Genomic DNA, 278,817 nt, shown 5'->3' with positions numbered 1-278,817 from the left:
GGCAAATGTTTTTTTTTAAGAATTCACCTTTGTTTTTTGAAATTATTAGTTTGTCCTGCCGTTTCAGATCTTCGCCTTCATGGATGTTGTCATCCTTGTTAATACGTAACACTTGAATAATTTTGTTAGTTTTTTTTTTATAAATTTACGAAAGTTAGGTTTACTTTTAAAAACACGATTTGAAGTATTCTATTTTCACTAATTCAAAAATAAATTAACTATAACTATTAGTTTATGTATAACATTAGATAGATTTTTTATTTTTCCACAATTTGTTTAAATGCATGATGTAAACCAATTTTGTTGTTGCATTATTAACTGATGACTTGCATTCTACTGACTCAGTATATCAAAAAAAGGAAGGTTGTTGCTGCTTTGCGCTGAAATGCCTTTTTTTAAAATGTTCAAAACCAATTTAAATACTGTATTTTTGTTTCTGAGATTTTATGTAACAAGCGAACATCCATTATTTTCTTTAAAATATATTTGTCAGAAATGGTTGACAAACAGTATCTATTAATTCTAAAATCTACAATTTCATCTCAATATAGACTATACAGTTTCCAATCAGTATCTTCACAGTTTCTAAGGATCTAGACTCTACAGTCGTTGCGCATTGCTATCATTGTATAACAGTTGATTGTTATTTTTCCTCACCTCTCATTTAAACGCATTGTATTTTTTTGTTTTGTGAGAACGCCGGCAATGTATTGCAATTTGTTTTCTACCACAGCAAACATTTAAATTTTAAATTCTAAATTTTCTAAAATTTTAACATGATAGTATAAGACTTTTTATTTATTAAAGTTAAATGCAGAGAGAGAGAGAGGGGGGGGGGACAATGTGCTGTTTATAACACAAGGCCCCAAAGTTTAGTAATAACGTTTTTTATTCGCTGGCTTAACAACTTTGGGAACTTTTAATGAATGGTTTATTAAATTGAGTGTCCATACGTTTCAACCACTAATTGTACTCTACAGATTGGGTAATTTTGTGTATTAACATCATGAATGTACTGCAATGTGTCGGCCTGTTGTCATATCCTTTTAGATCCCTGAGTAAAATGTATTTGCTTTGATTTTTGGTTGCCGCAGCCGCGCTTTGCCGCATTTTTCTAGTAACCGCAGCTGCAAGATATATAGACCTAGCCGTAGAGCGCTTAATAATCTGAAGCCAAGCCACAACAATAGTTGATATTTTATGCAATGGCTGGAAACAATGGCGGCAGATGTAAGTCAAATAACTACAATCGCAGCCAAGAAGCAAAATAAAAAGTTAGCGGCTACCGATACCTGGATTAAATAGAAACGATATTTAATCCCTAATTTTGTGAGATTTTAAATTTTTCAAAAGAAAATATGATGCTTCTGTATTTGATTATTTGATTTAAATATTAAACGTACTTGAAAATATTTGCTATGTTTGATAAAAAAATTTCTATTTATAGTAAGTTACATTCAATTTTATAATAATAATTAAATTTGTTCTCGGATTTTTTATTTGATATATTTGATGTGAACTAGGGTGTTAACATTCATGATAAGCGAGGCCTTAAAAAGATACATTGTAATATAGCATCTTTTAAAAAAAATCTATTTTGTTAAAGCCCGGTGAATCAAAACTTTGAACTTTGTTTGCTCGTCACGAATTGGTTAAAAGTTAAAAGTATTTGTTATGTAAATGAAAAAAAAACTACCTTTAAAATCTGTACACTTTCTGACCAATAGTATGACTGGATTGTTCCTCAATTGTTTTCCTATTGGCTGATTTAGAGAGTGTCTTACTAGATCATTATCTCTATTGGCTAATTTGTAAATCCTATTATACAAAGTAGTAAGTTTTTTTGTCAGTAGCTTACAATATAAATAAATAAGCATTCATCTGATTTTTCCATATTATGAAAGCTTCACATAGGTCTTGGAAATGGTTTCATTCTAATTTTTAGAATTAGTTATTGGTATGGTTTTGGGCTATTTTTCTGCTCATTTCTTTCCTTTCGAACACAGAGCCTCTAAATGCTAGAGGCGTCTTATATTTGAATAAAATAATTTCTATTAATAGTAAGTTACATTTAATTGAAATCTAAAGTGATATCAAAACAAATTTTGTTCTGAGAACTTTTCATTTGGTGTAAAGGATGTACAGTACATACTTATTAAGCTAGGACTATAAACAATACATAATAGTATTGCAGCTATAACATTGTGCCTAATTGTCTTAGAATATCCAAATTTGAAGAGAAGGATTATATTTTGTTCAATTTAGCGTGAAAATGAATCTTTGGCCAGGTTTTTACAATTTGACAAAAAAAAATCGGTTATTCTGTTCTGTTCTGTTGGTTATTAAATTGGCTGCGTCTGAAATTCTATTAAATTTTTAGTAAGGCTTTTTTTTGTAAGTAGCTTAAGATATAAATTACTAGTTTTTATATTTGAATAAAATAATTTCTATAAATATTAAGTTACATTTAATTGAAATCTAAAGTGATATCAAAACAAATTTTGTTCTGAGAACTTTTTATTTGATATATTTGGTGTTAAGTACATAAAAATTCATTAAAGTGAGGAATAAATATCTTTGACCAAATTTTTACACCCACTGATTTTGTTCCTTATCGATTTGTGATTTTTAAAAGCGAAGCTTTTCTATAATTAGGGTCGGTCCGTCCTTACGTCCGTCCGTCCGTCCGTCACGGATAGCTTTCTTCGTTAATTTAGACATGTTAGAATTGTCCTATCGATTTCAAATTTTGCATGGTGATTCCTTTAGTAGTTAGGTACGAGTTAGAAAGCGTAGCAACTCGATAATCATTACCAGAATGTCCGTACGTCCATTTTAAACATGTTGATTTTTTTTACATTTTTAACAACAAATTTGTATGTGACCTAATTATCCGATTGGTCTGATTTTTGGTATACTGATTCCTGCACAATGATTTCGAAGGTGCTTCGACTTTTGTGTCAGAACCTAAATTGGGACATAGTGCATTTCATTACCCTAGGTTAGGTAACTTCATTTCACTTTTCAATAAAATCTAAAATGCAGCCGTTTTTGAGAAAATTAGATTTGAAAATTTCAAGTTAGATTTTCATCCCCTAGGAGTTATAGCATAATCATGACAAGAAAAGCAAAGATTATTTATTTAAAATTTTGAACAAGTTTGTTTTTATAAAGTTCTTCATAAAACCACTCCTGAAGGGAGTTAATTAATGGCTATTTTTATTAGTTGCTTTGCTAAGGTCACGGAAATTCAGCCTTAAATAAATCATATAAAGAGATGTTTTATGAAAGACTTTATAAAAGCAAAGTTGTTTAAAATTTTTAAGAAATGATCTTTGCTTTTCTTGTCATGATTATGCGATAACTCCTAGAGGATGAAAATTTAACTTGAAATTTCCAAATCTAATTTTCTCAAAAACCGCTGCATTTTAGATTTTATTGAAAAGTGAAATGAAGTTACCTAACCTAGGGTAATGAAATGCACTATGTCTTAATTTAGGTTCTGACACTATAGTCAAAGCACCTTCGAAATCATTGTGTCCTGGGACAACAAAGTACAATATTATAAGCGAAGCAACTCTATAATCAAGTTCTAAAAATGTAAGTATGTCCATAATCATTATCCTGTATCAAGCAGTTTTTCAACAAATTTACTTACAATTTTGCTTTGACTCTTATACATTCGCATTCTGATTATTCAGTTCTGACATTATACAAGTGTTAATGTCCGTTTGTCCTACCGTTTCAGAGTTTCGCTTTTATGGATGTTGTCATCCTTGTTTTTATGGCTTTTCAGTTTCGAATTGGTAGGTTAAACGTAACTATGGATGTAGAATATACGTGGCTATTATGACAGGGGAAAAATTGTCGCCATTTTAACATGGAACTCGTTTATTGGTCAGTTCCTTCATCCATTAGAAGGGGAGAGGATTGATTAAAGGTGGAGTTGAAGGGGGTAATCGTTTTCTTAGCCCGTTGCAAGTTTCACTTTAGTAGAAGACATGAAAGTCTTATACAATATCCAAGTAATAATATAGCCATTGACGGAACACTCTCTTAAATTGTGAATCGCTTTGAAGATGATTAAAGTTCCTCTACAGATTATGACGTCATACGATAGAATAACCAATGAGAGGCCAGCATAAATTTTACCATTGGTCAATTACAGTGTATACTGGACTCTCATTGGCTATTCTATCGTATGACGTCATAATCTGTGGAGGGACTTTAATCATCTTCTTCGCTTTTACAAACAAATAATCATCGAAGCAAGACTTTAGTGATGTTTGTTATGAAACTGTACAAAATTTTAGCCATATGTGGCACTGCAATAACTAGATAGCAATATTTTTACAAGCGAGGCTTTTCTGTATTTATGGTTTGTCCCAGAGCTTGGCAGCCACGACTAAGCCTCAAAATATAAACCATTAAGTTAATTAGATTTTTTTATTTCAGGTTTAGATTAAACTGTTTTTAACCTATTTTTGAATGGGGGGTCAAAAATATACTAGGACACCTATAGAATCAGACTGCAGAGCCCAAATTTGAATTAAGTCCCCAATAAACTTTTTTTGGGGGATTTAAAAATTAATTTTTAGTGTTGCTGTAATCATTTTGACCGAAGCAAAAGCTCTTTTTTTACTTCGAGTAATATTGTGGCTTACAGAACATTTTTATATAATTCACTTTATATTGATACAATAAAAAAACATTACTCTGTTCATTGGAAATAATTTTTTTTCCAAAACAATTAATTTCATTGAAAAATCTAACATTTACAATAAAACAAATAATTCTGAAATCTAACCAATAAGAAGTCTTGTTTTATATAATTCTTTACAATTCAAAAAAAGAGTGTTTTCACAAAGTGACGTATTTCCAATGTAGTTAAATATTTTTTATTTAATTAAAATGAAAAAAATGAAAACCATACACATAAAAGATACATACTTTTTAAAATTATTTTAAAAGATAAGTTTGAATAATCTTATTTTATAACACATTTGTATATGTGACAAAAATAAATTTGTTGTATTGCATAAACATTTGTTGTCATTTAACCCTTTACAGCCATTTTTTATGTTTTTAAAATAAGTGAGAGAACACAAACATGTTAATGTTAATTCGTTGATATATTATAAAGAATTAACTTTTTAGTGAATTTTTATAGTAAAATCATAAGGCCTAATTTTACTCTATACCAGAATACAATATTTATGAAGCAAAACACTCTAAAAGCTACGAATTTTACCCAAATAAAAAAAAGACCTTTTGCTTCGGTCAAAATGATCACGACAACAGTAAAAATTAATATTTAAATCCCCCCAAAAAAGTTTATTGGGGACTTAATTCAAATTTAGGCTCTGCAGTCTCATTCTACTGGTGTCATAGTATATTTTTTATATACGTTTTAAAAATAGGTTAAAAACAGTTTAAGAACTGATTTTTAAAACTAAAAAAAAGGTTGATTTCCTTTTTGCTTACAGTCGGAAGTCACGCGGCTGCCGAGCCTGGAAAGAATTTAAGGTATGTTAGAATTGGCCTATCGATTTAAAACTTGACATTCTAGTGCAAGCAACAGTTAGATAAAATATGCACAGTGTAACAGCTCTATAACCATCGCTAGAAAGTAGAAGAATGTCTGTCTGTTTGTGGCTTGTATAAAATCTCGTTTTTTGCTAGACCATTCTGATTTTCTCTTACAGTGAATCTTCTTATGGGTCATAGAAAGGTTTTAAATCATTTTCGGAAAGGTATCTCCACCCGCCCAAACGAAATCACCACTGAAAAAAAAGTACAATAATAAATTGTTGTATCTTATATCACTCTATATATTTTTGTATTATACAACCAAGAAATTAAGAGAAATATATGATTAATTAAGAGAGAGAGAGAGAGAGAGAGAGAAAATGTACCTTTCACCACTTTTAGCTTACACAACAACACTTTTAATTTTCATATTTAATTACAAACAAACAAGGATGATAACATCTCTAGACAGTAACACAAAAAAATAATTTTAATAAGGCACAATACATAAATAAAATACATAAAGGGTACCTCGGATTACCTCGTACGGGCGGGATTGCACTCCAGGACTTTTCGACTTGATGTACTGCCAAGGTCCTGGTCCAGCAATCCAGGAATACTAAGGATGAAGGTTACGCACCCTTCTATGTCCAAACATCCAGGATATTAGGTGAAGTAATATCCAACAGACTACCAACTCTATGTGATGCACCTCCTTTGTCTGAGAAGTCCAAACTGTGCATGGTAACAAGTTTCAACTGTTTTGGGCCAAGATATTCCCCCTACTCTAACTATTTATGTCGCGCATCTGACATAGCAGCAGTAGGAACCATTTTTAGCGTCTTTAGATATGACGCTGTGTCGGGACCGAGATTAGAACCTATCACCTTTCCGACGACGAGCGGATGCGCCGTGTGTTGAGCCACGGTCGTAAAGGGTAAAAATTCATCTATTAATTTACTTAACCTGCCCTAAAACTATAAGACAATATATACGTAGATATGTCTTTGGAACCCTCCCTCTGAAATATTATTTGGAGAAGGATCTATTTTTAGCCAATGTAACCTAACCTAATTTGTGTGTATAAGTGCGAACAGACCGTCGTTCGGACGTGCATTTGGACAAATAGAGTTACGCAGTAGCTATTCAGTTGTATTAATTAAATAGAACGGAGGATGTTAATAAGAGATACTTTAGGAGTTTAGTTTATAAATAAATCAGCGGCTGTGCACAATGCGAGAGAATAGCTGTAAAATAGCCTAAAACTATATTAAACTTAATCTTTCAAAACTACAATATAACAAATGATAAGTCTTACTAGCGGTTGCGCCCCTGGCAAAGGAGTTAGAAAGAGCTTGAACACATCCCAAACTGAAATATGAAAAGGAAATAGTCTAAAACCATCACGGGACCTATGTATGTGAAATAGAGAACCCAATCAGTTCAGTAGTTATTGAGATATTAAGCTTCAGACAAAAAACCTTACATCTTTATATAATAGGAAATTGATATACTTACAATATCTTACATATATTAATTATAACCTAAAAATACAATTTGAAGATTTAAAAACCAGTTCAGCAATAAATGTTTAATAAGTATAAATGTAAAATACAGACAACTACTTGCCTCAACTGGTGGAGACCCTTTTCGTGTGTTAGAAAATTGCTTTCTGATCTTTTGTAGGAACAAGACTATGTTCATATCACTATTAGCTGATTTCGAAGAATCAATCAAAAAAATCGGTAAAGGAGGTAAAATAACATATAACCCATGCCCCTCTATTCTTTTAATTTAATAGTGCACTAAAAATTATTTACATATTTACATTTTATTTTCATCACTTAACTTATACTGATTTAATATTTTATATTATGCATTATTTATATACTGTATTTTAGCGTAAAAAAAAGATAAGAAGTTTTAGAACATTTGTAGTTGCTAAAGCAAATCAAGACAAAAACAAGGATAACAAGATTCATGAAGCGAAGCTAATCAGAAGGAAGGACAAACGCACAATAATTCATGTAAAGAGTATCAGAAGTTAATCAGGAGACCATCATTTAGTAAGTCTAACAAATTTAAGGACAATTCTAACATGTCAAACGAGAAGAGCCGACCGTTACGGACAGATGTACGAACTGGCTCTAATCATAGAAAAGCTTCGCTTCAAAATAATATCATGTAAATTATATAGTTAATTTTATAAATATCTACTTCACAATTTAAAAAAAAAAATTCTTTTTTTTCTTTATTATGTGTATATTATCATTCTGTCATTGTCATTTTCACTTAAATTTTAGTACTATCTTAAAAGAGGCAAACAGTTTCTCTTAGAATGAAAAATCACTCTCTGATATTAAATATAGGCCATGTCACTATGAACAAAATAGTAATACTAATTTTTTTATTAAAAACTTTTAAAAATAAGGTTGGTATGGGCTAAAAAATTTTAAGCAAACTAATCTGGGATTTTCGATTTGGTTAAATTTAGAACTAGTATTGCTATTCAATAACTAGAGCATGTCTATACGTCACTCCGACCGTGTTCGATTTTAAAAATTACCATATTTTTTTTTATAAAACCTAACAGTTATGATTTTTTTGTTTATTTTGTCAACGTAATGCTATGATCAATGTTCTTTTTAATGAGAAATCCTATATTGTATTACAAAAATATATGCAAATCTGCTTTCACAAAGGGACTAGGCGATGATAACTATCAATATCAACATCTGAAAATTTTCCCAAACTTTCATTGAATTTATTTTTTACCTGCCTTTTTATTGAAGCGTAGTTTCTCGACAATTCGAAATTTCTGTACGTCTTTAGGAAGCCTAATCTATGTATAGATTGATATAATATTACCTGGATCTGACACCATGTTTCATGTTCTCTTACGAAGTAAATCACGCAGCGGGCTTTTCCCCATCACCAACTCTTGAATAAACGAACTGGCCAAAAACTGACAGCGGAAATTGCAAACTAAAATCTAAATTGACGAAATTTTCCTCAGGTCATAATGTATTCTAAATCAATTGTCATATGTTTATTTTTTGAATTTCCACCGAAAAAATAAAATAACATAGGATAACTATATCTTAAACTTTAGATTTTCAACAAAACAACAAGGATGACAACATCCATAAGTAGTAAATAGCCGCAAAAAAATGCAGTCCTAATTCTAAGTCTGCAATGTGATTAAATGCTTAAACATATGCAATATAATGGGAAAAATCTACCCGAAAAAAAAAACAGAAATTGCTTTATAGAAAGGAATTATTTTTTAAAGGATCTATGTTTGTCAGTGACAGACTTACATAAGGAAGAACTGCAGTTATTCTACACACGATTTAACTTTCTTCATTAAAAGAGGGTCAAATCATTGAGGCTTTACATAAAAAAAATCACAAAAGCTCTAAAAATATACATTATATTCTTTTAAAATCACGAAACCTTTTTAAAAATAAATTTCGAAAGGTAAGCTAATGTTCAATAAAAGGATATAATGGTTATATATAGGTAATAATAATAATTGTATTTGATAGTTTTCTGTGGATAATAAAATGCAAAACTATTTGAATGGTTTCAGTTTTGTTGTCCTTAAGGCATATGAACCAAGTTAATGATTTTCTTTTTATTATTCGTAGCAAATTTTCTATAATAATTTTTAAATATCAGAACCGGTTCTACTACGCAGAAATAGATCGAAATCGGCCCCATAGAACAATACAAAGCTTCTCTTAACAACAAAACATTACACTTTACATTATATCACAGAAATATTACTTTATTATCACTTAAAAAAAATAATACTGAAACTAAATAATATAAAACTAAATGAGGTATATCTATAAGTCTATAGAAAAGGGGAGAGAATGCTTGCTCATGCTAAAAACTCAAACAAACATAAAAGCAAAGAAAATGGGCGGAGATATTAAAACATTGAATAATAAGGCGGTAAAACTTTTTAGAGCGTTTTAAGATAATCTTTAGGTTTCTATGTATTAAGAAACCTAAAGACAAAGGTTGCTAAATCAATAAATTTTCATAAACCCATCTGTACCAAAAGCCGATATACAGGCTTCTTTATGTAAAAAAAACCTGCAAATGGTTGCTAAATAAGTTAACAAGGATGACAACATCCATAAGTAGCGAAGCACAAAAAATCGTCGATGGGAATATACAGGTAGATTTAAAAGGTTTTTACTAAAATCAAGAATAGATTTATTGGATAAAATAAACATGAAACCTTGTTTTATTTTGCATGATGACGATGGTCAAAGTAAATTATATTAAAGATGCTCATAACAATGGGAAAAATTATTTTGATACTGAAATACCATAAAAGTTTGAAAATTGGATCAAAATAGACAAAGATATGGGGAAATATGTAAAACATATAAAAATAGCCCAAAACCTGATAAAAGGCAGTCTGGCCGCCATGGTTGTTTACTTAAAACGACAAAAAAATTAATTTTTAAATCCTTAACTTAAAAAATTGGGAAATATACTGAAGATATGGAAAAAAGTGTAAAATATATAAAAATAGCCTAAAACCTGCCAAAAAGGCAGTCTGGCCGTCATGGTTATTTTGTTTAAAAGACGGGAAATTTAATTTTGATATCTATAACTAAAAAATTTTGAAAATCGGACTATAAACACTGAAGATATGGAGAAAAATGTTAAATATATAAAAAAACAGCCTAAAACCTGCTAAAAAGGCAGTCTGGTCGTCATGATTGTTTTCTTTAAAAGACGGGAAATTTAATTTTGATATCTATAACTAAAAAAATTTTGAAAATCGGACCATAAACACTGAAGATATGGAGAAAAATGTGAAAAATATAAAAATAGCCTAAAACCTGCTAAAAAGGCAGTCTGGCCTTCATGGTTGTTCCTTTAAACGACGGGAAATTTAATTTTGATATCTGTAACTGAAAAAATTTTGAAAATTGGACCATAAACACTGAAGATATGGAGAAAAATGTGAAAAATATAAAAATAGCCTAAAACCTGCTAAAAATCGGTCCGAACGCCAATGATGTTTTATAGTCAATTGTGCTCCTTAATGATGGGAATGTTGTCAAAAAATTTCAGCATTCTATCTTTTATAGGAGCTGAGTAAATCCCATTTCCCCCATAGCGTTACGGACGGACGGACGGACGGACTGACTGACGGACGGACGGACGGACGGACAAAGTGAATTATAGAGTAGCTTCGCTACTAAAAATGGGGATAGTTAAAGTCGGAACTTTTTGAGGCTTCTAGTTCAACTTGAAGTTGATTGAAAAGGGTTAGATAAAGAAAATTTCAATTCATAACATATTATAGTTTTCAATATTTAACATCTATAAGTCTAAATAAAGATTACGTTCAAATTCATTTCCAAAATAATGAAATACATGATGCTAAATATGGACATACTTCAATTTAAGACTTTATTAAAGAGATGCCTCGCTTAAAACTTAATATCTAGGAATATTTACTGCAAAATGTTATGAAAAAGATGGTTTAAACAAATAACTATTATTGAAATAACTAAGATATAAATATGTTATAAATGGACATACCGTCTTTCTGGCAATGAGTATAGAGTTGCTAAGCTATCTAAATTGTACCTAGCTAATTCAGCATGAGAGAAATCTATAAAGAAAAGTAAATCAGGACGGAGGGGACATAGGGCTGGTTTGTTTATACTAGCCCCCAAAGTTTTATAATAACGTTTTCTGAATCGTTGGCTTAGCAACTTTGGAGACTTTTATAGAATTTTCATTGATTGATTCATTTAGTTGAGTGTTCAAACGTTTCAACCACTAATTGTAATCGGGGTTTTACATTAATTTATCAGCCATTGTCTTATCTATTTAGATCCCTGAAAGTGAATAGATTATTCCGCAAGGGAGACCAACACTTCTACGCATCTAAATTTTTTTTTCATGATTCGTTAGTGAAAAGAATTGCATAAATAAACTTTTCAATTAACTAAAATAATTATAGAAAAGTGAATAAAAGTATATTTTGAACATTCTATTTATACAATTTGTGTTCTAGATAATATAATGTAGAGAGAGAGAGAGAGAGAGAGACGTATAGATCGATATATCAATAGGTAAATAGATAGCTAGCTAGCTAGATAGTTAGTTAGATAGATAGATATTTATGTAAACATGCAGATAATACTGCCCGTTTATGATTACAGACTCTACAGCTTCTACACATTTCTTTATGTCTTTTCCTTACACACATACACACACACAAACACACGCACCAACCACATGAAAAAGAAGGATGCCTGTCTGGCCTCTGGGGGTGTAGCCGCAAGTTTTGCATAAAGTTTATATTTTGTAATGAAAATGCTTGACCTATTGTAGTTTAAACATTTAAATTCGAGGGGGGTAAACCAGGGAGTAAGGGAGGGGACAATGGATCGAATATTCAATTTTTAGGAGTCTCAGACTTTGGGGACTGGCTTAAAGGGAATGTGCAAGAATTTAGCAGTTTCTGACTGAGTTTGGGGACTTGCGCATAGAATGCCGCTACTCGTTATGTATGTTTTGAATATTGCAGACGAGGAGAAGGGATAAGGGAAGTGGGGGGAAGGGAAATAAACACTCGTTGTGTTAGATTGGAATGTAGCACACGGGGGGGGGGGGGAGAAGGGAGAAGGGAGGTGGGGTCAAGGGGCAAGGGAAATAAACAGAATAAAAAGGGGCAGTCATATTCTTGCTAGCAGCTGGCCGGGTCCAATAATCTTTTAATATAAAGATCACACCAAAAAACCTCAATATATTTCATCAAAAACAAGTTGTGATTTCACTTTACATGAAGCTATGGAAATCTATTATTCAATTAACAATCCCTTTCTAATTTCCTACAAATTTATTGGATTAAACTGGATTTCATGCCCTTTCTTTGATAACTCTTATATTGAATTAATTGCCCATTGTCCCCTCCCTTACTCCCTGGGGGTAAACACCTCCTTGCCCCCCCCCCACACTTAGATGTCCATGTATCTCAATTATCAAATGATTTTCCTCCTTTCTTTTCTCTCTCTATCTCCAGACTTTGCTCTTATTATGTTTATCAAAAGCAAATCTTTTCTATAATTAGGGTCGGTCCGTCCGTCATTTCGTCCGTTACGGTTAGCTATTTTCGGTAATTTATACATGTTAGAGTTGTCCAATCGATATCAATCTATGCATGATGATTCCTATAAGATTAAGGTACGAATTAGGAAGCGTAGGTACTATATAATCGTTACCAGAAAGTCTGTACGTCAATTTAAAACTTGTGATTTTTTAACTTTTTGACAACAAAATTTTGTATGAAATGATTATCCTCTTCATCTGATTGATTGATGTTGTCATCCTAGTTTAAATAATAGTCTGCAGAAACGAAACTAAAAATTGATTTATACCAATGATTTTAACCCAATTTTTATTCGCTTAAAGAAGTTTAGAACCTGGTTATTTTTTAAGTTTTAGTTTAAAAACTTTTTTTTTATTGAAATATCCCTTCCTTCAAAGAATTAGTTTTCTTTGTAAAACACAAAAGATTCTGTAAAGTCAAGTTGTTATTATATATTTTTTCCTTAAATAATGAATATCATAAAGAAAACTTTGGAACATTATACATACATACTATGTATTAAAGAGAGAAAGAAACTGTACACGGTGGCGTGGAATTTGAATAGACTATTCTGCACTTGAGCGGTATTTTTAATTTTGAGTTTTTGCTTTGTTTTAATGATTGAACTTTAAAAAGTAAAAAATTTTGCAATCTACTTTAAAGCGCCTTGTAAAACACATATATGTTCTTTGTGGGGTTAAATGTTAATTATCCATTTTAATACCCTACAAAGATGATTGCTGGTCTGCTCTTGATTATCCTAAAAAGTGCTTAATCATCTATTTAAATACCCTACCAAGATGGTTGCTGGTCTGCACTTGATTATCCTAATAAGTACATAATCATCTATTTAAATACCCTACCAAGATGGTTGCTGGTCTGCTCTTGATTATCCTAATAAGTACATAATCATCAATCTAAATGCCCAACTATGATGGTTGCTGGTCTGCTCTTGATTATCCTTATAAGTGCATAATCATCTATTTAAATACCCAACTAGGATGGTTGCTGGTCTGCTTTTAATTATCCTAATAAGTACATAATCATCCATCTAAATACCCAACCATGATGGTTGCTGGTCTGCACTTGATTATCCTAATAAGTACATAATCATCCATCTAATTACCCTACCAAGATGGTTGCTGGTCTGCACATGATTATCGTAATAAGTACATAATCATCAATCTAAATGCCCAACCAAGATGGTTGCTGGTCTGCACTTAATTATCCTAATAAGTGCATAATCATCTATTTAAATACCTAACCAAGATGGTTGCTGATCTGCTATTGATTATCCTAATAAGTGCATAATCATCTATTTAAATACCCAACCATGATGGTTGCTGGTCTGCTCTTAAATGTATTACAAGGAAAGAAGATACTAGTAAAGGAACAATCATAGGTTTTAATTTGTTTTGTAAAATAACTAAATATTGGTTAAAACCAATGTGTTTCGGCATATGACCGAAAATCTAGATCTTTCTTTTAGTCTAATCTGCTGATAGACAATCACCCCAATACTGCTGTCCGACGGATAGATAACGCAGGAGTTTACAAATCTTTTATTCAAAGATGAAAACTGTGCATCTAAAAAAATATAAAATACATGAGATAAAATAATACATATAAATGCAATAATCAAATCGATTAAGCGTAATCCTTATACTAAAGTAACAGGATGTTTGTGTGTCTGTGTGTTTGTTTGTACCGAAGGATCTCGCTAACCGCTGAACCGATCGGGTTCTCCTTAACAGGGTAGCTTCTCATAGGTCCCCGGAAGGTTTATAACTATTTTCTTGGGGGGTGAGACACTCCCAACCCCCCCAAAAAATGAAAAATTCCCCCCCCCAAATTTTTTTTTTACTTTTTCACTTAAAATCTAAAATAAGAAATTGGGTTATCAAATTCGACTCTCCCCTCCTCAAGCTGTATTAGCCGCTAGTAAGATCATAAATTGGTTCAACGAATACAAAAGGTTATTCAAGCGTAATACAACAAAATTAACATATTACATAGGTACGATTGGTCTTTTTATTAAACAAAACAAAAGAAACATTTACTTTTCTACTTGCCAAATAAAATTACTTTGCAATTAAGCCCTATATTCAACATGCATGTAATAAATCGTTACCTGGTCACATTCCGTGCAAGCAGGACAGTCTTACATGTGGGTTTTATCATTCACATACAATTCTTTCAGCAACAATCAACATACATCTCATATCATATGCATTCTCTGATCAACAAAGGAAAACTCGCTCCTCGTGGCATCAATGCGCACCACACTAGCAATGCCGCACTTTTGTTGTCTCTGGGAGTAAGGAAATGTCGTCATTACCATCTACAAAGTAAGGACTAATGGGTTAGGACTTTTCACAATAGTACACAATACAAAGGACACAAGGAAAGCTTCCTTGCTGATACACTGTGTTAATAAGTAACAGGTTAAGGCATTTTATTAGTAATTTTTAGTAGCAAAGTTACTCTATAATTGTATAAGTGTACAAAAATAAAACTGAAAAACATATGAATATATTATGGTAACTAATAGCATTAAATATAATATTTAGGGCACCTTTGGCATTAAATTAATACACATACAAACTTCTCTAAATAGTTTTGAGATATTACTGGATAAAAACAGATACAATCTTATATCCGAGTATCAGTTACACTTATCTCCAGGAATAAATATTTAAAAGTATTGTTGTATAACCAATAAAACTACCTGGCCTAAGTGGTGCAGTGGTGTCTTCTAGAAAATTGCTTTTGCTCTTTTGTAGCGACTTTGCTGTGTTTATATTTCTTACGCTATTGGCTGATATTCGAAAACATATTGAAAGTTGGCACAGGGTCCTCAATTGATAGAGTGCCGCTAGATTCATTTACTTTAATGGTTTCATAATAAATGAGTCATTAATATTATGGAAAGATTTTGAAAATGTGTAGATAGATGGTTAAAGAAGCTTTATATTATTTCTTGTCAGGTTAGGTTTAGGCCAACAATATCTAAATTAGAAATGAAGCCTTTCTAGAAAACCCACTAGTTTTAAGATGTTAATTTTATGTTTATATATAATTCTAGTTAAAAAGTTGACTCTTAACATTTCTCTTAATGAGTATTACAAAGAAAGAGAATTTTAAGAGGTTGCAAAAGGAAACTTTAAAACCATATATTTAAAGATAACAAGATGTTTGTGTGTTTGAGTGTATGGAAGGATCTTGCTCGCTAACTGCTTGACTGATATGGTTCTCCTTTGCATTGAAACTTCTTAAATTTCCAGGGAAGGTTAGAATGCAAGTAGCCTCTAGGGGTGTTGCCATTAGTATATCTAAAAGTGTGTTTCTCTCCAATACCAAAAACTGCTAAATTGATATGGCTCCCCGTTACAGCGAAGCTTCTTCTGTTTTTATTTTTAATATTTTAAAAACTAAATTTAAGTTAAACCAGTATTAAGCTTTGCTGAACAAATGAACTCAACCTTTGAGTGAAAATGCACCCACCTTCTTACCCAATATATGAATGAATATGCATGATATTTTTTACCAGAGAATCTATTCTATCCTTTTTTTTATAAGGTTTGTCTGTCTGTGTCGGTTTCTAACACTCTCTTGTTCAACACACTTGTTTTTGAAAAATTTTCTGTCTTTCCTTTCTATTTCAATTCTTTAAACGTTTTTTCATATTATAACACTTTTTTGTATTTTATTTATTGGTCCTACGACAAACGCAGAAGTCCCAAACGTAGGCGTGGACACTTAACCTAACCTAACCTATTTTGGACCATATTATAGGTTTTTTAAATGCCTAACTCCTGCGGGCGGCTTATTTGTTCATTCATATCTTAACCTAACCTAATCTGTATAGAAATACTTAATAAAATTAAAATTTTAACACTCCTGCGTTTGTCCACTCCGACGTTTGGGACTCCTGCGTTTGTCCTGGAACATATTTATCCATTTTTTTAGCCTTAATATTTTGTACTTTATAAAGGCAAAACAACAGAGTTCTCTTTATTCTGAGGAAAGTAAGGAAAAGTGAATGATAAATAAGGAAAATGATCTTGTTAGAGGATCTAGAATACAAAGTATAATTGTATCAACTTTTAGTGGGGAACAAGGTACTTTTGTTTGAATTTTTCAACTTGTGTTTGGTTTTATTTGGTACAGAGTAGCCCAAATTGGTTAGGGCAACGAAGGTACATGCCCCGCAGGGTTAGTCACAATGAAAAAACTAACACTCTCTCTTTTTTAAAATTCATTTTAGCACTGAGCACTTTAAATGAAAGCACCAACTGTCCTTTAATCGAAAACCTTTTATAAAAAAAGGAAACCCCCTTTTAAAACAATTACGGCAAGAAGAGGCTACTTTTATCTTTCATAGCCATATCCTTGTCCTTGTAAAAGGGTTGATAGAAAAAACTATTGGCTAGCACAAACAAAAAAAAACATCCATTTCCAAAGACCTGGGTATATGGGATAGAACAACAAAAAAATTTGGAGCTTGTTTAATGATTTGAAGAAGAAAGGGTTGTAGATTAATTGCCAATATATTTTCTCCAGGGATTTTTAACCCTTATTAGTCGGGGCCTTTAGGTACTAGTAATCATATATTCCATAGTCCCTACCTCCCTGATTTTCTCACCCTGCGACCAACGAAATGTTTTGTAGATTGTGTATATCGTTTAGTTAAAAGAAAAATCACAAAACTACTTCATAAAAAATACATCTAAAATTAGACTGTATTTTTTTTTACTGAACTCTTTTATTGGCCTTTACCTGTTCCCATTTCTTAGATTAAAAACTTTGGGTACTTTTATTAGATCTTGATAGGATGGTATTAACTGTTAGTTTCTGTCTATACCTTAGGTGTTATTGTCTTTATCATAATGTGGAGTGTATATTATCAATCTATCTTTCTTTGTCTTATCTCCTAAGATCCAGATATGTATATTGGATATTTAAAGCTTCTAAAGTTTGTGTTTATTTTTAAGAGACTACCGGCTTCGCCCCTAGCCTCTAGGGGCTTTGCCCCAAAAGGCATTTTTAAAAAATTGAGTATTTCTGGTGCTGCCATTTATTTTGAAATTACTGCCTAAAAACAATTTTTTTGTTGGGGGGGGGGGGGCGGGATTTTTTTTTTTTTGGGGGGGGGGTGTCCCATCCCCAAAGAAAATAGCTTAAAACCACCACGGGACCAATAGGTACATACCCTGAAGAGTAGAATCCTATCGGTTCAGTGGTTACCGAGATCTTAAGGGACAGAAGGACGGACAGACAGACAGACGGATAGACAGACAGACGGACAGACAGACGGACGGACAGACATCGTTCTACTTTGTATTATAGATAAGACAATAGAAGATAAAATGATCTTCATCCTAAATGGTTATAAACATAATTACCCCGGCCTTCTGTATGAAGTCTACTAGTGAGGAACCAACCAATTAAAATTCAATAACAAGTACCCAGTGTTATTGGACCAACGAATGAGATAACATGGTTCTTAAACTGTTGGTGCCAGTTTAAATTACAATCCAATGTACCCTCCCTCCCTCCTTGATGAGTAGTAGTAGACTTGTAGTACAAAATAAAACACGGAAAATTACAGAGATTTTGATTTAGGAAGAGCAAATTTTTCCAAATTCATAGCACATTTTACATTTATCATGTAGTTCAATAGCAAATATAATATACGTGTATATTATGAGAGGGGAAATTTGTCGTCAATTTAGGTTACTACGTTAGTCCTTATCTATTGATCAGTAGGCCGGGGGGGTTTAAAAGTGGTAGTGCGAATGGGGCGCTTGTCCAATATTATGGTATGGAGATCGCTCTTCTATGAGTACTACTAAAAATCCTACTTTTACTGCAATACACATAGACATTCTCATCGTCGGCTCGTCAATTTAGAATGCTTATCCCTCTATTCCCACAAGTATAATACGAATTTGGTTGAGCCAGTGGTAGCTCAACAAAAGACCCACACGAGGTATTATATTGCTTTAAACTAAGAATAAATGGTTGGTTATGGTATTCGATCGGTATTATATAAGTATATTAAGCACTCAAGAAGGAAGATGGTTTTTATAAAGTGTATTTACATTACAAGTGAGTAAGTATGAAAATATTTACAGGATAAGTGATAATAATCATAAGTAGTGTAGGACAGAAAAGTGCCCCAAGTCCTAAGCATTGAATTGTGCTAAGTGTTAGAGTTCTAACATAAGGCCTAAGCTCAATTCATGCTAAGTACTGAGGGTCCTAAATTTAAACTACAATGCATGCCAAACAACTAAGTCATTACCTTTAAAGCCAGAAGAACTTGATGGTTAGAGAGTCAATAAATAACTGAGATATTTTAAGAAGTGCAAGCTATAACATCAACTAGTAATAAGGATCTAAGCACTTGTCTGTTTAATTAAGTGTCTGTACGTTAAACTTGTGACGTAAATCAAACTATGGTTGTAGGCATACATACTTGAACTAAATGGTTACATGATTACTTTAACAATAAACATAATGTTTTAATAAGCATATAACATTAATAAATCACATACAATTTACCATGATTAGGCTAGCATTACCCATATATGGTGTTATATTGGTAAAGATAGGCCAATAAATACTTAAAAGCATACAAAAGGTGCCTCGGGGCTAGCTAAAGTAATTGTATCTCGTGCCTGAGTTGCGCTTGATAATTGCCGGGGCACGTCAATCAAATATTTAGATTCTACTCTTATATGGTGTAAAATTTATATTAAACATAGGTGGATAGACTAGATGCGAAGCATTTCTGTAAAAGTCTTATTCGTACGTTCAAAGAATTTTGAAAATTGGGGATCGCATCTCCAAAAGGGGTGGATGGGGGGTATCGTCGTATCAACCACCTGGAAGGACTATTTTATTAGATTATGCGAAAACATGGTACAGAAAAATATGTGGGGGGAGGTCTTACTCTTCTTGTATTATTCTTTTTTGAAGGAAAAAAGGTATGGTTAGCTTTTTCGGGCTATGTCTGTGAAGAACCCTCCCGCCAAATAGTAAACAGAATCTTACTGTTAGAGGCTAGAGGCGATCAAATATTTCTAAAGAATGGCAGAGTATAAATGTAATTTACAGTTGGCTAGTTTGGAAAATTTTTAAACCACTTTTTAAAAGCGAAGCTTTTCTATAATTAGGGTCGGTCCGTCCGTACGTCCGTCACAGAGAGTTAGCTCTTTTCGTTAATTTAAACAGGTTAGAATTGTCCTATCGATTCCAAACTTTGCAAGATGATTCCTGTAGTAGTTAGGTACAATTTAGAATGCGTAGCAACTCTATAATCAATACCAGAATGACCGTACGTCCATTTGAAACATGTCGATTTTTAACTTTTTTAACTTCTTCTGATTTTTTGAAAACTGATTCCTATTACAACATGGTACAATGTTATAAGCAAAGCATCTCTATAAACAAGTCCCAAAAATGTAAGTATGTCCTGAAACAGTATCATCTATTTATGCAGTTTTGCAACAAATTTACAAACAATATTGTTTGTACTGATGCATTAATATTCTGCTAATTCAGTTCTGACAATCTACAAGTGTTAATGTTCGTTTGTCCTTCCATTTCAGAGCTTCGCTTTTATGGATGTTGTCATCCTTGTTTTTAATGCAGTGCTTTTCAACATTTAGACTGACCGTTTCAAGCGTTTCAATGAGCTTTTATTTTTCATATACATATGTATATCAAAACATGATTTTAAACATTAAAGATGTTTTCTTTTTTTATTTAATTGATAATGAAAATTATAAGGGTTGATTTTATTAGACTTGTTAAAAAATAAGTTTATATTGGAAAAATATCAGAAAATAAAACTATGCTTAAGATGGCTATGTTAAGCGTATGGTAGTTTTATTTTTGGTAGTAGGTTCTCCATAGCTAATCTTGTCTGTCCGTCCGTATGTCCTAAGGGGTAAGCTAACAACACATTTCTTTAATGTTCATTTTGTAATTATCTCATTTGCTCACTTTGGGAACTTTTATGAAATCTTTATTGATTGGTACAAACTTTTTCACTTTTAATTAAAATCTACATAAGAAGTTATTTCTTATTTTTTTTCCGCAACCCTATCATACATATCTATGGTTAAACAAGTTCTTGTTTGTTAGGGTATTAGAATACATAACGAGCCTTAGGTTAAGAAACACAAATACGTAGTAATTTTTTGTGTTGCCTTTCCGAGCGTTGTAATAAATACTAACAAGAGTAGTGGGAGGAGAGTCGACCCACCATCTTGATTATCTTTTTTTATAATAGTATTTTTTTTCCAGTATGGCTTCAAAACCAATTTATATCCGCTCGATTAGAACCGGTTCTCAGCCACTCTGAAAATTCAAGTTTGGCTATATATAATTATAAATGATCAAGCCAAGAAATTTTTATATTTCGATTTTTTTGGAAATGCATGTAAAAGATTTAAAGAGTTGCTTTGATATGTACTTGATATAGGAATATTCCTATACATTTATGTTTGGAGAACAAAACGATAGTTTATGTTTATTTTTCTCAAACAATCAAGATAGAAACAAGGATGACAGCATCCATAAGTAGCGAAGCTCAGAAATTATAAATGTATATTATGAATATTTTTACAATATACTAGTGTCATCCGCCTATATGTATATTTGATGAAATAGGGAAATGACAAAAACTTCAAAATCACGCCACCTTTAAATCACGAAAAATTAAAAATCTAGGAATCGATCTAGCACCCCTATTAATATAAAAATCGTAATAAAACTTTAGGAAAATATGTAAAATGTAAATTTAAGCAATGCCTGAAAATTTTAGCCCATTATCTTAAAAAAAGAGTTGATAAAATCAGAAAAACATGAAAAAGTAGGAATCGATCTAGCACCCCAAATAACAGACGGATGGACAAAACAATGTATAGATTAGATGGGCATATGTTATAAGAATCTTCATTAAAAATTTCAGCTGTCTATCTTTTATAGGAGCCGAGAAAATCAAGTTTCCCCAACTTTGTCTCAGACGGACTGACAGACGGACGGACATTTCGAATTATAGAGTAGCTTCGCTACTAAAAAAGTTGATGGTTGGGGGTGAGAGGGAGGGTGGTTGTTAAAACCTCTTATCAGATGATTTAGAATCATCATAAACCAGAAAAAAAGTATAATTTAGGGTCTAAGATCAGCTTATACCAACAACGAATTGTTAATTCGGAAAAAAATCACGAAACCTCTATGTGACTTTCAGCTGTCGTTAAGTTGAATTGACATCCTCTTTTATCTTCCCCCCAATTATTATTTTATATTTATTTCGCTTGTTGGCTCTAGCTACATTATTCCTGTTTAGGATAGACACAATGTTATCAGTAAAAAGTTTATAGATTTACTAGCGGCTTCGCCCCTAGCCTCTAGGGGCTTTGCCCCAAGAGGTTTGATCAAACCAATTTTTTGTATTTTAGATTTAAAAGAAAAATTTTAAAAATTATTTTTTTGGGAGGGGGATTTTTTTTTTGAGGGGGATATTTTTCCTTTTTGTGGGGGTTGGGGGTGTACCACCCCCAAGAAAATAGTTATAAACCTACCCGGGACCTATAAAAAGCTACCCTGTAAAGAAGAACCCGATCGGTTCAGCGGTTAGCGAGATCCTTCGCTACAAACAAACAGACAAACAGACAGACAGACAGACATCGTTCTACTTTGTATTATAGATAGAGAATGATTTCTTTATGAGATGTCACGCACCTAATTAACTACATAACTACAATAACATACACTTACAAAGCTAAAAAACAACTTATATTGAAACATTTATAAATGTACCTTCTAACTTTGTACTTTTTCTAAATGTAAAGGTTAGGTTTCGTAACAACTACTCTATATAGTAAACAGTACACACAAAAAGCAAAGCTGCATGCACAGATATATAAAACAATAATGTCAACACCCATTAAGCTAAAAAAAAGTAAAAAATTAACATGTTTTAAATAGACTTAGGGCATTTTGGTAATGATTGTAGAGTTGTTATTCTTTTTAAATCGTACAAAATTACTACAGGAATCACCATGCCAAGTTTAAGATCAAATGCAGATAAATCAAAGAAATTTTAGAATCTGATTTCATTTAGAAGTTGATAAAATCAAATTTCTCCCCTGAAATGAAATCTACCACGTACCATTATTGACATCCAAACGTTTAAATGTTGTTATAGAGCAAAGACGTCCAAGCTTTTTATTTTTTTCATGGGGGGGGAGGGGGGTGTAGAATTTAGTTTGACATAGGTTTGAAGAGAAAGAACAAAATAAAACATTTTTGCAGCTGTTGAAAAATATGGATTTGTAAGACTTTTTTCATAATAACAAATGTAATAATGTAAGTGTGGTATTCGGCAGCCGTGAGCCATGTTCTATGGCAACCCTGACCTTGGTTCGGAGAAGGGCCGAGGGCCCTCCCCCGAGTACTGCCGTAGTCATTTGAACTCGGGTGTCTGCCATTTAACCTAGGCGGATACCACATAAGCGCGAAATTTTTTGACAATATAATTTTCCAAAGCTAGGTTTATCTCCAGAAATTACACTAACTATTCATAGCTGACTTATTTTAAATGGGGTATTCCTATTTTTTTGTTTAGGAATGAATATTTTTTGCCCGAGGGAATAAATGATGGAGCGATAGCTCATCATATTCTTCTCATCATATATACAAGGAAAGAACTTTTTAAACAATATAATTTACCAAAGCAAAGATTTCTCTTAAGACATACAACTACTTTTAGCTAATTACGCGTTTAAAATGAAAATAACTGGCCTTAAGTAACAAAATCTGTGTATTTTTAAAACAATATTTTGGCTGGGTTGTTCCTACACTGTTTTTTTTATTGGCTGATTCAGAGAGTATATATGAGTAAATAAATAACTAATGTAATAAGGTTTTCCAAGAAAAGTAAGAATAATTGTAAATATCAACATGTACTGTACATTGTAAAACTTATAACAAAAAACTTTTTAAACTATTATTATTAGGGTGGAGATATCCTCCCCAAAAATAGGTAAAACCCTTTCCTAGACCTATAAGAAGCTACTCTGTAAAGGAGGACCATATTGGTACAGCAGTTAGTGAGATCCTTCACTAAAGACAAAAAAGCTCACTACTTTTTATAAGTAAACTATAACATGGTTAGATTATTCTAGGGATAAGGGATAAGAAACCTGGCCATAAATTAGGTCCCGGCCTATTTCAGAAGGGATATTGCAACACCGCAGTAACTGCACACAATGATTTCGAAGGTGCTTTGACTTTTGTGTCAGAACCTAAATTGGGACATAGTGCATTTCATTACTCTAGGTTAGGTAACTTCATTTCACTTTTCAATAAAATCTAAAATGCAGGGGTTTTTGAGAAAATTAGATTTGAAAATTTCAAGTTTAATTCTTATCCCCTAGGAGTTATAGCATAATCATGAAAGACTTCATAAAAGCAAAGATGTTCAAAATTTTAAATAAAAAATCTTTGCTTTTCTTGTCATGATTATACGATAACTCCTAGGGGATGAAAAGTTAACTTGAAATTTTCAAATATAATTTTCTCAAAATCCACTGCATTTTAGATTTTATTGAAAAGTGAAATGAAGTTACCTAACCTAGGGTAATTAAATGCACTATGTCCCAATTTAGGTTCTGACACAAAAGTCAAAGCACCTACGAAATCATTGTGTACAAGTGAAGATAAAATTAAAATTATAAACAACTTTCTGCTGCTGAAATAATAATAAATAAAACATAACAAATGGTTTTTGATCACAGCAGATTATTATCCTACACACCCAGATTTACACATTCAAAAAAGAAACCTATAGACAAAAAAAGAAGGATTATGTTTTGAAAAGCGCTTAGCTAAGAATTTTCAATTGTTAGTTTATAAATGAAATGTTCCTCTACTGTTTTTCTATTGGCTGATCTAGAGAATATTCATCTAGATTATATCTATTAGTAAATGAATAACAAATGTAATAAGGTTTTCCAAGAAAAGTAAGAATAATTGAAGAATAATATCAACATGTCAGGGATCTAAAGGGATAAGACAATGGTTTAATAAATTCTGTACATCCCCAAAATTATGATACACAAAATTACCCTTCTGTAGATTACAATTAGTGGTTGGACACGCAACTTAATGAACCAACGAATTGAAATTCAATAATAGTCCCCAAAGTTTTTAAGTCAACTAATAAGAACATGTTATTATAAAACTTTGGGGACTAGTGTAATAAGCCCAATGTTCCCTCCCTCCCTGCTATGTGTACTGTACAAACTACAACAAAACAAGGATGATAACATTCATAAAGTAAATAATAGTTATTTCTCTCATCGTATTATAAACAGCGTTCTGCGGATATAAAATGTACAATTATAAGCGTCTGGGGGCTAAAAAAACTGGTTTTAATCTTATGATTGTGCATTTTTATATTCGTAGAAAACTGGATATAATACTATGCTAGACATAATTTTTTCGAAGGGATGAGAACTGGTTCTTATCCACCGGTTTCGAATAAATACGAGAAAAATTAGGACTTACAAATTAATGTTCTGCTTATTTAGTTCTGACAAGTTTTGACAAAAGACATGTTTGTGTGTTCTTCCGTCTTTTTCAGAGCTTTGCTTTTATGAATGTTTCATCCTGGTTTCATATGTTTTTATGCTCTTTTTAATTGCCTTTATCCAGCAACCAGGGCAAAATTTATATAGTAGCAGGAGCGTCCAAGCTTTTTTAATTGGTGGGGGGTATAATTTTTTTAAGGGGGGAGTAATTTGCTTTTGGGGTGGGTAAAATAGCGCTCCAAGCTCGCCGCAAATTTTTTTACCCCCCTCCTCCCCCACAAAATTTTACCCCAGGGGTAAAATTTGCTTGAAGGGGGAGTGTGTAATTCCCCCCCCTGAAAGTTGTTGGCAGGGGTACATTTTTTCACCCCAAAAATTTACCACCGTAAAAAGGTACCTACCTAATTATGAAATACTCTTATATATTTAGTAGTAAAAATGCGCGGGAAGCGCGCAAAAATTGTTTTTATTAGGAATTATTTATTTTTTTTTGGGGGGGGGGTATTTACCCCTCAAAATTGTTAGCACCCCCAAGATAAGGGTAAATTTTAAATGGGGAGGGGGTAAAAAGTAGGGTTGGGCCGGATACTTTTTTGGCCGGATACCGGATATCCGGCTGATTTCAAATGCCGGATATCCGGTAACCGGCCGGATATCCGGCCAACGCCGGATATCCGGCCAACGCCGGATATCCGGCAACTATCCGGTTATCCGGCAACTATCCGGTTATCCGGCCAAATTACCGGATATCCGGCCGGATAACCAGCCAAATTACCAGTTATTAAAGTAGTAAAAAAAAATTTCTTTAGAAATCTTATATAAATTTACATAAAGTTAAACTTATTCAGAAAAAATGTTCTTCTAGCTTCAATAATAAGAAAATTGTAGCCATTTAAGATTTTAAAAAGCAGAGATTTTTGGTGTAAAGTATAAAAAATTATAGAGCCGGATATCCGGCCGGATAGTTTCAATATCCGGTATCCGGCCGGATATTGAAAATGGCCGGATATCCGGCAACACCGGATATCCGGCCCAACCCTAGTAAAAAGAAAATTCGTTTTTTTTTTTTGGGGGGGGGGTATCATTATTTTACCCCCTACCCCATGGACGTCCTTGTATAGTAAGCTTGTAAGCTTTTTGTCTGTATATATGGTTCTTCTTTACAGTTAACTTTCATTAGGTTCAGGGAAGGTTTTTACGTAACTTTGGAAAGAGTACCTACACCCTCCCAATAAAAAATGTCTCTCCGAAAAAAAAATATTTTTATCTTTTTCTTTTTAAATCTTTAAAATGGTGGGTGGGGTTCGACTTCTTCACCCTCCCCAGTTAAGTACCCCTAGATTCTTCTCGGGTCGTAGCCGCTAGTAATATATAAATGGCGATACAGTCAGACGTAAAATAAACTTGTAGAACTGCTTAACAACTCAAATACAAGTTTTGTACATTTTCAATCGCACCACGAATATCATGCCATATATACATACATATTTGGTGACGGATACCCAATAGTCAAAAAATATATATAAGTTTTAAAAATATAAATTGAAATAACAACTAATCTGCTGCTTAAAGTTGAATTAATATTTCGTTCTAAAATCTCTTTGTTTTGTACTTTTTCGTAAATAAATGTTTTATAATAGTTATTTATTGCATCGTATAATAGACAGCTTTCTGCGGATATTACAATGTAAAATTATAAGATTAAAACCATTTTTTAGCCTAGAGGGGCCGAAGGTCCAGGTTAACAAAACTGGTAATAATTTTACGATAAATTCTAATGTTTGTGAAAAATTTTATTCCGAATTCGCATGCAGTCAAGTATTTACAAAGCCTCTGTCACAACTCGTTTTAATAATAATATGGTCTTATTTTAATGTCAAGAAGTATACGGCCTTAAATATTTAAACATTAATAAGGATGACAACATCCATAAATGTGAAGCTCTGAAATTATGATTTCTAAATTGTACCAAATTACTGCAGGAATCACCATGCCAAGTTTAAAATAAATAGCAAAAATCTAATACTCCTATATGAACGATAAGTGCTATCCGTTACGGACGAACGTACAGAAAAGCTTCGCTTTTAATATTCAACAGGGATGACAACATCCATAAAAGCGAAGCTCTGAAACGGTTTAACACACAAACATTAACACTTGTAGAGTGTCATAAGTGAAAAAGCAGAATATAAATGTACAATTTTTAACAAGATAGTAAGTAAATTGTTTGCAAAACTGCTTGAATACAGGTTAATATTTACACTTACATTTTAGGACTTAATTTTAGAGATACTACACTTATAACATTGTACCTTGTTGTAATAGGAATCAATATTACAAAAATCAAATAAATAGGATAATTATATCACATAAAAAATTTTTGTTGAAAAGGTTAAAAGCAAGATGTCTTAAATGAGCGTAATTACTGGTAACGATTATAAATTTGCTACGCCTTCTAAGTCATACTTAACTGTTTGAAATTTATAGAACAATTCTAACATGTCTAAATTAACGAAAAGAGCTGCTAACCGTTCCGTATGGACTTGTAGATTGAATAGCCCTAATTATAGAAAAGCTTTGCTTAAAAAATGTGTGTTTTCTTGGACCATACACATTTTCTTAATGCCCTAAGGATAATTTTCTGATTTTAATTATAACTATACAATTTTAAGTACTTATTTTTTTACAGCGCGGCGGCTACGCCCCTTGTCTTCTCCAGGGTTGAAAGAGGTGCTTTCCCACAAAATTCCTTTCAAGCACTGAAATCTTATAATGGGTACTGGGCAGCATAGGCGTCCAAGGGGGGGGGTAATGGGGCGATTACCCCCCCCCCCCCCCATTTAAAATTAACCCTACCCTGGGGGTGCCGTAGGCACCCCCAACCATTTAGGAGGGGGTATTTTCCCCCCCCTCAAACAATTTTGGGGGGGTAAATACCCCCCCCAAAATAGAAAATCTCTAACAAAAAAAATTTTTGCGCGCATTTTTAATACTAAATTTTTGATAAAATTTAAATTACCCCCCCCAAAAATTTTCAAATTTTACCCCTGCCAACAGATTTCAGGGGGGGTAATTACCCCCCCCAAGCAAATTTTACCCCCGGGGTAAAAATTTGGGGGGGGGGGGGTAAAAAAATTTGCGGCGCCATTTTACCCCCCCAAAAACCGAATTACCCCCCCCTTAAAAAAATTTTACCCCCCCAAAATAAAAAGCTTGGACGCCCCTGCTGGGCAGCCCTGCAGAGTTTGAACTTAGCGCACGGTAAGTATAGGCCCCGCAAGGTTAGGGCTCCCCACATGGGTTAGTCATGGGGACAACATCCTTATTTTCGTTTTTTCTAAAAAATAAGGGCTTTGGGTTTCAGTGCTTAATATGCAATTTGTTGAAAAGTAATTAAACAAATTTTTTCTTCTAATCTAAAATTTATAAAGCTAACATTCTAATCCTTTTCGAGATCTTACCATACAAACTACTTAATATTTTAAGTGGTTCTTTGAGGTAGTATTACAATCCAGAGAGGGAGGGGACAATGTGCTGTTTATTACACTAGTCCCCAAATTTTTAAATAACATTTTTAGCTTAACAATTTTTGGGACTTTGATAAATTTTGATTGGTTGGTTCATTAAGTTGAGTGTTCAAACATTTAAACCACTAATCTTAATCTACAAAAGGGGCAATTTTGTGTATCATCATTTCATGTACATCAATTTATAAGCAATTGTCTAATCCCTTTAGATCCCTGGTATATTTTGCGTGGTGTATCTTTTGACTTAAGGTAAAATGGCGCAATGATATTAATAGGACCTACTTATCTATCCATATTTTTAACTAGTTTGACATTTCATGGTTCTTCTTTTCAGTGAAGATCCTTTCGGTTTTAGGCTATTTTACTACCCTCTCTCCCCGTACATGATAGTTTGTAAAACCAATTTGTATTAAATTAGCCTTTCAATCGATATATTATCACTTGGATGTTGTTCCAGATTTTAATATACTCTAATAAAGTTGCAGCTGGCTAAAGTAACGATATCCCTCCCCCATACTCCCCCTTTACCACTAAACTTCCCCTTCTACTGGATGAACGAACTGATCGATAATTGAGGTCAATGTTAGCAACCTAAATTGACGACAAATTTTCCTATGTTAATATATCCACGTATATTCTATATATCCATTAATCTTTTATAATCTAAGATACTTGATATAAAATTTATTATTATCACATCAAAAGAGCTTATTGACTTTTAGAGTTTTGTATTTTTTGGCCTTTAGTTCTAAAACAAGAATCAAAAAAACTTTCATGGATATACAGATAGCTAAATAAATAAAATAAAAATAATTTGTTATTGTATAAAATGGTTATAAAGTTCAGTAATACCCATCATACAACTAACTCTTTGGTTGAATGACCTTTGTCTTGAAGTCCTAACTGTCAGGGAGTAAGAGAGGGGACAATGGATCGAATATTCAATTTTTAGGAGTCTCAGATTTTGGGTACTGGCTTAAAGGGAATGTGCAAGAATTTAGCAGTTTCTGACTGACTTTGGGTACTAGCACACAAAATGCCGCTAACTTGTTTGTTAGTTTTGAATATTGCAGACAAGTATCAATAAACTTAATTTGTTATGATGTGGCTGGTTTTAACAATTTTTTTCTCTCCAGAAAATATCATTTTATAGATAAAAACTTTATTGTGATATTTGTTTAATAAACAATCTAAGAATCCAATTAATTTTTGGGTTATTGGGCTATGGGGTTAAATGGGTTCCAGGGAGATTTTTCTAGTTATTAATTACAGAATGGTTATGTCAGTCTGATGTGCTGGTAATATAATTTCAAATGAATGCTTTTTTCTTGGAACTTTCTTCTTATTTTATAGTTCTCTGTATTGTATTAACAAATAAGACTCAGAGTACGTTTTTATAAAACTTTGAGGACTAGTGTAATAAATAGCCTATTGTCCTCTACTTCTCTGCTAGGATTTACATTAATAAATTATACAATACATAACACACAGGGATCTAAAGGGATAAGCTAATGGCCGATAAATTGATGCACATCCCCAATGATGATACACAAAATTACCCCTTCCTTAGATTACAATTAGTGGTTGAAACGTTTGGACACTCACCTTAATGAATAAACCAATCAATATTTAATAAAAGTCCCCAAAGTTGTTGAGACAACAAATAAGAATACGTCATTATAAAACCTTGAGGACTAGTGTAATAAATAGCCTATTGTGCCCTCCTTTCCTGCTAGGATTTATTTCTAGAATATATAATTCGTAACATAATAAATTTCTGTTTTCTGTACCTTTTGCTCTATGTTAAATTCTGTGCTTTTTGACAGAGAAAACAAATGGCATTTTCCCTTACAGTTCTTTTTTGAGCACATAACAAAACCCCTTTCCTTTTTTTTTGAATGAATTGAAAATAAGGGGGTGGGCCCGGGGGTAGTAGTTTTTAGTTTATTACTTTAGGTCACGTTAAGTTAGATTAATATTAAGTAACCCCGCAGGGTTAGGGCAGCTCGCAGGGGATAAACAAAGAACAAAATACCTTCCCCCAATATTTTCAATTTATTTAAAAACTAAAGGGGGGGGGGGGGGTTAGTGCTTGACTTGGACTTTGAAGGAAAGTATTATATAAAACATTTTAAATTTTATATGATCTATTTTGACTCTCTTTTTATCAAATCTCCGTAAATTAAATATTAAAAGTCTTTTACGTTGTATTTTTTTCAAAACAAGGATGACAACATGTATAGAAGAAACGATTTGTTACTTGTCATTTTTTCATACTTCTTTACTTCGAACTGGGACCATATAAAATAAGATAGATATTGTTAGAAAAATGAGAAGTTTTTTATAAACTATGACTAATCAATCATATATTTATGCTATACAAATCACTCCTTAATTTACCTACTCTATAACTTAAAAACAAAGATGAAGAAAATACGAAGGAATAAAGCTGTTTTTTTTTGTTGTTGAAAACATACAAATTATTCCGTTTTATTTTTCAGGTTTGATGCCTTTATCGCGATTTATAAGGATATATAAGGCAGTACATTATTTTATTGTTTCCAAGATGATAGCAGGAGGGAGGGTGAGAAGACAAATAAGCCCCATAATTCTCGGAAGAAGGATTTAAATGAGCCCCCCCCCCCCCACCCCCTCTTCCCAGAATAGATCAATATATATAACCTAAACTAGAATCACGTACGGTGGAAGGTGCAAACACGTGTTGATGGTGGTTGATAATAGGATTGGGACATTTCTTTTTGACTGAAGCGTTTCTATTTAAAATCGGTCCGTCTGTCCGTAACGGAAAGCTCTTATCGTTAATTTAGGCATAATAGAGTTGTCCTCCTATCGATTTTATGCTGGTATACTAATTCCTGTAGTAGTTAGGTACGATTCAAAAAGCATAGCTACTCTATAATCGTTAACAGAATGTCCATACGTCCATTCAAAACATATTGATTTTTAGCTTTTTTGACAGCAAATTTGCATGTAATATAGTTATCCTACTCATCTGATTTTTAGATTACTGATTAAGAGGTCAACTGAGTACAAGTGTTTATGTTTGTTTATCCTGATGATTCAGAGCTTCGATTAGTGCATGTTGTCACAGGGAGTAAGGTAGGGGACAATGGATCAAATATTCAATTTTTAGGAGTCTCAGACTTTGGGTACTGGCTTAAAGGGAATGTGCGGTGCAAGAATTTAGCAGTTTCTGACTGACTTTGGGTACTAGTGAACAAAATGCCGCTAACTCGTTTGTTAGTTTTGAATATTGCAGACAAGTATCAATAAACATAATTTGCTATGATGTGGCTGGTTTTTAACAATTTTTTCTCTCCAGAAAATATCATTTCATAGATAACAAGGATAACAACATCCATAAAAGCGAAGCACTGAAACGGCAGGACAAACGAACACTAACACTTGTATAGTGTCAGAACTGAATAATCAGAATATAAATGTATAAATGTTGAAGCAAAATTGTAAGTAAAATTGTTGAAAAACTGCTTGATACAGAATAATGTTTATGGACATACTTACATTTTTAGGACTTGATTATAGAGTTGCTTTGCTTATAATATTGTACTTTGTTGTCCCAGGAATCAGTTTACCAAAAATCAGATCAATCAGATTATTAGATCACATAAAAATTTGTTGTTAAAAAAGTAAAAAATCAACATGTTTAAAATAAATGTACGGACATTCTAGTAATGATTATAGAGTTGCTACGCTTTCTAAATCGTACCTAACTACTACAGGAATCACCATGCAAAGTTTGAAATCAATAGGACAATTCTAACATGCCTAAATTATCGAAAAAAGCTATCCATTACGGACGGACGGACGGACGGACAGACCGACCATAATTATAGAAAATCTTTGGTTTTAAAAATTTTATTGTGATATTTTTTTAATAAACAATCTAAGAATCCAATTAAATTTTGGGTTTTGGGGCTATGGGTTGAATGGGTTCCAGGGAGATTTTTCTAGTTATTAATTACAGAATGGTTACGTCAGTCTGATGTGCTGGTAATATAATTTTCAAATGAATGCTTTTTTCTTGGAACTTTCTTCTTATTTTATAGTTTTCTGTATTGTATTAAATCTCCCTTTACAATTTCCTCCATATTTTCTGGGTTAATCTGGATTTCAAGGTCTTTCAGCAAATACTCTTAAATTGAATTAATTGCCCATTGTCCCCTCCCTTACTCCCTGATGTTGTCATCCTTGTTATTTTGTATCTTTTGTATATTAGAGTATATGTGTACATTCTAAAGCAAACATTATACATTATACAAAGATAGAGTGTATGTACGTCTCTTCTCTATAATTTACTTTGCCTTTATGTCCGTTCTTTCGTCTGTCCGTCTGAAAATATGATTTTTTTCTGCTGGTTGCTATTTAAGATAGTATTCTGATTTAAAAAACAAACCAACTTACCCCTTGTCAACGAGCAACAACTTGCTTAGTCATAATACAAAAGTCTGTCAGTCCGTAACGGTTAAATCTTTTCGTTAATTTAGACATGTTAAAATTCACCTATCAATTTCAAATTTTGCAAGTTGATTCCTGAAGTAGTTAGGTACGATTTCGAAACTGTAGCAACTCTATAATCGTTACCAGAATGTCCGTATGTCCATTTAGACATGCTGATATTTAACTTTTTTAACAACTTACTTGGTTCGTCGGTGTGAAGGCATAAGGAAAAAGGATAAGAGCATGAATACTCACCCCCTTTTCATGGTAAAATACTACTTCCCCATACCTAAATTTTTAAAGAAAATTTAGCAGACGAAAAGCTTAAACCACAACTGGCTTTTTGTATGTCAATCATAAATAACAATGACCTATCTTATATATATAAAAATTTAAAAAAAAAATTTATTTTTATTAATATTATTCTATAATTTATTAGGTTTAAAAAAATTGAAGGAAAATATTTAAAATACAATTTGATTTAGAATCTTAAAAATAACAATAAGCCAGTTGTGGTCTTGGTGCAGCAGAAAAGTATGTTTCACCTAGTTTAAAAATAGGAGGATCTACCTTTTATGATCGAAAATTTAATTTTTTGGAAATTAGCCTAAATGTAATATTGAAATCTAATTAACATGGTAAAGCTTTAAAATGTTTACTAATAAAAAATTAATAGTTTAGCTCTCAGCCACCAGGTTCGCTAGTTTTTTACTTCAAAGACTTCTTTCTAAGACAATACTCGTTTTTACAATATTTTTAACATTTTCAAGTGATGTTATTTACCCCTCAAGGTTTGGCCCTTTAGTGACAAAAAATCCAAAACAAGAAAAATACAGACAAAATAAAAGTAGATGAACGCTTTGATATTCTAGTTCTATATCCAAAGCTAGATGGCACTGAAAAATTGATTATTATGATTTACAGTCAAATGTTTATATTAATTTGTAAAAACGTTTTTTTATTAAGAAATAAAAGTTAAATAGACTACAATATAAATCTTATAAACTAATAATGTGTGTAATGATTAAAGTCAGTAGCAAAGTTATGAGAAATTAATAATGATAATTTTATATCCTTTCATTAGGTTTCATCAGAATGGATAATAATTCAAAATATTTTTATAAAAATCAGATGTATGCTTCAAACAGTAACTATAATTGTCTTGAAATTACATTTAATTTTAAAATATTCCCATTTTGAAAAGTGGTGGAATAACAATAAAAATTCAGCGCGGCAATTGCTCAATATAGGCCTCTAGGCCCACTGCCTATTTTAGACCTTCAAATACCTCGATTCCTCTCTTTTATTATTTTCTCTATGGTGTGAAGGTCATGCTACAAAAACCATATTTTTCGTGTTTGGGTGTACGTACATATATTAATCAAAGCACAATTGCCCCTTATCCCTTTTTCCCTTAAGTAAAATAAGGGTTACAGTGTACACATAATATAATATGAATAAGAAATAACGCCCCCCCCCCCCCTACCCAATATAGTTGTTTGATTGAGTATAGATTAATTCTGTATTGTGTTGGATATGTTGAAACCGGTTTGTGGCCATTTCCCTCTCCCCTTTATGGCCTGAAAATGGGGAACACTTTCACTTTCATGAAAAATCTTAAAAATGGTTTCAATAAGTGGGCTCGTATTAACCCCTTAGCTGACGATAACGTGAACAGTCTTAAATAATTTATTTTAAAAATGTTTTTTTTTTATTTTCATTTGGGGTTTATGGTTTTTAGTGTCGTTTTTTACGATTGTAATAAGTTTTTTTTGTATTCATGTGATATTAATGAAATTTCATACAGAGACTACCAACTACTTTAACTAGCTATGTTTAAAATTTCATCGATCTACATTGAAAGGCCAACGAGTTAACGACACTCAAAGACAATCAACATTTTTTATTTAATAGTATAAAAAAAGACTTTTTTAAATGTAGTACCTACGGACAAAGATTGCATAATTAAAGAGATTTAAACGTAAAAATCGATCATGAAGCATGAAAAAACTGCGATTGTCATTTGTCTAAAGAATCTACACAAAAAATTTCAGACTCCTATCTTTATTTTATTTTATTTTTTTGCACAAAAAGTTAACGTTAATTTTGTGAAAGGAAAAAAATAATTGATCCGAAATTTAAACGAAAAACCTACGGACAAAGATTACATAACTATAGGGGTTTAAACGTAAAAATCGGGCACAAAGCATAATAGAACTGCGATTCTTATTTGCCTAAGGAATCTACACAAAAAATTCAGACTCCTTTCTTTAATTTTAGTGGGTTTTTTTGCACAAAAGTTAATGTAAATTTTGTTACAGGAAAAAAGTAATTGATCCGAAATTTAAACCTAGTAAATGAAAGCTAGCATAAATCCTGCCATGTGGGTCTGCCCCCAACCCCTTACCCCTTACCAATAAATGAGGTCCATATTAGCAACCTAACTATACAACATGTTCTAATTGGTACCCAAACTTTTATAACCATTAGTAAAAATTGGTTTGTAAATTACATTTGGTACCCAAAGTTTTATAACCATTTGTAAACATTGGACTGTAAATTACACTCGGTACCCAAAGTTTCATAACCTTTAGTAAACATTGGACTGTAAATTACATTTGGTACCCAAAGTTTTATAAACCTATATGGCTATATCCGCTAGATTATAATTGGTTCTCTGCCATACTGAAATGCATCATATTACAGACAATTTGGCACAAATATTGTAAGTAATTTAATGGCTTTAGAATCGTTTTCACGTTGTTTTTAAAAGCGAAGCTTTTCTATAATTAGGGTCGGTCCGTCCGTACGTCCGTCCGTCTGTCCGTCTGTAACGGATAGCTTTTTTCGTTAATTTAGGCATGTTAGAATTGTCCTAGCGATTTCAAATTTTGCATGGTGATTCCTTTAATAGTTAGGTACGATTTAGAAAGCGTAGCAACTCTATAATCATCACCAAAATGTCCGTACGTCCATTTTAAATATGTTGATTTTTTAACTTTTTTAACAACAATTTTTTTGTGATCTAATCATCCGATTAATCTGATTTTTGGTATATTGATTCCTGGGACAACAAAGCATAATGTAATAAGCGAAGCAACTCTATAATCAAGTCCTAAAAATGTAAGTATGTCCATAAACATTATCCTGAATCAAGCAGTTTTTCAACAAATTAACTTACAATTTTGCTTTGACTCTTATACATATATATTATGCTTATTCAGTTCTGACACTATACAAGTGTTAATGTCCGTTTGTCTTATCGTTTCAGAGCTTCGCTTTTATGGATGTTGTCATCCTTGTTATGTTAAAAATTGTCCAATTTAACAATACTTTTCAACAAATATTATTAGTAATTTAATGGCTATAGAATAACGTCTTTTAATCCTTTTTTACATGGTCTTTACGTTAAAACCATCCAATTTAACGATACTTTTTATAAAAATATTTTTAGTAATTTAATAACTATAGTATAACGTTTTTTTTAAATAGTTTTTTACATCATGTTTACGTTAAAACCGTCCAATTTAACAATACTTTTTAACAAATATTGTTAGCAATATAATGGCTATAGAATAACCGTTATTTTAATAAATTTTTTACATTGTTTTTACGTTACAAACCATCCAATTTAACAATACTTTTTAACAAATATTGTTAGTAATTTAATGGCTATAGAATAACGTTTTTCACTTCGTTTTTAAGTTTTTAACTCTTGTATTTCTATTTTAATATCTGCGGACAGCTGTCTATAATACGATGTGATAAATAACTATTCCAGTAAGGCTTCCAAACCGATTTATATCCGCTGGATAAGAAACTGTTCTAAGCCATATTGAAAAAGTCATGTATAGCATTGTATTACAGACATTTTCCCACAATTACTAAAATAAAAATCCTAAAGAATAATGTCAGTTTTTTTAGCACAGGCCTTCGGCCATTTGGAGCCCACAAAACTGGTTTTAATTGTATAATTTTCCATTTTAATATCCGTGGACAGCTGTCTATAATACAATGCAATAAATAACTATTCCAGTATGACTTCCAAACCAATTTATTTCCGCTGGATAAGAACCGGTTCTAAGCCATACTGAAAAATCATGTTTAGCTTCATATTAAAGTCAAATTTCCACATTTTTCCACGATTACTAAAATAAAAATCATAAATAATAATGTCAGTTTTTTTTTTATCACAGGCCTTTATTACAAAACTGGTTTTAATCTTATAATTTTCCATTTTAATATCCGCAGACAGCTGTCTATAATACAATGCAATAAATAACTATTCCAGTATGGCTTCAAACTGATTTATATCCGATGGATTAGAACTGGCTCTAAGCAATACTGAAAAATCATTTTTAGCTTCGTATTACAGTCAAATTTCCACGATTATTAAAATAAAAATCATAAAATTAATGTTAATTTTTTTACCACGGGCCTTAGGCACATCAGGGCCTACAAAACTGGTTTTATTTGTATATTTTTTCATTATAAATAACTGTGGAAAGCTGTCTATAATACAATACGATAAATATATATTCCAGTATAGCTTCAAACCGATTTATATCAGATGGATTAGAACTGGCTCTAAGCAATACTGAAAAATCATGTTTAGCTTCGTTTTACAGTCAAATTTCCAATTATTAAAATAGAAATCATAAAATAATGTTTAATTTTTTAGCATGGGTCTTAGGCACCTCAGGGCAAACAAAACTGGTTTTATTTGTATATTTTTTTTATTCTAAATAACTGCGGAAAGCTGTCTATAATACCTATAAATACCTATTCCAGTATGGCTTCCAAACAGATTTATATCCGCTGGATTAGAACCGGCTCTATGCAATACTGAAAAATAATGTTTAGCTTGGTATTACAGAAAATTTCAACAATTATTAAAATAAAAATCATAAAATTAATGTTAAATTTTTTAGCATGGGCCTTAGGCACCTCAGGGCCCACAAAACTGGTTTTATTTGTATATTTTTTCATTCTAAATTACCGCGAAAAGCTGTCTATAATACAATGTGATAAATACCTATTCCAGTATGGCTTCCAAACCGATTTATATCCGCTGGATTAGAACCGGCTATATGCAATACCGAAAAATAATGTTTAGCTTGGTATAACAATCAGATTTCCACAATTATTAAAATAAAAATCATAAAATTAATGCTAATTTTTTTACCATGGGCCTTAGGCACCTCAGGGCCCACAAAACTGGTTTTATTTGTATATGTTTTCATTCTAAATAACCGTGGAAAACTGTCTATAATATGATGCGATAAATTGATTAATTTAAGCATGTTAGAATTGTCCTATAATTTTCAAACTATGGATTTCCAGCCAAAAAATTGTTGATCAACAGTGCAGTTACTCTTTAATTTATTTGCCTTGTGGCTTTTCTTGGATGTAATTATATATATAGGTTTACAATTCAAATATTATGCTTATTTTATTCTAAAATCTTTTTATCATTTTTAGTCTTTTAAAATCGCTAGGATTTGTAGTTGCACTTAAAAAAAGAGCGAATAATGAGATTTTCCTTTTATTATTGTTATTATCATAAACCGGTTAGAAGATATATTTTTCATGTCAGATATACTTTATCTACAACCAGTTGTTTTATAGAGATTTTTATAAATTACGTCGTCATATTTATAATTACATATTGTACTAATTGTAATTTTAGCCCTTCTTTTTGTTACAGTTTTCAGGGTGGCCGAATTATACTTAAAAATTCATTAATACAATAGAGGGAGGGGACTTTGAACTGTAATTTATACTGGTATCAAAACATTTATATATTTCATATGTTATTTCTATATATGCTCAAAAAATTTCATTGAGATTTGATTGGTTGGTCCAAGCCAGCAGTGTCCAAATATTAAAACAAATTATTGTAATCCACAGAAGGGAAAATTTTGTTTATCATTATTGGAAATGTATACCAGTGTATCCCCTTATCCCTTATAAATAATGTGAAAACTTTGATATAATATCTCTCAGAGTGTCTCCTAAATTTAGATTTCCATTTTTTGGGGAAGCTTCATAAAGGTCCCTATCTCTATTTATTACGCGGGTAAGTAGATGGTAAACATACATAAAAGCAAAGCAATAAACTCAAAAGAAATGACAAACGTGAAACGACCAATAACTCTTGTATAGTGTCAGAACTTAATAAGCATAAAATTAATTTGTGAGTCTAAACAAAACTGTACATAAATTTGTAGTAAAATTGCGAAAATAGATACAGTAAAAGGACATACTTTCATTAATTATTACGATATGATTATAGAGATGCCTCGCTTATTATATTGTACCTTGCTGTCCTTGTAATCATTATTCCAAACATCAGATTAATATAAAAATTTTAAAATAAACGTACGAACTTTCTTATAACGATGATAGAGTAGCTACGCTTTCTAAATCATACCCTGTTATAGAAAAATAGCATACAAAGTTTGAAATTGATAGGCTAATTTTAACATCGACACAACTTGAATTAAATGGCGAAATTTTAATTTTCAAGTCGACGACAACCCTATCTTATTCTAGTTGAGTTTTCCTAATTAACCCCCCCCCCCCCAAACTGTTTACTACATGATTAATTTCAGATTTCCGGAGAACAAGGGGGAGGAGTCTAAAATTATCTCTTTTTTTTCTGGAATATTCTTTCACCTGGAGTTGAGGCAAAAAAGGGTGTAATCAGGGACCTTAAGGGATAAGACATCGGATGATAAAATTTATTTACATTCCCAATGCTGATTAACAAAATCACCCCATCAGAAGACTAAAAGATTGGTTATCTAATTGGAACACTAGTTTGGCATAAAAAAAATTAGTTCAGGGGTTTTTCCTCTTTTTCTGGTGGATAAATCATAAGAATTTTCAACCCCGGTATAGTAGGTTAATGCCATGCAGGTTTTCTATGCATCTTGAAAAAGGGGAAAGGAGTTCTGTGCTTATTAGGTACTTTGAAGGAAAGGACCAGTCTTTTTCTATTTCTCAATTGAGATAATTTGGTGGCAACAGCCAAATCAAAACAATTATAAATTAGTTTCCTCAAAAAATATCAAATGTTATTAGTACGTTTTTTTTTAAAAGTTTGTATTTTTAACTGTTCCTTTATTTATTCTTTAAGGAAATTAAAAGCACATAAATTGTCAAACAACGAAATTAATTCGAAAAAAAATCACAAAGTTACCTCTCTATTTGCTCCAAAATACTATTTTAGATTTATTTTGGTTATACCTTAGTCCTGATAATTTCTTATAAATTCTGCACCTGTTTGTCATAGAGTTTTCTAGAAGTTTCTTTACATCCCAATAGTTTCAATATTTATTTTTTCAGAGCTATAGGTATAGGACAGAAAACAATTTATCAAATGGGCACAGGCAGATACATAAGATTTAATGCCAATGCATATGTGCAATGGATATATTGACATTTTTTGTCATTTTATATTGCTAATATGGACATAATTTATTGGCCAATTCGACCATTCATCCAGAAGGAGGGGAGATGATTGGGTAAAGATGGTGTATGGGGGAAAACATTATTTTAGCCAGCTAAGGGTGTCAATTTATTAGGGTACATGAAAATCCGTTGCATTATTAATATATTGATTATTATTGCACTTTTCCCCGCAATTATTGTAGTGTGTGTCACCTATATGAATGGTTCTAATTGGATTCAAACCATGATACATTTATATTTTCAGCAATTTTAAATAAAATTAATTATCCCTATATTCGTGCATAAATGATATATATATAATTTTATTTTGGAATTTCCAACAACACTTGAACCCCCTTCCATTTTTTTTTAACCTATGATGAAATCAAAGATATTTCCGATTTATGATCTCACCCCTTTTTACAATGCATCCCCAATCGTATTGTTTATCTTTAACTGTTGTTACTCCCCCTCCCCCCCTCATATATTCTCGACCCTACCCCAAATAATATAAAGATAAAAGAATTCTCAGAAATATCCAGTTATTACCAAAACTTGAAGCGAGACGGGTCATCCTTAGTGACCTATTTAAAAACAGCTCTATTTATTAATTAGTTTATAACCATTTTGGTTATCTTTGTGACATATAAAAGTTTCTGTGCAAACTTTTATTAATCTTTATTTGTTGACTGCTATTTCTTTTTAAAGAACTAGCTTTAATTGAATGGCTATATACTCCAGTTTTGTTGCTGCATCTAAATCTAAAAGACTGGCTAGCGCCAAAAAAGTTGGAGAGGTGAGAAAATTTTATTTATTTTTATATTTTAGTCCTAATTAAATATTAGTGCCTGCGCTCCTAGCTTCTAGGAGCTCTGTTTTCGATAGAGTAAGGATAGTAGGAAATAGTCTAAAACCAAACTTAGATAGCCTAAAATCATCCAAGTACTTTCATTAAGGATCTTATAGTCTGTTCAGTAGTTTTAGAAATCTTTTTACAATAGGAAGACTGCTGGCACGTTTTTAAAATTCTGCTAAAATATGCAAACTATAGATTTATCTTATTTAATTCTTATGGCCTATTGATTTTGACTAAAACTAAGGTTCTTTGGATATTTACGAGATCTTGTTAAACAAACATTTTTAATAAAATTGATAATAATAATAAAATTTTAATTGTACAAATTTACGTAGATGACGTCTACTTTGCAATTTAAAAATTAATTGCAATATCAATCATTATACATTTTGTCGCAAATTTGAGTTTGATTAATACTTGTTTTGATTTTCCTTAAAGCAAAACGTTTTCATTTTCGTATTAATTTTAAATTAAAAGAATTCATAAAAACAATCCTTTCTATTAAAATATAGAAATATAGGTGGTTCCCGACAATTTTCCATGTCGAGAACATTACCCCCCCCCCCCTCCCCAATTTTAAAAATATTGAAAACAAGAACGGTGGGGGGTCATTTTTGTTTCTTTAAACCTGTTTAGGTTATATTAGGTACTAGGTAGTCTTGCAGGGTTATGGTATTATCAATTTTACAATATATATGAGAGAAACTGCCATTAATTTTATGAAACTTCATTTGCCTACCTCAAGTTAATTTTCTTTTATTTCAGGACGAGAACTGTAACTTCTGTGCAGACTTTGTTTATGATCCTCCCGAAGCCGAGGAAGAGCAGGTCTCTCCACGCGCGCCATCCCGTGCCTCCACGGTCAACCTCCAGTTCCCCTACAACGGCTGCAAGCAGCAGTTGATCACCACCAATGGTGTCCTCACGGACTGCATCACAAGATCTCGCAACTTCAGCAGCCGCCAGTCCAATTATGAGGACGGCACGGCCCCCAAAAGAAAATCTTCACTGGACCCCTACTTGCCAAGCTTTGGTGTTCAGCAGCCGGCGGTAGTTCAGGCTACACCGGAGGACGGCGAAAGCGGTGGACGTCTTCGCAGGCACAGCAGCGCCAACGAGATGACCCACTTCCGAAGCCGCAGCTATGCCAACGGCTGGGTGGTCATCGACGTCAAGTCAAGAGCTATGTCGGGATAGCTAGCACGCCCGGCCTCAAGCGCGTCGCCCCAGTCCCAAATCAAGTCAGCAATGCGCCGCCATCTGGAAATGAACCAGAAAGTGGCGGGCTTTGCCGCCACGGCGGGGCCAAGGTCTAATATTGACTTATCTTCTGTGAAGAAAATGTACAGATGTATTATTCAAGATGATTATGTTATTGTTGATACAAAATAAGTTTAGAAAATATATATATCATGGGACGAATATTTCAAATAAATAATAGTTATTTCTCGCATCGTATTATAAACGGCTTTATAAAAGGCACCGGCTAAAAAAACTGGTTTTAATTTTATGATTGTACATTTTTAAAACATTTCCACCAAAAACATGTTTTTTCTTCTTTATATGACTTATCGTTATAATTGTTATTTTGAAATTTCTTGTTATATTTTGTGATCTTTGATTTGTTTGGGTTTTTTGATTGAGACACCTCATATGAAAATTACAATTTTATTACAATAAATTTTAAATGTAAGTTTGCACTTTTTTACTCAGTACATCTACTTTATAACAAAAGGGTTGTCCGTTAGGATATATAAGTTAGAAGAAATTTTAATGTTAGGGAGAGATTTGACAGACGAACATTAACCCTTGTAGAGTGTCAGAATTGAATATTCAAAATATAAATATACAAGTTTGGACAAAATTATACGTAAATTTGTTGCAAAATACAAAATTCTACAAAATTCAAAATACAGAATTCTAACATGCTAACATTTTTAGGTCTTGATTATATAGAAGCTTTAATTATAATGTTGTACCTTATTATAATAGGAATCAGTACTCCAAAAATCAGATCAATCGGATGATTATATGGCATAAACAATTGCTGTTAGTTAAAACATGTTTAAAATGGACGTGCGGACATTCTGGTAATGATTAGAGTTGCTACGCTTTCTAATTAGTACCTAACTAGTAACTACTACAGGAATCAGATCTTCGCTTTTATAAATGTTGTCATCCTTGTTTTACATTAATTAGCCCCGTCATTTTTCTTTGAGAAAGTTTCACAGAAAACGTGACTACGTATTAATTGACAATTTAGAGTAAGTTAAGAATATTTCTCGTATTCATTTGAATCCGGTGGACAGGAACTGGTTCTCTTCTATACGAAAAAACTATGTCTAGCATCGTATTATAACCAGCTTTCTACGAATATAAAAATGTACAGTCATAAGATTAAAACCATTTTTTTAGCCCGTGCCTTCGGCACCTCGGGGCTAAAAAAAACTGGTTTTAATCTTAAAACTGTACATTCTTTATCCGCGGAAAGGTGTTTATAATACGATGCGAGAAATAACTATTAAAGCTTGTCCATACCTGTCAACTCAAGGATGGAGGGGACATTGGACTGTAATTTACACTAATATCCAAAGTTTTATAATCACTTTGGCTAAAAAATTTTGGACACCTAAATCAAATTCTGATCGGTTAGTTCCAGTTTAGGTGTATAGAAATAGAATTTTTTTTACCCCCCGCCCCCCCCCCCCAAATTTTTACCCAGGGGGTAAAATTTGCTTGTGGGGGGGGGGGGGGTAATTATCCCCCCCGTGAAATCTGTTAGCAGGGGTAAAATTTGTTTACCCCCCCAAAAAATTTACCCCCGGGGTAAAATTTTTTTGGGGGGGTAATTTGATAATGTATTAATATTCAGTAGTAAAAATGCTTAGTGATTTTTTATTTTGGGGGGGGTATTTCCCCCCTAAAATTGTTTGGGGGGGGGGTAAATACCCCCTCCTAAATGGTTGGGGGTGCCTACGGAAATTTTAAATGGGAGGGGTAAACTGAAAAATATTTTGGGGGTGCCTACGGCACCCCCAAATTCGTTTGGGAGGGGGGGGGTTTATCACCCTGAAGGATTTATATGAATTCAACCCAGGTCTTATCCCTTAAGATCCCTGGGTCTAGATGGATAAAATGTACAAAACACACATTTGATTAATGACCAATACCAAACATTGGTATGTTTTACAGTTAGGAGGTTGAAAATATTTTTTTCTGAAAAGCAGAAATATAATCTAAGATGTAGTATATATGTGGCTGTAATGGCATGAGAAAAATTGTCGCCAATTTAGGTTGCAATATCCCCTCGCATTAATTGGTCGGGTCGTTTAAACAGTAGGAGGGGAGGGGATGGGGTAAAGAACGAGGATGGGGTGAAGGACGGGGATGTGGGAGATCAGTATTTTAGCCCGCTACATAGTTCACTTCATTTTAGAATATGGTGTATGATGCAAGTAATAAAAAAATGATCAAAAGTTAAAATGTACATGGTATTAGTGTCTTATTGACCCGCGACCGTGGCTCAACACGTAGCGCATCCGCTCGTCGTCGGGAAGGTAATGGGTTCGAATCTCGTCCGACACCGCGTCATAACTAAAGACGATAAAAATGGTTCCCATTGCTATTATGTCAGATGCGCGACGTAAATAGTTAGAGTGGGGGTAATGCCTTGGCTCAAAACAGGCGCAACTCGCTACCAGTTGGGACTTCTCAGACAAAGGTCGTGCATCTCAGAGAGTTGGTTGTCTGATGGGTGAATGGACGCTTTACACCGCAATCATAAATATTGTATGTATGTTTCAAGGTGCGTTGAGAGAGGTCTAGTACCCGTAGCGACACTTAGCCCCATAGAGTCTTAATTCTTATTAGTGTCTTATTGTCTTAAAATGATCAAATTGTACAAAAACCCTTTTTCCTTATGTACAAAACCAAGTTAAGCATGAAGCGAAAATTCACATCAGGAATCTTAATTGATAAGACAATGAACTATTTATTACTTTACAATACGTCCCGAATTACTATAAACAAAATTATCAAAAATAATCGATTGATTTGGTTACTGTATAAGTTTAAACCAAGCAAGCAAGATTCGATAAAACTATAAAAAAAGTAGTTAAAAACTTTGGGTACCAGTATAATTTACAATCCAATGTATTATGTAGTCAGTAATAGTTATTTCTCGCATCGTATCATAAACGGCTTTCCGCGGATATAAAAATGTACAATTATAAGATTAAAACCAGATTTTATTTAGCCCCAAGGTGCCGAAGGCAATCCACCGGATTAGAATCGGTTTCGAATAAACACGAGAATAGTTATTTCTCGCATCGTATTATAAACGGCTTTCCGCGGATATAGAATGTACAATTATAAGATTAAAACTAGTATTTTAGCCCCGAGGTGCCGAAGGCACCGGCTAAAAGAACTGGTTTTAATCTTATGATCGTACATTTTTATAATCGTAGAAAGCTGGATATAGTACGATGCTAGACATAGTTTTTTCGTATGGATGAGAACCGGTTCCTATCCACCGGATTCGAATGAATACGAGAAAAAGTATTATTTGTTAGTAACCTAAAGGGATAAGACAATGTTGGACAAATTGATGTACACCCAAATGATGATAACCATAATAAATAGCCCTTCTATTTAACTAACCAATAAAAATGTAACAAAAGAGAAACTCTGAAAATATGTTCATTAAACTTTGGCTACCAATATAGTTTGTCGATGTCTTTGATGGGTAGCTTCCATATGAATCATCAGAAGTTTTGAATCGATTGGCCAATTCTAACTTGCCCAAGTTAACGATAATAGGTCTCCGTTACTTACGGACTGACCGACTTAGAATGAAGAAAAGCGTCACTTAAAAAAAAAGAAAGCAACCACCATGACATTTTTTGGCTGTCAATTAATTAGAAGGGAAATTAAAGCTAAAACTCATACTTTTTGTACAGTTCATATTCCTTCGCAACAATAGATTTATTACCCTAGAAGGACTGTCAGACACAATAATCCATCCAACTTAAAAAGGAATTTCTAGCGGACAAAGATTTTGTTTATATTTAGTCACACAAGATTCATTAAAAAATTGAGAGCGGTGGAATTTTTAGACGATATGATTTCCTGAAAGCTAGCACAAACTTAAAAAATTCAATAATTTATAGATTACTTAATTACAGCTTGATTAAATACCTATAGAAGTATATTTGGTAATTTACAAAAAGAAATCAAAATTAATTTTAATATAGATTATAACAAGGATGACAACTTTTGTTAATGCCAAGTAAATGAGTTTTACTAACATTTCTAGAACAGCAAAACAGACTACATGAACTGTATAATAAAAGCATATTGATTAGGGAAATGTCTCAAAAAATCTCAAAATCTCAACTTGGTTGTAACAGTTATAGATTCAGGCCAGAAATAAATGCCATTAGACATACATGTAACAAGAAAAACATGTAACTACACAGACAGGTAATTAGACAGTCATGAAACTAGACAGACATGTAACAAGACAAACATGTAACTACACAAACATGTAATTAGACAGACATGTAACTGGACAAACATGTACTAGGCAGACTTGTAATTGAACAAACATATAACTAGACAGACTTGTAACTGGACAAACATGTAACTAGACAGATAAGTAACTAGACAGACATGTAATTAGACAAACATGTATGTAGTAAGACATGCAACCAAACAGACATGATACTATATACAAGACATGTGACTAGACAGACATTCAACTAGACAGACTATGTAACTAGACATACATGTAATTAGACAGACATGTAACTAGACAGACATGTAGCTAGGAAGACATGTAACTAGACATACATGCTAGTAGACAGACATGTTACTTGATAGACATGTAACTGGACATACATGTAATTAGACAGACATGTAACTATACATACATGTAACTAGACACACATGCAACTAGACGAACATGTAACTAAAAAGGCATGTAACAGGACAGACATGTAATTAGACAGACATGTAACTAGAAAGACATGTAACTAGACAGTCATGTAACTAGACAGATATGTAACTAGAAAGGCATGTAACTAGACAGATATGTAACTAGAAAGACATTAAACTAGACAAACATGTAACTAGAAAGGAATGTAATTAGAAAGACATGTAACTAGACATATATGTAATTAGACAGACATGTAACTAGACAGACATGCTAGAAGATAGACATGTAAATAGACAAACATATAACTACACAGACATGTAAATAGACAGACATGTTACTAGAAAAATATGAAACTAGACAGATATGTAACTAGACAGTCATATAAATAAACATATATGTAGCTAGACAGACATGTTGCTGGACAGACATGTAACTAGACAGACATGTAACTAGACAAACATGTAACTAGATATAAATGTAACTTCATTCACAGACATGTAACAATACATATATGTAGCTACAGACATGTTACAAGACAAACATTTAACTAGACAGACATGTAACTAGACATATATTTTACTAGACATACATGTAACTAGACAGATATTTTACTAGACAGATATTTTACTAGACAGATATTTTACTAGACAGACATGTAACTAGACGGATATTTTACTAGACAGATATTTTACTAGACAGACATGTAACTAGACAACATGTAATTAGAAAGCAGGTGGACTTTTAGAATAACTGCATACACAGGTGTTTTAACACATTTCAGACGAGATTTCAATGATAAAATTAAACGGTCTATTGAAGTAGCGCAGATTCTCTGTAACACGGTTCTATACTGTATTTTTAATATAAACCCTGTGTGAAGATTATAGGAACGGTAAGGTATTCGATGTTTACCAACGTCTTGTCATTGTCTAAGGAGTAATTTACGTATGTATCATTTGATATAGGATTTACGTGGATATATTCGCGGGGGAAAATTTTTCATCAGCTTAGCTTGCTTTTGTGGGCAATATTTATTGGTCAGTTCATTCATCCAGTAGAATGAATGTAGAATGTACGTGGATATTTGAATAAGGGAGAATTTTTTGTCAATTAAGCTTGCTAATATGGACCTCATTTATTGGTCAGTTCGTTCATCCAGTAGGGGTGGAAGGGATGAGATAAAAGGGATGGATGGGGGGTATCGTTATATTAGCCAGCTGCGAGTATCATGCGAGTATAAATAGCTTTTATGATTGTTTTTATCATTCACTGCTGATTTAAAATGATTTAATTTTAATTACATTGATTCATATGATATATATTTGATAAAAAAACAATAATAATTAATTTGTTAATAATTTGAATATGTATTATATGGGTTATATAAAAATGTATATTTAAAAAAATAGTTTGAAGCAAATAGTTTCAAGTTAAGGAGAAGAAAAACTCCAATATTTATCGTCCTTTGTCTTATCCCTTTATATCCCTGATATTATTTATACTATTTTTATAAGGTTCTAGGTACTTTTCCCTTTTATAAATTGTATGTTATGTTTTTGTTAGGGTTGGAACAAGGGGGGTAAATTTTTACTCCGTAACTTGAAAATTGCTTATGATGCATTGAATATTAATAATATTGAATTAGAATGTAAAGTTAAGTGGGTTGATGCCAGCATGTTGGTGGATTTTCTCAACAGTCGCAGGGCCATCTAAAAAATAAAAAAAATCGTCAATGAGGTCATAGGTTCGATTCCTGGTTGTAATACAAGGGCATTCAAAAGGGGGGGTGTTTCCAACCCCATGGAAAAATCAAGGGGGGGGTCCCACATACCCTTAGGTGTCCCTTAACAAGGACCGCCCCCCCCCCCTTGATACTCTCCCCTTAAACAACCAAGGGGATTGTCAGTTAGATCTTCTTAAATTTAAGTCATCCCCCCCCTTGATTTTGGTTGAAAGGGACGTTCACAATCGTAAGACTAAGGGGGCTGTAGAAATTTTCGGGTGCGCAAAATCCCCCTGCACGCAACTGCAAATCCTTGGACGTTAAGGTTTCATGTAGTCTTACATATTCCTTTATATCCATGGCTAAGGAAACCCTAACTCCTTGGCTAGCATAGAAAATTGTATAGGATTTGGCCTAATATCATTAAAATGAGGTGATATCGATGATTAGTCAGTTATGGCCATATTCATTTAATTATATGTCTCGTATTCATTCGAATCCGGTGGATAGGAACCGGTTCTCATCCATACGAAAAAACTATGTCTAGCATCGTATTATATCCAGCTTTCTACGAATATAAAAATGTACAATCATTGTACATTCTATATCCGCGGAAAGCGGTTTATAATCAAAGAAAATGAAAGATATAACTATTAATATCTATAATACAAAGTAGAACGATGTCTTTCTGTCTGTTTGTTTGTAGCAAAGGATCTCGCTAACCGCTAAACCGGTCGGGTTCTCCTTTACAGGGTAGCTTCTCATAGGTCCCGGAAAGGTTTATAACTATTTTCTTGGGGGGTGGGACACCCCCAACCCTCCCAAAAAAATAAAAAATCCCCCCCCCCCCAAAAAAAAACACATATAATGTCAGCAATTGCTACTTTTACATAATGTTATATACTATGTAGTCAAAATAGAAAATATGAAAGGAACTAAGCTATAGCCCTATTTAATTGTTTAAAGCATGCTGTTATTGTCATCCTAGTAAAAAAAAATAGAGCTGGGCAATGATTGATAGTACGTGTATATGAAATCACAAAACCTTTGCACATAAAATAATTGTATATAAAAGAAAATTATACAGTCTGAGCTGATGGATTAAAAAAATAGCGTACAATTTTCATCGCCCCCCCCCCCATGTTATCAAACAAAACTGAAAATGAGGGATGGGGGGGAGCATTTTTTCTTCTTCATGATTTACTCCTGCAAGGGGCCCCAACCATCCAAGGCTACCCTGTTTCCATTATAACCCAACCGGCCATAAAATTTAAATTAAACACGCGCCCCTTTTCAAAAAATTATTTCAAATAATAGGAGTTCTGTGTTCGATTAGGCGCTTTCAAGGAAACCGCCGTCTGTCCGTCAGTAGCAGATAGCTCTTTATATGTTTGTTTAGATACAATAGTCATTTGAAATAATACAGGATGCTTTTGACAAACAGACTTACATTTTAAGGCTCGATTATAGAAAAGCTTTGTTTATAATCACATTATGACAAGGAATAAAGAATATGGATTTTATAGAAATGATCACATGAATTATCATAATAAGTTTGTAGTCGATAGGACAATTTTACCGATAAGGGCTATCCGTTACGGACTGTTTATTACACTGGTCCCCAAAGTTTTATAATATAACGTTTTCTTATTGGTTGGCTTAATTTTATTGGTTGGTTCATAAGTTGAGAGTCCAAATGTTTCAACCACTAATTTTAATTTACAGAAGGTTAGTTTTGTGTATAATCATTGGGGCTGTACATAAATTTTTCGGCCATTGTCTTATCCCTTTTAAAAAACATACCAAATCTCCACCAGCCGGGAGTAAGTCCATTGTCAGTTCTGCTCGAATCAAGAGCACTCCTAAACAAAAATAAAATGATAAGAGGATTGCTTGTCCCGTTGGATCTCGTAAACGGATCTGCTTTGACGCCATAATTTGCTTATTTTAGGCAAAACAATACATAAGTAAAGGGATGAATATATGTCTATCTATTTATGTTGCTGTTGTTGTGGTAGCACTGAATCTACAAGTTTGAATGTATAATATACGTGAAAATTATGATTGTTGTCAGTTTAGGTTGCTATATCCCTCGTCATATATTAATCCAGTAGGAGGGGAGGGAATGGGTTAAATCGTTAATTTACCCTGCAAAAAGTTATTAGAGAACATGAAAATCTTGCGTAAGATCCATGTAATAATAAATCCATTTATTTATGCAGTACAACAAGTTTGGAAAAATTAGCAATAAGCAAAGCATCATTGATATTTACTTGGGTATTAGGAATCCTGAAACAGATGCATTGACAATAAGGATGAAAAGCTCAAGATAATTTAGGGAGGCTAGGTGAGAAAAAACTTGTTGTGAAAAAGTCAATTAAATATACATATTTACCCAAATTATTCCCGAAAATAGACATTTAATTGAACCCATTATTGTTAAATTATTGATACCACAAATAATTGATAGAAAGGTTTACTGTACAAATTATAGACTTTACCTAGATTTTTTTTACAGGTTTTTTTATAATAAGTGTTTAACCTTATAAGATCAGCTCCCCCCCCCCCCCCCGTCTCATTTTTGTGTGTAAAAGATAGTAGGCGATATTTGATTGACTTTTTAAATTTGGTAATTAGAGTAAATTTTTTAATATCTTCTTCTAGAATATCAGCAAACCTTGTTGGGTCATCTAGGTAAAGTGCCTAAAGATTCTGGGCCTTTAAAATAGCATTAAAAGTTGATAGATTGCTAAAAAAATATAAGTGTTTAAGGTAAATTTAAGTTCCATTCCAGGAATGATTCTGCAGGCCTTGATCCTCCAGAACTTAATATGAAACTTTGAACTGTAACTGCATTTTTAGCTAACCTACTTAAAAAGCAATAAAAGAATAAAAATGCTATGTTCATAACAGTCTAACTAAATTATCTCTAATTTATCCAACCCCCCCTTAATTTTGTCAGGGGGGGGGGGGGGGAGGATACATCACCTTCTACACACTTTTACCCATAATTGAAGAAATAGGATTACCTATCCTTTTTATGGAGAAGTGAGCTTTTTTGTTTGTAGATATGGTTCTCCTTTGCAATAAATAGGTCAAGGGAAGGTTTTTCACTATTTTTGTGGAGGGTATCTTCACCCTCCCAATAAAAATTTACCCCTTCCAATAACAACTTTTTAAAATTCTCTTTTTAAAACAAAAATTTAATATGGGGGGTTCGATTTACCCCTACCACCATAAGTGCCCCTAGAGACCTCTAGGGGGCGTAGCCGCTAGTAGCAGTAAGCCTAATTTTACCTGATTGCAAACAGGACGCTGATAGCCAACAGCAGAGCAGGTTCACCAGTTGCTGAAAAAGGAAAAATTAAAAAAATAATAGATATTTATCGCATTGTATTATATACAGCTTTTCACGAATATTAAAGTGAAAAATGTTATCGTTAAAACCAGAATGTTTGCCCCGATTGGCTGAAAGCCCGGGCTAAAAACTAGTAGTAATTTTATGATTAAAAAAAAAATTCATGGGAAATTGTCTGTAGTACGATGCTATACATGATTTTGTTTAGAACTGGTTCTAATCCAGTGGATATTAATCTTTTCCGAAGCCGGCCATACTGGAAAAGAATACAGTAATATAAAGTGTGTTAAAAAAAACCGATCGCTCTACTTTTTTCAATATAAACGCTACAGTTTTGGTAAAAAACTAACAAAAAATGACCCAAATCATGTCCAAGCAATGACAATGAGAAAACACTATTGAATTTTGATTTCTACTCACCTCTCCTGAGCACTACAGCTCGAGTCTAGCCCTTGGGTAGAATTTTTCCTTACATGGGGATTAAAAATAAACAAATCGTCTTAAATACTAGAAATCTTGTGATTAAACCCCATAATGTTCAAAGTTTTTAATAAAGGGGGTTTATCGGGGGTATCGTTATTTTAGCCAGATGCGTAAATCACTTTATCAGAGCACATGAAATTTTTGTGCAACATCTAAGTAATAAAATATCGATTTATCTAAGCCATCCCTATAGGAGAGGGGCAAAGTAGCTGGTTAAAGGGTTTTTATACTTGAATGAATTCAAAAATACATAAAATTAAAATTTGTATTATTAATGCATCAATTATTGGTCTATCATATGTATATACAATATTCATTAACAAGAAAGACGGCATTTATAAGAAGCGAAACTCAAAAAATTAGTAGACACACAAACAAACATTTATTACAACAAGGATGGCAATGGAGCGAAGCAAAACACATTAAACAAACAAACGAATATTGAGTGATAGTAATTTTAATATTGACGAAACGGAATATTAGTTGACTTCTCGTTTACATTGTACCTACTCGTTATAGGAATTATCTTGTAATAAATAGTGTCAAAGAAACTGAAGCTTGTTTTAAAATGGACGCACAGCCATGCTGGTAATGATTAGAGAGTTCCTTCGCTCATAAAAAATATCAATAATTATAAATTTTTAATGCTTTATTATTTTTGTACACATTCTTTTTTAAAGACAAATATATTCTTAAGCAACACGCTTTACAAGTATTCAATGACTTGACAATAAACTGCTATTTAACAAGGATGATAATATCCATAAAATCGAAGCTCTGAAATGGAAGACAAACGAACATTAACAACAAAGAAGAGTGTCAGAACTAAATGAACTGAATAGTAATGGACAAGTTTATTTGTACAAAATTGTAAGTAAATTTGTTGCAAAACTGAGTAAATACATGATACTGTTTAAAGTCGTTTTTAGGACTTGATTATAGAGATGCTTCGCTTATCCCATTGTACCTTGTTGTAATAGGAATTATTATTCATAGAATCAGATGAATAGGACAATTTTAACATACAAAAATTTGTTGTCAAAAAAAGTAAAAAATCATTTTGTTTTAAATGAACGTACGGACTTTCTGGTAGCAATTATAGAGTCGCTTCGCTTTCCAACTGTTATAGGAATCAGCATACAAAGTTTGAAATCGATAGGACAATTCTAACCTGTTTAGAGTAGCTAAAAGGGTAAACTGTAATGGACTGACGGACCGACCCTAATTATAGAAAAGCTTCGCTTAAAAAAGGGAATTTGGTAATATTATGATGAACCAACTATAATTAAAAATAATTTTAAAGATCACGAAACCTCTGTCATAAAGTAATTTTTTTATGCAAAGGGCCAATAAAACTGAAAATAATCACATAATTTTCCCTATCACTATCCGTGGAAATATGTCTATAATACGATGCGAGAAGAAATAACTATTAAACAGTTAGGGAGTTGAATCTATTTTTATAGAAGCAGAACTATAATCTATGATTATGGTTTGGACCCTCTAAAACTGTAATCTACCCTTCCACTTTCCCCTCTCTTGGTGAAGATATCTTCAACGCCGATACGATTTTTGAAATATAAGATTCCACTTTTGTCTCTCTTGTTGAAGATATCTTCACCAAGAGAGGCAAAAGTGGAATCTTAAATTTCAAAAATCGTATCGGCGTTGAAGATATCTTTACCAAGAGAAGGGAAAGTGGAATCTTACATTTCAAAAATCGTATCGGCGTTGAAGATATCTTCACCAAGAGAAGGGAAAGTGGAATCTTACATTTCAAAAATCGTATCGGCATTGAAGATATCTTCACCAAAAGAGGGGAAAGTGGAAAGGTAGATTACAGTTTTAGAGGGTCCAAACCATAATCATAGATTATATTTCTGCTTCTATAAAAATAGATTCAACTCCCTAACTGTTAAAGTTACAGATATATTTGCTTTTATAATTGTCTGTTACGTATATACGTGCAGACGTTCAAATGCACAAATAAACTTTATGAGAATAAACTCAGTAAAGAAAAAATGTTTAATTTGTTTTAAAGCTTTTTCTTCGCCCCTAGAGAAATATAGGAGAACTTGAGGGAGGGAAGGGTGTCGTACTTCCACTTAACAATTTAGTTTCATTTTGTTTTATTTTTCTCCAACAAAGTTGTCTTAAAAACCTACTCTGAACCAATGAGAACCTATACCGAATAGGAGAACCATATTGTTTTTCAGTCCTTGGATACTTGCATTATATTGTGTTAAACCTATAGTATTCATTGTTTACAAAAAATAGTTTATTAATAAAATCTTAATGCAATGTAATTATCATTTATAAATGTTGATTATCAAATGTATTTGTCGTTTTGTCCAAATAAATATTTGAATTTGAATTTGGTTCAGTGGTTGGCAAGAACCTAAAGATAGACATCCTGTTACTTTTATAGATTTTTTTTTAATGTTTTACGGAAAGTAAATGCATTTCCGATCATTTTTACATACCACAGACCAACTAAGATTTGATATAGAATGATAATGGAAATGATTTTAAAATTGCAAAAGTTTATACACAACAGTTTGCCAATGATGCCATTTTAAAGTTGCCATTTTAAAATTAGGATTTTTAAAAATGTTGAAAGTACCAACAACTAGGATGACAATATCCATAAGTAGTGAAGCACAAATATGACATATGGACAGAGTGAGTTAAGGAATAGATGTTCAGGGGTCATAAAAAATAGAAAAATAACACATATCTATAACAATATCTATTGGTTGAAAAACTGCTAGTATGGAACCAAACAATCAAAATCAATAAAAAGTACCCAAAGTCTTTTCTTGGTAATTTAACTTTGGTTACCGGTGTAATTTAGTGAGGGAAGCGGATTTTAGAAAGGATACGCTTCTAAAAACTGGTAAGAAGGGATATAGTAAACGTGGATATATTGACAATGGAAAATTGTAGGGCTGGGCCGGATATTTTTTTGGCCGGATACCGAATACCGGATATCCGGCTGATTTTAAATGCCGGATATCCGGTAACCGGCCGGATATCCGGCAAATATCCGGCCAAATTACCGGATATCCGGCCAAATTACCAGATATTAAAGTAGTAAAAAAAAATTTCTTCAGAAATCTTATATAAATTTACATAAAGTTAAACTTATTCAGAAAAAATGTTCTTCTAGCTTCAATAATAAGAAAATTATAGCCATTTTGATTTAAGATTTTAAAAAGCAGATTTTTTGGTGTAAAGTATAAAAAATTATAGAGCCGGATATCCGGCCGGATAGTTTCAATATCCGGTATCCAGCCGGATATTAAAAATGGCCGGATATCCGGCCACACCGGATATCCGGCCCAACCCTAGAAAATTGTCGTCCATTTAGGTTGGTCTTCATTTATTGGTCTGTTCGATCATCAAGTAAGGGAGGGTATATGATTAGGGTAAAGGGATTCGATGTGGGGTATCGTTAGTTATATATACTAGCCAGCTGCAAACATCACTTTTAGAGTACATAAAAATCTGGTGTAACATCCAAGTAATTATTAATTATACAGGGTGTTTCAATAGAAAGTTTTTTTTTTAAATCTTAATTATGCATAGAAAGTAAAAACATTATATAAAATGCTTTATATATTTGGAAAACCTATTCTGGGACATTTATGTTTCAAAAATTTAAAAATTATTTTTTCAACAAACTATGCCTTAAAAACCGGTTTTTCCAAAGACCTTATTTTTGAAGATTTACAGATTTAAAGATTGTGGAAAAAATGTTCACATTTTTAAAATTCAAATTGCGCGGCTTGTATTAATAATAGAAAAACGTTATGCATATCGTTGGAATTGTCATAAACTCTATTTTTTGGAAATATAAGTGCCATTTTTGTGCTATTTGTAGTTTAGGAGCTACGTGATAAAATGTTCCAACTTACTTAAAACTTTTCAACCTTTCTCACAATTTTCAACGTAGCTCCTACAGTTAGGTACGACCTAGAAAGCGCAGCAACTCTATATTCGTTACCAGAAAAACATTATGCATATCGTTGAAATTGTCATAAACTCTATTTTTTGGAAATATAAGTGCCATTTTTGTGCTATTTGTAGTTTAGGAGCTACGTGATAAAATGTTCCAACTTACTTAAAACTTTTCAACCTTTCTCACAATTTTCAACGTAGCTTCTACAATTAGGTACGACCTAGAAAGCGCAGCAACTCTATATTCGTTACCAGAAAGTCTGTATGTCCATTTTAAAATTGTCTTACCAGATTCGATATACAGGGTGTTTCAATAAAAAACCTTATTTTTGAAGATTTACAGATTTAAAGATTGTGGAAAAAATGTTCACATTTTTAAAATTCAAATTGCGCGGCTTGTATTAATAGTAGAAAAACGCTATGCATATCGTTGGAATTTTCATAAACTCTATTTTTTGGAAATATAAGTGCCATTTTTGTGCTATTTGTAGTTTAGGAGCTACGTGATAAAATGTTCCAACTTACTTAAAACTTTTCAACCTTTCTCACAATTTTCAACGTAGCTCCTAAACTACAAATAGCACAAAAATGGCACTTATATTTCCAAAAAATAGAGTTTATGACAATTCTAACGATATGCATGGCGTTTTTCTACTATTAATACAAGCCGCGCAATTTGAATTTTAAAAATGTGAACATTTTTTCCACAACCTGAAATCCCTAAATCTTCAAAAATGAGGCCCTTGGAAAAACCGGTTTTTAAGGCATGATTTATTAAAAAAATCATTTTCAAATATTTGAAACATAAATGTCCCAAAATAGGTTTTCCAAATATATAAAGCATTTTATATAATTGTTATATTTTCTATGCATAATTAAGATTTGAAAAAAACGTTTCTATTGAAACACCCTGTATATCGAATCTGGTAAGACAATTTTAAAATGGACGTACGGACTTTCTGGTAACGAATATAGAGTTGCTGCGCTTTCTAGGTCGTACCTAACTGTTTTAGGAATCAGTTTGAAATCGATAGGAAAATTCTAACCTGTTTAAATTAACGAAAAGAGCTAACTGTAACAGACTGACGTACAGACGGACCAACCCTAATTATAGAAAAGCTTCGCTTTTAAAAAGAGGAGAGGATTTTAGTGCTCAATAGGCTCTTTGAGGGAAACCGCTGCTTCATGTGAAAGCATTTTTCTTAAAATTAAAATAAATCTTTTAAATATCTAAGTAATATAGAGTAGTTACGCTTTTAAAAATGTATTTAAGAATTCATTTAGCTGATTAGGAGATCATACTATTATAGCGTTGTTTATAATACATTTTAAACTTGTAAAAAATCACGTAGCACTAGGTTCACATTTGTAATCATTTTAGTAATCATTTGGTTTTAGGCTATTCTTTTTAAAAAGTAAAGTAATTCATTTATGCTATTGCTGCATCCCTCCTTTACAATTACGCCTGTTTTAATGCCAAGACATTACCCCTACTCTGACTATTAGTATCACTTATACCAGACATATGTGTTGTAGAACTTTAAGCCATTTTAATTTTGTAATCCGAGGATTGATTTAGGCTAGTTAACTACCCTGGATGCTAGATGAGCAACCGCTAGTAAAAAGATAAAACAAAACTACGCATTAAGAATTCACAGTACATACTCTGATTAAACTTGTACTATCACAATGGATTCAATTTAAATAAGTTATGTTTTAACAATGTAAAATAATATTCAATATTTTATTGTAACCTCTATTCAGAAATTTAATGAAATTTAAATTCTATGGAAAATATTTGAGGGAAGGGGAGAAAAGGGTGGACCCTTCTTTTTAAATTTTAGTTTGAAAAACAAAAATTAAGAAACAGGTATTTAGGTTTTTTTCTAGAGGGAGTCAAGTTACTCTTCCTAAAAATAGTTATAAACCTTTCCTAGACCTATGAATAGCCCAAATAAGAAAGAGAACCCTATTGGTTCAGTGGTTAGCGATATTCTTTGCAATAGCTATAGACATCCTGTTAATTTCTAAAAGTTTTGCTTCTTTTTCAAAACATTCATTACACACACAAACACAAACACATACAAACAAAATCATCTACTGTAAACTTCACTATGAAGCCACGTCTGCTTGAAAAAAAAACAGGCCTTTGAACATTCCCCCACCCCACACCTTACCCCCCCCCCCCCTCCTTCTTTTACCTTCCTCCCACCACTAATCTATCTAGCAAAGCTACTCTAGAATTTAACCCTTGTCTAATCCATAACAAAAAAAGTTACTTATGAGAAGAGAGATAGGAGATATTAGACTGTAAATATACCACTAGTACTTATATAAGTATAAGACAACGTGGTTATAAAACTATGGGTATCGGTGTACTATGTTTTGGATATGTATGTTTTTGTTATTTTTTTATCATGCATATCTTTTGAACAAAATACGATCACGCGTAACTCGCGCAACGTGATTTTAACAAGGATGACATACTCACGTACGGTGAAGCGCAGTTAGAATTATATATTAATCCTTCTTCTATTAAAATGTGTTATTTTAAGTTTGTGTTTTTAATTTTCATTTTCCATTTTTTATGATACTTATTTAGATGTGTATGATTTCATTTCAAAGTTTGTTTAGAACCTATTTGTAATATTACTGAAATACATCACTTCAAATTTTTAAAAGCGAAGCTTTTCTATAATTAGGGTCAGTCCGTCCGTTTTCTTAAATCCCCATCCCCTGCGGGTAACCTAAGTTATTGATTAAAAATGTTCTATTAAAGTTCATAGTATTTTGAAACAATATTTATACATATTAGTTTTGTAAAATTTGGTTTTACTTTTTTTTGTACACAAAAATATATGAATGCAATTAGTATTCTATAAATGTTAGATTCCGCCAATAATTAACCATAGGCATACAGTATTGGGATTTAGGGGAGGGTGTTTCATCAACTCTAGCTGGCAAAAATCAAAAGTTGGGGGGGGGGGGGGGGAAGGGGAGGATACAACACCTATATGACATGTTTTTTTTCTTCTGCAATTTACATCAAAGCACCATAAAGCTCCTACTCCCTCTCGATTTTGGTTTAAGGGGATTCAAAAATAGTTAGGGGGGAGAGGGAAGGTGTTGAAATTTTATTTTTTTTGTAGCGCAGCTACTTAATATTTTTGTTAGACTGTCAGTACCTTGTTTTTTAAACTATATTAAATGACAAACTCTTTATATTCTTCTTACTTATAAAAGCTTGAAATACAAACAGTAAATCTTATTTATTGTACAGGGTGTTTCAAGAGAAATGTCTTTTTTAAAAACTTAATTATGCATAGAAAATAAAACAATTATGTAAAATGCTTTATATATTTGGAAAACCTATTGTGGGACATTTATGCTTCAAATATTTGAAAATGATTATTTCAACAAATTATGCCCTAAAAACCGGTTTTTCCAAAGGCCTTTTTTTCGAAGATTTATGCATTTAAAGGGTGTGCAAAAATACACACATTTTTAAAATTCAAATTGCGTGGCTTGTGTTTATAGTAGAAAAATGTTGCGCATACCGTTGGAATCATCATAAGCTCTAGCTTTTGAAAATATAAGACCCGTTTTTGTGCTATTTGTAGTTTAGGAGCTACGTTGAAAAAACGTGAAAAAAAGGTTGAAAAGTTTAAAGTAATTTGAACATTTTAGCTCTAAGCTCCTATACTATACGTAGCACAGGAATGGTTTTCATATATTTAAAAAAAACAGAGCTTATGACGATTCTAACGATATGCATAACATTTTTCTGCTATTAACACAAGCTGCGCAATTTTAATTTTAAAAAGGGGCGCATTATTTTACAACCTTTAAATCAATAAATCTTCGAAAAAAAGGCCTTTGAAAAAACCGGTTTAAGTTGAAATAATCGTCCTTTTTGAATTTTAAAAAAGGATAATAACATTCAAAGGTAGCTAAGCACAGAAAATAAAGGATGGATATTGGACAAACCGACAAAGTTACAGAGTAGATGTTCAGTATCATAACAAATAAATATATACCTAAAAAGTAGAAAATCATGAAACCTCTTTAGATTACTTATGTATTGAATACTGGAAGCATGAACCAAATGAATTATATTCTGAATGCTAGGGAACCAACACAAAGAAGTGAGCTATATTGAACAGCAGCCGAGAAATTTCTTACACACAGACGGACAGACATTTCGAATTATGGAGTAGCTTTGCTGCCAAAAATAAAAAGTACCTTTGGATCCAAGAACACCTCTTGGGTTTCTTGAATTCTTGAGCAGGGTGACCCTGAAGTCCTGGGGAATGTCCTTGGCTGCCGGGGGCTTGTATTCCTAAAAAATAGATTAGTTATTTATCGCATCGTATTAAAAACAGCTTTCCGCGGTTATAAAAATGTTTAATTACCAGCTTTATCAGTTCCGATTCTGAAGGCATGGGCTAAATATTTTTAATCTGGTTTGAATATTATGATTGTACATTTTTATATTTGTAGTAAACTGGATATAATACGAAATAATACATAATTCTTCAGTATGGCTTAGAACCGGTTGTAATCCAGCGGATATTAATCAGTTTCGAAGCCATACTGGAAAATATATTAAAAATCTTCCAAATAAAATTTGGTGGAGTAATTTAATTTTTATTGTTCTTGGGTTTATGGCTGAAGCATAAAACTAAATTCCAAAAGATCGGGCCCTTATTTTTAAGACACTCATTTTTTTAGTGGCAAATTTCGTGTTTTTTAGTCTAATAGTTTTTTTTTTATAAAACTGCTCTTTACTTTAATTTTTCGGATATAATTCATAGTTTTTGAGTTTCGCTACTTATGGATGTTGTAATCCTTGTTATATTATTAGTTGTTATCATTATCGCTTATTTTAGTATTTTATCACCGTTTAATGCTTTGTTAAAGTCATATTTTTTGCTCTGTACCTGTATGACCCAGCAAGGTTTGCTGGCGTACTGTGCCCGCCAGGATGGAGATATTCAAAAAAATCTAATCCCCCCCCCCCTCCAAATTTTGGGGTTAATAGAAAGAGTAAAGTAGATGCAAATTTTTCATAACTTAAACAATTTTAGTCGAAATTTTATTTAAAATCAGCATAAGCAAGCAGTCATAGTTGCATTGGAATAAGAGAGATTTCCTTTGTTACCCTTTAAAAAAAAAGCAAAGCTCTTCTCCTGTTAATGATTTTATACTTGTCTGTACCCTGTATTAATCCAACAAAAGTGTTGTTAAACAAATGTTTTAAACATACTATTTACATTGTTATTTAAAGCAAATATTTGTTTAAGTATATTATACATGCAACAAGGATAGTTATGACCATAAGAAACACAGTAATAACCTGGGGTAGGCAGCCGCCTGTTAGCATCAAGGAAATCAACCTTTTACAATTTTTAACCTGGCCCAAATATGACAATTCCTATTTCTAAAAAAATCAATTGGTTTAAATTTGAGGCTTAGTCGCGGCTGACGCGCGGCTGCCTAGCTATTCCTTACAAGGCCGACAACATCCATGAGAAGCGAACAAAAAGAAATCATGAATTGACAAACGAACAAAGTGAATTGTAACACAGATGTTCAGTGACCAAATAAATGGATTCATAGTTCAGAAAAATGGTCTAAAACCACGCTCAAGGAAACTTCACAAAAATTTCAGCTGTGTATCTTGAATAGTAACACATTTCCCTATTAATTCCGTTTAGAGATTAGAGAATCTTCGCTACTAATAACAGAACAGTAAGTCTTCTACTTGCAGTAATTGCAATTTGTTAATTATTTAGTTGGCATTTTAGTTAAGGCTGTTAGATCATAAAAATCTGCCAAGAAACAAGGGAAATAAAGTTTATTCCCTTAGAATGTACTAACATACTCTTGTTATAAGGTAGCTGTGTTACTATACATTATTGGAAAAAGCTGGTAAAATTTTGTTGTTGTTTCGTTACCTAATTTTCATTTGTTGCAAAAAAAAGATCATATTTTATTTTGCATTTTTGCAATAAAAAATGTATACAATAAAGTACAAAAACAAACTGTGTTACATAATCAGGGGGGGGGGGGGAGGGTGAGGTGGTACTTCACCCCACCCAAAAAAAAATTTTAGAGTGGCCCAAAATTTTAAATTTGTATTTTTACCCCACCCGAATAAAAAACTTGGACGTCCTTGCCTGTATGATAGACAGATTACCCCCCCCCCCCAAATAAAAAAGCTTAAACGTCCTTGTACACAATAATGCATTTTATGTTTTATATTTAAGGCAACAGATTAGTACAAATTTAAAATAAGTTGTTTTGAATTTTTTTTAGATGTAGCAAATATTTATTGTTAAAAGATTGTACGCTATTCTATTATATAAGAAGCAAGCTTTTTGTCTGTGACAAAGGATATCCCTAACCGCTGAACCGATATGGTTCTTCTTTACAGTGGAGCTTCTTATAGATTCAGGGAAGGTTTTGAACTATTTAGGGGGAGTGTCTCTCCCTACCCCATATTTTTTTTACTTTTTCTTTCAAAAACTCTAATTGAAAAAGGGGAAAGGTTAATTTTCCCCATACCATTTTAAGTGCCCCTAGAGGCTTCTAGAGGCGAATCCGCTAGTACTAATTAATTGACTTTTTAAATGGAATAATAACACAAATGGATGTCAGAAAACCTGGCAGGATCATTCTGGAAGACAAGACCTTCCTGGCCCCCAGAAAACTTTGAATGGCTTCTTTTGCTATATATACATTTTGCTAAAATTTTCCGCCAAAATAAATAAAGCAAAATATGACTTTGACTTATGTTTGTCAAACAGAAGATTCAAACAAAATTTCTAGCCTTACCTTTAGGGCAGCTTATACCAATAACGAAATTAATTCGAAAAAAAACCTATACGTTGTTTTCAGCTGTCGTTGGGGGGCACCACATCGTAAAATTGACGACCTCTCCATTTGCTCCAAAATATTATTTAAGATTTATTTCACTTGTTGGTTATACCTTATACCTCTGACTTTAGGGGCTAAGGTCCTACCTCCCAAAGATATTAATTTTTGTGGTGAAAATTATAAATTCAAAGATGCATATATGGTTGTATAGAAATTTTTAAAATGTAGAATTTGGGCCTTTATTTCCCTTGCTTAAGTTCCTCAGCTGCTGGCAAAGGTAACCATTTCGATTTCATGTTAAAATCTTTATACTTTGTATTAAAGATAATAGTGTTAATTAGTAATAATAAAGTGAAAAATTTAAAATTTTTCATTTATGGGAGGGTTAGGGGTGTCCCACCCCCCAAGAAAATAGTTATAAACCTTCCCGGGACCTATTAGAAGCTACCCTGTTAAGGAGAACCCGATCGGTTCAGCGGTTAGCGAGATCCTTCGGTACAAACAAACACACAAACATACAAACACACAAACACACAGACACACAAACATCCTGTTACTTTAGTATAAGGATGATTACCCAGGTATTCTTGGTAAGCAATTCTCCAGTTTGTGGATGGAACTTGATCTCTTCAGAAGTCCATAATCCTGCTCCCATCATGAAGGCGCCCTCTATCTGTCCAATATCAACCTAAATATATGTGCATACAATGTAAAATAAATATACTGGTACCCAAAGTTTTATGAAAACACCAGTCCCCACTGTTTATTGCACTAGTCCCCATAATATTATAATAATAATTTCTTATTGCTTACTAACTTTGGGAACTTCTAAAGAATTTTGATTGGTTGGTTCCTGAAATTGAGTGTTCAAACGTTTCAACCACTAATTTTATCTACAGAAGGATTAATTTTGTGTATCATTATTGGGTATGTACATCAATTTATCGGCCATTGTCTTATCCCTTTAAATTCTTGTCTTTTTATATTCAATACACATACAATTAAAATTATATTTTACATGATATTCATGTTTCCTTTAAAGAAGTTAAATGACTTTCTAAGCGCTACAGAAAAACCGACGGACCAAACAATGATGATGATCATCTCATAACTAAAGACGTTGAAAGGCTAACTACTGCTGCTTTGTAATATGCACTAAATTACTAGTTAAAGTAAGTAAATGTCTTGGCCCAGAACAGGCTTAACTCATGCACTGTAAGTGCTTTACTACTTTCAGTCAAAGATTATACAATCAAACGGTTGGGTGTCTGTATGATGATTGACCGCGTATTCAGACACTTCATTAGCAAGATTTTGTTCATAGTTACACCCAAATAAGACCTGGTGTATCAGTGTATCCCAATCCCGTCATCTATCCATTTATCTTAAAACAGCTTACCAAAGGTGATGTTGAGAGGCCAGCGTCCTCAATGAGGTCGCACCTCTTGATATGTTTCTCCCCAGTCAGGATGTCGACCTCGACCTCAGTGAGGACCACTCCCCAGATGCTGTAGTTGTTCACGGCGTCTTGCCTGTCAGGGGTAAACCTGGAAAAGGAACAATCCTTGTAATAAAATATCAGGATATCTTTCTTTCTGTCTGTCTGTTTGTGTGTACCGAAGGATCTCGCTAACCGCAGAAACTATACGGTTCTCCTTTACAGTGTAGCTTTTCATAGGTTTTGGGATGGCTTACAGCTATTTTCATATTAAACGGCTTATCTAAACTCACCCATTCTAACATTATACTGATCATACATTTTTTTGTTAGAAATTTATATAAATATTATTAAATGTAAATTTTATATAAATATGATTATATGGAAATGTACATTTTCTAAAATAAACATAATTTTGTACTCAACATGTTGAAAAGTATAAATATTTTTGTACACTCATGTGTATTTTGTATCTTTTAAAAAATAATAATTTATATGTATCAGATTGTTAAAAAATTATCATAAAAATTCAATTGTTGTACTAAAAAAGTCAAAATTCATGTTTGTTTTTTTGTTTGTTATCGCGATAGAATCCTATAATCCTTATATGTTATATAAAAGTAATAGGATGTTTTCTGTATTGTGACTTTCTGTTGCTAGTGATCTCGCTAACCACTGAACCGATATGGTTCTTCTTAATTTTCTAGGTAACGTTTTGTAGGAGGGTACCTCAATCATAAGAGAATAAACCAACCCAAGAAAGAAATACCCATCCACCGCCATTTTTTTTTCTTTTTTAAAAACTAAAATAAAAAATCTAACCCTTAGAGGTAATTTAGGGGCGTAGCCACAAGTGACTGAAAGTGATAAGATCGTAGATTGGCCAACATTCTCAAAATTAAAGTGTACATTTTAGGGAAAAATAGGAATAAAATAATGGAGGGAAGGGTTATTGGACTGTAAATAACACTGGTACTCAAAGATTTTTAACTACTCTATCTTATTCGTAGACCAAAAAAACTTTGGGTACTTTTATGTGATTTTGATTGGTTAGTTTCAAACTAGTAGTGTCCAAACTTTTCCACAAACAATTTTAATCAATAGAAAAGGTAGTATTTTAATTATTATGGGGAATTATATCAATTTATCGTCCATTGTCTTGTCTCTACACATCCCTAAGCAAAAAAGGTAACAAAATTCGATATATCATAACATGGATGTTGCACTAGATTTTTATGTACTCTAATAAATTGATATACATAGCTGGCTGAAATAACAATAATTATCATTTATCCCCTTTACCCCCTCCTCTCCTACTGGATGAACGAACTGGCCAATTAATAAGTTACATATTCGAACCCTAAATAAACGACAAATTTTTCAATGTCAATATATCCATTTATTCTATATCCATTGTTGGAAAACTTGCTTTATATTTTGTATATACAGTGAGTGATCAGCAAAATATATTTGCAGATCAAGGTCTAATAGCACAGTGGGGCCGTTCAACTTATTTTCTTTTATTAAATCCTTTTCATTTTTGTTGAGTGAAATATTAATATTCATTCCAGTATTCGCTTGATTATGATCGTTCCAAAGCCATATTGAAAAATCATGTACAGCAACGTCTTACAGATATTTTTTCATGGATATTGAATTAAAAACCATAAAATTAATACAATATTTTTTTTAGCTTGGGCCTTCGGCTCCTAGGAGCTAACAAAACGGGGTTTAGTCTTATAATTATTCACTTTGATATCCGCTAAAAGCTGTCTATAATACGATTTAAAGAAAACTATTATAAGGGTTTGATAAAGTCCAATCTTTTTACTTTTTTTTCTTTTTTTTTCTGTTATAGGCCAAGACATTTCCACAATTTCCCTTTACTACAGTGAATTTTTATTAAATAAAAATATTTCTTTCTATACTTAACAATTTAAATAAGGATTTACTTTTTATAATTGAGCATTTCTTCATAAAATTCTTATCAGATTTTTAAGGGTTTATTCTTAATAGTTATTTATCGTATCGTATTATAGACACCTCTCCACGGATATTCAAAGTAAAATTTGCAAGGATAAAACTGGTATCAATATATTGATTTTTTAAATATTCATAAACAACTGACTATAATACGACATGATACGTGTTTTTTTTAGTGTGGCCTAGAACCAGTTCTAATCCAGCGGATATTAATCAATTTCGAAGCCATATTGGAAATTATATTTTTATGTTTCAACTAAATTCTAAAAAAATCCATTTGATGTAAATTTTGCTCTTTTTGAGAATAATTGATTTTTCTTCTCGATCAATTCTCTATTGTACGTACTATGAAAATGTTCACTTTTAGAGAGAGTTGAAATACTTCAAAAAAAACTTGTTTTTTTCCTCAAAAATTTATATAAATTAGCCTAGAGGGAGTCGAGTTTATAGACTAAATTACTCTCATGCCCAAAGTTTAAAAATACAATCTCTCATTTGTTGGCTCAAAACCAATTTAATCATAAATCTAAGTAAATACAGTGTGTTTTTTTTATGAGAACTTTTTTAAAAGCAATTTTACCCCACTTATATTTTTTCAGAATTTAATGATTAATGACTTATTTTCTTCGTTTTTTAATGCAATTGATAAAACAAACAAAAAATATTACAGTTTTTGTTTAAAAAGTAGAGTAAAATGTAAAATTCAAAACTTAGGTGTCAACATCTAAAAATGGTTTTAGCGCATTTTTCTTATGTTTAAATCTTCTACCTTTTGCAAGAATGGCTGCAAAACGTTGAGATATAGAGCTAAACATTAATACAGATACTATTGGGGACATGTACTAGAATATATCAAAGTTTGAAGGCCATATCTCAATCAGGGAGGGAGTACTGGCCCCCCAAAGTCAACTACGGAAAATCCAATTATTTTCTTGCAAAGGGTAGAAGATTTGAGCATAAGAAAAATGCACTAAACCCATTTTTAGATGTTGTCACCTAAGTTTTGAATTTTAGATTTTACTGCACTTTTTAATTAAAAAATTGAAATATTTTTTTAATGTTCCATTAATTGCATTAAAAAACGAAGAAATTAAGCCATTAATCAATAAATTCTGATAACTATAAGTGGGGTAAAATTTCTTTCAAATAAAAAAAACACACTGTATAATAAAAAAGTTCGAAAGAATGATATGAAAATATAAGACTTTGGGTTATTATATAAATAACATCCAAAGGTCAACCACCCTTTGATTGCACGACTTTTGTCTGGAATTCCTGACTACAGATCTATAGTATATACAGATAACTACCTGCCTCCCTTTTCAAGGACATTTTTTTGCCTGCAAGCAAATCGTTTTCAATGTATCAGTATCAGGAATCAGTATCCAAAAATCAGATCAATCGGATTATAATATCTCATAAAGATTGTTGTTAAAAAAGTTAAAAATCAACATATTAACAATGGACGTATTGACATTCTGGTAACGATTTTAGAGTTGCTACGCTTTCTAAATCGTACCTAACAACTACAGGAATCATCATGCAAAGTTTGAAATTGATAGGACAATTCAAACATGCCTACATTAACGAAAAAAGCTATCCGCTTTCAATAACGCGCCTGATAAAGAAGGAGCAGGTATCCTTTTGAGCGTCTCTAGTGTAACGCAGTGTTGTCATCCTTGTGAAATCATTTTTAAGCCTCGTGTTATCTTATTTATATAAAAACAAGGATGACAACATCCATAAGTAGCGAAGCACAAAAAATCGTGGATGGAAATACGTAAAAGTAGATTTAAAGTGTATTTATCCCAAAAAAGTTTGAAAATTGGACCAAAAACACCAAATATATGGGGAAATATTTAAAACATATAAAAATAGCCAAAAACCTGATAAAAGGCAGTCTGACCGCCATGGTTGTTTTCTTTAAACGACGGGAAATTTAATTTTGATATCTATAACTGAAAAATTTTTGAAAATCGGACCATAAACACTGAAGATATGGAGAATAATGTGATAAATACAAAAATAGCCTAAAACCTGCAAAAAGGCAGTCTGGCCGTCATGGATGTTTTCTTTAAACGACGGGAAATTTAATTCTCATATCTATAACTGAAAAAATTTGAAAATTGGACCATAAACACTGAAGATATGGTGGAAATGTGAAAAATACAAAAATAGCCTAAAACCTGCAAAATGGCAGTGTGGCCGTCATGGTTGTTTTCTGTAAACGACAGGAAATTTAATTTTGATATCAATAACTGAAAAAATTTTGAAAATCGGACCATAAACACTGAAGATATGGAGAAAAATGTGAAACATACAAAAATAGCCTAAAACCTGCTAAAAAGGGGTCCGACCGCCCTTGATGTTTTATAGTTAATTGTGCTCTTAAATAATGGGAATGCTGTCAAAAAATTTCAGCTGTCTATCTTTAATAGGAGCCGAGAAAATCACGTTTCCCCTATTCTGTCTTACACGGACAGACGGACGGACAGACGGACGGACAGACGGACGGACAGACGGACGGACATTTCGAATTATAGAGTAGCTTCGCTACTAAAAATACACTATTTAGTTAAATCATCATTTTTATGTAAATGTACAATATTTTATTCTTTTTGGAAACTTTTATTTTATATAATAACTAGCGGCTTCGCCCCTAGCCTCTAGGGGCTTTGCCCCAAGAGGTGATAAAATTTTTTTTTTGGCGAAATACGTAAAAGGACCAAGGAAATCTTCTACAAAAAAAAAATGGGGTGGGATTTTTGGTTTTTGGGGGGGTTGGGGGTGTCCCACCCCCCAAGAAAATAGCCTAAAACCACCACAGGACCAGTAAGTATATTCCCTGAAGAGTAGAATCCGATCGGTTCAGTGGTTACCGAGATCTTAGGGGACGGACAGACGGACAGACAGACAGACAGACATCGTTCTACTTTGTATTATAGATAAGTGTTAGAAAATGTATTTTCATGCTTGACATTTAGAACTTAAAAAAAAGTATAGTCTTATATAGTAAACGGGATATTAGTTTTTAGGCAGACCTTTCATTTTAATGGAGGAGCAGAAAAGTTCAAGGGGGAGGTGTCAGGTCTGACGGAGGATCTAAAAATTCCATAAATAATATCTTAAAGATGGTTAAAGTGCCTCAACAGATTATGACGTCATACGATAGAATAGCCAATGAGAGACCAGTATACACTGTAATTGACCAATTGTAAAATTTATGCTGGCCTCTCATTGGTTATTTCATCGCATGACGTCATAATCTGATGAGGGACTTTAATCATCTACAATATCTTCAATCTCCCTTAAATTGTCTTTAAAAGCACAGAAGGAATAAGCCTAGTTAGGTTAAGGCCCCGCATGGTTAGGGTGAAGGGGTTCTGTGCCCAACTATGCACTTTGAAGAAAAGCACCTATTTCCCAAATAAAATACTTCTACAAACCAAAACAAAACAAAAAACCTTCGGGCTATGATCATAGCCGCCTGTTCTGAATTAATTAAGTAGAAAAATGGCCAGTTCTTATTAAATAAAAAAACAAGGATGAAAACATTCATGTTATTTGTATCGACACACAGGGAACTAAAATTAATTAAATTTTGGCATGCTCTGCTGACAGAAATATTGACGGACAGACTAACGGACAGGCTGACGGAAAGACAAACAGACGGCCAGACTGACGGACAGGCTGACGGAAAGACAAACGGACGGCCAGACTGACGGACAGACTGACATACGGACGGAGATACTAACGGACAGACTTACGGAAACAAGGCCAGACTGACGGACTTACTAACAGACGGCCAGACAAAATGTTGGATATACGGACGGACCGAATGACGAACGGACGGTATCTTCTAACAAATAAATGTACTGTTTCTTCTAATAATACATATTACGTGGAAATGATATAAAAGATCTAGATGAATTCTCTTTAAATCAGCCTATAGGAAAATTGTAGAGGAACAGTTCGGCTATCTCATTGTCGAACTTTTTAGCAAGGACGTCCAAGTTGGGGGGGGGGGGGGGGTCAAATGGATGATTACTACCAACAAAAATGTTCAATTTATACCCCCCCCCCCCCCTCCCAAATAAAAAGGTCCTTGATTTTTAGGATAAAGCTTTGTTTTGGCGCGTATAGTATTGTGTAAAATTTTCTTTGCTCGTATGATGTGATGCACATGACAAAACATGTCAAATAAGTCAGATATACTAACATTCGGGAAAATTTCGTTGCTGGAATGAATCCTATATAAATAAAGGGTTCGTCTGCTAAGAATCCCTATTTAAGTCTGACGAATTATGTTGCCAGATTGACCATCTAAATTTTGTATATCTTTTTCAGTGTTTAATGTTGTATCTGTACTGTGCTGCCTCGCAGGGAGGGAGGGGACAATAGGCTGTTTATTACACTAGTCCCTAAAGTTTCATCATACAATTTTTCTATTCGTTGGCTTAACAACCTTGGGGACTTGTATTAAATTTTGATTGGTTGATTCATTAAGTTGAGTGTCCAAACGTTTAAGCCACTAATTTTAATCTACAGAAGGGATAATTTTGTGAAGCATAATTGAAGATGTACATCAATTTATCGGCCATTGTCTTATCCCTTTAAATCCCCGGTTGCCTCGTAATAATGATATGGCGCGGCACTGCAGAGAGTAAGTAACATTTGTACTGTACATTCTAGAGAACTCCAGTGGCGTAGTCAGGTGGAGCAGTAGGGGGCCGTAATTCCCCCACCCCCTTCCCCAAGTGAAAAAAAATATATATTTTTGTCGAGAAACTTTTTTGATGTGTTAGGATATAAACCTCCCCCTTCCCCCTCCCCCCACCCTCCAACACCTCTTTGACAAAAAAGCCTGAAATCCTACAATGTGGCCCTATTAAAATATATCATCCTGAAAATTGGAAATCTATCGATTTACTGTTAACTTTAAAATAAAATAAAATTCCTTAGAGTTTATTAGAATACTAAAATTACTTTTTAACATGTTATAATTGTCCTAGTAGCCTCATAAACGATATGCATAATAATATGTATGTAGAAACTCTCAAGTGAGGTAAAATTGACTTTTGATTGGTTAATTATAATAAAAAATGCTACACGAAACTCTCTTTGATATTACAGTGTGCATTTGTATTTTGTTTGTTTGTCTAGAGTTCACTATAAATTTTTTTTTTAAAAATAACAAAATAATGAAAAAATCTTCTAGCATAAAATATTGAAAGGTGAGAAAAGGTGGAAATTTTGGGAGAAGATTAGTTTTCAATTGTTAATCTCTGTTATCTTGGAGAAGTTGTTTTTAGTGAGAGTATTTCTTTCAATGTTTTTTTTGTGTGGTAGCTTTTAGAGGGGGGGGGGGAGGGGGTGGGTGTCTGGTTAATAAACTTATTAAAAATCCAAATATTCTTACAGAACAGGTAGACATTTATATTCCTTTCAGCTAACTTGAGGTTGCGGCCTTTATCTTCATCAGAAACTTAGATTGCCGGTAACTGGATTATTTTTTTTCAATAATAACACCATATTTCATAGTTAAAATCTCTGAAAAAAAATTCAGTCGATTTGCGTTGGTGAGCATAAAATCATAGCGGAAACAAATGAAACTAAATACCAGCTTAGCTATGATTGGTTGTTGATTGATTTTGTTTCTTGGATACATTCCAATTTTTTTAACAAAAGCAATGAAAATCTTTCAAAATTTTCATCGTACATAAAATGTCATTTTAAAATGCCTAAAACTTTTTTGTTATTGAAGCTAAAGGCTTCAAATTTGGGGTATTGGGTCTACTGGTGGCAGTTTTTCAGCAGTTAAAGTGTGGTATTTCTTGCAGGCTTCCTTTAACATTTCGGGGTCTTGTATACCAAGGGGGCAGGGAGAGGGGGCAAAAACAAAACCAAAAACTATGACCTATGATAAAGCTTCTCCTAAAATAGAGAAAATTATAGGTTCTTTGATTAGCGGGAACTTACAGGATAAACTAAAAATCTTACTATGACTATTCTTAAATCAAGAAATACTTAATAGAGTAATAAAAACATTTGTTCTAATATTAAAAAAATAGCTATAATTTCATTTCTGTTGTATTTTTAGAGCACTTGAAAGTTTGTAATGTACAGTACAAATTTTAGAGGCCATTAGGGGAATATCAACCCCTCTTATAAAAAACATTTTATAAAATTTTGTGATTGGCCTCTAGAGTATTCTACTGCTTTCAAAAACTTCAACCTCTTTATTGTCTTCTATGTATGCCCTTTTATCATTTGTGGTGTGTGTATGTGTTGAAGTATTTTCAGAACTTTTGGTATTTTCAAAAGTCAACCATTTTGATATAAAAAGCAAATAATTTTTCAAAGCCTTAAGAAGCCTTTGGAAGGGTGAGGGGTGTAGGGGATCAACAGTCAACACCCCCTCAGAATTAAAAATGAGATATTATAGATTTCCCTTTTTACACTCTTAAGAAATATGTATAAAAATGATATATTCTTTAGCTTTTTTTCTTTTTTATTGATTACTCTTTTTTATTTAAATTTTTATTTTATCTTTCTTTCTCTTGCACTCTAATGTTAATGATAATTTACAACAGCTACGCTGCTAAAGGATTTAATCGTTCTTGTATTTACTACAAAATATGGACAACAAAAAATGAAGAAAAAGAGAGTATTGCCTAAGAATGAAGCTACTCTACGTTCAATGAATCGTTTTTAATACACTTTTCTAAAAAATGCATATATCGAATAAAAGTTTACTCTCAATGGCATCAAGTAATAAATATTTTCAGTTTATAATTTTCGCGAGTTTGATGTATTACATTCTTGTTTTATTGCTTACTTTTAACTTTTTAACTACAGTCTAAACTTGCTTTTATTATAGCAATTTTTTGCAAGGTAGAAAGGGAACAATGGCACCTTTTCCTCAGGGGTTTTAATGGATAAGACATTAAGCGATAAATTGATATACAAACCCAATGATGATAAATAAATTGACCCTTCTGCAGATTAGAATCATTGGTTTGAAAGTTTAGACACCACTATATTGAAACAAAACAATCAAAATTCAATAAAAGTACCCAAAGTTTTAATGCTATCAGATAGGATTAAGTGAACATGAAACTTTGGGTACCAACCAGAGTATAATTTCCCCCCAACGCTTACCACCTGTAATGACACATGTGTAAGATTAAAGGGAATGATTAATTTAATGTCCATTTTCCTGTCCCTGGATTCCTGATTTTTTGCGCACTTGCTGAATTTTAAATGTATAGTTATAAATCTATGATGTAACTATAAACACAGTACAAAACGTATGTAAAAATATGAAAAATAGCAAGAATGATAGCGACAACAGTACCGTAGTTATTTATGCTTTTTGAATAAAATTTTTTAAAATAAACCCTAATTTACAAGCAAACGTTTTAGGTCACCCAAGTAAAGAAATAAAAAATATTTTTAAGGTTTTATTTATTAAAACTATGATTAAATTTTATACCAATGATCGAAAGGGGGACTCTAATTGGATAGCAATTAGAAGTTTTATTACAAATATGAAATAATTTTTGTATGATTTACGAAATATGACTAACACCATTATAGCCAAAGATATACTTTTAAAGCAAAAATTCGCAAAATTTTAGGATCTAATAAGAAAATAACAGGGGTTGAATGCAGTTCACGGTAAAATGTTCCTGGGATCGATTAACTTTTGCCTTGAACTGCACTAGATCCAATAATTGTAAATTTACCCCTAAATATTTATTATCTTCGGATGTTCTCCACGATAAAAAATAATTTTTTCAGTATGACTTCGAAAACGATTACTATCTATTGGATTAGATCCAGCTCTTACAAATACTGAAAAATCATGTATAGCATTGTATTAACGACAATTTTGCAGGAAAATAAATGATGTTAGCGCGGACCTTCCGCCCTTCGGTGCTTGTATAACTGTATAACATTTTTTTTCATTTTAATATCCGTGGAAAGCTGTCTATAAAATGATGCAAGAAAGATTTCATATACTTTAATCCTATTCTAGTTTTTAACACAGGTATTTTTTTTTATAAAAACACAGCTATGAGTTTGATATGGCATCATGTCAAATTTTTTCGATTGGTAGCTCCTTAATTTTAATCAGGTTTTGTTTAAACCAAGGATGACAACATCCATAAGCATTGACATTCTTATGGAAGGTTTTTAACCCCTTTGAGGAAGGGTATCTCAACCCCCCCCCCCCTGCCCAAAAAAGGCAGGAGGAGGTGCTAAAAACAACACACACCCTTAAATCTAAGATAAAGGTAGAGATGGAGGGGGCTGAAAAAATTTGCTTCCTATTTGGCAATTTTTTGTATGATAAATATTTGGGGACATTTAGGGGGGTGTATCCACTCCCCTAACAACGAAAATACACCACCTTGCTGTCTGTATTACACCCTACTAAAGCCCACAACCCCCTACACACCCCTCGATTTTGATTAAATCGCAAGGGTGGTCAAAAGTTCACTCCCCCCCCCCCCACAGTGAGCCCAGGAATCCAATTTTGTGGAAAAAATTAATAACTTCCTTATTCTTTAACCAAATCGAACAATTTTTTTTTGATTGGAAGGTTTTTATAGTATCTTTTACAGAATAAACAAAATTCCCCCCTTCCCCCCTCCCAAGATTATTGGGGGGCCAAGATATCCCCCCCCCCCCCCCCAATTTGTATAATATTTATAATTCTTATCCTAACTTTCTCATTTTTCCATCAAATTCAATTATTTTTTTTAATTGATAGGAATTTAGAGTACTCTGTATTAAAAATACAAAATTTACCCTAAACCCCCACTGGGGCTACTGGAAAAGGGTTAAAACTCACCCCCCAAAAGTGAAAAAATAAGATATTTTTCTTCTAATTCACTTATTTAAAAAATTATTTCTACAAAATGTATTTTGATATATATATAAGAAAAATTCCTATAACCTAAAAGAACCATATCGGTTCAGTGATTAGCAAGATCCTTTAGCACACACACATATTCGGTTTCTTTTATACAAAGATTATACCAACACTAAATTTAGCTTAATAAGGTTGCGTCTGACCTTTACAAAAAATATCTATAGAGGTTAAGCAACTAAGTGAAAGTTAATAAGACCAACGGGATCCTCTTATATATTGCCTAAATAATGCTAGAAATCAATCCTAAAAGTTTTCACCTCGTTGCTAAAAAGATCAAGGTATTTGAATCAGAGCTTTAAAAAATATTCAACGTGCTCTTTTTTGCATTTTCACCAACTTTCTTTAATATGGATTTAAGAGGTTTTTTTATACAAAACTATTTAGTTTCTTGTAATCCAGCGTTAGAAAATTGCACGACGTTTCTGAAATGGTATTACATTACGCCCTAAGTTAATATTTGATTAAATGGCAAGTAAAATAAAAAAATTTTAAAAATCATTTTTTTGGGAGATAATTGTATCTAAATTTCGTGAATTCCAGGGTAACAACTTCAGAAGGCCATAAAAACTTAAATTTTTTAAATTTTTCATTAATTTAAAATGGCAAACCTCCTCTAATATGATGAATATTAACATGGACTTTTAAAATAATTGATTTTCTACAGTTCGATTTTTGGGCAAAATAATTTTTTCCACAAAGTTGGATTCCTGGGCTCACTGTGGCCCCCCCCCCCCTAAAAAAACCCTATGCACGCCAATGTTTAAAACCAAATTAAAACGAATTTAAAAGATCTAATAACTAAATTTTTAAATTTAATCTTTATAATTTCAGTTGATCCTATTCTAAAGAAGTATTAAACTTTTTTTATGAAAATTTGGCGGCAAAATTGATTTATATAAGTGAAATTAGATCAAAAATATTAGTTATTAAGAATTAAGAGGTCTAAAAAGGAGAGTATTTTAAAGTGGGAGAGAAAGGAGAGGGGGGGGGGGGTAAATTATAGATATTTTTTACATAAATATTCAAATAAGAAAATTCTTACTAGCTAAGAACTAGCCAAAAAAACTTTGAAGATCAAATTATTATTATCCAGTGTCATTTCTATTCCCCCTGAGAGAATGTAAATAAAATAATTATACATATTGTTTGCATTTGAAACAATTTAGTTATATAAGATTATATTTAGCGCAGACTCGAACCTCGCACAATATCTCTCTCTCTCTATCTCTATCTATCTCTCTCTTTCTCTCCTACTCTCTTTTGTACTATCAGAGAAAGAGATCTATATTTGTAATTATTCTCTGGAAAAAATGAAATCAATGAATTCCGCTAAAAATACGATTCTTATTACATTAAACATGATTGGGGGTGTTGACCGTACACCCCCCCCCCCTTCTCCCAAGGATCTAAGTATATATATACAAGGGGAGGGTAAAGGATATGATTACCCCAAAAATTATTTTTAAATATTTTATATTTAAGCAATTTTATTACATTTTAAACCAAAAAAATAGAGAGTTAAAAATCACCCTTCCATGTCATTTTTATGCTATGCTTTTAACACCCCCTTCCCCCACCCAAAAACAGTTAAAGCTTTTTTATTTGGGTGGGTTAATAATTCAGAATTTAAAATTTTTGGGGTGCCAAATAAATGCATCTGGGGGGTTGGGGTAATCTTTTTATCATATAGGCAAAGACGTCCAAACTTTTAAATTTTTTTATGAGGGGGAGGGGATAAAAATTCAAACTTAAACCTTTTTTTTTTTAGGGGGGGGGGGTAATCACCCCTTTGCATCCCCCCCCCATTGGACGTCCATGTTGCTACATCTAATTGAAAATTAAATAAATGTTGGCAGGGGAGTTAATTATTACAGGTGCATCCGTTATACACCTTACATGGTCCGTCGGTGTGTCGGTCATAATCTTTAAGACATTGAAATTCAGCTATTTACCTAGCTGTTATCAGAGATAGAATTAGACATCAGAGGTGGATTCTTAAAAAAAAAATTTCCCACTAATCGCTTAGTGGGGCAAAATTCTTTTCGTGAAAAATCCACCAAAATCACATTAAAAATCTACAAAAATTAAACAAAATCATAGAAGGTTTATTAACATATGATTTTGTTTAATTTTTGTAGATTTTTAATGTGATTTTGGTGGATTTTTCAAGAAAACAATTTTGCCCCACTAAGCGATTAGTGGGGCAATTTTTTAAAGAATCCACCTCTGATTTAGCTTAGTTCCTTGACCAATGCGTATTAATATGTATTTTTTTGGTTGATATGCAAAAAAAGGTGCCTGATTCTGCTAACCGATGATTTAACATCTACTCGTTATCTCAATCTTCTTGATACTTAAGTTATTGTATAAACAAGGATGACAACATCCATAAAAGCGAAGCACTGAAACGGTAGGACAAACCGACATTAATACTTGTATAGTGTCAGAACTGAATAATCAGAATATAAAAATATAAGAGTCGAAGCAAAATTGTAAGTAAATTTCATGAAAAACTGCCTGATACTGGATAATGTTTATGGACATACTTACATTTTTAGGACTTGGTTATAGAGTTGCTTTGCTTATAATATTGTACTTTGTTGTCCCAGGAATCAATATACCAAAAATCAGATCAAACGGATAATTAAATCACATAAAAATTTGTTGTTAAAAAAGTAGAAAAATCAACATGTTTAAAATGGACGTACGGACATTCTGGTAATGATTATAGAGTTGCTACGCTTTCTAAATCGTACCTAACTACTACAGGAATCACCATGCAAAGTTTGAAATCGATAGGACAATTCTAACATGCCTAAATTAACGAAAAAAGCTATCTATCTCGGACGAACGGACGGACGGACCGACCCTACTTATGGAAAAGCTTCGCTTTTAAAAATCTGCATTTGAATCATAACTGTAGAAAATCAGGGCTACATACATACATGAGAAGCTACACTGTAATTGGGAACCAAATCGGTTCAGCGGTTATCAAGATCATCCGGTAAAGACACTAGAATCACGAACATCTTGTTACTTTTATATAAGGATTTTAGTGCAAAATTTGCTAAAGTGATATGCAGATGCCTTTTTTTAATATAAAATTCGTGCGAATTTGATTGTACAATTTAGATTTCTTTTCTCTCTCTATCTATTTTTGTCACTCTTTGTTTCAATCTCTCTCTTTTTTTCTCTCTCTTTCTCGTTTCCGTCGAACTTTTTATTTCTCTCTCCCTCACCTTTTTTCTTTCTTCGTTCCTTTCCTTCTCTCTGTCTGTCTCTCTCTCCCCCCCTTATTCTACTTTTAATCTATAATTCTTGTTGTGTATAAAAAACCTCTGATTCTACTGTAAAGTACGAATTCTCTGGAATGAAAGTACGTACAATAATTCTCTCCACTCGTCTATAACAAGAAACAAGAATAAATTTTTAAAAAGAATGGTGTTTTTTTCTCAAAGTGCCCCTCGAGCACTGAACCCCACCCAGTTAAACGTTAAAGGTGGGGGGTAAAATTTAAAACCCTAATTTTACCTCCCTCAAAATTAAAAAAATAAATTGGATTCACCCCTCAAAAAAATTGTCCATCAGATATTTTTTGGGGAAACGTGAGTTTTTTTTGTGTTTTTTTTTGGCACATATTCAAGATAGAAGTCTGAAACTCCTTAAACCCCATCCATGAGCATCCAGTATTAATCTTTACACCTAAAACTAAAGTGTGGAGTTGCTTTGCAGCCAAAAAAGTTGCAAAGAAATATTGTGTGTGACTTTATTAGAAAAAGGGGGGGGGGGGGGAGGCAGTTAGAAGATGGATGGGGGTGTGGAGACGGATTTGCAATTCGTACCTTTCAGCTCGCCCCCTTTTCTTTAACAAATTAGTAGCAAAACTTACTCTATAATTAACTTTGTCTGTCCGTTTGTCAGTCGGTATGTAACGTTCTTGGGGTCATGAGAACATCCAGTATATAACTTACTTGGTTTGTCAGTTTGTAGTTTTGGGTATAGTCCTTTCCACGACATCCCTCCATAAGGGGCGATTCTTCGTATTTTTTACAGTAAGTTTTCTCCTATTTCTAGCCCCTGCGGGGGGCTCTAACCCTGCGGGGCCAAATACCTAACCCTGTGGGGCAATCACCTAACCCAATATAACCTAACCTAACCTAAAATAACCTATAAAAAGCCATTTTCAAAATACGACAAATCGCCCCTTATGGAGGGATGTCGTGGGAAGGACTATACCCGTAGTTTTTTTACATAATCTTATTTTGCTTTAGTTCTTATGGATGTTGTCATCCTTGTTCTTTAACTTTTTAACTTTTCATGTTATATTTATGTCTCGTACTTTCTTACAAGCACAAATGATAAAGCTATGTACAGAATTGGTCTATGACCGCAAACATATATCTCTTATATCTATAATAAAAATCAGAATCAAGTCTGTCCGTCCGTCTGTTCTGGGGGAGATTAAGATAATATATTGCTGTCTGCTATACTGATTTTGCTCCGCCTTTTAGAAAACTTTAGGGAAGAGGTGCCCATATTTTTTCTATATTTCTAACAATCGGATGTAATAGCTGTATTTTACTTTTGTCTCTCTTATTTAGTGGCGTGCTAAGGGTTGACCAAAATAAATACAACCACCCCCCACTCCTGAACATAACCAGCATACCATCAAAAGTCATACAAGCCCCCTATAAATTGGCAAATTGACGCACGCGCGAAGCGCGCATTAGTTTGTCACATCCCCCTTAAATTTAGGAATGTGATTTTTTTGCTTGACATCTTTTTTTGCTGTTTCTGGGATGTAAAAACCCCAACACCCCCTTCAGCATTCTTCTGATTATATTAAATCTCTTTCTTTATTTATTTTTATAAATGTTATCTGTTATACCAGGGATCTAAAAGGATAAGACAATGGCCAATAAATTGATGTACAGCTCCAATGATTTTACGCAAAATTACCCCTTCTGTAGATTAAAATTAGTGGTTAAAACGCTTGAACACTCAAACTTCTCTTATTTCATCTTGGTTATTACATAATTAGAATTTTCTCCTTCTAAATTTAACTCACTAGAATGAGATTTTTGTTGAACTTGTATTAAATAAGTCTTTATAGGTCTTCTTTATAACTCTCTTTCTCTCATAGTACATTATTATTTCATATTTTTGTTCAAGCGCTGCTACTCTTTGTCTAAACTAGCGGCTTCGCCCCAAGAAGCCTCTATGGGCACTTGAGAGGGGTGAAGTTAAATCCCAAAACCCATTTTTAAAAATTTAGATTTAAAAAAAAGTTTCTCTAATTTCTTCTCACAGGGTGTGTGTCAAAAATTTTAAATGTCTCGTATTTTTCTTACTGTTACTTGTTGTATTTCATTTAACTTATGAGGGGTTTGACTTTTTAAAAGCGAAGCTTTTCTATAATTAGGGTCGGTCCGTCAGTACGTCCGTCACGGATAGCTTTTTCCGTTAATTTAGACATGTTAGAATTGTCCTATCGATTTCAAATTTTGCATGGTGATTCCTTTAGTAGTTAGGTACGATTTAGAAAGCGTAGCAACTCTATAATTATTACCAAAATGTCCGTACGTCCATTTTAAACATGTATATTTTTTACTTTTTTAAATAGCTTTTTTCGTTAATTTAGGCATGTTAGAATTGTCCTATCGATTTCAAATTTTGCATGGTGATTCCTGTAATAGTTAGGGACGAGTTAGAAAGCGTAGCAACTCTATAATCATTACCAGAATGTCCGTACGTCCATTTTAAACATGTTGATTTTTTTACATTTTAACAACAAATTTTTATGTGACCTAATTATCCGATTGGTCTGATTTTTGGTATACTGATTCCTGGGACAACAAAGTACAATATTATAAGCGAAGCAACTCTATAATCAAGTCCTAAAAATGTAAGTATGTCCATAATCATTATCCTGTATTAAGCAGTATTTCAACAAATTTACTTACAATTTTGCTTCGACTCTTATATTTTTATATTCTGATTATTCAGTTCTGACATTATACAAGTGTTAATGTCCGTTTGTCCTACCGTTTCAGAGCTTCGCTTTTATGGATGTTGTCATCCTTGTTCAATATACAATTCCCTTGGCTATTTTATGGGGGTATGGAGAGTAGACAACTAGCGGGGTTTATTCTTTTGCAAGGGGTATGTATCCAAACCCGTTCTGGTTGATTTGAACATTTGAAACAAAAAATTCTTTCTTTTTGTCTTAACTTTAGTTTTATGCCAAAACTTTAAAATCTAATTGCAATATTTAGAGACAAAAAGTTGTAACGACTAGCAATAATAATTACAAGCAAAGCTTTTCTATAATTAGAGGCGGTCCGTCCTACGGAACGAATAGCTTTTTTTCGTTAATTTAGGCATGTTATAATTGTCCAATTCATTTCAAACTTTGCATGGTGATTCCTGTAGTAGATAAGTACGAATTAGAAAGCGTAGCAACTCTATAATCACTACCAGAATGTCCGCACGTCCATTTTAAACATTGATTTTTTTGATTTTTTTTAACAACAAATTTTATGTGAGTTAATTATCCGATTGATCTGATTTTTGGACAACAAAGTACTATATTATAAGCGAAGCAACTCTATAATCAAGTCCTAAAAATGTAAGTAAGTCCAAAAACATTATCCTGTATCAAGCAGTTTTTCAATAAATTTACTTAAAATATTGCTTCGACTCTTATACTTAATATTATGATTATTCAGTTCTGACACTATAATGCCCAAGTGTAAATGCCTGTTTGTCGTTCAGTTTTAGAGCTTTGCTTTTATGGATGCTGTTATCCTGGTTTTTAAGTATCTTTTAAACTATAAAATTTCAAAGAGTCAATGTTTTTAATTCCCTTTACTAGTTACAAAATTCCGGGGAAGAAGGGAAAATGATCTGTAAATGGTATTTCCCAACTTTTACTGTTATTAATAAGCTTTCAACTTTAGGGGTAAGATTGAAGCTTGATTGAGTTGTAAAAAGTAACAAGTACCAAACATATTCACCAATAATTCTTTTCTACAAAAGGGTAGTTTTGCTAATCATAACTTTGGGGTATTATTAATTTCTCAACCAGTGTCCAATCCCGGAAGTTCTCTGAAAGAATCTCTGAAATTCTTCAGAGAGAGAGAGAGAGAGAGAGAGAGAGATGGGACGATGGACTGTTTATTACACGAGTTCCCAAAGTTTTAAATAACGATTTCTCATTCGTTGGCTCCACAACTTTTGGGGACTTCAGTGAATTTTGATTGATTTATCTTTAAAGTTGAGTGTTCAAACGTTTGAACCACTAATCTTAATCTACAGAAGGGGTAATTTTGTGTACCATCATTTTGGATGTATATCAATTTATTCGCCAATGCCTTATCCCTTTAGATCCGTGGAAATTCTTTTTATCCTCCCCGCCTCTGGCAAAAGATTATAAGATACAAATTTTTGCTCTGTGTCGCTAAAGTCAGGGATCTAAAGGGATACGACAATGGCCGATAAATTGATGAACACCCCCAATGACGTTACACAAAATTAACCCTTCTTTAGATTATAATTAGTGGTTCAAACGCTTGGACACTCAACTAAATAAATCAACTTATCACAATTCTATAAAAATTCCCTGAGTTACTATGTTGCCCACGGATAAGAAAACGTTATTATAAAACTTTAGGGACTGGTGTATTAAACATCCCAATGTCACATCCCTCCCTGATGTAAAGTACAGCTGTGTTCAGTCTGCTGCAAAAAGTTTGCGTGATATAATTAGGCCATAATCTGCTCAGTACTGACAATATCTCTATGAACAACAAGGATGACAACAAACATCTAGCAGTCACATAAATATGTAAATTTGTCCAAAAAATATATGAATACACTATGCTTAATCTATAATACAAAGTAGAATGATGTCTGTCTTTCCCTTAAGATCTCGGTAACCACTGAACCGATTGGATTCTACTCTTCAGGGAATATATCTTTTGGTCCTGTGGTGGTTTTAAGCTATTTTCTTTTGGGGGTGGGACACCCCCAACCTCCCCAAAACAACCCTTCCATTTTTTTGCTGATGCAGATAATTAAAACATTGGTGTTGCACCACCACTTTTTTTAAATTACCGCCAGTACATTTATGATATTAGACTTGATTATAGAAATGATTCGCATTTGATATCAGATATCATTATTGAACAATTCACATAAAGATGATAAAAGAGCTATCATTAATGGACATACAAAACAACTCTATTGTAAAAAAGCTTAGCTAAAACAAGTTCCTAACATATTCAAAGAAGGAAACAATGAATATGTTTTAAACAGTTAAAAGTATTTGACTACAAAAATGTTGATTTTCCACAAATAATGTATTTTCAAAAGCGAATCTTTTCTATAATTAGGGTCGGTCCGTACGTCCGTCCGTCCGTACGCCCGAGACGGATAGATTTTTACGTTAATTTTAGCATGTTGGAATTGTCCTATCGATTTCAAACTTTGCATGGTGATTCCTGTGTTAGTTTGGTACGATTTAGAAAGCGTAGCAACTCTTTAATCATTACCAGAATGTCCATACGTCCATTTTAAACATGTTGATTTTCTTACTTTTTTAATAACAAATTTTTATGTGATCTAATTATCCGATTGATCTGATTTTGTTATACTGATTCCTAGGATAACAAATTACAATATTATAAGTGAAGCAACTCTAAAATCAAGTCCTAGAAATGTAAGTATGTCCATAAACATTATCCTGTATCAAGCAGTTTTTCAACAAATTTACTCACAATTTTGCTTCGACTCTCATACATTTATATTTTGATTATTCAGATCTGACACTATAAAAGTGTTAATGTCCGTTTGTCCTACCGTTTCAGAGCTTCGCTTTTATGGATGTTCTCATCCTTGTTTTTTATGTTTTATTGTGACAGTTTACTGGACCTTACATCAGATCATGTACATTAAACTTATAGCTGGCAAAAATAACGATCTCCCCTCATCCACCCTTTGTATCCTATTCCCTTCCCTCCTACTGGAGGAACGAACTAGGTTAATTATGACAAGGCATAAGAGGTTGACTTGATTTTTTAACTACTTTTACAAAATTTGAAAATAAACAAAAATATTTTAGTTTTTTTTCCAAGGGGGACGAACTCCTCTGATTCAAATTATTTGTAATGATTCAAACATTATTGATCTGGTGTTTAAAAAGTGCAAATTTATAAAAAGTTCAAACTACACAAAATATTCTTTGTAATAAATCATGTATAGAGGTCTTAGTCTGTATAAAAATACTTATAAAACAACATTCTCTGCAGTTTTGCTCAGCATTTTATAGGAGACTGTGAAAAGATACTTCACGTTGCATAATTCTTATTATAAAGATTATTTGCAGTGTTTTTGCAGATAAGGGAGACACCCCTCCTCTATAATTATTAATTATTTGCTTGGTTTTGCAACTGAAATACCTTTTCCCCGGCTATTCTGAAGACGATGAAAGTAGCCCAATGTGACGTCATAAAAATGAGGGATTATCCTTCCCACTTCTCTTCTCCTCATCCCTCATTTTTATGACGTCAGAATTTTTTTTGAGTGACTTTCTTCGTCTTCTGCTATTCTGCATGTTTGGGATTTTTAAATTTGATGAAAGCAGAACAAAAATATCAATTACTATATTTCCAATATGGAATTAGAAAATAAAACCGCGGAAAGCTGTTTACAATATGATACGATAAATAACGATTTTAAACTACAAATTTTATGGAAGAGTCAATAGGAGATGAAAATAAAATCTTTAGTTTTACAGTAAACCCTTAACAGGTAACTTATAGAGGTTAAGCAGTCTTACACAAAGTCATTCAGTTGTTTTTGTCCTGCTAGAAATAACCAAAACAACTTAGTCATTGTATAACATTGATTTATCAGATTTAAATTACTGCTTTTGAATTAAAACTTAATTTAAGTTATCTATGGCTTTATATTATAAACAGCTTTCCGCAGATATGAAAATGAACAATTATAAGATTAAAACCAGTTTTGTTAGCCCCAAGATGCCAAAGGCATACGCTAACAAAACTCGTTTTAATATTATGATTTTTATTTTGATATTCAAATAAAACTGGACATAATAAGATGCAATAAATGATTTTTCAGTATGTCTTAGAACCTATTTTTAACTTTATAATTATATTTTAGTTCTAATAATTGCATTAATGAGAGTCTTTGATGCATACATTATTTGCTGCATACAATATATTTAGTTTCATGTATGTTTGAAGTTTGTACCTTTTCTGTTTAGTCAGAATACAGAGTAATGAATAGAAGGATGTACTCTGATTCATAGAATACAAGTACAAACACACTCTGTCAGGATAATAAAGTTTACTCAGGTAAGATTTGAATGATCCAGTCATGGTAAAAAGTTTATTTCGGTATGGCTTTGAAACCGATTTATATCTGCTGGATTAGAACCCCCTTTTCTGCCATTATAAATAATCATGTATAGCATTGTATCACAGTTTTCCACTAATATCAAAATAAAAATCATAATATGATGCGATAAAGAACTTTTCTCGTATTCATTCGAATCCGGTGGATAAGAACCGGTTCTCATCCATACGAAAAAAATATTATTTAGATAAGAAAACTTTAACAAATAATTGCATCCTATGAACTAATTTTTCCTTGTTAGAAATCACAAAAAAAATAAAAACTTTTATAAAAAAAATGCACTAGGAGAAAGTAAAGATATTGTATTGTAAAAAGTGTCAAATTAAAATATGAAGTGCATTTCTGTTTGTCTCACTGGAGAAGATTTTCAAATTAATAAAATTTTATTTTTCATCTGTTGGTTCAGACCTCTAGAATATATCCAGGGAGGGAGGGGACAATGTACTGTAAATTGCACTGGTGCCCAATGTTTTAAAATTACCTATACTCATTTGTTTGAAACATTCTGTATTGATTGGTTCCAATTAGCAGTGTCCGTACTTTTCAATCAACAATTCTGTTCTACAGAAGGAATTATTTTGTTTTTCTCATTGGGTATACACGTCAATTTATAACCCAATGTCTCGTATTCATTCGAATCCGGTGGATAAGTACCGGTTCTCATCCATACGAAAAAAATATGTCTAGCATCGGATTATATCCAGTTTTCTACGAAAATAGAAATGTACAATCATAAGATTAAAACTAGTTTTTTTTAGCCCCGTGGTGCCGAAGGCAACGGCTAAAAAATCTTATAATTGTACATTCTATATCCGCGGAAAGCCGTTTATAATACGATACGAGAAATAACTATTCTCGTATTCATTCGAATCCGGTGGATAAGAACCGGTTCTCATCCATACGAAAAAAATATGTCTAGCATCGTATTATATCCAGCTTTCTACGAATATAAAAATGTACAATCATAAGATTAAAACCAGCTTTTAGCCGGTGCCTTCGGCACCCCGGGGCTAAAAAAACTGGTTTTAATCTCATAATTGTACATTCTATATCCGCGGAAAGCTTCTTTGTTTTGTTAAAAAGCTAAATTGATAGGTTTTTTGAATAAAAAACTATGTTCCTCTTTTTACATCATCTTCCGACTCTTTTAGCACACTGTGTTCAAGAGGTCCAGAGTTATGCACATAGAGTTAAGCACTCAACAATTCTTAGGAGGTTTCTTTTCTCTTAACATTAAAACTGAGTGTGCAGATCAAATCTTACATAAGTTTGAGTACATTTAGATCAATTCTAATATAAATCTTAATCGTAACTAATTATAAAAAAACATTTAATTTTAGAAGGTAGGTTATAAATATCATACATATTGGATGAATTTAACTCTTGAGTGTAAGGCATGTTTGAAATACCCTAATATGCAGACAATATTCAGATAACCTTTCCATTCGCCCCCTTTATTGTTTTATGCTATTTTCTTTACAAGCAATCTAACAAGGATGGCAACATCCATAGAAGCAAAGCTTTACAAATAAAACAATAAACAAAAATAAGAACATGAATATTTCTTAGAAGTTTGATAAAAATTCTAGATAGATAGATAATGATATACCCTACAAGTACACAGTGCGTATAAAGGTGCTTTGACTTTTGTGTCAGAACCTAAATTGGGACATAGTGCATTTCATTACCATATGTTAGGTAACTTCATTTCACTTTTCAAAAAAATCTAAAATGCAACCGTTTTTGAGAAAATTAGATTTGAAAATTTCAAGTTCAATTTTCATCCACAAGGAGTTACCGCATAATCATGACAATTATTATTTATTTAAAATTTTGAACAACTTTGCTTTTATAAAGTCTGTCATAAAACCTCTCTATATATGATTTATTTAAGGCTGAATTTCTGTGACTAAAGCAAAGCAACTGATAAACATGGCCATGAATCAACTCACTTAAGGAGTGGTTTTATGAAGAACTTCATAAAAGCAAACTTGTTCAAAATTTTAAATAATAATGGATGAAAATTGAACTTGAAATTTTCAAATCTAATTTTCTCAAAAACGGCTTAATTTTAGATTTTGTTGAAAAGTGAAATGAAGTTACCTAACCTAGGGTAATGAAATGCCCAATGTCCCAATTTAGATTCTGACACAAAAGTCAAAGCACCTTCAAACGCACTGTGCCTAAATTAACTGATTTACTGAGTGATTAATATGGACATACATACATATTTGAACACGATTATTTAACTTATAACATTGCGCCTAAATTCCCGTGGAATCTTTACTTCAAAAATCAAGTAAATAGGAAAATCATATGATTCAAATTGATTGACAAACGTACTAAAAAACCTTCATATATTTCAAATAGACTTACAGTCTTTTTGGTAATGATTCTAAATTGGACAATTTCAACATACCTACATTAACAAAAAGAACTATGCTTTGCAGACAAACCAAGGACAAATAAAAAATCAGAAATAGTCATTGTTTTTTAAAAATTCTATGCCTAAATTTTGCCCTATTATTACTGAAATGTAATATACCAGTAATGGCTCAGAAACAAAAATGGGAGTCTTAAAGATATAACCTAGTGTAAGCTGAGACTCGACCTTAGCACCTTAAAGATAATACTATTAAAGTTAAAGGCAAACATTTTTGCATAGTTAGACACAATAAAGTTTTGTTTAAGACATAAATGTCACTTAGTAAAATAAGAGAAATGTAATACAATCTTTGCAAACTTTGAGGGGTCAACCCAGACAAATATCTTAATGTTCATGTTCAGTTCAGCATGTGACTTGAATATTTCTTTACATGTGATTATAATTTCAGATGTTTTGACTTTTGTTGAGATTATCAAGTACATTACAGTAAACTAATTGCACACTTTATTGAAGTAAAAAGTAAGTTCTTTTAAAGTAAGAAACTAATACAGATTAGTTTATATCAGAAGGGAAGGGGCTATTGGACGGTAAACTATACAGGTAGTGGTAGTGGTACCCAAACTTTAATAAACAAAATCTCTTAAAATCTCATTGGTTTGATTAAGAACTTTGGGTACTGTTGGAGTCTAAATTTTCTGTTGGAGATTATTTTCAAGGTTTAAAAATCTACAAGTATTGATAGCTTACTCCCATATATAAAAAAGTTTTTTCAAAATAACCTAAAAAATTGTTTTTTGACTATCAACAATAATGTATAAACAGCTTGACTTCTAAATACTAATTTTATTCTACAGTATCTATACAGCATAACCTAATCCTAAATACTTTATCTATAAAAGTAAGCTTTAATTTTGAATGATAATTTAATAAAAAAGAAAATAGTTTTTTTCATATAAAAATGTTAAATATTAAAATTTATATATATTAATGTATTTTAAACATCCCCCCCCTGCTGATATTGTCTCTTGCTAAAAAAAAATCCCTTCCAGTTTACTTTTAACATCCAACTAAACTCAAGGTTGATCATATTATTTTCTTCTTTTTTAGCAACATTTTCTGCCTTTATAGTTCTACAAATTTCTTCATTTTTACCTATCTTTTAATATGTAAATTAAATTAATATGATTTATGTCATTTAGACTGATGAGGGTGCAATGTCCACCGAAATATATTTCAATAAATAGCTGGGAAGTATGAAAGACTTTTTCACTCAGTGAATTTATCATATTTCTAGGATGCCAAAGAATTTGTTTAAGAATCAATTTTTGATAAAGTTATTTTGGCCTTATCTGATTGAAATTATCTGATCTTCTGACAAATTGTTGAAACAAAAGGCCTACACAAGGTTTGTATAATGTATAGCTCCATCATCTTTCACAACTGAAATCCCTCCCCCCCCCCTGCCCAGTCTATCAAATTTGTTTTCATGTAACATTTTAAAATTTGTCAGGGTTTGAGGGGATTTAAACAGGGAAAAATTTAGGTTGGGTGTAAAACATTTTTGTTGCTTTTTACCCCTCTCCTACTTTGAAACTACCCAAATTAAACTGACTTACATGTATCTAGCACAGAGATCTACATTGGCCATGTTAGCAGCCTGGACAATCTCCAGCCAGGTGGCTGCGGCTCCAGCTTTCTTCTTCACCTCACTCAAGCGGCCGTTCAGGATCTTGCAAGCTTCTATTGCGGCCTAAAATATAAACATTTCAAATTTCTTGTCTACTTTTAATTAAAGCTACTTTGTATGTAGATTATGTACACCTATCCATCTTTCTAATCAATTTCATACACTTCAAAAAAACACCTGGAATAACTATGTATATAACAAGGATGACAACATCCATAAAAGCGAAGCTCTGAAATGGAAGGACAAACTAACATTAACACTTGAAGATTGTCAGAACTGAATTAGCAGAATATTAATGCATCAGTACAAACAATATTGTTAGTAAATTTGTTGCAAAACTGCATAAATAGATTATACTGTTTAAGGACATACTTACATTTTTTGGACTTGTTTATTGAGATGCTTTGCTTATAACATTGTACCTTGTTGTAATAAGAATCAGTTTTCAAAAAATCAGAAGAATCGCATAATTTTAACATACAAAAATTTGTTGTCAAAAAAATTTAAAATCGACATGTTTCAAATGGACGTACGGACATTCTGGTATTGATTATAGAGTTGCTACGCTTTCTAAATTGTACCTAACTAATACAGGAATCATCATGCAAAGTTTGGAATCGATAGGACAATTCTAACCTGTTTAAATTAACGAAAAGAGCTAACTCTCTGTGACGGACGGAGGGACGGACGGACGGACCGACCCTAATTATAGAAAAGCTTCGCTTTTAAAAAGACAAACAATCAGTTGTAACCAATAACCAAACTATTTCGAAAAAAAATCGTCAAGTTCATCTATCTATTTGTTTGTAAGTCTCTCCATCTGTCAGTCCATCCATCAAGTTTCAATGCTATGGGAAAATATGATTTTTATGACTGTTTATTGGTTGTGTAGAATGTAGATACCCCTCACCAAGTAGCTTAAGTTATTTTAAAACTTTCTTGGTCCAGTCTTTCCTTTAGTCATAATCTTTTTGTTAACGAAGCTACTCTATAATTCAAAATATCCGTCTATACTTTATAAAAAAAGATAAGCAAAATAGCGTTGAATTAAGTGCAAGGAGCTTGAAATAAGTTAATAACAACAAATTGATTTTAAAAGCCTTCAAGCACAGCAATAGAGATAACATAGAGATCTAATGTATAAATCAGCCACTAGAAGATTACTGACATGGTACATTCAGACCATTCATTTTGGTTGAAACATTTTACAGATGTGAATAAGGACATATTTTTTTTCATTTTGTTCGCATTATAATTCAGCTATATATGGTTTCGCATATCTTAGGAAAAAGCATTTCTTGGGTAAATCAATTTGTGTAAAAATATGACAAAACATATAATAAGTTAGTTATGAAAAGTTTAATTTCTTAGAATATAGTTATTTATCTAAAAATTATACCGTCGAAAAATTTCGCAGCAAGAAATGCAGCTCATATCTCGTATATAACAAAATGTAAACAGAGGTTTTTGTCTGTGAAAATTCCTTTTTAAGTTTTACGAAAAATAAGGTCAGATAGACTATCTAGATATATTATGTCTATTATTCAAGCATGCCATAAATTAATAATACGCACATATATAGCACATATGTCATATAGTACAGTTAAAATTGCTTAGTCATTCTAAAAATATCTTTGTCATGCTTGATAGTGGCATGGATATTAAACTTTAACAATTATAACAACATACATTAAAGCGAAGCTTTATAATCCGACAGAAAGACAAAAGAACTTAAATATTTTTGGTATCAGCAATTCAAGAAACTCAATATATTATTTTAGATGTATTTTAGATGCAAAATTTTATATGTTGTTGCAAAATTGATCAAATACATAATGCTGTAAAATGATTATGATATGATAATGATATGATTATGAAGATGCTTCGCTTTTATTTTTGTACCTAGTCGTCATAGGAATCGCCATTTACTTATTTTTGTATTTTTTTAGACTTTGTATGTTAAGATTATAGGACTGTCTTCAATAAAGGGAGGAGTAGGTTGCGCTTAAAATCCGTAAAGGTTGCGAGTTTTAAGTTAAAAACTGTAGTAGAACAATAAAAAATCATGTTTAAGCCTTAAAACTCACACCTGTACGGATTTATATCGCATCCTACTCCTCCCTTTGTTTTAGATATAAAATTATAACCAGAATCCCAATTAAATTTTAAGTTTTAAAATTTTTTTTGAACATTTTTCTAAATTTTTGTATATGATGATTAGGGTTTGTATTACCGCAAAATATGAAAATAGTAAACCACAAGAGTATTTATAAAACTAACAAGGATGACAACATCCATAAGTAGCCCACAAAATAATAGATGAACTGAAAGTTGGGAACGTCATTTTGATGGAGCAGATGTTCAGTGGTCATAAAAAGGGAGAAAATAATAAAGATAATTTTAAAAAATGATAGAAAATCACAAAATAGTTATATATATAAATATTAATTTTTGAAGAAGTGTTTGATTAGTCCCTGGATGGTTATAGGTTATTACTTTGTAGTTTTAAGCCTTGGGATGGGTTTAGCCTATTTTTTACCCTCTCCCTACCCCTAGGAATGTAATACCCGCTAGATGTAAAGGGGCTCAGCTTCTAGTATGCCAGTAATATAAAGTATTTTTTTTGTCTGGCGCGAAAGTTTTGGTATATTACTGGTCCAAATTGATTTTACTTTTTCAGTTAAGCTTTATTTAAATATCTTGGAGTAGTTTGGAGTAGAAAATGATTAAAGTTCCTCCACAGATTATGACGTCATACGATAGAATAGCCAATGAGAGGCCAGTATACACTGTAATTGATAAACATAATGGTAAAATTTATGCTGGCCTCTAATTGGTTATTTTATCGTATGACGTCATAATCTGTGGAGGGACTTTATTCATCTTCTTTGGAGTAGGGATCTAAAGGGATAAGACAATGGCCGATAAATTGATAAACATTCCCGATGATGATATTCAAAATTATCCCGTATGTAGATTAAAATTAGTGGTTTAAATGTTTGGACACTTAACTCAATGAATCAATCAATCAAAGTTCATTGAAAGTCCCCAAAGTTGTTAGGCCAACGAAAAAGAAAATGTTATCATAAAACTTTGGGGACTAGTGTAATAACCAGCCCAATGTCCCCTCCCTCCCTGGATTTAGAGATATTTTCCTGACCTCCATGAGCCCTAGTTTAGAATCTAGGGGTACAGCAACTAGTATTAATCATAGAAAGCGAGAGCAAGTGTACACATAAACTTTGAAAATAATGACTTGGATATTTTGGATATGTGTTTGTGTGAGTGTGTGTAAGTGTGTGTGTGTGTGTGTTGGTGTGCCATATTTTAAAAGCGTAGATACTGTTTAATTTTTTTGTCTGTATGTATAAAGAAAATAAGAGCAGTGCTCCTAGCATATAGAAAGCTCTGTGATCAGAAATGTAGAAGGACTGATTTTTTTCTGTTCCACATACCAATCCATCCCCTACATATTTCACTTTGTCTGTTAGTCTGTCAGTGATGCTACAAAATATAAATGTTAGAAAATAAAAAAAATATTTAAGAAAGGTTTCATAAATCTTGATTTTAACAAATTCTCCTTAAATCTCCTTGTCCGTATTCCCATCTATTATTTTTTGTGCTTCGCTACTTATAAATGTTGCCATCCTTGTTCCTTTATATCCGGCCCATATAGTACAAATAGTTAAATGACTTGCAATTTTAAGCAAAGATTTCTATTTAAGTGTAGCTACTCTTGATTTTTAATTTAAAAAAAAACATTTACACTTGTACCAAAAGTTTACAAATTTGAGCCATCTTATTCTTTGGCCCAAAAACTTTGAATTTTGAATGGTTGGTTCAAAACTTGTGTATAAACTTTTCCACTAATAATTCCTATTTATATCATAGGAAATGTAGATTATTTAAAGTCTATTGTCTAATCCCTGAATTTTATTCTTTTAGTAAGTAGAAGGGTAATGTTTCTAAAATTTACCTTTACCCTTTAACAATTTTCAAATGAGTTAAACTTAATACAATTATCCATAATATTAGATATACCATTAGGGATAAAAAATGGAAGATAAGAACACTTTAACAAATAATTGCATCCTATGAACTAATTTTTCCTTGTTAGAAATCACAAAAAAATAATAACTTTTATAAAAAAAAAAGCACTAGGAGAAAGTAAAGATATTGTATTGTAAAAAGTGTCAAACTAAAATATGAAGTGTATTTTTTTGACTCACTGAAGAAGATTTTCAAATTAATAAAATTGCATTTACTATTTTAGTATTATGTGGAAATCAGTAAAAAATTAAATCGGATAAAACGCTGCTTCAAAGCAGTTAGACAGCTATAGATGTTATATATACACAAAATGCATTATGATAATGCGAATGTTGATAAGAAAAAGCAGAAGTTAAGCTTTTATAGCAGCTGAGTAAATCCCATTTCCCCCCATAGCGGAAAAGAACTGACTGGCAGAAAAAGTGAATTATAGAGTAACTTCGCTACTAAACAAACTACTTACAGCACAGTTGAGCTCCGAGCCAAAGCTGCCACCGGTGACGGTAGCGTTGGGGCTGACAACATTCATGGCGTTCTTGATCTTGATTATGTTGATATCAACTCCAAGCTCACTGGCGATAACTTGTTGGACCTGGGAATAGAATAATAATTTAGTGTGAAAAATTTTCTCCCAATATATAGGGTGGTATATATTGTTAAGTTTATTATATGGCAAAAGTTTGAGTTTCTGCTATCATATGTTGTTCGTATAAGCAGTTAACTCAGAAACAAAATATGAATTTTACATATTTATTAAGAGATTAAAAATTAGTTCGAGCATGTTTACTTTCTTCAGATGCATTTTTTCATAGCAAAAGAGCAGAATAATATTAAAATAATTATACATATTATGTTTTTGAAGGGTAATCCTTATACTGAAGTAAAAGGATGTCTGTCTGTTTGTTTGTTTGTGTGTCTGTGTGTTTGTACCGAAGGATCTTGCTAACCGCTGAACCGATCGGGTTCTCCTTAACAGGGTAGTTTCTCATAGGTCCCGGGAAGCTTTATAACTATTTTGGGGGAGGGTACCACCGCCCTCCCAAGAGAAATCACAATAAATCGATTTTTTTCCTCAAATAGAGACTCCTACGTAACATTGCAAAGTATCGTAGTAATTTAATACTCCATCGCAACATTACAAGGTATCTTATTATTTTTTTTAACACCAAACATTTAAAGTGCCACTAGAGGCGTCTAGGGACGTAGCCACTAGTTATTTTTATATAGTATACAAAATAAATTAAGTCTTAGCTATAACTAATTATAACTATCTAAGTTAGTTATAAAAGTTATTTTTTAGCTAAAACTCAATTAAAATTAAATTTACTATTATTTATATTAGAATGTTCCCGAAATATCAATAATCATTTTGTATAATATGAAAGCTACTTGGTACAATTTAAATAAAAATGTTTTTCATGCTAAGGACTCTTCAATTATATGAGGAGTGTTTAGTAAAGCTATGTGGCATTCAATAAAATTTAATGATATTGTTATGCATACTATAGTAGTAGAAAGTTGTGTGCTTGGAACTATGACAAATGAGTAAAAAGATCATGATAAATAAGGATGACATTATCCATAAAAGCGAAGAATAATTAATCAGAAGGACAGTCAAACAAACTGCATATAATATTAAACATTATTAAGAAATCTGAACAACAGTTTCATTTAAAAATATAATAAATTAAATTGAATGATAATTGATTATAGAAATACTGCTTATGACATTATAGCCAATGGTCTAGGTATCTATATTCCAAAACTTAAGATGATATATCATTTAAAATAAATTTCAAAAAGGCCAATTATTTTCATGTCTAAACAGACATGAAAATAAAAAAAAAACTTTTCTCAGGTCAAGTATGTAGAAATAAACTTCCTACTTTAGTATTGACAACCTCACCCATCTCAATACCAGAATGAGTAACATAAATTGTTCCATCTCTAGTAGAACAACTACCTTACACACTTACTTAGGTCAAGTATGATGAAATGAACTTCTTACCTTAGTGTTAAGATCCTGACCTGTCTTAATAACAGAATGAATGACAGGTATAGTTCCTTCTTTATTGGAATAATTACCATACTCTATCTCATCCCAATACCAGATATGAGTTAAAGATAAAGGTTCTTTTGTAGTCAAACTCTGCTGTACTTAATGACCAAGAAATAAACTTCCTAATACCTTAGTATTGAGACCCTGGCCCATCTCAATACCAGAATGAGTGACAGAAATTGTTCCATCTCCAGCAAACACAGAGATGAGACAGTGATACTTGATACCAAATCCTGTAATGATGCAAAGTTTTATAATTACAATTGTAAATTTTTTTGTCTAGTAATTCTCATTCTTTCACACAAGATTTTACAACCATAACCTCATATAAAGTTAACAGAATCTGTGTCTGTCTGTTTGATCTCGCTAACCGCTGAACTGATATGGTTTTTCTTTACAATGTATCTTCTCATATGTCCTGGGAAGGTTTATTACTATTTGATGAGTGGTATCACAACCCTCCCAAGAAAATAATATTGAGTAAAATTCATCACCCTTCCCACTTTCCAATATCAAATGCACCTAGAGGCCTGTAAGCATGTAAACTTTAGTAACAAATATAAATCAAAAGCTTTGCATCCCTTTGACAGTGTGTCCAAATCTCATGGGCACCAGAGACATTCCTCTCTTCTTCCATTTGTTGTTCTAAAAGTTAAATTATAGCCATGGTTATTTGAATTACTTGTGACCTTTAATAATAGTTATGTATCGCATCGTAACAGCTTTCCATGGTTATCAGAATAAAATAATATAAGCTTAAAACCAGTTTTGTTGTCCCCGAAAGGAGGAAGGCAACATCTTTATATGAACAGATAGAAATAAACTTTTTAAATTAAGAGTAAGACAGACAAAGTAAGTTAAAGAACAAATGACCTGGTAAAATTAAGGATACACCACAATGAAAAGGGTCTATAAAATAATTATTACCAAATTATGTTAAGAAAGGTTCTTAACTTTTTAGATTGAAATTTATGGAGTCTGTTACAACAGAAATAGATCCTAAATGGCATGGGGAATCTTACAAAAAAAAATATCTTTTTGAATTTAAGGAACTTGTGTTTCTTGCATATTGTTTCCTATGAAAAGTTACAGACTGTTACTTTTTTAAAATTACTGAGTAACTCAGCTGCTATAACTGATCTTAACCTGGTTGAAAGTCTGGATCTCCTGAACTCTGGACGCATAGTCTCCATTCTGTTTAACCTTCTCAATCATATCAGCAATTGGATTAGGCTCCTCCAATACTTCTGGGACGGGCATGATTGGGGATCCTGGCCAGTTTCAAGTTTATTGTCATTTAATTTTGTATAAATCAAATTTTCCGCATTTTCTCCCAAATTTATTATCTAAGGTTTACTTTTTAACATCATTTTGTAAATAATTTTATAACCCAGTTCAGTCAAAAAGCCAACGCAATGTTATTTCAAGTCCATTGACTCTTACCTTAGGAAAGGAGAAGCCTTTGACTGTAAAATACTGTGGTGCCAAAAGTTTAATTGGTTGGTTTAAAAAGTTTGAATAGTTTTACTGGACCTTTATTGGTTAGATAACAGAAAAGCATAGTCCAATCTTTTTAATCAATAATTAGTAACAAAAGAAGAGGCAACATATCAATTTTTCGACCATTGTTTTATTAGAAAAAAACATCATTTCTAGATAAAGGACAGAAATTTTGACTACAAAATTTTGGTCATACGACAAATAGTAAAGTATGTGTATGTGTATTTTCTTTGTTTAACAAAATTAAAGCATACAGAAATTGCATGTTCAAATACAATTCTCATTGATTCATAGTTCTTCAGAAGAAAATATTCATTGTTTTAAAACACCTGTGAAAATTTTTTATGTTCAATTCCTGTATTCTTTTAAATGCCAATAAAAAATAATGTTTTTAAATATGGAAGCTCCTTTATAGACTTAATTAGCGGCTGCGCTCCTAGCATTTAGGGGCTCTGCATTCAAGGAAGTGAGAGGAGACAGAAAATAGCATAAAACCATTCCAATACTTTATATGAGACAATAGCCTAAAACCAACATGGGACCTATTTGAAGCTTACCTAAAATCGAAAACTTAATCAGTTAAGTGGTTTGCGAGATCTTATCACACAGACAAAAATCTTTCTACTGTATATTATAAGATTTGATTTTCTTTGCTGTCATTTAAGATAGACAGTTAGATTTATTTAGAAGATTCCTTTTATGTAAATCTTATTAATCTTTTTGTCCATCTGTCTGTCTATATATTTATTTTGGGGGATATTAAATTACAAACTATATGTAGAATGATATTTTCTTGGCTGCTCACACTTTACAATCGTCTGTTTAAAAAGCCGTTTAAAAACTGGAAAATGTAAAATTGTGATTCGCCATTGTGGATGTTATCACAATAGTCTTAACAATATTTGTTTTCAAAGTATGAATTTTTGCTTTGAATAGGCTGTAAGTTTTAAAAGAACAGCTTTTCTTTGCTTAGGTTGTTTGTCCTTTTACTTTTAAAAACTATAACTGAAAAGTATGGGGTCGACTTCACTGCCTACCCTACCTTTAATGTTTCTAGAAGCCTCTAGGGGCATATACGCTATTGTATACTAATTAACAGATTCATAGCCAAAACGTTGATACAGCTTGTTTTTATGGCTTTGTTAATTACTGAGCTTCACTTTTATGGATGTTTTTATTCTTGTATATACTTAAAACACACTTGATACTCTATTATGTTCTATAATTATATAGGTACAATGAAATTTAAATTTTGTTTTTAACATGATACTTTTCTTAAAACTTACACAGAAACTTTTATTAAAATATTTGTGGAAACTTGTAGGTTAATACGATTCTATACATGATCTTTTAGTATGGCTGAGAACTGGTTCTAATTCAGCGGATATCAATCCATTTTGAAGCCACACTGGAAATATATTTTGTCTCTAAAAATCAGATTCTCATATGACATAGCGTTCTAGCAATTTCTTTGGTTTGAAGATAATAATTAACTATATCAAAGAGAGGGGACAACGGTCTGTTTATTACCCTAGTCCCCAAAGTTTTATAATAAGTATTATTATTCGTTGGCCTAACAACTTTGGGGACTTTGTTAAAATTGATTGGTTGGTTCGTTAGGTTGAGCGTTCAATCGGTTCAATCACTAATTTTGATCTACAGCAGGGGTAATTCTATGTATCATCATTTGGGATGTACATCAACATATTTAATATATTTGTCATTGTCTTATCCCTTTAGATCCCTGTAATCTATAATACAAAGTAGCTTAATGTCTGTCTGTCCCTTGAGATCTCGGTAACCACTGAACCGATCGGATTCTACTCTTTTCATGTTTTATTTTTACGAATTTTGCGAATTCACCATTTATTCGCGAATATTTGCGATCCATTCGCATTATTTTTGGCTGGGTAGGTAATAAAAGATGTAATTATACCTCTTGGGGCAAAGCAACTAGATGCTAGGGGCGAAGCCACTTGTTATATATATGAAATAAACTTAAAAGTTCCTTCAAACATTAGATTGTTGGATCTGAGCTCGAGAGGATCTACAGCCATCTCCTGAGCAGCGTGTTGTAGCATATATTCCAGCATTGCATGACCATTCACCATACCTATTTATGGGAGCACTTGTCAAGTTTATGGTGCCTAATAAAAAAATCAGTCATACAATAAATATGACCAATGATAGGCCAGTATACATTGTAATTGACCAATGGTAAAATGTATACTAGCATATCATTGATCATTCGAATTGTATGACGTCATTTTTTATTAGACACTATAAGCTGCTTCACTTGTCAAATTTGTACTTTCAAGCATACAATGTCTTTAGTATAATTCGACAAATAGTGGGTGTACAACAATTATTTAAGGGTATCCTCAATTAAGATATAAAATACACAAAACCTGCCTTAAGCCAATCTAAAAACCTTCCTTAAATATGTTAAACTGTGGTCAGGGGTTATTAATTACCAATATGCTTTCAAATAAGATATGCTTAGTTCAGCATTTAATTGTATGCTATCAGAAAATTAGTATCAATATAGAATCCTGTAAAACAATATCTTAATTATAGCATTAGTCTCTAAAATTAAAACAGAGTTTAGTATTAGCGTCAAAAATTTGAAAATCAGATGAAGAAAAAAAAACAGATAAGTTTTGTAAAATCAAATTATTTTTTCTATACATAAACACACATTATTTTATACCTGGAGCCCTTGTAGCCGTGGTGGCTTGAGTATGGGTCTTAACTCCAAAAGGTCCAAACTTAAGGTTGGGAATGTGGTAGCAGCTCTGTCCAAAGAACTGGGCAAAGAATGCGTCCACTCCGTTGGGACTCCAGCCCCCGTCGCAGTACATGTCACTCTTTACGCCAACAATCTTCTTGCTCGCATCAAAACCAATCTAAAACATATTTTTAGTTTAGTGAAGTTTTGAATCTAGGCCCATCTTTAGCTATGCAGTCAAACAAATGCAAGAAGGGGGGGGGGGGGACATTTGGCTGTAAATTGCATTGTTACCTAAAGTTTAATAAAAACTTATTTGGCTAGTTCCGAAAAAGTAGTGTCAAAGCTTTTCAACTAATAATTTTAATCTAAGGAAGGGATAATATTATTTTTTCATCATTTGGAATGTATATCAATGTATCGTTGAATGTATTATACCTAAAGATACCTTCATTAATGAAATTACAGTATGGGTATAGGACTTCTTTCATACCTTGCAAATTTAGGACATACTGAGAAAGGTCGTATAGTCTAGGCATGGTTGTCAGTAACATAAGAACCAATTAAACTTAACAACAAAAGTCACGTGGTCATTCAAAATACCTGATAATCGAAGAGATAAGGAGTTCTCTTTCCAAACATGCACATAGTATCCTCCATATTGACCCAGAGTCTCACTGGCTGTCTTAGCTTGGTGGCAGCCACACTGACAGCTGATGCAACAGCTGTTGGCAGCTCAATCTTGCCACCATAGGCTCCTCCTAGCCTTTTTACTTGGATGTTGATGCTAAACAATCAAACATAAGTCATAGGTTAGGATTATGAAAGAAAATTTAATATTAAGAAATATCATTGTTGAAAAGAAATAAAATAATCTGACATTTTAAAGAATCGTTTTGCCCACTTTCTCTGTACAGCACAAAAAAAAACCAAACGCAAAATAAAAGAAAATACACTACCTGTTGGAAGAAACATTCAAAACCTTGGACACCACATCAGACACAGTTGCCATGTCCTGGGTAGGAAGTTCAAGCTCTAGACCGTCATCAGTAGGCTTGGCAATACAGACATGGGTCTCCATGTAGAAGTGGTACTGAGCCCCCATCTTAAATCTTCCTGACACAACAACAGCTGCATTCTGCAGAGCAGTAGTTACATCACCATACTGCATGGGGAATCCCATAGAAGCATCAAACACATAGGATGGATCTTTTATTGCTTCTTCAATATCAGTAACAACTGGGCCAAAGTTATCATAAGTAACTTTGACTAACTTGGCAGCTGCAATGGCAATATCTCTTGTTTCAGCAACTATAAGGCCAATAGCTTGTCCAGCATACTCACTTCTGCCAGCAGCAAATACAGGTTCAGGCTGAACGGATGCAGCAATGATACTGGCAAACTTCCAGCTGTTCTGACCAGGGATGTCAGATGCATCTACATATGCAATAACACCACTCATTGCCTGAAAAAAGAAAATATTTAGCTACAAGAACATAATTTGAATTATTATTACAAAAATGTTATCAAAGATATATTTACCAATGCTTCAGTTGTATCTACACCGACAATGTCACAGTTAGCAACAGTGGACAGAACAAAAGCAGCATTCAGCTCTCCCTTCACTGATGGAATGTCATTGACAAACTCAGCTTCGCCAGCAGTCTGAATCTTAGCTTCATACTTCTCAACTGGTTTGCTGATAGGCCACTGAGCCTCATCAGTTTCGAAGTCTTGTTGACCACTGGTTACTCCTCTGTCCAATTCATAGGCACCAGACCTGACATCTTCAGTGCACTTATCACCAAGCATGTAAAGCCAGAACTAAAACAATATAACTTAGAATTATCCTTACAAAGAAGTAACAGGATCTGTGTCTGTCCTGAAGGATCTTAGTGACCACTGAACTGGTTCTCTTCTACAATTCAGCTTCATATAGGTTCTGAAGTTTAAAACTCTTTTGGGGGAGGGTAGCCCTATGATCCGAAGAGAAATTGCCCCTAGAAAAAAATTCCCCAATTTATTTAAAATTTCATTTTTTAAAAACTGAATTTGAATGTGAGTGTTTATATGATATTTTATTACCTTATAAAAGAGACTCAAAGCAAGTTGTTTTCTATAAACAGGACTAGCAAGTCCTGGTTCTTCATCCAGAATCAACTCTTCAGCAAGGATTCCCAGGGCCTCAAGGAATATATCTTGAGTTAATTCTCTACCCTCCAAGAAGCTTTCAGTAGCTGATGCATGGATGAATGTTGATGATATTCCACCAAACACAATTCTTGGTCGGTTTAGCAGTTTGCTGTTTGGTTTGTCTACAAATGCAAGGAAGCCAGCATTAACATAGGCATGAGCATTGGAACTCCTGGGCATAATCTTGAAAGATCTATACACCCATTCTCCAACATCAGCTGTTTTCATGAAGCTATTTCTTGACATCCAGAGATGAGAAATCTCTCTCTTTCTATTGCCTTTTTGATCTTTCATTGCCTGAAGAGTAATCTTAATTCTGACAATCAGTTTTCTATCCATGTTCATTGTTGGCAGAGTGTTGAGAGGCACTGTTTCCATTACACCTAAGTGATCCATGATTTCAAGTTGAGCTCCAGCTGTCTCAAGAGACAGGAAAACATCAGAAGGAAAGTCATTATGATAATGCTTCATCATCAAGTTTCCTGCCAGTGATCCCTGGTTTCTTACACCATAACTGGCAATTTGCCTCATATGATGAGCAACACCTCTCCACACTTCATTATCAGTAGTCTCCATAGCATTGATAGCATCTGTTATCTTAACATTGGCGCCAAAGGTGACATCATCAGCTACAATATCAATTGTTGTTAGCTCAGCACATTTGTTTAGATTGACAAAAGCATCATATGGCCCATCATTCTGTAAATAAAGTTAAATGTTCAATGTGCAATAAATATTTAAAATCTATTATATTTTTTCATGACTAATTTTACCTTGTAAACACCAGTAGCCAAATTACCAGAGATAAACCTACATCATAAAATGCAACTTAATATAAATCCAATTTCAGTTTTAATTTAAGAATTTTATTGTAGTTTAGAATTCACATGAAATTTCAACACAATCTTACTTGTATTTGACACCAGCATCCAGACCTTGCAGAACAGAAGCTAACTCAGTAATAGTTGTTGGGGAATACCACAAGAACTCTCCAACACTCTTACCACCACCACATGAAGATTTCTCAGCACATGTTCCACTGCAAGGCATACCAGATTTCTTGCACAACTTCAGCTCCTCAATGTCTGGAATCTCAAAGTCAGAGTTGTCAGCAGCAAAACTCTTGAAGGCCTCCAGGATAGGTCTGTATCCTGTGCATCTAATAACATATACTTATGTTTAGAACTAACTAGCAACTACATAAAGCAGAGATATATCAATTTATAGGATAACTGAATCAATTACGCAATGGTACATTATCATTGGCTGGGTAAATCCCCCCATCATGTTTGGCATTAGAGAATAATTAACCTAAAAAGAAACTCCTCATATTGTTGTATGTTTCACCACTAGCACAAATTTTCAAAAGCAATGATCATTGAAGCACTATACCTGCAAATATTACCATCTAGGATGTTATCAATCTCCATCTTGGTGGCATTTGGATGTTCCTGGAGCCAACTGTACAGCTGCATAACCATACCTGGAAATTTGGAGTGTGTTTCATGTTATGTAGCTGATAATACAATAGTACTTAATATTACACTATTAAGCTCTTCATATTTCTCTTGAACTTCTTTAAAAAATGATATGATGTAGACTTGATATCTAATGAGCCTTGCATAACTATTTACTTTTAATGTTTATTGAAATGAATTATAAGAATTAATGTTGTAAAATAAAGAACTGAGAGTTATTTGATTTATTTTTGCTGTTTATTCTATGTTTCCCTTATATAAGTTATACCTGGAGAACAATAACCACACTGAGTACCACCCTCCTCTGCCAACTTGGACTAAATTAAAGTTTAAAAATATTATGATGCATTTTTTCAACATTTGTTTGAAGGCATTTTAGTCGGTATATTTGTCATCTAACAATCTATTTGGGGGAGGGGGGGGGGGGGAAGTATGGGTGGTGTGTCGACCATAAACAAACTTTCAATTTTAGTAGTATAAATAAAGAAATAATAAATAGAGGGGGGTGGGATAATATTTACAGGGACGATGTTCCTTGGAGGGATGGAGGTACCCTCCACCAAAAATGTCATACCGTAGACCTATTTGCAGCTTCGCTTTAAAGGAAAACCATGTTGGTCCAACAGTTAGCAAGATCTTAAGCTTTAGATAAACAACCATCCTCTTACTTCTATATTTTATCATATTACTTATCCCTCATCTGCACAATTGTTAAATGTCACCAATCACAAATATCTATAAACAGCCAGATAGATCTATCTATACCTTTCTACCTGTCTGTCGATCTATCTTATCTATACCTGTCTATCTGTCTGTCAAACTATCTATCTACACCTGTCTGTCGAACAATCTATCTACACCTGTCTATCTGTCTGTCGAACTATCTCTCTATACCTGTCTTATTTGTCTGTCAAACTACAATTCTATACCTGTGTACCTGTCTGTGAAACTATCTATCTACACCTGTCTATCCGTCTGTCGAACTATCTATCTACACATGTCTGTCTGTCTGTAAAACTATCTATCTATACCTTTCCATCTGTATGTCAAACCTTACCTGAATAGGATGATAACCATCATGCCTGTTGCCCAAACCTTCCACAGTTGTAACCTCCCAGCCGTCACATATCAGGACTGGGCACAAACACTGAAGATATGATAATGAAGTTTTTTGAATAAAAGGAGGAGGTGTGTGTGACACTTTTTTCAAATTAAAACTAAAAATCAAAAGAACTCAACTTAAAAAAAAGTTTCAAGTTAAAAAATAAGGGAAATTTTATAAAAAAAAGTTTTTCTCAAATAATTTAAAATTGTTTAATTTGGCGCACAACTTCCATGTCAAATTTTAGTGCTCTAACTCTTTTTTTAGTTGAGTTCCTTTGACTTTTAGTTTGGTTAAAAAGTGTCATACCCGCCTTTTCCTTTTGAATTGATACAATGTATAACAAAAGTAAGTATCAACAATTTCAAAAAGGAAAAACAATATAGGACTAATCCCAGTTTTGTTGACTCTTAGGGGCCAGATTTTTGGTCCAACAAAACAAGGATTAATTCTAAGATCTTTATTTTTTCACTAAATAAAATATCGACCCCCTCCCCCCCTCCAAACCTCATTTTTTATATTTTTCTTGGTGGGGGGGGGGGGGTGGTAATTTTGTATAGGGGCGATTTCTCTTCAGAGGATGGTGGTACCCTCCCGTTGACAAAAACCTTCCTGGGACCTATGAGAAGCTACCCTGTAAAGGAGAACCCGATTGGTTCAGTGGTTAGCGAGATCCTTCGGTACAAACAGACAGAAAAACAAACATACTTTTACTTTATTGTAAGGATTTATTGAAAATTCTTTAATATAGGTTTTTAGAACCGGCTTTAATCAAGTAGAAATAAGTAGGATTCAGAGCCAAGCTAGGAACATACTTTCTACAATAGAAAGTTGACCCTTAATAATCAGCATAGCTCTACAAAAATCAGCTAGATGTAAAACCTTTTACCAATAAGATTTATTAGTCTGATCAGAAAATAGTGTTTTAAAATGTTCTTTATAATTTGCAAGGATTCAAACTTCAATATGAAACAACTAATCCTTGCCATTTCTAGCTTCTCTAATATCAAGTGGTTCGATACCCAATGGCCTTTCAACATATATCAGCAAGCAGACACGTTTCAATTTACGCGAAATTGCAAATTTGTTAGGCAAGTTTAAAATGTACAGAAATTTTGTACAGAATAAAAGTGTTCAAAGGTTATAATCTACAGCATTTTTAGCATAATACTTCTCAAGGGATAGGAATCATATTATTGAAAAGAAATGATTACAGAGATCTAACAGTATGTACAGTGTTTTTGTTGTTCAAAAAATGAATATTTGAACAGAATTAAACAAGGATGACAAATGTAGTTTGTAGCACATAAAAATAATGGATGAACAAACGGACAGTCTGATTTAATGAGCAGATGTGCGATTTTCATAAGAAAGAGGGAGTATATGCGAAAATTAATACACAATCTAGATTCTAGATACCTTTTAAAAAGATAAGTATAAGAAGACCGACGGACCAAGTAACTTATACACTTAATGCTCATTGGTACATGAAATCTTCACAAAAGATTCAGTTGCAAGTATAGAATAGCAGCAGTGCAAAATAAAAACATTTCGCCCATAGACAAAGTGAATTTAAAAGTAGGTTCGCCGCTACAAAATTGTTCACAAAAATATGTCTGCTGCTGCACCATATTTAGCATAGCACTTTTTAAGGGACCCAGAAAATTAATGAAAACAAAAGTTGTTAAATTATTAGCCCACCGCAATATTTGCAAAAATGCTAATAAATATGTTACAAAAATCTCTTAATAGTTATTTCTCGTATCGTATTATAAACGGCTTTCTGCGGTTATAGAATGTACAATTATAAGATTAAAAAAACTGGTTTTAATCTTATGATTGTACATTTCTATATTCGTAGAAAACTGGATATAATACGATGCTAGACATAGTTTTTTCGTATGGATGAGAACCGGTTCCTATTCACCAGATTCGAATGAATACGAGAAAACTTTTTTAAAAATCCTTCAATTTGTTTCATAAAAATTGTAAAATTGTATCTTTTTGAAGATTGCGAAAGCATGAAACTCTACATATGTTAAAGGTATGTTTTCACTGTATAAAATGTTTAAATTTTTATACATATGTATATTTTGTAATTAAAATTAAAATGTGTTTAGAAAAATATTTCTGAATCAAATTTAGCTAAGTACTTGTTCATAGTTAGTAAGTTCGCTCGCAGCCTCTAGGGGCATCGGTTAAGGAGGACGTGAGTTACAGAATATTTACACACAAAATACAACCATCCATCTCAAATAGAAGCACTTTTATTGTTGTCAGAGACCAGAGATAAGACAATGGACGATAAATTGTTGGACATCTACAATGTTTATACACAAAATTACCCCTTCTGTGGATTACAATTAGTGGTTGAAACGTTTGGACACTCATCTTGATAAACCAACCAATCAAAATTCAATAAAAGTCCCTAAATTTGTTAAGCCAATGAATAAGAAAACGTTATTGTCAGACTTTGGGGACTAGTGTATTAACATCCAATTGTCCAATCTCTCTCTCTCTGCAGATAGACAGACATACCAATGTATATAGAGTAGCTGCACAACTTCCAAGTCATGAACAAGCCTGACTAAGGAGATATTAATTGGAGTTTTTATACATTTTGTACAATATAAATGCATTGCTAGAAATGGGAGTGGGGTTAATTGGGAGAAAATATAAAGTGTACAAATTTACGGGATAAAGGGGTAGGCTTTTGGACGATAACCTAATTAGCCCAAGGATCCAAAGGGATAAGACAATAGCAGATAAAATGATGTGCAGCCCCAATAATGGAATACACTTTGGTAAACCCTATGTTGATTTCAATTGGCGGTTGAAACGTTTGAACACTCAACTTAAGGACCAACCAATAAAAATTCAATAAAAGCCCCCAAAGTTGTGAAGCCAACGAATAAGAAAACATTTTTATAAACTTTGGGGACTTAATAAACAGCCTTTGTCCCCTCCCTCCATGTAATTAACCCATCTACAACTTTGAGTAAAATTATGCTTATAAATATTTGGTGTAAGAAAAGGATCATAGATTAATTCAACCGTCATTGTTTCCTTAATCCCTGTAAAATTTCTAATAATTTCTATCACAAATGGCCATGGTCTATCGATTATTAATATATGACATGTGTATTGGATAAATAGATGTATAACCCTAGATGATCAATTAGACAAAATTATCTGACAAACAAAGATTTATTCCAATAATAAAAACAAAGAAATTTTTCAACGATATAATTTTCCAAAAGCTAGCTTTATCCTAAGGAATTCAAGTATTTATTGCTGACTTTTTTTATATTAAATGATTATACAAGCGAAGGAATTTTTACAAGATATAATTTAACCAATTATATCTTTATCTAGAGATTTTGACTAATTATAACTAACTCATTATACAAATGAAAAAAAAAATACCAATTTCACCAAAATATGTACACTTTAAAACAATAATAAGGCCGGATTGTTCAACCATTGTTTTCTTGTTAGCATTTTCTGAGTATGAATCTAGATTTTTATATTTACTATCAGATGTGGTTAAGACAAGTAAAAAGAGAAAATCAATGGATGATATTTTTTTCTCGTATTCATTCAAATCCGGTGGATAGGAACCGGTTCTCATCCATACGTAAAAACTATGTCTAGCATCGTATTATATCCAGCTTTCTACGAATGTAAAAATATACAATCATAAAATTAAAACCAGTTTTTTTAGTCCGTGCCTTCGGCACCTCGGGGCTAAAAAAATAGTTTTAATCTTATAATTGTACATTCTATATCCGCGGAAAGCCGTTTATAATACGATGCGAGAAATAACTATTCTCATGTCATCGGCCATTTTCCTATGCTTCCCTCATAAAAAGTTAAAAGAGGCAAGAGGTTGATTTCCATGCCTAACCCAAGTCCAACCCTGCAGGGCTACCCAGTACTCAATATAACCCCCAACCTAACCTGACCTAATGTAATAAAAAGTAAAAACATCAATATTATACCCCTCTCCTCTATATTTTCAATTTATTTCTATTAATGGGGGGAAGGGGGTCTGTGTTTGACTAGGCACTTTAAAGGAAACCGCCCAATGAACACAATAAAATATGCTTATTTCATCAATTAGATCTTTTGATAGGGCTTTGCGGTATGTGGCTTAGTTGGGAATTAAAAGATACATTTTTATTTTTACAGCAAACTGGGTAAAGGTATTTAAAATAAGGATGACAACATTTATAAAAAGTATAGCTTAATAAATCAGACAAAAGGACAAACAATCTTTGTACAGACATCATGCTTTTTATGAAGATATTTAGAAATGCTACTCTTGTCGTCCTAGGAAAGGAAACACTATTCCAAAAAAATACTTTAATCGACCAATGTTATTATACAAAATGTGTTGTAAAAAGTTAAAATTTTATAATATTTAAAAAGAATGTGTGAGCTTAATTAATAATTAAAAGGTTGTAATGATTTGAAATCAAAGGGACGATTCAAAAACGTAAAAATGTAGATTTATCCATCCGTTAAGGATTAACGTATTAACAGACACGCTCTAATATGTATTGTAGTAAAAGCCTCGCATTTGTAAAAGAATCATAATAAGCCTACAGTTAAGGACCAACTTTCAAAAAGCAATAATATTTCCCTCCAAGAGGTTAGGAGAGCACAGAATCTCCACCCCCCCCCCCCCGCCCTTATTAATTTAGAAGTGTTGGGGGAGGGCTGGGAGGTTTCTTTGTTTAGGTTAGGTATAGTAGTATAGTCCCACTTTATTTAGGGTTAGGGCCCCTGCAGGGGTTAGGCAAAGGTTTAAAGTAAAATATCACTCCCTCTTATTAAATTAATTAAAAAATAAAAGGGGGAGGATAGGGGGGGGGGGTCAGAGCTCGAAAGGAGCTTGGAGGGCAGGCATCTAAAATGTTATTGCTATATAAGGCTATTGAAAACATTGTACATTGAAATCGTCCCATTTTATAGTTTAACCTATGTTCTAAGTAACCCATTAAAACTATTATTTATGGTCTTGGCGTTTTCCCTCAAAATGTCATGTTAAACATTTAAACCCCCAACTCTTCTTTTAGAAAATGAAAAATAGGGAGGAGTAGAGTTTTTCCATTGTTTTGATTGCTATAGGTCAGATTAGGTTGGTTTATATTGGCTACTTGAAAGGTTAATGTACACTGTAGGTATTGGCCAGCAGGGCATTTTGTGAGAATTAACAATTTTAAGATTAATATAATGTATGGCTTCGAAACCGATTTTTATCCGCTGGATTACAAATCACAAAAGTAATCGCTGTTTTGTTAGCCATGGCCTTCGGCCTCTCGAGGCTAACAAAGCTAGTTTTGATCTGTACAATTTATTATCCGAATATCCGCGGAAAGTTTCCATAATACGATTCGATAATAATGACGTGTAGTAATAGCAAGAACAAACAGCTAAATATTCTTATAAAGTGTATTAATTCAAGACAAGATTAACATACAATAATAATATTAATATTAAGACAACTGTTCACTTTTATGTTCGTGTCGTGTTGCAGAGCAATGTCTTGCTCCGAAACGGTTGACACAAGAACTAAAAGCTAATATACAAAATACATACATTGCTCTCAAGTCAGGAAGAAAGGGACTATACATCACATTTCTCCCTGGCTTTAACAGGAACATGGATTTCAAAACTGTAATATTTCAGATTGAATATAACAATATGTTTATTACATGTTAATTATCATATATATTATAAGTAGCATTGAATGCTTATTAAATAGATAATAATTGATCTGGTATGACACCTGCCATAATTTTTTTTTTTTTTTTTATTTTATTTCCAGATCTTTAAACATTTCATATACATTTTTTTTCTTTTTGTTTTGGTTCCTTAGAACTCTTTTATGTTTTTTATATGTTCCTTTTTTTTTTTTTTTATGTGTTTTTTTTTCTCTTTTTTTTTATTTTTTTAAAAAAAACATTGATTAACATATAATCATTGAAAAATGCATTGATTAACATATATTGCATTGATTAACACATAAACATTGGAAATGCATTGATTAACATAGTTATTATAAATGCATGATAAATAAAAACACTGATTAACATATAACCATCAGAATGCATTGATTTAAAAACATGTCATTAGAGATGCATTGTTATAAAAGCATTAATATTAAACCTTTCGAGACTACTACTGCCTCAACAAATACTTAAACATTAATACATAAAAATAAAATAAAATATGAATTAATACACAGTAAAACTATAATTATTCTTGATCATAATATTCATTTTCTTTTGCCAGATTTTTCTTGATAATAGTAGTATCATTCATATCCATCAATCCATCATTATCCATCAATCCATCAACATCTCACAAATGATATAACCATACCAATGCTACAACACCACAGACGATATAACTATACCAGTTGACCTTAGCTTAGTTATAAACTTAGTTATAAACTGGTTTCCACTTAGCAACTGTGATTTTCTCAAACAACACAACAGCCATTCACCTCCACCACAAGAAGCCTCCAATCTCTTCAAAAAATTGGGATCAAATCCTTTCTAGCATCGACTCTAACTACTTCCCAAAATTCACCCTTTCCTGATTCAAAATACGTTGCTGATCCTGCAGGTTAGCCAACCGAGCATCTAACTCAACCATTCTAGTAACCAAACCTGCCAAATGTTTGAGGTCTCAGATCAAAAATCAGAACTGCTGTTCACATTTATCATCCAGGAGATTATATCTATTGCATAGTCAGGCATGACTTAAGCCTAATAATGACAACCACAATAACTGCTATTAACATCTCTGTTAGATTCCAAAAATCGACATGTCATTCAAAATACAGAAACTGCCAATGATTTTCGTTATAACAATGATGCTACTGTCGACACTCCAACCAATGATAACGTTGAAAACAATGAACAGAAACAACAAACACAGAGAAAACTGCAGCCGAACAAAAGCAACCAAAACCTTCGCCATAGATTGATTCGAAATCTGATCCATTTTGTTTTTCAATACTAACTATCGACAAACACACCAGCTATTGACAAGTAAGATATCCAACCTGGCAGTCAAATCTACAACAGCCACATCAACTTTAAGCCCCGCCTTCTTTAGAACAGCTAAAATTTCACTAACCAGCATTATACTTTAACTGCCCACTGTATTAACAACTTACAAATATCCGTTTTATCAGTCATAAATATATTTAAGATACAATGCATGCTATTTTAAAATTCTGCACAACTTCACAATAGCTTCTAGCCCATGGTGTATATCTCTGTATATCATTATCTATCAACTAAATACTTCTCATTTTGACAACTGTAAATACATCTCTTTGTAGCTACCTGACTCACTGTGCATTTATTTGCATCATCCTGACACACTGTGCATTTATTTGCATCATCCTGACACACTGTGCACATCTGTTCAAAATAAATATCAACATAATTCGTTTAACTCTTTGTATCTACCTGACTCACTGTGCATTTATTTACGTTAATCTGGCACACTGTGCACATCTGTTCAAAATGTTACAATATCAACATATTTCATTTAACTCAATGTTATTTCATTATCCTTGACATACGAATCCTCAATTTTCAAATTAAGCTTCAAAACTACTCTCCGACGTCTTATTATCCACAACTGTTGCTTAAATGCTTAAATTTAACACCTCCAAGTCTTCAAAACTTTCCAACAGTTATTATAAATCTAGCAATCTATAAATCTAAATTACTTTTCTTCTCCTTGGCAGCAGTTGGACTGTTGATTGGAGTACTTATAACAGGTTGAGAAAGGGTTGCAACAACAGTATCAACAGATTGACTTGCTTCAGTAGGATTATGATTATCACTATCACCAGTACCAACAGATTGACTTGCTTCAGTAGGATTATGATCATCACTATCACCAGTACTATCATTAGTTGCATATGATTTGCCACTACTGGTTGATTTAAGACTCTTCTTGCCAAGATCAGTAATAGTCTTCCCATATATAGAGATATCATATTCAAGCTCAAAGATAGCTTCATCAATCATTGTTTGCAAGATATCATATTCAAGCTCAAAGATATCTTCATCAATCATTGTTTGCAAGTATTTAATCTGTAACATCATCAGCTCTAGTACATCATGAGGAAACATATTTTGTTGCACAATAGACAGAATATTAGTAAATCCATAAACAGCAGCTCCATACATTCCAAATATGTTGTCAATCCAGCACAGGCTTCCTTTGGAGTTTTGTGCAAGCACTCAGTTGTTAGCTTCAGGTACTTTTCATGATCACTAAATCTCCTTATAGTTGCCAGAGAATACAGGAACCTTGAACTTGATATCTACCTTCCTGGTGATACTCCAAGCTTCTTGACCGCATTATTGAGAACAGTTTTAGCATCCTGTTTAGCTTCCTGTTTAGCTTCCTGTTTAGCATTCTGAACTTCAACAGACTTCACATCTAATCTATAAACAGATTCTCCAGCAGCAATTCAACATATAATCGGTCAGAGCAAAGTGTATCATGTGCCTCCACTCTCTCTCCACCAACATTTAATTCAACATATAATCGGTCAGAACAAAGTGTATCATGTACCAGCCTCCACTCTCAAATAATATCAATGTCAACACAAAACAATGGCCAAATTCAAAACTAAATTTCAGTCACCACCAACTACTTCTCTTGCGGCCGATCTAAAACAAAATACAATCATTTTAGATGCCAAAACTTATTTAATACATATTTTATTTTCACTCAACAAAATAAAATAATTTCTTTAACATGTATTAGTATATATAACATTAATCAAATGTATATCAATATTGAACATCATTAAAATCTTAACAAACTAAAACTCACCAACAGGTAATACTGTATCTCAACCACCACAACTACTCCTCTTTTCGACCAATCTAAAACATAATACAATTATTTTAGATGCCATACTTAAATGTTATCACTTAACAAATAAAATTTCAACATGTCTTCTTAAAAATGTATTAAGAAATATAATATTAATCAAATGTTTGTCAATAATCGAGCAACATAAAAATAATTCTTAATACAATATATTAGTCTAATACAGTAAAAAATTTACCTAATTATTCAATGAAATATCTGAATAATAACTTATATCATCCACAACTATTTTTATGTATTAGAATCTTGAAAGTTGAAGCACAACTAACTATTTTTCTCTATACCTGAGAGCACTTTCTTGCGTAGCTCAACTTTTGCGCATACAACGCCCAACTCCTGCTCATCATTGCTGCTACCTCTCTGCACCACCCCACCTTGCGCATACCAACTTCGAGAGACAGTGCAAACTTTCCTTGCCAAATTATTGCCCACCCCCCTTCTCCATGAAGAGAGACAGCTCCACTCAAATGTCTAATGCATTATAACAATTTTGCTTCATGAAATTCTAAGCTTCATAAATAATTTTGCTGAATCAACATCACTAAATCGCAATATATACTATTCTATATCGAGTGTCCTTAATAAAATTTAAGCTTAAACAAAAACTTAACACATCCATTATAATTCCAAGTTTTAGTAGATTTCAATCCACCCCTCAATATTTTCCATTTTATTCTGATCCACCAAAACTTTCGCAATACGTTCATTATATTCCAAGTTTTTAAATAGATTGAAATCCGCCCACATCTATTCACGTTAATTTGATTCATCCAAAATTGAGCAACACATAATGTTTCAATTTCAAGTTTGAGTGCAATTTGATTCACCACCCTGTGTTATTTATATAATTCTTCTCCTATAATTAGGTTTGGTCCGCCCATCCATACGACCATTTTGATTCACCACCCTGTGTTATTGATATATTTGTTTTTTTCTATAATTAGATTCGGTCCGCCCATCCATACTTTACATCTATCTACTTTTTGTATTTCGAACTTTTCATGGTGATTTCTGCAGCAGGTAGGTACAATTTAAAAAACGTAGCAACACTATAATCATTTCTATGACGTCCGTACTTCCATTTGTAAACATGTTGATTTGACCACAAATTTCTATATGATCTAATTATCCGATTGTATACTAATTCCGGGAACAACAAAATTCAACATTATAATCGAAGCAGTTAAAATATCTAATTATCCAATAATTTTATATGATCTAATTATCCGATTGATTCGATGTATATTGATTCCTGGGACAATAAAGCACAATACTTTATGATTGCGATGTCAATAATTTCATATGATCTAATTATCCGATTGATTTGATGTATATTGATTCCTGGGACAACAAAGTACAATACTTTATGATTACAGTGTCAAGCATCCAATCACCCTTCAGACAACCAACACTCTGAGATGCACAACCTTTTTCAAGAAAACATTTCCCCACTCTAACTTTAACGTCACACATCTCACATAGTAGCAGTAGGAACCATTTTTAACTTTGTTAGTTATGACTCAGTGTCAGACCGAGATTCAAACCTATCACCTACCCAACAACAAGTAGATGTGCTACGTGTTAAGCGGTTTATAAGCGAAGCCACTCTATAAGCAAGTTCATAAAATGTAAGTAAAACATCAATCTGTTTCAATCAGTTCTTTTTTAACACATTTACTTACAATTTTACATCGACTCTTATGCACTTATTTTTTCAGTTTTGACACTATACAAGTGTTGATGTTCGTTTGTCCTACCATTCAATGCTTCGCTTTTGTTAATGTTGTCTTCCTTGTTTTTACAAAGATTATTCAGTTCTGACACTATGCAAGTGTTGATGTTCGTTTGTCCTACCATTCAATACTTCGCTTTTATTAATGTTGTCTTCCTTGTTTATTACAAACAAATTTGCTTACAATTTTTGCATTGAATCTTATATGTATATTCTGATTATTTAATTTTGACACTATACAAGTGTTGATGTCCGTTTGTCCTGCCATTCCATTGCTTCGTTTTTACGGATGCTGTCATCTTTGTTTTTATACATCATATCCTCATTACAATAAAATCATATATCATATAAATCATATATCAACATTTACTATACGAGTGTTAATGCTCCATTTTTATGAATATTAATATCCTTGGTTTATACATCATATTCGAAAACGTTTCAATAGAAGTCATATATAGGTCAAACTAAACTTGCAACATTTAACCACCAAGTCTAAACAACACATTTAGTATTAATCTATATTGCATCACCCATCATTGGATATAGATATACACAATAGACATCTCTTCCCTACACAATCCTATATATACTAGATCTATTGTCAAAACTTGCACAAAGTTTTATTTTCAACAAACATCCATAAATAATATATCCATTGTACACACATCAACAAGTGTTCTCTTCTCTCCATACAAATATTTCCAATAACATTCATTTCCTACTATACAAATATTTCCGATTTATTTTCAACAAACATCCATAAATAATATATCCATTGTACACACATCAACAAGTTTTCTCTTCTCTCCATACAAATATTTCCAATAATCATTCATTTCCTACTATACAAATATTTCCGATAATTCATTCATATATATATAATATGTCCATTATACATTTCAATTTTGCACACATATCATAATTAATCCACATATAATATGTCCATTGTACAATCCAATTCCACACACATATCTCTCTCTCACTCTCTCTCTCTCTTTCTCTCTCTCTCTCTCTCTCTCTCTCTCTATCTCACATCATAATCAAATACTGAATAACAATTTTTGCTTCATTAAAAATTTTTTGCTGAGTTATGCATTCCAATCTTAATGAAGTTAATTGTTTAAAATAAATCTAGTTAAATCCACAAAAATTCCGCCCATTAATCAAATAAAATATCAAATATCACATTCTACTGATCATGATGACAAGTATGTATCAATCCAAATCAACGTAAATTCAAAAACAAAACAAACAAAATTTCTGTTCTATCTATAATAGAAATTTCGTACTATGAATAATATATCACAGATCAAAGATCACATATCTATCTTCACGCAAGTACAATCGTTATTATTCATAGCACATTTTAACCATATTCAAAATATTTTGTTTCCATTCATATAAGCTTAAGAGTAGCTTTACTCTTATTTATACATAAACCGCAATATAATTGTTTTAAAATTAAATACTTAGAACCATAATAACTGACTCAACTTTTAAAACAATTTACAGCCTTTCATCAAAATTCTAATACTTTTTAAAGTATCTAATTTCAAATTTTTATCCAATTTTCATAAAATCACGATATTAACATTTATCCCACTAATTCGAATAATATCAGAGATCTACATTTATTAGCAATGGATACAACAATGGAAAATAAATTGACGTTCATTCCCAAAAATCGAGTAAGATCAGTAATATACAGGGATATAACAATAGCAGATAAATTTTCGTTCATTCTAGAAAAAGTTGCTCCACAAATAATCTATGATTTGTATGTCAACATAACATCTGCGAGTTTTATTTCCTAAATAGAAATACTTCCAGAAGCACAACTTCTATACATTTTTATAAGCCGTCAAATCTATCAGATACAATACTTATTCAATTATAGATATCTTAATTGCAAAACTACAAAAATCGATCGCCGCCACACCGCCGTCAAATCGCCGTAGGCCGTAGTACATGTATATCCTGTTGATACAATCCAAAACTGTAGAGAAAATCCTTCTTCCCTGCAAATTGTAGAAAGAAATACTCGTTTAATCAATACACGTCTGTCCTGAATAAGCTATAGAAAGAAATACATGTAATCCTTGCTTCCCTGCAAATTGTAGAAAGGAATAAACTGTAGAGAGAATACATTTTTAACAATTTTTAACAATACTCAACTGTCTCCCTGTAGAAACAAACTATAAAAGGATAGAGAGAATACATTTTTAACAATTTTTAACAATACTCAACTGTCTCCCTGTAGAAACAAACTATAAAAGGATAATTTTTTAACAACACATGTCTATCCTTCTCTCCCTGCTGATACATGTCCAGGGCGGCACCTTTTCCCCTTTCATGGTGTCCTCCACCAACATAGTACATGTCCAGGACGGCACATATCTTTCCCTGGACATTATGTTGGTGTCCTCCACCCACATGTTGTCCTGCAATGTCCAGGGCGGCACCTTTTCCCCTTTCATGGTGTCCTCCACCAACATAGTACATGTCCAGGGCGGCACATATCTTTCCCTGGACATTATGTTGGTGTCCTCCACCCACATGTTGTCCTTCACTAGACAGGATGGTGTCGTGGTGTCCTTCAATGGACAGAATGGTGACATGGTGTTCTTAACCATCACATATCTCTCTTTCACCAGGGGTTCGACCTGGTTCACCCTCTCTCCATTCTTTAAGCATAACTGGTCCAGGAATTCGACCTGGTCCAGCATCACATGTCTCTCCTCCTCCAGAGGTTCGACCTGGTCCAGCATCACATGTCTCTCCTCCTCCAGAGGTTCGACCTGGTCCAGCATCACATGTCTCTCCTCCTCCAGAGGTTCGACCTGGTTCACCATCTCCTTGACTGTTACCTGGTCCTCTCCACCTATACACTCTCCCCCCCCTAACCTGTTTGGCAACACCACCAAACTTTCTTGTTCAAGGAAACAAAATTTTTCATTAGCAATTGGAGCTTTGAAATTGTCCATAGAAAGTGTTGGCAACACCACCAAACTTTCTTGTTCAAGGAAACAAAATTTTTCATTAGCATCTTGCATTCCACCAAAAATAGTTCGAGAACCACTAGCAAACAATTTAGGCTTCTCCTCTGGTACTCCAAATCCTCCAGATCCACCAGCCGTCCTCTGCCACGGCATAGAGTTATTTAAACCATTCTGCTGGTTATTCGACCCATTCTGCTGGGTATTCTGCTGGTTATTCGACCCATTCTGCTGGGTATTCGAACCATTCTGCTGGTCATTCAAACTATTCTGCTGGGCAATCTTTTCAAGAATTCGCTGCTGGCCAGTCATAAACTCATCCACAACAGTCACATTCTCAGTCTTGATATCATTATCAACACTAGGCTCCACCACCTTATTAAGACGATCTTCTAAATCGTCCATCCGAGTAGCCAGTCCAGTAACCGCAGCAACATTAGTATCAACATTATCCGTCAACTCTTGAATTTTCGTCTCCAGTGGCGCTATACGCCCACCCAGCTCCACCGCCACATTATCAATTTTAGTCCTAAGAGTCTTAATCGCATGAACCATATACACATCCTTATACACAACCATATACACATCCTTCTCCTCCTGAGACATCTTCCTCCACTCAGCAATGTCCATCCTGGTCACTGCAAACATCCTGAACAAAAACCAAAAGCAAAGAAATAATACAATTAAAAGAAAATCTGAGCTATAGATTCATCCTACCGACTGCGCCAAAATGACGTGTAGTAATAGCAAGAACAAACAGCTAAATATTCTTATAAAGTGTATTAATTCAAGACAAGATTAACATACAATAATAATATTAATATTAAGACAACTGTTCACTTTTATGTTCGTGTCGTGTTGCAGAGCAATGTCTTGCTCCGAAACGGTTGACACAAGAACTAAAAGCTAATATACAAAATACATACATTGCTCTCAAGTCAGGAAGAAAGGGACTATACATCACAATAACACACGGTTGGACCCTCAGATGTCAAAACTTTATTTTAGTGTTTGGCCAAAATGACTTTGCAATTGTATCTGTAAGTACGTCTAATAACACCCTTTGCTATTTTTAAAATCCTAGAAAATTTTTTTTGCAAGAAAATTGCTTAAATTCGCAACCTATTTTAGAACCACTACATAACTTGAGTTTTAAAACTTTTTATATAAAATCCTTTTTACAAAAAATATCAATAATTACTTAAAATTAAACCTGAAAGAAAAAAAATCTCATTACACGTGTTAATTTGCATGTTTTAGGTCTTTTTTTGAGGAAAGTATAACTTCCACATTTTTGACAATAATTATATTTTTTTAACATTTCAAAGTAAAATATAATAAAACTTAAACGATTTTTCTTGAATTATCAGTTGAAAATTTCATCAAACATGCAATTTAAGTGATGAAAATTTAATAAAATCATTTTTTGAATGTTTAGAATTACCAATTTTCTACATTTAAACAAAATGTTTACAAAATTTAAAAACATTTTAACATATAACTTCAAAAATCAATAACATTTTATAAAAAGATGTTTCAAAAAATAAATCATTAAAAGGTATTAAAATGCATTTGAAATTACTTAAAATTAAAACGAGAACATCTTTTTACACTGTATTCTGTGTGATAGAGTTTAAATGACATGATTATTGAATGAAATATTTCCTAAACGCATTAAGCCTTTTTGTGACTATATTAAAAATAATTTATTTTGTTTTGTATTGTTTTTTTATTCAAATATTTGACAAAATTTTCCCTACGTCAATAAAATAAAGTCAGTTTTTTACTGTTTCCAGGTTTTTCTTTATAATTATAACAATTAAATATAATATAAATCTTCATTATCTTTTATTTGAATTATCATACACATTAAAATCAATGATAGTTTTAGTTTATAGTATTTTTCAAAACATACTCAAAATCGTAAACGATGGGTGATTTCGTAGAGAAATGTTACTGTTTTCAATATTTTCAAAATACTAAAATAACCCTAAAAATATACAAATTCCCCGATATATTCAAACGACCGGAAATTGAGACTTCACACCTCTGTTAACATTTTCATACGGAGAGAAGGGGTCAACTTATGCTAGATTTGGGATGTATTTGTAAAATACTACATATGTTCACATATCTTTACGGTCAAACATTGTCAGAAAATCATAAAAATTCCGGAAAATATTATCATACGAAGAAGGTTTATGGCCTTACTAGAATTTTATGACTTGGAATAATAGAGGTTTGGTGAATAGATTTTTTTTATAGCATCACGCAATCTCGTAGCCAGATTATCAAGATAGTTAATCTTAGTTCTTATTGCTAATTTCGCTTGTTTTTTTATTTCCATTTTGGCAGCATTTCATGCTTAATAAACCAACCAATCACAATTAAAGAAAAAAAGTCTCCAAAGTTGTTATTGCTAATTTATCTTTTGACTTTTCCAGTTACTTTATGTTCTGTTGTGTTTGTCAGTTCAAATAAAGAAATAGGATTTTGTAGATTTATTAATTATGTATTATTTTTTAAAAATGTTATGTAACCCCCCCCCCCCCCCCAATCATATTTCTTAAAATATCTTATACGTGAGTCACACACAAAGTAGAGAAACAGGTGCATACATATTGTTAATGAATTCTGGCGTGGGGGGGGGGGGTTTGGGGTTACAATGATGCATCAGATTCAGAAGTAGCTAATATACCAACCAAAGGTTTTTTTATAATATCTATATGTGATACTTAATTTTTCAAAATATTGCTTGACTTTGGTGTATCAATGATCAGAAATAGCTATTTATTTATCTAATATACCAAACAAAATTTTTTTTTATAATAATTAATATAATATCTATATCAGTTACTTAAGTTCTCAAATTTAAAATATAGCTTGAATTTTCTAAAGAATAATTCTTACAACATTTCTGTACGAACACCTTGGCTGACCGTAATATCATGTTACCAGTTACTTACCACCACCCCCCCCCCCCCCCATATTCCGAGGGTTAATCCCCATAAATCATACATTTAAATAAATACAGGAGACTTTATAATAATAATACTCGAGTCCCCTCCCTCCTCTTTACTACTTACTAGTAATATAAATAAAGACATCTTCTTAGCTTTAACTTTACCAATTCCGAGCCTAACCAAGGAGAGCGCAAAATCTGTCGGACGACACGAAACAAACAGACCAATGAGAGTTCGAGTTGGGTGGGTTAGCGGAGATTGTTAAATAACAAATTAGCTGTAATAAATAATAGGTTTATTTCATATTGTTCAAACAAAATTGAAAATACAAATAAACCTTAAAAATATTCCTCACCCCCCCCCCCCCCTTCATATTTATATTTGACTTACAACTTTGGATGGAAGAAAATAATACCCTTTAGGATTTAACTTTCACTTGACCTATACTGAACTCCCCCCCCCCCCCCCATCTCTTTTAGCAAAAGTTGACCGATGATCATTCATCATATATCATACATCATAATAGGGGGAGGGGAGGGATCTTTTACTTAGAAAAAAATAACATCCTATTATATAAAGAAGTTGGAGTTTTTTGTCTTAAGCTTTAGATTTCAATAACTGCTAAACAGATTGGGTTCTCTATTCTAGGTAAGCTTCACATAATTTTTGTGATGGTTTTATGCTGTTATATTTTCATATTTAAGGTTTACGATGGTTTTAAGCTATTATTTAGTTCTTTTTTTGCCCCTTCGAATAAAGAGCCTCTAGATGCTAGGGGCGTAGCTGCTAGTATACATATAATAGGATACTAGTTCAGATATTTTTTAAGCTACTGACCCAAAAAAAAACAAAAATAACAACACAGCACAAATTTTGCCGTTGAATGTGTGCGTCTGTTTTGATCTAGCTGAACTTTACAGGTTAGCTTCTAATAGGTAAAACCCTCTCAATATTTTTTAACATTCTTACATAAAGATCATAATAGAAATTCTTTACTGTCCCCAGGGAGGAGGGTGTATTAGACGATAAATTAAATTGGTACCCAAAGTTTTAAAATTACTTTATTTTATTGGTTGGCGCAAAACTTTGGGTACTTTTATTGTATTTTCATTGGTTGGTTTAAGACTATCAGTGTCCACACTTTTCAACCAATAATCTTAATCTACATATGGGGTAATTTTGTTTATCATTACTGGGGATGTACCAGGGGCATCCAAGCTTATTTTTTTTTTTGGGGGGGGGGGGAGGGTAAATATTTTTTTTAATGGGAGGTTATTTTTAACATATGGTTTTGTTTTCAATTCTAAATATACTACAAACTACGCTTGAAGTTAACCAGTATTTCTTGTAAAAAAAAGTAACAGGATGTCTTTATAACTTATTGTTTCTTTGGATCGATATGATTTTAACCCTATTTTATGGGGGGGGGGGGGGGTTGAAAATGTATGAAATCTGAGTACTTAGCTTAAAAACTTTGGGTATAAAATGTATTTATCAACTCTGTGATCGTTGCTTAAAGATTATGTGACAATTTAAAACACAATAAAGTTAAGTGTCCAGACATTTTAAACTTAAATTGTAATCTAATGAGGGGTATTTTTGTTTATCATCAAAGTTCCCTTCCTGGGCCCAGCTGAGTAAACAACTGCAACATGCAACATAAGTATTTTATAATATAGCTCTATCAATATCCAGGGAGGGAGGGGACAATGGGCTGTTCATCTCACTAATCATATATTCGTTGGCTTTACAAATTTGGGGACTTTTATTAAGTTTTGAATTTTGATTGGTTTGTTCATTAAGTTGGGTGTCCAACGTTTCAACCACTATAGTAGTAAAAAAAGGGTAAATTTGTGTATTAATATTAGCGATGTACATCAATTTATCGGCCATTGTCTTATCAATTTAGATCTCTGATCAATATCCTTGTCAACATGCAATTTTATTGGTTTATATCGACTACAAGAAGAGAAAAATTTAGGTTGCAATATCCCCTCACATTTGTTGGTCGGGATGGAAGGGAAGGGGTAAAGAAGAGGAATGGGGGAGATATAAATTTTAGCCCGCCGAATAGTTCACTTTTTAATAGAACAGGAAAATCTGATGTAATGTCTAAGTAATTATAAATCCATTTTAAAGTCGATACTATCCCAAAAAAGGACCACTGCACTGTTAAGGACATTTGATAATTAATGACACAAGTACTCAAAGTTTTATTAATAAGTTTTTTTACTCGTAGGTTAAAAAAATTGAATTGTGATTGGTAGGGTCCGAACTTGTAGTGCCCAATCTTTTAACCAATGTTTTATATTGTATAGATTTTTATTTATAATTTTTGGTGATGTACATCAATGCAAAGTCCATTTTCTAATCCCCTCAGATTCCTGGGTATGAATCATAGATTATTTGTGTGTGTGTCCATTCCATTTTAGAGGCGCTACTACAACGGAAATATTATTACTTGGATGCTGCATCATATTTTCATGTATTCTGATAAAGTGAAACTCATAGCTGGCTAAAATAACCATACCCCCCACCCCCCAATCTACCCACTCCCCTTCTACTAGATAAACTAATGAACAATAAACGAGTTCTGTGTTAGCAAGCTAAATTAACTACAAATTTTCTTTCTCAGTATATCCATGTATATATTTCATATTATTTCATTGTTTGTCCATTTTTAAAAACCCGGAAGGCAAGTAGGGATTGAATGGACTGTAAAGTGTAAATTATACTGGTACCCAACGTTTTATAATCACGTTTTCTCATTCGTTTGCTTGGACTTATAAATGTATTATTTTTGACAAAATCATACGTCATTTTTTTTTGTAAAATTGTTAAATACAGAATACTGTTTAAAGGACATACCTAACCGTAATTGACGGACATACCGACTCTAATCATAGAAAAGCTCTGCTTTATTAAAAGTAAGGTTTCAAGTTCGACCCCTTGCTCAAATCAAAACCTCAACTTCTTTTCTATTATAAGAGTCGGTCCGTACGTCTGTAACAGTTAGCTCTTTTCGTTATCAGAATGTCCGTATGTCCATTTCAAAAATGTTGATTTTCAAGTTTTTCAACATCAAATTTTTATGCATTATAATTATCTGAATGATATGATTTTTGGAATACAGATTCCTAGAACAACAATGTATAATGTTATTCAGTTCTGACACTCTACAGGTGTTAATGTTTGTTTGTCCTACTATTTCAGAGCTTCCCTTTCATGGATGTTGTCATTCTGTTTTTATAACTTTTATAAATGCTCAAATTAAAATTAAAATTTAGAAAGCGTAACAACTCTATAATCGTTACCAGAATGTCCGTACAACTATTTTAAACATTTTATTACTATTTTATTACATACAAAATGATATTTTATTTTTCTAAAAAAATAGCTGTTTTAAGGCATACAAAAATTATTGCATGAGAATACTGAAGGGGTTGGAAAGACAAAAGTATAAGTACAGATTCTATATATAACATATCTCCGCCCATTTCCCTATCCAATTTAAATTTTAGCTAACAAAAAATAGCTATTTGTTCTGAACGGACGGAACGATCCTAATCATAGAAAGCTTCGCTTTAAAAAAAAGCTTATTATATAAGTTTTACAAGCAGAGAATCAATACAAAACAAACAGATTCTATTTTAAAAAAAGATTAATTTTGCAGATTTGTAATTGATTGCTTTCTACCTATTCCCTAGAAAGGTCCAGGTCATGCTCTAACTAAGGATCTCACTAACCGCTGAACCAATGAACAATAAAGCTTCTTAATTAAAAGTGAAAGTTAAATTTTGTTTCTTTTAACTTTTAAAACTGCTCATATTTAAACATCAAGTTCTTATTGTAAAGATTTATGGGAAGGGGTGTTAATTATATCTACTGCTGTTAAAAACAAAGCTTTTCTATAATTGGGGTTGGTTTCACGTCCGTCCGTCTGTACATCTAGAACTGATAGATTAAGAAAGTGGAACAACTTTATAATATTAACTTATAATTCTGTTTATACTTTATTCTGATTATTCAGTTCTGACAATCTACAAGTGTTACTGTTTGTTTGTACTACTGATTCGCTTTTATGGATGTTGTCATCCTTGTTGATAAACCCTCTGATTTCCTTTATTTGGCTAAAGTTAAACAGAGTTGCCCCCCCCCCATATCCAATTGAATATGATTTACTACTATTTTCTGCCAAAATAAAGGTAAAAGGTAAAACATGGACAATAATAGTTATTTCTTTCATTGTATTATAAACGGCTTTCCGCGGATATAGAATGTACAATTATAAGATTAAAACCAGTTTTTTTGGCCCCGAGGTGCCAAAGAAAAAAACAAATTCTATATTCTAATCTCCCTCCCCCCCCCCCCCCATAAAAAAAGTTGCTCTTAAGAATTCATTTGTAGTTCAGGAAGGGAGCAGAGAAAATAAGAACGGCTTGTTTTTTTCCTATGCCTTGTAAAGTAAATCATATTCAATTGAATATGGGAGGGGGGGGGGTTAAAAAACCCTGTGAACACACCCCACCCCCCATAATCCTATACAATAGGAAGTTTAAATATGAGCATTTATAGAAACAACAAGGATGACAACATCCATAAAAGCGAAGCGCTGAACTGGTAGGACAAACGGACATTAACACTTATATAGTGTCAAAATTGAATAATCAGATTCTAAATGTATAAGAGTCGATGCAAAATTGATTATAGAGTTGCTACGCTTTCTAAATCTTACCTAATTACTGCAGGAATCACTATGCAAAGTTTGAAATCGATAGGACAGTTCTAACATGCCTAAATTAACGAAAAAAGCTATCTGTTACGGACGGACGTACGGAGTGACGGACGGACGTATGGACGGACCGACCCTAATTATAGAAAAGCTTCGCTTTTAAAAATTAACTTTTATGTGAGACAATGTTAGATATACCTTTGTAAGAATGTGTTTCTAAGGACCAATTTTTAAAAGCGAAGCTTTTCTATAATCAAGGCCGCTCCGTCTGTACATCTGGAACTGATAGATTTTTTAGAATTTAGGCATGTTAGTATTGTTCTATTGTACAATTTAGAAAGCATAGCAACTCCAAATATTCACTTACAATTTTGTTTTTACTTAAAAATTTATATTCTGATTATTCAGTTATAACAACAGACAAAATACAAGTGTTAATGTTTGTTTGTACTACTATTTTGCTTTTAAGGAAGTTATCATACTTGTTTTTTATCTCTCATTTTATTCTTAATCCTCTCCCTCTCCCATATGTTGACCCGTTTAAGATGACCCCTTCTTAAGTTACCTTGGAGTATTATCATAAGAACCTCATAAAAAGGAGGGAAATTTTAACTGAAGATAAATTTTTTTTTTCTGCAGTGCCGCTACTTTACAAATACGAACTGTAAAATTACAAGTCAAACAAGATTAAGTGGTTCTTTGACAATCACTATTTAATCTGGACAACATTTTGCTTCAGTAAACAATGTTTATACTTTATAATGACGTGCATATTAAGTAAATATTAAGTAAAAAAACCTTTCAGTGTTAAAAATCTTATCTATTATACAAATTTTATATCTATTTAAATTTTTTCATGTATATTTCAACAAAAAAAAACTTTAGCTAGAAAATTTTTTTTGTAATATGCGAAGGTTCCGTGATCATATGAACATGCTAATTTATTTGAGAAATCCAATATTTTTTAAAAAACTCAAATTGCCCAATAAAATTAAACGTTCTAGCTAAGTTTTTGAAAGGGATAATTAGTGATTTACAACGATATCCTGGCCGTATGAAAATGTATAGCTATTTCAATATTTATCAAATACCTATTTAACCCCTTTCTTTCACACGTTTAACCCCCAGTATGAAAATTAGGGAATTTAGCAATATTTGGCACCAATTTTAATATTTTGAAGCCGTAAATTAGTTTTTGAAACTAACGATATGACTGATTAAAATGTAAAGTATAAGCTAGAATAGCACTTTTTTCAACGAATATTTTAATGACATTATATCAAAATAATTCCTCTTAAATATCACACAACATATGATTGGGAAGTATAGCCATTTCTTGGAGGTATAATATTTACAAAAATACCATTAATTCTGTTTTTATCAAAAGTTAAAAAAATTGAACAATTCTAAAACAATGGTTGGCTGTCTAGATATTGAGTACACTAAGACTACGGCTCTGTTCTATTGAAATAACGTTGCAAAAAGAGGGGTTCTGAAAGTAATCTACCTAATTATTTTTAACCCTTACAGATCGGGGGGGGGGGGGGCTCCAAGAGCCCCCCCCTCTAGTTTTTTCAATCTCATTTTTTTTGTAGGAAAGATGGAGTGCTGTGACTTCATGACTTTTTAAGTTTAGTAATTATACGTCGGCAAGAGTTGATTTTATTAGGATATCTGGTCTGTGTCGGTTGTGGTGTCCGGTCAAAGTCGGTTGGGTAGCACCAAAATTAGAAAAAAATTCTAAAAAAATCTTAATTTCTACATTATGACTTTTGTGTAAAAGGAGAAATCTAAATTTTTTTTGATGAATACTTAGATTTCAATGACCTTCTGAGAAAAAATGTGTTATGACCGTTTGACCGCTCCCTGACCGACTTTATGACCGATTTTTGTCCAGCTTTTACTACAGACATATATCATGAATATCGTGGCTTCTATTACAGCTGGAGTCCTATAAATTTTTTTGGTTAATCCTTGAGCAACATCAAACAGATAAAAATATTAATCGGCGCCGCCAACCGCCGTTTTACTGCCGTAACCGCCGAAAATGGCGGTTTCCGTTATTTGCCGTTTTTTGGCGATGATCAGAAAAAGTAATTTTTTTGTTATGAAAAATAAAAGTTCGTCCTAAAATTTGGTCATCCTAGCTGCAAAATTGGCCGCTCTAGAGCTGTTTTAAAATTTAGCGGCTGGCCGCTAAAATGCGGCTAAGGAGCGGCCTGGCTGCTATGACTAGAAAAAGTAATTTTCTCTAAAAATACACATGAACCACCAGAAAAAAAATTTACGTCTTTATCTGTAACAGGAGCCGAGATAGAGGGGGGGCTCTTGGAGCCCCCCCCCCCCGATCTATTAAGGTGGGAATTGGGGCCCGAGCTGTAAGGGTTAAAGAACCAACAAGTACTGTCAGTATCTTTTTTCTTGTAATCTAGCAGACAATCAAATCATAACACAATTTTCATGATAAAATATTCAGGTTTCTACTTCACATTTTAAAAAATATACTGATCAATAAAATGTTCAAAATTTTACTTTGTACTAATTGAAAAAATATGTTGTAATTCTTATTTTAAAGTTACATTTTTATCCCTGACAAAATCATAGACGACTTTTAAAGGCATCTTATCTAAACTTTTTGAAGAAAAACTTAAAAACGTTAATTAAGTATTAAAACTATTTTCTTCGATTTTTCTGAAGTTATTATCGCATTCTATGGGTTTTTTATTATCATTAACTTATATCGAAAGTGCCAAACATTGTACCCTAACTTATTCATTTAATAAAAAACCAAGCGTGAACAGTAAAGATCGAAAAATTATAACATAAAACGTATTAAATCTTTTAATTAGGTAGAAAATTAACGTTACTTTCCTCTTAAAGTAACTATCGAGCACTGAAACCCACCCTCCCCCCCCCCCCCAACTTATTTATAAATAATTTTAACTGTAGAGGGAATTTTCTCCCGCTGCGAGTCCTAACCATGAGAGGACTATGCCTGTATTATAACCATGTGGGGCTCCCACTACGCAATACAACCTGAACTATAGTAATAAACGAACAACGACAAAATAACCCTTTAATAATTATCTTTAATTAAAATCGAAATAAGGGGGTGGGGTTTCTGTGCACGACTAGGAACTTAAGTTAAATCGCCCCCAATTTATGGCTTAGATAAATTACACAGATGTTCTTTTGTTCAAATACAAGTATACAACTAGGGTCAGTTCGTATGTCGTATGTTAAAGTACATCCCCAATGATGATAAACAAATAACCCTTTCTGTTAATTGAAATTAATAGTTAAAAAGCTAAAACACTGCTAATTGAAACTAAAAAATCAAAATTAAAAAAAGTACCCAACGAATAAGAGAGAGCATTCTTATTAAACTTTGGGTACCTGTGTCATTTACAGGTAGCTGGACAAAGTGTCTAAAAAATCAGCCATGTGACGTCATAAAAATGAAGGAGATGAGAGGAGAAGTGGGAAAGAAAACTGATGACAGTAGTTCCAGATCTCGGATTTTTTAAAACTTGTTTTGTTCCCCCCCCTTATTTTTGTGCATTAACTGGTGTTTATACAAATGCGCCAATTTCAAATCCCCTACCTAAATTTTTTTTATAATATTCTTTATTAAAACTCAAATTAAAAAGTAGAAAGGCGGTTGACTTATCCCCCTCCCACTTTAATAATACCTAAAGGCTTCTAGGGGGCATTGCCCCTAGTCTATCTTAAAATAAAAGCTATATCTTGCGTTATTTTTTTCAATTAGGTGTTTGAACACGAATTTCATATAGTAAAAATATTTTTCTTTTTTAATTGTTATCCTAATAAGATAAAAGTTATACTTAAAAATTGTTTTAATAGTTATCATTATATTTTGCATTTTTAAAAAAACACCAAAATTGACCAAAATATGCGTATATATTTTGTACTCACTTGCGTCATTTATATTTCAGATTTTATTTACCCGTCATCAGAAGATGACAGTAGTTCCAGATCTCGGATTTTTTAAAACTTGTTTTGTTCCCCCCCCTTATTTTTGTGCATTAACTGGTGTTTATACAAATGCGCCAATTTCAAATCCCCTACCTAAATTTTTTTTATAATATTCTTTATTAAAACTCAAATTAAAAAGTAGAAAGGCGGTTGACTTATCCCCCTCCCACTTTAATAATACCTAAAGGCTTCTAGGGGGCATTGCCCCTAGTCTATCTTAAAATAAAAGCTATATCTTGCGTTATTTTTTTCAATTAGGTGTTTGAACACGAATTTCATATAGTAAAAATATTTTTCTTTTTTAATTGTTATCCTAATAAGATAAAAGTTATACTTAAAAATTGTTTTAATAGTTATCATTATATTTTGCATTTTTAAAAAAACACCAAAATTGACCAAAATATGCGTATATATTTTGTACTCACTTGCGTCATTTATATTTCAGATTTTATTTACCCGTCATCAGAAAACTCCTAAAAAAAGAGATGGATAATCCCTCATTTTTATGACGTCCAAGCTTTTTTTTGGGGGGGGGGGTAAAATTTTTTTAAGCGCGCCGCAAATTTTTTTACCCCCCCAAAATTTTTGTTACAGATTTTTTATTTTTTTTTGGGGGGGGGTATTTACCCCCCCAAAAAAATTGTTTTTTGGGGGGTAACTACCCCCTCCTAAATGGTTGGCTAATACGGCACCCCCAGGGTAGGGGTAAATTTTGGGGGGTTAATCCCCACTTTACCCCCCCCCCCCTTGGACGTCTATGGTCACAAGGCTGATTTTTTGAGACACTTTGTCCAGCTACATTTTCAGTCCAATGGCCTCTTTATCCCCGGTAATTTTACCTATTTTTAAAAAAAGAATGTGTCCTAACTTTTGTGATTTTGCTTTAATCCATTTGTGACGAGTAACTAAAGTTTAAAAAAAACTTAAATTACTTCAAAAAAAAAGGAGGTCTACAAAAAAAACGATTGCATATCTAAACTCTACGGATCATTTACATCTACTAATTACTAAAAACACCGATTAGCTATTTTAGTTTTTAAATCACAAAAGTTAGGACACGTTCTTTACAAAGTAATCTGATCCACTTCTTAAAAAAGCATTTCAATATTCTTCATATTTATGCGACACAATGCCAACTGGATATATTCGTTCTCGTTATGCTTTAAATTTTGTACAGTACAGACGAACGTTGTGTGTAAATTTTTGTCATGTAATTTGCAATTTTTGGTGGGTAGAATCTCTACAAGCGAGCAAATCTTTACCAGTATAGCTTCCAATTAATATCCACTGGATTAGAACCGGTTCTCAGCCATACTGGAAAATCATGCATTGGATCGTATTACAAAATTTTTTCGACGAATATTAAAAAATCATAAAATTAATACCAGTTTTGTTAGACCGGGCTTCTTTATAAATAAGACTGGTTTCCATTAGCCTTTCCTTTGTGATATTATTTTTGCATGCAATGATTATATCTGTGGATAAATTCGTTCTTGTTTTTGTACAAATATTTGCCCTGCTGATTTTTTATATCAACTGAAAATTAATTGCCCATTTCTTCCCTAATTTCCGAAGTTGTACAGATAACCCAACTATAGCAAAAAAAACTATTTTCAGCTACTCCGGTCAAAGGGAAAAGCGATATAATGTATGAACGATTTATACATTATAGATGCAAATTTAAATTTTTTAATTTAAAATTTTTTCTGTAAGTTTGAAGATTTTTTAGCCAGTAGTAAATATTGAGATAGGATGAAGGTGCTAAGTTGTACACAATCGGAAACTAGAATTCAGCTGACCGTTTTTTAATAGTTACCGTCTGCAGACAGGCATTTCAAGGGATAACACAATGGAAGATAAGTTAATAACAACAATTCCCCACCTCACAGACTTATGGTAATAATTACAATTATGTAAATTAAAATTTGGAAAATTTTGTACATAATTAGTTTGTACTTTCTAATCAAGATTTTATAAATAGCCAACCAAGTTTTAGGACAAGATTAGAAACTTAACGGAATTGTTGCTAATATGAACCTCAATTATTGTTCAGTTTGTTCTTCCAGTAGGAGGGGAGGGGTTGGGGTAAAGTGGGTGTATGGAATGTATCGTTATTTTAACCAGCTGTGAGTGTAACTTTATTAGAGTACATGAAAATCTGGTGCAACATCCAAGTTATAATACATCGATTCTCATAATTAGAGGTGAATTCTAAAAAACCTTTTTGGCTCACTGCCTCACTAAAATCAGTGAAGCTCGCAGTGAGGCAAAAAATCTCCACCTAATTTTTAGCGAGCCTCACTGATTTTAGTGAGGCAGTGGGCCAAAAAGTTTTTAAAGAATTCACCTCAGTTTATTTTTCAGCCTAACAACCCTATATCCCTGGTACTTAGTAGTATTAATAATTATAGAGCTAAGCTTATCACAAGGATCTATGTCTGTCTATCTGTAACAAGTTGATGGTCTTTCATCCTTCATAAGTATAACATGTCAATCCTACAAAGACTGTTAGCTAAAAAGACTTAAACTTTCTTGTTTATTAACGACTTATTAATTTTTTTCATATTAATTAAATAGCTATGAAAAAATGCCTTTTTCTGTAAAGGATATTTAGCGACTACGCCCCTGAAGGCCTCACGGGGCACTTAAGAAAAAGGGCGTATGCGGAAATCTATCCGCCTCTTAAGAAAAGATGATTTCTTTTTTGAGATAGGAGGGGGGGGGGGGGCGTTCTCTTTGGATGAAGGAGGTACCCGCCCCTTAAGTAGTTTAAATCTTTCCTAGTCCTAAAGAAAGTTTCACTTTAAAGGAGAATCAACAGTTCAGTGGTTAGCGTACAGACAGACAGACACACACACAGATAGACATCTTGTAACTTTTAAATAAGGTTAAAATAATTGCTAAACTTTCAAAACAAAATACAGAATTTGGATCATGGAAAGAAAACGAAGTTGCCGGTTTCGTCGTTTTTTCACAGTAGCCTTTCTCCTATTTCTAGCCCCTGGGGGGGGGGGCTCTAGCCCTGCGGGGCAATCATTAACATTTACTTAACCTAACCTAACCTAAAATAACCCTTCAAAAGCTACTGTAAAAATACGATGAAACCGGCAACTTCGTTTTCTTTCCATGATCCCAGAATTTTTCTAAAAACAAAATTATCCTAGTTAAATCAGAATGTGCCCTTACATAAAAGTAAAACAAGAAAGTACGGCAGTTTCCCTTAAATTTCCTAGTGGAGCACAACCAGCTTCCCCTCTCTTATTTTAAATTAATTTGAAATTTAGATGTGGGGATGTTTTTTTTATATCCATATCAGATTAGGTTATATTGCCCATTGGTTACTGGGTAGCTCCATATGGTTAGGTAAAGGCTCCGTGGGGTTAGGACAACACCGAATGAGAAAAAGACTATATCACTTCTTATTTTAAGTCAATATTTTTTTTTTTTTTTTTTGGGGGGGGGGGGTTAAAGCACCAAAAGTACAGATGTAATACGAATCTTTACATAAATGTATAAATTTTAAGATCAAGTAATCAAAGCACAAAAAATGCAGATGTAGTAGGAATGCTTATATAAATGTATAAATTTTAAGATCAAAATAATCAAATGTACATTAACCTGATATATTTACTATTTTAACCCTTAACAGTCGGGCCCCTTGCCCAACCTTAATCGGTTAGGGGGGGGGGGCATCTAACGCCCCCCCCCCCCCCCCCCCTATTACCTCAGTTCCTATTAAAGCTAGAGGGCTAAATTTTTGTGCAAGTCCCCTGTTTAATAATGAATTTTCGACCTTAAGTAAGTTAAAGTCAATTTTCGCTTCCTTCACCCTTTTATTTAACAACCTTTGTTTTTGGGTCCTGTAATTTTCGGCAGGAAAACGGCTGCAGATCTTTATGAAATTTTAATACATTATGTAGACATGTAATATAAGCTTAAGTTTAAAATTTGAAGTCTCTAAGTAAAAAATTGAGGCAACAGGAGCCTTTTCAACACCCCCCCGACCGTTAAGGGTTAATATAAATAGGTATGCATGACTTCAAAAAAATATGTACGTTTTTCTGTCTGGCTTTGTCATAGTTTCCAATATACACATGTTAACCCATTCAGAGTAGCTAAATGTTCTTAAGCCTCATCTGCCAAACCCAAAAAAAATTTCCCCAAAAATCTTAATTTTCATACATAATATGAATCAAAAACATGCGAAGGAGGGTGTAAATCCCCTTCATAATATTGACATTAAGAAGACCTGCCTTCTTCTTCTTTGAAATTCCCTTTGCAACCCTCTGATAAAATCTTGTGCACGCCACGGGATATAAATTAATATTATGTCTTATTGTATGTTCTCATAATGGTTCTACAATGGCACTATTTTTCAAAAGTCTTCTAATATTTTTATTCTATAATAAATTACCCATTCTAATCCCTACACATCGCTGGACAATTACACGGCGAGCAAGCAAGGAATCAAACTTATTTACCTCCTGCCACTCTTGGACGCCTTTGCGAGCCAGTACCATGATGCAATGTCGTCTTAAGTCATGCAAGAGAAATAATTCACAAATAAAACAAAGAGCAAAAATACCAAAGATATTATTTTCTCATTCTTTTCTGTACAGAAATTACATTTAGATAACAAATTCCTTTAAAAATATCTTAGGTAGATAAATAAAGAAATATTTCAGATTCTTGTTTTGCCCCTAATATTTCATATTTTATTTTCTCGTATTCATTCGAATCCGGTGGATAGGAACCGGTTCCCATCCATACGAAAAAAACTATGTCTAGCATCGTATTATATCCAGTTTTCTACGAATATAGAAATGTACAATCATAAGATTAAAACTAGTTTTTGTAGCCGGTGCCTTCGGCACCACGGGGCTAAAAAAACTAGTTTTAATCTTATAATCGTACATTCTATATCCGCGGAAAGCCGTTTATAATACGATACGAGAAATAACTATTCCTGTTTCTTTCTGTCTGAAACAGTTTGTCCAATTTAAGATAGATGTCTGCAATTTGTTATGTAGATTCCCTGTACCAAAATGAGCAACATATTTTTAATCAACTTTTCTAAAAGTATGTTTTTCTTAATATTCTCTCAGTATTAAAGCTAGTAAATTTGCACAAATTTATGCATCTTTGACCGTTTTTGTTCCTAATTATTTAAGGATTTAACATATTAGTAAAATTTTGCTATAATATCATGAATTTAAAATTCATTAGAGGTTAAAATGTTCACTTTTTATCTAAATCTGGAAGAAAAAAGTAATATACAATTAAACAAGACTGACTCCATCCATAAAAGTAAAACTAAAATAATAAGACAGACAAACAAAGTGGAAGGACAAAATTGCTGTAAATCTCTTCCAAAAACATTTCCCAATACTTATAATTGATTGAGATGCTTCGCTTTACAGTGAAGCTTCTTTAAGGTGTTGAGATGGTTTTAGGCTATTTAAAATAACTCTGGGTACTCATTAAGACCATATTTCCTTACGAATATAGAGTCTTTAGATGCTAGGGGCGTAGCCGCTATTTATGCAAAACAGCACTATATATTTTCTTTTTTTAAATTTCTGTACATTTCCATAACGATGGGGGTGAAAATGTTCACGTTTTTTATCTTTAGTTGTGTATTTATTCAGTAACAACAAAGTAATATACACAATTTAAACAAGGACAATTATAACCCTAAGAAGCGCAGCAACAATAAGCTAAAACAATTGTAACTGTATTAAAGTTAAAAAGAGAGAAAGTTATTGTGTATATTAAGTAAATGTATAAGTAAAGAGTAAGCAAAATATTTTTAAAAAATAAATGTCCCTTTTATTTAGCTACGCCCCTAGTGGCTTGTATGTAAGGGCAAGGAGTGGGGGTAAATTTTGGATTTTCAATTTCCCCCCCCCCAAATAAAAAAAAATGCCTCTATGAAAAAAAGATTACCCCCCCCCAAAAAAAAAAATGAGCTTGGGTGCCTGCACCCCCAAAATTTTTATTTTCAAAATTGTACCTTCCCCCCCCCCCCCCCAAATAAAAAAGCTTGGACGCCCCTGAAGTCGACCCTCCTCTTAAAGTATAGCTTTAAAAAGAACTGGTAAAAAATATTTTAGCGATGGGGCTCCTTTTCCCATTGGCGATTTTTCTTTGGAGTTTGTATGTACCCTCCCCCAAAATAGTTACACATCTTCTCTAGACCTAGACCTAGACCTAGACCTAGAAGATAACAGTCCAAGAGTTAACGAAATTTTAAGCTAAAGATATACAGTCTTTAGTTTTCATTCACTAACGGGCAAACAGAAGGACAAGTGTAACTTGTTCCGTAGCTACGCAACTTATCATTTATCTTTATATTTATTTACTAAATGATAAGAAAACTGTAATGTGTAATGTTTATGGATTATGTCAGGGAGGGAGGGGTCACTGGACTGAAAATTATTCTTGTACCAAAGGCTTTATGGACGAGTTTCATAATTGTTGGCATAGTTAGTAAACTTCCAATTTTGGCCAGAGTTGGATCTTTAAATCATTTCAATGGTGCGCCAAATCGGGGTGAGCCAATTTTCACCAATGAGAGCACAGCATTTTACGAAATGACGCGCTGTGATTGGCTGAAATTCGGCGCACCCCGATTTGGCGCATTATTGAAATGATTTAATGATCCAGCTCTGGACTTTCCTACAAAAAATTTTAGTCCAGAGAAGGGATAATTTTGTATCATTATTAGGTATGTGCCACAAACTCAATATGAGGGAAGGGGGGAGTGGTGTTTAAACCCCCCCCCCTCCATTTAAAAAAAAAGATTATGAAATTTCTGCCCCTCTCCTGCAAAAATATTTTTCTCTAATATATTTTTGTTAGGGGGGTGGTAATTTCGACACAATTAGCTTCGTGCGCAATTTTCCATATAACTTATATTATATATGTGCTACGCTACTTGTATGGATGTTGTTATCCTTGTTATCTTATTGATGTCAATTATACTATTAGTTTTATTATTGTCAGATAAACTTGGAAATTGTCACGTAGGATTATTAGTATAATAACAGGATCATTAAGTACAAAGGTTACAAAGCAAAAAACATAAATGGACAAACGGACATAGTGAGTTTAAGAGCACATTTTCAGTGTTTTTTAAATCTAAAGAACTTTGCAATTATACAGTGTTTTTTTTATGAGAACTTTTTTGAAAGCCATTTTACCCCACTTATAGTTATCAGAATTTAATGATTAATGGCTTATTTTCTTCGTTTTTTAAGGCAATTAATAGAACAACAAAAAAATATTTCAGTTTTTATTTAAAAAGTACAGTAAAATCTAAAGTAACAGGATCTCTGAATGTCTGTCTGTACAGAAAGATCTCGCTAACCGTTGAACCAAAATGATTATCCTTTTCAACGTAGCTTTTCATAGGTTCTGGGAGGGTTTATAACAATTTTTTGGTAAAGGTAACACCTCCCTCCCAGGAGAATTAGCCCCTAGAATAAGAAATACCAAAAAATATTCTTAAGTTCCGCTAGGCGTAGCCACTTTATGACTTAACTAGCGGCTTCGCCCCTAGCCTCTAGGGGCTTTGCCCCAAGAGGTTTAATCAAACCAATTTTTCGTACTTTAGATTTAAAGGAAAAGTTAAAAAAAAATTTTTTTGGGGGGGAGGGAAATTTTTTTTGGGGGTTGGGGGTAGTCGACCCCAATATTTAAATTTTAGTTTTAAAAAGAAAAATTTTTTTTTTTTTGGGGGGGGGTTGTTGTAGTTTTTGTGTCCCACCCCCCAAGAAAATAGCTTAAAACCATCACAGGACCAGTAGGTATAATCCCTGAAAAGTAGAGCCCAATCGGTTCAGCGGTTACTGAGATCTTAAGCTTCAGACGGACAGACAGACGGACAGACGGACAGACAGACATCGTTCTACTTTGTATTATAGATAGGCTGCCTATTATACAAGGATGCCAAAACCTTTTCTTCTCATTTCACTCTTCCACCTGAGTGCCTGCCCCTAGAGGCCTCTTGGGGGCATAGCCAATAATATATTATTAGCAAAAGAAATTAGAAATTTACGAATATAAACTATCTTTAGAGTATCTCAGTATTAATAAATTATTTTAGGAAACAATTACTTTAATAACATAAAACATAGACTTATATAACCTAATAATATCTATAGAAATTACACTGTTAATAAGAAATCATATATTAAATCTTTACTTAGAATCTTTTTCAGCTTTTTTTCATTCGGTTTAAAGCACTTGAACACTTAAATTTTCAAGACTTAATGAAATGTTTATTAGATTTACTTGAATTAAAAAATGCCTATTTAATTTTTAATTCGTCTTTTCATAAGATTTTTAACATTTTGACCTTAGAATAGCATGTGTCACGCATGTGTCTCATAAAAAAACAATATATTTTTGTACATTATTATGCTTATTTTAAAACACATACTTTTCACCACGGTTTGTTTAATGGCTTAAACCTGCCAAGATGATCACTACACTGCATAAAAAAAACATTGTGTTTTCCCTCAAATATATTTCAAGCAATGCAGACACCCATATTTTAAAATTTCAAATAGAGGAGATGGTTTCTGTTTCTAACCCATAGGGTTTAACCTAACCCCGTGTGGTACATACCTGCGGGGCTGCCAAGTATCCAATATAACCTAATCTATAACAATTTAACGAAATATTCCCCCACTTACTGCTTATTTTCATTTTACCTCAAAATATGGGAGAATGGTTGGGCTCTGAGCTGGAATAGAGTCTTTGGAGGAAACTGACATAAAAACTACTTACTGAATTGAGTGATCTTGGGGCATCATTTTCTGACTTCTTTACAGTCACTATACAAGTGCCGCACCCTCCTTCATTGCAAGAAATCTAAAATAAAAAAAAACAAGGAAAAAGGAAAATTATGAAAATTACTAGATTACGAAAAATTAAGAGATTAAATCTATCCAAAAATTACTTAATTACATGATTTCCATATTTTTATTTTAATTCTTGCTTATAGAAATGCTTCGCTCAGAGCTTTTTACCTAGAAATCCATAATCCATAAAACACATACATAGTCGTACGAACTGACTGTAATCAAAGACATACTATGTTTTAGTATGGTGTATTTGCTTGAAAACTGTGATTAATCTATATAATTATTAGTTCTAATTTTCACCGCTAGATGCACCTAAAACCTAATCTAAATACTGCCTTACCTTGGTACCAGTAAGCAAAGCAACCTCTCTGATATAGGTGGCCAAACTCATACCAGGTCCAACCTCTCTAACTAAAAATGAAATAATAATATAATTACTTGTAAGACTTGATAACTGACCTTTAAAAAGTACTTATAAAAATTAAGAAGTTATTCCATGCTAAGATAAAAATTATAAATGCGCAAAACTCAGATTCTTTCACTTGATGCTTTAGTTTTAAATTAATACTATCATACCATATGAAATAAATATAAAAACAAAAATAGAATTTCGTACGTCCAATATAAAAGAACTAGCGGCTACTTCCCTAGAGGCCTCTAGGAGCACTTGATGAGGCTGGATTTGAATTCCAGGCCCATTTTAAAAAAAATTTAGATTAAAAAAAAAGGATTAAGATTAATTTTTTAGGGGGAGGGGGGAAACAGAGGGAGGGGGGAGGGGGTCGTCCCCCAAAAAACAATTTTTTATTTTAGTTTTTAAAAAAAATTATTTTATTTAGGGTGGGGTGAAGGATAATTTTCTTCAAGGTGCGATTTCTCTTGGAAGGAGGGTGGTACCCTCCCCCAAAATAGTTATAAACCGTCCCGAGACCTATGAGAAGCTACCCTGTTAAGGAGAACCAGTTCTGTTCATCAGTTAGCGAGATCATTCGGTACAAACAAACAGACAGACAAACACCAATCCTGTTACTTTATCATAAGGATTAGCGGCTACGCCCCTAGAGGCCTCTAGGGGCGTAGGAGGGGGAGTCGAATTTGATAACCCAATTTCTTATTTTAGACTTAAAAAAAAAATTAAAAAAATATTTTTGGGGGGTAGAAAAAATTTTCTTTGTTGGGGGGGGGGGGATGCCCCCCCACCTCATTTTTAATTTTAGTCAAAAAATTGAAAATTTTTTGGGGGGGAAGGTATTTTTCATTTTTTGGGGGGTTGGGGGTGTCCCACCCCCCAGGAAAATAGTTATTAATCTTCCCGGGACCTATAAGAAGCTACCCTGTTAAGGAGAACCTGATCGGTTCAGCGGTTAGCGAGATTCTTTGGTACACACAGACACACAAAAGACATCCTGTTACTGATGATGGTTAATTGAATTTGACACCCCCCCCCCCCCTGTATTAGTGTCAAAACGAAAAGAGAAACGGTTTCACCCCTCAAATAATAGATATAAACCTTTCCGGGACCTATTATAAGCTACCTTATAAATGAGAAACATATCGGTTCAGCGGTTAGCGAGAACATTCGGTACAAACAAACACCCAGTTACTTTATTATAAGGATGATATAAATACAAAAATAGAACTTGCTATGTCCAATATAAAATAACTAGCGGCTTCGCCCCTAGCCTCTAGGGGCTTTGCCCCAAGAGGTGATAAAAAAAATTAATATTTATTGTTTTTAGTGAGAGAATGTTGCTATTCTTTCATTCAAAATAAATGCTGGAATAAAAAATATTTTTTAACAAAGGACCTAGGAAATCTTCAGCAAATAAAAAAAAAAAAAAAAAAAAAAAAAAAATGGGGGGGGATTTTTTTGTTTTTGGGGGGGTTGGGGGTGTCCCACCCCCCAAGAAAATAGCTTAAAACCACCACAGGACCAATAGGTATATACCCTGAAGAGTAGAATCCGATCGGTTCAGTGGTTACCGAGATCTTAAGGGACAGACAGACAGACGGACGGACAGACGGTCAGACGGACAGACGGACAGACAGACATCGTCCTACTTTGTATTATAGATTAATTTCATAGTACATAATACTAGTTATAAAATCAGTTTCTTTTCTCTCTTTTCTCTCTTACAAGAGTCAGAAAGTTCATATATCAAGATTTAATAACAAGGATGACAACATCCATAAAAGCAAATGAAAAAATGGCATGTTCTAAGGGACGTACGGACTTTCTGGTAACGATGACAGATTTGCTGCGCTTTCTAAGTCGTACTTAACTGTTATAGGAATCATCATGCAGTATGTTAGAAATAGATAGGACAATTATAACATGTTTAAATTAACAAAAAGAGCTAACCGTTACGGACGTACGGACGGACCGACCATAATTATAGAAAAGCTTCGCTTTTTATAAAAATGTATTTTAAGTATTTTTTAGTTCCTTTTTAGAGGTTTCTCCTGATTTAACTAGATTTTATATTGGTTAGTACGACATTTTTATCATAAAATATGTATTTTTTATTTTTATTTATCATTGGTATTTTTAAAAAGCAAAGCTTCTCTATAATTATGGTCGGTCCGTACAACCGTACTAAGGTTAGAATTTTCCTGTCGATCTTAAACTTTGCATGATGATTCCTATAACAAGTAGGTACGACTTAGAAAGCGTAGCAACTCTATAATCGTTACCAGAAAGTTCGTACGTCCATTTAAATTATGCTAATTTTTTACTTTTTTGACAAAAAATGTTTGTATGTTAAAATTATCTGATTAATCTTACTTAATCAGTTCTGACACTCTACAAGTGTTAATGTTCGTTTGTTCTTCCAATTCAGAGATTCGCTTCTATGAATGTTGTCATCTTTGTTTTTATTATTTATTTTTTGGACGTAAGAAGTTTGATGGAAAAATGCAAAATCCCGTATCAAATAATATAAGAGGGGAATAATCTGGATTGAAACAAAGACGATTACATATAGAAATAGCGAAGCTGTTTAAAAATTTAAGCTAAATACAAAGGCACGCATTGAAAAAGAAAGAAAGAATCAAGAAGGATAGAGACAAACAGTTATAGAGTAGCTTCACTACTTAACAAATGATTTTAAATCTCTTATGAAGAAATTTTTAGAAGTACTAAAATAAATTAATAAAATAATATTATTTTTCTATGATTTAGTTAACTTTTAAAAGGAATCCAATTAATAAAATTAGGGGTAAAATAATGTACAGAAAAGTAATAGAATGTCTGTCTGTGTGTGTGTAGAAATGGATCTTACTAACTGATGGATCGATATAATTATCCATTAGTTGAAAGTTCCCTAAAGGCCTCTATTTTATTTTTGAAATGAATTAAAAATAAGAGGGTGGAGGTAGCTTTGTGCGTGTTTTACCTTAGGTTAGGTTATGTCGGGTACAGAGCAGCCCCACAGGGTTAGTGTATAATCAGGGGCATATGGAAATCCTTATTACCCCTTATTTGTAATTTATTTCAACAATTAATAGGGAGGGGGCGGGGTAGATATACCACACTTTTCTGGGATCTTGCCAAATCAGAAACCCCCTAAAAACCGGGTTTTTTTTAATAAAAATCACGGCCGGTTTTGGCCGGATCCGGCTCAAATTTTGCATGGAGTCATCCTTTGGTATTCCCCACAGTTGATACTTGATTTGGCAAGATCCCAGAAAAGTGTGGTATTTCTAGGGCGGGGGTGGGTGCTCGCTTTGAGGAAAAAAACACATGTAATATTCATTTTTTGCTACTTACTATTTTCCAATAAAAAAAAACTATGATTACAATTTCTCTCCAATGGTCGCATCCCTGTTTTATGAAATACTTAAGTAACTAAATTCTTCTAAAGTTTTCTTTTTTAGATATTAAGTATTCTGTAATTGTTTTCCAAATAATCTACTTAACTGATTTTGTTGAGCTAACAGATTATGTTTTTAAAATTTAAAATTTATTTATCTACATTTTAAATGTGTAGCATGTATGTCTGTCTGTCTGTATGTCTTCAGGAAATCTTCTTGTAAGGAAGTACTTATTATTGTACATTTTTATATTCGTATAAAAGTGGATATAATACGATGCTAGACATAATTTTTTCGTATGGATGAGAACTGGCTCTAATCCACCACCGCGGTTTGAATGAATATGAGAAAAAGTTTTAAAAATACCGAAGTTTTTATAGTTAAAGACATTTCCCGAAGCTTTCACTGTAAAAGAGAACAATCAGTTAAGTAGTTAGCGAGATTCTTTGCTATACACAGACATACCGACATCCTGTTACTTTTTAAAAGTTTTTTTTTACCTGGCACAATCCTAGGACTTCCATTAAGATTGAATGTAATGGTTTCCCCCTCCGCAAGAGGTTTATACCCATTCACACCTGACTTCTTCTCAACCTAGGAATAGTTATGTATAACATCGTATTATAAACAGCTTTCCGCGGATATAAAAATACAATATTGGAAGGTATTGTCAATAAATCAAACTTAGGTTTTTTTAGAATTCACCCGAATATAGAATAGCTATGCAACAAATATAATTAAAAAGGTACCAGTACTATATTTTGATACTAGCGGCTACGCCCCTAGAGGCCTCTAGTGGCAATTGTTTTTTTTGTTCAAGTCTCTACGATATTTTTTTTGCGTTGAAGTCTCCAGGAGAAATTTTTTTCGATTTTTTGCGATTTCTCTTGGGAAGGTGGTGACACCCTCCCACAAATATTTATAAACCTTCCAGTGACCTATGAGAAGCTACCCAGTTAAGGAGAACCCGATAAGTTCAGCGGTTAGCGAGATCCTTCAGTGCACACAAACAGACTGACAGAAATACTAACAGACATCCTGTTACTTTATTATAAAGATTAAGTTCTGTAGCTTAATGATACATTAACAATATTGTTTACCTTTTGTTCAACCTTCTTTTCAACAGCTTTGACAGCTGTAGCTGCTTTAGCAGTTGGAGGCTGCAAAACCATGGGATTCTTCTTAGCTGCTAGATACATCTTAGGTCTCTAAATAAAACATGTGATATTTAAAGAAAATTAAATATGTTTAATAATGCTCTTATGTATAAGAGCATATAATTTAAGTTATTGTATATAATAATAATAATAAGACTCCTATTCATAAGAGCACATGTTTTTATTCAATGTCTACAAAGATCTTGCATAAACGAGCATGTTGATTAAAGGGAATGTTTCAAGAACTATTACACATATGAAATATGATTCTAGTAAATGTTCTTAAAGTTTACAGAATGGGCTCTTTAAACACACAACGGCCAAAGTAAATTACAGAGTAGCGATGCTACTAAAAAATTAAATGAAAACAGGATAAGATCCTACCTCCCGTCACTGCAAGATGAAGACTGGACAAACAGCCACTGTAATCACTTCAATGGCCCAACATGTCAAAAATCCAGGTGTTTCCCCCATAATTAGAAGAAATTATTCTAAAATTAGCAAATTTAGGAACAATAACTGCATCAAAGTTTAGCATGATGCTATTATTTATTTAGAATCTTGAGGTGGGGCTTGGAGCTTAAAATATTTTCAGGACTAGTTGGCTTCTAAGAAATGGAGAAATCATGAGTCTAATTATATTTGATACTAGAAAGAAAAAGACATGTAACAGTTTAATTTCAATTATCCTTACATAATAGTAATATGAGGTCTGTTTGTGTGCTGTAAAGGATCATGCTAACCGCCGAATCGATATGGTTCTCCATTAATTAGTTATTTTATTAAAATGTTTATTTGCAGTTTTGATATGAATTCTAATAGCATGTAATTATAAAAACAAAGATATTATAAATTAGTGAACAGTTTAACCTCATGGGATTCAAGGATTTTATAATCAAAGTTAACATTTTAGGGGTACCCACAATTAATTCATACGGGCGAGGCTGATGTCCATTAAACTCGGGGGTCAGGTACAATAATCAAGGAGAACTAAGGGGAGCCAAATCTCTCCTTTTTCTGTCAAAATACCCGGGGTATTAGGTTAAGTAACACCCAACAGTCAACCAACTCTTTGATTGCACGACCTTTGTCTGGAAGTTCCAACTGTGCATGGTAATGAGTTGCGCCTGTTTTGGGTCATTCTCCCTACTCTAACTATTAATGTTGCGCACCTGACATAGCAGCAGTAGGATTCACTATTAACGTCTTTTGTTATGACGCATTGTTAAGCTGAGATTCGAACCTATCACCTGCCGACGACGAGCTAAGTGTTATTTTATAAAAGTCCATGGTTCTTAAGGTATAAGATAATGGTTGATAATAGTTATTTCTCGTATCGTATTATAAACGGCTTTCCGCGGATATAGAATGTACAATTATAAGATTAAAACTAGTTTTTTTAGCCCCGTAGTGCCGAAGTCACCGGCTAAAAAAACTAGTTTTAATCTTATGATTGTACATTTCTATATTCCTAGAAAACTGGATATAATACGATGCTAGACATAGTTTTTTCGTATTCATGAGAACCGGTTCCTATCCATCGGATTCAAATGAATACGAGAAATTGATTTACATTCCTAATGGTGTTGAACAAAATTACCACCCAAAGAGATTGCTACTATTAGTTAAAAGGCTTGGACAGTATCACTTTGAACCAATTAATCAGGCTTTAAGAAAGTACCAAATGTCTCTTAATTTGTAGCTGGCATATTATCTACAGATTGTTAACATTTGAACAATATTGTCTGAAAGTGATTGCTAAAATCATTAAAGATAACTTGAAAAACTCCAACTTTGCTGAAGGGAAGGGGGGGGTGGGTAATCATTCCTATCCCCCTCCCTGGATGTTCAGTTCATGCTTCCAATTTAAGTAGTTATGGTTAAAATATTATCGCCATTACGTTATTCCATTTCCAATAACATTATGGATAACTGATTTATAAAATAGCAAATAATTTAAAACTTTATTTCCTAACTTTTTATAACATATCCTTAGATGAAATTCTTATCTTTTCTCTAAAGAAATGAGATTAAAAACTGCTTTTTTCTTAATTATAACAAGGATGTAATTATTATGAGCATGAGTTATTAAAATCAACGAATCTTCTTAGTGATTTAATTTGTCCGCTTGTCAGTAATATTTATATATTAAAACGTAATTTTTGTGAATTTCTTTTAGTTTTCGTATTCTTTTCTTATTTTCTTATTCTTCCTCTCTATTTATGGCCACTAAATATCTGCATTTACTTTGTCTCTTTGGCAATCCATATTTTTTTGTGCTTTGTTATTCATTGATTGTTTTAAAGAAGTTGTATCAACTTTTTTTTTTATAGCTAGCCGGTTCTTTTAGTAAGTAGTAGATGTAAAATTTTTCATAGAATTCAAATATGCAATCGGTTTTTTTGTAGACCTCTTATTTTTTAAGTAATTTAAGTTTTTTAAAAAAATAATTAAGTCGGTTTTAAGGTACTAAAACGCAACAAAATAAAAGAAGAAAATGGTCAGTAAGAACAAAAATAGTAAGATCTTTAATTTGACACCTTACTTTTAAAATTCTGTTGAGTAATTATTGAAAAAATCTATTTTTTTAACCTCGGTATAATAAAAACTTTAGACCTAAATATTTTCTCAAACAGACATAAAAAACATGGGTTCATATATACCATTAGAATCAGAAAAATATTACGAATCCATTGTAAGCAAAATTGAAAAAAATTAAAAAATTAAAAAATTACAGAAATGGCCAATTATTTTTTTTGTTCAGACAACACTATTGTTTTCCCTTTTTTACCCCCTCTTTACCCCCTTCCCATTTTTATACTCAATTGAAGAATTAAGACGTTGCCTGTACAACATAATATGATATTTTCATATAATTCCTTTTATTGTAGTTTATATACTATATTGTAAACTTTTTTTTTCAATTTTGCTTACAATGGATTCGTAATATTTTTCTGATTCTAATGGTATATATGAACCCATATTTTTTTATTTGTGAAATAATAAAATTAAGTTCAAAGTTTTTATTCTCGTGGGTTTAAAAAAATCGATTTTTTTCAATAATTACCTGACAGAATTGAAAAAGTAAGGTGTCAAATTAAAGATCTTACTATTTTTGTTCATAATGACCATTTTCTTTCTTTTTTTTGTTGCATTTTAGTACCTTAAAATCGACTTAATTTTTTTTTTTTTAAACTTAAATTACTTAAAAAATAAGAGGTCTACAAAAAAACCGATTGCATATCTGAATTCTATGAAAAATTTTACATCTACTACTTACTAAAAGAACCGGCTAGCTATAAAAAAAATAGTTCATACACCTTCTTTTGAGACAAAGAGTAATCAATAAAGATAACCAAAGACATTTTTAAATAACAATAATTCTTTATCGCATCGTGATATAGACATCTTTCCTCAGATAGTAAAACGAAAAATTAAAGATTAATCTCAATTTTGTAGCCAAAGTCCGGACCAATAAAATTAGTGGTATTAATTTTATAATTCTTATTAATATAATTCAATTATCTAATTATTGCTCAGAACCTGTTATCATCCAACGGATAATAATCGGTTTCGAATCCATACTGGAAAAGTTTTTATTATGAATGACTTTCAATATACTAAAGATTAACGTTATAAAATGATAATTAAATTGGTAAAAATTATCTTTAATTGGAATGGTATCTTTAAAAAAATAAGTTGAATTTTCATTATTAATAAAAATAAACATATATTTAAACTAATAGTTATATTAAACGAAATACAAAAAAAATTTCACGTACAATAAGTGTCTTCCTGCGGTGGGGGTCAATATTAAACTGATTGGTTGGCGGTCAAAGTGTGTTGTTAGGTTTCTAAAGACAAAAAAATTGTAGTTTTATAACAGTACTGATAAAGTATTGATACAGTATTGATAAAGACAGATATGTTATTGTTATTAGTTTTAAAATTATTCATAGGAATAGGAATAGGCCTGTGTATAGAAAAGAAGAGATTTAAAATAGCCTAATTAGGGATCTAAAGGGATAAGACAATGGTCCATAAATTGATGCACATGCCCAATGAATATACACAAAATTCCCTCTTCTGTAGATTGCAATTTTTGGTTGAAACGTTTGGACACTTAATGAATCAACCAACTAAAGTTCATTAAAAGTCCCTAAAGTTGTTTAGCCAACGAATAAGAAAACGTTATCAAAAACTTTGGGAACCAGGGTAATAAACAGCCCATTGTCTCCCTACTTACTTAAAGCTAATGCAAAATAATTATATACTTGCTTTCAAAAGAGAGGGTATTCTACATTTATTAGGGATCGCTCTTGTCCTTAATTTAGGCATGTTAGAATTGACCCCTTGATTTCAACCTTAGGAACATATGTAATACTAGCGGCTTCGCCCCTACCCTCTAGGGGCTTTGCCCCAAGAGGTTTAATCAAACCAATTTTTCGTACTTTAGATTTAAAAGAAAAATTTTAAAAAAATTGGGGGGGGGGGAGTATTTTTCATTTTTTGGGGGGTTGGGGGTGTCCCACCCCACCAAGAAAATAGTTATAAACCTTCCCGGGACCTATGAGAAGCTACCCTTTGAAGGAGAACCCGATCGGTTTAGCGATTAGCGAGAACCTTCGCTACAAACAGACAGACAAACATTGTATTATATATGTACGGAATTTTAATAAAAATATTCAAACTAAATGCATTGCTAATCTGCATTTGTTATATTTTTGTATGTTCGGCCGTCATATTCTTTGAGCTTTGCTTTTGTGGATGTTATTATCCCTGTTTTTATTGGTCAACCTACAATTACGCAGTGAGAAATGAGTATGACGCAAAAACGTACGTAAAGACCATAATTATAGAGTAATGTCCTATACTAATAACGTGAGACAATGAATGTGGTACAATGATGCATTTATATAAAAAAGACAAGGATAAAAAAGCACATAAATATAGCAAAATTTAAGATAATTAAGAATACCAGGCACAGTGAGAAGAAGTTTATTGGTAAACAAAATTTTTACAAGAAAATTAAGACATATATCTTTTAAAACAGCCAGGAAAGTTCGCTTCTATAATAGTACAACAATATTTCGTGCATTGAATTACAATTTCTTTAAGAGTGATGGAGAGACCGCCGGTTAAGGTCAGGTATATACTGAATGCTTATTATGGGAATCTTTAAATAAAAAATTAGCGGTCTTTATATATCTTAATTAACAGCATAGTAAAATATGAGTTTCCCATAATATTACAGACTGATAGACTAGGCTAATTATATAGTAGCATCGCTATACTAAAAATAAACAGGGAGTAAGGGAGGGGACAATGGATCGAATATTCAATTTTTAGGAGTCTCAGACTTTGGGTACTGGCTTAAAGGTAATGTGCAAGAATTTAGCAGTTTCTGACTGACTTTGGGTACTAGCGCACAGAATGCCGCTAACTCGTTTGTTAGTTTTGAATATTGCAGACAAGTATCAATAAACTTAATTTGTTATGATGTGGCTGGTTTAAAAATTTTTTTCTCTCCAGAAAATATCATTTCATAGATAAAAACTTAATTGTGATATTTGTTTAATAAACAATTTAAGAATCCAATTAAATATTGGGTTATGGGGCTATGGGTTGAATGGGTTCCAGGGAGATTTTTCTAGTTTAAATTACATAATGGTTACGTCAGTCTGATGTGCTGGTAATATAATTTTCAAATTTATGCTTTTTTCTTGGAACTTTCTTCTTATTTTATTGTTTTCTGTATTGTATTAACTCTCCCTTTAAAATTTCCTACATATTTTCTGGATTAATCTGGATTTCAAGGATTTTAGCAAATACTCTTAAATTGAATTAATTGCCCATTGTCACCTCCCTTACTCCCTGAATAATAAAAGCTTATGCATTATGAAAAAAGAATGGTTATTTATCACAAGGTATTACAGACAGCTTTCAGCGGATATAAAAATAAAGAATTATAAGATTAAAACTAGGGATTGAAGGTTCGCGATATTTTTATGATTTATATTTTAATATTCGTGGAAAATTGTCTGTAATACAATGCTTTACATAATTTATCATTATGATCCATTATAATCCAGAGGATATTAATCTGTTTTGAAGCAATACTGGACATAGACTAGATAGATTTTTTTGAGTCTGAAAAATGTTGTGGTGGTTCAATCATAAATTTTGCGTTGGAATGACAGGAGTTGGCAACTGGTTGATCAAATAAAACCTAATCTGGCAGCTGAACAAAAAATATGGAAAATCAAAGCGTTGCAGCAGCTTTAAACCTTCTACCTATCGTCGGGAAGGTTCAATATTGGCCCAAAAATTGTTATGCTAAAGATGTTAAAAAGTTGTAATCACAGCTGCTATTTGAGATACACATCATTGATATTAAAAAATGGAGAGCCTTTAGTACAAAATTTACATTCCCCCTATATACTACGTCTTGGTATAAAGCTAGTCAAACGTTGCATTGTTTATCATGTGCCACAAGTAGACTAAAAAAATTCCAGGTTTTTGAAAATGACGAATCCCAAGCTGCACCACCTTTGTACCACTTTTGATTCCTGTGACGTCATAAAAATGAGGGAGATGAGAAGTGAAGTGGGAAAGAAAACCCCTAAAAATAAGATGGAGAATCCCTCATTTTTATGACGACACAGGAATCAAAAGTGGTACAAAAGTGGTGCAGATTGGGATTCGTAAAAAATACTTATTTATGGCTGTGCAAACCGCTTAAATGGGTAAATTTTAAAAACCTGGATTTTTTTTAGCTTACCTGTTATTTAGGAACACAGTAAAAGTGTCGGACTGATTATGACATAAGAAAAAAAATTAGCCAATGAGAGGCCATTATTGACCAATGGTAAAATTTATAGTGGGGTCTCTCATTGGCTAATTTTTTTTGTTACGTCATAATCAGTCCGACACTTTTACTGTGTTCGTTATTTAGGTTTTTTTTCTTGCCTTCAATGAATCTTGATTTTATTAGAATAAAGAAAGCCTTGTTATGAAAGATTTTATTTTATTTCACTCGAATTGTTATCAAAATAAATACAGATTAAATATTCAAAAAATTCATAAATTATATGAAAATATACAATAACATTCTTATAAAATAAAATAGAATTTTCCCAGACATGAAAAGTTAAACATCCCGCTCTAAATAAAGTAAGTAACGTATTGCATCGTATTATAGTCAGTTTTCCGTGGATAGTAAAATCTAACAATATTAGATTAAGTCCATTCAAAGCCTGGGCCAACAAAACAGGGGATTTAATTTATACTTTGTTTTTTATGTATCTTTCAAGGAAAATTCTCTATAATACGATACATTATATTTCAGTATTGCTCAAAACCGGTTATAATCCTGCCAAGTAGTAGCCCCACAGGTCTTATTCATCATAAACATAATTATAAGGGGTAGGGTTATGGATTTGCTCCATTTTCAAATAAAGGATTATTGTAAAACATCTTTCTATTCAAGAACACAATAATCTTTTCTCGTATTCATTCGAATCCGGTGGATAGGAACCGGTTCTCCTCTAGCATCGTATTATATCCAGCTTTTTACAAATATAAAAATGTACAATCATAAGATTAAAACCAGTTGTTTTAGCCCGTGCCTTCGGCACCTTGGGGCTAAAAAAACTAGTTTTAGGCTTGTAATTGTACATTCTATATCCGCGGAAAGCTGTTTATAATACGATGAAAGAAATAACTATTATCATTTTTATTTCAATAGAATGTTATTTAACATTTAATTTTAGAATATGTTATTCATACTTTTAAATAAATATGTATGTACATTGTACAATGTACAGGGTGCAACACATAAATCCGGACTTTTTCTATTTTGTAAAAAAATAAACATAAATGCGTCAATTTTAAAGATTTTATTGAATTTTAAAAACTGATTAGGTAAATGACTAATAGATTATTCAAAATCGCCGCCAGCCTTAATTATCGCCCCTACCCGCCTCCTGAACCGCCTGCAGGCCCTGGTCACCATGTACCTGTACAAGCTGGCGAAGTTCTCCTTGATAGTGGCAATGAGGGATCTTTGTGGTATGAGCACGTCTATTGGATCGTACTTCAAAGTAGCCCTGGGCCCAATAGTCCAATGGATTAAAATCTGGGCTGCTGGGAGGCCACATCTCCTTAGGGACGTGAGTAACCGCAGGATCCAAATTCCCATCTTTTAAGTTACCCTTCGACACGGTGGCTCTTATTTGGGCCAAAGTTGAGCTAGAACGGCGTTTAATACCTTTTTGGAAATGGCAGCAAGATTTAGCTAGAATTGTTGGAGCAACCCATAGTCTAAAACGAGATTCCAGGTTCCATATGGGCCCCTGAAGACGATAACCGTGAAATTTTCAAGATTTTTTACGTTTTTGACATCTCACAATCTGCTACGTGTTATTTTGTTGGATAACTACGGCCAAGCCACCTGGGATAGAGAGCTCTAGTAAATTCTTACCTAACTTATGTATCTAACAGTACCTTCAGCAAGTTTCATTAGCAACTGGCGCATTTCGAATCTGCCTTTTTGAAAATATGCGCGGCCAGCTCGGAGTACACGTTCTAATTTGTCCAGAGATTTTTATGGGTAGAAAGGTCATTACCTAAGCTTTTTATAGTGGGGTCAAACGTCCTGATAGGTCAAGTAGTCTTGGCGCTATGGCCGGATTTATGTGCCGCACCATGTTTATATTAACAAGGATAACAACATCCATTAAGTAGAAAACTACAAATAAATAAACACTAACATCGGATAGTCGTACTTTGAGTGAAACCGCCAGTAATGTTCTAAGAGGCTTTTTATAGTGCCTATACAAAAAGACGTCATACTGGCCTATCATTGGTCATTTGTATTGTATGACGTCATTTTTTATTGGTACTATAAAGCTTCATAATTTAGAATGTAAAGTTGAGCGGATTAATTCCAGCATGTTGGTGGATTTTCTCTACGGTAGCTGGCGCATCTAAAATTACAAATATTTTTAGTGAAGAAGATTCTCTTAATTTAATCGATGTGTCTGTCTTTCTGTCTATTGGAAACGGTATGCGGAAATGAAAAATTCCTGGTTGCAATTCAATCTTCAATATACAAATAAATTGACATACAGTATATAATTTATTTAGTACGCCTTTAATGCTCTAAGAAACGACTATTATGTTATTTAAGTTTTAAAGCAGATTTTTGTTTATATTTTCTTACTCTTGCGTATCTACTCTATGAATGGCTTTGTTTGTCGGGATAATGCATAGTGTAGGAAATATGTGCTTTTCTGAACCTATGAAACAAGGAAGTACAGACATTTGAATTCTAGAGTAGCTGCGCTACCAAAATACCTAATCTAGAATCCACATTTTAAAACTTACCTAACCTCCACCATCCAGGGCTAACCCCGTTGTCTTGTCTGCTAGAGTTCAACGCATCCCTAAACAAGAAAAAAATTAGGGGGGGGGGGGCGGTCAGTAGAAGAAAATTGAAAGCGAAGCTTTTCCTACAATTTGAGCCTTAACGTACGTCCGTAAAGAAAAGTTCGTTAATTAAGGCACGATATAATTGTCCTATCGATTTCAAACTTAGCATGATGATTCCTGTAATATTGCAACTCGATAATCATTTATACATTTTGATTTTTTTATTATTTAAAAACAATATTCATTTGATATTAACATTCTATTCACTTGATTTTTGGAATATGGATTCCTAGGAATATTAGGTATGATGTGGTGCATCTCTATAATCAAGATGAATTGGTAATATTTATTCAGACCTCTGAATAATGATAAATACGCAGTTACTCTTTCTTGTTTAACTTTTTAAATTTGTTAATTTTTGCTTTGTGGATGTTTTCATCCTTGTTTTACTGCGAACAGATTAAAACAAGTTCTATTTAAAACATAAAACATAATTTATTACTTATAATGTATTAGATGCGAAGCTACTCTTTGATTACAAAGCAAGAATACATACAAAAAAATTCTTTAAAATGTCTCTCGGATCTTTTAGTTCTAAAATCTTTAAAAATTACTTTTACTTGTAGAAATCCTTAAAATTGATCGTACTATTAAAAAAAAACTTTTTTATTGGTTAATATTCAATTTCAAATATTCAAGTTTTTCAATTAAGATATAACTTATATAAACCACCAATTAAACATTGAAAGCCCATTCAGAATTTTAATGATTTTAAGGTAATTTTTTTGTTGCACTTAGAGGCTAATTGGCTAGTGCATTTTTAAAATCGAAGCTTTTTTATGATTAGGGTCGGTCCGTCCGTACTTACGCAACGGTTCACTCTTTTCGCTAATTTAGACATGCTAGAATTGTCCTATCGATTCCAAACTTTGCATGGTGATTACTATTACAGTTAGGTACGACTTAGAAAGCGCAGCAACTCTATAATCGTTACCAGAAAGTCCGTACAACCATTTAAAACTAGCTGATTTTTTTTGACAAGAAATTGTCGTATGTTAAAATTGTCCTACTCTTCTGATTTTTAGAATATTGATTCTTATTACAACAAGGTACAATGTCATGAGCTAAGCATCTCTATAATCCTAAAAGTCCTAAAAATGTCAGTATGTCCTCTTTCTGTATCATGCATTTATCCAGTTTTGCAACAAATTTACTTTCAATTTTGTATAGACTTATGCATTAATATTATGCTTATTTACTTCTGACACTCTAAAAGTTCTTCCATTTTAGAGCTTCGCCTTTATGGGTCATGTCATCCTTGTTATAAAAAAACGTGCACTTTAAAATATTTATTCATAAAGGCTTTTTAAAGAGCATTATTGAAGTACAACTATACAGTTTAAAAATGTATCCAAAAATATTGAATTGCATTTTTACAGGTTCAACAATTGTACACAAAAATATATACATAAATTAATCAATTCTGCATTATGAGGGTTAAACTGTATAGGGGTGTACATTTTTGTTTAGCGCCATACCAGTAGAGGAGTGAAAATGACCCCCCATGTGTCAAAATAACCCACCCCCCCTTAGGGTTAGGCCCCACAACCATTTCAAAAGTTAGGGTAGGTAAAGATAAAATATATTCAATTTTATAGAAAAAATGAGACTAATTTGCAATAATTTGTATTACCTTATAGCAAAGAGGACGCTGATGGCCAATAGAAAAGCTGGTTCACCAGTAGCTAAAATTTATTGATATTCATTTATTAGGTACTAGTTGCTCCACCCTTAGACTCTACTTAAAAGCAAAAAAAGCCAGCAAAATAGCCTAAAACCACCCTAAAACATTTTTAAAGCTTCCCTGAAAACTACAAACAATTCGGCATAACAGTTTACGAGATCTTTAGCTTCAGACAAAAAACAAAAGGCCAGTAGAAGATAAATTAAAGTAAAATGATAACTATAATAAACAAATTACTTTTCTGTAGATCAAAATTATTGATTAAAAAGTTTTTGGGCCTATGACTAATACTATGTTGATTATGTAGAAGGACATCTAGCGGGGTGTATACACCCCTCTCACAAAATTATGAAGAGTAATTCTCTTGGGGATGTACACCAATTTAAAATTCATTGTCTTATATCATAAGATCATTGCATAGAATTGAAAACCTAACAATTAAAAATTTTTCTCGTATTCATTCGAATCCGGTGGATAGGAACCGGTTCTCATCCATACGAAAAAACTATGTCTAACATCGTATTATATCCAGCTTTCTACGAATATCAAAATGTACAATCAAAAGTTTAAAACCGGTTTTTTTAGCCGGTGCCTTTGGCACCTCGGGGCTAAAAAAACTAGTTTTAATCTTTTAATTGTACATTCTATATCCGCGGAAAGCCGTTTATAATACGATACGAGAAATAACTATTCTTCGATAACAAAATATCCTAAATGGTTCATTGGTCACAATTAAAATAATTAACATTAAAGGCATTAAATTAGAGATGTTTATAGTGCCTATAATAATTTGACGTCATACAATACAAATGACCAATGATAGGCTAATAAACAGAATAAATCACCAATGGCAGGCCAGTATACATTGTAATTTACAAATGTTAGGCCAGTATACATTGTATTTGACCAATGTTAGGCCAGTATACATTGTAACCCAGCTTATACTTTTATCGCATTATTTTAAGAAACATGTCGCATTAATACGTCCTTAATGACGTAACTTTTTTATTACTATACAAATGACGTTTCATATTTTTTAAATTTTTTTAAAGGACGTGTTGTGTACCAAAAACACGTCGTTATCTTTAAAAAAACGTCACCAAAAAAATATAAATAATAACAATATTTTGAATTTAATTAATGACATTTTATCTAAAATAACAGCGCATTAAAACGTCAATTTTTCCTTTAAAACGTCCAGAAAAACAAGATGGCCGCCAAACTTTCAAAATTGTATTATAATTTTTTATTATTTGTAGTAAATAAAATGATTAAATTTAATTCAATTTAAATCATTTAAGGCTGTATTAAGACGTCAAAATTTTATAAAACGTCAAAAAAAACAATATGGCTTCCAAATTTGGTAATGTATTATTTACTTACAAACAAAATAGTAGAAATAATTCAGGGTTAAAATTAATCTAACTATTTTAAATCATACACATAATATGTTTCTATTATTTCATTGCTTACTGAAAAGTTTCATGACCTATATATATGGTTCTATTCTTTGTAGAAGGTCTCACCAAAAAAATTAGTTTTCATAATATACATGCATAAAGGAAATAAAATATAAATTCATAGTGGTGTCTGTAGTACTAATATCCTTCATTTCATTACAAAATAATAATTGTCAAACTAAAAATAAGGTCAAAACATTGAGAAAACAAAGCTAAACAATGAGTGATTTCAACTGCCATCTAGTGTCAAAATCAGTAACTATTTGATCCATTTCCTTTTTAAATTTATATAAGATCATTTTAATGCGTCCTTATTTATCAATACGTCATTTAAATTATTTAATTAAGAAAGATGACTTATTACAAATAAAGGACGTTTTGATTCAACATTATTTATTTTATTTACTGTCACATTAATATGTATTCTATAAAATATATTAATATGTGGAAAAAATAGAATATGACGTATTGAAACAACCTTAAATTTTATATTTAATCAGGCATTAATTTGTAATTTCTTTTTTTAAGAAAAATAATGGCAAATAAAAAACAATTAAGGCCATAATAATAAGTCATTTTCTTTAAATACGTCACAAAAAAGACGTATTGAAAATTAACGACATGTCAATGCAACATTTCTAAAGAAACAAAACCACTTTAGTAGATGCTGGGAATTGACCAATGTTAGGCCATTATTATGTTATTTTTTTATAAGCACTATAAAAAGCCTCCAATAAATTTTGATTGTAAATTTAAGTGAATTTTTCAAATACCTTTAGAGCCTAAAACCATTTTATTGTTTCTTGAATTCTTGAGCATGGTTACATTGAACTTCTCTGGAATATCCTTAGCCAGGGGAGGATTGTACTCCTAAAAAAAGGAATTATTTAAGGATATAGCTTGTAAAAACTTTGTCGTTGGTAACATTTTTAACGCAGTCTCTTTAAAAAAAAATCCTATTCATCAATCCATTAAGCATTTAATCTGTCCAGATTACCCAGGTACTCTTAGTAAGCAAAGCACCAGTGTCAGGATGAAACTTTATTTCTTCAGAAGTCCACATTCCAACTCCCATCATATCTATCTACCTATATATCTATCTATCTATCTATATTACCCAGGTACTCTTAGTAAGCAAAGCACCAGTGTCAGGATGGAACTTTTTTTCTTCAGATGTTCACATTCCAACTCTCATCATATCTATCTATCTATCTATCTATATATCTATCTATATTACCCAGGTACTCTTAGTAAGCAAAGCTCCAGTGTCAGGATGAAACTTTATCTCCTCAGATGTCCACATTCCAACTCCCATCATAAAGGCTCCTTCAATCTGTCCAATATCAACCTAAGAAATACAATGATGATACACAAAATTACCTCTATCTGTAGATTAAAATTAGTGGTTGAAACGTTTAGACACACAACTAAATGAATGAACCAATCAAAATTAAAAAAAAAGTCTCCAAGATTTTAAAACCAACGAATAGGAAAACGTTATTACAAGACTTTGGGGACTAGTGTGACAAACAGCCAAATGTCTCCTCCCTCCCTGTAAATTAATAGTTTAACCAAATCTTTAATAAATCAAAGAATAAAAGTTGACATACAAATGGATATAGAATACGTGGATATTATGACAGTGGAAAAATATGTCTTCAGTTTAGGTTGCTACAATGGTCTTCGTTTATTGGCCAGTTCGTTCCTTCAGTAGGAGGGAATGTGTTAAGGGGTGGATTAGGGGGTATTTAGTTTTTCTTTATTAGAGAACATAAAAATTTGGAGTAACATCCAATTATTAATATATCCATTAATAGCTGATTATTTACAGCAGTTTTTATAATTGAAAAATAAGTATAAAAGCAGGGAGGCTGTTGTTAATTTAACTAGGACTCAAAAGTTTTATAACAATATGATGTTATACCTTGGTTCAAAAACGTTGGGTACCTTTTTAAAAATTTTTATTGGTTTGTTAAAATTAATAGGGTCTTAAAAACTCTAATAATAAGTTAGGATAATAAATATATAATTATAATATCTTCTTGATGTTTGCATTTTCAAACTGTTCTATAGTAGTTTTATTTTCTTTGCCTAACCCCTGTTGGGGACTTTAACATTGCGGGGTCTATACCTGCATTAACCTAACCCTGTGGGACTAAACAATATGAGGCTCACCAATGGGGAGGTGGAGAGGCCGACATCCTCAATGATATCACAGCTTCTGATATGTTTCTCCCCGGTGAGTATATCCACCTCAACCTCTGTGAGAGCCACAGCCCAGATATTATAGTTGTCACAGGTGTCATGGTTGTCAGGTGCAAACCTTAAATCATCTTAATTGATTAAAATAGAATTGCTTCCCAGGGATTTTAAGGGATAAGACAATGGCCGATAAATGATGTACATCCCCAATAAAGATACACAATATCACCCCTTCTGTAGATTATAATTAGTAATTGACACTTAAGTTAATTATTCAACAAATCAAATTTCATCAAAGTCCCCAAAGTTTTTGAACCAACAATTAAGAAAATGATATTCCAAAACTTTGTGGACTAGTGTTATAAACAGCCCAATGTCCCCTCCCTTCCTGGTTTCATATAGCATGAATGGATTGAATATTGTGTTACTATATCAAATTAGTAAGTTTTCACTGTACACAACTAAAATAATTATAATCAAATTACAAAAAACTTTCTACAGTTTCTACAGCAAGGTTGACAACTTCCAAAAGAAATCCATAATAATCTCGCTAACCGCTAAAACCAATATTATTCTCGTTTATAGGAAAGCTCCTTATAGTCCCAGGAAAGGTTAATAATTATTTTGGTTTTCATCACAAATGCTATTGGATCCTAAATGTCTAGTAATAAACAATAGATTAAGACTCCTACGAAATCCTTCTAAATTTGATTTTAAAATTGGTTCTTACTGCTGCTATGTCAGGTGCAAGCCATTAATAGTTAGAGTAAAGGGAATGTATTGGCCCAAAACAGGCGATACTCATTACCAAAGGTCATAGAATCAAAGGGTTGGTCGGATGTTGGGTGTTACTTAACCAAATACTACGGGTATTTGGACAGAAAAGGAGTTATCCGGACCTGACGTTAGGGTGTCATGGACAGGAGTCTCGTCAGTATTACGTAATTGTAGGGTAGGGTAACACATTTCTGAAGGTTAACTTACATTATAAATATAAAATATACGTGGATTTATTTACATGGAAAAAAATTTCACCAATTTAGCTTGCTAATATGAATCTCATTTATTGGTCAGTTCGATCATCCAGTGGGAAGATTCGAAGGGATTGAGTAAAAGGGTAGGATGGATGTTATTGTTTTTTTAGCCAGCTGCTAGCATCACTTGATTAGAGTAAATGAAAATCTGGAGCAACATCCAAGTAATGATGAATCGATTACTTACATGTATCTAGCACAAAGGTCAACATTGGCCATGTTAGCAGCTTGGATGATCTCCAGCCAAGTGGCTGAGGCCTCCAGCTTACTCTTCACTTCAACGAGTCTCTCATTCAATATCTCACATGCCTTGATAGCAGCCTAAATAATACATAATAATTGTGATTATAAAAAGCTTTAAATAAATAGCAAATAATAGTTATTTCTATCATCGTATTATAAACGGCTTTCCGCGGATATAGAATGTACAATTATAAGATTAAAACTAGTTTTTTTAGCCCCGTGGTGCCGAAGGCACGGGCTAAAAAAAACTAGTTTTAATTTTATGATTGTACATTTCTATATTCGTAGAAAGCTGGATATAATACGATGATAGACATAGTTTTTTCGTATGGATGAGAACCGGTTCCTATCCACCGGATTCGAATGAATACGAGAAAAAGTTAATTATCTGCCTTAGAATTGACAGAAAAGACATATATAGTAAATTATTCTAAAAAATCAGACATTTATCTTAAATAACAGCCAAGAAAATCATATTTCATACATACAGACCGACATACAGCCAGACAGCGATTTAAACAGTTTGAAATCATCTAAAAATAAATCAGCCATCTATCTCAAAGAACAGCCAAGAAATTCATATTTTCATCTATTTTTTTAAAAAATAAGGTGGTAGGGGTTTTTGTGCTCGATAGGCACTTTGAGTGGAATTGTACTCTGTGTAATTGCTATAGAAATAGTAAAAGATAGATAATTTGATTACCAATGTTGATTTTCTTTAGAAATTTAATAATATTACTATTAGAATATGTTGATTAAGTTACAAATATCATGACTTAATTACAAATATATACAAAGACAATTATGTCCATAGGTAGCGAAGCAAAACAAACCAACAAATTAAAGTAAATATGGTTAGTTAATAGAAACTAAAATGGATCTTATTGATTGGTCAGTTCGTTCTTCCAGTCGTAGGGTAGGGTTAGGGTATGTGGTAATAAGGGTGGATAGAGGGTATCCTTATTTTATCAAGCTGTTGGTATCAATATCCAAGTAATGATGTATCGATTAAAACCAGTTTTTTTTAGCCCGTGCCTTCGGCAACTCGGAGCTAAAAACTGGTTTTAATCTTATAATTGTACATTTTTATATTCGTAGAAAGCCGTTTATAATAGATTCTAGACATAGTTTTTTCGTATGAATGAGAACCAGATCCTATCCACCGGATTCGAATGAATACGAGAATAGTTATTTCTTTCATCGTATTATAAACGGCTTTCCGCGGATATAGAATGTACAATTATAAGATTAAAACTAGTTTTTTAGCCCCGCGGTGCCGAAGGCACCGGCTAAAAAAACTAGTTTTAATCTTATGATTGTACATTTTTATATTCGTAGAAAGCTGGATATAATACAATGCTAGACATAGTTTTTTCGTATGGATGAGAACCGGTTCCTATCCACCGGATTCGAATGAATACGAGAAAATAGTTTCTTGACATTATTTACAACTACTATATACATATATGGCTTTATAGAAGGGTATAGATTCATATATAATTAAAATTTTATGTAAATTATCATATCACGTTGATTTAATACTGTAACTGCGACAAACAGACGTACATATACATTTTTTGTTGTAGCTTTGCTGTGTAACTTTGACCTCGACATTTCTTTTGATAAAACAAACGACTGCAGTTTCCCAAAGTTTGGTAAACAACCTACAAAAAAAAACCTCTCCTATCCTACATCCTTATACTAAAGTAACATGATGTCTGTTTGTGTGTTTGTGTGTCTGTGTGTTTGGGCCGAAGGATCTCGATAACCGCTGAACCGATCGGGTTCTCCTTAACAGAATAGCTTCTCATAGGTCCCGGGAAGGTTTATAACTATTTTGGGGGAAGGTACCACCACCCTCCCAAGAGAAATCGCCCCTAGAAAAAAATGAAAAATCTCCCCTCCAACGAAAAGAAAAAAAATTACAATTTTTTTTAACTTAAATTAAAATTTTTTTTCTTTACTTTTTCTTTTAAAATCTAAAATAATAAATTGTGTTATCAAATTCGACTTTCCCCTCCTCAAGTGTCCCTAGGCGTTTTTTAAACTTTGAAATAAGGTGGAAGGCTTTTTTTATTCATCAATCAAACTTTGGTATTATACAGCAACTATTATAGTTTTAATTTAATTTACTAGAAATTACCAAGTTTGAACCTAATCCTTAAACAGCAGCAGTAGAAACTTAACTTAAACCTATAACAACCTTAAAAAAACGTTTTAACTTTTAACAAAATTACCGCACAGCAGTGTTCCGAGGTGAAGCTGCCTCCGGAGACCATGGCGTTTGGGCTGATGTTGTTCATGGCACTCTTGATCTTGATCAGGCTCATATCAACACCAAGTTTCTTTGCTATCACTTGCTGGACCTTAACAAATAAGTAAAGTAGATTTTGTGTCTGTAGCTTAAGATTTCAATAACTACAGAAATAATCTATATAAAAGTTTATTTTGGTCCCGAACAACTTTAAGACTATTATTTAGGAAAATACCCATCCAGCCCCATCCCTTCTTGTGCTTAAGACTATTTATTCAAGATGAAAATAACAATTTAAACTTTTTGTATCAAAGATTATGTTTGGTGTTTTCTTGCTATACTGCCCATCATATAAATCAAATTATTGGTAATAAAGTTTGGATACTGCTGTTTGAAAACAACCAACCAAAATTATCAAAAATACCGAAAGGTTTGAGCTAACAAATAAGATAACAAAGTTATAAAGTAAATTGCTTTACCTTGGTATTTATACCCTGTCCCATCTCCAGACCAGCATGGGTAACAGAAATAGTTCCATCTCCAGCAAATACAGATATCAGACAGTGATACTGGATGTGGATGTTCTTGATGAAATGTCCACAGCCCATGGGCACCAGAGACAGGCCACGCTTTTTCCATTTGTTATTCTATTAAATAACTTTAGGATAATGGAAAGAAAACAAAGTAGTGGGTTTCGTCATATTTTCACAATGGTTTTAGATAGGCTTATAATCTTGGTTACCCCTGAACCGACAAGGTTGTGTTTCTTAGGGTATATACATACATACTGTTACTGTGGTGGTTTTAAGCTATTTTTTATTACAAAAATAAAAATGGGAGAACATATAGCACATCTGTGTTGTAATATGTAATTCATTCTAAATTCCACGTTGTATGAAGCCCCTTAAATCTAGGGCTAAAGCCATAAGTATAGAATTAACGAAATGAAGATGATTAGTACCGAAAACAATGTGTCAGAAAACATTCAAATAATCAGTTTACCTTGTTGTAGAGTTCAACCTCCTGCTTTCTCTGATCATATTGAGCATCAAGTTTAACCTTATCAATCATGTCAGCAATGGGACAAGGTGTATCAAGCACATCAGGAACAGGTATGATAGGAGATCCTTTGGTGGTAATAATGTTTAACATCTTACTTTATTTACTGGCTAGTGTCTAAAACCCCTAGAGGCCTCCAGGGGCACGTAAAATGTTTTCTTTTCAATATATGTATACCCAAAAATATTTTTTTTCGCTGCTAGATGGGATTTGTTATGTTTTTTTTGTTTTAGCTATTTACCAAAAATATCCGCTGAGCAGTTGTTTTTTATTATTTTTGGTAATTTCTCTTGGGTTGTGGTACCCTTCCACGAAATAGCTATATACCTTTCCAGGACCTATGAGAAGCTACCCTGTAAAGGAGAACTAAATCAGTTCAGCGGAACAAACAGACAAATAGAAATCCTGTTACTTTATTATAAGAATTTATTATAATTGGTTTGAAAACACTTTTAAAACTAAACTAAACATAAATATGCCTTCATGCATCAAATTCTTCATTCTCAACTCCAAAGGTGCCACTTTCATCACTTCAGCAGCATGTTGCATCATGTACTCAAGCATAGCATGACCATTCACCATTCCTTTGATAGTTATTGAATATAGCAATTAAAAATAGTAATGTAATGAAAATAGTTTTTAATTGATACTGATACGGTTGGTGGTTGAAATTTGTAGTACCTGGTGCTCTAATTGTTGTATGCGTAGTTGTATGTGTAGTTACACCAAATGGATTTAATTGTAAATTTGGAAGGTGATAGCAGCTTTGACCAAAAAGAATTGCTATCGGAGTATCAACACCATTCAGGCTCCATCCACCGTCACAGTACATATCTCCTTTAAATCCTGTTATCTTCTGATTAGCATCAAAACCACACTAAACAATCTTTAGTTATAATGAGTTTATGAAAAAAATGGATCATTCTTGTACAGTTTTACCTGATACTCTATGATATAAGGAGTTCTTTTCCCCAACAAGCACATGTGATCCTCTAGGGATAGCCACAGTCTAACTGGTCTCTTTGTTTTCTTGGCAGCTACAGTTGCAGCAGTGGCTAATGCTAATGGCAGCTCTTGACCAGCCCCAAATCCACCACCAAGTCTTTTGACTTCAATGTTGATACTAAATAAGATTATTGATTTTTTGTAAATGTATTTTGATTAACAATTTTAGGTAGTGATACATTTTTAAGGAAAATATAACCTGTTTGTAGGAATATCCAAAGCCTTTGATATGACATTAGCAGCCAAAGCCATGTTTTGAGTAAGCAGTTCAACATCAAAACCTTCATCAGTTGGCTTTGCAATACAAACTTGCGTCTCCATTGTAAAATGATACTGAGATCCCATTTTGATCCTTCCAGATATTACTTGAACAGAGTTAGCCAGAGCAGATGTAACATCCCCATACTCAAGTGGAGATCCAACTGTATGAATATTATTGGCATTTTCCATAGCAACTTCAATGTCAGTTACAACAGGACCAAAATTGCCATAAGAAACCTTGATTTTTTTGGCAGCTTCAATGGCAACATCTCTTGTTTCAGCAACTATAAGACCTACAGCTTGTCCTGCATACTCACTTCTACCAGTGCTAAAGATTTCTTCTGGGTATTTTCTACTTTTCCACGAGTTCACTCCAGGTATGTCATCAGCATTCACATAGGAAATTACTCCAGGAAAAGCCTAAAATGCATATTTTCATCTTAATTGTAAGACAAAAAGGTATATGAATTTGGTTTAATATTTTTCAAAATGTGAGTATAATATGTATTCCTTACCAATGCTTCTGTTGTATCCACACTTACAATGTCACAATTAGCAACACTTGTAAGAACAAATGCAGCATTAAGCTCACCATTGACAGAGGGTATATCATTGACATACTCAGCCTCTCCTGCTGTCTGAATAACACCTTCATACTTTTCAACAGGTTTGCTTATTGGCCACTGACTTTCATCTGTATCAAAGTGTTGCACTCCACTAGTTAATCCTTTTTCTATTTCAAATGCTCCTGATCTTATGTCTTCTGAACATTTGTCACCGAGTAAGTAGATGAAGAACTAAAATTAAAGATAAATATGAATAAACAATAAACATAAATAGAAATCATAAGAATATTGATTACAATAATATAACCTTGTAAAAAAGCCCCATAGCAAGCTGTTTTCTATAGACAGGACTAGCAAGCACTGGATCATCATCAAGAACAAGTTCTTCTGCCAGCAAACCAAGAGCTTCAAGAAAAACATCATGAGTAATTTCTCTTCCTTCAAGAAAACTCTCTGTTACTGAGGCATGCACAAATGAGCTAGAAATGCCACCAAAAACAATTTTGGGTTTATTAAGTATTTTACTATTTGTCTTGTCAACAAGTGCCATAAAACCAGCATTGACATAGGCATGTGCATTGCCACTTCTTGGCATCACCTTAAATGATTTATATACCCATTCTCCAGACTCTGAAACAGATGAAGATAAGTTGTTTGACCAGAGGTAAGTTAATCCCCTCTTCTTGGCAGAAATAGTCTCTTTCTGATTATCAAGTCTTATCTTAATTTTCAAGATAAGTTTTTTGTTCATGTTCATTGTTAGCAGGGCATTCAGTGGAACAGTTTCAACAGAACCTAAGTGGTCAATAATCTCTAGCTGTGCACCTACTGTCTCAAGGCAGACAAAGACATCAGATGGGAAGTCTTTATGATAATGTTTCATCATCAGATTTCCTGCTAAAGATCCTTGGTTTCTCACCCCATAGCTTCCAATCTGTTTCATATGGTGAGCAATACCATTCCAAACTTCATGATCATTTGCTTGAAGAGCAGTGATAGCATCGGTAATCTTTACACTAGCTCCAAGTGATACACTACTGTCTGCTACAACGACTGTAGTAAGTTCAGTCATATTGTTCAAATCAATGAAAACATTACATTGGTCATCATCCTGATCAAATAAGCAAAATAAGAGTTTTGAAATATTCTTAATGTAAAAGACTCAAATATTGATAATTACCTTGTAAACTCCATTAGCTAAGTTTCCAGAAACAAACCTGAAATTTAAAGCTCAAAATAGATTATATAAAAATTTACCCACCGCATACCTAATGTAATTAGAATTTAAATCAATATAACCTGTATCTTTGATCTGTAGTAAGACCTTGCAAGATTGTCAACAAATCCTGAAGAGAAGCTGGCGAGTGCCACTCAAATAGATCAGCACCAGTACCATGGCAAACAGCTGATTTTACAGTGCAAGTACCAGTACATGGTTTCCCTGATTTTTTGCACAATTTTAATTCCTCTATGTCAGGAATACTATCATCTGGGTTGTCAGCAGCAAATTTCTTGAATGCTTCAAGAATAGGCCGGTAACCTGTGCATCTAAAGAAAACACAACAAATAGTAAAAAGATCCTTGAGCAACACAAAATTTGAGCAGAATTGAGTAAAAATTAAATCCTAGTCTATAAAACTGCTTACAACACTCTAATTTTTTTTGGGTGGTCAACTTTTTATCCCCACATTTTGTACATCCTTGAATATTGTTCTTTGTTTCTCTCCTAATTATCATTATGACAGATATCCAAGTGGTTGTATATCAGAAAAAGTGATAGTTCAAGTATTCTTTGTATCATTTCAAAAGTCTAAATTGCAAATATGAGACCTGCAAATGTTGCCATCAAGAATGTTATCAATCTCTAGCTGGGAAGAGTTGGGGTGTTCCTGAAGCCAGCTGTACAATTGCATAACCATCCCTAACAAAGTACAGAACATGTTATTATAATCAGGTCATTAATATGGTCCAGGATTAAAAACAATTGTATTATATCAATAGTAAGAATAGGGAAAATGTCTTGGCCTATAATCAGGTGCAACTTAATACTAGGACTTTCAGACAAAGGCCATGCTATCAAAGGGCTGGTATTATGTCGGGTAACCTATTATCCACCGGGCAAATGGATGCATTATTAGACATGGTGTATGTTTCAAGGTAAGTGAGGTTTAGAAATACAAAGCCACCTTGAAGCCATCATCCCTGTAATGTCTGTCCTAACCTCATTATGTGCCAAGACATTTCCATACTATTTTTCCATGTCAGTAAATAAAAAAAAATCATTAGAAAAATACCAGCTTATACCAATGACAAAATTAATTCGGATAAAAATCATGAAATCTATACGTGTTTTTCAGCTGTCGTTGGGGGGCAACACATCGTAAAATTGACGACCTCTCCATTTACCCCTTAAATATTATTTTAGATTTATTTTGCTTGTTGGTCATACCTTATTCCTGGAAAAATACAGTTCAGAACAAAAATCAAAATAGGGTAGATATAATGGTTAGAAGATTAGATGTTAGAATTTTGTTAGGATTTCTGATTTCTTATTTCTTAGTAAAGTATGACTTATTAACAGTCTGACATGTCTTTCAGTGAGTTTTTGATGTGTAAAAATACAATGATGAAAATTCTGACTATTTAACATATGAGTGCTAAAATCCTTATACATGTTCAAAAATGTAATTGTAGGTAGAAATTAACAATATGATAAAATTTAGATTATTAATATATTACCTAATCATGGGTTTTTCTTAAATTCTATTTTAATATAAAATGTAGTGGGTAGATTTTTATTGCTTAAAGTTCAATAATGAAAATTTTAATATAGCACTCAATAATTTTATTAGAACAAATATTTCAAATACTTGTATCTTTTGATTTAATAAAGTGCATACTCTTTATGGGCAGATATATCATTAATTTTTTATTACTACCTCTCATGTTACTTTATTTTATTAAAACCCGCGGCATTAGCGTAAATTATCATGTTCGAGTGGGTATGTCTTTGCCCATAAAAAGATGCAACTCATTACCATGCACAGTTAGGACAATTATAGAGTTGGTTGTCTGTTGGATAGTACTTAATCTAATATCCGTTGGTGTTAGAGTATCACATCCCATTACAATTGGATGATGCTCTAGCTTCTCTAGATGATTACTTTAAATCGAAGGAAAATCTCACTCTAACAATGTAATTAAGTAGGTACTCTATTTTATTGCTTCTTAGTGTTGCTGTACTACCTAATGCCATTGTTGCAATTAGATAACCAGGGAGGGAGGGAACATTGGACTGTAAATTATTCTGGTACATAAAGCTTTATAACCGAGTTATCTTATTTGTTGTCTGAACAACTTTATGTAGATACTTCATTTGGTAGTTCCATACTAGCGGTGTTTACATTCATCAGAAAGGGTAATTTTGCTTATCATCATAGGGTATTTATAATGTTTATTAATTCATCGTTCATTGTGATATCCCTTGAGATTCCTAGATATAAGCCTAGTTCACAAAAGACATAGGTCGACCACCGGAAATTTTAGGTTGACCTCTAAAAGATTTAGGTGACCTTTAAAAGTAATAGGTTGACCTTTAAAAGTTTTAGGTTGACCATTCTATTTGTTAGTTGTATCTGTTTAGGTTGACCTGCAGAAAAAATAGGTCGACCTCTAAAACTCTTTTGTGAACTGGGCTATACGAAAAAAGAGTTTACCTGGAGAGCAGTATCCACACTGTGTTCCATTTTCTTCCGCAAGCTTCGTCTAGAAGCAAACATAGGATTAAAATTTATTTTTGTGGTTCGCCGCGGTTTTGGTTATATACAGTGTTTTTTTTTTATGAGAACTTTTTTGAAAGCAATTTTACCCATTTATAGTTATCAGAATTTAATGATTAATGGCTTATTTTCTTCGTTTTTTAATGCAATTAATAGAACATCAAAACAATATTTCAGTTTTTATTTTAAAAGTACAGTAAAATCTAAAATTCAAAACTAAGGTGTCAACATCTAAAAATGGTTTTAGCGCATTTTTCTTAAGCTCAAATCTTCTTCCTTTTGCAAGAAAAAAATTGGATTTTCTGTAGTCGACTTTGGGGGGCCAATACTCCCTCCCTGGTTGAGATATGACCTTCAAACTTTGATATGTTATAGTACATGTCCCTAATAGTATCTGTTTACATTTTTAGCTCTATATCTCAACTTTGAAGTGTTTAGCAGCCATTCTTGCAAAAGGTTGAATATTTGAGCATAAGAAAAATGCGCTAAAACCATTTTTAGATGTTGACACCTAAGTTTTGAATTTTAGATTTTACTGTACTTTATAAATAAAAACTGAAATATTTTTTTGTTGTTATATTAATTGCATTAAAAAACAAAGAAAATAAGCAATTAAAAATTAAATTCTGATAACTATAAGTGGGGTAAAATTGCTTTTTAAAAAGTTCTCATAAAAAAAACACACTGTACCAAACATAATATTATCGCTAGAACTGTTTTTTTTTTCTTCTGAACATGCTAAAGATATATGATATGCAGAAAAAGAGAAGTTTTTAAAAGAATTCTTGACAAAAAAAAATCTAATTTGGTTCTATAGAACACTAAACTTTATTTATCCTATTTTCATTCATTTGCCCCACAAATTTACTTTCTTGTTTGATATGAAAGATAGATGCCTAATCATTTATGTGAAGATTCTTCTGACTAATGTCACTTTGTATGTCTGTCTTACTGGTACTTGTGTTGTTATTTTAAAAATTGTTTTTTTTGTATGAGCTTTGCTACTTCTGACTTTATATTATCCTTGTTTACAAAGAATCTGTCTACTAAAACTTTAAAATTATCAAAAATATATGAAGGGGGGAGGGGGTATTTTGTTTGTGTTTATTACTTTAGTTTAATGGGTAAAGGGAGGCCATGCAGGGTTTTGGCACGGCAGGTACAAAAGGCCCTGCATAGTTAAAGCCATCTCTGTAGGGGATGGTAATATAAAAAATACTACCCCACCCCGCTTGTTTTGTATTTATTTTAAAATACTGGGGGCTTTCAGTGCTCAGCACGTATTTTGTGGGAAATCAATTAAAATTGTAAATCTTCAAAATAACATGGATTATTTTAACAATTAAAATCAAATAAAAATCCTAATACAGAATTCTTTGGAAATTTATAAAAATAGTTTTAAAAGAATCAAATATCCTTTCTCTCTCTTCAAGAGTGAAGCTTTTACATAATTAGAATCCGTCTATACGTCATATCGATTTCAGAGTTTTCATGATGATATTTGTAATAATAAGGTACAATTAATAAGCTTTGCACTAATATAATAAAAAAAACATGCAAGTACATTTTAAACCATGAAAATTTATAATTTTAATAACTGACTTAATGAACGTTTTAAATCTAATGAAAAAAAATAAAATAAAATCAGATTTAAGAGTAAATTAAAAAGAGTGTAATTTTTTAATGTTATTGTTGATAAATATCTATCTACAGTTCAATATTTTGAATGTATATGACATTTGTAACTCACCAAAATATTTTTATTTAATTTTTATTATATTATTAACTAAACATATGTTTTCATTAAAGTGTTCTTTATTGTAAGTATTCAATTTGAATTGTGATACAATATATTATCATATCTATCTATCTATCTATCTATCTATCTATCTATCTATCTATCTATCTATCTATATATATATCTATATATCTATATATCTATCTATCTATCTATCTATCTATCTATCTATCTATCTATCTATCTATCTATCTATCTATCTATCTATCTATCTATCTATCTATCTATCTATCTATCTATCTATCTATCTATCTATCTATCTATCTATCTATCTATCTATCTATCTATCTATCTATCTATCTATCTATCTATCTATCTATCTATCTATCTATCTATCTATCTATCTATCTATCTATCTATCTATCTATCTATCTATCTATCTATCTATCTATCTATCTATCTATCTATCTATCTATCTATCTATCTATCTATCTATCTATCTATCTATCTATCTATCTATCTATCTATCTATCTATCTATCTATCTATCTATCTATCTATCTATCTATCTATCTATCTATCTATCTATCTATCTATCTATCTATCTATCTATCTATCTATCTATCTATCTATCTATCTATCTATCTATCTATCTATCTATCTATCTATCTATCTATCTATCTATCTATCTATCTATCTATCTATCTATCTATCTATCTATCTATCTATCTATCTATCTATCTATCTATCTAACTATATATATATATATCTATCTATCTATCTGTATACCTGGATGGGATGGTATCCATCCTGCCTGGATCCAAGTCCTTCCACCGTAGTAATCTCCCACCCATGACAGATCAGAACTGGGCACAAACACTGAAGATAAAACAAGGATGACAACATCCATAATATCAGGTCAGACAAACAAACATTAAACATTAATGAATATAGACTACATATCAACGCATTTAATATTCTACAATAAATTTTAGTATAAATCTATCTCTAAACTACTCAACAAAAAACAAGGATGAAAAATTTACTTTAAAGCGAAACACTGAAACGGTAGGACAAACGAACATTAACACTTGTTAATCAAATTATAATTATATATAAAAGTCGTTACAAAATTGGAAGTAATTTGTTATAAAACTGCTTAAATACATGATAATGTTAAATGGCTTACTGACATTTTTAGGACTTGATTTTAGAGATACTTCGCTTATAACATTTTACTTTGTTGTCCTAGGAATCAATATTCCAAAAAATAGATTAACCGATTAAGTTCTCCATTTTAGATATCCTTCACTTTTCATTTCAACTTTATTTTTCATATAAGGTTTTTGGACGGTTTTAGGCTATAGATCTGCTCTTTTCTACCCTTTTAAATACAGAGTCCCTAGAGGCTATTCGCTAATCTTGAATAATAAAGTGTATTGTATATATAATAAAACATAATTCGTAAGAATTGTATATGTACTATAATTGTCCAATTATACATGATATTTTTAAGTTATACAAATAAATGTACACTTTTGTGATTCCTAGAAATGTACAAAAACATGATTATGTGTGCTATTCATGATCCAGTGGGGAATGCAGGTGGACCACTGTTTACTTAAGTGTATACTATATCAGGGCTTGACGGCTGCGACTAAGCCTCAAATTTAAATCCGTTTGGATGCTTTGTATTTTTGTAGGGATTACTATTTGGGTCAGGTTTAGACAGCTGTTGATTAAATTTGCAAAAGTTTGATTATTTTTGATAAAAGCAAATTATTTTTGATATGTGCAAATGATATTCTCTTAATAAGATTTTCCTATGCCTAACTTCTGCGGAAGGGGGGCTATACCTGCGATGTCCCAGCCCTGCTGGGTTACCAGTGCCCAAAATAACCAAACATAACCTAACCTAAAGTAATAAAAAAACTAAAGCACCTTTATCTTAGACTATTTTAAAATTAATAGAGGGGTTCTTCAAGAGAAATTGCCTTTACTTTTAAAATTTTTAATCTCTTTTCAACATTGACTCTGCCTAATTTACTCATATGCTCTACTACTTATATACTCTTACATAATTGGGAGATACAAAGCGAGTTTACACAAAGAAGACAACTTATGTAAACTTTATTTGGGTCAGCTGAATTCTAGTTTCTGATTGTGTACATAGAACCCTAATCCTATCTTAGTATTTACTTCAAGCTAAAAAAGCTTCAAACTTTTTCAAAACAAATTAAAAATTTTAAAAATTAAAATTTTGAATGTATATTGTATAAATCGTTTATATATTATATCGCTTTTCCCTTTGACCGGAATAGCTGAAAATAGCTTTTGCAATATTTGAGTTATCTGCTGTACAACTTCGGAAATTTGGGAAGAAATAGGCAATCAATTTTCAGTTGATCTTTATTAGACTTGTTTCAGATCAGAGACTAATACTTTAAAATTAACAGGATGTCTAACTTTTTAAAGCTCAATTGATTAGTTGGGGGTCAACTTTTCCCCTTTCTAAATTAATTGCCCCTAGAGGCTGCTTTGGGGCGTAGGCGCAAGTAATCCTAATTAACATTATCTTTCTATCTGTATGTGTGTAGCAAAGAATTTTGCTAACCGGTGAACCGATATGGTTTTCTTTTACAGTGAAGCTCTTCATAGGTCCAGGGAAGGGTGTGGCTCTTTTTAGGGGGGGCACCAATATCCTCCTAAGAAAAATCGTCCCTAGAAAAAAAATAACACAAACTCCCTTTCAAAAACATGTTTCTAGGGTTGAATCCTATAGTATTATGTAAAGTAAAAGGACGACGTTTTAATGTTAATGTATGTTTATACCAGACATTGTACCTCAAGTGCTCTAAATTCGAAATTAGGCCAATATCTCAAAAATGAATATAACATATTAATTATCTTATATGATTTTGTTTATTTATTTTTATTTTCAAAAAAATAATCATCTATGCAATAATGTGAATATAGCAAAACTAATTGATTTTTATATTTTCTGTATTTTTAAGAAAAGGTAATTAAGTTTGTAATATTGGGTAAGAAAAGGTAATTAGTGATGTAATATTCGTCAATTTAGCATCCTTAATGATGTAAGTAAAAGGAGTTAATTTTCTAATTTTTTGGAGAAGGGGATTTCTATTTATTTCCGAAAAAAATCACTCAACCTTGCATTTATTGACTTTTGAAAATATTAGTACTTGAAGTTTTTAACAAATAATTATATTTGGTTTGTCATTATTGGGTTCATAACAATTTATCTACTTTGGGGCTACTTTGTCCCATCCCTTAAGATCCCTGTTATTAGAAGACAGTCAACCTGCTAGCAAAAGTTGTAAAAATTAGAAGTAACTTCAAAACCTAATGTTACGTACATACCAAAGTCAGTTGTATGGAGACAGTAGCTACCAAATTAAAATCCATAATTTTCTAGGCCTCAGTTTCGCTTCGCTTCTCTTTTAAGAACACCTCTTTATTCTTAGATAAATAAGTTTGGTCAAATCAAGATTTTTTACAGATTTTTTTTTCCCTGAAGAGTAGAATCCAATCAGTGGTTACCGAGATCTTAAGGGACAGACAGACGGACAGACATCAAGCTACTTTGTATTAGAGAATAGAGATATACACATTTTTAATAGCGAAGCTTTTCTATAATAATGGTCAATCCGTCCGTCCGTCCGAGATAGATAGCTTTTATTCGTTAATTTAGGCATGTTAGAATTGTCCTATCAATTATGTTATAATAGTGCTTAAAGTAATAGAGATCTTTTGTAAATAATGCATGTATTTTCTTGTCGTTTTACACCCCAAATTATAGAGTAGACTCAAACTTGAATACTTTGGTCCTTTACAAATTTTTGCAAATAATCAACAAGAGATATATTTGTTTTAAAGTGTTAAAACATACACTTAATCATCCTTTTAAGTTTTCTATATGTCTCTTATGTTTCAGCCAACACCATATAAACAGCCCCAACAAGAACGAACCATACCATGAGACCAATGATTTACATGAAATTATCAAAATCAAACAAAGAATATTAATCATAACCATTACTTATTATACATATTCTACTAAAATATAATAAAGAAAAGAAATTCAGGTGTTATTTTGTTTACAATATATTAGAATATCAATGACGTCAGAAAAAATTAACAATTAACCAACGAGAAGCCAGTATTCACTTTTAGCGGCAATGGTAAAATATATAGCGATCTCTCATTGGTTAATTGTTAATTTTTTCTGACGTCATAGTCAGACACTTTTACGAGGTTCAGAAATAAGGTACGCATTATTATTAAATAATACCTATTCTCACGGAAATCGAATTACAGAGTTCTAAAAATCCAAGAAAAATTTTACGGAACATCCAAAAATATAAAAGCCTCGCTTTTAAAAACTTTTTGGCCATTTGTTTCCTATTTCTTTTCTTATATTTGATGTGAAGAAATGTACATATTTGCCGCCAGTATTTCTATTGGTGGAGGTAGAATTTGCTCATCTGTGATTGGTTGAAAGCGGCGGCATTATTCATATCATCCTTATACTATACTAATTTTGAAGGGAATAATTGTGAACTTTTAGGTTTAATATCTGGTATTTGTTTTATAATATCTTCGAGAAGTTATAGTAGACTTTTTTGGTTGATTTTTCAATCCATCTATCTATCTATATTATATATTATAGAATTAACTTGAATTAGTAGCGCAGAATTTTATAAATAAAGATAAATTTAGCAGGTAATGTCAATAATTATTTTTTGTCCCTAAATAACTAAATATCAAACAAGTGTTTTTTTAAATAATTCATTTGAAATAATGAACAAAAATGATCATTTTCAAAAGCGAAGCTTTTTTAGAATAATGGTCTGGGCGTCTGTCCATCCGAACATAACTTTAGTTTGCAAGGTGAAAACAATAAGTGGGTGGAGATTTTTCGGTTTCTTTTAAAATGTATGAAATGGAATTTATTGGGTAATAGTTGGTGCAGGAAGCAAACTTTAAAATTACACAATACACATACAATATTATTTACTCCACCTTTTTTTTTTGTTTATGATTTGAAATATACATTGTTATATTGGTAGTTTTAATTTGGTCGTGACCAGATATGCCAGGTCCAATTAGAAGAAAACATGAAAAGCCAAAAGGTAGTTCCGCCGTAATGGGCAATTACCTTGCTCCTACCACCCGAGCCCGAAGTCAAAATCAGGATGCTCCAAAAGTTGTCATGGGAAACTACTATGGAGCTGGCAAACAAGAACCTCCAGAACATATAAACAACGCTTTAAAAATTAAAAATGTGATCGTCGGCGACGTTCATAGCCAAGCTAACCTGCTAATGAACCAAGAACTAGCAGGAGGAGAACTAGCAGGTACAGGAGGCAACAGACTTGATGTTAATCTTTTAGTTGTTGGCAACTTGCATATAGGTGGAGACGCTGGTGTTCAACCCCCTCCCCCCCCTGTAGAACTTCCTATCCCAGCTGCAGATCAGGCGGAACCAGAAGGTGGAGACGCTGTTGTTGAACAACCAGAAGTTGACCCACCTGTTGTTGCAGAGGATGAAGTAGTGCCGCGGCCGCCGCTGCAAGTTGTTGGTGAACAGGCTGGACAAGCGGAACTAGAAGTTGGAGCCGTTGCTGTTGAACAACCAGAAGTTGACCCACCTGTTGTTGCAGAGGATGAAGTAGTGCCGCGGCCGCCGCCGCAAGTTGTTGGTGAACAGGTTGGCCGTAGTGCTGTAAATATAAACATAAACGTTGGAGGGTTAAACCACAATAATATTAATGTTTCATGTACTTTAATGTAAAATGTAAATTGTTTGTAATATAATTGTAGAACTTTATAAACTAATTTATTTATTGTGTCATGATGAGTATTTTAAGTCATTAAGTCAATATAAATAAATATGGTAACAAAATATCACAATTGTTTTTATGAATCAATACACGGACGTAAACACCATAATTGTAAAAACCTTCGCTATCAAAATGTTGTTCTAAAAACAATAAGGCCATACAGTTTGTTCTGTAATTTAATTTTAATCAATTTTACGACCATTTGAATTATATAACATGTGTAAATACTTAATATAAATTTGAAAACCTTAGCTACTCTCAAACTAGGGACTGTTCGTATGCATAGAAAATAAAAACAGTCATTATTTATTAAGATTTAATATCATGTCCTTGTAAATTTAAATGCATTTTTTCTCTTCTATGCCTAAGAAATGTAAAATATTTATTTGGTAGTTTATATTAGAAACAAGGATGAAAACATCCATGAAAGTGAAGCTTTGTAACGGTAGAACAAATGAACATTAACACTTGTAGAGTGTCAGAACTGAATAATCGAAACATAAATATATAAAAGTCGAAACAAAATGTCATTTCTAGGACTAAATTTTAAATATGATTAGCTTATGTCATTGTGTACTTTGTTGTACTAGAGGCTAGGGGCGAAGCAGTAAGTTTTTTTTAAGCTTAAGATCTCAATAACTATTGAACCGATTGAATTTTCTATTTGAGGTAAGCTTCACATAGGTCCCGTGATGGTTTTAGGCTATTTCATTATCTTGGGATGATTTCTAGCCGAAAATCGACATAAACATCTTATCTTTTTCAAATTCAAATTCAAATATTTATTGGTTGGGACAAAACAACATATACATTATTCATAAGTGGTAATTACATTGCATTAAGAATTTATTAATAAACTGTCCTAATATATAAAGTAGTAAGCGTTTTTAGTCTGTAGCGAAGGATCTCGCTGACCGCTAAACCTATCGGGTTCTCCTTAACAGGGTAGCTTCTCATAGGTCCCGGGATGGTTTATAATTATTTTTGCGGAGGGTACCACCACCCTCCGAAGAGGAATCACCCCTAGAAAAAAATTACCCACCCCCAAATTTTTAAAAATTTAGTCTTGGGATTTAAACCTCCTCAAGTGCCCCTAGAGGCCTCTAGGGGCGTAGCCGCTAGTTTTTTATATAAACAATAAATACTATAGGTTTAACACAATATAATACAAGTATCCAAGGACTGAAAAACGCCTGTGGGCGTTGTTGACAGCCTTTTAATTTTAGACTCCGATTTAAATGTTTTTTTTTTAAGCGGTCTTTTATATAAGTAATATATACAGCAATATGCAAGGAAGGGTGTTTAGGAAAAGTAGGGGGGGGGGGGGATAGGAAAGTGGAGAAAAAATGGGGTCTCTGTGCGATTATAAAAAATGTATATATTTTAAGCAATCAAAAGGTAAGCTACAGGTTGACTTGAACTTATTTGTTTATAAGGGTTAGGGGGGGGGGGGGTATAGCTTAAAATCCTAGCAATTTCTTTGGAAGGAAGAGTTGTGGTACTTTACCCCAAGTGTTCAAATAATAGTGTCATAGATAGATAGAGTGTTTATTCCTTCCACACCACTGCTGCTCTGTACGTTACTGAGCTGAGCAAAGGGGGAGGGGGGAGGCTTTTTCTTAAACATGGACTTGTATTCTAACTTTTCCACCGGATGAAACTTTTTAAATTGAACTAATATTATGAAAATAGCTTAAAACCTATCCTTAAGTTATATATGTGCTAGCCGCTCAACTAATATGGTTCTCAGCTTCAAATTAAACCACCTCTAATATCTTAGAGGCTTAGATAACAATATTATTTGAGATGCAAAGAATTTAGTGTGAGGGAGGGGGAAAAATGTAAATAATCCCATTCCCTCTTTCCCTCGCCAAACAAGAATCATCATATATCATGTAACATAATACAACATTTCTTTTTTTGTTTGCGGTCAAATAACATGACCTTGTTTTTTGAGCCCCTTCCCCCATCTCATGATCACACATATCCAGCGATAATTTTAAGAAGCGCAGCTTCTATTTAATTTGTTTGTCTGTACGTCACAACGTATCTTCATCAAAATAAACTTTGTATGTAACCTAAAGTTAAAACAAATGTATTAAACATTTTTTAAACATCAATAAAAGTTTTAGACATGCTTCAAGCTGAAACTGGTTTAAATTTGTAAAATGTTTTCCTTGTTTCACTAATATGTCATGATTATTAGGAAATGAAATCTCGGTGGCGAGGCGACGTCACGTCATATGATATTCTATTCTTTCTTTGGGGGGGGGGGGGAGGGGCGATGTCTATTTTTAGAAAGCATTGTTGACAATGACATGACAATGGAGGACACGAGAAAAAGGGGACAATGAGCTATAATTACACAAGTCCCCAAAGTTTTTTAATGACGTTTTCTTATTCGTTGGCCCAGCAACTTTGGGGACTTTTGATTGGTTGATTATCTAAGTTGAGTGTTTAATCGTTTCTACTACTAATTTTAATCTACAGAAGTGGTATTTTTGTGTAAAAAATAAGACAAGAAATAAATCCATAAAAGTTTCTAGCTACATAGTTATTTGATATCATAAGAAATAAATCTTTAAGAAATTAACTTTTCATAAACTAATTTAAGAACCAGAAATATTTCTTCGCTTATTACATTACATGATTATACTTTGTGTTGTACAAGTTGTTAAGCCAACGAATAAGTAAACGTTATCATAAAACTTACATCCTAATTATAGAAAAGCTTTGCTTTTAAAAATATTAGTAAAATCCATTCATTAAATGTGTGTCTTTCTTATTTGAGTTTTCTTTAAAATTCATAAATAAATTAAACATGTTATTTATTTTATATATATTACTAGCGGCTACGCCCCTAAAAGCCCCTAGGGGTACTTAATTAGGAGGGGGGAAAGTCGACTCTATCTCATTTTAAATTTGGTGACTGACGGTAGGTATATTCAAAATTCACCTGTGTCATATATAACGTATTTTCCGGTCAAATTTAACAACCCTCCCCTCCCCCCACCCTATACATTTAATCTTTCTTACGGGCCACGGGACGGCAGGCAGAGAGGAATTGATGAAGGGGGAGGGGAGGGCATTCACGTATTTATAATGCTACAACAAGTTTGAAGGGGGAGGGAGGATAGGGTGATATTGTGACATTGTATTGTAAGGCAGTTTATTTTAAGCATTTGTATGTTGTTGACCTTTGCATTATGATTTTTCAGTGAAAACAATCAGAATGAATGATTCAGAAATCAGATATATGGTTCACAAGGACAGGTTATATCTATCAATTTTGTTTCTATTTGTAGACCAGTCTGTCTGTACTACGATGTCGAAGCTATAAAAAAAATGGACTGTTAATAATTGCTACTCTCACACTCTTTTTGTTGCCAGATTTCCCATAAAAATTTTAGAAAAAAACTTCTTCATTTATTAACATTGCATCTGAATTTTTGTTTCTCTTTTACAATATAAAGATAATATTACTTACTTTCAAACCTACAAATGTTTTTTTGCGAAATATTTTACTGTATTCTTATTATGAATATCCAAAAATATGTCAGTGTATGACATATTTTATTTGATCTAATTATCAGATTGATCTGATTTTCGGTATATTGATTCCTGGGACAACAAAGTATAATGTAATAAGCGAGGCAACTCTATAATCAAGTCCTAAAAATGAAAGAATGTCCATAAACATTATCCTGTATAAAGTAGTTTTTCAACTAAAATTTTGCATTGACTCTTACACATTCATATTCTGATTATTCAGTTCTGACACTATGTAAGTGTTAATGTCCGTTTGTCCTACCGTTTCAGTGCTTCGCTTTTATGGATGTTGTCATCCTTGTTTAAGATTTGAAAAATAAGGTTTTAGTTTTTACTTAAATTTTATATTTTAGTGAACCAGATGAAATTTACCTAAATACTGATGTCATTGCCAACCCATCAAGGTAAATTTAACCCATTAATACTGACACGAAGGCGGGAAAATAGCATAAAACCATACCACAAGATATGTATCAAGCTTACCGGATAAGTAAAACCAATTCAGGACGCCAATTTCTGTAATCTTTAGCTGTAAAAAAGGGTTTGGGGGGAAGTCCACTCCTTCTTTCAATTATATTTCTTAAATATTCATTTTGTTATAGTTCTGCAGATCTACAAGCTGTGACAAATCTAAAAGCTAATTTTATGAATTGGTAGGATAGAATGAATCTATAGCAAAATACAAAAATAGCTACCTGTCCCTATGTTTCTAGACTATACTACTACAAAACAAAATCTGATATTTCCTAATCCCCCCCCTCAAAAAAAAAATATTTGATGAAATTCTCTATTGACATATTATTTCTAATGGATAGAACAATGAATAAATTTTCCAAGAACAACTGTTTTTCAAACAAACCCTGGGAGAGAGAGGTCAATAAACGATATATAAACCTTCCCTCAAATATTTAAAACTAGTTTCTGCCGATTGTAGCTTAAAATAGTTTAGATAGGCCAATAAGATATAAAAAAAAATTTAATGTCAATTGTGAATTATCCTATTCCTTTATCTGAGAAAAATCACCTTTTAATTTGATTATGCTTAATTTTAATTTAAATGACGATTGATTAAAATTAAATTACCATTAATTTTGATGAATGATAGTCACACCACCTGTAGATTACCTAACTTACTACATAAAATGGGAGCCAATATGAGAATAGTACATCATAAATTAGAATGCAATAGAAGCAGGGATCTTAAGGGATAAGACAATGGACGATAAATTTATGTACATTGTACATTCCCTTTTGTAAATTAGCATTGTTGGTCAAAAAGTTTTGACACTACTAGTTTGGACAACGAATAAGATAACGTGTTTATAAAACTTTGGGTACCAGAGTTATTTACAGTCCAATGATCCCTCCCTCTGAGCATATGCCACAACTTTAAGTTTATGAATTTGCCGCAAAAAAGAACCAATTGCGTGTCTCTCTATAAAAATACTAGTGTATTATTGGATGTTTTTTAAACACAGGAGACATGTGATTGGCTCATTTGAGTGACAATTAACCAATGACGTGATTCTTACATAAATTGCTAGCGTATTATTGGATGCCATTTAACAAAGAACTCATGGGATTGGTTCATTTTAGCGGCAACTTATGAATTAGGAAATATAAAGGAATTTTTTTTGTAATTCGATGCTATACATTATATTTTAATCCACGGGATAATAAACGGTTTCCAAACCAGAGTTGAAAAATATGCTCTTTATTTGTTTGAAATTATTAGGAAATAAAAATTTATAAAACTGTCATTAATCCTGGTTTTCCTGAGCAATACGTTATTTATTTTATTTTATTCAAAATAACTTTTTAAATAAAACTAATCTACAATATTTTATTTATAATTTATGTCGACTTCATTAAGTAAATAAATATGAAAGCAATCAAAGCTGACTTAATATCGACAAAATAGATGTTTATATAATGACATCATAACATCTGTCTTATGTTAAAAATGAAATAGTAAGTTTGGTTTTCAAATAACGTTTTCTGTAAGTTTAGAAACATCAATATTAAAAAATTCTAAATGATTTAAAATAGATTTTCACTTACAGTACTTCATTTTTGGCTTTAATTTCTTGAATTTATTATAAAACCACCAGAATGCCTTCGAAACCGATTAATATCCGGTGGATTAGAACCGGTTCTTGTCCATACTGCAAAATCACGTATTACATACACTTTTCCACGAATATCGAAATATAAACCATAAAATTAATACCAGTTTTGTTAGCTAGGGCCTTCGGTCCTACAAAACTGGTTTTAATTTTAAAATTTTTTATTTTGATAACTGTCTAGAGTAACATGTGATCAATAATTATTCTTCCACAAATATTAAACAGCAATTAGAATTAGGGGAAGATTAACTCATCGTCCACTATCCTATCAATAATTCGTATAAAAACCAGAAAAATCTTGTAAGATGCGACTCTAGCAGGCGTACTAACTTAATAATACGTGAAGCAATAGTTATTATAAACAGGGATAAAGAAGGGGCTAAATTAAGTAAAAACGAGATTAGAGTAAAATGCTAGAGGGAGAAAGGGTTAAATGACTGTATTTCCCTATCGCAATGACCTTGTGCCGACTCTCAGAAAATAATTTGCTAGCAAATGAAAAAGGTCATTGTAAAAGGGGGGGAAGTAGTTATCTGCATATACATCTATACTATAGATCTTTTAAAACAAGGATGACAACATCCTCAAAAGCCAGTCTAAAAAATCAGATGGCAAAACAAACGAACATTAACAAATATAGAGAAAAACAAGGATGACAGCATCCATAAAAGCAAAGCTCAGCAAATCAGAAGGTGAGAAAAATGAACATTAACAAATATAGAGTAAAACAAGAATGATAGCATACATAAAAGCGAAGCTTAACAAATCAGAAGGCAGGACAAACAAACATTTAAAATATAGAGTAAACATGGTTGATAGTATCAATAAAAGAGAAGCTTAACAAATCAGAAGGCAGGACGAACCAACATTTGAAATATAGAATACAACAAGGATGATTTCATACATAAAAGCGAAGCTCAAGAAATCAGAAAGTGAAACAAATGAACATTATCAAACATAGAGTAAAACAAAACATCCATGAAAACAAAGCTTAAAAGTCAGAAGGCAAGACAAACTAACATTAAAAATATATAAATAAACAAGGATGACATATAAATAAAAAAGGATGACAACCTCCAGAAGGCAAGACAAACCAATATTTAAAATATAATGTAAAACAAGGATGACAGCATCCATAAAAGCAAAGCTCAGCAAATCAGAAGGTGAGAAAAATGAACATTAACAAATATAGAGTAAAACTAGAAGGACAGCATCCATAAAAGCGAAGCTCAAGAAATCAGAAAGTGAAACAAATGAACATTTACAATCATAGAGTAAAACAAGGATGACAGCATCCATTAAAGCGTAGCACAACCATTCAGAATGCAAGACAAACAAACACTAACAAATATAAAGTAAAACAAGGATGATAGTATCCATAAAAGTGTAGATCTACAAATCAGAAAGTGAAACAAATGAACATTATCAAATATAGAGTAAAACAAGGATGACAACATCCATGAAAACGAAGCTCAACGAATATGAAGGTCAGACAAACGAACCTTAACAAATATAGAGTAAAACAAGAATGATAGCATCCATAAAAGCAAAGCTTAACAAATTAGAAGGCAGGACAAACAAACATTTAAAATAAAGAGTAAAACAAGGATGATCATTTAATACCTTGGGATTTAAATATCCATTTATGCTAAATTTTGTTTGCTTAAATAACTCATTTATCTTGAATGACCCTGTATATACTTTTAGAATGAGAAAAATATTACAAATACATTCTAAGCAAAATTGAAATAAAAAGTTTACAAAATAGTAAATAAACTACATTAAAAGAAATTATATAAAAATATCATATTATATTAAACAGGCAACCATCTTAAATCGTGTTTTGGGAGTAAAATGGGAAGGGGGTAAAGAGGGGTTAAAATAAGTGTTGCCTGTAAAATAAAATATGTTAGGCCATTTTTTTATTTAATTTTTTTAGTTTTTTTAAATTTTGCTTACAGTGAATTCGTAATATTTTTTTTGATTCTACAGGTATATATGAGACCATATTTTTTATGCCTGTGTTAAGATATATTTATGTCCAAAATTTTGATTAAACCGAGGTATAAAAAAAATAATTACCTGGCAGAATTCAAAGTAAGGTGTCAAATTAAAGATCTTACTATTTTTGTTCATAATGGCAATTTTCTTCTTTTTTTTTTGTTGCGTTTAGTACGTTAAAACCCACTAAATTTTTTCTTCTTCACAGTTCCACATTGTACCTCATCAAAGCAACTACCATGCCTTTTTTAGTATTTTATTTAATTCTATATTGTAGTCTTAGAACAAATAACTATGTAGGATCTAAGTAATTCCCCCCCCCCCTTTATTTGTATTTTTAGGGAAAACTTTTATGGTCCTCCATGAGATAGACCTAAAAAACTTTTTAGTCCCCCTACTTTTAAAGGAGTATTTTAGTACAGGGAGTAAGGGAGGGGACAATGGATCGAATATTCAATTTTTAGTAGTCCCTGACTTTGGGTACTGGCTTAAAGGGAATGTGCAAGAATTTAGCAGTTTCTGACTGAGTTTGGGTACTAGCGCATAGAATGCCGCTACTCGTTGTTTTAGTTTTGAATCTAGCAGACAGAGAGTTGAGAATACACGCCCCCCCCCCCCCCACCATACTTTATTTCACTCCCATCTCCCTTTTTTAAAGTAAATGATAGGAAAAGGGAGAAGTGAGGTGGGGGCATGGGGCAAGGGAAATAAACTAGATAAAAAGTGGGGTATTGGTTCAATTTTTTGCCCAGCCAGCCAGCAGTTGGCTGGGTCCAATAATCTTGTAAGATAAAAATCGCACTATAAAACATCATTATATTTCATCAAAAACAAGATATGATTTCGCTTTGCATTATTTTTTTTCTTAGTTAATAATTTTCTAAATTTAATGAACCAACCCTTTACAATTTCCTCCAAATTGTATGGATTAGTGTGGATTTCATGGCTAGTCTTTGAAAACTCTTAAATTAATTGCCCAATGTCCCCTCCCTTACAGAATAGTAGATATACGTGAATATTAGAATAGTATTAGAATAGTAGAATATACGTGGATATTATGACAGAGGAAAAATTGTCGTCAATTTAGGTTGCTAACATGTAACTCAATTTTTGGTCGGTTCGTTCATCCAGTAGGGTGGGAGTGGATGTGATAAACAGGTGGTTGGGGTTTATCGTTATTTTAGCCCGCTGCAAGTTTCCCTTTATTAGAGAACATAAAATTCTGGTGTTACATCCAAGTAATAATGTTTCCATTCTTGTATTATATTATTAATGCGCATTTTATTATTTTCAAGTTTTAAAAAAAATTTGTTTTCTATAACTCCAAGTCAAAATTAAAGCAAGGACGTTTTATCCATGAATAGTACAGCAACAAAGAGCTGATGATAATATTTTGTGTAAAAAGTAGAACAAAGTAAAATACAGTAATAACATATATATTACATATTAAATTTTAATGATTCAAAATCAATGTTTTCAGAAACTCTGCTGAAAGCGTGTTTGTATGAAGAAAATTAATATTAAAACAAAACACATAAATTTAAAACCAGTTTTGCCATGATTTTTCATTTTAATATCCGCGGAAAGATGTGTATAATACAATGCGATAAATAACTAGTATAGAATGTAAGCTCATATTCACAGGAATCTTCACCAAATAAAGTCTGTAACCGTAAAACAATGCGGACAAGGTGAATTAAAGAGTAGATTCGCTACTTTAAAAAAACACATCATTCATCATTTAATAATAATCGGATAATGTTGTGTTCAGTCTGTACAAAAGATAAATTTGTCAGGGAGGTAAGGGACATTTGGCTGTTTATTACACTAGTCCCCAAAATTTCATAATTACATGTTGGCTTAAGAACTTTGGTGACTTTTAAAAAAGTTTGTTTGGTTGGTTCATTACGTTGAGTGTCAAAACGTTTCGACCACTAATTGTAATCTACAGAAGGGGTAATTTTGTGTATCATCATTGGAGATGTACATCAACATACCGGCCATTGTCTTATCCCTGTAGATCCCTGCAATAGACATCATGTGATGTGCTAAAAATGGATTTCCTATTTCTTCCCTAATTTCCAAAGTTGTACAGCAGATAACCCAGTTATTACATGCTATTTTCAGCTACTCCGGTCAAAGGGAAAAGCGATATAATGTATAAACGATTTATACATTATACATTCAAAATTTCAATTTTTTCAATTTGATTTTTTTTTTGAAGTTTGAAGCTTTTTTAGCTAGTAGCAAATATTGAGATAGGACGCGGAAGCAAGGTACACTTTCGGAAACTAAAATTCAGTACATCCATCATGTTACTTTTATTTGAGGTCTTTACCTTAGTTCCTGTGAGGAGCGCAACTTCTCTAATGTAAGTGGCCAAACTCATGGTAGGTCCCACATTCTCAACTAAACAAAATTTTAACATTTAGAATATTTATTTCATTAAATAAAACAATATACAAAGTAAAGTGGTTATGACTATTGATTGTTAGTTATGTAATACTATCTTTAACTATTAAAAATTATCAATTTAAAATGTACTAACATTACCTAAACACTAACATATTAACAACTAAACAAAAGTTAATAATAAATATATAACACTGCTTAAAAAAGATGAATAAACTTTTTTTGGAAGGTATTGTTAATAAATTACTAAATAAAATCATTCTACAGACCCTTTGATTGAACTACCTTTTTATGGAAAATCTTGAAAGACAATTCCAATTTATTAATCATTACTTGGATCGTACTCTAGATTTTCGTTGTGATCTCCCCCACCCCCATCGGCCAGCCCAATTAATGCGCGGGTATATTGCAACCTTAATTGACGACAATTTTTCTCCTGTCATAATATCTAAGTCTATTCCACATCCATTGAACCCCGCTTCTCTTATTATTGATATTATGTATTTTGAATGTCTCTTGTATGATGCGGTGTGGTTCAAACTCGGAAAAGGGTGTTGAAAGAATAATGTTGATTGTTGATATAATAGCAGCCCAATATTTAAGCTGGCTTATTTGATTTTTGATGCTGCCTGAAATATTAAAGATTAAATCCAAAAATCAGGATAAACATACAATTGATTACCCAATTTTTCCCTAATTTCCGAAGTTGTATGACAGATAACCCAACTATAGTAAAAGCTATTTTCAGCTACTCCGGTCAAAGGGAAAAAAGATAGCTTAATTTGTGAAAACAAAAAGATTTATACATTATACATTCAAAATTTAAGTTTTTCAAATTTTGATTTTTTTCTTTTGAAGCTTTTTTAGCTAGTAGTAATTATTGAGATAGAATGAAGGTGATAAGTACAAAATCAGAAACTAAGATTCAGCTGGTCAAAATCAAATATAAATTGCATTCTCCGGAAGGGAGTAATCTATTACATTTTATTTGAAGCTCAAGATCTCAATAACCAATGAACCGATTGGGTTCTCTATTTTTGGTAAGGCTCACTCAGGTCCTCTAATAGTTTTAGACTTATTTTCAGTTTAAAGTCAGGATGGTTTAAGGCTTTATTTTTAGCCCTGTCAAATACAAAGCTCCTAGATACTAGTGGCATAGACGCTAGTAACTAATAAAATATCTATAGTTTACTCCCTCAATAAAAATACTTATAGACCTACAACATTAGATTTTTTTAGATTGTAGTATTTTGGGGGAAGATTAATTTAGCGTTCAATTTCCTATTCCTGTATCCCTGTGAATTTTTTGCCTGGGATAAGACAATGGCCTATAAATTGATGTACATCCCCAATGATGATACACAAAATTATCCCTTATGTAGATTACAATTAGTGGTTGAAACGTTTGGGCACTGAAGTTAATGGACCAGATAATCAAAATTCAACATTAGTCCCCAAAGTTGTAATCCAACGGTTATAAAACGTTATTATAAAACTTTAGAGACTAGTGTAATAATTAGCCCAATGTCCCCTTACTCCTTGATTTTTTACTATAGTGAACATAAAAACTTGATGTTTGCCATTAGTGCAAAATATTATAATAATTTTGTTGCAAAGCTTTTCTTTATTTTTTCTATTTCATTCAACTATTTTTTTCAAATACAGTCTTATCATAATTATTTTTTTCTTGTTTAAACCCTGACGGAAACAGAAGGTGGCCTAACCCTGCAGGACAACCCCGTAACCACTATAACCTAACACAACATGCCTAAAAGTAAAAAAGAAACACATAGGCCAGTTTTGAAAGAAAGATATCAATTTTAGATATTAAAAAACAATTCATATTAAAATTATTTCTCATTTGCTTAACCCCTGTGGGAGTTATGATCCCGGGGTCTATGCCTGCGCCCAAACCCTTCAGGTCTACCAAGTACCGAATTTTTTTTTCCATGGATGCGTTGATCCTTGTTTTTTGGTCTTATCTTGAATCTTTTGTTGTGTCCATTAAGATTTAAATCGATCTTGTTTATCCAGCTAGGCCAGGGATCTAAAGGGATAAGACAATGGATGATGAATACATAAACATTCTCAATTATGATTAACAAAATTACCCCATCTGCAGATTAAAATTATTGGTTAAAAAGTATGGACACTACTAATTTGAAAACAAAACAACCAATCAAAGTTAAAATAAAAGTACCCAACATTTTTGAGCCAACGAATAAGATAACGTGGTTTTAAAACTTTGGGTACCAGTGTGATTTACAGTCTAATATCCCCTTTCTCCCTGTAGCAAGCAAAACAATTTTTGAGTACATTTTTTCATACTTGAAAAGATTGTAGAATTGTTCAGTACAGAAGACGGTTGTATTCTTTAATCTTGATAACATATGTCTCCATTAAAACATCAAGTTATGAAATAAACTAAAAACAAGAATGACAACCTTCTTAAAAACCAAAGCTCTTAGATAGGATAAACGAACATTAACACTTGTAGAGTGTCCTTTTACATCCCTTCAGATCTTATAGGAAATGTAAAAACTATATACTAAAATTGTCTAAAATACTTATAAAGGATATACTTACATGCTAGGCCTCTATATTATAGAGTTGCTTTGCTTATAATAATGTACTTAATTTCATTATGCATTAATATGTTCTAAAAATCAAGGTAATATGATAATTATACCATACAAAAAGTGTTTTCAAAAAATCTAAAAAATGATAATGTTAGAAATATGAACATACGGAATTTCTGGCAACGCAATGGATTTATCATTACTTGGATGTTACACCAGATTTTCATTTCTCCAATAAAGCTGAACACGCAGCAGGCTAAAATAACGATACACCCCTTCCTCTCCTCATCTACTGGATCACGAACTGACTACTTAATGAGTTCCATGTTAGCAACCTAAATTGACGACAATTTTTGCCCTGGTATAATATCCACGTATTTCCTGTATCCAATGCTGATAATTACTTAACTGTTACATGTATCATTATGCCAAGTTTGAAATCCATTGTACTATAATACCATTATTACTAGCGGCTGCGCCATCAGAATCCTCTTGGGACATTTGAGGGGATGGGGGAGGTTTACGATTCACTTTAATTTTAGTTTTTATAAAGGAAAGAAACTTTTGGGCATTATTTATTTTTTGGACGGGGGGGGGGGGGGTAATTTTCCTATGGAGCAATTTTTCATAGGAGGTTGGATCCATTATAGCAAAGCAAAACAGACAGACGGACATTAACTATTATAGAGTAGCCATGAGTTCATTAACATTGTACTAATGTCGTCAAAATATTTAAATAAACTGACGTTAAATTGAATTGTTTAGGTTTTTAGTCAAATTTAAAATTAAATTTAAAATAAAACGCTTATAAGAACATCATGCTTAATTGTCTTAATTTATGACAATATCTTAATAATGTTGTTAGTTTGGAAAGAAAATGGACAATAGATTTAAATATATATAAAACTTTAGATATAAGTGTAATTTACAGTCCAATGTCCTCTCCCTCCCTGGTTATTCATGCACAATGTATAGACATGGTTGTGTTTGTATTGTTTTCAGACAAAATTGAATTTTAATTGTTTATAATTACTAATGGATTTATAATATGTAGATATATTGACAGGGAAAATTTGTCGTCAATTTAGGTTTTTAATATGGACCTCATTTATTGGTCAGTTCGTTCATCCAGTAGGAAGGGAGAGTATGGGGTAACGGGGATATCTTTATTTTAGCCAGCTGTGATCATCACTTTTTTAGAGTACATGAAAATCTGGTGCAATATCCAAGTAATATTATATCAGATTAATTACTGTATCTAAATGTCAAAAATAAATGCTTTTATGATTTGACATTATTCATGGGTATGTATTTCCTGGACAACAAAAAGTGGAAATAGTCCCTTTCGTGGCAATGCCCCTTAAGGGGCGGTTCGTTGTATTTTTAAAATGGCTTTTTATAGGTTATTTTAGGTTAGGTTAGGTTGTATTGGGTTAGGTGATTGCCCCACAGGGCTAGTTAATTTACCCTGCAGGGTTAAAGCCTCCCGCAGGGGCTAGAAATAGGCGAAGTATCGTCCCTTAAGGTGCGTTGCCACGAAAGGGTCTATACCCGAAAATCGTATTTATACGTCTAGCTAGATATTCAATTTTCAAATTTCTTTTAAGTAGCCTTTTTTCCCTTTTAATTAATTAGGCTACTGGCCTGGCTACGGGCAAATCTATTGTAAAAAGCAAATTTATAGAGAATGATTACGTATTACTAAGATACATTTTCAGACTCAATTAGTATAAATGGTAAATCTTTAGTTTATTTACATTTTATCATGCTTAATGTACAAAGTAGTTTCAGAAGCTTAGGATCTCAATAACTACTGAATTGATTGAGTTTACATAAAAGATTTTCATAGGTCTCTGTATAGTTGTAGGATATTTTATTTTTACAGTATAGTAAACAATTAAAGATATTTCATTTAATGAATTTGATGTAGTAATCGTATCCTTATCAACATATAATTTCATTCATCTTAATTTTAAAGGCTTCAAAAGTTCAATTATCTTCGCTATATGTATTTAGACATTGTACGTCCATTTTAAACATGTTGATTTTTCTACTTTTTTAACAACAAATTTTTATGGGATCTAATTATCCGTTTGATCTGATTTTTGGTATATTGATTCCTGGGACAACCAAGAACAATATTATAGGCGAAGCAACTCTATAATCAAGTCCTATAAATGTAAGTATGTCCATAAACATTATCCTGTATCAAGCAGTTTTTCAACAAATATACTTACAATTTTTAATTGACTCTTTACATACATTTACATTCTGATTATTCAGTTCTGACATTATACAAGTGTTAATGTCCGTTTGTCCTACCATTTCAGAGCTTCGCTTTTATGGATGTTGTCATCCTTGTTTTATGCCAATTTGATTTAGTGCCGTTAGCATACAAAAATCATGAACCGAAAAAAAATCACTTTTCAACAGGAATAGATATATACATAGAATATATGTAGATATGATGACAGGGGAAAAATTGTCGTCAATTAAGGTTGCGAAAAAAAACATCATTTATTGGTCAATTCGTTTATCTGTGAGAAGGGGTGGGGATCGGGTAATTGGGGTGGATCGTTCTTTTAGGCAGCTAAAATTCAAATTTTATTGCAATACATAATAAAGTAAGATCGCAGAAATAAAAAAAATACATTCCCTTAATCAATGGCTGAGACAGACTGGGGTGGATCGTTATTTTAGCCAGCTACAAGTTTCACTTTATTAAAGTACATGATTATCTGGTGTAAGATCCAAATAGTACTAAATTCATTAATACAAAGATAGGACAATGATATATTAATTAATCCTTCTCTAAATTAAGAATTCCAACTAAGTATGATTTTTTTATACCTGAAACGGTCCTTGGAACTCCGTTCAAAGTGAAGGATATTGATTTGAGTCCATCAGCTGTTCTCTTGGCATCCGTTTGTCCTTGTTCACGTGGAACCTTAAAGATAAAGTAAAAATTATGGTTTAATTATTTATTAGGTTTTTTAAAATTTTTATGCATACAACAAATATAATATTAACAATAATAATATTAAACAAAGTAAAAAATAACACAGCCAAGACGCTGCATAAGAGCATAAAGCAATTTTCTAGCAGAAGAAAAATTTTCCCACCAATGGAACTAGGTAGTTGTCTGGGTTGTTCATCTATACCTATACATATTACATTTATTCCTTAGAGAATACTTTTCTAATTTGAATTTTGGTACATTCAATAAAATTGCAAAAGTAAGCACAAAATTTTGGGGAAGTTATTATTTCGGGGGGGCGATTTCTTCTGGAGGGTGGGGGTACCTTTTAGAAATTGGTTTGAAGCCTTCCCTTGAACAGCTAAAAACCCCTTCCCCCTTTCAAATTACTTAAAACTTTCCCTGGACCATTGAAAAACTTCCTTGAAAAATTGTCTTACCGAAGCTAAAAATTCGCCGTTATACAAAATTATATTGAAAATCAAAATGTATGACAAAATTAATCAAAATAGGAGATAAAAATTATATAAATAACAAGATTTCTAGATAGTAAGTAAATTTTTAAAGCAGGGATTTAAGGGATGGGAAACGGAAGATTAATTAAGGCACATCACTAAAGATAATAAACAAAATTACCCCTTGTGTAGATTAAAATTATTGGTTGTTTAGTTTGGACACTGCTTGTTCGAATCTATCAATCAAGATTACGATAAAAATTACCCAAGGTTTTTAGTCTAATGTTTTTTTTTAACTTTGGGTACCAGTATAATTAACAGTCCAATGCTCATCCCACCCTCCCTGAGTTGAGAGACACACAGACAAAGTGGTTTGATAAGTGGAAACTATAATATAGTACACAAAAATTATCAAAGCATAAAACAATTATAAACTTTTTTTAGTAGTGAAATTACTCTACTACAATTTATTCTTTTTGTTAAGACAGCTTTCAGCAGATAATAAAAAGAAAAAAAAGGTTAAAAATGCCTTGGCCAACAAAACTAACATTTATTTTGTGATTTTTATTTTATTATTTGTGGAAAATTGTCTATAATACAATACGATATATGATTTTTCAATGATACTGCTAATTAAACAATTTATATTTTTTATTTTGAAACAATACTGGAATAGTTATATCTCGCATCGTATTATTAACAGCTTTCCGCGGATATAGAATGTACAATTTTAAGAATTTTAAGATATTCGTAGAAAGCTGGATTTAATACTATGCTAGATATAGTTCTTTTTCGTATGGATAAGAACCGGTTCGTATCCACCGGATTCGAATGAATACGAGAATAGTTATTTCTCGCAACGTAATATAAACAGCTTTCCGCAGATATAAACTGTACAAGTACAAGATTAAAACCAGTTTTTTAGCCCCAAGATGCCGAAATTTAATAACCACGTTATCTTATTTGTTGACTAAAAAACTGCGGGTACTTATATCATTAACCTGTAAAAAATCCTTCTCGTTCTTTAGAACCATTGTTGAATGATCTTTTTTTCTTTTTAAGCAGTTTAAACTTATGTATATACATATATGTATATCTAAAATAAAACAAAATGATAACGTTTTACTTCTACCAATGGATGTAGAATTTACGTGGATATTATGACAGAAAAAATTGTTGTTAGTTTAGGTTGCTAACATGAACATCATTTATTGGTCAAATCAATTATCCAGAAGGAGAGGAGAAGATGGAGTAAAGGGGATGGATGGAGAGAGGTTGTTATCTTAGCCAGCTACAAGATCACTTTGTTAGAGTATATGATAATCTTATGTAAGATCCAAGTGATATAACGATTAACAGTTGACACTATTTTTTTGGTAGAGAGGGATTTTTTACCTGGGCAATGTATATTTAGGGGGGTGGGTTTAACCACCAACCCACACCCCAAACCTGCTCTGTATTGAAGCCAAACTTAGGTGAAAATTGTGGAACGATTAATCTAGCCGTTTTAAATATCTTAGATGACAGACAAACATCAATACTACCACATATTATATAATGGATGACAATATAACTATTTTATATATAAAACATTAATATACTAACTATAATTTTGAAGTAAATCACTGAAACACACGTGAATAAAAACAAAAAAGGTTTTTCTAAATTTCATTATCTCAGTTCCAAAGATTTATAAAATAGAGTTATTTTTGTATTTATGGTAGTTATCTATATTCGATGTCCTCCGAATATACACGAATTAAGAGAAGTAAATTTTCGAGTTTTTCTGCTGTAAGCGTGTTTGCAGCTTGTGCCTGTAGCATGCATTATCGAAAACGATTAATGTCCGCTCGATTAGAACGAGTTCTCGGCCATATCGAAAAATTATGTATAGCTTTAAAATCATTTTTGTTAACCAGGGCCTTCGGCTCCTCGGGAATAACAAAACTGGTTTAAATCTTGCTTCATTTATAGAGAAGCAGAGCTGATTAAATTATAAAAGTATAATTAAATACTTTTTGAGGCTTTTAATTATAAAAAAGGTTCTAATATTAGAGCTCTATTTGTAAATAAATTTAAGTTTAGGTTTTTTTGCAGTATATATACAAATAGATATCAGTATAAAAAGTAAAAAATAATGATATTATTTTCAAATAAACCTTACAAAAATTGTTACTTCACACAAAGGGTTTTAAAGAAAGTTTAAACTCTTGTTCAAGAAAAAAATTCTTTTTATTTAATGACGAGGCGGTAAATTTATACAAAGAAGGTGTATCAACTTTTTTTTTTATAGCTAGCCGGTTCTTTTAGTAAGTAGTAGATGTAAAATTTTTCATAGAATTCAGATATGCAATCGGTTTTTTGTAGACCTCTTATTTTTTAAGTAATTTAAGTTTTTTTAAAAAATAATTAAGTCGGTTTTAAGGTACTAAAACGCAACAAAATAAAAGAAGAAAATGGCCAGTAAGAACAAAAATAGTAAGATCTTTAATTTGACACCTTACTTTTAAAATTCTGTTGAGTAATTATTGAAAAAATCTATTTTTTTAACCTCGGTTTAATAAAAACTTTAGACCTAAATATTTTCTCAAACAGACATAAAAAACATGGGTTCATATATACCTTTAGAATCAGAAAAATATTACGAATCCATTGTAAGCAAAATTGAAAAAAAGTAAAAAAATAAAAAAATAGCCAATTGTATTTTTTGTTCTGGCAACACTATCGTCTTCCCTTTTTTACCCCCTCTTTACCCCCTCTATACCCCCTTCCCATTTTTATACTCAATTGAAGAGTTAAGACGTTGCCTGTACAATATAATATGATATTTTCATATAATTCCTTTTATTGTAGTTTATATACTATATTGTAAACTTTTTTTTCAATTTTGCTTACAATGGATTCGTAATATTTTTCTGATTCTAAAGGTATATATGAACCCATATTTTTTTACTTGTGAAATGATAAAATTGAGTTCAAAGTTTTTATTCTCGTGGGTTTAAAAAAATCGATTTTTTCAATAATTACCTGACAGAATTGAAAAAGTAAGGTGTCAAATTAAAGATCTTACTATTTTTGTTCATAATGGCCATTTTCTTTCTTTTTTTTGTTGCATTTTAGTACCTTAAAATCGACTTAATTTTTTTTTTTTAAACTTAAATTACTTAAAAAATAAGAGGTCTACAAAAAAACCGATTGCATATCTGAATTCTATGAAAAATTTTACATCTACTACTTACTAAAAGGACCGGCTAGCTATAAAAAAAAAAGTTGATACAACTTCTTTGAAAACGATCCCCAAATAGAATCATAGATCCTACTAAATAAAGCCAAATCTTTGAAAGAAAAAAAACATAGACGTCATCAATAAAGCATTTCACTCCAGGTATCAAATCGCCATTCAATTACCTAACCAGTTTATTGTGAGATAAGAAGGAAAAGCATCAATGTTTAAACCCAAGGACTTAGAGATTGGACAATGGAAATGACCACAACGCGTTCGGACCACAACGCGTTAAATTGGTACTTACTGCTGCCATATCGGGCGCGTCACATCAATAGTAAGGGTAAGGGGAATGTATTGGCCCATGAACAGGCGCAGTTAGGACCTCCAGAAAAAGGTTGTGCAATCAAAGGATTTGTTGTCTATCAGGCGAATGGCCGCTTAACACTGCAATTTCAAGTCACGGAGTATGTTTCAAGGTGCGTGGAGAGGTATAGAAGCGACACCATCCCCCTAGAGGTCATAATTATCATCAAATAAATATATATTATTCTATACCTATGTCTCTTGATGTATAGATTTATTGGACCTTCATTATCCTCGGTTTCCCTGAAATTTAGTGTTTACAAGAATATTAAACAAACAAAAAACAGTATAGAAGTATTGATTACTAGCGGCTACGCCCCTAGAGGCCTCTAGTGGCCCTTGAAAAAGAAGGATCTTTAATTGTTGTTTCAAAAAGAAAAGTTTTTTTTTAAATGGCAGCTTTTTTTCTAGAAGCGATTTCTCTTGGAAGGGTGGTGTTACCCTTCCCAAAAATAGTTTTAAAAGGACCCATGATTTGCTCCCATGTAAAGGAGAACCATATCGGATCATTGGTTAGCGAGATTCTTCCGTACACACTTTTACTTTGTTATAAGGATACATTATTGGAAAACAATGACGACAACATTCATAAAACTAAAGCTCAGCAAATCAGTCTGTTAAAAAGAATACATTAACAACGCTTTTAAAATTTACAAATCGGTAGAAAATTTCTAATAACTCTATTCCAAGATACTAAAATACAGGAGGCTAAATGTTGACTTATTTACATGGAGTATAATTCTCCAGTTTATCAATGATAATCGTTATTTTAGCCAGCTGCGAGCATCACTTTATCAGAGTACATTAAAATGTGGTGCGACATCCAAGTATTAAAATATCAATTATGAAACTTCAAATTAAAGCATACACTTTTAGTTGATGTGCTGAAAATGGATTGCCTATTTCTTCCCTAATTTCCAAAGTTGTACTGCAGATAACCCAATTATTGCAAACGCTATTTTCAGCTACTCCGGTCAAAGGAAAAAGCGTTCTAATGTATAAACGATTTATACATTATACATTAAAAATCTTAATTATTCAAATTTAGATTTTTTTAAGTTTAAAGCTTTTTTAGCTAGTAGTAAATATTGAGATAGGACGCAGAAGCTAGGTACACTTTCGGAAACTAAAATTCAGTACATCCTTTAGTTAGATATTTTAGCGAAACAACTTTATAATTTGAAATGTTCGTCCGTTCTACTATTTTTAGGCTGCTATTCAAGAAATGTAGCTGATTTTTTTTTTGGTGAACATTCCCTTTACAAATGAGCATACAGTTTATGATATACTGTGGTATCCGCCTAGGGTAAATGGCAGACACCAGAGTTCGAATAAAGACTACGGCAGTGTGAACAGACGTGGACACCTTACTATAGAGAAGCTATGCTTCTCTAGCATTCACTAGACAAGAATCAACATCTATTTCAGTTGTCACTTTATTGAAGGTGTAAAGGATACTGAAGCTATATACAACAAACAATAACTACATGGATAGGAATAAATGATCATAACATAAAAGCATTATAATACATATACAATAGTCAGTTTGGGCAATCATGATTCCCCATCCCTGGAAAGGGTGGGGGGGATTAAGAATACAGTTAACCATAATATAAATACATATGGATTAGGAATAAAGATAGTTAAAGATAAATCATACAGTAAAACATAGATAATTGCAATGGTTAGGTAGATGGCTATCCCTGTCTGGGGCAGGCAGGATAGCCCATGGAGCAGCACAATAGGTAGATAAGCATAGAGGGGTTGAGTGGTAGGTCTGGGTACTAAAGAGGGAAGGTTTGATGATTACTTGTGACAACAACAGTCTGTGTGGGGGTGATTCTATCAGGTGAGGGCAGGTTTAGATCCTTTATCCTCAGGGTTGAGGTGGTGCTGATAACTTGGTGGTGGAAGGGGAAGGTTCCGGTGCTTAAGATGGGAGAGGGAGGGGTAACACCCCCTCCCTCCATTTGCAGGACAACTGAGAGATGAAACCAGTACCGTTATCTGACATATTTTCAGGTGGCCTTATAATTGTAGAATAACAGGATTTAGCTAGGTGCGTAGCATCACTATAATGTCCTGGTTTCTGCATGGTCCAGAGCTGCCGCATACCACAACTCTCCCCTCGGAAGGCTGGAGGGGTTGTCTGCACCGCCAGACTTCCGACAGTGGTTGCGGCCTTCAGTTTGTTGTCCTTGTGGAATGGGTCCGCCAGGATACCAGTTGCTGGACGGTGGTGGACTCCAGCCCTCCCCAGGTCTAACGGAATCGGCTATATCTGCTGGAGTAGCTGGTCCTGTTGGATATTCTGGCCGTTGGATGTGTACCTCTGAGGCCACCCTGTCAACCTCCAGGGGTGGCACAGCACATGAGGGGGCTTGGACCAACAGCCGCCTGGTATACACCTCTTCAGGTTTCTCCACTGGGCTGGTGGTCTCCATCGTGTTGGTCACCTTGCTGCTGGCAGGCTGGCTACTGGATGCAGGCGCAGTTTCTTTGCCCTCGGGGCTGGTCAGGTTCATTCGGCTTCCAGGGTCTCTGTCAACGCGGGCAGGTGGTGGTTGCCATACTGTAGGAGCGTTGCCTCCTTCAGGCTCATTCTGGACATTGGCAGGGTGGTGCATGGCAGTCCGACCTGCGGGGTAGGGAAAGGTAACAGTCCCTCCTTTATGCCGGCGGCTGTCTTGGATCTGCAAGGGTGGCTCCGCTCTAGTTGGCTGGGAGACAGGCCCATCCACGAACACTGCTGCTGGTGGACTGGAGGCACCAGGCTCCGGATTTCCTCCCCTAGCCTGAAGGGGTCCAGGCACATTGTCTCCATCTTGGGTAGACATAATTGTTGGAGATCCTCTACTTCTATGGTTAGGCTCGGCACTTGGCGCACCTAGTTGTGTTACTCCCCAGGCAGCGGTCAAAGCTTCTTCAGTTTGGCTGGTAATGGCTGATACCCTGGCTCCTGGGGCAGATGCAGGGGGCGCAGGCAAGTTTGGCCCAGCCCAAACTTCCTGGTACACCAGTGTAATACAATTACCCTGGCTTGGTTGAGGGAGGTAGACAGCTGGATGCAGTTGAGGGTGTGGGACGGCTGGACTCTCCCTGCTGGCTGGGGGCTCTGGCTGGCTGGGGGTGACGGGTGTCACCCCTTCCTCTGGGGCTGCGGGCTCCTTCCGGGGTCCAGGTATCTCGGTGGCGGCGACGGTTGTCGCCCCAGGCACCAGTGTGGGGGCGCTGGATAGCACCCCCCAGTCTTCACAGGGGTCCAGGTCTCTCGGTGGCGGCGACGGTTGTCGCCCCAGGCACCAGCGTGGGGCGCTGGATAGCACCCCCCAGTCTTCACAGGTGGCGGCGACGGTTGTCGCCCCAGACATCATCTTGGTGGTGCAGGGAAGCACCTCTCGTTCCTTCCAGGTGGCGACGCCGGTTGGCGTCCCATACATCGACTCAGACTCGCTGGCTAGCGCCTCTTGCCTCTCCCACTCGGCGGCCGCCAGGGCCTCCTCGTCCACCGTCCCGGTGGCGCTGGGTAGCGCCCCTCGGCTCTTGCTGGGGGTGACAGGGGTTACGGACACCGGTCCCCTGTGGTTGCGGCTGCGGTCCAGGCCAACCCGGTTGGGTTCAGCCGCTCCTCCCAGCACGTTGATCCTGGCCACCATGGTCCCAATCTGAGACACAGACTCCTGGGTAGCCGCGGCCCCAGCGGCGGCAGCTAGTTGGGGTGACGGCTGGGCATCTCCCTCCAGGTGGACCTGGGTGGCAGACTGGTTGCATGCAGGTTGTTGGGCGGCCTGGTGTTTCTTCATTGCCCGGTCCCAACCGGTTCTACACTTGGCGGCTGTGTGGCCGTTGAAGCGGCAGCGCCCCTTCGTCCAGCTGAGTCCCATCAGGCCGGCTTCCCCAGGGTGTATCAACCTGCCAGGCCTCTCCTCCTCCAGTTGGGGCACCAGCTGACAAACAGGGTCTCCCCTACTAGGGGTCAGGCGGTGCCGGGCTGCTTGTGGTGGCTCCTTGGTTACATTCAGCCTCCTCCCCATACACACAGGTTCCTTCCATCCAACAGCGGCTCTCCTCCCCTGGGTGGCGAGGCCAGCCTCGGCCTTAGCTTCTGCAGGTGCTTCTCCACATGAGGGATCCTGCCTCTGGGTATGCCAGGTGGTTGGTAGCAAAGGCCGTTGATGGTGCCAGTCGGAAAGGGGGCTATGATCTCTGGGGGGTACCTGTGGCCAGTGTGTGGACAGGTACCCACAGGTGGACCAGCAAGGCCCAGAAGATGCCATACTGATGGTAGCCTGAACTGTATTCCGGACTGTCAGCAGACTGTTGGTAGCCACCTGAGTTGGGCCAGAGTTGCCAGCTGGTATTGCGTCCCTGCCAGGCTCCGTCAGTTGCTGGTGGGGAGCCCCTGCGGTGGTTCTGGTTTTGGCAAGGGGTGGCCTTCTTATTGACTTCCCTGGTTGGAGCTCTGCATCCTGGTGGGCCTCCATCTTCAGCAGCATGGGGGAACTTGGCTGGGACATGTGCAGTGGTTCAACAGAGTAGCGGCATCTGGTCTTGGAGTGTGGGGGAACAGCCTCACTGCTGCTGGTCAACCCTGCTCCCTCCGTGCTGGGTAAAGTCTTCCACTGCAGCAGGTCACCAGTCCCCATCCTTAGGCCGGTCCCCAGTCGTTCCATGCCTGGGGGCTCCCAGGGAGGCTTGGGTGGCGGCTCCCCCACCCCCAGGTACGCGTCGGGCATCTGGGTGAAGAGCCTATTCCCCTGGGACAGCTCCCCATCCTCCAGCTTGGTGAGGCCAGCGCCAGGGAGGACCTTTCCACCCCAGAAACAGGTGGTACTGGCCCTAGGGCTGGGCCCCGTTGGAGTCTCAGTTCTGGTGGTAGTGTCCATCTTGGGGCTGGCCACTAAGTCTCTGAAGCTTGTCACCTTCTCATTAGGCTCAGTTGCATCGTTCAACACCCCCAGGAGGACACCTACAGGTTCAGCAATCCCCAGTCCAGTATTGCTATTTCTCGTGCGTGGAGCACCAACTGAACAGGAGCTGTGCAGCGGACATTCAGTCACCCTTCCAGACAAGGGCATCTCAGGGACCAGGGGTCTGTGACCTGGCATGTGTTTGATGTTCACTGTACTCAACACAGTAGGCCAAAGTAATAACAGAAGTAGTATCTTGTAGATATAGAAGCAGAGTAGAGTAGCCGCGCCGCAAGGAGGTTCGAGCCGGCTCACCCCTAGTATAAATACTATAGCTGTGTAATTAGGGTGGTAGTCCACGTAGCCGTAGGCTCGGTCCTCCTGGCTCAAGAGTTTCTGTGGCTGGCGCGCCCCCATGATAAGTAGCAGGGTGTTGGTCTGTTGGTGCCAGCGTCTTGTTTAACTGTTGAGCCTGAGTTGTTCTCCTTTCCAGTATAGCTCTTGATTTCTGTGGTAACCAGCGGATCTTAGCTATATTCGCCCTTTAAAGGTAACAGGGAATATGTTAGGCATCCACAGCTGTCTCTAGGAGCGTATCCACTAGTAGATATATGGATAGGTAGGCTATCTATATATATACATGGCTACACGCCCATATATATATATATATACGTGTATAGGAATATCCCCAGAGCTAGCTAGCTTTTCCTCCTTGCTCCAAAAAAATCACGCTTCCTCTGTATATAGTTCACAACTATGAGGGTCGATGGTCCAGGTACACACCACCACTGCCCAGTGTGGGGCAGCAAGTCAGGCTATGTCCACAGGGTGGGCGTATTTTCGTTCAGTTACCATATCAGTTTCCAGTGTTGTTTGGTGAGGTTAGTATTCACTTGATTGTACCCATGATACAAAAAAACAACATTATTTATCACTTGGGTATTTATATATACATATATTTGTTTCACTAACCACTCAGCTTTGAAGTAGGGTTGGCAGAGCTAGGAGATGTTGAGGGTCTGAGCGGGTTCAAGGAACTGGTTTAGTTTTCATTATCACACTGTAGACAGGGAGGGAGGAGCTTGCAAGTTTTTTTCTCCTAAAAAAATATCTCTGATGTATGCTATAGAATGGCCCCTCTCCTGTGTGGGTGTGTGTGTGAAATCTCCTGTCCTTGCAACGCGCGTCCGCACCGTCAAATCCGCGCACACGGGGAAAACGCGCTCTCACCCCTCAACTCGCTCTCTCATTGGTCAGCTTCGTCCGTTGGATTTATGATATTTTCCGCACTCTGTTGCGCTACCCGTGAATGGCGCTCTGTGTGTCCGATCGCTAGCCCCACACTACAGACGGACTTAGTCTAGTGTGGGTAGGAAGGGGGAAGCGCGTAAGGGGACGGGGGTAACTCCGTCCGTTCCCCCTGTGAGGGAGGGGGGTAACTGTGGGCTGGTGTAATATTGCCTTTTCTTCTTAATCCTAGGTTTATCTATTATATCACCCTGATTGTATTTGCCTTCAATGGAGAGGGGCTTCTCCCCTTCCCTTGGAATAAGGGGTGTATTGTTATTGTGCTGTGGGCTTGAGATGTTTTGATTGTATATCAGGATCTTTATTATATTACATCTAGATTCTATTTTTGTCCTTATCACAATTGCATAACAGATTTGTTTACCAACTCTGTTCCATTTTTAGCTGTTATCACAATACACAATAATCCAAGCCTGGTCTATTCTTAGATTTATCACAACACAACAATTTGTTTGCCAAGCTTTGCTCATAAATCTATTGTTTGGCCATCACATCAGGGTGGTAATCCCTGCAATGTAACATAATATCTGTTTTTCTAGATGGGTGGCTGCGTTGTAGCTTCTCAGGATACTTGGAGTTGACGTAGTTTTTCTCTGTTCTGGTGAACTACACTCGTATGTTGGCTCGCAGCTTGCAGCTATGTGGCGTGTTTCAGCCTATCGGCGGCAGGGAATGTCCCGTCCTGCTAGCGCCGCTTGCAGCTATGTGGCTTGTTTCAGCCTATCGGCGGCAGGGAATGTCCCGTCCTGCTAGCGCCGCTTATCCAAATCCAGCTGATGGCGGCAGGGAATGTCCCGTCCTGCTAGCGCCACTGGTTCGGATCCTGCTATCTCTTGCAGTAAAATTGGCCTATTTCCAGCCGTTTACACTTATTTGGCTTGTTTCAGCCGGTCCGCAGGCCTGTTTCAGCCCTTTTGGCGCTCAATTCTCCGTTAGATATCAGCGCTGCTCGCGGTTATTCGTCAAATTTCGCTGTCTCGCTTCCACAACTGCCGGATGCAGAGTTAAACTTTGCTGTCCAGGGTGGGTAATTCAGGTTGCTTGCGTCAGTTTTGCCAGATTCACTGCTGGGAGTACCTTAGCCTCAGATACGCGTCTGCTCTACACTTGTGGTTCGCCGTAATCTCACACAGCTGTCACCAAAGTTGTGGTATCCGCCTAGGGTAAATGGCAGACACCAGAGTTCGAATAAAGACTACGGCAGTGTGAACAGACGTGGACACCTTACTATAGAGAAGCTATGCTTCTCTAGCATTCACTAGACAAGAATCAACATCTATTTCAGTTGTCACTTTATTGAAGGTGTAAAGGATACTGAAGCTATATACAACAAACAATAACTACATGGATAGGAATAAATGATCATAACATAAAAGCATTATAATACATATACAATAGTCAGTTTGGGCAATCATGATTCCCCATCCCTGGAAAGGGTGGGGGGGATTAAGAATACAGTTAACCATAATATAAATACATATGGATTAGGAATAAAGATAGTTAAAGATAAATCATACAGTAAAACATAGATAATTGCAATGGTTAGGTAGATGGCTATCCCTGTCTGGGGCAGGCAGGATAGCCCATGGAGCAGCACAATAGGTAGATAAGCATAGAGGGGTTGAGTGGTAGGTCTGGGTACTAAAGAGGGAAGGTTTGATGATTACTTGTGACAACAACAGTCTGTGTGGGGGTGATTCTATCAGGTGAGGGCAGGTTTAGATCCTTTATCCTCAGGGTTGAGGTGGTGCTGATAACTTGGTGGTGGAAGGGGAAGGTTCCGGTGCTTAAGATGGGAGAGGGAGGGGTAACACCCCCTCCCTCCATTTGCAGGACAACTGAGAGATGAAACCAGTACCGTTATCTGACATATTTTCAGGTGGCCTTATAATTGTAGAATAACAGGATTTAGCTAGGTGCGTAGCATCACTATAATGTCCTGGTTTCTGCATGGTCCAGAGCTGCCGCATACCACAATACTTAGTTAGTCATGCTATCTGTAATGCTCTGAGATGGGTTTTTAAAAGATGCCGCGTTTTTTCTCGACTTTTTTTATGCTATGAATAACAAGCGCGACATTCACGAAATCTAAACAGAGTATACAACTTAAGAATTCAAAATTTTAAAATTATTATTTTAGCCATTTGTAAAATGTCTAATATAGCTCTAAATAGATATATTAATTAATATGCAGCAAAAATGGATTTAAGATAATTTGTTTTTCTTTTAGAAAGGCTGTACCAACAAAAGCGAAATAATTAAATAAATAGTTGTATACTCTGTTTAGATTTCGCGAATGCCGCGCTTGTTATTCATAGCGTAAAAAATGCCGAGAAAAGACGCGGCATCTTTTAAAAAACCATCTCTGGCGGTTATTTGAGATATGAAAATGTATTTTTCATTACTTAATCATTGAAATTAAATAAATGGTTCTCTATTGATATTCTGTATTTAGATAACCAAGAATAGTACATCTTTATTATTTTAACAATTAATAGTACATTTATTGTTTAATAAAAACGTTGATGTTTATTATTTAATCCTAAAAACAAATTGATATATTATTTCTTGGATGATGCACAAGATTTTCAATTACTGTAATAAAATGATCTAGTCGCAGCTGGCTAAAAATTCACCTTCTTTACCACATCCCCTCCCCTCCTACTGGATGAAGAAACTGATAAATAAATGATGACCTTTGCAGTAACATAAATTGACGAAAATTTTTCTCCTGTCAATATATATATCCACGCATTCTATATCAAATAAAAAACGTGAGTTAAATCATTAGATAATCAAATCTCTTAAATTTTGCCTATAAAGATAACCACAAATAATACTTCATTATTATCTTAAACAATTCATAGTACATTTGTTGTTTGAAAGCGTATAATCTATTATGTATATCATTTAATCCTAAAAATCTCTTAAATTTTGTACTAAGAATTGATAACAAGAATAGATTTATTTTTGCATCATAATGGATGTAGAATAAACGTGGATATAAAGACAGTGAAAAAATTTAGGTTGCTAGGTTTGGACATCATTCATTGGTCAGTTCGAGTAACTATTGGTGGGGAACCTCGTAAAAGTGTCTAACTATGACGTCAGAAAAAATTAACAATTAACCAATGAGAGACCGCTATATATTTTACCATTGGTTAATTACAGTGAATACTGGCTTCTCATTGGTTATTTGTTAATTTTTTCTGACGTCATAGTTCGACACTTTTACGAGGTTCATTGGTGGGGAAGGGTTAGGATATAGGGAGGGGGATGGGGGGGGTCGTTATTTTAGACAGCTCTAAGTTTTACTTTATTAGAATACATGATAATCTGGTGTAAGATCCAAGTGATAATAGATTCATTACCATATAATCAAAAATAGAATTTAATCCTTTTTGAACTTACACACATTTATTCAACCTACAGGTATTTTCCATAATCGTTATTTAACGCATGTTACGTTTTCTGCGGTTTATAAAATCTAAAACGAGTTTTATGGACCCCTGACGTAATTAATTTATTACTTTATTACTTGGATTTTGCACTATCTTTTCATGTACTCTAATTAAGTCATACTAGAAGATTGCTAAAATAAAGATATCGCCCATCTACCACCCTTACCCCTTGCCCTCCTCTTCTACCGGATAACGAACTGACCAATAAATGTGGTCCAAATTAGCAACCTAAATTGATGACAAATTTTCCCTTGTCAATAAATCCACGTATTCTTATGTATATATTTTGTACTCAAGAAGTGTTAAGTAAGATGAGAATGAGATAAAGATGCTGTACAAAAAATATACATACAGGGAGGGAGGGGGGGACATTGGGCTGTTTATTACACTAGTTCCCAAAGTATTATAATAATTTTTTCTTATTCATTGGCTTAACAACTTTGGGAACTTTTATTGCATTTTGATTGTTTTTTTTTGATGTTTTAAACTGACTGTAGCTTAACAGTTTAACTCTCCAACGACGAGCTGATAAGCCATGGGTTCGAATCTCGGCGCAAACCTAGTCATAATTTAAAAAGATTCCATACTGCCTGGATGTCTGATGCAAGACTTAATTGTAAGAGTAGGTGGAATTGCCTAGACCAATACCGTGCGCAGTTAGAAAGGTTGTTCAATCAAGGGGTTAATTGTATGCAAAAATCTGGATTTTAGTGCCTTCGGACACACAATAAACCTTGCTTTGACATTCAGGTAAAAAGCAAAATCATTTTACAAAACCTATAAAAGTTGATTAACTTATATATCCCAATATACGTAAAATCAAAATACATGTTATCGATCTATCGTTAAAAATAATTTTAGTATGTAAATATGCATTTTTCAAAAAATAACGTTAATTATATGTAGATCCAACTTGAATACATTTTATAGTACTGTAAATACACTTTCTAAAAATACTAATAAAAGTTTTAAGGATCAAAGCTAGTTAAAACATGATCTTTTTCTGCTTATATACTGGAAATATTAAAGTTTGAATGTCATACAACTTATAGCATAATAATCGAAATAAGCAATGCTTCGCAGTATTTTTTTTATTTTTTTACCTCCGTCGCTGAAAAAGCAGCTGCCAAACGATTTAGGCAGATATGTCTTGTTTGACATATAATTATACACATCATCAACATTTGGTAAAGAGATAGGTACCAGACGTAGAACATGCTTTTTATCTGGGGGTGGGGGGTTAAAATGGGTGGTTCCAAAGGTTTGATGGGGGGTAATCTAATGTACGTACCTTTTAAAATTTTGAGGGGGGGGGGGAGAAATGTTGGGGTTTGAAAGTTTGAAGGGGGTTAACACCCAATTACCCCTCACTCTTGGACATCTATGTTAAGCGATACGCCATAATAAGATTTTTTGGTTTATTCCGTCCTTTTTTAGTAGCGAAGCTACTCTATAATTCACTTTAGCCGTCCGTCAGTCCGTAACGCTATGGGGAAAGTGGGATTTACTCAGCTCCTATAAAAGATAGAATGCTGAAATTTTTTGACAACATTCCCATTATTAAGGAGCACAATTGACTATAAAACATCATTGTCGGTCGGACCGATTTTTAGCAGGTTTTAGGCTATTTTTATATTTTTCACATTTTTCTCCATATCTTCAGTGTTTATGGTCCGATTTTCAAAACTTTTTCAGTTACAGATATCAAAATTAAATTTCCCGTCGTTTAAAGATACAACCATGAAGGCCAAACTGCCTTTTTTTTGCAGGTTTTAGGCTATTTTTTATATTTTTCACATTTTTCTCCATATCTTCAGTGTTTATGGTCCGATTTCCAAATTTTTTTCAGTTATAGATATCAAAATTAAATTTCCCGTCTTTTAAAGAAAACAACTATGACGGCCTGACTGCCTTTTAAGCAGGTTTTAGGCTGTTTTTTATATTTTTAACATTTTTCTCCATATCTTCAGTGTTTATAGTCCGATTTACAAATTTTTTTTAGTTATACATTATAGATATCAAAATTAAATTTCCCGTCTTTTAAAGAAAATAACCATGACGGCCAGACTGCTTTTTTGGTAGGTTTTAGGCTATTTTTATATATTTAACACTTTTCTTCATATCTTCAGTGTATATGGTCCGATTTTCCAAATTTTTTAAGTTAAGGATTTAAAAATTAAATTTTTTTTCGTTTTAAGAAAACAACCATGCCTTTTATCAGGTTTTTGGCTATTTTTATATGTTTTACATATTTCCCCATATCTTTGTTTATTTTGATCCAGTATCAGTATCAAAATAATTTTTCCCATTGTTATGAGCATCTTTAATATAATTTACTTTGACCATCGTCATCATACAAAATAAAACAAGGTTTCATGTTTATTTTATCCAATAAATCTATTCTTGATTTTAGTAAAAACCTTTTAAATCTACTTGTACGTATTCCCATCTACGATTTTTTGTGCTTCGCTACTTATGGATGTTGTCATCCTTGTTTTGGCTATTAGAGGCTAACCCCAAGTTTTATATCCATTTATTCGTTGGCTATAATCTTTGGGAATTAATTTATAATCTATTGTCTTATCCCTGAAGTTCTCTGTGTAACTATAGGGAGACTGTACTAAATTATATATTTGCTGATCTGTTGTAAATATACATCAACCCAGGAATATAAAGGAATAAGACAATAACTGATAGATTTATGTACATATCTAATGATGAAACACAAAATTACCCTTTGTTTAGATAACAATTAGTGGTTGAAACGATGAACACTCTACTTAATGAACCATCCAATGAAAATTCAATAAATTTTCCCAATTTTTCATTAAGGAAACGAATAAGAAATCATTAAGTTATTATAAAACTTTGGGGACTAGTGTAAAAAAACAGCCTAATGTCCTCCCATCCTGACATCAACCAGATAAGACTTGATCAAATCCAATATTGAGAGCATGAAGCTGTATTTTCTGGATTATAATAAACATACATTCATAATATTATGTAATAAAAATATACATGTATACATAAAAGCGAAGCTCTGAAATGGAAGGGCAAACGAACATTAACACTTGTAAAGTGTCAGAAATAAAAAAAAACTGAATATCAATGCATATGTTTATACAAAATTGTAAGTAAATTTACAATTACACATCATGCTTAATCGTTCATTGAATCGTCATTCTAAAAATCAAATAATATTGTCAAAATAGCTCAATAAACATAAAAGTTCTGGTGTTTTTAATCATGATTATAGGGTTGTTATGCTTCAGGAAACTACTTTCTAAGGTTTGAAACCTAAAGGTCGATTCAAACATGATTAAATTTACGATTAGAGCTGTATGGCACCAGCAAACTATGCAACATATAGAAAAGCTGTGCTTTTCCGAATAATTGGAATAAATCAACTACGTACGTACTATTTCATATAATATACATGTACAATGTATAAATCTATGTGTTATATTTTAAATTTTCTTGAAAATATATATTTTATTTTAAAATTGGAAGAGTGTTTTTCGATCTATTTTCAATAAAAATACATTACATGAAGATATATTTCGATTTTAGTTTTGTTTCCAAATAATATTTACTATATTTAGAGATATTAGATAACATTATTTATTTAATAATTTACAACAATTTATAAGTTAAAATTGTCACAAAATAATATGTATCAAGGATGACAACATCCATAAAAGCGAAGCACTGAAACAGTAGGACAAACGGACATTAACGCTTGTATAGTGTCTAAACTGAATAATCAGAATATAAATGTATAAGAGTCGAAGCAAAATTGTAAGTAAATTTGTTGAAAAATTGCTTGATGCAGGATAATGTTTATGGACATGCTTACATTTTTAGGACTTGATTATAGAGTTGCTTCGCTTATAATATTGTTCTTTGTTGTCCCAGAAATCAATATACCAAAAATCAGATCAAACGGATAATTAGATCACATAAAAATTTGTTGTTAAAAAAGTAGAAAAATCAACATGTTTAAATGGACGTACGGACATTCTGGTAATGATTAAAGAGTTGCTACGCTTTCTAAATCGTACCTTTCTACTACAGGAATCATCATGCAAAGATTGAAATTGATAGAACAATTCTAACATGCCTAAATTAACGAATAAAAGCTATCTATCTCGGACGGACGGACGGACCGACCGACCCTAATTATAGAAAAGCTTCGCTTTTAAAAATTTTAATCTAAACGTTTTGACTTTATTAAGGAGTTTAACTAAATCTTCAGGGAAATAGGAAAGAAAGGCCGAGAGGTAGGGGACATTGGGCTGTTTCTTTATTACACTAGTCCCCAAAGTCTTTTAATAAAGTTTTCTTATGTAGCTGGACAAAGTGTTTATTACACTAGTCCCCAAAGTCTTTTAATAAAGTTTTCTTATGTAGCTGGACAAAGTGTTTCAAAAATCAGCCATGTGACGTAATAAAAATTTGGGAAATGAGAGGAGAAGTGATAAAGAAAAGCCCTTAAAAAGATAATCCCTATTTTTTATGACGTCACAAGGTTGCTTTTTTTAAACACTTTGTCCAGCTATTTTCTTATTCGTTGGCTTGGGTATAACCTTAATTGGGAAATTTTTATAAATTTTAATTGGTTGGTTAATTTAGTTACAGTGTTCAAACGTTTCAACCACTATAATTCTATAGTAGCAGGAATTTTGTACATTCAAAATTTGAGATATACATCAATTTATCAGCCATTGTCTTAATCGTATCTCTTTAGCTCCGTTGAGGAAATTACAATTTATTATTATAATTATATACATATATCCATATTTTCTCTACAGTTTCAAAGAAAAATCTACCGAAGACAGAATACTTAAAAATTCAAAGTATATTTATCTTTTATCTTGCTATGTCTGGCGTGGGCGAATCCAATGGACCAATTCATTGTCCTAGCTAGTTTACTAAAATAATTCGTACTCTAAAGTTAAATAAGTTGCAATTTTTTAGCATGATTTTGCCACTTTAAGTGACACAATTTGTAATTTTTTGGAACTGAATGTTTTCTATAGCTATATTTTGCAGAACGTTCGTTTGTCCTTCAAACAAAAATAATCCAACAGGCCTCCCACTAACTGACATAGATCAAGGAGGGAGTGGAAATTGGACTGTAAATTAAACTGGTACTCAAAGTTTTATAAACGATTTCTCTTATTTGTTGGCTTAAAATGTTGTTTTAAACTTGCGGTGTACAAACATTTCAACCAATAATATAAATATACAGAAGGGTTTATTCTGTGTATCATCATTGTGTGCGTTTTCAAATTATCTTTGATTGTCTTATCCCTATAGATCTCTGGACATGTAGACATTATATTTAGCAATATTATTTATATTTTATTACTGCATTACTATTCCTTTTCTGAGGTTTCCTGTGATTAGTAGAGCACAGAACCCAGGTAGTTGTCTGTATACATATATACTATAGATCTGAGCTGGATCTTTAAATCATTTTAGTGGTGAGCCAGATCGGGGTAAGCCGAATTTCAGCCAATCAAAGCGCGGCATTTCATAAAATGCTGTGCTCTTATTGGTGGAAAGTTGGCTCACCCCGATCTGGCTCACCACTAAAATGATTTAAAGATCCAGCTCTGTCATCTAAGCACTGCACCTCTTATTTGTTCTTGTTTGTCAAAAACCCACTCCCCCAGCGTTTTATAATGAATAACCTAACCTTACTGACCATAAGCAAACAATTAGCTGACGAAAAACAACCTTCTTCTTATTTTCATTATATTTAAAATATTCTGGGCACCATAAGAGACCTTTATATTTATATGTGGGTATTTAAGTAACTGTCCATCTAGATACCCTCAATATCTATCAATAAATCTATCTATCTATACCTATATACCCTGTATCTATCTCTCTTTTTATGTCAGATACCTGTAATTATATATCTTAAGTACCTAATTGTCTATCTATGTATGTTTAGCTACCCTAGTATTGGTATCTATCTATACAATTATCTATCTATGAAGGTCTACCCTAGTACCTGTTCCTATCTATCTAATTATCTATCTCTGTATGTCTAGATACCCCAGTACCTGTATCTATGTATCTAATTATCTATCACTGTATGTCTAGATACCCCAGTATTCGTATCTATCTATATCATTATCTATCTCTGTATGTATAGATGCCCCAGTATATGGTACCTATCTATCTAATTTTCTATCTCTGTATGTCTAGATACCCCAGTACCTGTATCCATCTAATTATATATCTATCTCTGTATGTCTAGATACCCCAGTATTCGTATCTATCTATATCATTATCTATCTCTGTATGTATAGATGCCCCAGTATATGGTACCTATCTATCTAATTATTTACTAAGTATATTTGCGATAACTTTTATTTAATGAAATCTTCCAATTTTTAACCTGTACAAAACGGCCTGCTTAATTGCTTCAAGATCCATGTCAGATCTATATAGGAAATAAATGTCTATAAACGAGCTCAAGTTTTCCAAAGACTATTCGTTGAAAACTCATAGTGCTCCAATAATCCATAATAAACTCTCATTGCCCAGAACGATAAGACCCATTATTTTACTTTATTAAAAACAAATTCATTTTTTTCATTTCATGTTGCTATTTACATTATATTGATGTATTTAATTTCTAATCATAAAAAAGAAAATTTAAATTTATGATATAATAAATTTAAGAAAACTCTGTTTTAAAAGAATTCGATTGTGGCGACACTTTGTGTGTTCAAATATTGAACTAAAATTGTAATCATATAAAAAACCCTTTGGTGATGGTAATGTAAAGAAAAAAATATAATTTAAAAGATCTTTTTAAGATCATTTAAATTATTAAATATTTACTTCCGTTTAAATAGTAATGCCGGGTGAGGAAAATAGATTTATTGAGAAATATATATGCATATAGAAAACTAGCCAATAGGGAGATAGTTATATCGAGCCAACTCTAGTCTATCTATATATGTCTAGATACCCCAGTACCTGTAGTACCAGAGACCGCTGAACAGGCAGCAATTAGGTATTTATTGTTTTTTTTTACTTTTGATTTTGCTTATAACTGTACTTGTCAATGGTAAAATTAATAATATCAAAAAGCAGAGAGAAAGGGGACAATGGGCAGTTTATTTTACGTGTCCCCAAAGTTTTATAATAACGTCTTCTTATTCGTTGGCAAAACAACTTCTGGATACTTAGGTTAATTTTGATTGGTTGGTTAATTAAGTTGAGTGTTCAAACGTTTCACAACCATTTATTTTAATTTAGAGACAGAATAATTTTGTGTGTCATCTATAAGGATTTACATCAATTTAACGGCCATTGTCTTATCACTTTAGATCCCTGATTAATAAGACATCTATTTTACAAAATTAATTTTTATTAAAGTGAATATCGAGCACTGAAAACCCACAACTCCTTAATTTTGTAATAAATTCAAAATGAGAAGAGGGGTAGTTATTATTCATATACCTATCCCCTGCGGGGGTACCTCTCCAAAGTTTTATAAGCAAATCATCTAATGTTTGTTCGTTTGCCTTCTTTGATTGGTTTGTTTCAAACTAGCAGTGTGTAAACTTTCAACCAATAATTTAAATCAAGAGGGAGGGAGTTTTATTTATCCTTAATTTAGATTTTCATCAATTGTCTTAACCCTTAATATCCCTGCTAATAAGTATACTTATTAATGATGCTGATTGTTTTTATCCAAGCTGGTGATAGCTACTAGCTAGCTGTTCTTATGGACAAAATTATCCTTGTTTAAATGAATTTAATTTATCTATTTTAGGAAAATGGTTACGGATAGAATAAGAACACATTTGAAAGATTTATTAGCAGAAAATGAGGGGGATGCCGTGGAAAAATTAAGGTAAATCATGTGTTCGCTCATGTCTATGGCAAGTCGTTAATTCCGTGTGTATCACATTATCAAGTCATTAAAATACCATATTACTGTTTTTGTCTACACGCCTTAAAAATTAAAAATAAGGAAGGGGTAGTTTTTTAGTATTACATTAGGTGACAAAGAATAAATATTAGAAGTGAGGCAACTCTATAACTAAGTTTACCTGTTTGTCCGTCCATAATTCTATGGAATAAATATGGTTTAAAGAATTGAAATATGGGGGGGGGGTTAGTTTTTTCTCCAGTCCTAACCCTGCGGTGCTACCCAGTACCCTATACCCTTGCCTAACCCGACCTAAGATGATAAACAAACAAATAAACAACGACCCCCCCCCCTCTTTTTGAAATTATTTCGAATGCGGGGGGAAGCTCCTGTGCTCGTTAAGACACTATGATGGAAACTGCCGTTTTATTTAATAGAGAAGTAATTAAACATATTTCTCGTATTCATTCCAATCCGATGGGTAAGAACCGGTTCTCATCCATACGAAAAAACTAGCATAGCATCGTATTATATCCAGCTTTCTACGAATATAAAAACTGGTTTTAATCTTACACTTGTACATTTTATATCCGTGGAAAGCTGTTTATATTACAATGCGAGAAATAAGTATTTTTTTTCAGGGAGAAAGTGGTAGCATCACAAAACAGAAACAGAGCCAGGGGTTAAGCTACAATTTGTTGATAGATTTTTAAATTTTAAAGTAAAAATTTTATAAAAGAAATCAAACTTAACATTTTAAACTTTAATATATTAATTTCTGATACAAAATAATCCTTTTTTTAAATTCTTTTACCATGTAGTTTTTAAAAAATATCTCTTTAAAATATAATAAAATGCATAGTTGATCTCTTATTAATTTTAAAATGTGCTAGATTTCTCTTTGATTTAAAAGGGGCAACATTTTATGTGATTTTCATGTGCTATAATTATAGTTAGGGGCATTCATGTTTATTACAATAAAAGTTATAAAATAGCTGAATTTGTCTCTTAAAACAAGAAAGATTGTAATATTTATGGGCACAGCAATACTTTTTTATTTGGTTTTAAGATATTAAAATAAGAGGTATTTTTCTACCCTTACTGAAACCAATTTTCTCGTATTCATTCAAAACCGATTAATATCCGGTGGATTAGAAATGGTTCTCATCCATACTAAAAAACTAAGTCTAGCATCGTATTATATCCAGTTTTCTACGAATAGAAAAATGTACTATCAAAAGATTAAAACCTTTTTTTTAGCCCGTGCCTTCAGCATATCGAGGCTACAAAAACTGGTTTAAATCTTCTAATTGTACATTTTATATCCGCGGAAAGCTGTTTGCGAGAAATAACTATTCTTTCAATTATTTTTTTTATTTTCTAGCATTTATCCCCCTTTCTTTCTGTGCTTTTCCAAAAAATGTGATTAATAAATAAGTTATTTTAAGATACAGGGAACAACGAGTGTTTTTGGATAAACTTTAAACTGCTTCAAATTTTAATCTACAGAAAATTACCATTGACTAACAAAAGATCAAAGCTTTACCTTTAATATTCAGGTTCAGTTGTTCCTCTTTAAAAATTAATTTCAGAGAAAGTTTTGTGGTGTACTGTGGTGTCATGTAATAATTATGGCAAGTTTTACAGGGAGGAAACGGGCATTGGACTGTTTATTACACTAGTCCCCAAAGTTTCATATTCGGTGGTTTGACAACATTGGGAACTTTTATTTAATTTTGTTTGGTTGGCTTGTTAAGTTGAGTGTCCAAACGTTTCAACCATTAAATGTAACTGAAATTTTTTTTTACCTTTTCAACTCTATATCTGGAGGACGTTCGTCTTTCTGTCAATTTAAATGAACTATAACTTTTTTTAGCTTTCTTCAAATATTTTTAAAACACATAAATTGACATTTTTATAGATTTATTGACAAAACCTTATATACATATGAAATTTTGGACGATTTACCCCAAAGTGCCTTGATGAGCACCTAACCTCCTCCCCCTTACAGTACATTAAGAGATAGTTTATCTTAACTTTTAATTTAACTTTTATCATCTTATTTGCTTTGTCTTGACTTGTACTTAGTGACATTTACTCTATTTTGTATCTTATAGCTTTACATATATACTGAAAAGTCTGCCAAAAAAAACAGGACTAATTCTATTTGTGTGTTCTATACAGCCTCGCCTCTCTCACTCTGTCTGTGTATCTGTCTATCATGGTGACATGAAATTGCTCAAACTTTTCAACCAATAATTTCACTTAAAGTGCCTAGCCGAGCACAGAGCTCCCCTTCTCTTATTTTAGATAAAGAAGGGGGGGGGGTAGTTATTAGTATGTTTATATTTATTATTTATGTCAGGTTTATTTATGTTTAATTGGGTACTATGTAACACAGCAGGGTTAGGTAACAACAGGTTTAGGCCCCGCAGGGGTTAGACTTAGGAAATAACTACCCCTTCTTCTTTATTTTAATTTTATTTTTTTTAAAAAGGGGGAGGGTGTCAGTGTATTTTGTAGGATACTGCAGCCGCGCGGCTTCAAGAAACCGCCCAAAAAGCCAGAAGTCATTTAATCTATGTGTCCTATGGAAAGATGATTAAAGTCCCTCCACAGATTATGACGTCATACGATAGAATAGCAAATGAGAGGCCAGTGTACACTGAATTTGACCAATGGTAAACTTTATGCTGGCCCCTCATTGGTTATTCTATCGTATAACATCACAATCTGTGGAGGGACTTTGATAATCTTCGTGCTATGGTCGTATTCGTCTTTGATTGATGTGTTTTTCATTGCTTTGTAAATAAATTTTGTCTAGTGTAAAATTTACAATGACATTATGATGGCGGTCTGGCGTTGCATTCGGAGAAGGACAATGACAGTTAAATTAAATTTACAACCACTTCTTCTGCAGAATATTTACCAGTTACCATATGCAGAATTGAGGGGGAATGTTTGTTTATGTTCCATTTTCCAGTCCCTGAGTCAATGGCTTAGACAGACTATCTAAAAGGTTAAATATTAATCCTTTGCTTTAGATCGCATCATGTGATAAAAAACCACGTTTTGAGAAAATCTAAATCTTGCAGAAAAATTGCTCGTTTAGTTGTAGTTTCTGATTTAGGGTTTGTAGGGTTTGTGGGTGAGTTGGAGCCCTGTCAGGTATGAAACCTTCCCCAAAATAAACAATAAGGAAATACTCTTTTTACTGCAGCTTTTCTACATTAACGGATATCTTTATCGCTAATTTAGGCATGTTAGAAATCACCACAATTTTATAACTTCCCTCAAGAGAGTGTTATAGAATAGAGTTATTCTAAAATAAACAAGGATGACAACATTCACAAAAGCAAGGCTTAACATATCAGACAAACGAACATAATATTTTATATCATTGTGGTTATTCATCCTAGGAATTAATGTTCCAAAAGTGAATAAAATAATTATATCATTATAGAAATGTCACCGGATATAAGGGTTTAATTAGAAAACAGTAAAAGTGTCTAACTATGACGTCAGAAAAAATTAACAATTAACCAATGAGAAGCCAGTATTCACAATGGTAAAATATATAGCGGCCTCTCATTGGTTAATTGTTATTTTTCTGACTTCATAGTTAGACACTTTTACTGTTTTCGTTTAATTAAAATATATCTTCATTATATTGAAACATCAAATACCATGTAAAACAGTTGAATGTTTAATATTTAAACATTGACGTATACTTCAAATTATTTTATTATATATTTTGGTTACGCTTAGTTGATCTAAAACTCCCATGTAACAAGCACAATATGTCCAATTGTAGAGCAGCAAAAAAACATTGGCGATTTCCGGAAAGTTTATAGCGAGCGTAGAAACCCCATTTCCCAATATTATGAAATAAATTGAAAATTGGGAAAAGGTAGGTTCTGTTTCACCTAAGGTTTTTTTGGGTATAAAATAGGTGAGGGAGGGGGTTCTGAACTCGCTATACACTTTAAAGGAAAGCATTAAAACAATTTGGCAAAAAAAAACTAAAATAAAATATAACACATATGGTATTTTGGTTATCTACTCGTTATACTAAAGTCTTAATTCGATGCTATTGTAGACCGACGTACGGACAATCCTTAGTTGTAAAGTGGCTGCGCTTCTAAAATTCATGTGGTATAAATTTGATGGGAGGGAGAGGACATTGGGTTAGAATAAGAATAAGATTTATTTTCAAATCGGTTTAGTTATGAGAAACATATTACATAGCATTTTTAGATATTGTAAATCACATCATTAATAAACTTTAACTAATGTGTTATCTACGATTATGAGGCATTCCATAAACCAGAGGTGTATTAAATGGGGCCTTCAGTGTTCAAAATAATTTAAGTATTTACATATCTTAAAAATTATTTTAAAGATTGAAATGATGTAATTAAAAAAAAATAAATAAATTGTTTTTTAATCTAAGCTCTCTCACAAGCAGCACTATATAAAATGGCTCAATTTTTTTGCTAAATAATGTTTAAAACAAGGATGACAACATCCATAAGTAGCGAAGCACAAAAATAAAATCATGGATGGTAATACGTAGATTTAAAGTGTATTCATTAATTGATTTATTGGAGAAAATAAACACGAAACCCTGTTTTATTTTGTATAATGATGACGGTCAAAGTAAATTACATAAAAGATGCTCATAACAATGGAAAAAAATTATTTTGATACTGAAATCCCCAAAAAGTTATAAATTGGACCAAAAACACCAAAGATATGGGGATTGGAAATATGCAAAATAGCAAATATAAAAATAGCAAAAACCTGCTAAAAGACAGTCTGACTTAATAAAATTTGGAAAATCGGACTATATACATCAAAGATATAGAAAAATTTAAAAATAGCCAAAAACCTGCAAAAAGGAAGTCTAACCGTCATGGTTGTTTGCTTTAAACAACAGGAAATTTAATTTTGATATGTATAACTGAAAATTTTTTGAAAATCGTACCATAAACACCAAAGATATGGAGAAAAATATAAAAAAAATACAAAAATAGCCTAAAACCTGCTGAAAGGTAGTCTGGCTGTCATAGTTGTTTTCTTTAAAGGACAGGAAATTTAATTTTGATATCTATAACTAAAAAAATTTTGGAAATCGGACCATAAACACCAAAGATATGGAGAAAAATGTGAAAAATACAAAAATAGCCTAAAACCTGCTTAAAGGCAGTCTAACCTTCATAGTTGTTTTCTTTAAACAACTGGAAATTTAATTTTGATATATATAACTGAAAAAATTTTGAAAATCGCACCATAAACACTGAAGATATGGAGAAAAATGTGAAAAATACAAAAATAGCCTAAAACCTGCTAAAAAGCGGTCCCATCGTCATTGATGTTTTATAATCAATTGTGCTCCTTAATAATGGGAACGTTGTCAAAATTTCAGCATTCTACCTTTTATAGGAGCTGAGTAAATTCCATTTCCCCCATAGCGTTACGGACTGACGGACTGACGGACTGACGGACGGACAAAGTGAATTATAGAGTAGCTTCGCTACTAAAAAGAAAGAAAATCCGAATTGTAGGTGTAAAATAATCAAAACCATGGCTATGCAAAGATTAAATAAGATTGTTAGGAAAGCATTCGTTGCAGACAGCCTTATTAACTCAAAAGTCTTGTAATAACGTTTTCTAATTAAATAGTTGACTTAACAACCTTACAGAGTTTAATTGAGTTTTGATTTGTTGGTTCATTTAGTTGAGTGTCCAAACATTTCAACCATTTATTGCAATTTATAGAAGGGGTAATTTTGTGTAACATCTTTGGGGATGTACAACAATTTATCGGCCATTGTCTTATCCCTTTAGATACCTGATAAATTTTATATTGGAGTTTTGTTAATATAACCTAGATGATTAAAAAAAGAGTTATAGATGACTTATTTAAAAAACTAATCATACTGTTTACATATATTGTGATTAGCGGCTGCACCCTTTGCATATAAGGGCTCTGTATTTTAAGTAAAATAGCCTTAAACCATCTAGGAGACTTTAAAAAGCATATCTAGAATCCGGTCAGTAGTTATCGAAAATGATTTCAAAGTATCAACTTAAGCCTATCTAATGTCTATATTTTTTTTTAAGCGAAGTTTTTGTATAATTAGTTGGGTCGGTCATCCGTTACAGTTAGCTTTTTTCGTTAATTTAAACAGGTTAGAATTGTCCAATCGATCTCAATCTTTGCATGATGATTCCTTTAACAGTTAGGTACGACTTTGAAAGCGCAGCAACTCTATAATGGTTACCAGAAAGTCCGTACGTCCATTAAAAACATGCTGATTTTTTACTTTTTTACTTTTTTAAATGTTAAAATTATTTGATTCATCTGATTTTTGGTATACTGATTCCTATTACAACAAGGTATATTGTTAAAAGCGAAGCATCTCTATAATCAAGTCCTAAAAACGTCAGTATGTCCTTTCACAGTAACATGTATTTAATCAGTTTTGCAACAATTTACTTATAATTTTGTATAGACATGTGCATTAATATTAAGTTTATTCAGTTCTGACACTCAACATGTGTTAATGTTCGTTTGTCCTTCCATTTCAGAGCTTTTCTTTAATAGATGTTGTCATCCTTGTTTATACAAAAATTTTCTAATACACCGCCGTTTTCACGCTGACTAACAAAGGCTATTCAAACCACCTCCCGCCTCCCATGACACCTTCTTTAGTAAAAGAATTAATCCTTATGTACTGTACTAGTCATGAAAACCCAGGGCGGGAGGAGACAATGAGCTGTTTATTACACGATACCCCAAAGTTTATGATTACTTTTTCATTATTCGTCGGCTTAACAATTTTGTGACTGTTATTAAATTTTGATTGGTTGGTTCATTAAGATGAGAGTCATAACGTTTCAACCGTTAATTATAATCTACAGAAAGGGTAACTTTACAAATCATCATTGGGGGTGTACCTTTCTCTAATAATCATCCTCTAATCCTGAAATGTAATAAAAATTTTCCATAGAAATAAATTGTTTTTCGTGTACTGACAGAAAATATGTACTCAGCGTTTTTGAAAATTGTCAATGTATTTTTTACTTTTGATAGTACTTTTAGTAGCAAGGCTTCTCTATTATTGTTCATTTACATCTGTCTACTCTGCATGTCTGTTTGTTTGTAATTCTGCCTGCTCGTAAGAAACGCAATGGGGAAACGTAAATTTATTTTTATGAAAGGTAAGATAGACTTAAGAAATTTTATGAAGATTCCTAATTTTTATAAAGTTTTAACTTACTTCAACTTGGTCTGTAGTTTTTTCTGTAATGATCTGTCGGACAACATATTTCAGTGTCTCTATAGTCTGCTATTTAAGATAGATGGCTATTTTTTTCTGTAAGACTAAGTAGGTATCTAAACTATTAACCACTAGGCCGTAGGTCCATCTGAAGTAGGTTTTTTTTACAAGTTATTTATAATTTATGATTTAATTTAGAAATTATTTATTTCCTAAAAGTTAACAATTAGACAAAGACACTGCAATCAAAAGGTTTGTTATAATTAGGTTAGGTAGGGTCTAACCAAATCCTGAATTCTATTTTGAGGATGACATAAATCCAATAGACCAAGATTGTACTTAAATTAAATAAGTACAAGAGCAAATAATCACTTAAGTACTGCTTCTTAAAGTTTAAAGATTATTTGGTTTTCAGAATCTCTTTAAAACAACCTGAGGTGGATTCTTTAAAAAAAAATAGGCTCGCTACTCAATAAAGTTCTTTTGGATTTTATTTAATTTTTGTAGATTTTGTATGCGACTTTGGAGGATTTTTCTTTAAAAAAATTTGCCTCACCAGCAAGTAGCAAGCCTAATTTTTTTTAATAATCCACTTCTGTTTTTAAAAATATTTGTAATAACCAAGAAAACCCTTATTTACAAGTTATAAATTGTATTTTTAACCCTAGATAATCTCTACTCTTTTTGATCTTGATTTCACTTTAAATTTGAAAGTCACGTTTAAAAGAGATTAATCTAATTGGTTTTATAATCTGGGAAAAAGGGACTTTGGACGAACTTTATATCTTTATTCAAAACCTTGATTGGTTTGTATAAACTACCAATCTCAAAACTCTCCACGAATAATAATAATCTACAAAATGAGTAATAATCTTTGATATAATTTTTCGTCTATTTTCTTATCCCTAAAGATTCCAGCCTTATGAATAATCAAATTATAAAAATTATATTTTTACAAGTAATTGGATTTAATTTGGTAGGATACCAATAACATAGTCAAAAAAGAAAAGAAAAGAAAATTTATTAGATAGTAATTTTCAAATAAATCTTGACAATTTTCAGTTAATTTATTCAGTTGGTGGAGTAATTATTCCCAAAAGTTTTTAGCTCCTCACCCAATAACGAGGTAAAAAATAACTTTAAACATTCTAGTTGCGTGCCTATATTCATGGTAATCTATTTAGTGGGTGGGGTACTTAATCCCAAAGTTTTCGGCTCCTCCCCTTATTACTCCAGGTAAACTAAATGATTTCTTTATAATTATCATGAAAGTACTAAGTGCCTACATTCATCTATTTAGGGGGTGGAAATAATTATTCCAAAAGTTTTCAGCTCTTCCCCATATAACCATGTAAAAATGAGCAACGAGTAGGTTCCGTAGGAACCGACATACATACCTATGTATAGAGTAGCTTTAGCATAGTTTGTTTCTTATCCACTTTATTCATTTTACATTTTATATTTTGACTTTGACTTCTTCTATTATATTATATATTTTTTATCAAGCAACTAACGAATCGCGCAACCTCTACCTCTATTTTATCTAATAAAAAAATAACAAAGTTTTTTCATAATTTTGACCAAAAATATATTTATTTATTCAAATTTAGATATCGAAAATTTTGTTTAATATATGACTATCGCTGACTGGACTGGTTAAGCTCATGTAGTGGGCATAGCCATCTACTCGTCGTAGTCGCTGGAGTCATCGACGTCGTCGGGTTCCTGTTGGAGGAGCTCCTCCACAAGGTCCTGCTGGACGGTGACCAAGCGGTCCATGGTGGCGATGGAATCCATGTTGGCCTGGAAGGAGCGGGCGTACGTGGGCATTACTGAAATTAGCCTCACGACTAACCCATAGTTGGAGTACATCATGCGGAGGATCTCCTCATCGATGGCATCTTGGCGGAATCTCCTCCACATAAGTCTGTCGCCCTCGTACACGACGCCCATTAACCTCCTCTTGACCATAAACCAGAGGTCCAGACAGCGCCTGTCTACCCCCGGAAATGGGAGTAGATCAGGCACTGCCGCGAGGTTCAGCAGCTGCTGGACGCCGTGCACGGGTGCAGGATCATCGATTTCATCGCTTGAGTTCAACATGGCGATGAGCTCCTGCACCTGGTCTTGGAGGGGAACATCTTCTTCTCCTCCAGCCTCCTCCGGAACTTCCGGCGCCCCATCCGGTAAAGCACCTTGGCCTTGTCCAACTTCCTCTTCTTGATCTGACATTTCTGAGACAATTGAACTTTGACCCTACCCACCCCCATATTTATACCCCCCTTGTGTCTTAATACCATACATTATTCAATCTTAATTTAACTTATTAATTAATAAATAACTTTCCCTACTTCCGATTTCCCGCGTATTCCCCCTATGCTTTACAACCAATTGTCTCCCCCCCGCCCCCTCTTTTGCTTTATTCTTTTGCTTTATTCTGCCGTGCTTTACCGGAAAACCACTCTTCCCCCCTCCCCCTATTTTTCTCCCCCCCAGTATATACCAAACGATAGGCGCCGCTCCGTCTGTCTAGCTGGAAGTCACGGCCGCGCACAAACCACCCACCACTCCCCTTCTAGTTTTTTCCCCCCCTCCTCCCCCTAACCTGTTGAATTCCCTGACCCATCTCCCTTATTTTAACCAGTTTCTCACTTCACTTTTTTTTATGCTAATGAAAATTAATCCATAGCGAAATATTAACAGACATCCTATTACTCTATACATCCTTCATAAAAAATAAAAGTTCATAGCAAGATATCTAGGATTTATTAAACAAATCAATGAATTTATGATAATTTATGATATTTTAATACTTTTACTTTTTTGGATAAAACTAAACTGTATTATTCTTCAAAAACAATTTTATATTTCAATAGCCATATCAGTAACTTTTTGCAGTTTTTTTCTGTTGATTCATTGTTGATTTTTGTTGATTTTTGTGAACATCATGTGGACATTTCCGCGGGTGTTTTTGCGGATATTTTTGCGGATATCTTGTATATAAAGTCGTAGAGAACTTGACCGTAACTGGTTCAAACCGGAAATGGCCAACTTCTGGAACTATAGCTGGAGACAGGCCCCCTCTTGAGCAGTTATCCGCTCAGCAATTTCACCCAATTTAGCTTCATGAAACTCCATGTCCTTGTTTGGGTTGTATAGTGTGAGGGCCAACTCGGTTTCTAAATAACCCTGTTGGTATAGAAGACGGGCTACCTCACGACGTACTTCGTCACTGACATTGTCACCATTAACTATATTGAGAAGTCGTTCATATGTTATTGTCAATCTATTGCGTAGCGGCTGCCACATTTGTTGGTATTCTTCCTCTCCGAACATTTCGTGTCTAAACAATAGTAAGATTTAAACCTCACTAAAGCAAAGCTATAACCAAATTACGCGCGCAATAGCACGCCACAGTCTTTTTTAACATGACCCACTTTCACCCTTTTACCTTCAAAAAGGGGTGGAATCAATGGATTAATGATACGTTTTCGCCTTCCCTTAAAACCCCCTCCCCCCCCCCCTCTTCCTCTCCCATTTTGTTGCCCCATTCACAGCCATGCTGTGACCAGTTCTCAAAACACAAAAATCAGATTCCGGAGGAATCGAACCATACATATTTAGGGACACACTCCCATTATCAAAATACCAAAATCAGATTCCGTAGGAATCGCATATGACCTATTCTTAGGATTTTTTATATCCATTCTCAAAAATAAAAATCAGATTCCGTAGGAATCGAAACCAACCATTACACCTTGTTCACTTAAGTACACGATATGATTATTATTAGGGTATTCTTGTCCTTTTTTGGACTTTTCTTTGGTTTTTTTTTGGATTTTTTGGATTGGACCAAGTGTTATCGCGAAATTTGCCGTTATCCTGTAATTATTGGTGTGGAGATGTCCTTAAAACCCGGACAAAACTCCACTCTATAATGAAAATAATTTGATATAAAGGAAACTGTCTATTTGGAGCTGAAAAGGGATCTCAACGGGAATAGCGACTCCTTATGGAGGTTTTGGTTCCTTAATTGTTCCGAATTCACGCTTGGAGAAGTTGCAACTGATAGTAGGAGGATGTCTGAAATACACAGCAAGATATTGTTTCATTGTTAAGATTATTATTTATTTGCACATATAACATTGTATCGGCTTGGCAAGCGTCAAAGTACACCAGTGGCTCCACAACCCTTAAAGGGTTATGCCAACTATCTGGTACAATGTTGCATGGAATTTTTATTGTAAAATATTGTCTCCATTCAATTTAAACTGGCCTGGTAACTAGGTGGAGATGAAGTTCGGCCAATTCCATGCTAGGTACTTAATAATTGTTATTATGTATATTATTATCTAACCTGCACCAAACACAACAAACCAGATGAATCAAACAAATCAAGCATAGTAACATAATTTATAATATATATCTAATAAAATATGTTGTACCTTTGAGGAAAATAAATCTTATCTTATCTTATCTTAAATAACTTTTAAAAGTCTAGTTGCGTGCCTATATTCATGTTAATTCAATTAGTGGGTGGAGTACCAAAGTTTTCGGCACCTCCCCTTGAGCAAGGTAAAAATACACGTTTTTACTGATTATGCTTTGTCAAACGTGTGATAAGAATATTAAAAGTTGAGACAATGTATATTGACCAAGAATATAGCCATATGTTTCAACTAACTTTGTTGTGGGGGATTAACATTTTGCAATCCCTTCCCCCTCCTCCCAAAATTTATATGTGGAGGGTTATTACCCCCCAAATTATTATTTTTGGCTGGGTTTGAAAACCCAACTTTTTTCCCTTGTTTACCTTATTTACAAAAACTAAAAATTCTAATTTATAAAATACGAAGAGGGCAATCACCCGGCCCCTTTAACCCTAGAGTTAAGTCAGCTTGTCGAAGATAAAACAAGGATGACAACATCCATAAAAGCGAAGCTCTGAGACAGTAGGACAAACGAACATTAACACCTGTAGAGTGTCAGAACTTGATAATTAGAATATAAATAAATTAAAGTTTAAAAAAATGCAAGTAAATTTAGTGAAAAAATTGCAAGTAATTTTTTAACCAAATCACCCAATTTTTTAAAATAATAATATATATTTACAGAAGGGGTAGTAATTTTATCTATTATCATTGGGGATGTATAACAATTTGAAAGTTGTAAATTGATGAGGAAATTCGGATCAAGTCAAGCTGAGTATGCCAATAGCCTATTTTGGCACACGTTACTTGACTTGGGGGAATATTGGCATACTCTACTTGACTAGGCGGAATATTGGCATACTCTGATTTACTAGGGGGAATATTGGCATACTCTGCTTTACTTATCAAGATATGCTTTTCCTAGAATTTTGAAATAATTTATGTATATATATAACTATATGCATTTGATTCTCTGTGTAACCAAATTGCGATGCAGCATAAAGTAGCCTAAAGTTGTTTCCTTACTCATACTATGAAAATTATATGGCATTATTTGTATGATAATGTGTAATATAGGAATTATATAACAATATGTAAATAATATGTCGTTAAATATGATATTAAAAGATTAATTTATTTTGTTATTTATGTATAAAATTGTGTCTTTTGGTAAATAAATCGGAAAATATGTTAAATTCATCTTTTTTTATATTTTTTTTTGTCATGCTGCTTTGTTTGATAAACTATTGGCATACTATGCTTTACTTGATGAAATATTGGCACACGCTACTTGACTTGGGGGAATATTGGCATACTCTACTTGACTAGGGGGAATATTGGCACGCTCTGTTTTACTTGTTGCCATTGGCACATTCAGCTTGACTTGATCCGGAAATTCTAACATTCCTTAATAAAGATAAATGACATCCGTTACAGATGAACCAACCCCAAATATAGAACAGTTATTTATCGCCTCGTATTATGAACAGCTTTCCGCAGGTATTAAAATAAAAAAGATTTAAGATTAATTTTATGATATTCGTGGAAAATCTTCTGTAATACGATGCTATAATAAGATTTTTCAGTACGGATATTAATCGGTTTCGAAGCCATATTGGAAAAGCTTAGCTTAAACAAAAACATGTATGCAAATTTAAAATTTATGCATATGCATTTAGAAATTAAGTATTTGTGTATTTTGTATGTGTGTGTGTAAGGTGTAAGTCAGTGTATTTTGTGTGTGTGTGTGGTGTAAGTCAGTGTATTTTGTGTGTGTGTGTGTGTGTTTGTGGTGTAAGTCAGTGTATTTTGTGTGTGTGTGTGTGTGTACGTGTACGTAAGTCAGTGTATTTTGTGTGTGTGTGTGTTTGTGGTGTAAGTCAGTGTATTTTGTGTGTGTGTGTATGTGTGGTGTAAGTCAGTGTATTTTGTGTTTAACTTTTGTGTGTATGTAATTCTTGGAAGAATTTTGTAAGTATAAGTAAAAAGGAACATACAGCTTAAAAGACATTTGCAAATAAGCCAAAAAATTAATTCTAAATATTTCTATTTGTTATTTTGGGGACTTTCACACCTTCCCAAGTAGATATGATGTAAAGGATGCCTTGATAGAGCTTCCCTTTAGGTAATATAAAGATACCAATTCAACTGCTATACATTCTTTTTGTAGCCAGAGTTAAAGTTATTATATAGAAATTATGAATGATTGTTAAATGATGTATTATGTACCCCCTAAGAATCGTGCCCACTTCGGGCCTCTTGCAATATAAAGCTTTCGTGTAAAGGAGAAACTTATCAATTTATAATCATATTCTCCAGTAAAAAGTACACTGAAAAATAGCCTAAAACCATTTCAATGCTAAGCAGTTATAAAGGTCCCCTAGCTTCAAACAGAGAAATCCAGAGATTAAAAGAGGACTAATGGGGAATCTTACCACAAGAAACGTGCAAGACCCCCCCCCCCCCCTCTAGACTAGGCTCTATACCCCCATAAAACCGTCAATGGGAGTGTTAAGTAAAAAATGTCACCCAACCCCCCTTAAATTCAAGGGTGTGCAAATGGGACACTTTTAAGTATGTTGATTATGTATAGGGGTTGGACACACACAGGGGCGTATTCACCATCCAACAATAAAATTAGACCCCTAAACTGCCTTATAATTTCACTAGAAGCTGCGCTCCAAGCATCTAGGAGATCTGTATTTAAAGGAATAAGGAAATTAATAAAATAGCCTAAAAACCTAACTTAGATTTAAAAATTAAATAGCCTAAAACTATCCAGGAACCTATAAGAAGCTTCCATAAAACAGAGAACTCAATAGGTACAGTAATTATCGAAATCTTAAGCTACAGACAAAAAAGCTTACTCATTTGTATAATAGGATTACCCTATCCCTATAGATATATTATTACTTGTATAATAAACCAGATTTTCTCTAAAAAAGTAATACTCGTAGCAAGCTACCTCCCTTCCACACCCTTTACCCCCATCCTCTCCCCTGATAAAGGATGAGCGAACTAACCAATAAATGAGTTCCTTGTAAGCAACCTAAATTTACGACAATTTTTCCCTGTATCCACATGTTTTTATGTCCATTCCTATTCTTTTATCCCTGGTATAAAGTTGAGAGTCTCACGTATAAAATATGTTTATATAACTGTTACTTCACACAGACACAGTACACATACACAGTTCCACAGTCTTACTAGCACTGTAATGTTACATTGGAGTATTATTGCTTATTCTACGTTGATTATACCGTGATATCATGTTAATATACATTAAGAAAACCAACTTAAATACTCTCCTGCAATGTGACCTTGTTAGACTAATAGTGTTATGCTGACCTAAAGATTAAAAAATTATCGTCATCTACGTATTAAAGTAAAATAATAAATGGGAAGGATGTCCCCACCCCGAGACCCCTTTGTCGACTTTCAATTGGGTATTTAAATATCAGCCAATAGCGTCGCAAATATTAAAACAGCCAAGTCGTTACGAAATAGCAGAAAGCAATTTAAAAGTGGCAAAAGGGGCACTTAAGGAGGGGGGAGTTGATTTTGATAACCCAATTTTTATTTTAGATTTAAAAAGAATAATTTTAGGGGGGGATTGTGCTACCCTGTAAAGGAGAACCTGATCGGTTCAGCGGTTAGCGAGATCCTTTGTTACAAACAGACAGACAAACAAACATCCTTTTACTTTATTATAAGGATAGGTTGTACTTGTACAGGATAGCAATGCAGGTTTACCAGTAACATACAACCAAAAAGAAAATAAATACTGTTATGTTTTTAATAACTTACTATGTAATATATCTATTAATATATTCTTTAGTATACGTAAATTAATTACAGATAATAATAGAAAAACAAGGATGACAACATCCATAACTAGCGAAACTCAAAAATTATGAAGGAAAATCAGGAAAAAATTTACTATAGAGCTGTGTCGTACAATAAACACTAAACTTAATAATAGGGAAATCAGGAATTTTAAATTGATAGACAAATCTCAATGAAACTTGGTGAAAATATGTAGAATGCAAATTTAATTATTCCTTGAAATTTTCAGCTCTCTATCTTGAAAAGGAGTTTAGAAAATCACAAAAACTTGAAAATCTAGGAATCGATCTAGCACCACAAATGACAGACAGATAGACAAAACAATTTATAGATTAGATGGGCATTTGTAATGGGAATCTTCACTAAATATTTTAGCTGTCAATCCTGAATAGGAATAGAGAAAACAACGAAAACCTAAAAATCTAGGAATCGATCTAGCACCCCAATTAATAGACAAATCTCAATAAAACTTAGTGAAAATATGTAGAATATAAAACTAATTAATCCCTAAAAATTTCAGCCTTCTATCTTGTAAAGGAGTTAAGAAAATCACGAAAACTTGACAATCTAGGAATCGATCTAGCACCCCAAATGACAGACAGATGGACAAAACAATGTATAGATTAAGCTGGTATATGTAATGGGAATCTTCATTAAAAAAATTCATCTGTCTATCTTGAATAGGAGCCGAGATTTATTCAGACAGACATACAATTGTGGGAGGAAAAGGAGATAAATGTCAAAACTTTCTGAAATGGATTGGTAAATTTGCGTGCAAAGCGCAAATTTTTGTATAAACCCTTTTACCGTTTCATAGCTTCGCCTTTATGGATGTTGTCAACCTTGTTATATCTAATTCTCTGAATATTTTTTAGAGGCCGGCCGTAATAGTCAAAGGGTACATTCAAATTGTTTGCTACGTATTTCCTACTCCTCTATGCTTTTACTTACATAATATTGTGCTCGCCCCTAGATCTACTAAAATGATTTAGTAATTTTCTAAAAAATGCAAAACAAAACCCCCAACTAGACCCGCATAGGCACAAAATGGCCTAAAGCTTGAACGTCGACTGGTAGTTTACGAGATCTTATATGACTTATATCTCAAGCATAATCCGAGGACAGGTAAATTCAGAGTCTAATTTTGTATCACACTTTTTCTGCACATAAGAGTTTTCTCATATTCAAAAAAAATTTTAAATATGTTTATTTATATAAGACTAGTGGCTACGCCCCTAGAGGTCTCTATGGGCACTTGAGGTGAGACTAGAGGGTGTTATTTTTTCAAGTGGCTATTTCTCTTGGGAGGGTGGTGGTACCCTCCCCCAAAATAGTTATAAAAACCTTCCTAGGATCTATGAAAATATACCCTGTAAAGGAGAACCCGATCGGTTCAGCGGTTAGCGAGATCCTTCGGTACTGACAGAGACAGACAAACGAACATCCTGAGACTTTATCATAAGGGTAACTTAAAAGCCAATGCTAAATCCAACTTTTATAATTAGTATTACGTACTTTAAGGGGTTAAAGGCACTGTACTTTTTGAATTATGTTCATTCACGGACTGCTTGGTAATGGTATTCACTACTACCTAACACCCTCTTATTTATGAAATTATGATTTTTGTGAACACTAGTGGTTGCGCCCCTCGCACCAAGGGACTGTATTAAAAAAAGGACCAATGTGAGCTCCCCTCCCCCCCTATCCACTGTGTATCCATTTTAATAACGGTGATACTCTATGATTTTTTTTGATCATCTCTCCCGTCCGTCCATCTATCCTTACGGCAAGGGGAAACGTTATTTTCTTGATTTTAATTGAGATATAAGGCTGAAATTTTTTGTGAAGATTACTAAGACATTTAAGCATACAGTCGATACTTTTTTGTCCCATTGATATTTGAAGGCTGTTTGATTTTGATATCTAAGTTTGGTTTTGTGCTATTTTCCTTACTCCTTCGAATACAGAGCATCTAGCTAGATGGTAGGAGCGCAGCCTCTAGTGATGATAATAATACATGACAAAACAAAATTTAGAAAGGGATAACAATAACTGTACAAAATCACCTAAACTGGTTAAATCTTGATTTCTATACAGTTGAAGTAACCTACAGGGTCATTCAAGAGAAAGGATTTTTTAAAAACTTCATTTTGCATAGAAGAAAAAAACCATTATATTTATTTATATATTCTATTATTTAAACTGTTTTTAACCTATTTTTTTATCATATATCAAAAATATACTATGACACCAGTAGAATCAGACTGCAGAGCCCAAATTTGAATTAAGTCCCCAATAAACTTTTTTTGGGGGATTTAAAAATCAATTTTATATGTTGCTGTGATCATTTTGATGGAAGCAAAAGCATTTTTTAGTTTGGGGTTAAATTGTTTCTTACAGAACAATTTGATGTGATTCAGATTATATCAATACAATAATAAAAACTCTACTCTGTTCGATGCAAATAATTTTTTTCTAAAACAATAATTTATATAGAAGAAATTTAACATTAAAATAAAACATATTATTCTGAAGTCTGAACCAATTAGAAGTCTCGTTTCATTTCAGTTTTTTACTATTCAAAAAAGAGTGTTTTCACAAAGTGACTTATTTCCAATGTAGTTAAATAATTTTTATTAAATTAAAATGAAAAGAATGAAAACTATACACATAAAAGATACATGCTTTTTAAAAATATTTAAAAAAATAAGTTTGAATAATCTTATATTCTATCATATTTGTATATGTGACAAAAAAATTTGTTGTATTGCATAAACGTTTGTTGTCATCTTTCACTATTTAACCCTTTACAGCCAATTTTTTTGTGTTTTAAATAAGTGATGGAAAACAAGCACGATAAAGTTAATTCATTGATATATTGTAAAGAATTAAGATTTTAATGAATTAATTTAGATGAAATCAAAAGGCCTAATTTTACTCTACACCAGAATACTATATATATGAAGCAAAACACTCTAAAAGCTACGAATTTTACCCAAATAAAAAAAAGACCTTTTGCTCTGATCAAAAAAGACCACAGCAACAGTAAAATTAATTTTTAAATCCCCTCAAAAAGTTTATTGGGGACTTAATTCAAATTTAGGCTCTGCAGTTTAATTCTACTGGTGTCATAGTATATTTTTGATATATGTTTTAAAAATAGGTTAAAAACAGTTTAAAAAAAAGAAGGTTTCAGGCTATTTGATTTTGATATCTTGGTTTTATTTGCCTTACTCCTTCGAATACAGAGCATCTAGCTAGATGGTAGGAGCGCAACCGCTAGTGTTGTTAATAATACATGACAAGACAAAATTTAGAAAGGGATAATAATTATAATAAATTACTGTACAAAATCACCTAAACTGGTTAAATCTTGATTTCTATACAGTTGAAGTAACATACAGGGTCATTCAAGAGAAATGATTTTAAAAAACTTAATTATGCATAGAAAAAAAAATTATGTAAAATGCTTTATATATTTGGAAAACCTATTTTGGATCATTTATGTTTAAAATTCTTAAAAATGATTATTTCAAGAAATGATGTCCTAAAAACCGGTTTTTCCAAAAGCCTTATTTAATAAAATATTTATTGATTTAAAGGTGGTAAAATTTTCCAATTACTTAAAACTTTTCAACCCTTTTCTCACATTTTTGAATATTAAATTAAAACATACATGACTCATAATAGGTTTTCCAAATATATTAAGCATTTTACATAATTGTTTTATTTTCTATGTATAATCATTTTTTTGCAAAATCATTTCTTTTGAATGACCCTGTATAACTCCCCCCAGCAGCAGGTGAACTGAAATTAGTTTCCGAATGTGAACACATTTTCCAAGGTGTTTCCCAATCCTATCTCAATATTTGCTACTAGCTAAAAAACCTTCAAACTTCCAACAAAAAAAATCAAAATTTTAAAAATTAAAACTTTGAATGTATATTGTATAAATCGTTAATACATTTAAATTTTGATTTTTTTTTTGAAGTTTGGGCAAGTTCCCAGTTGAGGAGTGAGATTCTACCCATCTGAAAAAATAAACCCCCCCCCCCCGCCATCTATCAAATTAAACCCCCCCCCCCCGGCATCATGAAATTTTTACCCCATCTTATGATTTTGTCCCCATCATGTTAATTTATCCCCATCTTTATATTTTGTACCTCTCCAAGAGAAACAAAATAATGTCAGAGAAGGGATAAATTATTGAACAGGGGACAAAATTGAAGGATGGGGTCTAAATAGGAACATGGGGCCAGGATTGGAAGGTGGGGCCTGATTTGACAGATGGGGGAATGATTGGCAGAAGGGGAAATAAAATCTGGGTAGGGGGGAGGGGAGAGTCTGGAGGGGTTTGCGAGGTGAGCCTCGCGCGAAAGAATTTATATTAGGGTAGCATAAGCTACCATACTCCACTGTAGTGAAGGTATGCCTTTCACTCTTCTATATTTTCCTATATTTTGAATAAAATTTGAAAATGCCTCTGTTTATTTTTTTTATTTCTCTTTTAAGACTTTTTTTATACTAAATCACCAACATATTCTAATACTTTACTTTACCTAATATTTTAAGATAAAAATTTGGCTCCATTGAAGAAAAAATACAATAGTTTGTTTGAAATAGGAACATCTAGTGGCAGATTATTGAACTACATAATATACATTTTTCTGGATGTCAACAAACATGATGATTGGTTGAAAAACACAGATGGGGTAGCAAACAATGTTATGATATTAGAATTGAAGCAAGGGGTTAAAACTCACACATGGTGGTCAAAAAATTAATATGGGGTCATTTTTTCATGATGGGGGTAGTTTCAAGTGCTTATATCTGGAGAACCGTAAGAGATAGAGGCCTAGTTGCTTGACTGTGGTAACTCAGATTTACATAAGGAAGCCATTTATGCACATGGGGGACCAAAACATGATATGGGGTATTTTTTTCATGATGGGGGTAGTTTCAAGTGCTTATATCTGGAGAACCGTAAGAGATAGAGGCCTAGTTGCTTGACTGTGGTAACTCAGATTTACATAAGGAAGCCATTTATGCACATGGGGGACCAAAATATGATATGGGGTATTTTTTTCATGATGGGGGTAGTTTCAAGTGCTTATATCTGGAGAACCGTAAGAGATAGAGGCCTAGTTGCTTGACTGTGGTAACTCAGATTTACATAAGGAAGCCATTTATGCACATGGGGGACCAAAATATGATATGGGGTATTTTTTTCATGATGGGGGTAGTTTCAAGTGCTTATATCTGGAGAACCGTAAGAGATAGAGGCCTAGTTGCTTGACTGTGGTAACTCAGATTTACATAAGGAAGCCATTTATGCACATGGGGGACCAAAATATGATATGGGGTATTTTTTTCATGATGGGGGTAGTTTCAAGTGCTTATATCTGGAGAACCGTAAGAGATAGAGGCCTAGTTGCTTGACTGTGGTAACTCAGATTTACATAAGGAAGCCATTTATGCACATGGGGGACCAAAACATGATATGGGGTATTTTTTTCATGATGGGGGTAGTTTCAAGTGCTTATATCTGGAGAACCGTAAGAGATAGAGGCCTAGTTGCTTGACTGTGGTAACTCAGATTTACATAAGGAAGCCATTTATGTACATGGGGGACCAAAATTTGATATGGGGTATTTTTTCATGATGGGTGTAGTTTCAAGTGCCTATATCTGGAGAACGGTAAGAGATAGAGGCCTAGTTGCTTGACTGTGGTAACTCAGATTTACATAAGGAAGCCATTAATGAACATAGGGTACTAAAATTTGTTGGGGGTTTCTTTTTTCATGATGGTGGGTAAAAATTGAAAATAGGGGCCATTTGTTATGGTGGAGAGGGAATTAGGTTAGGTAATATTGAGGAGCCCTGCAAGGTTAGGGCCCCCCAGGGGCCCTAACCTTGCAGGGCTCCTCAATATTACCTAACCTGTGCAGGAGACCCTAACTCTGCAAGGCTACTCAATATTTCCTAATCCCTTCATGAACATAGGGTACCAAAATTTGATGGGGGTTTTTTTCATGATTGTGGGTAAAAATTGAATATAGGGGCCATTTGTTATGGTGGAGAGGGAATTAGGTTAAGTTAGGTTAGGTAATATTGAGGAGCCCTGCAAGGTTAGGCCCCCCCGGGGGCCCTAACCTTGCAGGGCTCCTCAATATTACCTAACCTGTGCAGGAGACCCTAACTCTGCAGGGCTACTCAATCTTAAACTAACCTGACTTAACCTAACCTAACATAACCAATTTTAAACTAACATGAACCAACTAAACCTAATCTAACCCATTTTAATCTAACCTAACCCATCTTAACCTAACCTAACAAACTTAACCTAACCTAACCCATTTTAACCTAACCTAACCCATCTTAACCTAACCTAACCCATATTAACCTAACCTAACCCATTTTAACCTAACCTAACCTAACTTCACCTAACCTAACCTAATTTCAACCCCCAACCCCATCATAAAAAATTGGCCCCTATATTCAATTTTTACCCACCATCATAGAAAAATGACCCCCATATTAATTTATGTACCCCCATGTGCATAAATGGCTTCCTTACTTTAATCTGAGTTACCACAGTCAAGCAACTAGGCCTCTATCTCTTACGGTTCTCCAGATATAAGCACTTGTAAGTACCCCCATCATGAAAAAAATACCCCATATCATATTTTGGTCACCCATGTGCATAAATGGCTTCCTTATGTAAATCTGAGTTACCACAGTCAAGCAACTAGGCCTCTATCTCTTACGGTTCTCCAGATATAAGCACTTGAAACTACCCCCCTCATGAAAAAAATACCCCATATCATATTTTGGTCCCCCATGTTCATAAATGGCTTCCTTATGTAAATCTGAGTTACCACAGTCAAGCAACTAGGCCTCTATCTCTTACAGTTCTCCAGATATAAGCACTTGAAACTACCCCCATCATGAAAAAAATACCCCATATCATATTTTGGTCCCCCATGTGCATAAATGGCTTCCTTATGTAAATCTGAGTTACCACAGTCAAGCAACTAGGCCTCTATCTCTTACGGTTCTCCAGATATAAGCACTTGAAACTACCCCCATCATGAAAAAAATACCCCATATCATGTTTTGGTCCCCCATGTGCACAAATGGCTTCCTTATGTAAATCTGAGTTACCACAGTCAAGCAACTAGGCCTCTATCTCTTACGGTTCTCCAGATATAAGCACTTGAAACTACCCCCATCATGAAAAAAATACCCCATATCATATTTTGGTCCCCCATGTGCATATATGGCTTCCTTATTTAAATCTGAGTTACCACAGTCAAGCAACTAGGCCTCTATCTCTTACGGTTCACCAGATATAAGCACTCAAACCTACCCCATCATGAAAAAAATACCCCATATGAAATTTTGACACCCCATCATGAAAAAAATACCCCATATCAAATTTTGACACCCCATGTGCATAAATGGCTTCCTTGTGTAAATCTGAGTTACCACAGTCAAGCAACTAGGCCTCTATCTCTTACGGTTCTCCAGATATAAGCACTTGAAGCTACCCCATCATGAAAAAATGACCCCATATTAATTTTTGGACCTCCATGTGTGATTTTTGTTCCCCATATTTTATATACTTACCCCATATGTAATATTTTACCCCTATAACTCATAGTTTATTACCACCAAGCTTTGTTTTATACATTGAAAATTACAGGGACCAAAATTTAAGATGGGGTACAAATCACATGATGCCGGGGGGGGGGGTTTATTTTGACAGATGGCGGGGGGGGGGGGGGGTTTATTTTTTCACATGGGGTAGAATCTCACTCCTCAACTGGGATGGTGCCTGAAGTTTGAAGGTTTTTTAGCTAGTAGCAAATATTGAGATAGGATTGGGAAACACCTAGGAAAATGTGTTCACATTCGGAAACTAATTTCAGTTCATCCCCCAGCACCCCTTAAGGCCCCAATCCTTTCTATTTTTTTTATTGAGATAACCAATAGTTGACATTAATAAAATGTATGTTATACTTCACAGTGTCCGTTCGTCCGTAACGTTTAGAAGATAGAAGGCTGATTTTTTGGTGAAGATACCTTGTTCCAATAAGCGTCGATTGGTGATTTACTTTTTTCATCGGACTGTTTGGTTTTCTCCTTTATAAATACACTAGCGGCTTCGCCCCTAGCCTCTAGGGACTTTGCCCCAAGAGGTGATAAAAAAAATCATGGCGAAAATCGTAAAGGACCATGGAAATCTCCTTCAAAAAAAAAAAAAAAAAAAAAAAAAAAGGGGGGGGGGAATTTTTTGGTTTTTGGGGGGGTTGGGGGTGTCCCATCCCCCAAGAAAATAGCTTAAAACCACCACAGGACCAATAGGTAGATACCCTGAAGAGTATAATCCGATCGGTTCAGTGGTTACCGAGATCTTAAGGGACAGACAGACAGACGGACAGACAGACATCGTTCTACTTTGTATTATAGATATTTTATGGCTTCTGAAGAACATCTGTTCTTTAATTCAATGATTTTTTGTGCTTCGCTACTTAAATATGTAGTCATCCTTATTTTGACTGTTATTCATTTCGAAATTGATGAAAAGCCAATTTAAAATGGTGAACATAAAAAGAACAAACCATTAGTGTCTTACACAGGTCCAATAATGTAGGCCCCTAATTGAAAAGTACGTTGGATAAATTTATTTTCCATTCATTATATACAGTAAGTAGAATAAGTACGTACGGTACATAAGTTTAAAAGGTGCATAAAATCCCAAATGTACGGGTTTCATCTATAATACATAGTAGAATGATGTCTGTCCGTCCGTCCCTAGATATCGGTATTCACTGAACCGATCGGATTCTACTCTTCAGGGTTTACACCTACTGGTCCTGTGGTGGTTTTAGGCTATTTTCTTGGGAAGGGGGGGAGACCCCCAAGCCCAACAAAAAAAATATGCCTCCTTTTTTATTATATGAAATTAGTGGTGGCAGTTCCGGTAAACCGGCAGTTCCATCCGCTAGTATAAGATAAATCCTTATACTAAAGTAACAGGATGTCTGTGTGTCTGTGTGTCTGTCTGTGTGTACCGAAGGATCTCGCTAACCGCTGAACCGATCGGGTTCTCCTTAACAGGGTAGATTCTCATAGGTCCCAGGAAGGTTTTTAACTATTTTGGGGGAGGGTACCTCCACCCTCCCAAGAGAAATCACAAAAAAATGAAATATTCTCGCCGCGTAGCGCTTGGCGCTGCGTAGACACATGAATTTGAATTTAAACAGCTGATCAAACATAGACAAATTATTTCTCAGATCAGATATCTTAAAAAAAAAACATTTAATTGCCCCTAGAGGCCTCTAGGGGCGTAGCCGCTAGTATAAGATAAAATAAGATTTTGTTTTGTATGACTTATCAAATACATCATATTGAGAACATTTGTAAAACTCAAGAAAACCCAATATAAAAAAACTACTTAAATGTTTAAACTTTTTACTCGAAGTTGCTAAATAAAGTGGCGAAAGAAGCAAAAAAGACATTTTTTAACAGGAGCGATATATTATTACCTGGATGTTGCACCATATTTTCATGCACTCTAATACAGTGATAGTTGCAGATGGTTTTAATAACGAAACTCGCCATTCAAACCCTTCAACCCCTACACCCTTCCCCTCTCCTACTTTATGAAACTGACCAATAAGTAAGGTCCATATTAGCAGCCTAAATTGATGACAAAATTTCCCCTGTCAATTTAAATTCTATACAATTTTTTAATAGTCTAAAAAACTGTGCACAATTTTTGCTGGTCCCTTCTCCCATAAAAAAGAAATATAAATTAAAAATTAAATCGGAAAAAAATGCATTTTTTAGTATAAATTGGTTTATTGTCATTTTACTGGTTTCAAACGGCTGTAAAACTATTTTAAACTTTGCAAATCCCACGAAAACTTTAAATTTAAAAGTACTCTTTTGCTAAAATATGGTTTCTTTTAAAAACAAGGACTTTTACGTCCAAAAGAAGCAATTCTGTTTGAAATTAAAAGCAAAATATATACGGCAACCCATTGAAATTTAGAAAAAGAAAAAAGAGAAGTGATTTCTAGGTTTATAGGTCCAAGCTTTTTTATTTAGGGGGTAGGGTAATCGACCCTTTAAAAGTAGCTTTTTGGTCATTTTACTTATCTCAGTCGTTCTTGTAAAAAAAACAAGGATGACATCAATTATTATAGCGAAGCTCTGAAACAGTAGGATAAACGATCATTAACTCATTAAAAAAAATATGGTTGTGAGATGAGAATTTGATTTCAAAATAATCTGAGGGTTGTTCATTTATCGAGTCAGATAGCTTTATTGCTATATAAAATTTGCTTTTTAATTCACTTAGATGAAACTTATGCTTAATGAGCATCTACTCTTTATGTTATTTTGTTGATATCTTCAAATATTTTTGTGCTTTGCTATTATGTATGTTCTTATCCTTGTTTTTTTTATTTTATTTGTTTAAAGTTTACATGACCTTTATTCTTTAAATATTATATGTCTATTTAACATTAAGATTTTTGAAAATTCCATGCAGTTAAAAAAAGACGTGTTAAAAATTACAACTAGTATTCAGTCTTTTTAATGCACAAAATTGTATATATTTCACTACACTAAACTTTGTAGTTTATAATACTCATTGGCGAGTTCCCTGAAAATGACTCGCGACCCTCAGACCCCCCCCCCCCCTCCTCCATGCTGATTTAGAGAATCACTAGGTTAGGGAAGAAACATTTTTTGAGGTCAACTATTAATTTGAGATAATTCCCCTAAGCTTTTTATTTACATATTTGAAATATGTATTTAAAACTATTCAAAGCCTTTTTATGCCGTTTTCTAAATTTCTTCAAAGATTAAATAATAAATAATGTCAAAATTTTGTACTTCTTAAATCTCATGTATCTCGCTCTCTCTCTCTCCCCTCTCCCTCTCTCTCCCCCCCACCCTCTCTCTCTCTCTCTCTCTCTTTCTTTCATTCCTCTGGGGCAATTACATTTTTATAACAGAAGGAGTACATACAATAGAGATACTACTTTAGATAGTTAAAAAATATGATTTAAATATTACGAAATATTTTGTACAATATAACTGCCTTTTCGTACCAAAACATGAACACCTTCCAATCAATATTGTGGTTGGATTGTTGTTACCCTAAGGATTTATTCTCTAGTCCTTCTATATTTATAGTACGTAGTACACAGAATAGACTTTCCCCTTTCTCTATTGTGCATTATTCCCTTCACCACGGTTATGTTTCCCTCTTTTGCTAATTCCCTGCCCCCTTTCCCTTATCCACTAGCTAGCAGCTACCTCTTTTGAACTGTCGTGTACAAAGCTTATTTGCAGCGGTATGTTCAATTTTTTTTTTCCTAAATAATTTTTTATTTTTTATTCAAAAATATTAATATTTAGATTTTTTTTATGTTTGTAGAATATTTTTAAAAAATCTATAGGGAAGAATAATAATTTACGTAAATACGCTGCAAAACAATCTTTTGAAGGTTCATAAGAAACATGTTTTCTGCTAATCTACTGAGCGCATGCAGCGGCTGAACACACACACACACGCTATTTCTCCCTCCCTCTCTCTTCCCTTTTCTATTGCCGCGGCAATCTTATTCTATACATACATATATTTCTCCGGAGGAGACAGAGAGAGAGAGAGAGAGGAGTTTTTTGTTGAATGATGGTTTTATAACTCTGTAACTTGAATATTTTCTACGCCATAGAAAGGTACGATATGGCACTGTAACTTAATCACGTAGCCAGGGGGTGGGTGGGGTGTGGGTGGGGTGCCCTAGTAATTTCATATTATTTTAAGTTTTCTATTTTATGTTTTTTAAAAATCAAATCAATTTAAAGGGTAAGGGAAGCTAATACCAATCTTGTAGCATCCATGTAGAAGCTTTAACTTAATACAATAAAATTGACTACTTAAATTTTGTAATCCTATATGTTTTTTTTTATAGAAGAAATAATAGATTTTCTTTTTAGTACCAATATTCCTATAAAAATATGGGTGCTTAAGGAAGCGTTGTTTAACAAATAATTTTCTTGGTTTAGGTTCATAATTAAAATCAAGGTCTGTCTGTCCATCCGTCTGTCCGTCCGTCTGTCCATCCATCTGTCCATCCATCTGTCCATCTGAAGCTTAAGATCTTGGCAACCACTGAACCAATCGGACTCTACACTTCAGGGAATATACCTACTGGTCCTGTGGTGGTTTTAGGCTGTTTTCATGGGAGGTGGGACAACCCCCCCCCCCCCCAAAAAAATCCCCCCCATTTTTTTTACGAATTTCACCTTATCTTTTTTAATCATCTCTTGGGACAAAGTCGCTAGTTAAATATATAGGAGATAGATTTTTAATATTTTTACTTTGGTTATAGACTTATGGTGGTAATAGACTTTTTTAAAACATAGTTTTCTCACTTTGGGGAAAAAAAAAATATTCTACAGAACCTATACATAAAATAAACATCTACAGATTTATGCTTCTATTAAAAATTTTAGCATAACAGGGATATATTTTATAAAAAAATTGAACCTAAAAAAATATAGTGAATATGTTTGACATAATATTTGATATTTCTTCATAATTATACATTAAACATATTTTTTTTACATTTATAGATGCTGAAAAAAAAGCTTTTTGTCTTTGAATATAAAATTAAGTTATCTTAAAAATTAAAATTTATTAAAATTTTCATTTTTTAAAAAGAATTTTATGACTAAAAAAAACTTTTCAAACTTTGTTTGACATAACAACTACTTATTTCAAATGCACTGGAAGCTAAAGGGGATTAAAGATAAATACTTTAATGGTATTTGCAATTCTCTTGTCTAAGTACATATTTAAACTGTTTTTAACCTATTTTTTAATGGATGGTCAAAAATATACTAAGACACCTATAGAATCAGACTGCAGAGCCCAAATTTGAATTAAGTCCCAAGTAAACTTTTTTGTGGGGATTTAAAGATTAATTTTTAATGTTGCTCTGGTCATTTTGACTAGAGCAAAAGGTCTTTTTTTACTCGGGGTAATATTCTGGCTTTTAGAACAATTTATATAATTCACTTTATATTGATACAATAAAAAAACATTACTCTGGTCAATGGAAATATTTTTTTTCTAAAACAATTAATTTCATTGAAAAATCTAACATATACAATAAAACATATAATTCTGAAGTCTGAACCAATAAGAAGTCTTCTTTCATTTCAATTCTTTACATTTCAAAAAAGAGTGTTTTCACAAAGTGACTTATTTCCAATGTAGTTAAATAATTTTTATTTAATTAAAATGAAAAGAATGAAAACCATACACATAAAAGATACATACTTTTAAAAAATATTTTAAAAATAAGTTTGAATAATCTTATATTATATCATATTTGTATATGTGACAAAAAAAATTGTTATATTGCATAAACATTTGTTGTCATCTTACAGCATCTTACACAATTTTAACACTTTACAGCCGATTTTTATGTGTTTTAAATAAGTGATAGAAAACAAACTTGATAATGTTAATTCATTGATATGTTGTAAAGAATTAACTTTTTAATGAATTAATTTAGATGAAATCAAAAGACCTAATTTTACTCTATACCAGAATACAATATTTATGAAGCAAAACACTCTAAAAGCTATGAATTTTAACCAAATAAAAAAAGACCTTTTGCTCTGATCAAAAAGGACCACAGCAAAAGTAAAAATTAATTTTTAAATCCCCCCAAAAAAGTTTATTGGGGACTTAATTCAAATTTAGGCTCTGCAATTTGATTCTACTGGTGTCATAGTATATTTTTGATATATGTTTTAAAAATAGGTTAAAAACATTTTATTGTGAAAAAAAAATAAAATGTAATGTAATCTTAAACTCAATCCTTCATAATTTTACAACTCTTTTTTCTAAATACCCAACTTACAATATAAAATTTAGTGCATTACAGAATAACTAAAAAACTTTCTTTTGCAAGATTTCAAGGTTATCACATTATTTCAATTTCTGAAAAGAAAGCCCATATTATACCCAATGGCATCTGCAACAGAAGTTTTCTTGATTTTTTGTTTCAAAGTAATAATCTTAAATGTTTAATTTATTTTACTGACAAAAAATAAAGAGAAATAGCTAAAGATAAAATTTTATATTTTTTTTCATAAAATCAAATTAAAAGGCTAAACTAGAAAATTGCTTTTAAATGTTGCTTATATTAACCCCTTCTAAATCACCGTTAAGTTGGAAATTAGCTACAGAAACACTTTAACAGATAATGAAAGAGATTGTTTGAATGAATGTGAGTACTTTTTGTACATAACGACCAAGAGAAAACTCAGAAACTTTCTCTAATGCAAATTTTCATTTTCATATCCGCTGAAACCTTTCTATTATACGATGCGACGAATAACTATTTCCATATAAAAGTATCATAATACGCCCTCGCCTACCCAATGTGTATGCCATGAAGTACACCACCTCCACCTAATATTCTATATTTATTATTATAGCTTCAAAAAGAGAAAGGGATCTAGAAAAAGAGAGGTGGAAAAGTGCAAGGTAGAGAAAGAAAATGAAAAGAGAGTGGAGAGAGAGATATAGAAAAAAGAAAGAGAGCGTAGAGAGAGAGAGAGAAAGAGGATTGATATATTTGTACGTACGTATTGGATGATTATTTCTACTATGTACTAAAAGCAGCATACACTCATAGAAAGAGATGGGGTTTATATGGGGAAACCAAATATTGAAGCTAAAAAAGGGAAAGATCTTAAACCTTCATCATATTATCATACACTTTTCCTCCTCCCCCTTTATAAGAGTGTCTGTCCGTCCGTCCTTTACCCCTATCACTCCCCCCCCCCACTCTCATAGAGCAGAGAATGTGTACAGTACATTGTACTATTAAAGTTCAGTCGTTTATAATTATATATACTTCAGTTAAAAACACACTGGCGACTAAGTAAGGGCCTATTTTTTATAAGCTCTCTTCTTAATAAAAAAAAGTCGCTATTGTAATATACAGAAGTGTCTAGTATGTGTTATAGAACATTATTATACATGCTATAATCTAGTTATAAATAATAAGTTATATCTAAAAAAAACTATACCAAATCATTATCAAACCTAAAAAAACATAAAAGGTAGGTAAATATTTAATAATTATGCGATTGCGCAGTTTAAAGACAAAAAAATAGGGGGGTATATATATAGTATACTAAGTTTGTACACTTTTTGTTTTAGGGCAGTTCGTACGGATCGTACAAAAGGGTAATTTTTTAATGGGATGGTATGCCCGTAAAAGTATCTTATATCTTACATTACTATACATTAATCAGTATTGTCCAAAGCCTTGACCATAAAGGGTTAGAAAATATAAAAAGTGCTTAATTACTTTAGTGTTATAAGTCCAAGTTATTAATGGTTTAAATAAAGGTGAAATTTATTTTTATTATCAGTATTCTAAAGTTTTCATGTCTGTCCGTTATACAGCTACGTTTAGTGGGGCAAACTTGATTTATCCAGCTGCTATTAAAAATAGATTATTGATTTTTTTAAATTGGCATCCAGTATATAATTTAAAAGATATGTTAAGGTTTTGTGACTTTTTAATCTATATTTTTAATTTTTGTATGATTTCTTGAGGATGTTATCTTGCTATTTTATTAAAACGTGCACTTTCTCTTTTTTGCCGCTTATTTCCGTTTTATATGTGACTTGCGAATTTTTACAATTTTAAAAATTTTAATATTAATTTTTGAAAATCTTGAATCTAAGTAAAAATTATCATTTTTAAAATTAATACACAAATTAAAAATATATTGCCTTAAGTTTTTATACTTATAAACCTATAAACAGATAAAAAAAATTGTTCAAATTTTTATTTGTACATCCTTCCTTTTAATGATCATGATAAAGCAACTTTGAAAACAATAGTTTAAGTCTTAAGAACATTCTCCCAGTGAAAATTTCTCTTTTTTTATGTGTCAATTTTTTAAATAAAATATTTTTTTTATGAGAATGCATAGACTTTCCAAATAAAAGGCAAAATGTCACATTTAAAAAATCTCAAAGATTATATTTTTTAAATCCAACCAAAGCCATGAAGCATACAAACTTTCTACATAATTAACCCCCCCCCCCCCCATGTATACATACATACACAGGCATAATAGCGCCTGGTTATTTGATGAACAACATTTTCTCATATTTTTTTGGCTCCAGGCTTTTTGGCTGAGTGGTTAAAATTGGATGATTGTAAAGCATATCCACACCCCCATTTCCTCTACCCCTCCTATGTCAAATTTGTATATCATTATCATACAATAATTCAAACAGAACACAAAAAAATTATACAGTTTCAAAGATTTTTTTTTTGAAACTCTCAAACTATTAGAATTGAGAAGGCTTTATTTAATAAAGCGAAATATTCTAGCCGCGCGTTTTTTGAGTTTTTTTTGGAAAAGATATGATAAATTAGAAATGCACACACACACACACACACACACACTTCTCGCTTGAAACCACACTAATAAAACCTTGCGAATTGCATGTACTGTACTTATTGCTAAAACTATTGCACACGCAAAATCATAATTGCACAAATAACATGTGTTTATAACTAAATAGAAAGTTTAAATTTAATAAAAAATTAATAATTTTTATTTTTTTCTAGGTTATTTAAATCCTCAAGATGTTGGCAATCCTAAAACGAAGAAGTCCTGGTGTTGAATTTTCCAAAACTTCAACCAGTGAAGACCTAGAAAAGGACAAATCTACTCCTGTTGATGATAAATCTGTTGATACTGACAAAGTACCAACTAATGATTCAGCCAGTGACAAAGCTGGATGCAAGCCCAGTGAAAATTCTGATAAAGAATTGACAAAAGACACTATTGATGTTAAAATTGCAGCTGAAACGTCTGAATCTGCTCAACAATTTAAAGTTGAAAATAAGAAATGTGTAAATTCTACTGCTGAATGTTTAGATAGACCTCTTGTGATAAAGGAAGAGCCAGTGTCCGCCAGAACTCCGGACTATGATGAAATAATTGTTCCAGTCATGGTGAAGCGTGAGACTCCTGATAGTATTGCCACTGAGACAAGAACCTCCACCCCTAACAGCTGTATCAAGCAGGTCAAGATGGAGCAGGTTGACGAGGAGCCTGTCCGTGTGTGCGACCTGTCCAAGCTGGCCAACGTGTCGCAGTACCACCAGTCAATGATGGCCAACAGCAAAATTTACCAACAGCAAGTTGTGGGCGGCCCCAACGAGCCGCTGCGCCTGTGCGACCTGACCAAGCTGGTGCAGACGGCTGGTGACAATTACCACAACAGGATGGCGGCTGCCAATAACAGCGGCATGATGCATCCGGAGGACATGGACGGGGATATGATCACCCTGGAGGAGGATGATGATGATGCCCGCTCCATGGACAGTGGTCATAACAACAGCGGTCATGGCAGCGGACAAAACGGCGGACTTGAGAAGAAGCGCCGCAAACCAGTGCCGCTGAACACGCTCTGTCCAATTTGTGGCAATCCTGCCCCGGGCCACAGCCACTTTGGAGGTGAGAATCATATTTTGTGGCTTATGGCGTTTTTTCTTCAACATAACCGTACAAAACGCATTTTATTCAAATAATTGCCTCATTTATTTTTAATTTTTATTCTATATTAATAATAGCACGATAATGCAGGTGTAATATTTTTTTCTTTGAATATTTTAAGTACAAAACATACACTTACATATTTAAAATTGTTTACTAAAGAAAAATTGATGAAATAATGAATTCTAGATTAATTGTTGATTAAGATTTAAAAGAAATTCACTAAGATTCATATTTTCTAAATGTCTGTTAAGCTAGCTATTTTAATGGATTAAACTGGTTAAAATGTGTGACAAATATAAGGAAAAACCAGACAAAAGTCTGCGCGCCATTAAACTTTGCAAAATTTTGCCTTTTAAATAATTTATTTCACGGCAATATTTGGCAAAAACTGCCAGAAATCGATATAAACACATTTATGAAATCGTCTAAAATAAAAGTTGCAAATATTAGTTTTGATAAATCTTTGTATTGCAAATTTGAAATTAATGTATGGCGAATAAAATAAATTAAAACACAATTTCTAATAATATATTTTTTTTAAAAATATATCTTATATTTCGCAAAAATAATCTGAGTCATTAAGTACATTTAATTTTAGAGCAGCCAATAGAAAAACATTTTGGGGAATTTATATTTATTATTTAGACTCTACTGCAAACTGGTTTTGCAGAAATTTCTAGGATTTTTGTAGTTTTTACAGAACTTCTATAAGGAAAATGTTCATAAAAATATCCTTCAAATAAATAAGTCAAGTGTACTTAAAATTATAACGTTAAAATTCACCCAAAGTTTAACATTATTTTGTAAGATATATACAATTTACATAAATACACAATTTTACTCCTACGTTTTTATGATTTGTTTGAATTTAGAAAGTTTTCTGTATATTTCACATTGAGTTCAAATATAAAAAAATTGTCAAAAGTTTTAATGTATTTTTTTTCTATTCAGGAATGTGCTGCTATTCCTGCCGCGCATTTTTCCGCCGCACCTCAACCAGACCTTTGACCAGCTTCAAGTGCCGCGGCGGCGAGAACAACTGCGAGGTTACTGCTGGCAGCAAGTGCTGTATCCGCTGCAGGCTCAGAAAATGTCTACAGGTAATTATCTAATCATTTTCCCAGTATAGCTTCGAAACCGGTTCTCAGCAAAACTGAAATATCATGTAGAGCATCGGATGACAGACAATTTTCCACGAATATTGAAATAAAAGTAATAAAATTAAAATTAGTTTTGTTAGCCAGGGCATACAGCCCCTATTTTAATATAATTTTTTTTTTCATTTGATATCCGCGGAAAGCTATCTTTAATGCGATAAATAACTATTACTACATCTTTTAACAGGGTAGAAAAGGGATTTTTTGAATGAATGTGAGTACTTTTTGTACATTCCGGCCAAGCGAAAAATCAAGAGCTTTCTTCCCTAATGCATAATTGATATTTGTACTCAAATTGTTTCTTCGTTGTTTTTTTTCAGTCATTAAAAATAGAAAATTTGGTGGCGTGACTTTAATATAAATATAATTAGGTATTTAAGAACAATTAAAGGAAAGGAATGATTGTACAGTTTCAAAATAGGCATTGATTTCATTTTTTATGATTTATTTATTAAATTTTTTTTATAGTTTTTAATTATATTTTGTTATTTTAGGCTGGCATGGACCCCTCACTCATCAAAGGCAGACGTGTTGGCCGCAGATCAAACTTGGGCAGCGGCGAGCCTGTTTTCCGTGGCGGCAACCCCTCCCCGCACTCTCACTCGGAGCACACTTTGGCCGGCGGAGCCGCTGTCATGCGGTATCCCGAGCAGTTCAAGGAGAATAATTGCGGCGGTGTGATGCGTCCGGTGACTAGTGTAATCCGCTCTATTGGTAACAGCGGGATGGCGCCGCATCACGCGACTGGCGGTGTTCTAATACCTGGTCATGGACATCGTATGGACGAGCGCGCACATCTGGAAGAACAGCTGTCGCCCTCCAAGCGTCCAGCTCCCAGAGGTATTGCTATTTCCATCCTAAATCGTCCTGCTCAGGATTATTCCAATGGTTATCTGTACAACAAGAACATGACCAATAATTACCGCGCAGCTCTGCCCACCCCGCCATCTCCACCCATGCAGTATACAAGATCTCCGCCCACGATTCAGGAAACAGCGCCATCAAGGCATTCCGTGTTTCCCTTCAATGGTGGCCACAATCCAACAATCATTACATCCAAAGATCACTATACAGTGATGCCAAAGCTGATGCCCATCTACCCGCCCCACCAACCGCCCACCCCGCCATCTCTAGAACCAACAAACCTCCAATTTTCTTCCTACCACAATTCCACCATGATCGGTGGCGACCGCCGCCTGTCCTACGAGCAAATGCCGCCGCAACAGACGCGTTGCTACAGCACCAGCCCGCCGTTGTCCCGCCACGCCGAAAGCGACGTGGCCATGGATTGTGACGACAGCACAGATGACAGCAACCGCCCGCTGGACCTGTCCCGCCCCCAGCCATCGCCGCCGGCCGTCAGACATGCTCTGCCGCCAATGCAACAGCTGCCCGGCCGCCATTTTAGCGACGATGAAATAGCCTACATGAAGCTGAAGGCTAGAGAGGAGAGTGAAGCTTATACCCAGCGCAAAGGCGACCTCTCCCACACACAGAAGACCGGCCTCCCTCGTCTGTTCTTCAAGTCCAAATAGCATCAGTTGAACTATTATTCTTTGCTTAATCAAGCTTAGAAATAATAATAATAGAAGAATTATAGTTGTGCAATTATTTAATTTTACCTTTAAACATTTTTAATTCATAGTAAAAATTTCCCTTTCAAACTTTTTCTAAAAATTAAAATATAATTTATGTAAATTAATGTTGTATTACATTTATAAATATGAATAGATTTATGTCTAAAAAGTCATAATTTTACCATTTTGCTATGGTAAATGCAATTGAATTGTATAGATTGTTTAATAAAAACTGCTAAGATGTGATACTGTTGTGATGACTGGTAATTTAAGATGTATTTTTGTCTAACTTTAATACAGTAAAGAAAAAAAAGTTAAAAGCCATTTATTTTTGTTTTATTTGATACCTAGTGTTAGTGCGAAGCTACTCAATAAATGAATGGATATGTCCTCCTGTTTTTAAGGAATGTTGTTAAAAAAAAGGCTAATTTTACTATTAATCGATACATTTTCTTTCGGAAGTTGAGGATTTTAATATAATACAGACTCAATGCTATGAGCGTTGCATCTTCATAGTATAAACTTTAACTGAAAGTACGTCCGTCTGCATCGAACTTTAATATTGTAAGCGCGCGCTGTCGCTCTAAAAATTTTTTGTGTGTTGGTCCATCTGTCTGGCTTCCATAAATATTTTCAAGCGCTCGCCATCCGCCTGTATAATTTCTCAAAGCATCCAAACAGGTTTTAATTTGAGGCTTAGTCGCGGCTGCCGAGCCCTGATATTTTTTCCGGAATAAAAAGGGCATGTTAGGTTAGTTAATCATATATTAAAAGTATTAGTACTTCACTTTTACTAAAGTTCTGGAATAATCTGGTAATTGCAGGTTACAATACTTAATAGTTCTTTAACACATTTGTGAAAGCGTAGCTTTTATGCAATTATAGCGTGTCTTTACGTCCCGTTGCAATAATGGATGTAGAATAGGGCTCGGCCGGATATCCGGCCGATTTCTAATGCCGGTATCAGGCCAAGGTAAATTACCGGATCTCCGGCATTAGAAATCAGCCGTATATCTGGTATCCGGATAGTTCTAGTATCCAGCTGGATATTGAAAATAGCCGGATACCCGGCCCAACCCTAATATAGAATATACGTGGATATATTGACAGAGGAAAATTGTCGTCTTTTTGGTTGCTAATATAAACCTCCTTTATTGTTCAGTACGTTCGTTTAGTTTGAAGTGATCGGGGGTATCGTTATTTAGCCCGCTGCGAGTATCACTTTATTAGAGAACTGGTGCAACATTCAAGTAATAATATATCGATTTTTATAATAATTAGTTTGATGGTGAAATTAAAGCATGTTGGAAAGTTACATTGATTTAGAACCTTGTTTCAAGATTTCTATCCTTATAATAAAGTAACAGGATGTTTGTACCGAAGGATCTCACAAACTGATCGGGTTCTCCTTAACAAGGTGGCTTCTCATAGGTCCCGGGAAGGTTTATAACTATTTTAGGGGAGGGTACCACCACCCTCTCAAGAGAAATCGCCCCTAGAAAAAAAATACTACCCCCCCCAAACGAATTTTTTAAAATTTTTATTAAAATTAAAAATGGGGGGGGGGCACTACTTAACAGGGTAGCTTCTCATAGGTCCCGGGAAGGTTTATAACTATTTTTAGGAGGGTACCAACACCCTCCCCAGAGAAATCGACAAAAATAAATAACATAAAAAAACGCCGGCCTACGGACATTTTTGCAATTAGCTATAATCATAACTAACACCATCTAGCGGCGAAAAAACCTTCTTTTGGTAGAAAGCTGATTTTAATTAGATTTAAACAATTTTATGTGTCCCTAAAGGCCTCCAGGGGCGTAGCCACTAATATCTAAACTTTAGGAAGATTAGTTAGTCGATACATAATTATCCAATTGGGAATATTTATATTAAATGTTGAATCCTAAGGCAATATGGTATGATCTTATTAATCATATGGTCCGTTTTTATGATTTTGATTTATGAAGCTTACATAAAATGTGCATTATTAACCTTGTTAATGTTATTAATGATTGAGGAATAAATGTAGAATGCCTAGATAATCACTCCATTAATTAAACCAATAGGAGCACGGCGTATAAACAATTTGACCACAGTATTGGTTAGAAAATGTACACTTTTTTATTTCATCCATATGATAAGTAAGCTATGTTTTTTTTAGTTTATAATGAAAGCTCTGATTTGAGATAAAATATCGTCGCTCGTATCCATATGTGATTAATTATGTACAAGAAACTTTGTCTGTTAGAAATTCAATTCAATTCTAACAGATATTATGTCTGATTAAGCATCTAGGCTTTTATATCTATTTGTACAGGTGAGTTTTTATTGCCTTGTGATATCATTTATACAAGAACAGTTTGTTCTATAGTAGAATAGCATTAAACCTGCCTAAACCTTCCCCTGTCCCAAAAGACCTTTCGGTTCAGTGGTTAGCGATATCTTATTATTTTTTTTAAGGGGCATTAGACACATCGAACAATACTCCACAATATTTTATAGAAATTTTGGTAAAAATGAAGTTATAATTTTGGAATGTCCATCAATTCATCGCCCATTGTCTTATCCCTTTAGATCCCTGACTTTTAATTTTATTAGAGAACATTAGAGGCTCATCGTATTATATAATGTAGTAAGCTTTTTTTCTGTCTGTAGCTAAGAATCTCGCCAACCGCTGAACCAATATGGTTCTCCTTTATAGAGAAGCTTTCTAAACTTTTCTTTTAAAAACTTGAATTAAAAATGGGAGGGGGTCCACTTCCCACATCAAGTGCCCCTAGAGGCTTCTAGGGGGGGGGGGGGGCGAACCCGATAGTATCATGTAAAGTAGTAAGGTTTTTTGTCTGAAGCTTAGATTTCCATTACTATTGAACCGACTAAGTTCTCCATTTTAGGTAATGATCACATAGGTCCTGGGATAGTTTTAGGCTATTTTTTTAGAATATATCATAGAGTCCATAGATCCTAAGGGAACAGCCGCTAGTATTTTAATTATCCCCCCGGCCCCCCCCCCCCCCTGGATCTACGTTTTTGTTTTTAGTTTTGTTTAGAAACTCTAAGTTAAGATCAACTGAATATTGATTACCCATTTTTTCTTTAATTTCCGAAGTTGTACGACAGATAAAACAACTATTGGAATTAACTAAGTTAGTTAATTTATGAAAACAAAGCTATTTACAGATTATACATTCAAAATTTTTTATCTAGTAGTAAATATTGAGATAGGATGAGAGTGATACGTACAAAATCGGAAACTCAAATTCAGCTGACCTTCGTTAACGTTGTATTTCTTTCAAAAAGTTTAAATGTATACCAAAACTTCTCACAAAACGAATAATTTATAGAGATAAATAATAAATATTCTTCAATTGATCTATCATTAAATATTTTTAAACTAAAAAATTTCTTTAACAAAGATATGATGTATTTATTGTATTTGTATGTTTTTAAAATGAAGTATATCAAGACTTTACTGAAATTTTCTAGAATTTTCTTGAGCTATTACTCATGTATATTGCATTAGTAGTTCCTTTTTTTGTTCAGGGCTCGGCAGTTGCCAATGTAAAGAGACGTACTTTTATAAAGATGTTGCAGCTGCAAGCCGCCAGTCAAATGCAGTTAGCAGCTTTTTCATTCAAATTGCTGAGCAGCTGTCCAAGGTGAAAAATCCGCAGCCACAAAATGCAAAATTCAGCTGACAAGTTAGCAACTGAAACCAAAATTTAATTGCAGCAGCTATTTTTTGGTCAAGGTGCCTTTATTTCTCTAGGTTTTAGTTCAAACCCGCGGTCGTGTTTTTATACCCAATTGTCTGTATGTTCAGAGAAAGACTAAACTACATAACTTTTGTGTCACTTTTGAGGAAGACGAATCCCTTTTCTCCCATCTCTTTTTAAGAGATTTTCTTCCCTCCTTCCCTTTTTCATTTCCCTTTATATGACGTCACAGGAATCATCTTCCTTAAAAGTGTCACAAAAAATTATGCAGTTTAGTCTTTCTCGTATGTCCATAATCCAAAAATAAATTGTCATTTATAAAAAAAAAAATTAGGGTGCGGCAGGCCGCCCAATAAGCTGAAGCTGCTGCCGAGCCTCATTGTCAATATTGTTGTGCAATATAGGATTAATTTAACTTCTAAATTAAACAAGAAATTAAAATACTTTTACATTTTATTTAGAATTTTAAATAGGAATACATACAAAATACCTTTTTTAAGCTTTACTTTCAATATCAGTTATAGGGATAATTCAAGCAAGTCTAAATAATACTCCTATGAAGAGGTTTGGTGATTCTTACTCTTTTCTCACCACAAAGAAGTTATTTATCGTATCGAATTATAGACAGCTTTCCGCGGTTGAAATGAAAAACTGAAAGATTAAAACCCCGAGAGGCTGAATTCCCGGTATAACAAAACTGGTATTTTTTTTAAATTGTTAATATTAATGGAAAATTGTCATCAATACCGGTTCTAATCCAGCGGATATTAATCGGTTTCGAAGTTATTATGGATTTTATATACAATTACATATTTATTTTACAGAACTCTTTTTTTCTCGGGCAATTTCTTTCAAAAGTGCTTTAAAAGTCAATAGGATATGGAATACGAATTTTCCAGACTTTTCCTTCCTTAGTTCAGCTATCATTACATAGATGGATATTAACATTCTAAAGAATAATCATTATTAAAACAAAAGTTTTCTTTAAAATATGAAATATAAGTTCAAAATTACAATATCATGCTTCATGTAGAAATCTGAAATACTAGGGGCTGTGCCCCTGGAGGCCTCTAGAGGCATTTATCAGTCCAGCAGTTTGCGAGATATTCCGCCACAGACAATAACAGGAACACCCCGTTAGTGCTTCCATGCTTAGTGGGAAGGGAAGTGGCTTAAAACCTGTTATACAATTTTTTTTTTTTTGAATATTTGGCTTGTTTGAGTTACTATCTTTTGAACGTACTATGCAGAAACAATGGATTTATTATTACGTGGATGTTACACCAAATTTCCAGGTTCTCTAATAAAGTGAAATTTGGAGTGGGCTAAATAATAATCCATCCCTTTACCCAACCCCCTCCTCTCCTAAATAAACTGACCAATAAATGAGTTCCAAGTTAGCAACCTAAATTGACGATAATTTTCCCTCTGTCATATTATCCACGTACAATTATATCCATTGTATAAACCCACTAAAGTATTATACTTTATTATACATCAGGGGACAATGTTGTTATTTGAAATTTTGTATACACAGATTCCAATGAAAATGAACATTCAATTCTCATTGTCAATTTCATTTGTTTTATATTTATGATCTTGCTACTTATGGATGTTGTCATCCTTGTTAATTGTTTAAGTCGTCAAATCAACATGTACTTATAAAAGGTACTAGGGGGACTACAACCGGACTAGTGCGACAATGGATGTAGAATATACGTGGATATTATGACAGGGGGGAAATTGTCGTTTAATAGATTGCTAACATAGAACTCGTTATTGGTCAGTTCGTTCATCCAGAAGGAGAGGATGGGATAAAGGGGTAATCGTTATGTTAGCCCGCTGCTAACTTAACTTTTTTTTTAGAAAACTTGAAAATCTAGTGTAAGATCCAGGAAATAATACATTGATTGGTGTGACAAACCCTCCCTCTAGGTGAAAAACTAAACTCATGTACATTTTTTCGGTTGGTTGCGCGCGCTCACAAGAACGTTCAAAATTATGACAGGAAGAAATATTTTATTTGGAGAACAACAACTTCGCCTCTAACCTTACGTCATTGAAAGGTTATATTTTACTGTCTTTGAGTTGGGTGGTTTGACCAGAAGTAAACACAAAAAATGTAATCTGATTTTTTTTCATGAATTGATTGAAAAATGTCTTTATATACTGAGGTTTGAGTTATGAGTTAATAAAACGTATTTATATTTCTTATCTTTTTTTAAAATACACAAAATAATGTACTATCCATTATCTATATTAATTAAGACAAATTTTACCTTAATTAATAAAAAATTAGATAATGTAATTCTTAAGAATAATGAACATTGTCCTTTGTTAAAATTTGATATCATTTTCCCTTTAATACAGTAACGAAGCTCAAAAAATGACATATAGTTCGTTCGTACATCTGTCTGGCTGCCTTTTCGTCCGTCTATCTATATGTCCGTCTGGTTATCTGTCCGTCTGTCTATCTTTCTGTCTATCTGTCCGTCTGTCTATCTGTCCTTCTTTCTATCTATCCTTTTTTATATCTGTCCTTCTTTATATCTGTCAGTCTGTCTATCTGTCCGTCTGTCTATCTGTCCTTCTTCCTATCTGTCAGTCTGTCTATCTGTCCGTCTGTCTATCTGTCCGTCTGTTTATCTGTCTGCTGTCTAACTGTCCGTCTGTCTATCTGTCTGTCTGTCCGTTTGTTAATCTGTCCGTCTGTCTCTATGTCCGTCTGTCTCTATGTCCGTCTGTCTCTATGTCCGTCTGTCTTTCTGTCCGTCTGTCTTTCTGTCCGTTTGTTTATCTATCTGTCTGTCTATCTGTCCGTTTGTTTATCTGTCCGTCTGTTTATCTGCCCGTCTGTCTATCTGTCCGTCTGTCTATCTGTCCGTCTGTCTATCTCTCCGTCTGTCTATCTCTCCGTCTGTCCGTCTATCAATCTGTCCGTCTAAAGAAAACTATGTGGGAAACGTTAATTCATAGGCTGCTATTCAAAATAGATGGCTAAAATTGTATGAATAATTTACTTTGCTTTTCTTATTTTGACATTCAAAAGCTTCGTTACTTATGGATGTTGTCAACCTGGTTAGGAAAGTGAAGAGACGGATTAAACTATCATTATATTATGACACACTGACACAAACACTCATATAGTGACTTCGCTATTTGGCACTTTAATTGTTTTTATTTATATTCAAAATATAGCTATTTAACGCTTGACGTTCATTTTTCGTTGAACTCTCTTTCTAAAATCGATAAATTTTTAAAAAAATTAATTTCTCTAGGGAGGGTGGTGGTACCCTCCCCCAAAATAGTTATAAACCTTCCCGGGACATATGGGAATATACCCTGTTAAGGAGAACCCGATCGGTTCAGCGGTTAGCGAGATCCTTCGCTACAAACAAACAAACAGACAGACAAACAGACAGACAAACAGACAGACAAACAGACAGACAAACAGACAGACAAACAGACAGACAAACAGACAGACAAACAGACAGACAAACAGACAGACAAACAGACAGACAAACAGACAGACATCGTTCTACTTTGTATTATAGATAGACATACTCTACTGTTTCAAGTGTATCTCTGTTGTATTGTTTGTGTTGTAAGTCAGCAAGTAAAATGGATATAGAATATAGATGGATAATATGACATGGACATCACTAATTGGTCAGTTTATTCATATAGTACGAAGGTAGGGGAAGAGGTAAAGAAGGTGGATGGGGAGATCGTTATTTTAGCCAGATATAAGTTTCACTTTATTAGAGTACATGATAATCTGGTGTAATATCCAAGTTATAATAAATCTATTGTAAGTTAATGTTTGTTGTTCTTCAGAAATTGGGGTATTTTCCCTCAAAATGTCTAGCGAGCACATAAACCCCCCTATCTCTTTAAAAAATAAAGTTAAGATAGGGTGGATAGTTTTTGACTTATGCCTAACCCTGCGGGGATACCCTACCATGTATCCAATGTAACCAAACCTTATGTAAAACACTCTTATTTTGATTTATTTTAAGATAAGGGGGTGGTTCTTTGCTCGACTAAGCGTTTTGAGGGAAGCCACCTAATTATGATAGCGAATATACATACGTACATACATAGCTTAAATGTAGAGTAGCTGCGCTAATAATGAGTAAGTTTCTCTGATTTTGTACAGTGTTTAATTGACAGGTTGGTCGTGGTTTGGTTAGGGTGAGGGTTTTTTTTTTGGGGGGGGGGAGGGGGTTGATACTCGTGGTGGTGATATTAGAAACTTTATTTTGTACAGTACAAAAATATATTATTCCTCTGAGTAACTAAATCATAAGGTTATCAATGCAGGTTAAATCAATGAAAAGTAACAAAATTTTATATATTAAAAATGGAAACATGTTATTTATCACTATATTTAATCAATAATTATTTTTTTTTATCACAATATCTATAATACAAAGTAGAACGATGTCTGTCTGCTTGTTTGTGTGTTTGTTTGTCTGTTTGTTTGTAGCGAAGGATCTCGCTAACCGCTGAACCGATCGGGTTCTCCTTTACAGGGTAGCTTCTCATAGATCCCGGGAAGGTTTATAACTATTTTCTCGGGGGGTGGGACACCCCCAACCCCCCCAAAAATGAAAAATACCCCCCCAAAAAAAAAAAAATTTTTCTTTTTAAAACTAAAATTTAAATAGTGGGGTCGACTACCCCCCCAAAAATAAAAAAAATCCCCCCCCCCAAATTTTTTTCTTCTTTTTTATTTAAAATCTAAAATACGAAAAATTGGTTTGATCAAACCTCTTGGGGCAAAGCCCCTAGAGTCTAGGGGCGAAGCTGCTAGTATGTATATATATAGACAAATCAATCTATTATTTTTAGAGCGCTATTAAACATTATAATTCCGCTATGCTATCTAGTCTCCTTGTATACATAACCTTGAACGTTTATTCTGTAAGTTATGTACGTCAGAATTCATTTAACAAGCGCGATTTTACAAAAAAAATATATTTTTAATGCGAATTGGATATTCAGTATTTTATTAGTAGCGAAACTAATCTATAATTGCATATAAGCCGTCCGTTCGTACGCCAATAAGAAAATCGTGAAAATTTGACTTTCTCTGTCTCTTTTCAAGATACACATCTGATATTTTAGTGAAGATATCGCTTTCTAAGAGCATCAATTATACAATATAAATTTCTCCGTCCGTCCTTATCCTCCTTTTGTTTTCCCTCTTTTTTAAAGACAATTGAATATCTGCTGCATAACTCACTTTGTCCGTTTGTCCATCCATAATTTGTTAATGCTTCGCTACTTATAAATGTTATCCTTGTTCTTAAATCATGTTATAGGATCTCGCTAACCGCTGAACCGATCGGATTCTCCTCAACAGGGTAGCTTCTCATAGGTCCCGGGAAGGTTTATAACTATTTTGGTGGAGGGCACCACCTTCCTTCCAAGAGAAATCGCCCCTAGAAAAAAATTAACCCTCCTCAATTTTTTCTTTCTTTTAAGATCTAAATTAAGAAATTTGGTTATCAACTTTGACTCTCCCCTACTCAAGTACCCATAGAGGCCTCTAGGGGCGTAGCCGCTAGTGTATATTATAGATAGAAAAGTATGAAGTGAAATGAGTAAATTAATTGTAGAGAAATCTCGCTACAACTTAGCTTTTACTAAAATATTCAAACTTGTACTGTACATAAAAAAAAGAACGCAGTAAAAAAAAGTTCCCAATGCACAGTGGGGCAAGCACAGTACTAAAAAAAATATTTCATCATGCTAGGAACATGATTTTCAATTCACCCCAGTCATGATATGATTACAAGTATTAGTTTTGTGATCAATTCTTAGCAGCGAAGCTTTTCTATTATGGTCGGTCTGTCCGATTTTTATCTTTTTTTCTTTAGGCATGTTAGAATTGTCCCATCGATTTCAAACTTGACAATTCCTTTAACAGTTAGGTATGAGTAAGGGAGCGTAGCAACTCTATTATCGTTACCAGGATGTCCTAACGGCCACTTTAAACATTTGCAATTTCTTTAAGAACAAATTTTTAAGTGATATAATTATTCGATGATCTGACTTTTGAGATACCGATTACAACAATATTATGACATATTCATGTCAATAAAGGCTTGACTATCTTTGTATAAGAAAGTATAAATGAACTAAATTAGCACGGCAAGGCTTTATAATTATCCAGGGATCTACAGGGGCTAAAAAACTGGTTTTGATATTATAATTGTACATTCTATATCCGCGGAAAGCTGTTTATAATACGATGCGAGAAATAACTATTAAGATGTTCAAAGCCTTTCCAACTAAGCAATATAAAGGATTTATTAGATTTACATGAACACAGTGAAACTTGTAACTGGCTAAAATAAAGACTCCATTACAATCCCTTTACCCCATCCCCTCCCCTTCTACTGGATGAACGAACTGACCAATAAGTGATGTCTATGTTAGCAACCTAAATTGACGACAACTTTTCCCCTGTCATAATTCTATATCCATTTATGAAGGTTAAATTTAAATAAACAGGAATTAATCTAGGTAAGGAATGAGAAGACATTGAACTGTAAGATATAATGTTACCAAAGACGTCTGAGCTTTTCATTGGGGGGGTTGGGGGTAGCATTAGCTATACTTTTGGTAGCATTTCAAGTTTCAACCCTATTAATATACTTAACATACCCTTTTTAAAAAAAAAAGTATATTTCCATAAACGTCCAATGTGGAAGAAGGGGTATTTACCCCCCTCAAAATTTGTAACCCTTTTTTATTTTAGCCCCCTGAAAAATACATTAGATTACTCCCTCAAACCGTTTTAACCTCTTAACCCCCTCACACACACACTCAAAAAAACTTAGACGTCCTTGATTGTTTCTTTTTCCAATGACAGAATTTAGTTCTCCATAGGAACATTGATCCTTTATTTTGACATAATTAAATAAATATGTATAAATATTGGTGTGAATGACGAGGTTGGCAGCCTCCATGTTTTGGTTATAACCAGCTACATCCAGCTAACCTGCGACCTTTACCTCTGTATATTCTAAAATAATTAATACTTTTTTGATAATGAAGATTTAATCCTTAAAAATCATCAACCCACCTCAAGCTGATAAAAAAACAATATTTTTTGTGGCTGCGGCTCTTTAATGCAAGCGAGGCTGATTGTGGCTGCGACTGCTAAGTAATACAATTATCACAATGTGCAGCTTTCCGCGGATAGTGAAATACAAAATTACAAAATTCCAGTTTTGTTAGTTTTATTATTCGTAGAAAATTGTCTACAATTCGATATACGATACATTATTGTACAGTAAAGATCAAAACTGGCTCTAATCTAGCGGATATTTAACGGTTTCGAAGCCATACTGAAAATATAATTACTTGTCTTTTTATTTGAATGTAACCCCTGCTCTCATATTATTTTATGTTCTGTTCGAAGAGATGAATAATATTCCTAAAATTTGGGGAAGGGTGGGTGGGGGGGGGGGGGGGTAAGTGTACCACTTGACAAATATTGAGATATTACCCATAATTTTATCAATCAAAAATGAATGAAAATATAAGAGTACATGGCCCAAAAAAGAAAATATACAAATTTTTAGAAAACGAAGCCTTTCTACTCTTAGCTCCGTCCCTAGATATTATAGTGAATTTAGAAAAGTTAGAATTGTCCTATGGATTTCAAATTTATCATAATGATACATGCACTAAGTACGATTTAGAAAGCGTAGCAACTCTATGATAACCATTACTATTTAGAAACCCTGTAGGTCCAAAGATTTTAAAACAATTGACAGATTTATACATCATAATTTAGATTGTCAATAAATCACTGAAACACATATAGTTTTTAAATCTTTTATGTTATACAGCAAGTTGTGTTTTTAATATTTGAAATCCGTCAATAAAAATGAATCATACAGCCATTTATTTACCAGTCGAATATTGATCGGGTATCCTGCAATGAATCCTAAAAATCAGGGCTCTGCAGCCGCGTGTATTGTGTAAGCCTCGGTGAAAACTTATTAAAACTTTGAAAATCAGCAGGATGTCTAAACCTGTTCCTAAACAGACAATACATCTTTTTGGAATTTTTCTTCTCGTATTCATTTGAAACCGATTCTAATCCGGTGGATTAGAACCGGTTCTCATCAATATGAAAAAAACTATGTCTAGCATCGTATTATATCCAGTTTTCTACGAATATAAAAATGTAAAAAAAATGTAAAATCATTTTTTAAAGCCAGTGCCTTCGGCCCCTCGGAGCTTAAAAATTTGGTTTTAATCCTATAATTGAACATTTTTGTATAAGCTGTTTATAATACGATGCGAGAATTAACTTTTCTTGGTTTAATCAGATTTCAATTTAAGGCATATTATATGCGCGACTGAGGCTGCCGAGCCCTGCTAAAAAATGTACAGTAGTTAAACTGTGTGACCTCCACATCATTTATTCATTTATTATTTATGAAAATTATTTATTTTTAAGCAATTTGTACAGTATCAATGTTAAAAGACTTTTTCTGCAGGTGGATATGTTATTAATATAATTAAAAACTAATAAATTATAAAAAAATATAAGAGGTTTCCTCGAAGGACCTAGCCAGCACAGTATTCCCCCCCCCCCCCCTGATTATTTTGAAATATATTTATTTTAAATTAAGATAGAGTAGGGAGATTTGTTTTTCGTGTATTAGCATTTTACCTTACGTTAGGTAAGGTTAGGTTGGGTCACATTGGTTACTTGGTAGATCGATAGGGCACTTTTAGCAAGCTAAATGAACGAAAACCATTACGTACGGACGGGCGTAAAGACTCTAATTATAGAAAAGCTGCGCTTTAAAAATTACTAATATTGATTAAATTTTCTAATACCAGATTCTTCTATAACTAAAAAACATTTGATATTTTATATCAGGGAGTAAGGGAGGGGACTATGAATCGAACATTAAATTTTTAGGAGTCTCAGACTTTGGGTACTGGCTTAAAGGGAATGTGCAAGAATTTAGCAGGTTCTGACTGACTTTGGGTACTAGCGCATCATTGCCGCTAACTCGCTGAGTTAGTTTTGAATATAGCAGACAGAAAAATTTGTTAGGAGATGGCTGGTTTTAACAATTTTTTTTCTTCAAAAAATATAATTTTATAAATAAAAACTTTATTGTGATTTTTGTGTAATAAACAATCTAAGAACCCTTAAATTTAATTCTTGTATATAGTGGCATTTTAAAATTTAGGAATATGGGGTGATAGAGTTCCAGAGACAATTTTTCTAGTAAATAATTAAAGAATGGTTACGCCATTCTGATGTTCTGGTAATCTAATTTTCAAATGAATGCTTTTTTTTCTTAGAACTTTTTTCTTATTTCATCGTTTTCTAAATTTGATTAACATACCCTTCACAATTTTCTTCAAATTTACTGGATAAATCTGGATTTCATGGCCTTTCAGTGAAAACGTGAAAAAAATTAAATTTTTTGTGATTTAACTTGGGAGGGTAGTGGTACTAAACAAATTTGTAACTAAATCTACTTAAATACAGCATAATTTTTATGGATATACTTACTTTTTTAGCACTTGATTATAGAGATGCTTCGCTTATAACATTGTACTTTGTTGCAGGGGCGTCCAAGCTTTTTTATTTGGGGTGGGGTAAAAATAAGGGGGGGGAGGTAAAATTTTTTTTAAAAGGTTAAAATTTGCTTGGGGTTGTAATTACCCCCACTAAAATCTGTTGGCAGGGGTAAATCCCCCCCCCCCAAATTTACCCAAGGGTTAAAATTTTTGGGAAGGGTAATTTAATAATGTAAAAGGGTACCTACCTTTCTATGAAATACTATTAGATATTTTGTAAATTGTCCTCCTGTAACATAAAAATTAGTTGTAAATATGTTTAAAATGGACGTACGGACTTTCTGGTAACGATTATAGAACTGCGTCGCTTTCTAACTCGTACCTTACTCCTAAAGGAATCATCATGCAAAGTTTGAAATCGATAGGACTATTCTAACATGCATATATTAACGAAATGAGCTTTCCGTTTCGTACCATAATTAAAGAAAAGCTTCGCTTTTATTAATGAATAAGATATTATGTTTATAGGAAGTTTTAGTGCAAATATAATTTAGAGGCTAATGTCCTAAAGTATGTAATTCACATAAAAATTCACATAAAGTAATTTACAAAAAAAATTGTTAATGAATTTTGGAACTTCCAATCTATTTGATGTGCTAATCAAAGAAAGGGTACACTAAAAAACTTTGGGTACTTTTATAAAATCTTATTCTTGATTGGTTGGTTAAAACTAGCAGTGTCCAAACATTTCATTCGTTGATTTTAATTTAAAGGGTCATTTTGTATCAACATTTGGGAAGTACAACAATCTATCGTCTTTTATCCCTTAATTGCAAATTTGATGGTTTTTTTTATGGCATTACAATAATATGGTACGTCATGACGTCCAATGGGGGGGGGGGAATGGATGATTAACCCCCCCCCCCCACCCAAAAGAAAAATTTAGAAAGCTTTGACGTCCTTGGATATATGATATATGTATATATTAAAACAGTTTGGGGCTTTTTGTTTTAATCTGACAAATCCTATAATATAAAGAAGTAAGCGTTTTTTGTCTGTCCTGAAGGATCTCGCTAACCTCTGAACCGATATTGTTCTCCTTACAGTGAAGCTTCTTATAGGTCCTGGGAAGGTTTTAAACTATTTTTGGGGAGGGTCTTCACCCCCCTCCCCCCAAATTTTTTTTTTACTCTTTTGAAACTCAAATTCAAAATTGGATGAGGTCCAATTATTCCCCTCCTAACTTTAAGTGCCCCTAGAGGCTTCTAGGGGGCGTAGCCGCTAGTATATTATAACTCAAATAATATACAAGTGTGTTGATGTATAAATGCCAGTGTTGGATGTATTTATGACATATAATTGAAAAATTATGGATGTGTAAATGCCTATGTCAGATGTATTTTTGTCATATGTATAAAAATATTAGATGTATTTTTGCCAGTGTTGGGTGTGTTTATGGCATGATAATCGATTTTACTGTCAATTATACAGTAAAAATTCAGTTTGTCATAAATACATCAATTGCACTGGCGAAAACACATCCACTGTAAATTTGCTGGATGTGTAAATGGCAGTCCCCCATAAAGATAACCCCCCCCCTAAAAAAAAATAAACTGGTCTAAAATTTTAAAATTCATGTCGACAATCCAGAATAATAAAAAATGCCATGGCTGAAAAAATATAGATATTACTTTTAACATCTTTTAACATTATTTATATCGACATATGTTGTTAGATAAAAGTGGTCATAGATGACATAGATACTTGTGTTAATTTATTAACTACTAGCGGCTACGCTGCTAGAGGCTTCTAATGGCAATTTAGGGGGTAGGGGGAAAGTCCCCTCCCCACTATTTTCAGTTTTATTTTATAAAGAAAAAGTAAAAATAAATTAGGGGTTAGAGTGTCATTTTTTGGAGCGATTTTACAAAGGAGGGTGGTGGCATCCTTCCCCAAAATAATCATAAACTTAAAAGATAGACATCCTGTTTCTGTTCTATGAAAATAATAAGGCTCTACAAGGTTTTTTTTCTTTTATAACTTTTTGTATTTCCCAGGAACTTTTCTGTATTTCACAGAAAATTTAATAAAAGTAAATTACAAAAATAAGTTTGTTGCTTATAGCTAGATTTGTTAGATTTTTAGGATAAAACGTTTTGAATGACATTGAAGGTAAAATATTATATCCAGGAATCTAAAGGGATAAGATTAGGGTTGGGCCGAATACTTTTTTGGCCAGATACGGGATACCGGATATCCGTCTGATTTATAATATATAAGCATTTTCTGAAAATCAATAGGACAATTATGACATGCCTAAATTAACGAAAAAAGCTATCCGTCACGGACGGAAGTATGGACGGACCGACCCTAGTAATAGAAAAGCTTCGCTTTTAATGTACTTTCTAAAAAGTATTTGTTCTTAACATAATCGATAATACAATAAAATACATAAAATTTTATTATAAAAAGAAGTAGGTGCGCTTTTTTTAACTTAAGATAACGATAACTACATTTGTATTCTACATTTAAGAAAAGTTTAATATGGGTCCCATCCAGAATGGTTTTAGACGATTTCATTTTAATATGCTAGGGCCGTAGCTGCTAGTTTTGGATAAAGCATAGTGTACAAATAAATCAAAATTTATGGAGCTAGACTAAGAGAAACTTAGTAAAAACTAGTTTTTAGAAAGTGGTATTGAATCTGTTTGTTTTTAGAAAGTGGTATTGAATCTGTTTGTTTATCTTTTCTAACCCAATCCTAACATACTACAACTTTAAACTGTATGAAGCAGTTAATCATTTATTTTTTTTATTTCTTTAACTCTTCTCTTGAAATAATGAAATAAAGATATCTCCAACCGTTCATGAGATTTTAGCAGACTTTAGTATATAGGATTATATCCTGTAATATAAAGTAATAAGGCTTTTTGCATGATGCTTATGATCTACGAAATGGCTGGTCCGAATGGATTACATTTGTTTGAGAACCCATATTAATGTCTTGGGGTGGTTTAAGGCTATTTTACTGACCTGCCCCGCCCTCTCTTGGTGTTAGTGGAGAAGCAACTAGTATAAACAAAAAAGAAGAACACAATACCGTTAATGGTAAAAGCTATTAGAGATATTTCTTTAAAAAATAAACTCGATGTCTGTTTAAAATACAGTAAAACATAGCTAAGCTTTTTCACGTACTAGACATTCAAGTTTTGAAAGTTAAAGTTAAACAGAATGGAACTTGATTAAGATCCTTTTAACTTGTCTGAATGCTTTTTTTCTGAGGCTTAAGATTTCAATAACTACTGAAATCTTTGGGCTTTTTTATTTTGGGTGAGCTTCATATAGTTTATATGCTGGTTTTAACTTTTTCTAGCCCCTCTCTAGAAATCTAGATGCCAGGGGCGTAGCTACAAGTTTATATAAAGTACCAGGAAACTCGTCTGTCTGTAGCGCAGGGTATCCTCTAGCAAGCCCAGAAAACTTCCCCTTTTTAAAAATAAATCAAGACACGAAGAGTTCGTGGTTTTTGGTTTGTTTTATGTTTTACTTTTGGTCAGGTTTGGAATAGAGTAGCCCCGCAGGGTTATGTCTTCCCCAACCCCCGCAAAGACTGAATAGAAGGAAAACGGATTTTTTTTTATTTCATTATATTTATGTCGAAAACTCTGTATAAAAATACATATATCATACATGGTTTTTCAGTATGGTATAGAACCATTTTTAAAATCCAGACATACTGTCGATAATTAAGGTGCACAAGTAGACAATAGTTGCTTTAACTACCACACTGCACTGTGATGCTAGCTAGGATAATGGATATATTGCTACTTGGATGTTACGTCAGATTTTCATATTCTCTAATAAAGTCAAACTTATAACTACCATTCCACCCCCTTTACCCCATCCCTTTCCTTTTACTGGATGAACGAACCGACCAAAAAAATATATCCATGTTAGCAACCTAAATTGATGTTAATTTTTCTTTTGTTATAATATCCACGTATATTATACATCCAATGCTATGACGTTGTGAGTTGATAAGAATGTACAAAATGAACATTTATATAGAAATAAAGGCATGGGAAAATGGGCAAATGATTTAATTTAAGAATCCTAACTCAAAAGCCTTCCAAACTAGATTTAAATACAAAAATTTAGCTAGTCAAATTTGTTGAATTTTGTTAATTATAAATAGGTTAGTGCACAATAAAAAGAATTTAACATTGAAGCTCTTTATAGTGCCTATGAAAAAAAGGGGATAAATTGGACAAAATATCCCGAATGACGTCTTATTGGAACATTCCATTACTCTACTATGACGTCATTCGAGAAACAAGTTTTTTTTCCCTTTTTATAGGCCCTATAACGAGCTTAATTCATTTGGTTTTCACTCATGATTCTAATAGCTAAAGTCTACAAAGCTAGCTAAATTGGAAAATTTGCCTTGTACCCAAAGTAATTCAAGACAGCCAAAAGAATTAATTTTAGAACCATTGACCCATCCTTAAATCCCTAACATTTCTAGCGCCAATGGCGAAGGCGCGCCTGAATTTTGAACAAAAACAAAAAATGTACAAAACGTAATTAAATTATCATCCTATTATATAAAGTAGGAAGCATTTTATTGTCTGTAGCGAAGAATCTCGCTAACCGCTGAACCGATATGGTCCTTCTTTACTATGAAGCTTCTTATAGTTCTCGGGATGGTTTTAGGTCATTTTATTCTTATAAGAATTATGCGTATGGTTTTAGGCTACTTTTTTGCCCTTTCATATCCCACGAATAAAGAGCCCCTAGAAAATAGGGGCGCAGCTGCTAGTAATATATTGAGAAATAACGCTTTTTTATTACTTTGTATAGCTTAATTGATCTCTTTAACCACTAAATCGATTGAGTTTTAAATTTAATGAAAGCATCACTTAGGTCCAGGATGGTTTTAGGCTATTTTTTAAAAATAAGGTCTTAGGATGGTTTCGGGCTATTTTTAAGATCTTTCTTACTTCTTCACATACAGAGCCCATAGCTGCTAGAGTTAAAAAACGTGGATATCCCCCCTCGAGTGATCCAAAACTGTCCTTGAATGTGCTATTTCAAGCACCTGACATAACAGCAGATGAAATCTTTTTCTACTACGTCTTTTGCTAAGACGCAGTGTTAAGTCGAGATTCAAACTCAACATTTTCCAGACGACGATCGGATGCGCTTCGTTTTAAGCCACGGTCGCGGGTCTGACCTTGACCTAGCCTGAAGATTATCATGCATACGAGTAACAAAATACCCCATTTTGTAGATTACAAATATGACTAAAAACGTCTATTTTGAACCAACCGATCAAAATTTAATTAGAGGACCCAAAAATTTGTAACCCAACAATTGAAAAATCGTGTTTTTAAAACTTTGGGTATAAATTACATTTCAATTTTACCTCCCTCCATGAAAATCAGAACCTTATCAGTCCAGTGGATAGCAACATCTCAAGCTTCATGTGGACTGAAAGACATTTTCACGGACAGAGTGTATAAAAGTTAAAATTAAACTTTTATTATTAACAAAGGTTTGGCGATTTTAGAGTCATTTTTGTTAGAACTACTATAGACACTTCGCTGATTGACGAGATCTTAATAGACAAACAAATAGGTCAGGTGTTGCTTCTCTTGAATTTACTCTTTTGGAATGCTTTGTTCATATTGAATTTTACTATAATTTTGTGGGAGGGAAGTAACATTGGACTGTTAAAATAATGGATGTAGAATATATGGACGTGGATAATATGACAGGAGAAAATTATCGTCAATTCAAGTTGAAATTTCCCCTCGTTTATGGTCGGTCCAGAAAGATGGGAGGGGGTAAAGGTGCAGATTAATTATAAGTATCACGTGATTAAAATCAAGCACACACATTATCGACTTGTAGAGTAGGTTCGATAGTATGAAACAAAATATAATATATCTAGTTTTATTTAATCACGTGAATAATAATAATCAAATATTTATTATTTGTATGATTTTTTAAAAGGAAATGATTAATTTTACATAGTACTTGTAATTCTTTTGTATATTAACATTTGAAAAATCACGTAATGTAATTTTCCTCCTCTTATGATACTGTTGTAGTTAGGTTCATAGTTGTATAACTGTGTATTGGGAGTACTTTTCTAAGCTTTTCTATATTTAGGACTGTTCTTAAAACTAGTTAAAATACATATGGAATATTTTAGTAATTCATAAACTTAGTTTTCACTTATATAACTAAGTGCTCGTAATTTTTTTTTCTCTTTTCAATCGATGTTAAAATGAGGTGTTTACAAAAATATCAAAACTTCTGCTAGGAGGTGCTTTTTACGTGATTTTACTTACAAAAATATCAAGGGGTGGGTGCCGTGGTGGAGCTTTACAGAGTATTATCAGAATCGATTGTTTTTGGAAATAATATATTCTAGCAACGTTTTTTTGAGCAAATATTAGCTCTCATAATACACACTAATCAACTCGTGTACCTAGCCGAAAATAACAGCAAATAGTACAAAAATAATTTATTTGAAATTAATATATTATATTCTCGAAAAATTATAAATTGTATTTTTAGAATAGATTAAAAATCTATTTATAAGATCTTTATAAAAAAAGGGTTAAACTTTAAACATTAGATAGAAGAATAATATATAGTTATAAAACGTGTTTTGATGTATTTTTTTAAATTATGTACTATTAAGATAAAAATACATAGTACACTTTCACTTTCACATATCATCCAGGGAAGGAGGGGACATTGGACTGTAAATTACACTGGTTTCCTAAGTTGTATAGTTTTATAACCACACTTTCTTATTTGTTGGCTCAAAAACTTTCTATTGCATTGTTACTGGTTGAACATATAGTAGTGTCCAAACTTTTCAACCAATAATCTTAATTCATAGATAATTTTGTTTATAATCATTGGCAATGTACACAAATAAATCGTTCATTGTCTTATCCCTTAAGATCCCTGTTATTATCAAATCCGCATAGTCTTATTTTTTGCAAAACTACGAATAATGAATATAGAATATACGTGGATATTATGACAGGGTAAAAATTGTCGTCAATATAGGTTGCTAACATTGACATCACTTATTGGTTAGTTCGTTCATCCAATAGAAGGGGAGGAAACACTGCTAATTGAATTGACAAATCATAATTTAAGTGTCCAAAGTTTTTACGGCAATGAATAAGAGAACTTGTTTATAAAACTTTGGGTACCAATATCTATTTACTCTTTGTAACATATTAATCCCAAGACAAACAAAATAAAAACTATAAATAATAATTATAATTCATTTTAGATAAAAAGTTTGAACTTTTTGTATCATTTAATAATTATTTATTGCATCGAATTATAAACAGCTTTCCCCGAATAGTAAAATGAAAAAGATTTAAACCAAGTTTGTTAGCCCGAGGAGCCGAGGACCTGGGCTAACAAAACTGATAATAATTTTAAAATCTTTGATTTGATATTCGTGGGAAAATGTCTGTAATACGATGCTATACAAGAGGTTTCAGTATTGATAAGGACTAGTTCTAATCCAGTGGATATAAATTGGTTTGGTAGCCACAATGGATTATCCATTGACCTATCCCCCACAACCCTGATAATCTAATCAGTTAGAATCTTGTTTTCTCAAAATCCATGCAGACCAAACTCAAACTGTTCAATCCTGAAAAAAAATTCTTATATAAAAAAGTAATATGTTGTCAGTCTATCTATTTGTAATGAAGGATCTCGCAAACCGCTGATTTGATATGGTTCTTTATGTTCTGGAAAGGTTGTTACTATACCACCACCCTCCCAAGAAAAATCCTCACTAGAAAAAAAAATTCTTTGATTCCTAAACTTTAAACTTGTATTAGCTTTCTCAAGGGACGAACAATAATAGTTATTTATCGCATCGTATTAAAAACAGCTTTCCGCGGGTATAGAATGTACAATTATAAGATTAAAACCAGTTTTTTTAGCCCCTGGCCTAGGTGTCGAATGCACGGGCTAAAAAAAACGGTTTTATTGTAAATTTTGCTTAGAATGGATTTGAAATATTTTTCTCATTCTAAAAGTATATAAATAAACACCTATTTCTTATGACTGTGTAATGATATATTTAAGTTCAAAGTTTTTATTCTTGTGGGTTTTAAAAAATAGATATTTTCAATAATTACTCAACAGAATTAAAAAAGTAAGGGGTCAAATTAAAGATCTTACTATTTTTGTTCATAATGGCAATTTTCTTCTTTTTTTGTTGCGTTTTAGTACCTTGAAACCGAATTGATTTAAAAAACAAACAAACTTAAATTACTTAAAAAATAAGAGGTCCCCAAAAAAAAACGATTGCATATCTAAATTCTATGGAAAATTTTACATCTACTACTTACTAAAAACACCTGCTAGCTATCAAAATAATGAATTAAGTCCAACTATAGTACAGCTAATAGCTAGTACAAAACTGTATGTATATCTTTAGTAACGAAGCTACTCTATAAGACTGTGCTCGTGTCTGTATGTCCTTTTGTCTGTTATCTGTAATGCACAGCTGAAATTTTTATTGTTTCTTTTTAAGAGATATGTCAATGGCCGATAAATTTATGTAGTATGTACATCCCCAATGATGGTACACAAAATTACCCCTTATGAGATTAGGATTAGTGGTTGAAACGTTTGAACAATCAACTTAAAGAACCAACCAATCAAATTCAATAAAAAAGTCCCTAGCAAATAAGAAAACGTTATTATAAAACATTGTGGACTTGTGAAATAACAGCTCGTTGTTCCCTATCACCATTTTGCATTGACAAAAAACCAAGTTAGACAACAAGAGAGAATCATCATGTCAAGGATAAGACTTCCAAAGAAAGTTATTAGACAAACAACCAAATCATCCTCTAGTATTTATTGAACCTTTTTAAGGAAGCTTCACATATGTCCCGGGATGGTTCTAAGCTATTTCAATTTTAGATTTAAGTCTTTGAATGGATATAGGCTGCTTTATTTCTGTCCCTTTTTACCCATTTGAATATTGTCCCTAAATGCAAGGGATGTAACTGCTATCTATAATACAAAGTAGCTTGATGTCTGTCTGTCTGTCCGTCCGTCCGTCTGAAGCTTAAGATCTCGGTAACCACTGAACCGATCGGATTCTACTCTTCAGGGAATATTCCTACTGGTCCTGCGGTGGTTTTAGGCTATTTTCTTGGGGGGTGGGACACCCCCACCCCCCTCCCCAATTTTGTTTTGCAGAAGATTTCCTTGGTCCTTTTTTTTGCAGAAGATTTCCTTGGTCCTTTTTTTTGCAGAAGATTTCCTTGGTCCTTTTTTTTATGCAGAATATTTCCTTGGTCTTTTTACGAATTTCGCCTAAATTTTTTTTTGATCTTCTCTTGGGGCAAAGCCCCTAGAGGCTAGGGGCGAAGCCGCTAGTTAATGTATAAAAAACAGACATAAAAATTGATGAGGGGGAGTGCGGTAATTTTTTTATCATCCATGTTCCTATCCCTTCGCCCTTTGAGGAAAAAGAATGCTTAATTATGGTCAGCTGAAATTGAGTTGCCGATTGAGTACACAGTTTCCTCGGTGTTTCCTCATCCTATCTCAATATTTACTACTAGCTAAAAAAGCTTCAAACTTAAAAAAAAAAAAAAAAAAAATTTAAAATTTTAATTGTATAATGTATAAATCGGCAACTCAAATTCAACAGACCTCAATTATACTGTACACAGTACATTTTCTATCAACAACGTGACATTTAAGCAGGGCTCGGCACCCGCGCGACTAAACCTGAAATTTAAACCCGTTTGGATGCAATTAATTGTATTTAAAAAAAAAAAGTTATTTTCATATTATGTTGAGGTTAATTTTCCAGCTGATTTTTAAAATTGTAAAAGTTTTTTTTCAGCGAGGAGTAAAGACTCGGCTGCCGAGCCCTGCATTTAAGAATTGAAGAAGTAGGAGGACGAGACCCTGTCAATATAACGTAGATAATACTATTTAATAACACTAGTTTTGATTCGCCTCTGCTTCTAGGGGCATCGTCCAGTAAGAGGAGAAATCAAGGAAAGTTGCATGAAATGTTAGGTAATAGTTTTTTTAGTGGGGTTGTCCACCAACCTTCAACAAAATACCTTAAAACCACCACAGGACTAATTTTTATATTTCTTGAAGAGTAAAGCCCAAACTGTTCAGTGGTTACCAAGATCTTAAGCTTAAGACAGACAGACGTACGAACAGACATCGTTCTACTTTGTATTGTACATTTAGTTGTCGATAGAAAAGCGCCATGTCAATGTTATGTCAGCCAATCACCCCTGTCATATTATGCTAATTGGATACAACCATTAGGTGAGGGGACATTGGGCTGTTTATTGCACTAGTCCCCAAAGTTTTATATAATGTTTTCTTATTTGTTGGCTTAACAACTTTGGTGACTTTTCATTGGTGGTGACTATTAACTTTTCATTGGTTGGGTCATTAAGTTTAAGTGTCTAAACGTTTCAACCAATAATTATAATCTACAGAAGGGGTAATTTTGTGTATAATCATTGCATTGAGGAAGTACATCAATTTATCGTTCATTGTCTTATACTTTGGATACAACGCATCAAATCAAATTTTGACAGGGAAATTATAAAATAATATTGAAAGAAATCAACAACGTCATTGAAAATAAGTGTACAGTTTTTAAAACCTTTTTAAATACAAAAATACAATATGAATTTTTTTGTGGTCAAAATTAAGATTTAACATTGGTTGTGAATGTGGAATATTTCATTAAACGGAGAATAATTTTCGTTAAAAGCAATAAGCCTATTTTATTTTGTTTATTTCAGAGGTAATACAATGACCAAATTGTCATGAGAACGATTATTAAGAAGTTAAAATGTATTTCTTAGGATGAAAAGCCGTCCTTGAATAAAAATACGTATTGTGCCCTTGTAGAGTTGTCATACTAGATGAATGGATATATTATTACTTGGATGTTGCACCAGATTTCTATTTACTCTCATAAGGGGATACTCGCAGCTGGCTAAAATAAAGACACCCCTCATCCATCCCCTTTACCCTATCCCTTCCCAATTAACTGAATGAACAAACTGACCAATCAATGAGGTCTATATAAGCAACCTAATTTGACAACAATTGTTTCCTGTCAATATATCCATGTATTATATATTCCATTGATAGACGAGGAAAATTATTACAGGAAAATTCCACAGAAAAACAGTACATAAATGAATGATATATAAATATACATACATAAATAGGGAGAAAGGAGACATTGGGATGTTTTTTATACGAGTCCCAAAAGATTTATAATAACGTTTTCTGATTGGTTAGTTTATCAATTTGAGTGTCCAAACGTTTCAACCACAAATTGTATCTCCACAAGGGGTAATCATGTTTATAATCATTGGAGATGTTCATCAATTTATCTGGAATTGTCTTAACCCCTTAGATTCCTGGATATAGAAAGATTGCCTAATATTTTTATATCCCTAGATGTTCTATCTGACACAGAAATTCATCAATCAAACTTAAAACAGGAATTTTTAGCAGACGAACCATTTATTTTTTGAATATACGACTCAATCCAATAATATGAACAATGAGTTTTTTCGACGATATCATTTCCCAAAGATTAATCCTAAGAAATTCAACTATTTATAGCTGAATTATTTTAAATGGTTTATCACATAAAAATTTGTACGTATTTCTAGGCCCTTAAAGTAACTTTTTAGGTCAGCAGAAGAATTAAATTTGACAAAGTGTATTTTGAGTAACAGGTCTAATATATAATCATATCCTTTATACTAAAGTAACAGGATGTCTGTTTGTCCGTTTGTCCCTGTGTTTGTGTGTCTGTTTGTACCGAAGGATCTCGCTAACCGCTGAACCGATCGGGTTCTCCTTACCAGGGTAGCTTCTCATATGTCCCGAGAAGGTTTATAACTATTTTCCCCCCAAAAAAAAACAAATTTAAAATTTGTTTAACTAAAATTAAAAATGAGGGTGGGACTCCCTTATCCTCAAGTGCCCCTAGAGGCCTCTAGGGGCGTAACCGCTAGTATGTATATAATGTGATAATTAGACTATTGTCACAAGTTAAATATGAAAGACTTCTAAACCCAATACGAAAGGAATTAAATGATGAGCTGTCGCTCGATCATTTGATACCTAGGAAAGTAAATATTAATTTAGCTAAATCTATTGTTAAAAAATAACTCATTTGATAAAATATGTTTTTTTTCGCAACTAATGGGACGCTCTCATCCATGCTTTTATGTAAATGCACTTAGAGTCGTTACACTACATAAAAAGACATAAATATTTTTCTCTCTTAAAATTAATCACCAATAGTGGCTATTAAACAACACATTTTGTTTGCCTTCGTTTATACAACTGATATCTTTAAAAGTGAAGGTTTTCTAAAATTAGTGTTCGTCTGTCCGTATGTCCAACCGTACAAAACATATAACTTTACACGATGATTCCTTAGAATGTGTATCAACTTAAAAATCTTTACCAGAAAACCAGAAAAACATGCAGATTTTTAACGATAAAACCCCCAAAAATTGTATGATACAATTTTTTTTATTTATCTTATTTTTGAAATAATGATTCCTAGGACAACAAAGTACAATATTAAATTATATCTTGTATATTAGCATAACCTTTAACTTATATACAAAGAACCCCCACCTGTGCACTTAAACCTTCCCAATCCAATGAATTAAAAACACTTAGTTTAGACTAATTTGGTACAGTGTATCCCGCAGGGTTAGGTCATCACAGGGATGGGTTCGGTAGAATTAGGGCCCCCACAAGGATTACATTTGATGAACCCCCTCCCTATTTTCAATATATTTTAAAAATAAGGGAGGGTGGGGGGTCAGTGCTCAACCAGAACCTTCTGGGAAAGCACCAGCTTAGACTATGCTTTACCTGATGTGCCAGAAGTTTCACATTTTCTTTGGTTATATCCAACCATATCTTCTGCAAAGCTAACTAGAAATCTAAAATAGAAAGACATGAAATATCCAACAAGCAAAATATATCTTAAATAATCCTATTTTATAAAGTAGTAAGCTTTTTTTGTCTGTAGCGAAGCATCTCGCTAACCGCTGAACCGATATGGTTCTCCTTTAGAATTAAGCTTCTTATAAGTCCTTTTTTTTTGGTTTTAAGCTATTTTTCTGCTCATTTTATATCCCTAGATACTAGGGACGCAACTGCTAGTAAAGATAAAAAGTTCCTAAACGAAGCGATGCCCTCATTTCAAAGTCATGAAAAAATTAGCTGAAATTTAATATCGAAAAAGTCATAATTTATACCATGTAGTTTTAAAAATACTTAAAATAATAGTTATTTCTCGCATCGTATTATAAACAGCTTTCTGCGGATATAGAATGTACAATTATAAGATTGTTGTAATAACTGGTTTTAATCTTATAATTGTACATTCTATATCCGCGGAAAGCTGTTTACAATACGATGCGAGAAATAACTATTATTTTATGTATTCTATGCCCATGCCTTCGGCAACTCGGGGCTAAAAAACTGGTTTTAATCTTATGATTGTACATTTTTATATTCGTAGAAAGCTGGATACAATACGATTCTTATCCACCGGGTTCAAATGAATGCGAGAAAAACTATTCCTTTTTTATGTTAGCAAATATTTAAATTATCTTATGATCAGTAGGATAAGAAAATGGACAATTAATTGATATATGTATAATGTATACATACCCAATGAATTTAATTATAAAACAAGGATGACAACGTCCATAAAAGCGAAGCACTAAAAACGGTAGGACAACCGGACATTAACACTTGTATAGTGTCAGAATTGAATAATAAGAATATAAATGAATAAAAGACAAAGCAAAATTGTCAGTAAATTTGTTGAAAAATTTCTTGATACAGGATAATGTTTATGGACATACTTACACTTTAGGACTTGAATATAGAGTTACTTTGCTTTTAATATTGTACTTTGTTGTCCCAGGAATCAGTATACCAAAAATCAGAACAATCGAATAATTAGATCACATAAAAATTTGTTTAAAATGGACGCACGGACATTCTGGTAATGAATATAGAGCTGCTACGATAGGACAATTCTAACAAGCCTAAATTAACAAAAAAAACTCAGTCTCAGACGGACTACGGACGGACGGACAGACCGACCCTAATTATAGAAAAGCTTCGCTTTTAAAAATTACCCATGCAGATTAATAAATTGTTTGATAAGTTTAGACAATCCTAGTTTGAAACCAGCCTATCCAAATTTCATAAAAGGACTTAAAGTTTTGGAGCCAACGAGAAATATAATGTATAGACTTGACCGTTTTGTTTAACGTAATTGGGGGTGGTACATCAATTATTTGAATTGTCTTATCCCTTAAGATCACTGGTATGATTACACTAACCTTTTAAATCTGTAAGGATCGAACTCGGTTCCAATAGGCTGGGTTCGGTTACTACAAAAATATATTCTTTATTATTATCCTTATACTAAAGTAGAACGATGTTTGTTTGTCTGTCTGTCTGTTTGTTTGTATC

At 33.1% G+C, this 278,817-nt stretch overlaps 5 protein-coding genes and 3 long non-coding RNA genes across 12 annotated transcripts in view; 4 read left to right on the top strand and 4 right to left on the bottom strand.

Annotated features, from left to right (window-relative positions):
- The first annotated feature begins 41,127 nt into the window (after positions 1-41,127).
- On the top strand, positions 41,128-43,279 carry LOC145326986 (uncharacterized). The gene is made up of 2 exons (XM_080170459.1): positions 41,128-41,526; positions 42,352-43,279. The coding sequence occupies exons 1-2, from the start codon at positions 41,455-41,457 to the stop codon at positions 42,781-42,783; spliced, it is 504 nt and encodes a 167-aa protein (XP_080026585.1). The 5' UTR covers positions 41,128-41,454; the 3' UTR covers positions 42,784-43,279.
- A 5,539-nt stretch (positions 43,280-48,818) lies between these two features.
- On the bottom strand, positions 48,819-146,337 carry LOC145326985 (uncharacterized). 2 transcript variants are annotated; one of them, XM_080170457.1, is made up of 27 exons: positions 145,493-146,337; positions 145,052-145,159; positions 144,452-144,545; positions 140,479-140,549; positions 140,062-140,145; positions 105,865-105,954; positions 105,076-105,124; positions 104,722-104,812; positions 104,240-104,488; positions 104,103-104,139; positions 103,222-104,028; positions 102,679-102,960; positions 102,096-102,601; positions 101,740-101,923; positions 101,119-101,314; positions 100,419-100,521; positions 98,055-98,181; positions 97,492-97,553; positions 97,038-97,143; positions 95,313-95,441; positions 90,729-90,862; positions 65,324-65,471; positions 64,502-64,612; positions 61,288-61,384; positions 52,542-52,593; positions 51,048-51,106; positions 48,819-49,230 (listed from the first exon to the last, which is right to left on the bottom strand). In XM_080170457.1, the coding sequence occupies exons 2-27, from the start codon at positions 145,148-145,150 to the stop codon at positions 49,163-49,165; spliced, it is 4,035 nt and encodes a 1,344-aa protein (XP_080026583.1). In that variant the 5' UTR covers positions 145,151-145,159; positions 145,493-146,337; the 3' UTR covers positions 48,819-49,162. The 2 variants fall into 2 exon arrangements, with proteins under 2 accessions (XP_080026583.1, XP_080026584.1); XM_080170458.1 differs by having other exon boundaries at positions 145,064-145,159; positions 145,493-145,612.
- On the bottom strand, positions 111,043-117,414 carry LOC145326984 (uncharacterized). 3 transcript variants are annotated; one of them, XM_080170456.1, is made up of 4 exons: positions 115,025-117,414; positions 114,787-114,839; positions 114,523-114,620; positions 111,043-114,456 (listed from the first exon to the last, which is right to left on the bottom strand). In XM_080170456.1, the coding sequence occupies exon 4, from the start codon at positions 114,129-114,131 to the stop codon at positions 113,649-113,651; it is 483 nt and encodes a 160-aa protein (XP_080026582.1). In that variant the 5' UTR covers positions 114,132-114,456; positions 114,523-114,620; positions 114,787-114,839; positions 115,025-117,414; the 3' UTR covers positions 111,043-113,648. The 3 variants fall into 3 exon arrangements, with proteins under 3 accessions (XP_080026582.1, XP_080026581.1, XP_080026580.1); XM_080170455.1 differs by having other exon boundaries at positions 114,787-117,414; XM_080170454.1 differs by having other exon boundaries at positions 114,523-117,414.
- Positions 146,338-153,883: 7,546 nt separating the features above from the next.
- Positions 153,884-194,939, bottom strand: LOC145326983 (uncharacterized). Its single transcript, XM_080170453.1, has 24 exons — positions 194,849-194,939; positions 193,266-193,362; positions 187,763-187,833; positions 172,674-172,763; positions 170,085-170,133; positions 168,199-168,289; positions 167,668-167,916; positions 167,549-167,585; positions 166,676-167,479; positions 166,318-166,599; positions 165,741-166,222; positions 165,476-165,659; positions 165,218-165,413; positions 165,016-165,120; positions 164,480-164,604; positions 163,957-164,124; positions 163,461-163,589; positions 161,168-161,301; positions 159,920-160,067; positions 158,982-159,092; positions 158,518-158,614; positions 156,234-156,285; positions 154,496-154,554; positions 153,884-154,095 (listed from the first exon to the last, which is right to left on the bottom strand). Exons 1-24 carry the CDS (start codon positions 194,879-194,881, stop codon positions 154,028-154,030), a joined length of 3,861 nt encoding a protein of 1,286 aa, XP_080026579.1. The 5' UTR covers positions 194,882-194,939; the 3' UTR covers positions 153,884-154,027.
- LOC145325593 (uncharacterized) lies at positions 180,946-181,923 on the top strand. The gene is made up of 3 exons (XR_013881525.1): positions 180,946-181,021; positions 181,651-181,701; positions 181,900-181,923. It is a non-coding gene; the product is annotated as an uncharacterized LOC145325593 (long non-coding RNA).
- Positions 194,940-214,094: 19,155 nt separating the features above from the next.
- On the top strand, positions 214,095-216,434 carry LOC145325592 (uncharacterized). Its single transcript, XR_013881524.1, has 3 exons — positions 214,095-214,151; positions 214,917-214,997; positions 215,657-216,434. It is a non-coding gene; the product is annotated as an uncharacterized LOC145325592 (long non-coding RNA).
- Positions 216,435-245,512: 29,078 nt separating this feature from the next.
- Positions 245,513-251,269, top strand: LOC145326982 (uncharacterized). Of its 2 annotated transcripts, none has more exons than XM_080170451.1 (4): positions 245,513-245,742; positions 247,275-248,169; positions 249,163-249,311; positions 249,863-251,269. In XM_080170451.1, the coding sequence occupies exons 2-4, from the start codon at positions 247,293-247,295 to the stop codon at positions 250,901-250,903; spliced, it is 2,067 nt and encodes a 688-aa protein (XP_080026577.1). In that variant the 5' UTR covers positions 245,513-245,742; positions 247,275-247,292; the 3' UTR covers positions 250,904-251,269. The 2 variants fall into 2 exon arrangements, with proteins under 2 accessions (XP_080026577.1, XP_080026576.1); XM_080170450.1 differs by lacking the exon at positions 245,513-245,742 and adding an exon at positions 245,827-246,034.
- Positions 251,270-270,910: 19,641 nt separating this feature from the next.
- The window catches only part of LOC145325590 (uncharacterized), a 10,670-nt gene continuing 2,763 nt past the window's right edge, over positions 270,911-278,817 (bottom strand). Inside the window, exons 3-5 of the long non-coding RNA XR_013881523.1 lie at positions 278,685-278,735; positions 277,195-277,265; positions 270,911-271,924 (exon numbers count right to left, since the gene is read on the bottom strand). This is a non-coding gene — a long non-coding RNA (uncharacterized LOC145325590). The remainder of the gene's footprint in view (positions 271,925-277,194; positions 277,266-278,684; positions 278,736-278,817) is intronic.

Source organism: Acartia tonsa, chromosome 8, assembly GCF_053477335.1.
Source record: "Acartia tonsa isolate MP-2025a chromosome 8, ASM5347733v1, whole genome shotgun sequence".
NCBI classification, from domain to species: Eukaryota; Metazoa; Arthropoda; class Copepoda; order Calanoida; family Acartiidae; genus Acartia; species Acartia tonsa.
The sequence above is the reverse complement of the archived record's forward strand: the minus strand, read 5'-3'. Positions and strand labels throughout refer to the sequence as shown.

Bases quoted from the DNA above. Each gene is read 5' to 3' on its own strand.
- LOC145326985 (XM_080170457.1), bottom strand. From the start codon at position 145,150: ATGTATCTAGCAGCTAAGAAGAATCCCATGGTTTTGCAGCCTCCAACT. The intron at 144,546-145,051 runs GTAAACAATATT...AACTATTCCTAG, and splicing joins AAAAGAAGGTTGAACAAAAG to GTTGAGAAGAAGTCAGGTGT. The intron at 140,146-140,478 runs GTAAGGCAGTAT...TTTTTATTTTAG, and splicing joins CTTTGCTTACTGGTACCAAG to ATTTCTTGCAATGAAGGAGG.
- LOC145326986 (XM_080170459.1), top strand. From the start codon at position 41,455: ATGGCTATATACTCCAGTTTTGTTGCTGCATCTAAATCTAAAAGACTG. The intron at 41,527-42,351 runs GTGAGAAAATTT...CTTTTATTTCAG, and splicing joins GCGCCAAAAAAGTTGGAGAG to GACGAGAACTGTAACTTCTG.
- LOC145326982 (XM_080170451.1), top strand. From the start codon at position 247,293: ATGTTGGCAATCCTAAAACGAAGAAGTCCTGGTGTTGAATTTTCCAAA. The intron at 248,170-249,162 runs GTGAGAATCATA...TTTTCTATTCAG, and splicing joins GGGCCACAGCCACTTTGGAG to GAATGTGCTGCTATTCCTGC. The intron at 249,312-249,862 runs GTAATTATCTAA...TTGTTATTTTAG, and splicing joins GGCTCAGAAAATGTCTACAG to GCTGGCATGGACCCCTCACT.
- LOC145326983 (XM_080170453.1), bottom strand. From the start codon at position 194,881: ATGGTTCTAAAGAACGAGAAGGATTTTTTACAG. The intron at 168,290-170,084 runs GTAAACTCTTTT...GTACTTTGTTAG, and splicing joins GTGTGGATACTGCTCTCCAG to GGATGGTTATGCAATTGTAC. The intron at 167,586-167,667 runs GTTATATTGATT...TTTAAATTTCAG, and splicing joins ACTACAGATCAAAGATACAG to GTTTGTTTCTGGAAACTTAG.
- LOC145326984 (XM_080170454.1), bottom strand. From the start codon at position 114,131: ATGTATGGAGCTGCTGTTTATGGATTTACTAATATTCTGTCTATTGTG.